Source organism: Corythoichthys intestinalis, chromosome 19 (genome assembly GCF_030265065.1).
Source record: "Corythoichthys intestinalis isolate RoL2023-P3 chromosome 19, ASM3026506v1, whole genome shotgun sequence".
Taxonomy (NCBI): domain Eukaryota; kingdom Metazoa; phylum Chordata; class Actinopteri; order Syngnathiformes; family Syngnathidae; genus Corythoichthys; species Corythoichthys intestinalis.
The window spans coordinates 8827536-9058056 of NC_080413.1; the positions used below are offsets into that span (position 1 = coordinate 8827536).

At 39.0% G+C, this 230521-nt stretch overlaps 1 protein-coding gene across 2 annotated transcripts; it reads left to right on the forward strand.

Annotated features, from left to right (window-relative positions):
* Positions 1-17816: 17816 nt before the first annotated feature.
* Positions 17817-221358, forward strand: nkain2 (sodium/potassium transporting ATPase interacting 2). 2 transcript variants are annotated; one of them, XM_057822651.1, is made up of 8 exons: positions 17817-18230; positions 18539-18709; positions 117569-117706; positions 117785-117865; positions 168096-168296; positions 197804-197864; positions 209322-209403; positions 220340-221358. In XM_057822651.1, exons 2-8 carry the CDS (start codon positions 18656-18658, stop codon positions 220347-220349), a joined length of 627 nt encoding a protein of 208 aa, XP_057678634.1. In that variant the 5' UTR covers positions 17817-18230; positions 18539-18655; the 3' UTR covers positions 220350-221358. The 2 variants fall into 2 exon arrangements, with proteins under 2 accessions (XP_057678634.1, XP_057678633.1); XM_057822650.1 differs by having other exon boundaries at positions 17817-18709.
* The last annotated feature ends 9163 nt before the right edge of the window (positions 221359-230521 follow it).

Consider the following 230521-nt stretch of genomic DNA (forward strand, 5'->3'; position numbering starts at 1 on the left):
GGCTTACTTCAGACAGCAAGCAGACAATAATAACAGAGGGATTGCGTAAAAGGGTTTATTGAACACACAAAAAGAAACATGCAATCGCGAAAGAGGGACACAAAAGGGTCCGTGACAGTTGGTCGGGATCGATTAAATAAATACATTTAAAAAAAAAAAAAAAAAGTTGGAGAACTGAAAAAAACAAGGCTATGATGCAACTAGTAACAAAGGGATATACAAACTGTCAAATGGCAGCAAGTCAGTATCTCGGCAAGCCGCCTAGGATCGGTTTAAAGACACTGCTGATGAGCTGGAATTGGATGCAGGTTCGACGTTGGGAACTAATCCCAAAGCTCTGTAACAATCTTAAGTTATATTTTGCTATCTGGGTTGCCATTTGTCAGTGGGGCTGGGGCTTGCTGAAAATAGCCAGGTGTGAGTCCGGCAAAGCAAAGTGTTTCATGTACAAACTGACAGACTCTGTGACAGGCCAATCTAATGTTACTCGGCTTGATGGAAAGTGAAACATCTCTACTTTTGGCCAATTCTACTTGTAGCTTGGTTTATTTCCACTTGAAGTTGCATTGCAGGAGCCCGGGAAACACACATTAAAGTCAGACCGACTGAAGCCGAGATTTGTTTTGAGGCTACAGAATGATTCACGTAGGCTATTTTGCTAAGTGACTGTATTACTCACTGACCGAGCGTCAGAATCATTCACTCATGACTAAGTGAAGCACAACAGGCGATGATAAGCACTTTTAAATTGTACCATGTGAGGAGGTGATGCGTTAGCTTGGTTCTCCATTAGAATGAGCGGCATATGCGCCAGACACCTCATGCATTTTTAACCAATCAATATCCTTTCTCCTACTCCCCATTTCTCTTTCGGCCCCTTTTCCACCTTTTTTCTCCTTGTCCTTTGCCTTCTCTGTGCCACCGGGCTGCACCCATCTGTTGGGTAATTGTTTTCTCCGTCACCTTTCCTCCTCAAACAGATGCCGGACTGATTATTTGCTCCCCTCGCCGAAACCTCACTCAATCCATCTCCAGCTCAAATGTCTTTCTTCTCCCCAGCATGACCGATGTGCTCTTTTCGAGGGATTCGTTTGTACCATTTCAAGCTTTTTTCTCGAAAATGACGACACTCACTCAGTGTTTCCCATGCAAATGTTTCAAAAACTGAAAGAGTTACCAGTGAATTAATTATTGTCACGTCTCAGTTGACTCACAAATTTACTGTAGTTAAATTTAGTGTAACAGTGGGGCTTCTTTAGCTAAAAAGCTAGCTATATCAACAGTATATTAGAGGTGCAAATCACCAATTCCATGACAATATAATATATCAATTAGGGCTGCAGCATTAAGCATTAGTAGTCGATTAATCCATCAACTATTTAGTTTGAGTAATCAAGTAATCGGATTAGGAACATTTAATGCGTTGCAAAATCATTTTTAGATATAAAACAAAGGATTGTGAAGATTGCACTTTCAAAAGAGCATTAAATGGGAACACAATAAATTCCCGAGTACTTCTTCTAACTGAAGAATTGCATATTTATAAATGAATAAAATACCTAAGCTTAGCCTCAAACAGTATAAAAAAAAAAAAAAAAAATAGGATCTAAGTAAAAAAAAGAACAATTGGCTAACGCGCATAGCAAAGTCCGCTAGCTAAAATGCTAATGATTTTTTAATTTTTATTTTTTTACTCTTAATCGTTCACATGTTCCCACAAAAATCAGCTAAATATACCTATAAACTAAATTACGAATGCATAAAAAACATGTTAAATGAGTTATGTCATATTCACTGTTAACACTAGAGGCCAGTGTATTCACCCAAATCAATAAAATTAAATCCAAACCCTTTCAAAACAAACCATTATAACGCCACTCCAATTAAACAAATACTCGAAGCAGCAAAATTTGATTTTTTTTCCAGTCGAATTACTCGTTTAATCGTTGTAGCACTAATATTGATCCTTAGGACAATGATGCGAACTCTGCCGATTTTTCAGACAACATTTCGAACAACAACATTTCGAACTTTTGAATGAAAGATCTTCGTTTTAACAGAGCGGCGAATCTAAAAGATGACAATATTAATCAATGTTTTGCAATATTATCGATTAGGATTTGCTTGTGCTTAACAGTGTTGTTTTTGGTAGCCATTTTAATTTTTGCCTTAGTCTTTTGGACGATAATACTTATTAGTCTAGGCATATTTTAGTAATCTCAGAATGTGTTGTCTTCGTATAGTTTTTGTTGACGAAAACTCTAGACGAATTTTGTCCGGTTTTAGTTAACTAAAAATGTTTTCGTCTGTAAAATTTATAAAATGTACTTCAAAAGTAAATAAATAAATGAAGGTTTCCAAGTATTTCAAATGAACATTGACGGACGAGCACATACTTGTAGCATCTTTCTACAAGGACAATGCCAACTTGGTGATAATACACACTCATCAGGAAAACAGTACATTGTTTTCAATTAATTATTCCTACCTGGACGAACTGTTAAGTAAAAAAGTTGTCCGCGGGGTTAAGAGGACACTCTCTGTGAGTATTCGCCAAATGCGAACGCGATTGCTATGCTAATGCTACAAGTTACATTTAGTGTGTGACATTGTTGTTTTCGTCAACGATGAAACTCACGAAAATATTTTGTCAACGAACAACAACGAGCTAAAAACGTGCTTTGGTAGGCTAAAACGTAATGAGCCTAATGCCAGTTTTGGTCTAACAAGACGAGAATGGGATAAAAAGGCACAATCGTTTCCGTCAGTTGTTCACAATGTGTGACATTTTATGTGTAGTTAGCCTGCATCTAGGAGTGTCTGGTTGTGTTACTCATGTGACATATTGCTAGGAGAGTTTCATGCTTGCCGTGCATTATGCATGGCATAATGTTAATGCCATGCTAATGCTACGAGTTACATTTAGTGTGCGATGATCACTCAGCACATACCTTTAAAGGCTAAAGCAACATTGCATATTCACTCTGGCTAAGAAAACAAATCTTACCGTGTGTGCAAGCCTGCATGGAGACTGGAAGCAACACATTGGTGAGTAAGCAAGGGGTGGGGAGGCGAAGCATGTCACAAGTGACACAACCAGACAATGCTACGATGCAGGCTAACTACACATAAATTTCACAAATTGTGAACACGTGACGGAAACTATTGCGCATTTTCGTCTCGTTCTTGTGTCGTCAGATGAAAACTGGCATTTGTCACGTCATGTTTTAGTCTGCCAAAACATGTTTTTAGCTCGTTATCGTCTATGCTTACATCTGATACTGATTAAGTTACGGTTTGCTTTCACTGAGGACGAAACAGAAATCTGAAATTTTCTGTTCCGAGGATTCAGAAAATTTTAATTTATTTGATAATTGATTAGTTTTCTATACATTGTTTTATCTCTAACAGACATGATTTGTTGTAAAATTAATATAAATTGTCTTACAGGACACTGATATAACCCTACTTGATAACCAATAAGTGATCAGTACCTAGGTTGGTAACAGTTCAGTTAAAAAAAGAGGCACAGTATAGAAACACAGTCCATTATATAAAGCTATTCTTCTACGCAAAAGGTGTGCTGCTCACACGTCAAAATCCGCCACCTACAGGCATCTGTTAGTCATTACAACAGTTTACGAACCCGAATTTCACAAACTTAGCTGACGAATATAAACATCCAGAGCATTCACTTCATTTTAGTGCAGCAACGATTAATCGATTAACTCGAGTAACTCGATTAGAAAAAAAGATTCATATAAATTTTTACTGTTTTGAGTATTCGTTTAGTTAAAGTGAGATTGTCATGGTTTTGAAAGTGTTGGCATTTAGTTTTATTGATTTGAGTGGATACACTGAGTTGCGACAGTGCATATGACATAACTCATTTCACATGGCTGAATCCAGCTGCTCCCTGTTAAGGCCAACATCAGTTTTTGTTTGAGCTAATGCATTGCAATTTAGTGTATTGGTATATTTAGTCATTTTGAGTGGGAATATGTGTTTGAACCATTTGTTATGAGCCTTAAAAAAAAAAAAAACAACTTTAGCACTTTATAGCATTTAAGCTAGCCTTTTCTATGTAAGGTAGCCAATTGTTCATTTGTTGTACTTACTCATTTATCGATTTTTTTTTTTTTTATAACGTTTGAGGCTCAGCTCAGGTATTTTGATTTTCTATGTTCCTTATCTGATTACTCGATAATTCGAACTAATTAGTTAATTGATTAATCGACTACAAAATAATCGACAGCTGCAGCCCTATTTCATTCCTTAATCCGACTGCACAAAACAAGACGTTCACTGAATTTGTCCTAAACCAAGCACCCTTTAAGTCTTTTGGTCAGCGCCACTGCTGGCATTCCTAATGAGATTCCCGGCATGCTTCCAATAACAGGAATTGTCACTTAGCTTTGAAGCACGGTCTCCTTAGGTTTATAGAGCCTGGAGCGGTGAATTGGAATGAAAGCAGCATCTCATTTTGCCTTTTACAAGTCAGTGTGCCACCTTGATGAGTTTGTAGTTGGAGGGTTAAATTGTGATGACATTAGACTGAAAAAGACGCAAGAGATTGATTTAAGATGTAAATAATGAGTTTCTTTCTCTGAATAAACAATACATTTTAGCATTTTTATCAAATACATTTGCACAATTAGACATTAAGACCTACCTGGTAGAAGTTGACCCCAGTGGCGCCTTGTGAAATTGGGTCTTGATTTGATTTACATTTTGACTTGCCTCTTGATAAAAATGACAAATGGAGTGAATTGTGTAGAGCTGCCGTGAGCTACTCCGGCAATATCCTGGTCTAATAGCACTCGCAACCCGGCCTCCAGGCACGATCACACATGACGGAATACATGCGGCCGCACACTCGCGAACAATTTATTAGCGAAGAAAAAAGGTTTCGTCTGACAAAGACCATTAATAAAACTGAATTAGGTTTTGATCCAAAGCGTACTAAGATGCAGAGCACATTGAAAAAAATACACGTTTTGTCAAGGTTTTTGATCCAAAGCGTACTAAGATGCAGAACACATTGAAAAAAATACGTTTTGTCAAAGAAAGGGGTATAAAGCAGATGTTCAAAGCACACTGTTCATGGTGTTGTCTGTGTTGTGTGACATGAAAGGGCAGGAAATGACTTAATGCACATCTAGCCTGGCACATCTATCATAATCACTGCCCTGAAACAAAGCTTTCTGACACTGGGCAGCACGTTTTGGTCTATAATTTCATTTGCCCGCAAAAGCTCAAGACAACCATTTGATAAAAGAAGGAATTAAATTATTTTTTTGTGCTGTACATGAACTTTATCCGTCAATTAGGAGATTGATGTTGACCATTGTGACATCACTTGCATTGGCCTCAAGATGAAAATTTCAGCGTAAACTAAGAAAAAAAGTTTTATAAGATCCATTAATTTTTCATTTTCATTCATTTTTGGTGTCATAAAAGTGTTTATGACACCAAGAAGCATGATTATTTTATATTAAAGCAACACTAGGTAACTTTTCAACCTTTTAAAATATTTTCATAACATTAAAGATAATATGTTAACTGACAACTAGTTGAATGACACCTCTTATATATCTTGAGGGCGTCTATCTCTTTGTATTAAAGTTTGTATTAACTTTGAGGAGGGTGGCAGGAACCCTGCCACACAAAAAAAAACCCCATACAAATATGCTGACTGCTTCAGGGCACAGTGGCGCCTCCATAAATTTTTCATAGGGGTGGCCAGATGGGGCCACTTAAAATCTTGGGGTGGCCAAAACTAAAAGCCATAATTTCAGGTTTTCATTATATTATTGCAGTAAAAAGTTTGGGGGAAAACTATCAGAAAGACTTAAGGACACGGCTACTGATATACTTTGGTGTATTGTGTAACATTTGATGTTGCTAATGATTTAATGTGCATAGTCCATAACTGTCCAGTCAACATTTTGAGTTCCACAACAATTCTGTTTTATTGTGTTATGTATATATTAGGCATAAACTGTACATTTAACTAGGGCTGTCAAATGATTAAAAATTTTAATCGAGTTAATCACAGCGTAAAAATTAATTAATCGTAATTAATCGCAATTCAAACCATCTCTAAAATATGCCATATTTTTCTGTAAATTATTGTTGAAATGGAAAGATAAGACAAGACGGATATAAACATTCAACATCCTGTACATTCGTACTGCATTTGTTTATTATAACAATATATCCACAAGATGGCATTAACTTTATAAACATTCTTTCTGTGAAAGGGATCCACGGATAGAAAGAATTGTAATTCTTAAAGCATAAATGTGAGGGTCCGATCACGTCATTTTCAAAGTATCGGAATCAGCAAAAAAATATCGGCCATGCCTTTTTTTAATATACTGTATATATATATTTTTTTAATTAAACCGTTTTTTAATTGTATTTAATGTTACAGACATAATATGTTTCACTCTTCCAGTGTCTTTAGTTTAGGCTTAAGGTAGGGTTATCAAATTTATCCTAATAACGGCAGTAATTAATTTAAAAAAAAAAAAAAAAAAACACGTTAAAATATTTACCGCAATTAATGCATGCGCTGCACGACCCACTCACGCATTGTCGCGCTCAATTTGTAATGGCGCCGTTTTACCTATATAAAGAGATAAAAGGCAGCGTAAAATGAGTAGAGTGAATTTTGGCAGCCTTTGGAGCAGTTTTTTAATTGGCTAAAACCTTACAATCCCTCTCCCAACAATTAGAACACATCCCTCTCCCAACGATTAGAAATATCATGGGAAGCAATGTGGGGAAGCAGGGTAGCAATTGATCTTTATCTTAACACCTAATGTTATTTGCCAACGCAGAGAAGATATATCAATTGGTAGCACTACGCACAGTCATGATTCCACTTCCCATCATGCATTTGGGCATGACTACAGTATCATTTACTGAAAGCTCAACAAATACACTAGATGGCAATATTTAGTCACAATATACAAAGTCACAAGTCTTTCTATCCGTGGAACCCTCTCACAGAAAGAATGTTAATAATGTAAATGCCATCTTGAGGATTTATTGTCATAATAAACAAATACAGTACTTATGTACTGTATGTTGAATGTATATATTCGTCCGAGTTTTATTCATTTTTTTCTTAATGCATTGCCAAAATGTATATGATCGGGAAAAATTATCGGGAATGATTGGAATTGAATCGGGAGCAAAAAAAGCAATCGGATCGGGAAATATCGGGATCGGCAGATACTCAAACTACAACGATCGGGATCAGATCGGGAGCAAAAAAACATGATCGGAACAACCCTAGTGACTAAATATTGCCATCTAGTGTATTTGTTGAACTTTCAGTTAATGATACTGTAGCGACTGTTCTGCCCAAATGCATATTGGGAAGTGGTGCAACCATGACTGTGTGTGGTGGCTGCAAATGCTATATCTTCTCTGCGTTGGGTACACTACAGGGTGTTAAGAAAAAAGATCAACTCCTGTCATTCTTCCCCACGTCGCTTCCCACAATATTTATAGGTGCTGTGGGAGAGATGACAAAGCTCTTGCCAATTAAAAGCACGGCCCCAATGAATGCCTGTATCTACTCCACTCTGCCTCTTATCTCTGTATATAAGTAAAACAGCGCCATTGTAGGCTGTTTGCGGCAATGCGTGAATGAGTCGTAGAGCGAATGCGTTAGGGCGATAAATATTTTCACGTGATTAATTTTTAAAAATTAATTACCGCCCGTTAATGTGATAAATTTGACAGCCCTACATTTAACAAAACAAAATAAATGCATTCATTTGGGATGAAATGCATTACTGATGCTACAACAATCTAACAATATACTGGTAAGCGGGGTGGCCAGTGGGGTGGCCAACCAATTTATAGGGGTGGCCGTGGCCACCACTGGCTACCCCCTGGTGGCGCCACTGTCAGGGCATATGTCACTTCTCCCTTTCCCCATTCGTTATAATGACGGAAGTTGATGCGAACGCTTTTCACCGCCCAGTCACTAGAGAGGAGTATCCTTACCTTTGAGTGGTTTATCGGGCGTTTGGGGGGCTTCACATAGCACTCCTTGGTTTATTTCATGTCAGAGATGGAGCAGCTGTGTCTCGAGCTGGAGCTCATGGAACTAAAAAAAAAAAAAAATTGCTTTTACTTCAAATTTTGAAATGCACGAGATGCAAAAAATGTTTGCGGAGGTGGTCTGTCCGACTACCAGTGTTGTTAATAACGGTGTTAGAGTATAACAGAAGCTAACTTGAACTAAACTAATGGCGTTATTTTTTTCTGTAGAGAGTAATCTCATTAATTACTTTTCCCATCTTTGCGACGCCATTAGTCACTGAGGATGTGAAGGGGCACGTTAGCGGCGTTAATATTTGGTTGAGTAAACCGCGATTTTGTGACACAGCTGCAAACACGATGATAGGTGGCTCTGAGCGTTAGCATAGCATTCACTTTCTCATTAGCATTTAGCGTGGCGAGCGTCATCTTAAACTCTCAGGCTTTTTTTTTTTTTTTTTTTTTGCATACAGTTCGTCGCGTCCAGGTGGGTATAATTAATTGAAAATGATGTACTGTTTTTCTGTTGAGCATGCACTATCATCACCAAGTTGGAGTTCTCCTTGTAGATGCTACAATATAATAGTCATTCGTCTAATCTTTTCTTGAATGACGTATCCATGAACCTTGTGTGGCATTTTTAAATCAAAACAACGAGAGCAAAGACAGGAGATGCAGGAGATTCAGAACCTCACCTGCATATTGAAAAATATATTTATATATATTATTGGTGTGATTATACACACAAGTCACGGTTCAGTACGTACCTCGGTACGGAGATCACCCTTTTTTTTCTCAAAGCATTTGAAAGTTACAAGTTTGTATACCATTAGACTCTTATATAGGTGAAATTTTAAAAAATGTAAAAAGTGTAACCTATGTTTTTTTTGGGGGTGGAGTGTGAACAAATCAGTTCAATCAATGTCATAGAACAGGGTTCACTAAATCAGGACCTCGATGCCATCAATCCTGTCGTGTTTTCTAAGTCTCTCTCTCGTAAAAGTGGCTCCAAGGTCCGGATTTAGCGAACCCTGTCATAGTATGTTGTGAAAGATGTTATAGAATGTATCATGTAATAATGTGTCGAACATGAAAAGTAACGTCAGTTACTTTGCTGAGTAACTAATTACTCCTACAATGAGGTAACTGAGTTACTAACTCAATTACTTTTTGGGAGAATATATTTTGTACTAACTGTTTCTAATTACTTTTTTAAAGCAAGATTAACAACACTGCCAACCACTGAACCAGTCAAGGCAGTAAACGGGTGAATTTGCCACATTTTTTGTTCACCCACTGAGGGGCATGGACGAAGAGATGCACTTTTGATATTTTCAGATATCAGTGAGCAGATTTGATGATCTTCTTTGACAAATTCAACCTTTAATATCACACCAGCAAACTAAGCATGCCTGATGTTGAAATTACATTTTGTATGGACCAATCACAGTCCTTGCCGTTCACGTAGCAGCGAGTCACCGTGACGAGAAGCGCACGTCAGGCTACGGTGTGGGGTCCAAGCAGGGTACGGTGTCGCTACGACGTCGACAGCAGAAGCTCCTCTACTGCCAAAAAAGCTGAAGCAGTTCACCCAGTGACATCATCACAAGATGTCGGTGCCGCAGCACTATAATCGACTGGAGCAGCAAAATTGCCTAATTATTGTTTATAGTTAAATCGTCTCAATATATGATTTCATTCCCATAATAATGCTGTTTAAAAATTGATTGATTTAATTGAGTCATTGGCTACTAATGACACAGATGGACACCCAATCCATTTGTGCTGTCAAAAAGAATCTGATGTCTATTGCTGTCAATGGCAGCCATTGAATTTCATTGATTTTCAGTGCTGGCTCCCTCCAATGTCTCATCCAGGATGTTTGTGTTCCATGTTGGGATGAAGTTTTAAATAATAATTGTGATCTGTAATGAATTAATCTAATTAATCTAATTTTTTTAATCGCATCTAAGAATTGTTGAAAAACGCCCTTGACTTTACGCCTTTTCATTTAACAACCTGAACCCAGGAGGTAAGGCACTCCAATGGTGTTTTAATGCTTATTGGGGCAAGTAGTTAACGTGACAGCTCATGATTGTCACTGAGACTGAAAGGGACATAAAAGGTTCGAGTTATAGACTGCGGTACTTTATGGGCTTAAGTCAAAGCTGCAGTTCATTACCAAACAACGCACCTGCAAAACATCCTCATGTTTGATGCTGACTGCGACAGGAAGTGACAAAGAAGCACAGCTACATCTACATCTCCCAGATAGCAGGTGCTTCTTTATTACTTTATCTGTCTCAAGCAGATGTCACCAGATGCATGCCGCTGCCAGCCCACCACGCAGACACACAAATGCACAGTGGGAAACGCACAGACCCTCTGCCACTCTCACAGGCCGACGACACCTTGTTGTCCTATCTTGACAGCAATCCAGCTGCACAGCCCGGCTAGAGGAAATAGCCTGGCATGAATGTGCAATATGCGCGTGAGGTAGTGAAGTGGAAGATCTAGTGTTTACACCTGGTGAAATTGAGGACGGAATTTAGATAAGGCAACGAGAGCGATAGTAGGATGCAAGGGAGCGTGTTTGTATGTTTTTGAATTGAAAGCACAGTTAATTGAAAGACTTGATAGATGTGCAAAATTACTGCTCAACAATGTGAACAAAAATGGTACGTCAACATGTGTAGACCACAAATAAAATTGTATCTGGGTATATATTCTTTAGCACATGTATAGAACGATTGATGACAGGTTGGTGCAGCAATGATGAGCGGACCGGATGTTCATGTGTGAATGATCGTGTTTCAGTGCCAATGACGGTAATAGATGTCAAAGACATTTTGACTGGGAGTGCTCATTTGCTGCCAGCCCTTCCAGTCAAAATGGATTGTATGTCTATCACTGCTAATGGTAGCTACTAGCTAATGAGTTAATGTATACAGTAGTAGTTCTGTCAAGGAAAAAACCCTACATAATTATAATCTGTAATTAAATTAATCTTAATTTTTAATCTCACCTAAAAACTGCCGAATATTACCCTCAACTTTATATTTGGACATCTATAGCTGTCAAAGGCAGCTAATGAATGTCAAAGGAAAATGAACTAATAATCTATAATTAATTATTCAGATTTTTAATCCCACTTTAAAACTGCTGAAAATCACCTTCAACTTTATGTTAGGACATGTATAGCCGTCAATGGCAGCTATTGAATGTCAAAGGGAAAAAAAAAAAAAAACAATCTGTAATTAAAATAATCTTAATTTTTAATCTCACCTAAAAACTGCTGAAAATCGCTCTGAACTTTATGGATTGAACATATAGAGCCGTCAATGGCAGCTAATGAGAGTCAAAGGGAAAAGACTAATAATTATAATCTGTAATTAATCAATCTAATTTTTAATCTCACCTATAAATCACTGAATATCACCCTCAATTTTATGGATTGGACATGTATAGCCGTCAATGGCAGCTATTGAGTGTCAAAGGAAAAAAAAAAAAACTAAAACATAATCTGTAATTAAATAATGTAATTTTTAATCTCACCTAAAAACTATTTTATGGATTGGACATATATAGCCATCAATGGTAGCTAATGAGTGTCAAAGAGAAATAAAATTAATAATAATTATAATCTGTAACTAATTAACTAAATTTTTAATCTCACCTATAAACTGCTGAAAATCGCCCTCAACTTTATGGATTAGACATCTATAGCCGTCAATGGTAGATAATGAGTTATTATATACAGTGGAAGTGCTGTCAAAAGGAAAAAATATATATATATAATTTGTAATTAATTAATCTAATTTTTAATCCCAACTATAAACTGCTGAAACTCGCCCTCAACTTTATGGATTGGACATTTATAGCCGTCAATGGCAGCTAATGAGTGTCAAAGGAAAAAAAAACAACTATTAATTATAATCTGCAATTAAATAATGTAATTTCTAATCCCACCTAAAAACTGCTGAAAATCATCCCTAATTTTATGATTGGACATCTATAGCTATCAGCTGCAGCTAATGAGTGTCGAAGGAAAATAAACAACAACTAGTAATCAAATAATCTAATTTTTAATCTCACTTAAAAACTGCTGAAAATCGCTCTGAACTTTATGGATCGGACATATATAGCCATCAATGGTAGCTAATGAGTGTCAAAGGGGAAAAAAACTAATAATTATAATCTGTAACTAATTAATCAAATTTTTAATCTCACCTATAAACTGCTGAAAATCGCACTCAACTTTATGGATTGGACATCTATAGCTGTCAATGGTAGATAATGAGTTATTATATACAGTGGAAGTGCTGTAAAAAGGAAAAAAAGTATTATTTGTAATCTGTAATTAATTAATTTAATTTTTAATCTCAATTTTAAACTGCTGAAACTCTAACTCTAACTCCCTAATTTTATGATTGGGCATTTATAGCTATCACCTGCAGCTAACGAGTGTCGAAGGAAAAAAACAAAACTAGTAATTATAATCTGTAATCAAATAATCTAATTTTTAATCTCATTTATAAACTGCTGAAAATCGCTCTGAACTTCATGGATTGGACATCTATAGCCATCAATGGCAGGTAATGAGTTATTAAATACAGTAAAAGTGCTGTCATAGGAAAAAAAAAAAAAATTACAACATGTAATCAATGTATCTAGTTAATCTCATTTTTAATCTCACTTGAAAATTGCTGTAAAGCGCCATCAACCTCAAGGATTTGATGGCTATAGTCGTAATGGCAGCTAATGAGTTAATTGTGCTGTCAAGGGTAAAAAACTAATACTTATGATCTGCAATTAATATAATATCATTAATCTAATTTTTAATTTCACCGAAAAATAGAAGAAAAGTAACCTCAACTTCATGGATTGGACGTCTATAGCTGTCAGTATATTCTGAGTTCCCCTCGCTCAATACGCATCTGAAGTGTGACCAAAGGGGCGGAATTACTCCAAATGTGGCATTAATAACCGAGGAAGGAAGCACGAGAGGCATCGGAGGGACGTCAGATATTGGGGGAAGAAAGTGAAAAAAAAATATGGAAGTATGACTAAATAGGTACGCTTGAATAGGCGGTCGCTTTGACACATAGCCTGTGGGAATCAGCCTTTATGTACGCCACTGTCAATCAAGATTAGCGGCATAATTAAACTCCCCTTGCACTCTGTGTGGCGCGTGTGTCTCTTTGTGTGTATGTGGGAGGGGTGGACTCCGACAAAGATTGATGGCGGCGGGGGAAAGCACAGATAGCCTCGATGACTGTGCCATTTATTAACTGTACATGCAGTGTTTAGGTAACAGCACTTAATACGAACACAAATATAAATCCAAATGCAGCTCAATGAGACAAAAATAGTACTATAATGAGCGGAAATCTCGTGGGGTTTACTTTACATTTCACTGTTTGAGCTTTAGTTACACTTACGTTATTTGTTATACGCATGCCATATGCTTAATGCTAAATCATCATTGTTTTCTTTGAGTTTTGTTTTGTTTTTTTTTGACCAAAAATGTCAATTGAACCTTCACATTTGACCACAGCTGAGACAGCCCGGACCTAAACGAAGTGTCAGAAAGGTAATACACTCTGGAGATAATCACTCTCCAGAGTGTATACTCTCTCGCTGGCATAATTGATGGCTGTTGAGCAATTTGAATATAGGATATGAAATTCATTAAGCACCCTCCATTAAGTATTCAACATCAATAGCTGGTTAGCAGAAAAGCGACGGTAATGGAGCAAATGAGGAATTAGGGCAAATTGATGGTGGTGAAAACACAAAGTGAGGGATCCCACTGATAGTGAGGATGGGCCTGGAGGGGAGGGGGCATCGAATGGTGGAAGGCCGATTTCTGGAGCAGCTGTGCACCGAACACGGCCAAAAATCCAATCCCAGTGAATGAAAAGAGTCCTGCTGAGCAGAACATCAGCCACTTCAAGCCAGACGCAAACAGGAGGGGGATAGAGTGCATTTTCCTTCAAAATAAGACTAAAAAGTGAAGTAATACAGCACTTGAAAGGTCAACAATTTAGTTATTGCCTATGGCGTCTCAATTATGAGTCTTCGTGGCCTTAAATAGATTTATGAGTGTAATTTTGCACTGGAGGTTAATGTAGAATGGGACATTTACTTTTTAGCTCATTAATCCACATTTTAAGTTACTTCAATTGTAAGTATTATTAATAATACCTCATTGGTTGCAATTGACGCCAACAGACCAGTCAAAATGGATTGTTCATTGTCATGCCATGACTTTAGTTGTGTTAGGTTTGTGCCCTAGTGTGTCTTTTCATGTGCTTATTCATTGATTTCACCTGCTCCTTGTGTCTTGACCAATCCGCTCCCTCTTGTCTGTTCTTGTTCGGTCTTTGTCAAGCCATGTGTCTATCCAAGTGTCTATCCGAGTGTCGATTCCATGTCAATTCCAGTGTCTATTTCTTCATCCAAGCCCTCATTCCTGTTTAAGTAAGTTTTGATACGTTTGTTAATACCCTGAGTTTTGTTTACTTTGCTGTTTTGGATCCCTTTGACTTTTGTTTGAGTTTGTTTTTATTATTATTTTTATTAAATCGTTTTTTACTTTTCCACCACCCTGCCTTTGCGTTCTTGCTGCCTTTTGTTTCCCTGTGTTTGGGTCCTCCATAGCCTGGAACTCCAGACTCACCGCTGTTCCAGCTGGTAAGCCAATCAGAGCCGGTGTTTTCACACACAAACCGGAACAGCGCGTGCGGCAAACACACACACGCAAAACAGATGCAGAGGGATATGATGGCAGAGCATTCAGAGGAAAATTTGTCCTTTACGAGGTGGAGATATAAACACTATTTCAAGTTGGTCGAAATTAAAGGAAAGAACGTGCATGTAAAGTGTAATTTATGTCCCGGGGCAAAGCTTTTGTCGCCATCTGTGGTAAGCAATTCAAATCTGCTGAAGCGCCTAACAACTACACACGCTCCCACAAAGCTAGTGGCGAAAAATCTTACTGTTTATTTTTGTTGCACTTCAAGTGTAGGATAAATCTGTTGCTGGTGAGGTGCAATAAATATTACAAGGTTCTATAACACAACTACCTGTCTGTTCTTCTCTATTCAACTGACTCGAATACTGATCGAAAAATTTCAAATTCTTTGACATACAACAACTTCTTTTTCAAGTAACGGAAATAGTAACTTTCCCTGGTAACTAATTACTTTTACTAAAGAATAATTCAGTTACTAACTCAGTTACTTTTTGGAAGAAGTAGTGAGTAACTATAACTAATTACTTTTTTAAAGTAACGTGCCCAACACTGTTTAAAACTAATTTACCACGTACACAAACAAATCAAATCAAATAAACAAATCTGATTGGACGGATTATTTCGTACTGGCTTGAGAGGCCGTTAAGGAGGTGGGTCTCAGACTATTCTCACAGTGTTTGAAAAATACAAGGAGAACAGTCTGGCCGTGCCAGGTAACAAGCTCTGTAGTTGCCTGATAACAATCCTGCTAATTTGATTCAGGTGTGTTGGAGGAGGCAGAGGCGTCACGTCCCATTAGGCAAACCAGGCAATTGCCTTGGGCCCCCAGCCAGCAAGGGCCCCCAGAGGGCCAAAGGATTTAGCACACGCAGCTTTACTGCACTGTCGCAGCGACAAGTGTAAGGAGTGTTTCAATACCATGGAATCATTTGGCAGATTATCTAACGATTCTGTTATCAATCCCAATCAGCACTAACCATGTCACATAAATTATACATGTTTATGAAACTCCATTCAGCTATTAATACCACATGATTGTTTAAAGAGTGACTCACCAAGTACTCTGGAAAGTCCTTACAGAGTTGTTATACGTTGATTTTCACAGCCCACCTTATTATTCATGTGACTACTTAAACAAATGGTGATTTTTCCAAAAAAGTCTATTAATGGGTCTATCGTATTCCTCGTCAAATACTCTATTAGAAAAATATAACAGATATGCATCTAAAATAATCCTCAACAATTTTATTAGCAAATTTAATACTCATTTCGGTCGGTAGTCCACCAATCAGTGTTTTTTACGGAATACAGTGATACCTCAGCTCACGAACATAATTGGTTCCCAGAAAGTGTGTGTAAGGCGAAAAGTTCGTCTTCCGAACATTTATTTCCCATAAGAAACCATTAAAATGAGAATAATCCGTTCCCAGGTCCCCATAAAACATAATTTTCTACTAAATAAGCCTTAAAACTACACAAAAATATACCTTATTTTATGTATAATACATGTGCTATTGTATTATAATTAAAGAAATAAACTGTACTGTATAATAAAGTCGTTTTATTTACCTTTGTGATGGTAGTTGATGGCTTGATGGAATGGAGTGGGAGGGGGAGGGAGGGAGGGAGTTACTGTTTGGAAGGAGAGTGTTACCGGCAAAGTGCGCAGTTAGCGTAGACTCCACTGCTGTGCCCCCCACATGCTTTTGGTTGTTAATAAAAGTGCCCACAAAAAGCCATCCGACGCCTCTGGGTGTTTGTATGCACGCCGCCACCTTTCTGGAGAGGAAATCGGGCGAACCGAAGACAACCGACGACAACGAGCCAACGTGACTCGCCGGTCCACTTCTCACTACGGTGGGAAGCTGAAAGCACCGCCAATTACCAGTCGAGGGCGAATTGGTAACACGAGTCACCTTCCATAAGGACTGTAGGTAACTCTTTTTCGGTCCCATAATAGCAAAAGTACACTCAATATGGTCCAAAATGTCTATCAAACACAAACCACGTCCGCACTCAACGAAAGTGAGGGGACGAACTGGGACGCCGTGATCGTGCGTCAGCTTCTCGTGGCGCTTTTCGACCGCGTGAATTGGTTCGTCCGCCGAAAACTAGTTCGTCAGCAGAGACTATATGCTCGCGAATTTAATGTTCTTGAGGCGAAAGGTTTGTGAGCTTAAGCGTTCGTGAGCTGAGGTATCACTGTAATTTGATTTTAGTGGGACGTGGGACCAATCTGACTACTGATTTCACACAAAGGTATATACCTCAGCATCCGATGGTGGTATTTTGGTGTTGCTACTCTTCTTTCTATTGCTCCAAGTACAACTGTCCCCCTTACTTGCACACGCTCGAAGGGCCCCCCTGGGGCCCCCAGGGACCCTTGCTACGCCTCTGGGAGGAGGGAGACATGGAAAACCAAACTGGATTGCGGCTCTCGAGGACCATTGTTGGCCACCCCTGCCTTAGTGTTTTTTTTTTGTTTTTGTGTTTTTACATCAATTTCATTCTTACCAACTCCAACATTCTCTGTAAACACTACACATATACCTGCACTGGCAGTGAATGAGTTCACTGGTTGTTTACATTGACATTTGCTTGGTAAACAGGCACTATCAATATGCAACCAATTGTATATCACCACCAACAAAAGTTCAGTTTATTTTTTGTGGCTGTAATTTGCTATAGTTTATGACTCAAGTCTTTCACGATAATATTAAAAACCCCTCAGTATGAGCCACCATTATTTAAATATCCAAATATTCCTTTTTTAATCATGTTTCCCTCACAGGAGTAGAACCACCTTAAGCATAGTTTCACGCAACCGCAGTGCAAAGACATATGAATTCCGATTACACATTTCACAATAGAACTTAGTTAAACAGTGTAAATTAGAAAACTATAGTGTAAATTTACCAGCGAATTATTTTGAAAGCTCCAGCCGGAAGTAGCATCTTCCTGCGCGGTGTCTGTCTTGACACATAGCGGGCGAGAGACGCTCTTGGCGGTGCTCTTCTCGCTCGGCTGGTCCATTTTGGTCCCCATTGTCTGCACGGTCCATTCCGTGAAAGGGTATCCGCAAATTAAATCGTCATTTTATTTAGCCGTATTTTTAAATTAAATCATCACCTCAATGGAGACTTTCTAAAGCGTCACCGCCAATGAACGTGTGTCTTTTACATTGACCACTCCGGTCCCGTCATTATCTGCTGTGACGGCTCCGACTGAGGAGCACCTGTGCGGCGGTGAAGCTGAGGGCGAAATGACCCCGCCGAGGAGACGCGGCATCCGGGGAAGGAGGACGTGAAGTGGTCGCTGACTCTTCGGAGAGCCGCGGCTCGGGTTTGGAGTCGTCGCCGGTGCATTTTGGAAAGACCCTGGAGGACGTCGTCTCTTCGCGCCCGCACTCCCTGTGAGCGGACACTTTTACCGCCTTTTTTGTGCATATTTGACACTTCCGGGTTCAACCATGTGGGATTGTTAACCAGATTATTGTTAGTTGAATTGGAGCAGATTTTTAAACTTTTCAGTACATTTTTTTTTTTTTTCAAGATGATACCCTGCTTTATTAACTCTGGAACTTTTATTTATGTAAGCCTCCTTAAAATATTGCTAAAAATATGAATTAATGATGAAAATGCAACACTCTTAAACCTGCTTACCCAGACTAGATTTGCACCTTTTATTGCTACCTGAGCTCCAGAGTCACATTTCCCCCAGTTCCTGAAGTCCAGCTGTGAGAACCTCCACTTGGCCTGACATCTCCCAAAAAGGCGGAATTGAGAATTTACACAATCTGCTAGAAATCTGGAACGTCCCACGCGTGCGGAAGACACTATGGGGTGCTGCAGCGGCAGGTGTACCCTGGCCTTCATCTGTGGAATGCAGCTGGTAAGTGTTATGATTACTATCGATCCCTCAAAAGGGGCCCTGGATGGCTTGGATCAATGCGGAGACATAAAAGGTTTTTCTGAAATCTTGTCAAGAGGCGAGTAGGCAGTAATTTGTCACAGCTAAAGCTGGGGCGTAGATGGCTATGTGACTGCGAGGTCACATCCCCGAGGTTAATAGGTGTGTAAACAAGCGGGAAATAAGGGGGATACGGTTTAAGGGCTGTTCTGATAAATGTGCGGAAATGTGATGGATGGGTGCGATTTGATACATGATTTGATGATAAACCCATGACTCGCATATGAGGAAGATTAGACGTGATGTTTCGTCACAGAAGCCAACTCCCGCCGTTGTCTGCTTTGCGTCTGTCTCCCGTCACCATCTGTGTCGATGGTGGGAAGCGATGCCAGGCGAGACGGCAGGGAGGGAGGGATGCTGGGAGGGAGCGAGGTGAGTTTGTGTGCAAACATGAGGGGATGTTTGAGAACACCAGTGATCTCATCCGTTTATAGGAAAGAAGAAACCTCACCTGCTGCATTGTCTTGTCGATTATAACCCGGCTGCAGAAATGTGAAGAAGGGATAAGTTTGGGATGCTTGCTATGTGTTTTAGGACTGAAAACTTCTTGGTACCTCACGATAACGATGATCTGACGATATGGCGATACAACGATTATCGATACTTTGGTCTGGAAATCATTCTAGGACAGGGTTGTCCAAACTTTTTGCAAAGGGGGCCAGATTTGGTGCGGTAAAAATGTGGGGGGCCGACCTTGACTGACGTCGTTTACGTAGAACAATATATTCAAGCAAATTTTAGCAAGCCATTCTTTGTGTCACATTTGCTTCATTATTTTTTTAAATTATTAATTTCAACAATCTCGCAACTAGCCTTTGTGGCGTACTCTTTTGACTCTCGGGCTCTTGCGAAATATTGCTGCTGTGAAGTTAAACTAGCTTCAAGTTGCTTCAATTTCTCGCTCCGTATCTTCCCTGTAATCTTGTCGTACATGTCAACGTGTCTTGATTGTTGATATCGCCTCACACTGAACTCTTTAAAAACAGCGACTGTCTCTTTGCAAATGAGGCAGACACAGTTGTTGCGCATTTTAGTGAAGAAATACTCCAATTTCCAACTATCCTTGAAGCGTTGGCCGTCGCATAGTCAACTTTGTTGTTTTTGTTGATTGTCACCGTTTTAGAATATTGGGAGTAAAGGGTCACACACATGTTGCTTAGAGTGCTGCTGCCTTTTAGTTGGTAAATGAGGAGCAGCATTTAGTGTGTAAGCTACTTTATATGCTGGTAGCAGTACTGCTGACCAGTTTATTAAGTCTGTGTGTGGGCCAGACATTATTGATTTTATGACAGAGGCTGGGGGCCGGATGAAATTTGTCCACGGGCCGCATTTGGCCCCCGGGCCGGACTTTGGACATGTCTGTTCTAGGATATTCTACAAGCAGACTAATTAAGAGAAAAACAAGCTTCTAGTGTGAATTGGAATTAGTTTATCACTAGTAGACGTCCAATCCATTTGAACTGAGAGGGTTCATTCGTTCATTTGCTGCCATCCCTCCCACTTCAAACGGCTTGAACGTCTATGGCTGTCAGTGGCGGTCAATGCCAGGCAATTAGGTAATTTTGGGCCATTTATGGTCTCACTGGAACAGCACCAAACAAAAGTTCCAGCATCATCACCTTGGCCAATGCAGATTTTTGACTCTTGACACCTTGTCCAATGCAGATTCTTGACTCTAGACAAGGTGATGATGCTGGAACTTTTGTTAGGTGCCGTTCCAGTGAGATTTACAAAGATGATTGCTTGAAGAAGACATCAAAATTCCCTCAGTCCTTGATGATATGGGACTGCATGTCAGGCAAAGGCACTGGGGAGGTGGGTGTGGTTAAATCTTCAATAAATTCAAAAGTTTACATGGAAATTTTAGACCGCTTTGCTATCCCTTCAATTGAAAATATGTTTGTCGTTGGCACCAAATTGATGTAGAATGCTTATCAAGTCCATGCTTCAGAGACTGTAAGCTGTCATAAAAGCCAGAGGTGGTGCTACTAAACACTAGAGATGTGTTTTGATTGTTATTTCTTTGTTTGTTTCTTATGATTCCATATTTTTTTCCTCAGAATGGAGTGATTCCATATATGTTTCCCTGCACTTGCACTATAAAAAGTAACATTTACTGACCACCACAATGTTTTCTATTCATTTCTTTTAGTTTTTATGAATGTTAAAGAGTTGCACTTTTGAACTAATTCAAAACATTTTCAAGCTTTTTATCCGAGGTTGTTCTACATGATAAAATGTCTGAGTGCTCGTCTGAGACTGGTGATTGCATACTTTTTGCTCGGGGCTGTATTATGGTGAAAGATTTTGATAACAACTTGTTGGTTCCTTTTTAAAATTTTTTTTTAAAATTATTATTATTATTATTTTTAAACATTGACACCTTTTTAAAACGATATCTCGATTCTTGGCAGGAGCATATCGATAACCTTTTGGGATACAAAGTATCACGATATATCACCATTTCGATATTTTGTCACACCCCTAAAGTGTTTGTTTGTTTGTTTGTTTGTTTGTTTTTAGCAGTACTCTACTTTTTGATTCACTGTGGTATTTTACAAAACACCACTGCTAAATCAGCAATTTAAAAGCTGAATGTACAATAAGGGTGGGAACCTCTTGGTACCTCACGATACGATACGATACGATACGATTTGCAATACAAAGCTCACGATAACGATAATCTCTCGATAAGGCGATACAACAATTATCGATACATTAGGAAATCATTCTAGGATATTCTACAAAACAACTAATAAACAGAAAAACAAGCTATTTTCATCCTTCTGCTGTGAATCGGAATGAGTTTATCACTAGTAGACATCCAATCCGTTTCAGCTGGGAGCTCACACTTCAAACGAATTGGACGTCTATGGTGGTCAAAGGCAACCAATGAGTTTGATTTGGGTGCATTTCAGGCCATTTGTTGTTGATTTTTGGGGACTTTGTGTTTATTTTGGGGGCATTACTGGGTCACTTCCTATTGATTTTGGGGCATTTATTGGTCACTTCCAGTTTATTTTGGGTTACAGAACAGGAAGTGACTAATGCTGCAATGATTAATCGTTTAACCCGAGTATTCGATTGGAAAAAAATGTTCAAATTAAATTTTGTTGCTTCGAGTATTCATTTAAATAAAGTGGTGTTGTAATGGTTTATTTTGAAAGTGTTTACATTTATTGATTAGGGTGGATACACTGCCCTCTGGTCTGCCTCATTTCACATGGCTGATTCCCACTGCTCCCTGTTAAGAACAACGTAATCTAAGTTTTTGTTTGAGCTATTGTTTTTTTAATGCATTCGTAATATAGTTTACAGGTATATTTAGAGTTTTTTTTTGTGGGAATATGAGTCTGAACCATATTTTAAGATCATTGTAAAAAAAAAAAAAAAACTTTAGCATTTTATAGCATTTAAGCTAGCGGACGTTTGCTATGTAAGTTAGCCAATTGTTGTTTTGTTGTACATACATCCTCATTTATTTACTTTTTATACCGTTTGAGGCTCAGCTCAGCTCAGCTATTTTAATTTTTCATGTTCCTTATCGGATTACTCAATTATTCGAACTAACTAGTTCATCGATTAATCGACTACTAAAATAATTGATAGTGGCAGCCCTAGAAGTGACCCAATAATTTCCCCAAATGAATATGCAATGACTCAAAGTCAACAGAAAGTGACCTCTAAATACCCTAAAAATGAACAAAAAGTGACCTGTAAGCGCCCCAATATATCGATTCTTGACAGGAGCATATCGATAACCATTTGGGATACAAAGTATCACGATATACCACAATTTCCATATTTTGTCACACCCCTAATGTACAATGTACTATTCATCAGTGTTTTCTTTAAAGGTAGTCTCCACAAGTCAAAGCTAATCAGTGACATTTTGATTTCAACTAAATTATCGTTGCCAGCCCCTTCCAGTCAAAATGGATTGGACATTTCTCACCGTCAAGGGAATGGAAACTTCTCCCAGTCCAAATGGATTGGGCGTAGGCATGTACCGGTCTGAGATTCTGACTGTATGATAACATTAAGCCAAAAAAATCACTGTTTCACGGTGTCACGGTAATGCAATTACAGCTCTAAAATATGTTACTTTGAGATATCTGTTAAAACAAATAAGCAAACAAAAAACAACTTTTTTTTCCCCATCAAACAAGATTTTTATTTTTGAAAACATATTGGCAAATTGGAGGCAAATTGCCTCCTCAGCAGCCACCCTCCGCAGACATGTTTTACTTGTCGGTTGACCCTCCTCCTTTAAGCCGCGGCTGTCTGTAACTTTTCTGTAGCTGAAGTATTCCCATACCAGCGATTTAGTTTTCTTCCATGGGGGAAAAGGTTCAGGAGTTTCATCTCCTCCAGCCATCGTGTAGCACAAAAATAGCTAATACGGTAGGGACGGTCTTATTACAGAAAATTTTTGCGGTTTTGAAATCATGACGTTTTCATACCACGGTATACCTTGAAACTGGTAGTCGGTACATGCCTGGTCTCCACAAGTCAAAGCTAATCATTGACATTTTGATTTCGACTAAATTATCGTTGCTAGCCCCTCCGAGTCAAAATGGATTGGACATTTTTCGCTGTCAACGGAACGGAAAAATCTCCCAGTCCAAATGGTTTGGGCGTTTATCGCCGTCAATGATACAGAAACATCTCCTGTTCCAAATGGATTGGTTGTCTATGGCAATGGCACTAAAACATTATCATTCACTGCCAGCTAGGGCTGCAGCTATCGAATATTTTAGTAGTCGATTAATCGATGGACTAGTTAGTTCGAATAATCGAGTAATCGGATCAAGAACATGAAAAATTAAAATACCTGAGCTGAGCCTCAAATGGTATAACTTTTTTTTTTTAAAATGAGGGTCTATGTACAACAAAAGAACAATTGGCTAACTTACTTAGAAAAAGTCAGCTAGTTTAAATGCTATAAAATGCTAGTTTTTTTTTTTGTTTTTTTGTTTTTTACAATGCTCTTAACAACTGGTTCAGACACATATTCCCACAAAAAACGGCTATATACCTATACACTAAATTATGAATGCATTAAAAAAACACTAGTTCAAACAAAAACTTAGCTTAAGTTTGTCTTAACAGGGAGCAGTTGGATTCAGCCATGTAAAAAGAGCCAGACCAGAGGGCAGTGTATCCACCCTAATCAATAAAACTAAATGCAAACACTTTCAAAATAAACCATTCCTACGCCGCATTAATTAAACGAATATTCAAAGCAACAAAATTTAATTCGAATATTTTTTTCGAATCGAATACTCAAGTTAATCGTTGCAGCACTACTGTCAGCTGTATCAATCAAAATGGATTGGAAGTCTATAGCCTTCATTGGCATCTAGTGAGTTAATATTTGGTTTGTGGAATAAGAATTAAATAGGATAGTGAATCAACTAAAGTAGTGCATTGTGTTTCACTTTTCAAGTTTCAAAGTGTTTCTAAATGTTGCTTACTAAGCCTTATGCGGACTCAAAATGCAACCTAGCATGATTTTTATCTGGCTAGCTGTCTGCTTTGCTGACCTGTGCGCTAAGTGTTTTACGTCCAAACTTTGAAATCAGACTTGAAGCTGACTTGATTCACTGAATATCCGACTTTCATTATGCAATACCAAACGTTTTGAAGTACCACATCAGAAAAAGCAGCAATGCCTTTGAGCTTGTGCTGCAGGGTAGTCTGCAGGAAAAATCTCAAGCTCAAGGCAAAACCTAAGTGAACGGTTGTAATCCCAGATTCTTGATATGAAACAGGATAACCCGAGACAAATGTGGGAACTGGGCTCTTATTGTAAGACGGAATAGTGACATTGTATATTATTTAAATGCATGGAAATCAAGTGCGGGCGAGTTAGCATTCTTAGCACACAAGTTCTCAAGTGTCATATAAAGACTTACAGAAATCCCATTGTCTGGTCACAGAGTATGAAAATGTCCTATTTTCCCAGGCAAGACTGCTACGTTTGAACTTTTCCACAATTGTCTTGTTAAATAGTGCCACGCTCTGCTTGTTGTCTTCCAAATAGTCAACATGTCTCACAGCGAAATGGCCCGCCGCTTCGTAAACGGGCACGCTGCGCATTACTGTAGGTGAAGTAGCGAGAGGGGCGCACGCTTATTTGTGTCTAATGCGGTGGAACTAATGCGGTGCCGCCGTCAACAACATGTTTTGCTCTGTTAACTGTAGTAATAGCAAAGCCTGCTGATAAGTCCATTAGTGTTGCTGCGAGTTTAAAAACACTTGCGCACTGCGGGCGGCGCAGTTAGCCATTAGCTCGGTTCACTTGCAAGCATTTAAGACGACTGAATCCTGCTGGCTTTTTTAAATTCACCCGCAAAAACCTAAGTGGTGAAAGCCCCCTGCTGTTCGCCAACCTCTTAAACTAATTGACCAGAAATATATATATATTAAACAAAAACCTTCCCCGCTTGAGTCCATCTTGGGGGAATTTAGCTAAGCGAGCTTCCACCCAAGAGTTAACCTTACAAAACAGATATCTACTGAAACTGTTTCTCTATCCCTGCTTCTTTAGAAAGTGAAACTGTAAAAATTTCTGATGGAACCAAGCAGATGCGTCAAAATTAGGGTTGCAGCTATCTATTATTTTAGTAGTCGATTAATTGACGAACTAGATACGGTAGTTCAAATAATCGAGTAATCGGATAAGGAACATAAAAAAATTAAAATACCTGAGCTGAGCCTCAAACGGTTTAAAAGATAAGTAAATGAGGATTTAGGAATAAAAAAGAACAATTGGCTAACTTACGTAGCAAAAGTCGGCTAGCTTAAATGCTATAAAATGCTTAAGTTTTTATAGTGCTCTGAACAAATGGTTCAAACGTATTTCCACAAAAAACAGCTAAATATACCTATAAACTAAATTACGAATGCATTAAAAAATTAGCTCAAACAAATACTTAGCTTATGTTGGTCTTAACAGGGAACAGCTGGTTTCAGCCATGTGAAATAAGTTGTTATATTCACCGTTGCCACTAGAGGGCAGTGTATCCACCCAAATAATTTAAACTAAATGCAAACACTTTCAAAACAAACCATTACAACGACACTTCAATTAAACGAATACTCGAAGCAGCAACACTTAATTCAAATCTTTTTTCAAATCGAATTACTTAAATTGATCGATTAATCGTTGCAGCAGGTGAGTTGGCGTGATTGGTTGATGCTAATAAGCAAAACATTTACAATCTTAGCTCAAACCTGACAAAGTTACAAAAAGTAGCTAATTTTTTTTCAAGTGATAAATTCAATTGATTTTCGTATATTAACTGACTTGGACACGCATGTTCTTCAATCAGAATCTTCTTTTAGACTGCCTGGTGGGAGTTCTCAAAACCTCCCTCACTTTGTCAGGAAGTCATTCTAAGATATTCTACAAAACAGCTAATAAACTGGCGGCCCTGGCAGAGTGGTTAGCATGTCCACCTCACAGTTCTAAGATCAAGGTTTCAATCCCGGGCCCCAGCCTTCCTGTGTGGAGTTTGCATGTTCTCCCCATCCTTGCGTGGGTTTTCTCCAGGTACTCCGGTTTCCTCCCACATCCCAAAAACATGCATAGTAGGTCCTTTGAACACTCTAAATTGTCCCTAGATATGAGTGTGGTTGCGAATGGTTGTTCGTCTCCTTATGCCCTGTAATTGGCTGGCACCCGATTCCGGGCGTGCCCCTCCTACTGCCCATAGTTAGCTAGGATACCCACCCCCCCGCGACCCTTGTGAGGGAAAAGCGGCTCGGAAAATGAATGAATGAATGAAAACTAATAAACTGAAAAACAAGCTACAGGTCACTTCATGTTGAGTTTGGGGCATTTACAGGTCACTCCCTGTTGATTTTGGGTTACTGAAAAGGAAGTGACCCAAGCTGAGCCAAAAACGGTATAAAAAAATTAATAAATTATCTATGTACAACAAAAGAACAATTGGCTAACTTACATAGCAAAAGTCCGCTATCTTAAATGCTATGAAATGGTAACGTTTAAAAAAAATATTTTTTTTTTACAATGCTCATAACAAATGGTATTACCAAAAAAAAGGCTAAATATACCTATAAACTAAATTACGAATGCATTAAAAAACATGAGCTCAAACAAAAACTTAGCTTACGTTGGTCTGAACACGGAGCAGTTGGATTCAGCCATGTGAAATGAGGCAGACCAGAGGGTAATATATCCACCCTAATCAATAAAACGAAATGCAAACACTTTCAAAATAAACCATTACAACGCGACTTTAATTGAACAAATACTCGAAGCAACAAAATTTAGAAAAAAATATTCGAATTAATCGAATACTCGAGGTAATCGATGAAACGTTGCAGCGCTAGTATATACTGTACACATTGATCCTTGCAGCTGGATTTTATTTTATTTATTTTTTTGTCCAGGGGCTGATTAATTAATTGCAAACTTATTGTTGCTTGTAGGTTTGAGAATTTGCCCATGGAGGGCCGTACACACTCTGGATGTGCTTATGTCTTTGGGATGTTGATACTTTAGGCAGCTGGGTGGTCCTAGTCCGTTGAACGTGTTTTTATATTAACTGTTTTTTTAAACCATTATTATTGTGTATTTGGTATTGTTAAATTACTCCTAAACGTACAAATAACAATTAATCAAGATTAGACAAGAGGGATCCTACATGGAGACTCACTACAGGTGTGAATCACCATTTTCATGACGATGATATCAATTCTTCAGGCAGCAATTTAATATATGTACTCTACGCCTGTGTTTTTCATCCGGTGTGCCACGGGTCATCCGGTGTGCTGCAAGAAATTAGCCAATATCGCTTTTTTAAAATACATAACTTATTACATTATTAGGGTGGCCCCCTGACGGTATTTTGAAGGACACTCAGCCTTGTTAGCATCATGCGGACGTCGTTGGTAGGTGGAAGGTTCTCAGTCGTGTGCAGGTGAGTGAGTTATTGCTCGTGTCGCATTCAAGAACTGCTCAGATTTCTAGCCATCAGCCACCTTGCTGTTCACAACAATGTGTTGGAATAAAACGCAGTGGTACAATTGACGGTCGTCACATATGGATAAAATGGAAAGGATACTTTTGTGTATATCGACACTTGACGAGTCTAAGCAATGTGCTGGAGTCCACATTGTCACGAACAGCAAGGGGGCTGATGGCTTTAATTCCGAGCAGTTCTTGAATGCAAGATGAGCAATTACCTCGCTAGACCAAGAACCTTCCTTGTGATGCACACGGAAGTCGGGGTCCCAGTCATGCATACTGAAGTCAGTATACATCTCGCCTAATGCAATCTTCTGATATGCTTGCAAGCATTACCAGTTGTTTTTCACTGAAACTGCTCATAGTTAGTTTTGCCTCAGATAATCATGGACTTTTAACTGCCAAACAGCAAGACTCATGACCTAATCACCAAACGTTCCAGACACACCTCCTTATCTGTACACCATATAAGCAACGCCGAACTCTCTGTTCAGTGTGCATTTCTCTACACAGCTTTTGTTCTGTCATTGAAGGCACCAAGACATTTCTGAAATTTAAAATTGCGCAGTATTGATCTCTTGCCTCCAGTCTTTAGTTTGCAATCCAGTCCAGCCGTCTCACCTGAAGTGAAAACGAACACGCGGAGGACCTGAAAGACTACCTCCAACAATACGTTTTTAAAAAGCACAACTTTGAAATACAAACTGAGCCTTGGACAAGATTCTGACCCAGATGAAGGCCCTAGTATGAGTCGTGGTGAAAAACATACAAGCGAAGGCAAGGCAATACAGTGAAAGCTATGTTTCGTTCGGATTTACTTTCACCGAGGATGAGATAAAACCTACACCATTATGTATTCACGTTCCATCAAATATCATACTGAGAAATTAATTATTATTAATATTGAGAAAATCATTTTGGAACATTTTTAGTTTGTGGTGTGCCGCAAGATGTTTCCAATGTAAAAACGTGCAGTGACTCAGAAAAGGTTGAAAAACAGTACTCTACGCTTTTACCTTGATTAATGCAAAGTTTATCATACTGTATGTATACTGTATGATCATTTTCATAATTGATCTAACTTATTTACACAAAACATGCCGAAATAAACTGACAGAAATCATAAAATATTTCATGCCGAAGGACTGAAATCGGTTGGTTTTGAAAATGTTGCGGTAAACAACTTCCTTAACCAATTAATTTCTTATGCAAATAACTCTGTTGTTCATCCAATAATCGATTTGTTGCCCCTTCACTGGCTTTTTCTAAAACTCTAATTGCTTGTCTAATTGTTTCTATTTCTTTGTTCTGATCAAACATTTTCTTTTTTTTTTTTTGTGACGACAGATGTCGACTTGCAAAACGTGATCCCACTTAATAATGGCATGGCAAAGGAAACGCAGCAGATGACTCATGTAGGCATGTGCAAACTCACACATGCATACCCACTTGCCCGCCCAGACTTTTATTATTCCACTCGGGGTGTCAGTGGCAATGGGCCTCATTGCTGTAATGGCTCCAAACGACACCTACCAGCTGCTGTCACTGAGACAGTGAGCATCCAGGGGTGAGGGAGTTCACAAGTATGCGCCATCCACTGGTTGCCATTCATCGTGATGTGCAAACCAATTGATGAAAGGGAGTGGAGGAGCTAATGTAAATTAAGACGTTTCTGAAATGACATGAAACAATGTCACAGTGTAAGTGGCTGGCGTTCGACTGTTCGCGCGTCTGAGAAATTCCAGTGACATTTCCACCGCTAAAGGACCAAATGAATTATTTACCACTCGTAGGCACTGTCATGAATACGTGCATGGTAAATCATGATGATTGCAGTACATTCCAGGAATGGGCGTTAGTTTATGTAAACACATTTGAATTTCTTACAAGTGTTCTATTTTGTATTGTAGTTTTTATTTGTCAACTGGAATTCAAAAATGTATTTCCAACGTTATATATTGGTCAAATAATTTTTTTAAATTATTCGCTGTAATAGGGATTCACCCAGCTTGTCTGTGAAAATCAAATTTGTCAACTCTTTTAATGACTTAGATGTTGCATTGCTTTAGATTTGAGATCTACACAACTTTTGAAAAGATTAGTTGGTGAATCTCAGCCTATGGCATCGTGTATAAAGGGAGAAAATGGCAGTATGTAGGGCTGCAGCTATCGATTATGCAAGTAGTCGAATAATTTAACTTAACATATAATGCGTTGCCGATATAAAACAAAGGCTTGCTAAGATTGCATTTTCAAAGGAGCATAAGATGCGAATACAAAATAAAATTCCAGAGTTTTTTTTTCAAACTATGCAGAATTGCACTTTCATTTCACAAGAACAATACTCAAAATACCTGGGCTTAGCCTCAAAAGGTATATAAAAAAAGAATGAGGTTCGAAGTACAACAATAGAACAATTGTCTTATTTGGCTAAATTGCATAGCAAAATTCCGCTTGCTTAAATGCTATAAAATGCTAACAATTCTATTTTTTACAATGCTCTTCACAAATCATTCAAACACACAATCCCACAAAAAAACAGCTAAATATTAGTGCTGTCAAATTTATCGCGTTAACGGGCGGTAATTAATTTTTTAAATGAATCACGTTAAAATATTTGACTCAATTAACGCATGCACGGAATGACCCGTTCACGCGCTGCCTCAAACACTTTACAATAACGCCATTTTAGCACATTGAGAGCAATAAGGCAGAGAAATGCGAGTGGACACAGGCGTTCATTAGACAGTGCCTTTTATTGGCTTAAGCTTTGGCAACTCTTTCACAACAAATATAAATATTGTGGCGAACAGCGAGGGGAAGAACGCCAGGAGACCGTCTTTTTCTTGACACGCTTAATTGAACACAACGCAGAACATACTGTATACCATTTGCAGCCACCACTGACAGTCATGGTTGCCCAACTTCCCATCATGCATTTGGGCGGAACAGTTAAGTCGCTGCAGTTTCATTTGGTGAAAGCACAACAAAAATAATATTCCTATCTCTCCCAAAAAAATAATGTACACAAAACGAAAAGCGCTCAATGCGAAGAGAACTGGCATTCCCAATCAAAATAGCTATGCAAAATAAACATAAAACTTAGAGTTTGCCTTGGCTTGATTTCTTAAGTAATTTAAAACTCGCCAGCGACACCTTGTGGTGTATTTCAATCACTATCTTATGTAGTTAAAGACACTGGAAGAACAACTGTGACATCAACGCTCGGCGATGTCAACAATGGCGAGCTACTAGTTTATTTTTTGATTGAAAATTTTACAAATTTTATTAAAACAAAAACATTAAGAGGGGTTTTAATTAGGGCTGTCAAACTATTAAAATTTTTAATCGAGTTAATCACAGCTTAAAAATTAATTGTAATTAATCGCAATTCAAACCATCTGTAAAATATGCCATATTTTTCTGTAAATATTGTTGGAATGGAAAGATAAGACACAAGACAGATATATACATTCAACATACTGTACATAACTACTGTATTTGTGTATTATAACAATAAATCAAGATGGCATTAACATTTTTTAAAATTTATTTATTAACGGTTCCTTCGGAATCATATCACATTTTGTAATTGTCAATGATTGTCAATGATACCGATGATGATGACAATAAAATTCCATTCAACATTCTGTTAAAGCGATCCATGGATAGAAAGACTTGTAGTTCTTAAAAGATAAATGTTAGTACAAGTTATAGACTCCCATACTAGACTAGACATTTTTGAGGGGGGTTTGAAAAAGTTCAAGTGTAGTTTTGAGAGCGACATGCCATGCGTAATCACTCATTAACGGTGTTAGATGTCCAATCCATTTTGACTGGGAGAGTTGACAGCAACCATTCGCTGCCATCCTGTCTCAGTGAAAATGAATTCGATGTCTCGAGCGGTCAGTGGTAGCCAATGAGTTAAATGTATAAAGGGATCAACAGTGCATGTTAGACCGAGTCAATAACAACAATTGAGTCAAGTTGTGCTTTAATAGAACTTTGAGTTGAAAGTCAACAACATTCTGCACTTGGCTAACAAACATCATCTTCAGACCGCCACACTTATTGGCAAGGCTGGCTGAGATAAAAAGGCTTTGCAATCCTTTATGTCCAAGGCAGCCTTTCGACAAGACCCACACACAATCTCCAAGCTCTCGTTCTAAAGATTTTCTGTCCCGCTGTCTTTTTTGCAGTGTCCAATTTGTCACTGTGTCTTCCCCTCAGGTAGCTAGAAGTTTTATAAATGTCCTCTGTCTCTCACGGTCTCGCTGGGCCTTTTGCCTCTAAGCCTTCGGCATTTTGTTGTGGGTTGTTCCGCCGTACCTCTCGTTTTCTCAAACGCATTATTTCAGGATAGCCATGAGCGACATTTTTCAATTTGGGGCTACTAGTACTTGGGTTTTTCGGTCAAAGGTAAAGGTCACCATGAAGTTACATCCTTCGCTTTTGACGAACTTTGCCGCCAATGGATGAATTCAACAGTTTTTTTCTTGACGAATTCGCTTTAACCTCCTTAGTTTGGTGTGACTTCTTTCCCCACAAGCCTTTAAATTGGGCCAGCTTTGGGAAGACATCCTAAAATTGTCGATAACCCGCGAAGGGTGACTTCATGGAGACAATTAACTTACTTTTAACAGCCTCGCCAACCTTTTAGTGGACAATGATTGTAGGAAAAGAACACAACAAGACTATCAAACCTTCTCCGGGAAACACAGGTTGTATTGGAAACACTTGCTAGTGCATTCATCATGTCTGCCCGGACTCAAGACTCCCAAAACAATTATGGTCAACTTCAGGAGCACTGCTGCGAAATGTTCTATCGTTTGGATAAATGGATCAGCTTTTTCACGTCCTGTTGTTGCGCAGTGAATTCCCTTTTGCTGTTATCTGTGATAGGGCTCTTCAATTCAAAAGTGGTGAATAATGGTTTATGTGTGTCAAATATAGAGGTGAAGTACAGCAAAGCAACAATGTTTTGTTTTTAAAAGCAGACTAGTCTCTTTTATGGCTGCCGTGATCAATTAACTAACGATTACTCCTCTAAAGACATTGTTGACCTTGTAATTAAAATTAGAGTTGCCCGATATTGTCCAACTCCAAAATAATGGCTAAATTGTATTGTGATTCCCAACTGGATGCTTTAATCAGGCATGAAAATCTCTCACTCCTTGGCGAAATTCACCGTTTTGAAGTGACCTACGTGAATTTTGTAGATTCGAGGAGAAAATTTTTAGTGGGGGGGTCGGAGATTTTTAAAATTATTATAATAATTATTATTGGATGCATCGCGATTCAACACGTGACGATTCGATTATGATTCATAAATGTTCAAAAACAATGATTTTCCCAAAAAAGCGGAACGAAATTCAAGACACGTCTGCCGCCCTACACCTTTATCAGACGCACGCACGCACGGACGCAGAATGTTATGATAGATGCAGCTGGTTACTGAGCGAGAGATTTACTCCTTTTCAAAAGACTTATTAAATAAATAAATTTGTGTATGAGACAGCCAGGAACCCGGCGGTCGCACTTCTGTGCGCAACTTATTTTTTAGAGCGAGAGTGAATGATTGTTCGTTGCTTCTTGCCTTTCAGTTGTCCAGCACTAGGTTCAAGTCGCGTTAATTGGAAAATGTTGTTGTTTTTGCGATGTTGCTAGTTACCACCGAGCGCTATGCTAATTAGCGACTTCGCTAACATGTATTTCCATGTCAAGTTGTGAGTTGTTTGGTGGTGTACAAAAAGTATTCCAGATGCAGATTGTGTAAAACCACAATTAAGTCCAGCAGTAACGCTACAAACATGCGAAATAGTACAGAAATCTGTAAAAACAAAGTATATTGGTTAACAGAAGTCTCATTTCTAAAGACATTTTGTTTGTCTCCAGAAAATGTGGAATTCATTCCACCAGTGTAAGTTTTATTTTATTGTTGAGATAAATAAGTACTACTGTTTGAAATGGCTAATGTTTTTGCATCTTCTTGAGAAAAAGAACGTCTCAAGCTCAGCTGTGTGTTGTATAGCCATGTTGAGAAATAAGTACTGCCTTTAAAATGGCTAATGTTTTGGCAATTTCTTATTCAAAATAAAAAATAAAAAGTTTAAGGGCAGCTCTTTGTTGTATGGGCATGTTTCCATCGTTCCTGCTGAATCATTAAGATATTTTAAATAAATAATGGACATAAATTTGTTTGGCTACTTTATTTATTAGTCATGTATGATGCATCGATAATTGTGATAATCGTGATCATTGCCAATACCGTGATCATCGTTCAATAATCGAATCGTAGAACCCTGAATCATAATCGAATCTAATTGTGGGGTGTACAAGATGGCACACACTGTGTGGTGCCTCCTGCAGATCACTGAAACACAGTGTGGGGCGACAGAGCTCAATATTTTGTTGGGTTGTACAGTGTACCGGAACATATTTCCCCACACACTTCTTACCTTGTTAACCCCTGACCCATTTTCATGCCTGTTTAATAATGATAATCCTCACAGAACAAATCCCAAGCAACCCTAGTTTGGAGCCATCTAATTGTCAATAAGCATAACTGCTGTGCTATGCTGTGACCAGCCCTTGTACAAAGGCAGAAGGCTTCAACATTCACTTTGAGGGTAATAGTGTTATTTTTTGTCAACGATGACGATAACGAAAATATTTCGTCGATGAACATTTTTTTTATGACGTTGAAGAGCTAAAAAGTCTTGGGGGACTAAAACATAATGAGATGCATACCTGTCAAGTACCTGTAAAAGTGAGCACTGGTTTTTAAATGTGTACGCTGTACATTCAAAATCTTTACGTTTTTTGTGCATTACGGGGTTTTTTTCCTTTAGGATTTTGTCACTATTTCGGCAACGAGACTATGCGTTACTACATTGGTTGAATGAAGCGAGAAAAGTCAGAGACACTGAGAACGAAGTGTTTGTTGTGACGCTGTTGCAAACGTGCTGCTAGGCTAGGTGGCTCCAATATTTCCTGACTCTAGCCGACAGCCTACAATCTACGCCTAGATATCTCATGCATATAGAACTACCCTAATTTTCGCGCTATAAGGCGCACCTGACTATAAGCCGCAGCCCACCAAATTTGGCACGAAAATGGCATTTGTTCATAGATAAGCCGCACTGGAATATAAGCCGCAGATGTCCTCGCGGTATCATGGGATATTTACACCAATAGATATTAACCGGTACAACTTTATTTTCATACGACCGACTGTCATCAGACCAAATGAACCATCATTAAACTTTGAACCAATTACTGCAAAGCTTTATTGCTTCAAGAAGCTTCATTTGGCCATCTCTGCTCCCTTGGGGGAGACAGTCAACCTCTGCTGCCACCTGCTGTTGACTGTTGTCATCCAACATGCCTCGTAGCATGCATTGCAGTGCTACAGATGTAAATAACAATCAAAAATCATGTTCTGTGCTAAATATTTCTTTAGTTACTGTTCCAATTGTTTCATCAATTGCTAGTTATGGTATTTGCTAACACATTATTTGACAGTGGTGCCATTAGAACGTCATTACACAATCATAATTATGACATGTCTCTGTCCTGACCATTCATTAATGCTTATAACAGATGTCATTAAGTCTTATCCGGCAAATGATCTCACTTTTGAATGGATGCAAAAGATCCAAGACGGACAAAAATTGAGTTAGTGACATAATTTGCCAAATGACACTTAATGATATAAGCATTCAGTAATGTCCATGATAGTGTCATGTCATAATTTTGATGATCTTATGACAGTCTTATGACACCGCTGTCAAATAAAGTGTTACCTAAAAAAAATCAACAAATAAGCCGCACTGGACTATAAGCCACAGGTATCAAAATGAAGGGAAAAAGTAGCGGCTTATAGTCTGAAAATTATGGTACATGCGAAATGACAGACTCGGCATCGTTAGTAAACAGCCGCCATTTTAGAGCAGTACACTTCTCAGAAAGGCTTTGTTGTAGTGAACCTTCCTAGCGTACCGTAACTTTTTATCTAAAATACTCCAAAATCGGCAAAATCTTGACTTGAATCTATCTTTAAATGATAAAAGTTTTAAAACTTTCACGTCGAAATGAAATAATAAATAAATGACTTCCAAACATAGCAAAGGTAACTATGTTTTTTTTTTTTTAAATGAAAAAAAAAAACAAAAAAACATGAGGTAACACCAGTTACTTTGCCAAGTAACTAATTACTCTTAAATTCAGGTAACTGAGTTACTAACTCAATTACTTTTTGGGAGAAGTAATTTGTAACTAATAATTACTTTTTAAAAGTAAGATTAACAACACTGGTCATAAAGATGAAGTCTGCAGAATGAAAAATTACGAAAGTGGAGATTTTATTCTGCCAATTTGTTGCCGAACACAATTTTCCTTGCTGATCACTTCTCAGAATTAGCAAAAGAAATGTTCCCTGACTCAAAGATTGCATCGGTGAGTTAATTTTATCAATTGACCTTTTTAGCTTATAATTGGACACACTAATGAACTACCTTCAAGTCAAACTGAATTGTGAGCTGGAGTGCAGCCATCAAGACATGATAGAAATTGTGCTAGAAAAAGTGCTACATACAATTATAACAAAAGTCACTTTAAATTTAATAATCATGATGTAGCTGTAGATATTGATTGTTCTTTTATTGCTCCAGGTTATATGTGACAATATTACCAATAAATTCATATTATTTTAAAAATTGAGTTTTATTTTTGTTTCATATTGCACGCTAATGTTGTAAGATTAGTCACCAATTTGTAAGGGCATACGTCACTATTTGTAAGATTGCTAACAGCCTCGGGTTGACAGGTATGGAGATGAATGCAGTTGTCGTCTGACGAGACGAGAACGAGATGAAAATTCGCCATAGTTTCCGTCATAAGTTCAGAATATGTGATATTTTCTTATCGTATGTGTAGTTTCCATGCATCTTAGCAGTGTTTTGTAGTGACACTCGTGTGACGTGCTGCGCCTCCACCCGACTCACACACAGGGTTAATCACCGCTGTGCCCACAGGCTCCTTTTGTGAAACATGTGTCAGGGGCTGATTGGTAAGATTTGTTTTCTTATCTTGGCTATGCCATGTTGATATATGTATTAAAGGTCTGTGCTGAGTGATCATCACACACTAAACTAACTTGTAGCGTTAGCATAGCATTCACATTAGCATTTAGCGCTCTGACTGTGTCTTGAACTCTTGGGAAAATTTTTACAATTCGTGGCATCCAGTTGATTTTAATTAATTGCAGAAAATGTGTTTTCCTGCTGAGTGTGTATCGTCATCATGAAGATGTATATGTCCTAGTAGACTTTACAATTATGTGCTTGTCTCTCAACATTCATTCGAAATTGTTGAAAACCTTTCTTTATTTATTCATGGATTAAAACTTTTGAAGTTTATAGACAAAAACATTTTGATAATTATCGACTAAAACTAGACAAAGATGAATACATTTTGAAATAACTAAACAATGATTAAGACTGATAAGTATTTTCATTCAAAACACTAAGACTAAGACGAAAATTAAAAGGGCTTCCAAAAACAACACTGGAAGGTAACATGCATATTGGCCCAAAACCGATAATGAAAAAATGATGCCGATCTTATCCGATATTTTAAAATGCTTTTATCGGCTGATATTATCAATGATAATATCGGACAACTCTAATCCAAATAGTAAATATTCTCATTTAGTAATTGTTTTTTAAAAACGTTTTTTAATATTGAAATATAATGCAAAAACCAGTAAATATTTTTAATTAGTTTATTTTTTAATTACAAAATATTTTAAATGAAAAAAAACAAAAACAATAAACATTCAATTTTATTAATTCAATTTTATTAGTTTTTAACATGTCAATTTTATTTTCGTATACTTTGTCGTCTGTGAACGCAAATGATTATCTTGTCTAATTATAATTAAACTAAAATAGCTATGTGCACATATCTGCTTTTGCTTTGGAAAAATAATGATCCAGTTACATAGTTACATAAAATTCATTAACTTCTTTCAGTACATTTTTTTTTTTTTTGTTCCAGTGCATACTTCCAGTTTAAAGCCCAGGGTAATATAACACAAAAAACATGTAATTTATATATAAGAGCTGATTTCTAATCTCAAAATTATTTAGTAATGAATCAATTAAAACTATAAGCATTTGTGGGACACGTAGTCTGTTGTCATGATGAATTGCAGCTCTTTCCGTCCTGGTTTTGACACCAAAAATGTTCTTCATTTTGGAAGATTCAGTGATTTATCAGCCATGTTAAAAATATGTTTTACAATGGGAAGTAATGGACAGGAAAATCACTGCCTCGTTCATAAAAGGAACTATCATATTTACGGATATTAAAGAACGTCACCTGTCCAGTCTCGGTCTATCTCAAACCCAAACAGCCCGTTATTCTTTCCTTACTACTTCCAGTCAATACATTAAGATTTGGAAGCAGGCCAACGGGGGAAATGGAAAACGTGTTGCCAAGTGTATCTTATGCTGGAATACGTCCAAGAGCCTAGCGGAAAGCCTTTAGCGCTGACTGATGCTTCCCTATGACAGGGTGCGGGACTGAACATGGACGAGGTGATGGTGCCTGCTTAGGACGTACCTTTACGTATTGATCTCGGACTACTTAGAAAAGCTAACATGAAGTGTGCAGTCTGTGTAATACTTGAGCCCAGCCTTTGGGTCCTTATAAATTGTGCTTGATTGGAGGAGGCGTGCTTGCTTTTTCCAGATTTGATTTTTACCATACAGGTTATTCTTACCTGAAACAGACAGTTTTAGTGCCTTGCTCAAAAGTTCAGAAAACAAACTGTCCACTTTGAGGGAGGGAATACCAAAAATAAATAAAACCGGAGCTTCCTTTAGGTAAAACTCTACTGCTTTTGTACACGAGCACAGCCAGATTAAACACAAAATAAAAGCTCCTCTGGGCTGCTTTAAGAACACATGAATAAAATAAAAATGAAAATTAGGGAGAAGGGGGTGAACCTCGGTTCTCTACATTTGTCACAGTTTAATTAACGTTAACAGTAGAAAACACATAGAAGAGGATATTTCTCTCAAAGCAGCCTCCTGCCAGAGTTTGAGAAATTCACACAGATTAATGTTATGCTAACTCTAATGCAGGTCGGACTTTGAGTAGTGTTGGCGTTGGCTCTCGACCTCGTACTCACAGCGCCGCACATTCGTTTTCTGTTCTGGAGGCTTTACTAAAAACGGGAGTCGACACATAAAGGCTGAGAGTCTCTGGGTGCGGTCAAACCACAAACACAAGTTTTAATGAATGAGGCACACACATTACAGCATCTGACTCCAATATATACCTCACATTTTACAATCTAGTGGGCGTTTACTCATTCAAACCATTGGTCAACAAGGAACAGTTGTGGGGGTTGTCTTGCGACTTCCCCTGATTGGATGAACAGACTTGAGTAGACTGAGGGGGCTTCATGTTACACCTTTGTGGTCTTCAAAGATAACTGAGCTTACTCTTATGACACCAAATGTTATATGTTAAAACTAACCATAATGCGAATGCATGATTGCTTTGACTAATAATAAAAGGCTACATAATACCTACAATGAACATATAGATGTAAGTACATAACAGTAGCAATATTAGTGTTGTGTTCCCCACCTCCACAACATTGACGTCTTTTTACATTACTTTCAGTGGCTGCTGCTGGCGGAACTTCTAATATCCCTCATGTTGTATTTCTGTCAGGGCTGTGACTGCGTTTGTGTGTGTGTTTGGGGTGGGGGGGTGGGGGGGAATCAAGTCATTGCCTATCAATTGTGTGTTTAAGCGGGAAAAATTGACTGGCACATTCAGCAAGTGAAAAGGGGTTGATGTAAGTCTGAACAAAATGAAAGTAGTTCACTTAATAATGCTAGGGTATAGGAAGACAGTCTAAATAACCTATATAACTGAAGTCATTATATAACGCAAATAAGGTTGCTTAAAAGTTGGTGGGGACAATTTGATCCTGAAAAGTTGGTAGTGTGATGTCCCTACTAGGGGTGTGCCATCTTGGACACCCCACGATTCGATTCAATTACAATTCAGGGTGCTACGATTCGATTATTAAACGATGATCACGGTATTGACAATGATCACGGTTATCACGATTATCGACGCATCATACATTACTAATTAATTAAGTAGCCAAACAAATTTATGTCCATTATTTATGTAAAATATCCTAAGGATCCAACAGGAACGATGGAAATGTGCATACAACAAAAAATTGGCCTTAAACTGTTTATTTTTATCTATTTATTTTTTAATATTACCAAGAAAGTGCAAAAACATTAACCATTTTAAAGGTAGTACTTATTTCTCTACATGCCTACACAACAAGAAAGTGCAAAAACCTTAGCTGTTTTAAAGGCAGTACTTATTTCTTTAAACAATACAATAAAATTTACACTGGTGGAATGAATTACACATTTTCTGGAAACAAAGTGTCTTTAGAAATAAGACTTTTAACCAATATACTTTGTTTTCGACAAATTTCTGTACTATTTCATATGTTTGTAGTCTTACCGCTGTACTTAATCCTGGTTTTATATGTTCTGCATCTGGAGTAACTTTTGTACACCACCAAACAACGCAAAAATTGACATGGAAATACATGTTAGCGAAGTTGCTAATTAGCGTAGCGCTCGACGCTAACTAGTAACATCTAAAAAAAAAACTATAAAAGCTAAACAATACAAAAGGGTTCTTGTATTCACCTCTGATAGACAGACACGGGACTTAGCAAAACACTACGGAATTTTTCCAATTAACACGACTTGAGCCTACTGCTGGACAACTTAAAGACAAGGAGCAACGAACTACAGTATCTCTCTTCCCAACTACTCACTCTTCCCCTATTAGTAGGAGTAACGTTCTTATAGAAAGGCACTGCCCTCTGGCGGCCGGTGGTATTCTCTTCACATCCAATGTTTTGCGTGCGTCCGTTAAAGGTGTCCGGGTGGCAGACGTGCTTCTTTCCGCTACGAGCAGCTGTCATAAAGTTATTAGGGAAAATCATCGTTTTTGAACATTTATAAATCGTAATCGAATAGTCATGTGTTGAATCGCGATGCATCTAATTAGGGCTGCAGCTATCGAATATTTTAGTAGTCGATTAATCGATGAACTAGTTAGTTCGAATAATCGAGTAATCGGATAAGGAACATGAAAAATTAAAATACCTCAGCTGAGCCTCAAACGGTGTATATATATATATATATATATATATATATATATATATATATATATATATTTTTTTTTTTTTTTTTTTTTAAATGAGGATCTATGTACAACAAAAATAATTGGCTAACTTGCACAGAAAAAGTACACTAGCTTAAATGCTATAAAATGCTTAAAATGCTAAAAGTTTTTTTTTACAATGCTCTTAACAAATGGTTCAGATACATATTCCCACAAAAAGCGACTGAATATACCTATAAACTAAATTATGAATGCATTAAAAAAACATTAGCTCAAACAAAAACTTAGCTTACATTGGTTTTAACTGGGAGCAGTTCGATTCAGCCATGTGAAAAAAGGCAGACCAGAGGGCATTGTATCCACCCTAATCAATAAAACTAAATGCAAACACTTTCACAATAAACCGTTACAACGGCACTTTAATTAAACGAATACTCGAAGCAACAAAATTTAATTCGAATATTTTTTTCTAATCAAAAACTTGAGTTAATCGATTAATCGTTGCAGCACAACATCTAATAATCGATTTTTTGGGAACACCTTTAGTCCCTACTGTCCCAATGTAAATTTACGCCCTTGCTTTCACATACAGTATATGATGGTACTGCTGTCCAAGAAAAAAACCCAAAACTTAAAACTAATCATGTTTAATTAATTAATCACATTTTTAATCTCACCGAAATTGTTGAAAAGATTGGACATCAACAACCATCAATGGCACCCAATGAGGAAATAACAATGGTAGTCCGGTCCAGAGATTTAATAAACTAATTAATTAATAATTATGATCTTTAGTTGATAAATCTAATTAATCTCATTTTTAATCTCAAATAAAAATTGCTGAAAACTAGCCTCAATTTGATGAATTTATCTATAGCCATCAATGGCAGCCAACGAGTTAAAAAGAAACGCCTTACTCTATATATTTTCAAATAAGCCGACTCTACATTTTCTTCCCGTTATCAGCAGCCTTCGAGCTGTTCGAACGCTGCAGTAGCTAAGCGTTCAACAGCTTGTCTCTTCAGAGCACACCAGTGGCCAATTTTAATCTCACCGCATCACATTCCCGAGTCCTGACCCCTTCTTTCAAAATGGATGCTCTGCGGTGGGCAGCAGTGGGTGGGGAAAGCAAAGCCCCAACATGCAACAAAGGTTCTGTCCTAAATATGAACGAGCGATAATACGGACCGACCCCAAAAGAAATCCACTGGAAGTGTCCGCTTGTCGGATCGAGTCTAATTCATCGGCGGGAAAACAGACAGCCGCGAAAAAAAAAAAAGCCTTGATATCGCTGTAAAACCTGTGTGGCTGGCGCTCGTGCATTTATTTACCCCTTCAGGTGAAACGCGAGTCTTTGTTTTTTTTTTCAATTCACAGTGCTGGTTGTTGTTATTGTTGCCGCCATCGTCGCCGATGCAGCGATTCCGCCGACTGCACAGCCTTTTTGATGTGATTACATCAAAGCAGTGACTGAATTTTCATGGCGATCGACAACAACATGGAAGCCAAAATATGGGATAGCAAGATAGTGTCCCAGGAAAAAATAGGTTTTTTCGCGCCCCTGTTCCAAAGATGATTAATCTAACGCGTTACATTTACTTGAGTAACTTTTTGAGAAAAATGTACCTCTATGAGTAGTTTTACTAAGCCAAACTTTTTACTTTTACTTGAGTAGATTTGTGAAGAAATGCTACTCTTAAAGTGATCCTCTAACTTAAATACATGTAGGCTCTAATAAACCACAATTGTTCTCTTGTACTAAAATATGTTGTTAGAAACACATCAAATGGTAAATCAATGGCAATATTTTATAATATTTAGTCCATATTTTGACCGTTAGTTGGCGCCATGGTTTGCGGGCTCGCAGTGATGACGTAATTGGTATCTTTCCAAATGTGTAGCGTGTTCAACAATTGCTTATTGCTGCCTAAACTCGCGAAGTAAAATGCCACGATGTGCTTCCAGTCAAATGGAAACAAGGGGAGTGGAGTGAGTGGTCAAGGTGGAATTATTATTTTTATTGAATAAATGTGCGTAAGTGGAAGCTTCTCCCCCTTTTTGGTCCCTGTATGCACGTATCCTACCCACCACGCGTTACAACTGGCGCCCGAACATTTTTCCTGGATCCTCAGTCAAGTAAGGGATCCGTCTATTTTCTGGATCCGACGGTCCCACCGCGTCTACAATATTGGTTTCGGATCTGTCCATTTTTTTGATTCGTCGGTCCCAAACAGCAGCTTTTCGGATCAGTCTATTTTGTTGAATCGACGGCCTGAAGCGGCTGTGACATTGCCATGGGATCGGTCTAATTCCTGGATCTTCGAGTGAGTAAAAAACGCGGATTTTGATTACTATTGCTATCTTCAGGCATGAAAATCTCTCACCTTTCGGCGAAATTCGCCGTTTTGAAGTAAAAAAGGATGACCTACGTGAATCGTGTAGATCCGAGGAGAAAATTTTTAAGGGGGGGGGGGGGGCATCGGGTGTAGGCATGTGCCAGTTACCTTCACAGATTACCATGCTATGAAAACATCGCGGTTACAAAACCACTAAAATTTCCCGTCATACAGTAGTACGTATTCGTTATTTTTCATGTGTCGAAAATGCAGCCAGACGTGGCTTGGCGCGGCAGCGCTTCCCCCGCTATTCCAGCAAACCCAAAAACAAGCACTCCAAACGCAAGCCGTAAAATCTTCAATTTATTGATCTCTCAAATCGTTGTAACTGAAATATACCAAATGAATACATTTAAAACGTTGTACACTCGTATTTTTCCACATGTGAGTAGCTTCAACAGTTTAGCTTCATGAAAAAGTTCGCCAAAAACAAAACACACATTTTCCTTTCAAATTCAATACACAAAGTTACTAAAAACTTACAAAGACGAATGATAGGCAAGGCTTAGCTAGGACAGCAACTTCATTGACGTTAATCACAGCCGCTGAGAGAGAAACAAGTTTGTATGCGGGGAGGGAAAAAAAAAAAAAAGAGCGTCAAAGATCGCTAATTGCGACAGATGATCTTGTACTAAGCACAAATTCACATTCGCTGGAGGAGGTAAAGTATCACTCCCAATTGTTTTTAGATGAATGCATTTGCCAGCATATTGAATTTGGTGAGTAATGGTTTTCGTTTTCATATTTTGTGGTATGACAAAGTTACTGCCGTTCGTTGCAGCTTGCGTTGAACACTGCCGGAGCGTCCGGTAAAAAAATAGCTCCTGTTAAGGTAGCGTCAAGCTTGTGTATTTAACGGTAATATAAAAGCAGTGTTGTCAATAACGCGGTATCGTAATCGGTTGTTGTTGAAGGTTTTGAAAGCTTAGGTTTAAAGAAATTCTAAATATCCATCTTGCCTCCTCAGCTGTAGTTTTGGCTAAGCAATGCAAACGGCTGTCTCTAAGGTTCTATAGTCACATGATCTGTTCGAAAAATAATTTGGACCCATTATGAAATACTTTGAAGGATTCCTGTTCATTTTATTCATTTTTGTTGTTTGTTTTATTGCTCTAAAACTTTTATAGACAACATTTTAATGGCCATATTCAATGGTCTTTATTTTAAAGGGGAAGTTCAGAATTTTTTACATTAGGCTTAATCTTTGAGTTAGCCGGGGTTTAATTAGTCGTTGGAGTTGATTTGAACAAATTCTATGCAGTTTGACAGGTATTTGTTAGTTTCAGGGCTCCGGAGTGGCTAAGCTAGCGCGAGTCAATGGTGGTTGAAATCAACTCCTTCAACTAATTAAACCCCCGTTAACTCGAATATTAAGCCTTATGTGAAAAATTTAAATGGTCAAATTTGCCACATGTAGGACGTTTTGCCGACGGCGGACATTTTGGCAGAACGCCGGAACATATTTCCTCCACACCTTTCTCACCTTTTTAACCCCTGACCCATTTTCATGCCTGATCTTTTATGTTGACTATTCTTCGTGGGAGTTTTCCCCAAATCATACTAAACAATTAAAGCACTATGGCACGCTACAGTGACGACAGTGACTCTGACGTGGACCTCACAACAATGTTGGGAATTCGTCAGGGAACGCGTGTTTGCGTACTGCTGAGCCCCCGAGTGAAGAGTGGTCAAGGTGGAAATATTATTTTTTGTGAATAAATGTGCATAGTGGAAGCTTCTCCCCTTTTTGGTACTTTTATACACATATCCTAGCTACCACGCGTTACAATGTACAAGAAATTGATTACACAAGGTGTGCTCTTTGGCCTGTACTGTATGTAAATAAAGCACATGACAACTCTGGATGCTAACAATCTACATAATTGGGATAAGTTTGTAAACACAATATGCTTACCTTGAATATCTGCTAATAAAACCGGACAGCATACACTCTCGCTCCCAACCGGACTTCCCAACAGGACTCTCTTGCATCACCAGTTTTGCCCAACTTTTGTCTTATCAGGTATTTGCTGCACTGATTTTTCCCTGAAGCTCGTCTTGTGAACGACCGACAGTGCTGTCCTGCTCTTCACTTTTCAGATCTGGTTCAAATAGAAAGGGTAGAACTGATGAAATGTAGGGAAAGCTAACGAGTGACACGCTGGAATTTCGGCAACGGAAACAGTGACGTCACGCACTGCGACGTAACAAGAAAGGCGACCGATCACTTAAAACAATTTTACAAACTTTATTAAAACAAAAACATCAAGAGGGGTTTTGATATCAAATTATTATAACTCATACTAACATTTATCTTTTAAGAATTACTTGTCTTAAAAATAGAGGATCCTTTAAGCCTGAGTTATCAAACAATGGGAGTTTTTGATTTTTTTCTCCACTTTCTGTCTCTCATGGTTGAGGTTTACCCATGTTGACAATTACAGGTCTCTCTAATATTTTCAAGTGGGAGAACTTGCACAATTAGTGGTTGACTAAATACTTATTTGCCCCACTGTAAATGGAGTTAGTGACATAATTTGCCAGGTGTCACGTCATGACATGTGTCATAAGTAAAGATACACGATAATATCGGTCACCGATAATTATCGGCCGATAATGGCAATTATGACGTCACACAGATAATCCAGATAATAAAAAAAATCAACCGATAATGCAATCCGATAATTATATACTTGATTTTGCCTCCAAATGTGCGCAACCAAAGAATTCTGCACACCGCCTCCTCAACCCCTCCCCTCTCTGAAGCCCCTGAGGGAGGAGGGGTTGAGGAGGCGGAGTTACAAGACAAGAAGTAGTTGAATATTATGGCGGCTGTTTCTAAAAAAACGACGCTCTCGCCATCTGCGAAACATGTACCGTACAAGTTCCACGAGGCAGAAAGAACGCGTCCTCATTCAAAACCACTAACCCAGCAGCCATTTAAAAATGCATCATAAAGAATTTTGGAACAAATACGAGGCTGCTGCTAGCAGGAATGCTAAAGCTATTGTAAACACTAAGTTAAACTACAGGGCTTGTGACGATACAGAGTCGGGCTGTTTGGGAATGCAGCCCAAGGCGGGTGGTAAATTCGCATCTAAGGCTAAACACCGGCACTACTGGAGACCGATAGTCGGCAAGTAGCTGTCTTTGACGGAGCCCGCCGCTCTGGCCAGTCCGGCAGGCCGCCGACGCCTCGCCATAGGCGGGGCGGGCCGAGCCCGGTTCCCCGGCCTCTGGACCTCCGGCGAACACCCCGGTTTCTCGAGCGTTCCCCCACGGCGTGCGAGCAGAGCCAGGACCCGAATACGCCGCGGCGAACCGGCCAGGGCGGGCGGATTATCCGGTACGAATGTAGCTGCCGCCGCCGAGACGAGACACGTGTTTTTTTTTTTTTTTACCTTAATGACCCGAGAACCAAAGCCCTGGATAAAAGAAATAATGCAGTTTATACGACCACCTTTCTTCATGAAAAAGTGATGTCCGGTAAGCAAGCTTATCATGACGGCACAGTGGTTATAAGATCATTTACACATGGAGAAAACGAAGTCAGCCAGTCAATAATGCATTCAGAATGTGAAATGACGAGCGGTCAGATGACTTTGTAACGCTGCCTTTATTTTCGGCTTAATAAAACTCAGGCACAAAACAACACGCACGCGGATGCGAGCTCCAACTCCGTCCAAATAGTACTGCCGTGTAGCAGTTTAGCTGCTGTAACGCAAATGTCGTGAAAGCTGCAAATGTAAACAAAGCGCTGCAGAATGGGTACATGACATCTCACTCTTTTGAGGTAATCATTTTCACAGTGTGCAACAAAGCATATAACATTAGCAATCACTTTTCAAATTATTTAACTTATTTGTCTGCTCAATTACAGTCACAGTAGATAATCAAATTCTTAAATCAATATTCTGTAGCCACAAATATTATTCAAAATCTTTCCTTCTTCAAGTTTTTTTTTTTTTTTTTAGTATTAAGTATAATAATGTATCGCTTAAAACAAGGCTGTTAAGATTATTTTCAGCTAGCTATTTTTCTTCCAAGAAATCTGAGAGAAATACACTTGAAGCGATCGCAGATAATTTCACTTATTGCCAATAGATTTACACTTAAAACTGACTACTTTTAAGGAGGTGTGTTTTGCAGCGGATTAATGTTATATATGTTAGGAATGGCTTACTTTTAAACGCATTTTTGTGTAACTTAGGTATTTACTCTGTAATTGTTGCCAAAGGTTTACCATTACACAATGTCAGACAATCTGTCATTATTTAGATGTTTGAATTGACGACTTGTTCATTCTTTATGTTGAAAAAAAGAGCAATAAATTATATTTTTGCACAGTAATATTTTCTTTTGTGTATACTTTAAAATTTTACATAAATCTTTTAATAGAATTATCGGCTTGACATCGGTTATCGGTTGGAATGAGGAGGAAATTATCGGTTATCGGTATCGGTTGAAAAATGCATTATCGTGCATCACTAGTCATAAGCATTCATTAATGCCCATGATGGTGTCATGTCATAATTAGAGCTGAAACGAATACTCGAGCAACTCGAGTAACTCGAGTTTAAAAACTGATCAGAGTAATTTTATTCACCTCGAGTAATCGTTTATTTTGACAGCTCTAAGCATCACGTTTTGCTCGGACTACTTTTAATGCGGGACAACGCGCTGATGTCACGTGCGGGGGGGGGGGGGGGGGAGTTACTACAGCCGCTACAAACGACGCCGACGTTGCTAAATACTAGCCTGCACAGATGCTACGTTGGTAGCAGGTAGCGTCTGATGCGTCTCATAGAGTTCACATGTATGTTGAACTAGATGCTAAATGATAGACTCGGCCGCGTCTGGGCAGCGTTAGTAAACAGCCGCCATCTTAAAGCAGTAGTGCGCTAAGCGCTAATAAAGAGCGCTAAGCGCTAATAAAGAGCGCTAAACGCTAATAAATAAGATTAACGTTACTGTCACTACTAGCTCACATAAAGTTAGCCCTGCGGAGAGCTAGGTTTCTATTAATTATGACCATTGTCGATGCGTGGCTAACGTGTCTTACATACAGGCTTTAACATAACATAACATAGCATTGTGGAGTGATGAGGGTGTAAAATAAAATCTTAATAATGCTAACTATCAATTTTAGCTCAGTAGTCATTGCTGGATAAAACACCAAGTAGCACTGGTCCCTAATGTGCTCCAATACAGCCTGTATCATACATTTATTTTGAACACTGCAAAACCTCAAAATCCTATCAGGACTTACATTTTAGACTAACTTAAAATTTAACTACAACTTAAAAATGGCTTGACACAAATAGAAATTCAATTGAAACACGTGGGAAAAAATCCTAACTATAAGTGATTTTTTAAATAAGATTTAAAAGTTTTTTGAGTGAAAGCAGTGAATTAGTCTTTTTTTATTCTAGTTACATCTGAGATGCAATTGTTGGCTGTTTTCAACAACATACATTGAAAATAGACATTGATTGACTGAAAATGGTTCAAGATTAGATGAAATGTCTTTTTTTCCTCATGTATATTTATAATTGCTCTTCACCTAAAATTATATTTGTTTTATCCGATTACTCAATTAATCGATAGAATTTTCAGTCGATTACTCGATTACTAAAATATTCGATAGCTGCAGCCCTAGTCATAATTATGACTGTCTTATGGAAGTCTAACAACACTGCTGTCAAATAAAGTGCTTCCTACTAACTCAAATAAATCAACAAATAAGCCACACTGGACAATAAGACGCAGGATTCAAAATGAGGGGAAGAAAGTAGCGGTTTATAGTCTGAAAATTACGGTAATCTGTCCCAAACCCTGTCTTTTATTCTCATTTTTTGTTATTTTATCTGCTAGGGTCTCTCATGTCTTGTTGAGCTGCTCATGGAGCTGTGAAAAAAATGTCTTGTTTTTTTTTTTTTCTTTCTTTCCTTTTGTCCGTCTACCATCATCCTGTAGGGAACGCCTTGCGCGCATGAGTGTGTTATAACGCGCAGGTACAGTGGAGGTAGTGGAGCGTGTTAAGTGTTCCCGTTGAGACTGCTTCACTTGGGATTCAGAGCGGTGGGTTGGGACGGAAGAGCTGGTTTGATGTGTATAAGCTCAGTGATCTATTGTGTTAACTCATCGCTGCCAGTCTCTCCCAGTCAAAATGGATTGGATGTCTATCGTCGTCAATGGCAGTGAAGCATGATCATTCACTGCCAATTTCTTCCCAGAAGGCGAGTTCAGGCCAAGGCTGAAGTTGGAGTAAAAAAAACTTGACGTCCGGAATGAAGGGTGACCTCTTTTTATATGTATATCCACTTAAGATTTACCGACACTTGCTGGCAGACCGTTTCCCCTCAGAGGCTGATTTACACAGAGCTTTGAGTAGAAGGAAAAGCACGTCACAGTGTGTGGAAACTCTCTGTTCTTGAACAAATTAAGAATTTATCATTTCATTAATTCAAGATTATATAGCCTAGAAAAGGCTTTTATACCAACTGCATCCGGCGGCGAGGTGATGAGTGGTTGCTGTAGGCAACAGGAGGAATGTTCCAGGCTGTCATCAAGTGATAGCGTTTGACGTCACTATTGATGTTTTTTTGTGATATAAGACTTCATGTAAAGTCATTTTAAGTCAGTGGTCGCAAACCTTTTTTGGACCACAGACTGGTGTGATGTCTTTTTTTCACAGATCGGCAATGTGTGGCAGAAAAAACAGCAAATATACAATACCACCACAGGGCTAAAAACACAGTCGCCAGAGAGAAAAAACACCGCAGTCTGTATTATGAAAATGTTATTTCGAACAGATGTCCTCAATGGCGGAAGACTTTACGAAAGTAGGCTAATGGTAGAGAGAAAACTAGTTAGCCGTCTTGGCATGCTAACTAGCCACACTATCTGCTTCATTAACAAGCTTACGTTATAGCATTTGTTTTACCATCGCTAGACACACTAAACAAGCTGGAGTGATCTCTCATAGCTGGTGGGAAACGTTCATGCATAGACTTCATAACCTATTGACATGACACGGGAAACAGGGCCGATTCGTAGGGGGCCTATTTTCAAAAGCTTCAAATATTTTCAAAACCAAAGCTGCTACCGACCTAAAACCAAAACAGGCCTTAGCATGTTCTCCATGAGCACTGGCATCAAAAAATTCAAAGTCGTTCCCTGATAAAATCCTGATTAATAATTTTTTTTTAACAACACAACTTAAAATGGCGATAAAAGTCTCAGATTTTACACTAAATGCAAAAAAATCAAATGTAGAGATAATCAACTATATTTTCAGAATCAATACCAATATTTAATATAAGTTTTGGACCAAAATAGCACCTCATTTTAAAAATTTTTTTATTTACTGCAACAGCTAATGAATCACACAGTTTAACATCAGAAACTTAATACTTGAGGAAAACATGCAGAATAAATTATAAATAATATGTAAATAAATTATTAATAAATTCTAGATACGATCACAACTTATTATAGAATCGAATAGCCCTTTATATTCATTATGCACTATATACTGTTTGCGAATTAGGCAAGCGGCCACCTGACGTAAACAGAGCTTTTCTGGCGAAAATTCATGTGAATGAATGCTTTTCCCCCGAATTCGTCATAGTTATGGACATAAAACAGTCTCACTTCTTGGTTAAAGCAAAGAAACCGTGCCGGTAGCATTTAATTTACGTATATTGTCGAAGTACAATGCTACTCTTTTAGTGAATGAGGCTAGCGGCCGCCTGGCGTAAACAGAGCTTTTCTGGTGAAAATTCTTGTGAATAAATGCTTAAATCCCTGAATTCTTTTATAGATATGGACTTAAAACAGTCTTGATTCTTGTTAAAAGCAAAAAAAAAACAAAAAACATGCAGGTAGCATTTATTTCGCGTAAATATTGCCAACAATGAGGCTCGTCAGTTACGAAAATTAGCCGCCTCCATGTGTAAACAAAGAAGGAAAATTCCTGCGAATAAATGCTTCATTCACGCATGCAGGGTACGAAAAATATAATATTTACCTTGAATCCTCGAACAAATAACTCCTGAGACAATCCTTCCTGTTTGTATGCGGTACAGCTTTCGTAGTCCTTCAAAAATCCAAGCTTAAATCCGACATGAGCATGCACCGTCTTCGACTATTACTAAATGAAGCTCGGCTCCCTCTGATAAGGCGTTACGCAAAGAATGACGAAGTGTCACGTCAATAGGTAATGAAGTTTGTGGTTCATGACAGCGTTTACTTACCTTAAATTACCGTAAATGTGAAATCATGCTGGAGGGGTTGCTACCTCTAGCAAGCACCCTCTGCAAGCATGTAGGGTGTCCTTCCTCCTCTAAGCCATGGCCAAGTGTTTCTTTTTGGTAGCCGAAGTACTTGCATACTAGCGACTTTGTCTTTTTTGAGGGAAAAAAATCTCGTGTAGTGTCACCAACAGACACAGGACAGAGCAATAACTGGACGGGGAGGGGTCAGCAATGCCGCACGAAGTGACGGATTTCTCGCTGCATTTTGGGACATAAAAAATTAGTACCGCATTATTGTATGATGGAAAATTTTTGTGGTTTTGAAACCGTGACGTTTTCATACCAGCGTAAACCTTGAAATCGGTAACCTGCACATGCATAGAATTGTACTGCCAAGAGAAAATGGCTAATAATGATGACAAGTCATTAATTAATGTAATTTTTATCGCACCTAGAAATAGCTGAGAAGCACAATACATTTTTGAGATAATTTTCATTTAACTGATGGTGCTTTTCAGCAATTTTCAGGTAAGATTAAAAAACGAGATTAATTGGATGAATTTACTCCTGATCAAAATGTATTAATTCATTTTTAACATCTCTGCCTGACCTTCACAATTCAAATTGAATGGACGTCTATAACCTTTAGCTGCACTGAATGAGTTGACCTAAAATCATAAGCGGATTTTAAGGTGGGGCCAGGGCCATGCCCCCCCGGTGGCCGAAAAGTGTCATTGCATGAAATTGACTGGTCCTATATATATAAAAGTTGTAAAGCAATAAAATCGCAACAAAAATGAATAAAATGATCAAAAAAATATATTTTTATAATGGGTCAAAATTATTTTTCGAATAGATCATGTGACTAGCACCTTAGACGGTCATTTGCTTTACATATAATTTAAAAAATAAAAAATTAGGAGAGGGCAATTTTATTTTTCAAATGATTTTTTTCTTTGATTGAAATTTTTTTTTTTTTTTTTTTTTTTTTTTGATTGAAGCAACTTTTTTAGGGACTGAATGATTTAGACACAAATGTCCGACCCATAATATGGCCCAAACACAAAAATGATTGCTTCAATAAAATAAAACTTTTTCAATGAAAAATTAAGTGTTCAAATGCAAATTTTTCTATCTCAAATATTTTTTCGCATTCAGAAACGTTTTCTATGATTGAATTTTTTCTTTTTTTTTTTTTGACTGAAGTGATTTTTCTTTTTGAAAATATACATTTTTGAAGCAACTTCGTCCTACCCAAAATGTGGCCCAAACACAAATCAACATTACTTCATTCAAAAAAGTTGTTTCAATCTCCCCCAAAAATTCAAAGAAAAATAGCTTTCACGTTCATTTTTAAAAAACTTTTAAATTTATTTTTGCACTCAATCACATTTTTTTTTTTTTTTTTGATTGAAACGACTTTTTTTGATTGAAAATATATATTTTGATTGACTTGAACTTTTTTTTTTTGAAGCAACTTTTTTTTTTAAAAATTGAATAGAGACACAAATCTACCTCCACATGGCTCCGCCCAGGGGGATACAATTTTTGATTGGAGTAACTACATTGGCACGACACCAGCGGGTGTACCATATTCAATGTTTGACGATCTTGGTGAAAAGTATAGCAGCCTGATTTAGAATTCCCCTCAAGAATGATGAGAAACAAATAATGCTCATTGTCAACTTATTATTATAAATATTCTTGTAAATTAATTTTATTGCTGACACTGTGTTTCGGGGTCATCAACATGTTGTGCCCCCCCTGCCCCAAAAGTCAAACTCTGCCTATGCCTAAAATTGGATATTTTTCATAATTTCAGAGTAAGATTCAAATTGAAATAAAATTTAATTAGATTAATACCCATCCCAATCGATAAGGATTGAGACATACAGTAAATGGCACTAAAACTGATAAATTTCCCTTTCTGATGTGATCAAAACTACGTGACTAATCCAATCCACTAAAGCTGCACATTTTGTATCCAGGGAAGTAGATGAGACAGACTCTCTGCCAAATGAAAATGAATAAATCAAATCACATTTAGGAATAAAACAGCAGCTATTAAACTTCAGAAACTTTCGGCTGTAGTGCCTGTAATGGAAATGGTCTTAACTAGGCTAAAACCACAAGCACCCCCATGGAATAAATCATGAAAGCTTGTTTAAGACGGTTCCTCGGTCTTAGAAGACAATATTCCCAAAAACACGTTCCTCTTTTATTGTATCATAAACAGAAAGTCTTGTTGAGAAAACAGCATCTTCTTTTATACTCTACAAGTTTTATGAAGGACAAAAATCCAATTTTGCCTTTGCCCCAGCCTGGACATCATCCTCTTACTTTAATATGTTTCCCTGCTGTCAGTTGTGTCGACTGGATTTTCCCCGGATAACTCTCTTCAAGTTGATCAGCAAAGAGATACACTGGAGACTCAGAATGCTAGCGAAATAATTGGAATTTGGCGAAAAAGTTGTGTAATTCAAATGTTTCAACTATTCAGTTTAGTTGTTGAACTTTTTCATGTACCATATTTTTCGCACCAGCCACAAAAATGTGCAATGAAGAGGGAAACAAAATATGTAAGTGGCACCGGAGTATAAATCGCATTCTGGGGAGGCCATTTTATTTCATCAGAGACCAAGTACAAACATAGTAGTGATAAAACTGAGCACAACGTGCTAAAAAGGTATTTGTTAACACAGTGGTCCCCAACCTTTTTTGCACCACGGATCGGTGTGATGTCGGCCTTTTTTTCACGTACCGCCAATGTGTGACAGAAAATTACAGTGAATATAAAATAAAACCTTCATAAGATATTTTGATTACATTTGTGATGATACGTCGACTGACAACTAGTTGAATGACACCCCTTTTATATCTTGAGGGGGTCTGTATCGCTTTCACTGGCACTGATTGACTTTGAGAAGGGTGGCAAACTACAAATGTGCTGACTGCTTTACGGCATACATCACTTCCCCCTTTCCCCATTTATTATAAAGATGGAAGTTAATGTGAAGGCTTTTGCACGAATTCTGCAAAGTTGGCAGAGCAAAAAAAAGACAAAAAGTTTTGTCCGAGGAGGAAAAAAATGCTACCAGGATAAAAGGATGCTCAAGAATAAACATTTGCCTGACTTTCACTCAGGGGCGTGACACCCCTCCCCCCCTCCCCAACCAAACTTGGGGGTTAGCCACACTAAAGCCTGAGTTATGCTCCCGCGTTGCGGTGACGGCTCCGACTATGGCGTCATTCGACATTCGATGGTTCTCCGGCCAGGTGACGCGTGCTCTGTAATTCACCGCCAAGCCACTAGAGGGGTGTGGCGTTATGTTTGTGTGGTTTTAGGGCATGCTTGTTGACTTCCTCGCGTCTAGTTTAACGGAGAAAAAAATAAACAATGCAAGATGAAACGCTTGAATGTGGATCTTCAGCTCATCAACATTGAATAAATGTTGAGGCGCAGGCGACGCAGAAGACTGTTTCGAGGCAGTCTGTCTAACTTTTGATGCTGCATAGAGAGTTTTAGCCTAGGGTGAAAACCAACTAGCTGTGGTGGCTAGCTTCAAACTGGCGTCGAGCACTGCGTTTTGTTTGAGGTCTGCAAAGCCCTCCAGCTCGATTTGTTTGCCGTTTTCTACAAACAGCCAGGTGGAACCCATAGCAGATTTCTGGCATCTATGGAACTTCCCAAACTGCGTTGGAAGCCTTGATGTTAACGTTATCATAAAAGCACTGAGGCACTCTCAATCAGTGATGATGTGTGAACTGTCTGTTATTGAAAACGAAACATCAAAACAACTCTTTTGACACCAAACCTGTGCTTTATTCTTCATATACTTGAAGTGTGACACGCAAATAAATCAGACTCACAGCAAACAGATTTACACAATAAATGATGAAGGTCACCAACCAAAAATACGACATAAAGTGATAAAAAACTGGAAGTTTTTGGCCGACTGGGTCACCGCTTCGTGTGGCCACTCGATTCCGAACATACACTTCTCGGTGGTCCTTCCGTTTTTTTATTCAATCGCAGACCTTTCCATTTGGCAATCTTAATTATGTCTTGACGATGATACTCCCATCGGCTTAGTCCATTTTTGCGTGTTCAATGGCGGTGATTTCGAGCTAAACCGGAAACAACAGTCTGAGCGGACCAATCACAGTCCTTTTCCGTCACGTCATCTGCGTCGACGTGATAGGACCGCGTCAGGCTACGGCGCAGGGACGTAAATCGGGTCTTCCTTGACGGCGTAGGTCTGACGCGGAAGTATAATTCGGCCTTAAGGGGCAGTTTAAATGGCGACTCTACGACACGAAGATGCAATGACTGAGTAGCGGAATTGCCTCGCGTGCATATGGTGTCAGCGAAGACGGAAGGCGAAGATGAAAAATTCTGAATCCTGCCTCCAAAGTGGAAGAATTCGATTGCGTGGGCTTGAGGGGTGGCTTGCTCCGCATGCATATCAAAAGCTCCTGCCGCGCCGATAAAGTCAGCACTCGTACACGTCACATTGGGCATGTGCAGTGGTCCAATTAAAAATTAAAAACAGAAAATGGCGGAACGTCAGCTTTAACTTACTATTTTAACAATATTTTTAAATTTAAGTATGTTGAATGTTTCCATTTTTGTGCCTTTCGGAGCAAAAGAAAAATGCCATTGCTTGGAGTGGGTGGGCATGTTTTATTCTGGGCTGAGGAGCTTGGTGGGCTCAAAGTGCATCATTCGCTGTTGCCTTGTAAATCTGCACTGCCCCCTAGGGCCTGGCATGAATACTACATCTTTTGCATGTGGAAATTCGGCATTGTTTGAATGGAGATGAAACCATATAAATGCACATTTGAAATTTTTCGTATTCTCAAAGAGTCACAATGTAAACGGCCTCTAAGCCACACGGTTGCTAACTGTAATATGCTATTGTTTAGCCACAACTGGATTCATTACCTTATTACTATTCATCCTTCACACAGCCGCTGGAAACAGAAATGTCATTTAATCCATCTGCAGGCAACCGGGAGATCATGTTTTCATGACACTGTTCGGGTGTGCGCTGGTCCTCATGGGAAACGCTACTGCTTTTGTCCACCGGCGTCGCTAAAATCTACCAAAACTGAAGTTAGTGTTGCTTTAAATGCAGGGAAAATGTAACTCACCATACGCTGAATCAACCTTTTTTAACAGCCATCTTTCCTATAACATGGTGGCAAATATCCTTGGTTGTAGGTATGAGTTCTTCTCCAATCGTGACAGGTTTTTTGGATTTAGCAATATGATTCACCACGAGGTATGATGCTCTCTGTGCATTCGCTTTTGTTGCCTCGTTTGCTAGCTTTTAGCCACATATTATGCAGAATGTACTTGGTTGTAGGCTCCACTTCTGGCTCAGCAGGTGGCCTTTTCCCTGTAAAAAAGCTGTCCAAATACGTCTGTTTTTCAGTCATCTTCGCTAACGCGTGGGCTTATTATTTCCAGGAACAAATCTGATTCGCCTACGTTATTATCCAAGACAAATGCACATAGATACAAAAGATAGATGATAGGTGATAGCTCAAATGGATTTCAATGACAACTTCTGAGTTCTGAATAATCCGAACAAAATGAGCGGAAGTACCCTGTCCGCCATTGCTGAGGTGTGCCGCACATACAGTGCCTTGCAAAAGTATTCGGCCCCCTTGAACCTTGCAACCTTTCGCCACATTTCAGGCTTCAAACATAAGGATATAAAATTTTAATTTTTTGTCAAGAATCAACAACAAGTGGGACACAATCGTGAAGGGGAACAAAATTTATTGGATAATTTAAACTTTTTTAACAAATAAAAAACTGAAAAGTGGGGCGTGCAATATTATTCGGCCCCCTTGCGTTAATACTTTGTAGCGCCACCTTTTGCACCAATTACAGCTGCAAGTCGCTTGGGGTATGTTTCTATCAGTTTTGCACATCGAGAGACTGACATTCTTGCCCATTCTTCCTTGCAAAACAGCTCGAGCTCAGTGAGGTTGGATGGAGAGTGTTTGTGAACAGCAGTCTTCAGCTCTTTCCACAGATTCTCGATTGGATTCAGGTCTGGACTTTGACTTGGCCATTCTAACACCTGGATACGTTTATTTTTTAACCATTCCATTGTAGATTTGGCTTTATGTTTTGGATCACTGTCCTGTTGGAAGATAAATCTCCGTCCCAGTCTCAGGTCTTGTGCAGATACCAACAGGTTTTCTTCCAGAATGTTCCTGTATTTGGCTGCATCCATCTTCCTGTCAATTTTAACCATCTTCCCTGTCCCTGCTGAAGAAAAGCAGGCCCAAACCATGATGCTGCCACCACCATGTTTGACAGTGGAGATGGTGTGTTCAGGGTGATGAGCTGTGTTGCTTTTACGCCAAACATATCGTTTTGCATTGTGGCCAAAAAGTTCAATTTTGGTTTCATCTGACCGGAGCACCTTCTTCCATATGTTTGGTGTGTCTCCCAGGTGGCTTGTGGCAAACTTTAAACGAGACTTTTTATGGATATCTTTGAGAAATGGCTTTCTTCTTGCCACTCTTCCAAAAAGGCCAGATTTGTGCAGTGTACGACTGATTGTTGTCCTATGGACAGACTCTCCCACCACAGCTGTAGATCTCTGCAGTTCATCCAGAGTGGTCATGGGCCTCTTGGCTGCATCTCTGATCAGTTTTCTCTTTCTTGTTTGAGAAGAAAGTTTGGAAGGACGGCCGGGTCTTGGTAGATTTGTAGTGATCTGATGGTCCTTCCATTTCAATATGATGGCTTGCACAGTGCTCCTTGAGATGTTTAAAGCTTGGGAAATCTTTTTGTATCCAAATCCGGCTTTAAACTTCTCCACAACAGTATCTCGGACCTGCCTGGTGTGATCCTTGGTTTTCATAATGCTCTCTGCACTTTAAACAGAAGCCTGAGACTATCACAGAGCAGGTGCATTTATATGGAGACTTGATTACACACATTTGGATTCTATTTATCATCATCGGTCATTTAGGACAACATTGGATCATTCAGAGATCCTCACTGAACTTCTGGAGTGAGTTCGGTGCACTGAAAGTAAAGGGGCCGAATAATATTGCACGCCCCACTTTTCAGTTTTTTATTTGTTAAAAAAGTTTAAATTATCCAATAAATGTTGTTCCACTTCACGATTGTGTCCCACTTGTTGTTGATTCTTGACAAAAAAATTAAATTTCATATCTTCATGTTTGAAGCCTGAAATGTGGTGAAAGGTTGCAAGATTCAAGGGGGCCGAATATTTTTGCAAGGCACTGTACATTACTGTTTACATTGACTGACGCTGTAGGTGTGCAAACACACCAGTAACAGCGGCTAACCACTAGAAGGCGATGTACACAAATCTCTACTCGGATTAGTCAATAAAGTAGACAGGCATATTCATCGTTGATTGAGGTCGTTAACAACTTATTTATGATTTCTCTGCGGCCTGGTAGCAAATGTGCCACGGACCGGTACCGGTCCCTGGCCAGGCCGGTGGTTGGGGATCCCTGAGATAACACATGAACTTATTCAGATAACGATACACAAAGCAAATTCTCGATCTCACTCCTAATCACTACCAAATCCATTCAAGTCTTCATCTTCAGTATCATTTCTTTAGTTTCAACTGCACCAACTCGAAGTAGAGGGCACTGGAGTATAAGTATCAACATACTGTATGAGGGGAAAAGTTTTCATTTGCCTAGATGCTTAAATTCTTGAGTGGAATTTTTTTTTCTTAAAAAACACATTTTATTTATTCTGTGTTTCTGTGCAGTATTAATATTTTTGTCTTTTTACTTAAAAGAGGCATGGTCTATTGTTTTTAGTTGTAATTTCTTAAAAAGTATTTTTGAATTTAAGAGTAAACATTTATTGCGTTTAAATGGGTGTACGTGATCTATTAATATATACTGTATTCTCACAGTGTTATTGTATTTTTTTTTAAATTGTAGGGGTGCAATAATATCACATCGCAATAATTTATGAAATAAATTATCGCACACTAAAATTTGTTATCGCGACAGGCCTAATGTGTCAATAGGCATGGGCCAGATTGCGGTCGTTAACAAATTATTTATTATTTCTCTGTGACCTGGTAGCAAATGCGCCAGGGACCGGTACCGGTCTGGTGGTTGAGGATCCCTGTGGTAACATATTAAATTATTCAGATGACAATACACAAAAAAAACTCTTGATTTCACTGCAAATCACTACCAAATACATTCAAGTCTTCCATCTTCAGTATCACCTTTGAACAAATGCACCAACTCGAAGTAGAGGGCACGCCTGGAGTATAAGTATCAACATATAAGTCGCAGGCCAAACTGAAAAAAAAATTGCTGGTTATAGTCCGGAAAATTTTCATTTGGAAATCCCAACAAATTTTGACTCTCTCAAAACGCAAAAGAAGAAGATATTCACCATGCATTCTTGTGTGGAAAAAAGCTCCACTCGCATCACACTTTCATCTTTACCTATAATCATTCCGCCCCGACGGCATCTCACCTCTCCTCCCCGTCCTCCCTTCTAGTATGAATTGATTTAGTGTCACTGCTTCACACACCTGCCCTCTGGTTAGACTGCACTCTTATCTCGCTTTCACATACAAAAAATTGTTTAAATTCGTTTTCCTTCTTCAAACAAACACACTCAGACGCCATAATCACGCCTGCCAATCTCTGGTATTTATGAATGCAGCTACTACTGTGAGATGAAGTCACAGATTTCAGGTTGGGTGCCTTTGTGCATAATAGCTAACCTGGGCCTTCACAATGTGGCAATACATACCTGGGTAGGCCTTTGTTTCTCATATTCTGAAGATTAATTACTGTAAGTGCGTTTTTCCATCACTTTACTGTAGGTGGTAACTCTGTCGCTGTTGATTTTGGGGCATTTTCAGGTCACTTCCTGTTGACTTTGGGTTACTGAAAAGCAAGTGACTCAAGAATGTCGCCAAATGAATAGGATGTGTTGGATACGTCACTGTCAATGCTAGCCAGTGACGTAGATACTATTCTAGGGCTGCAGCTATCAATTATTTTAGTAGTCGATTAATCGAGGAACTAGTTTGTTCAAATAATCGAGTAATCTGATAAGGAACATGAAAAATAAAATACCTGAGCTGAGCCTCAAACGGTATAAAAAAATTAACATTCTCATGCGCTATGGACGAATGTTGCTTCAGTTCTTTTATTCTGTTCTTTTTCTCTCACCGGAATTCAATTATTTAAAAAAAAAAAAAAAAAGGGGGGGGGGGCTTAATGTGGTTCTAGAATGGGTTATTGTACAGTATAATAGAAACAGTTCATATTAGCCAATCGATCGGGTCCGATCACGTCATTTTCAAAGTATCGGAATCGGCAAAAAAATGTCGGCCATGCCTTTTTTTAATATATATATATTTTTTTTAATTAAATCGTTTTGTAATTGTATTTAACGTTACAGACTTAATATGTTACACTCATCCAGAGTCTTTAGTTTAGGCTTAAGGTAGGGTTATCAAATTTATCCAGATAACGGCGGTAATTAATTTTCTTAAAAATGTATCACGTTAAAATATTTAACGCAATTAATGCATGCACTGCACGACCCACTCACGCATTGTCGCGCTCAATCTGTAATGGCGCCGTTTTACCTATATATAGAGAGATAAAAGGCAGCGGAAAATGAGTAGAGTGAATTTTGGCAGCCTTTGGAGCCTTTTTTTTTATTGGCTAAAACCTTACAATCCCTCTCCCTACGATTAGAAATATCATGAGAAGCAATGTGGGGAAGCAAGGTGGCAATTGATCTTTTTCTCAACACCTTATGTTATTTCCCAACGCAGAGAAGATATATCAATTGGTAGCACTACGCACAGTCATGGTTCCACTTCCCATCATGCATTTGGCCATGGCTACAGTATCATTTACTGAAAGCTCAACAAATACACTAGATGGCAATATTTAGTCACAATATACAAAGTCACAAGTCTTTCTATCCGTGGATCCCTCTCACAGAAAGAATGTTAATAATGTAAATGCCATCTTGAGGATTTATTGTCATAATGAACAAATACAGTACTTATGTACTGTATGTTGAATGTATATATTCGTCCGAGTTTTATTCATTTTTTTCTTAATGCATTGCCAAAATGTATATGATCGGGAAAAATTATCGGGAATGATTGGAATTGAATCGGGAGCAAAAAAAAGCAATCTGATCAGGAAATATCGGGATCGGCAGATACTCAAACTAAAACGATCGGGATCGGATCGGGAGCAAAAAATACATGATCGGAACAACCCTAGTTCATATTGATAACTTTGTGCTGAGAAAAAAAAAAAACCTTAAAAAAATTAAACCTCGTAAGTAGTTACCGTAATTTCCCGAATATAAGGCACACCCGTGTATAATGCGCACCCCAAATTTACTTGTAAAATCTAGGGGAAATTATTGTACCCGTTTATAACGCGCACCCTAATTTTAGCACCAATAAATAGAAGAATACAAGAAAACAGTTCGCGTACAGATACAGAAATGTCATTTTAATGACTGGTGAAACACAGCACAAGCATAGCACATTGGTAGTTCAAAACATTACCATAAACTGACAATATTTACGGGAATAATATGATTTGACAACTTCTCCAACTTACCAGAATCTAGGAGAAAACAAAACTGATGTGACTTTTCTTTTAAAGACTGCTGTATAACTTGCTCGTTTCATCATGATGAATAAATGTGTCTTCCATGGATTGATACGGTAAAATGAAAGTGAGAACGAAAGTCGGAAATCCGTGAGTTCTCATCGCTGTCAACACGACAGTAACAATAGGAACTATTGTTATTTGGGTTTGAGTTTCCCGAGGGACAGATATAGTTGACGGACTCACACAGGAAGTCTGTGTTGTTAGGTTTGTTATGGTCCGAGTTGCGGAGCTGCACTAAACGTTGACTCAAATGAGTTCAAGAAACAAAATTCTGTGCTTTATGAAGAGTGAAAAAAGCAGAATTTAACACAGACGAAATCATTCGGCCGATTAGAGTGAAGTATTACCGAAACAAAATGGTGACGTCACGTACCGTAATGGTCGGCAACGGGTTGCCGCATACGTTTCTTCAACACAATGTGGCCGTGCCAATAAAAAACAATCGGTTTATATATATATGTATGTAATATATACGTATATATTTCAGTCTCCATCCATGTACCCGTTTATGATGCGCACCATGATTTTACAAGTTGATTTTGGGGAAAAAAAGTGCGCGTTATATTCAGGAAATTACGGTACTCACAAAGTTACTCATTACTTGAGTATTCGTTTCACCAAATTAGGCATGTGCCGATTACCGGTTTCAAGGTTTACCGTGGTATGAAAATGTCACGGTTTCAAAACCACTAAAATTTTCCGTCATACCGTAGTAAGGTATTTGCTATTTTATATATCCCAAAAATGCAGCTAAAATCCCTGGCTTGGAGCAGCAGCGCTCATCCCTCATCCTCCGGTTGGTGCTCCGTCCTGTGTCTGTCGGTGAAATTACACCTGAGCTTTTTCCCCCTCAAAAAAGACAAAGTCGCTAGTATGGGAGTACTCCGACTAGCGAAAAGAGACTACTGCGGACAGATGATGTGGTCGCCAGGGGAAGCAACACCTCAAACATGATTTCACATTTACGTGACCATCATCCATCACTTTGCACAAAATTTAATGTAAGTAAATGCGTTTCCCACCAGCTATGAGAAGTTCACTCCAGCGTTTTTAGTGTGTCTAAAAAAATACTATAACTTAAGCTTGTTAAGGAGAAAGAAAACGTGGCTAGTTAGCATGCCAAGACAGCTAACTAGTTTCCTCTCTAATCTTAGCCTACTTTTGTAAAGTCTTCCGTAGTGCTGCAACGATTACTCGCTTAACTCCAGTAATTCGATTAGGGAAACGATTTGAATTCAATTTTGCTGCTTCGAGAATTCGTTTAATTAAAGTGGCGTTGTAAGGGTTTGTTTTGAAATGTTTGCATTTAGTTTAATGGATTTGGGTTGATACACTGCCCTCTAGTGGCAAATGTGAATATGACATAACTCATTTCACATGGCTGAATTCAGCTGCTCCCTGTTAAGATCAACATAAGGTTAGTTTTTTTTTTTTTTTTTTTTTTTTAATGCATTCCTAATTTAGTTTATAGGTATATTTTGCCATTTTTTGTAGGAATATGTGTTTGAACCATTTGTTAAGAGCATTGTAGTAAAAAAAAAAAAAAAGTTGGCGTTTTATTGCAATACCTTGATACCGTGAAACTAATTTAGTTTATAGGTATATTTTGCCATTTTTTGTAGGAATATGTGTTTGAACCATTTGTTAAGAGCATTGTAGTAAAAAAAAAAAAAGTTGGCATTTTATTGCAATGCCGTGATACCGTGAAACTAATTTAGTTTACAGGTATATTTTATCATCTTTTGTAGGAATATGTGTTTTAACCATTTGTTAAGAGCATTGTAGTAAAAAAAAAAAAAAGTTGGCATTTTATTGCAATACCGTGATACCGTGAAACCGCGGTATTTTTGCTTAAAGTTATACCGTCAAAATCTCATACCAGCACATGTCTACACCAAATGCATTTTTACTAGTACTTGAGTACATTTTTATGGATGACTACTTTTACTTGAGTCAAATTATTTTGAAGTAACGTTACTGTTACTTGAGTAAAATGTTTGGCTACTCAACTCGATCTGTTTGAACAGTAGCACATCCTGTCTGACTCGACGCCTTTCACCATCAATGGTGCTTAAACATGATCATTCACTGCCGGTTTAGAAATTGAAACACAGAAGTTATGACTGTTAATACATTCTTTGACCTTTTAAATCATGGACGACTGTTACAAGGTTGCTTCAAATTAATGCCTCCACTGTACTATAACTATCGACAAGATTGCAGCGATAAGTGTTATTACGGCATAAAAATCATGGAGGCACTTTAGAGATACTCAATTCAAGTGGCAGCATATTGAAAAATAAACTGCAAACCTGAGCAAGTATCCTCTCCTCGAATAATGATAATCGTTGAGTACGTCTTAGCAAAGGTTGCCAATATCACTTTGCAATCCGCAGCGCTCTGGGATTGATTGAAATATAGGGAGATGATGCTTAATGCTCACACCGTCAGTGGTCCAATCAGCCGAAAGGATTTTTTGATTAACGTCCGCCAGTTACATTCCGAAGCGGCGCACCTCTGCTCGGCACTCCCCGTGATTACATCTCAGCATTGTGTGCGTACAGCAATAGCAGTTGTGTTAGCGTGTGAGTATGCATGTGTGGGGTTGATTACGGTGTCGATCGCCTGCCCGCGTCCGCCCGTTGTGTGAGCAGCCAAAAAGGTGATGGTGTGGTCCGTGTGTGTGTGTTGCTGTGGAAACCTGAGTACTAATGGTGAGACTGCGGTGCTGAAGGAGCAGTGAGGCATTGAAGGGCACGTGAAGCGAGAGGATGAAGGAAGGAGTTGCAGAGGAAAGAAGAAGCACCAGAAAGTAGGGCTATTGTGAATGTGGTGGAAACTAGGTGTGTGACAAAATATCGAAATGGTGATGTTTACTGCGCACGTATATAAAAAGGTGTCACTGTTTAAAAACAAAATAAAGGAACCAATAAGTTGCTCCCAAAATCTTCCACGAGAGTAGTGTCTCTGTTAACTCAATGCTGCAACTGACGACGCTAAACGCCCAGTCCATTCAGACGTAGGGGCGAAGGAACTAGGACTGCAACGATTAATCGATTAACTCGTGTCATTTGGTTATAAAAAAGATTCGAATTACATTTTGCTGCTATTCGTTTAATTAAAGTGTTTGCATTTTATTGACTAGGGTGGATACACTGCCTTCTAGTTACAACAGTGAATATGACATAACTCATTTCACATGGCTGAATCCAGCTGCTCCCTGTTAAGACCAACATAAAGTAAATTTTTGTTTGAGCTCATGTTTTTTAATGCGTTCGTAAATTAGTTTATAGGTATATTTAGCCGTTGGTACCAAGTTGCGGTGCAACGGTTTGCGGTTCAAAGCCGAACCATACGGTTCGCCCTGTACGGTTCAATACGCCTTTATGAACCGCGCCTTTTCGGTTTTGCAATTAATGTATTCCGAACGCTTGTGGAATGAATTGATCGAGCTCTGTGTGCCTGTGTGTGATGTGAAGCACCGCTGTGGAGAAATTCCCATCCCTTAAGTAAATGTCGGATCGCTGTCAAGCACCTGTGTAATCGAAGCCGAGTAATGCCCTCTCTTGCTTACGAGCGAAGTGAAAGTGAAACAAGAAAGAAAACAAATAGCTATGGCGAGTGGAGGAGTGGAGAGACCGAATTTTGAGGAAGCACCGGCTTCTTTCAAATCTGCGGTGTGGCAACATTTTGGTTTCCCCGTGGACTTCAATGCGGGGGGAGAGAAAATATTGAAGAAGAAAAAAAAATTGCAAGCATTGCTCAGCGCTTGTTCCCCATGCTAATGGCAACACTTTTATAACATGACTCCGGCACCACAGCCGGCATCACCCACAGATATCACTTTCTCAGGGTAGGACAACCCCGTTAATTTATTTGCAACGCTTGACCCGTGTTACATTGTTCCCTCGCGGACACATTTCTCCAACAACGTAATCTCCGACATTTATGAAATGGCACGCAAAGCCATTGAAGATGATTTCGCTAAAGCACATAGTTTCGCCCTGACCACTGATAGTTGGAAGTTGGACGTCCCGTGCTACAGAGTGCTACTACCTGACTGTGACGGTCCACTATAATTCATACCTGTCAAATTGTACGGTCTCGTCGTAATTTGTATAAGTGAGCACTGATTTTTAAATGTGTACGTCGTACGTTACGTTCAAAATCTGCACGTTTTTCATGCATTACGTTTTTTTTTTTTCTTCATCCGTTCGGATTTGGTCACCGTTTCTGCAATGAGACAATGCGTTGGTTGAATGACGCGACAAAAGTCAGAGACTCGGAGAGGGAAGAGTGTTGAGACGCTGTAGCAAACGCGATGCTAGGCTAGGTGGCTCCAATATTATCTGACTTAGCCGACAACATACAATCTACGCCTAGATATCTCATGCATATAGAACTACATGCGAAATAAACAGCCGCCATTTTAGAGCAGTAAACTTCTCAGAAAGGCTCTGTTGTAGTAAACCATACGAGCGAACCTAAGCAACTTTTTATCTAAAATACTCCTAAATCGGCAAAATCTTGACTTGAGTCTATCTTTAAAGGATGAAACAGTTTTAAAATTTTCACATGTCGAAAGTAGACAGAAGGGAACTAATGCAAAAACGGGAGCAATGTTATCGACTTTAATGGTTGATTCACAACATTAAATGACCTCCAAACATAGCAAAGTTGACTTTTTTTTTTTTTTTTAATGGAAAAAAAAAACATGAAAGGTATCACCAGTTACTTTGCCTAGTAAGTTTTTTACTACTGTGTGTGTATTTCAGTAGTCAGTCACTACACTAGCCAAAGAGCTAAGAGGCATTTTAACAGTTGAAAATGTTTACATTTTAAGTGTTTATTTCATTTTTTAAAAGCAAAATAAAGGCAGTTAAAAAAAAAAAAAAAAGCAAACCGAAACCGAACCGAAATGGTTTAATTTGAGGATTTTTCTTTACGTAGTATCAAAAATGATATCGAATATTTTTTTTTTAATTATTGCTATCAAGTTGAAAATGTTAATATTGTGACAAACGTACTCGGTACACACTGAGTACATTTCTGATACTTCTGCAATTTTGTCCAATGCTAGCCACTCCCAGTTCATATGGATTGGATGTCTGTTGCCATCAGTAACACTGAAACATTATGGCTGACTGGATTTGACATCATGTGTCAGCTAGTTTTGGCTCCGTACTTTAAACACAATAAAAATCGGGTCAAGTGTACTGACGCCAAGGATCCGGCTCGCCTGTTTCGCCCTAAATTTTCAACATATTTGGCCTGGTTGCAGCGTGCCACGTCCCAGTTGACCAGCTGAAGGCGAGTTTCCAGATTTTTTAGCATCATGCTGCAATCTGTTTCCGTAGTATGAACACCTCCTTTAACCGCGATTCGAAGCGGATGCGATGATTCTCAACCGTGTGGCCTCGGCGATATACATAGTGCTTGCAGTTGAAATAAATGGAAATGCACATTTTTCTGCTTCATGACAGTGAGCAGCGGAATAAAGTGCCCAGCGCGTCCATTAACGCTACGAAACCCGCGAGCACAATGAAGCTCATTTTTCTAAGGTGACAAAGTCGCTTGCCAGACCACCAAATGATTTTTCACTTTTTTTTTTCTTTTGGCTTCCATTAACGTAGGAACATTCAGGACACAATGAACCACGCTGATGCTTTTTTTTTTTTTGTCCCTTTCACTGAAAAGAGCAGGAATGAGCTTTTATTTTTTTGTCATTTTGTGACATTTTTTCCATGTTGGCTTCCTTTTGAGCCACAGCGAGAAGACAATTGAAGTGTTAGCCAGCCCATCAGCAACAAATGTTACATTTTCTATGGTCACAAATATTTATTTCACCAAAAATAAGTGGCTATTTAACTCTGTAGCTGTCATCCATTTAAACTGGAAAGGCTGGCATTCAATGATAATGTTTCTGTGCCTTTGACTACTAGCGCAATCGATTTTCCGTCACTGTGTCCAGTATTGTGTTGAGCGACCTGGAAAAGAATGAGGGACAGTTTTTATTTTTCACACTTACTGCTCTTGTGCCCTGTGCACCGCACGACCCTGAGAACATAACAACGACAATCACCACTCTCAGTCATGGTTGCCACACCTACCCATGAACCATTGTGGGTGTAACACAGAATAAATAACAGTCGCTACAGTATGAATATCCAGCCAAAATGGATCCATTGATTATAGGTGTGCATCGGCACTGCCCTCACGATTTGATTCGATTACGATTCGGAGGGCCACGATTCGATTCGATTCGATTCAGAGGGTCAAGATTCGATTCGGTTCGATTCGGCAATGCATCGCGATGCATTTAAGCCTGGGATGCATTAAAATTCTAAAGCAAAGCATATTTTTCGTGAATCATGAGGCAACACAAGCGGTCAGACATTAAACAACTTTTTATTGGCTCTTGTGTCACTCCTGGTTGAAGACAAATGAAAATACTTTCAGATATATATGTTTTAAAAAAAAACAGATCACAGCATTTAATTAGTGCTTTGAATGCTTTCTCTGTTTTTTTTTACACACAGTAGCAGCCTTTCACACAGTGCAACATCTGAACTCCTGTGCAAAATCAGTAATAACAGTCACTGTATTTTAGTCACAACGACCCATCAATAAAAATATTCAAGTAAATATTAAAGAAAACGACAAAGAAAATATTGTAGTGCTGCAGCATCTTTATTGCAATATCAATCCAGGGATCAGTTCAGTTGCAAACAAAACATCAACTAAATTGCAATGTAGAACAAAAGTAAAATGTAGGCCTAGCCCACTATATATGTGCAATAGAGGTTAGATTGGGCCTAAAAAATCCAGCCCGACCCGACACGGCCCGCTGATATTGAAGCCCGACCCGGCCCGAGCCCAATCAATTAACTAAATTTGCAGGCCCAGCCCGAAAAACCCGAATTTTTTTTTTTTTTTTTTTTTGTAGGAGTGACACGAAAAAAAAAAAACGCAGCAGCAGCAATTTATTTTCATTTCTTTGAGTTGGCAGAAAAAAACGCATGTTTTCTTAATGTTTAAATAGTCTACATATTTTTATGATCATTATAAAATCATTTACACAACCAAATAACGCCGGGAAAGTTTAATATTTAAAAAAAAAAAAAAAAAAACATGCGGTTTTGCAGACACACAGAGAAGATTCAAACGGATCACATTTGCGTTGCCTTTGTGTGCATAAATAAAAGTGTCTTTCGTAACGAATTCTCAGTTGGCAGAAAAAAACGCAAGTTTTCTTAATGTTTAAATAGTCTACATATTTTTATGATCATTATAAAAGCATTTACACAACGAAATAACGCTGGGAAAGTTTAATATAAAAAATAAACATGCGGGCCACGGCGTTCATGTGCATGCACAAGCAAATGCACAATACATAGAGCCTGCTCTCGGTTTTATCCCATTTTTTTTGTTGTTGTTATAATTTATTAGTCCGGTGCGGCGGCCTGACCCGACCCGAACGTGAATGCACAACATTTTGGGCCCAAAATGTTAATCGGGTTCGGGCACAAGATCTAACCTCCAAGAGATAGGACATAACATAACAATGGCTGAAGCGGAGAAAGAGGGAACGAGAAAGATTATTGATGCACCTAAGACATTGAAAGCAGACATCTGGAGACATTTTGGCTTCTACGAGGTTGGTGGGAAACTTGACCAGAGTTATGCGGTGTGTAAAAAATGAAACATGAGAATAATAATACAAATCGGGAAACCAAATCCGTTGCATCACCGGAATTGCGCAGGGAAGATTTTTGAACGTACTTATATATTTTAAAATGCGCTGAATCGATTCGGCTTGTTGCCCGCATCGAATCGAATCGTCCATGCCCCGCATCGGGATGCATCGCCGCATCGATTATTGTTGACACCACTACCATTGGTCATAATCCGGATAATTGTAATTTTTTGGGAAATCCAGCATCATGTTGTGGAGATGTATTTTCTAGAGGTGCAACGATTAATCAATCAACTAATCGATTAGCAAATTATTCGATAACTACAGTGCCTTGCAAAAGTATTCGGCCCCCTTGAATCTTGCAACCTTTCGCCACATTTCAGGCTTCAAACATAAAGATATGAAATTTAATTTTTTTGTCAAGAATCAACAACAAGTGGGACACAATCGTGAAGTGGAACAACATTTATTGGATAATTTAAACGTTTTTAACAAATAAAAAACTGAAAAGTGGGGCGTGCAATATTATTCGGCCCCTTTACTTTCAGTGCAGCAAACTCACTCCAGAAGTTCAGTGAGGATCTCTGAATGATCCAATGTTGTCCTAAATGACCGATGATGATAAATAGAATCCACCGGTGTGTAATCAAGTCTCCGTATAAATGCACCTGCTCTGTGATAGTCTCAGGGTTCTGTTTAAAGTGCAGAGAGCATTATGAAAACCAAGGAACACACCAGGCAGGTCCGAGATACTGTTGTGGAGAAGTTTAAAGCCGGATTTGGATACAAAAAGATTTCCCAAGCTTTAAACATCTCAAGGAGCACTGTGCAAGCCATCATATTGAAATGGAAGGAGCATCAGACCACTGCAAATCTACCAAGACCCGGCCGTCCTTCCAAACTTTCTTCTCAAACAAGGAGAAAACTGATCAGAGATGCAGCCAAGAGGCCCATGATCACTCTGGATGAACTGCAGAGATCTACAGCTGAGGTGGGAGAGTCTGTCCATAGGGCAACAATCAGTCGTACACTGCACAAATCTGGCCTTTATGGAAGAGTGGCAAGAAGAAAGCCATTTCTCAAAGATATCCATAAAAAGTCTCGTTTAAAGTTTGCCACAAGCCACCTGGGAGACACACCAAACATGTGGAAGAAGGTGCTCTGGTCAGATGAAACCAAAATTGAACTTTTTGGCCACAATGCAAAACGGTTTTGTTTGGCGTAAAAGCAACACAGCTCATCACCCTGAACACACCATCCCCACTGTCAAACATGGTGGTGGCAGCATCATGGTTTGGGCCTGCTTTTCTTCAGCAGGGACAGGGAAGATGGTTAAAATTGACGGGAAGATGGATGCAGCCAAATACAGGAACATTCTGGAAGAAAACCTGTTGGTATCTGCACAAGACCTGAGACTGGGACGGAGATTTATCTTCTAACAGGACAATGATCCAAAACATAAAGCCAAATCTACAATGGAATGGTTCAAAAATAAACGTATCCAGGTGTTAGAATGGCCAAGTCAAAGTCCAGACCTGAATCCAATCGAGAATCTGTGGAAAGAGCTGAAGACTGCTGTTCACAAACACTCTCCATCCAACCTCACTGAGCTCGAGCTGTTTTGCAAGGAAGAATGGGCAAGAATGTCAGTCTCTCAATGTGCAAAACTGATAGAAACATACCCCAAGCGACTTGCAGCTGTAATTGGAGCAAAAGGTGGCGCTACAAAGTATTAACGCAAGGGGGCCGAATAATATTGCATGCCCCGCTTTTCAGTTTTTTATTTGTTAAAAAAGTTTAAATTATCCAATAAATTTTGTTCCACTTCACGAGTGTGTCCCACTTGTTGTTGATTCTTGACAAAAAATTAAAATTTTATATCTTTATGTTTGAAGCCTGAAATGTGGCGAAAGGTTGCAAGGTTCAAGGGGGCCGAATACTTTTGCAAGGCACTGTATTTTGATAATCAGTTAATTGTTTAGGACCTTCTTCACCTTAAACTTTTCCAAAATCTTGAAATTCTTACATATATATAACTTTTCATTTGTAAATATTATTACATTTCTTAAGTAGCACATGAAAAAAATTTGGCTTATACTTTAGAAAACAACAATTCAAATTTTTGCCAATTTTCAGACATCTTATTATCTAAACCAGCGTTTGAATGAGGCTGCAACTACTAATCGATTAAATTGATTAATAAATTAGTTGCCAATAAATTTAATAATGTATTTTTGCCGGCAGCTATGAGCAGTCCAGTTTAGGTCCTTGTTTGTGTGTAATGTGAGGCTGTGTGCGCACGCCAGTGATTGGAGCAAAAGAGAGAGTTCACTGCTACACTCGGGTTGAGTTGCTGATAGTGCTGCAACGATTAATCGATTAACTCAAGTATTCGATTAGGAAAGAATATTCGAATTAAATTTTGTTGCTTTGAGTATTTGTTTAATTAAAGTGGCGTTGTAATTGTTTATTTTGAAAGTGTTTACATTTAGTTGTATTGATTAGGGTGGATACACTGCCCTCTGGTCTGCCTCATTTGACATGGCTGAATCCAACTGCTCCCTGTTAAGACCAACGTAAGCTAAGTTTTTGTTCGAGCTAATGTTTTTTTAATGCATTCGTGATTTAGTTTATAGGTATATTTAGCCGTTTTTTTGCGGGAATATGAGTCTGAACCATTTGTTAGGAGCATTTTTAAAAAAATATTAGCATTTAATAGCATTTAAGTTAGCAGACTTTTGCTATGTAAGTTAGCCAATTGTTCTTTTGTTGTACATAGATCCTCATTTATTTATTTTTCATACCGTTTGAGGCTCATCTCAGGTATTAAAATTTTTCATGTTCCTTATCCGATTACTCGATTATTCAAACTAATTGGTTCATCGATTAATTGACTACTAAAATAATCGATAGCTGCTGCCTTAGTTGCTGAAACAATAATATTACGAAATGTTGAGCGTTTGTCCTTTGTGTTGTTAGATCGAGTGTGCCTCCGTCAGAGGTGAGTAAATGAAGCCAATTGCATTATTTGTATTCTTTGTTGATGAAACGCTACTGCTTACCATGGAGTGCTATGCTAGTTAGCAGTTATGCTAATCAGTGTCCGAAGCGTCCGCTTGCATTGTGTTTTGGAGAAGCATATTAGCGCTGGAGTTATTGTTAGATAGTAAAGTTCATAGCAAATTTCTTGTTACTGACAACTTGCCTAAAACAAATTCAAGTTAAACTGTAAGGGTCATTGAAAAAAGTGACATTTATCCGATTTATCTTTTAATTAATTGGCCGATTAATCGATTATAAAAATAATCCTGAGTTTCACCCTTAGTATCTTCACAGCAGATTTAAATTTGTACATGAAACCGTAAAGTTTGAAAGCCAACTGCGACATTGCAATTGTAAGAGACGCGTCTTTTGGACATAAAACAGCGCTGTCACCTCTATAATCAGGGATTTATATGCTAATTTTTGGGTTTTCCTATTAATTTTCCGCACTGAATGGAGGCCTACAAAGATGTAACCCATCTCGGACCATGTCTTCAACTAGCAGGGTTTTAAAAAAATCTTTCCACAGTTGTACCACTGTTGATATAAACTCATTAAATGCCATTGACAGTGACAGACGTCCAAATCATTTGAACTGGAGGTTTGGCTCTGAAATATCAAGTTTCCATGCCATTGACGGTGATACGTCGATTAGTTATTGATTGTCATTTCGAAAAAAGGGAATAATCGCTGCCAGTCCCGCCCAGTCCAAATGGATTGGCTATCTATGGCTGTCAAGGACAGTGAATGAATTAACTATGGTAATTTTCGGACTATAAGCCGCTACTTATTTCCTTCATTTTGAATTCTGAGGCTCTGAGGCAGTGCGTCTTATTTGTTGATTAATTTGGGTCAATAGGTAACACTGTATTTAACGGCGGTGTCATAAAACCGTCTTAATTATGACATGACACTTTCATAAGCATTTGAAGGAATTCGGCCTCCCGGCCAAGCCGCCAGAACACCGACAGCCGAACCAGATGGCGTTCCGCTGGCGACGCCCAAGCAAGTCGGCCGGAAAGGGCCAAACGCCGCGCCTCCACTCTGGTGTTAACCCTTTGTACTGACTCCATTTTAAACGGTTTAAAGAACGCTCACCGAAAACAGGTTGACAATTTATTCGTCGACAATGGTCAAAAAACAAGGCAAAACAGACGACGGAGAGGAAATGGTGGATCCAGGGTCGGCAAAACAATGGAGACATCGAAATGTCCCCGAGAAGCGACCGTTGTTCGCTAAAATGTTCAGTCTTTTGAAAGCTGTGGTGGAGTGGGCCGGGCGGAAGGCGTGCCTGGGTGTTGTCTTGGGATCATCCCTCTGCGGCAGGTTTGGGCGGTCAAGTTCGTGCGTCATCCTTCGTAGCTGGGACGTGGTTGCCACGACAACTGAGGCATGTCTTGACGTCTAAGACGCCGCGCTATCAATTTGTTGTCTTGGTAGGGCGAGGGTGCCCTGACCTACCGAAAAGTCAATGAGGTCCTTTCCTTCGCTTATCAGGCAAGGGCTGATAAGGTGATCCACTTTACTGTGTCAAAGGGCATGGAGTGACGTCCCTCAAACTATGGTTAAATGCTTTACTATAATGAATGTGTTAGACTAATGCAAGCAGTTACAGTATATGGTGTGTGTGAGAAAGGTAACTATTCCCTTCACATTACTGAATGCTTATGACAGATGTCATTCTGTGTCATCCGGCAAATTATGTCACTAACTCCATTTATGTCCAGCTCGAATCTTTTACATCCAATCAAAAGTGAGATCATTTGCCGGCTAACACTAAATGATATCTGTTATAAGCATTCATTAATGCTGATGACAGTGTCATATTATAATTATACAGTCTTATTGCGCCACTGTCAAATAAAGTGTTACCAAATACCATAACTAGCAATTAATGAAACAACTGGAACAGTAACTGAAGAAATAATTCACGCAGAACATGAATTTTGATTTTTATTTACATCTGTCGTGCTGCAATGCATGCTAGGAAGCATGTTGGACAGCAACAGTGTTGACAGCAGGTGGCAGCAGAGGTTGACTGTCTCTCCCAAGGAAGCAATGATGGCCAAATGAAGCTTCTTGAAGCAATGAAGCTTTGCAGCCAATTGGTTCAAAGCTTCATGGTGGTTCATTTAGAGATTCGTATGATGCCGCTGTCAAAAAACAGTGTTCCTGGTTAATATCTTCTTCTAGCATCCCGGGCCTCCTCTAGGTTGTTCTCCATTCGTTCGTCTTCCGCCGGCACCCCGGCTGTGCGGCCCTACCGTTCGTTGCCGTTGAATCGGGTTGTGGGTCTTACCAAATGCGCTACTGCCATCCAGTGGCCAGTGTTATTGCTTTAAAATGGATTTTCAGCTTTGTGCTTTGGAGCTAAATTGAATCAGAACCCAGAGATGTCTCTTGTGAAAATTTTTATTTTTTTAAATGTTTTTTTTAAACGTAAAAGACGTATAAATACGTCTTTGGGACACTGAAACAATTAAAAATAAAACGTATTTAATGAGTTAAAGAAACAACTGGAACAGTAACTGAACAAATATTTAGCACAAAACATGAATTTTGATTTTTATTTACATCTGTAGCGCTGGAATGCATGCTCGGAGGCATGTTGGACAATAACAGTGTTGACAGCAGGTGGCAGCAGAGGTTCACTGTCTCTCCCAAGGGAGCAATGATGGCTAAATGAAGCTTCTTGAAGAAATGAAGCTTTGCAGCCAACTGGTTCAAAGCTTCATGGTGGTTCATTTGGTCTTATGACAGTTGTATGATGCCGCTGTCAAATAAGTGTTACTGGTTCATATCTTTTGGTGTAAATATCCCATAATACAGTGAGGACAGCTGCGGCTTATAGACCCCACTCACCAACGTCACACAATGACGTGTCACTGTATCCGGCCACCATATTGTCCGTCATTATTTATCCGTGCTCTCAATGGTTTCAATGTGTCATGCAATTTATAGTGCAATTCATAGAAGCCCTGGTGCTTTCAGACACTGTAAACTCATTGGCTGCGTTGCATAAACGGCGTTATGTGAAAAAGCTTCAGTCTATCCATTCGCCAGGTCCATATTTGATGCCTAAATCGATATTTTTCGACCCGCTGTCTTCGCCGTCTCTGCCTGATATCTGCTACCCTGATATCTACAACTATCTTGTCCACAGAAACTCAGCCTATTCTCACGAAACTTTGAAAAACTTTAAGAGCAGCACTCTAAGCAACATTACCCCGTGTGACCCTTTACTTTAAATTTTCTAAAATGCCGACAATCAATCAAAAAAAAGTTGACTGGGATGGCCGACGCTTCAAGGATAGGTGGATATTGGACTATTTCTTCAATACAATACGCACCAACTGTGTCTGCCTCATTTGCAAAGAGACAGTCGCTGTTTTCAAAGAGTTCGATGTGACGCGATATTACCAAACAAGACACGCTGACATGTACGACAAAATTACAAGGAAGATACGCAGTGAGAAATTATAGCAACTTGAAGCTAGTTTAATTTCACAGCAGCAGTATTTCGCAAGAGCCCGAGTGTCAAAAGAGAACGCCACAAAGGCGAGATTGTTGAAATCATGAATTTAAAAAAATAATAATAAAGCAAATGTGACACACAGAAGGGCTTGCTAAAAATTGTTTAAATATATTGTTCTACATAAATCAGCCAAGGTAGCCCCCCACATTTTTACCGCACCAAATCTGGCCCCCTTTGCAAAAAGTTTGGACACCCCTGTTTAACTGATGATCCGTAGACGAGGCCAGCTTCTTTCACTTGGTACCAGCTAAATATTATTCAAAAAATAATGATGGCGGAAGAAATAAACATCTTTAATTTGAAACGGTATGTTGTCGGCGATTAGCCTCGCAATGATCTTAATTGTGGTTGTCAGCCCAAAACCCTCTAAATATATATTAAATGCATCTTACCAGGTATAAAATGACTACTACATAGTCTGTGGTGATCGTTTGGTGCCCAGTTTTCTCGTCGAATCGCAGCAGTCCATCTCGCTCTCCTCTCCGGGTCTCTCGGAATACGGTAGAACTTCAAGTCTCTCCGTCTATCTTCTCTGTTACTGCAACCAACCGCCACACACGCCTTCACCATTTTGATTTTTAATGTTATCGAGCAGAAAAACACACCATAATAGGAGGAATTTACGTAGCGGTAATGCGTAAACACGACGAGCTGACGGACAATATGGCGCGGAGGCGTGGTTGTGACGTCATGTGAGTGGGGTCTATAGTCCAGTGCGGCTTATCTATAAACAAATGTCGTTTTCGTCTCAAATTTGGTGGGTGGCGGCTAAAGTCAGGTGTGCCTTATAGTGCTAAAATTAGTAATTTTTACTGCTTCAAATTGATTTGATGTCTATCATCGTCACTGGTAGCAAACAAGTGAGTATTTTTAATTGTAATGAACCACACTTAAGACCTCAGTCACTTGCACTGAAGTGCATTTTCTTTGGCGAAACATTACCAAGAGACAAATATACCACTTATTACTCTCTGTGTGTGTTAGTGAATGAGTCTTTGGTGACACGTTAGTGCAGTCTTGATGTTTCTTAGCCCGCTGGGCGTCCATCTGTGTGCTTGTCTGGTGTCATTTACACTCTAAATAACCCACACATGCACAGGCACATACTTTAGAATCCTACCAAATAACACGCAATACAATTACGTTGTTGATGCTCACTCGGAAAATGCATATCTACACACAGCTGGCCACTGTAATGTGGGCTATTCCGCTCATCGCACACAATGCAATAAGAGCCTCCGGGTATGGTGGTAGTATCTCCTAATACTTCCTATTCATCACAAAGTAGTTAACCCTCCTCTTCTGAGTATGACACACACAAACAATTCCCTCATAAAAGCACCCACTGCATAGATTGTCCATTAAGATATATAAGAGTCAATGAAGGGAAAAGCCATCGGCGGGCCTGATAATTCATTTACAGGCTGGCTTGTTTGCGTAGTTACGTATGCATGCGCGTGCGTTTTTTTTTTTTTTTTTTTTGCGCTGCCGCATAGTGGCACATAAACCGATTAGGAGAGGAGAGGGCTGGAGGAGAGGCGAGGAGGGAGAGATAATGGAAGCATGGAGGCAAGAAGGAGAGAGAGGGAAAAAGATATAAATAGAAAGTGGATGAGACAAAATGAAATGATGGAAAGGGAATATAAAATGAAAGAAAAGAGAAAAGACGGTGTGGAAAATGAAGAGAGATGGTCGTCGTTGATAAAAGGGAGGGTTGGGGGGGGGGAAAAAGCACAAATTATAGCCTTTGACATGATCTGGAAATCACTGTTGGATACACACGCTACTGAAAAATCCTCATTCTTGATTGTGCAAGCTGCAGGGCATCATAGACTCACCTGCTATGGACACTAGGGGTGTGATAAAATATCAAAATGGTCATATATCTTGATAGATTGACTGTTTTGAATTATAAGGAAATACAATTCTGTTGCATTGCCCTTTTTTATGGCAGTAATTCAACAAGTTTGTTCGTTTTTTTTTCTTTTTTTGCTGTTCCAGAAAACATGCATTTGAACCTATCAGGGCTAACTTATTTTTGCTGATCACATGTCAGTATGTCAGCCAATTGAACGGACAACTGAGTCCATATGCACAGCGACGCGACAGCAGACTCCGATAACTTCTGCAACTGATGATAACTCCGTGCCATTCATGGAATTAATACCGTATTTTTTCAGACTACAAGTCGCACCTGAGTATAAGTCGCACCAGCCATAAAATGCCCAACGAAGAGAAGAAAAAAAAACATATATAAGTCGCACCGGAGTATAAGTCGCATTTTTGGGGGAAATTTACTTGATAAAATCCAACACATAGATATGTCATCTTGAAAGGCAATTTAATATAAAAATACAATAGAGAACAACATGCTGAATCAGTGTACAGTGCATGAACAACGAAATACTATATAAATAGCGAATATACTGTCCTCACCAGGACGCTACGGCTTGGCCCTGACTATACAGCGAGCTAAACTCCCAAATGACGATGCTGGACGTCCGTATAATTTGCTGAATCAATTTCGTCCTCGATACCAAACAGGTTCGCATCAACGTAAATAAGTGATAATTAGGTGCTACTACACCAATGACACAAAAGGTTAGCATGCATTCGTTAGCATTAGCACATCGTTCAAACAACCACACAACTGGCTCTAAGTGTCCAATCGCGGGTGGAAAACACACAACAACAACAGAAAAGAGGATTCACACAGGCGTTGCCTCTGTAGAGATATTTTACAAGCATAAACAATGAACGTAGGTTCACAGCTGTGTTTCTCTCTCGCTAACTCGCCCACTCACGCAGAGCTGCGTAGCTGTGCGTCTTCTTCTGGGATGTGACCGCTCTTCTTCACGTAAACTAGTGCGAGTGCGCCCCCACGTGGGCGTGACAGCGCCACAAACTAAAAGCATGCATTTAAGTATAAAAAAAGTCAATAATACAATTGAACACACATTTCCAAAGGCAGAACGCGAACGTGGCCATAGCTATTAAGAGTTCTTCAGATAACTATAGCATGAAGAACATGCTAACAAGTTTACCAAACCATCAGTGTCACTCCAAAACACCAAAATAACATGTGAAATGATGTCATAATGTGTTAATAATTTCACACATAAGTCGCACCCCCAGCCAAACTATGAAAAAAAACTGCGGCTTATAGTCAGAAAAATACGGTAATGAATATCGATGGAAACGGATGACGCTACACAAGCACTTTATTGTGCTTGTTGTTAAGCTGTAAGTTGTAAAGCTGACGTTAGTAGATTGTTTTCCTCTTGGAGATGCCTGTGTGGCTGCCAGGAAGGTTGTTTTTAGCATGGGGTTTTGACAGTTGCCGTCATATTTTCGGGATCAAAGCACCATTCCGCCCTGTTCTGGTGCCGAATCTCTTACCGGAATGGAGTTCCAGACTGTTCCGGACCGCTTTCACCCCTGGATAGACGCCCAATTTATTTGGAATGAAAACAAACGTTCATTCGAAACCAGAGCATTCGCAGCATTTACAGGTCAATTCCTATTCATTTTAAGGCAGGGGTCCCCAACCTTTTTTGCACCACGGACCGGTGTGATTTGGGTCTTTTTTTCACGGACCGGTGTTCTGTCAAATTTTGCATCCTTATAAAATTTTGCTCCCAAAGCTTTTGTGGCGGTGAAAAAAAGCCCTCTTTTATATTCAGTTGGACTCGCAATGTTATCCAATGGTGCTAAAAAACTATTTACATCATAAACATACATGCGCATCACGGAAATGGCGTAAATTAATGCTTAACGACACGGCGAAGTCGTTAAGTGAGAGGGCTACGTGCAGTTGTTGTGTGCACCTAACATAGCAAACGTAAGTTAATATTCCTTTATTTAAAGAAAGTTTGTAGTGTGTTCTTTGGAATCGCTGCATTCGCGGTCCTTTTTAACGTTACGCGCATGCCAACTTTGTCAGAACACCGGCAATGTGCGGCAGAAAAATACAGGAAATATAAAATAGCATTTGTTTTTAGCCCCGTCGTGTTAAGTGCAGGGAAGAAATACAACTCACCCGCTGAATCAGTGCGAAGCCTGAGTTTGTTTCGTTGAGACGAGATGGTCCCGAGATGGGAGAGTGAGAGAAGCTAGCATCACAAATACACGATGTTGGAAATTGTAGCACAGTTTTCAGCGCGCTCCTAGCGATGTCAGGTTATTCAGAAATGACTTTAATCCAGAACTTCGGTAGAGTTGTTGTCTCAAATGTACGTTTAAGGTCGCCGTGATTTGCGATCTCTACAAGCTGATATTCTTGTTGCACAGACATGCTCGAATCACTTGGTTTATTCACATACAGGTCACGAATTCATTCCTTTGCAGTTCGTGGGTCTTTAGTGATTGGGAAGTAGCATAAATGTTGTTTTCTTCGAGGTTGTAGGCACATCTTCTCGCTAGTCAGGTTTCCTTTTCCCCGTAAAAGTCTGTCCAAAGACGTCTGTTATTCAGTCATTCTAGTGTGGGGGCTAATTATTTCCGGGAAGAAATGTGATTGGCGACGACCAACGTCATACGTTATTATCGCATGGATATACAAAACGAGATTTAGTGCTAACAGCCCAATCAATGCATTTCTATGACAACCTCCTATCCTGTAGTTGTATATCTATAGTAGACAGGGATATTGGTGTGTTAAGCGGCACAGGCCAAAGTCAATCGGCCAGAATGCAGTCGTTAATAAATTATTTATTATTTCTGCGCGGCCCGGTACCAAGTGCGCCACGGACCGGTACCGGTCCGCGGCCCGGTCGTTGGGGACCCCTGTTTTAAGGCATTTAAAGGTAACTTCCTGATTAGTTTTAGTCACTGTCTATTCATTTTGGGGCTATTCCTGAGTCACTTCTGGTTCTGAAACCCAAAATCAACCACAGATGCCTCAAAATCAACATGAAGTGACTCATAATTAGGGTTGGGCAGCGCTTGAATTTGAACGGTTCCGATTCAGATTCCTCGTTTTGATTCCAGTTCCAATGGACTCTCCATTCCGATTCAGTTAATAGGCAGGGTAAAAAAAATTGCATAGTTTTTAATTCATTTTTTAACTTCTCTATTATTTTTGAAATTATATGAACTTTCAATTAGCTTTGCTATGCATCTCTCACAAGGCAATTTTTAACTTGTATAAATAGCAGTTTTTGAACTTGAATAAGATGAAGTTTCTTTCCACAGGAGTGCACTTTCACTAAGATGTATACTTTTCAAGAGCTCACGGAGAAAACGTTTACACATATTCTTTTGCCTATGTTTTAGAGTGTCCTATGCTGCAGGCATTTATTCTATTGCATCGTTTTTTTTAGGTGGTATTTCTACAAGCTAGTTAAGGGCTGACAAAGGTTCCGTCACTTGATCTTAAGTTGACTACTTTTTAAGTTTGATTTTTTTCTAAACTGATATATTGTTCATCCTTCCACAAGATGGCACCATTGTAACTCCGGACTTTCTTTGGTTTTGCTATATGTGCTTGGCTTCCTGTAGTGCTGACTTACTGGAAGCAGCAAGCAAAAAGAACTTATTACTTTAATTGGAAAAGAATCCTGTGTACAGATGCTACACACCTTCTCTGCACTACACACCGTTGGGAACCCTTGATAAAACAAAATCTGTGAGTTTGCATATTTTAACAGCGGATCTGATATCATTTTGGTGTGTTTATTCTGTTACTATATGTCATTATGTCATTAAGTGAAGCAACATGATTTTGTGCTAAGCTAAATTAGCCACTTCATATGATGAGCTCATAACGGAACTAGTCTTCATGTGGCTTCTTCTTCATGGTATTCGGCAGCCATTTTTTCTGGTCGGCGTCAGGGAGTCGAAACATCGAAATAAAAAAATTCGAACGGTTCTGCGAGAACCGGAGTGTTAGTCCCGGATCCGATCGATGCTGGATATCCAACCCTACCCATTATTGCCCGATAATCAACAAGATGTGACTGAAAATCAACAGCAAATGACCTGAAATGCCCCGAAATGAAACTCATTGGTTGCCATAGACGTCCAATCTGCTTGAAGTGGGAGGGATGGCAGCGAATGCACATTCGCTGCCACCCTCCCAGTTCAAATGAATTGGACGTCTACTAGTGATAAACTCAATTCAATTCACGAAAGAAGCACGAAAAGAGCTTGTTTAACTGTTTATTGCTTGTATAGCAAAATAATGATTTCCTGACCCATGCATCAATAATTGCTCTATCACCATACTGTGAGTTCATCGTTATCGTGAGCCTTGTAATGCAAATCGTATTGTATCGTCGAGTACCCAGAGGTTCCCACCCCTAATGGAATATGAATCATTATATGAAGGTCCACTTTTCTCTCTTTGAATCTGTATTTCCCGACAACAATCTTGCAATCAATGGCTGAATGTTTTTGTTTTTTTTAATCAGAGTGGCAGAGTTTTAGCCTTAGTCATTCACCCGAAACGCTCACTGACATCTTCTAACCATTTGCTGTGCGTCTGATCCTTTTCAGGATGTAGCCGGGGCGCTGATGCTTGTCCCAACTGACATCAGTTGACACTAATATCCACCTAAAATGGACGCGTTTAATAACCGTAGTCCAGCCCCTGGCTTTGTTTTTGGGGAATGAAGTAGAAGTACTTCAGACATCCCTTACAAAATTTGGACACTTGCTGGTTTATTCCAACTTGTACTTTTAGCCTTTGTTCACACTTGTCAGGTTTTCTTCTTTTAATTATTTGCAGGATGTCTGGAATAGACCGTTTCTTAAGCATAGTGATTATTATTTGTGCTACCGTGCAAGAACTCGCAAGTGTGCTTACCCCATTTTCATCGTCTCTAGGCGCAATGTCAAGGTTATGTCTGCAATTTATCAAAGACCAAACGGTCTTATGCAACCTTGTGGATCTGGAGCACATTGCGGTTACTTTTCTGTAGAAATTGTGAACCTTGATGCTGTCAGAACATAAAAAGGTTGAATTCTTCTACTAGTATATGTAGTCTAGTATGTACTGTAATTCCTACCGCATAAATATGCGTACTGCATTTCTTAAGAGTATAAGCCACTCCTAAGTATGAGTTGCACCTGCCAATAAATATATATTGTATTGTATCACTGGAGTATAAGTCACAGTTTTTGAGGTTTTGTTCTATCTAAGACCATTATATGATATACGTAGTATACAACTGCACAAGTCACTATAGTTCCAGTCCCAGGTAAGTCCCAAGTCTCACCTGCTGGGGGCAAGTAGAGTCGAGTCACACGGTTATGTTGAGTCGATTCACAAGGTTATGTCGAGTCGTGTCGAGTCACAAGGTTATGTCGAGTCGTGTCGAGCCACAAGGTTATGTCGAGTCGTGTCGTGCTACAAGGTTTTGTCAAGTCACGTCGAGCAACAAGGTTTTGTCGAGTCCCAAAGTAGTATACAACTGCACAGGTCACTATAGTTCGAGTCCCAAGTAGGTCCCAAGTCTCACCTGCTGGGGGCGAGTCGAGTCACACGGTTATGTTGAGTCGGGTCACAAGGTTATGTCGAGTCAGGTCACAAGGTTATGTCGGGTCGAGTCACAAGGTTATGTTGCGTCGAGTCGAGTCACAAGGTTATGTCGAGTCACAAGGTTATGCCGCATCGAGTCACCAGGTTATGTTGAGCTGTGTCGAGGCACAAGGTTATGTCGAGTAGTCAAGCCACAAGGTTTTGTCGAGTTACAAGGTTATGTCGGGTCGAGTCACAAGGTTATGTCGAGTCGCGTCGAGTCACAAGGTTTCGTCGAGTGGCGTCGAGCCACAAGATTATGTCGAGTCGAGTCACAAGGTTATGTCGAGTCGAGTCACAAGGTTATGTCGAGTCGGGTCACAAGGTTATGTCGGGTCGAGTCACAAGGTTATGTCGGGTCGAGTCACAAGGTTATTTCGGGTCGAGTCACAAGGTTATGTCGAGTCGAGCCACAAGTTTTTGTCAAGTCGTGTCGAGTCACAAGGTCATGTTGGGTTGATTCGAGTCACAAGGTCATTTCGGGTCGAGTCACAAGATCATGTCGCATCGAGTCACAAGTTTATGTCGCATCGAGTCACAAGGTCATGTCGCATCGAGTCACAAGTTTATGTTGGGTCGAGTCACAAGTTTATGTCGGGTGGAGTCGCAAGGTTATGTCGCATCGAGTCACGAGGTTATGTCGAGCTGTGTCGAAGCACAAAGTTATGTCGAGTCGAGCCACAAGGTTATGTCGAGTCGAGTCACAAGGTTATGTCGGGTCGAGTCACAAGGTTATGTCGGGTCGAGTCACAAGGTTATTTCGGGTCGAGTCACAAGGTTATGTCGAGTCGAGCCACAAGTTTTTGTCAAGTCGTGTCGAGTCACAAGGTCATGTTGGGTCGAGTTGAGTCACAAGGTCATTTCGGGTCGAGTCACAAGATCATGTCGCATCGAGTCACAAGTTTATGTCGCATCGAGTCACAAGGTCATGTCGCATCGAGTCACAAGTTTATGTTGGGTCGAGTCACAAGTTTATGTCGGGTGGAGTCGCAAGGTTATGTCGCATCGAGTCACGAGGTTATGTCGAGCTGTGTCGAAGCACAAAGTTATGTCGAGTCGAGCCACAAGGTTATGTCGAGTCGTGTCACAAGGTTATGTCGAGTCGTGTCGAGCCACAAGGTTATGTCGAGTTGAGCCAAAATGTTATATCGAGTGAGTTGAGCCAAAAGGTTTTGTCGCATCGAGTCACAAGGTCATGTCGCATCGAGTCACAAGTTTATGTTGGGTCGAGTCACAAGGTTATGTCGGGTGGAGTCGGAAGGTTATGTCGCATCGAGTCACGAGGTTATGTCGAGCTGTGTTGAGGCACAAAGTTATGTCGAGTCGAGCCACAAGGTTATGTCGAGTGATGTTGAGCCTCAAGGTTTTGTCGGGTCGAGTCACAAGGTTTTGTCGAGTCATGTCGAGCCACAAGGTTTTGTCGAGTGGTGTCGAGCCACAAGGTTATGTCGAGTCGAGCCACAAGGTTATGTCGAGTCGAGCCACAAGGTTATGTCGAGTCGAGCCACAAGGTTATGTCGAGTCGAGCCACAAGGTTATGTCGAGTCGAGTCACAAGGTTATGTCGAGTCGAGTCGAGTCACAAGGTTATGTCGAGTCGTGTCGAGTCACAAGGTTATGTCGAGTCGCGTCACAAGGTTATGTCGAGTCGAGTTACAAGGTTATGTCGAGTCGTGTCGAGCCACAAGGTTTTGTCGAGTCGTCGAATCACAGATTACCCAAGGCCTTCCCCACTGTTCTCCAGCCCACCCACAATGCACTCAGGTTTATCTTCGAGGGAAAACTTACTGTCAGTGTTATGTCAATGTAAAAAAACAACAACAACAAAAAAACAATGCAGTTTGACGTTGTGCCTTCATAGTCGCTAATATTTGCGTCGCAGGTCTTGCATGTTGCCTTTCGGTGTTTTCCATTGGAATGGAAGTTGTTGTAGGCAAACTTAATCACCTTGGGAACTGGCATTGCTGAGTTTTTCGAGTCAGCTTGTCGAGTCTCGAGTCATTGTCTCACTAGTCGAGTCGAGTCTCTGACAACTTCCCCCCTCCCACAGCTCCAGCAAGTAAAGCCCGGGTCTGTGTTTTTTTTCTTTAAGTCTGAGTCAAATTGCGAGTCATCAAATTTGTGACTAGAGTCCGAGTCCCCGAGACTCGAGTCCGATTGTCTGTAATGTAGTAATAAGAAAATGGAGAACAATAGGCTAAGAGGCACCGTTTAACACAGTACTTCTCAAATAGTGGGGCGCGCCCCCCTGGGGGGGCGCAGAGCGATGCCAGGGGGGGCGCGTGTGACCTCGGGGAACATGCTTTTTTTTTTTTTCTGCCGTACTGGAATAAAGTGTACTTGCGCATCCACTCAGTGGGTGGCAGTGGCGCTCTCATTTTCAGAGTGCGTGCAGTATTTTTGAACTCAGGAAGAGCACTCATCACACAGAAAACAAATATGAAGAGCAGTGCGCCGCCGCCGTTTTCGAAAGCCGTTTTCCGACCGGACTCACTCACGCAGTGACCCACTGTCTTGTCCGGTTCTTACGCCGCCGCCCGATAAGTGCCATTTTCGGCTTGGGATCGGAACGACGACCGCCCTCACCTACGGTTCTACCTCGGCCGCCGAGAATGCGCTTTGTTCGTGCCGTTTGCGTTTTAGCTTTGACTTTTAATACTGTGGGTGATGAGGAAAGACTGTTTACTGTGTCTAAAAATAATTATAGCGGACCGCCAGAAGCCAAATCAATTAAGACGCCACTTAAAGACATTCGACCCCATTCTCATTGATAAGCCGCTTGATTGTTTTTCAGCGAAAACGTGCCGAATATTGCCAACAATCGTCCTGCTTTGTCAGTGTTATATCAGTAAACCAGTGAGCATTGTTAGCATGCTCATTGCAATATGACTCCACACCATTGCAAAGGAGGTAATACTGAATGTGAGCAGCAAAAATAAAAACTGTCCTTCTGTCCAAGGACACTCTTTTTTTCCTTTATTCATTTTTGTTTTTTCGGTCAAGTTTTTTGGCATATTGTCCTCATGAGTGAATGTTTCTAATCATTTTGAATTTATTATTTACTGATTTTATTACATTTTATTTTTCTGTATCAAATGGTCAAAAATGTACCTTGAGTGTATTTTTACAGTTTGAATGTGACTTTTTTTTTTTTTTTTAATTCAGGCAAATTGATGCACGTCAAGTCTTCTCTGTTACAAACAAAACAATGTTAATAAAGTTATACTTTATTATAAGTTGATCTATGTTACTTTTTTTCTTTATTAGAAAAAAGGACACAATATTAGGCAGATGCGTATTTATAATAGTAATTTTATAGACAAATAATACTATTTACAGTGGCGGCAGAGAGTTTGGGGGGGCGCGAAACATTTACGTCTTGCTTGGGGGGGCGTAGCAGAAAATAATTGAGAAGCACTGGTTTAACATAACATATCAAGTTATTCTGATAATTAGCCTAAGCAACATTACACAACCTTACCAAACTCTCAATCTCATTCCTAATCATCAACACTATTTAAAAAAAAAAAATGGGGGGATTTATATTCCGTAAACTATAGTATTTTCACAATTGTGATTTCAGTATTTTCATTTTGTCTTACAACAGTATGAGTTGAATCAAAAGGAAATGAAAAACACTGCTTAAAAAAAGAAAGCAGGCACGTCTTCAAAACATTCCATGTTGAGATTATTTTCTCGGGTTCCGGCATCCCGTAGTCTGTAAAAACTAAAATTTAACAACCAAAATTGAGTCACTGAGCACTAGTGGACGGTCACAGTCGGAGAAGATCTGTTGAAATACCAAGCTGATTATCCAGGCGATTCTGACATTTAAATGTCACGTTTACATAAAGAAATGTTTCTGGCGGAATATTAATCACTCGTTAATTCTCAGGAAGATATGAAATTGATCCGTGGCGAGGGAAAGACGAGGGTTGATGGAAAAGAAGGGATTAGTTGGAGTGCCAAGAACAGCAGGGACCAGACTTATTTTTGTCATTTTGCCACAAACATCACTGTTGTTTTCTTCAATCTGTCAGGCTGCATAATATTATTTTTTTTCTTTTTTTTTTTTTTTTTTTTCAAACCAAAATTGAATACTAGTGAGCTACAGTATGAAGATAAATGAATGACCTTAATGGCAGCCCACGAACGCTACCCACCCGACGTCTCTTTCTTTTACAATCTTGATCCGTCTTTGTTCTTCCATGTGGACATGCGAGGACACTCGTGGTGAGTTGATTTCATCTTCACTGACCGTCCTTTGACAGAAATGTCACAAAAACGAAAAATGGCATTCTGATGGGCGGAGTGCAAGCCCGATGAAACAGATTGATGTGATTTGCACTGGGATATTCTTGACATCAAATGTCCAGTTGCGGTTGTTGACTCGGCAGTCAAAGAACAGCGTTTTCAGGGAATCTAAAAAGCAATCTACTCACTAGGTTTTTTTTTCTAAAAGTGATCCTCGATCTTTAAGACAAGTAATTCTTAAAAGATAAATATTAGTATGAGTTATAATAATTTGATATTAAAACCCCTCTTAATGTTTTCGTTTTAATAAAATTTGTAAAATTATTTTAAGTGATAGGTCGCCATTCTTGTTACGCCGCAGTGCGTGACGTCACGGGGCCGAACTTCCAGCGTGTCACTCTTAGCTACCCTAACATGTCGTCGGTTCTGCCCTTCCAATTTGAACCAGATCGGAAAAGTGAAGAGCAAGACAGCACTGTCGGTCGTCCACAAGACGAGCAGCAAAGGCAAAATGAGAACAGGAAATACAGTATCTTATAAGAGAAGAATTGAGCAAAACTTAAGATGTACTCGCTGCAAGTGCGTCTCAATGATAACGGAGCAGCGAGTGTATGCTGTTGAGAACTCCGGTTTTTGTTGGCAGATCTTCAAGGTAAGATATTGTGTTTTCAAACTTATCCCAGCATAATTATGTAGATTGTTAGTGGCCAGAGCTATCGTATGCTTTACATACAGTACAAGCCAACAGTTTGACGGGAACAAATCCTGGAATTTAGTGTAATCCATTTCTTGTACATTGTAACGCGTGGTAGGTAGGATACGTGCATAAAAGTACCAAAAAGGGGAGAAGCTTCCACTTATGCACATTTATTCACACTAAAAATATTTTCACCTTGACCACTCGTCACTCGGGAGCTCAGCGGTACGCACACACGCTTTGCCAGACGAACTCCAACATTGTTGTAAGGTCCATGCAGGGCCGGCCCAGGCCATTTGGGGACCCTAAGCAAAATAATGCAAAGGGGCCCATATTTTTGGCCCACCATTTCGTCACTGTGTACTGTGAAACCCATACATGCAATCCAACCCATACGTCCATATTTTGTATATTAATCAGATTTTGTTGCACTGCATGCTTCAAACTTCTCACCCCAAATGATTGTCAGTACTTACAGTAGATAGCGCCAAACCTTTTTCTAAAAGAGGAAAGAAAGAAGTTAAGGAAGAAATTTTATTTTTTTAAGCTTGCAATCAAGTATCAAAACTCACAAAAGTCAAATAAAGCAAACTGTAGTAAACAAAAAAATAAAAATAAACAATTGCCCGATTGGGGGCCCCCAAGAGGTCAGGGGCCGTAAGCAGCTGCATAGTCTGCGTATAGGCTGGGCCGGCCCTGGGTCCATGTCAGAGTCACTGTTGTCACTGTAGCGTGCCATAGTGCTTTAATTATTTGGTATGATTTGGGGAAAACTGCCACGAAGAATAGTCAACAAAAAAGATAGCAATAGTAATCCAAATCCGCGTTTTTTTCACTCACTCGAAGATCCAGGAATTAGACCGATCTCATGGCAATGTTGCAACTGCGATTAGGCGGTCGAATCCACAAAATAGACTGATCCCAAAAGCCGCTGTGGGACCGACGAATCCAGAAACTCGACAGATCCGAAAAAATGTTCGGGTGCCAGTTGTAACGCGTAGTAGGTAGGGTACGAGCATACAGGGACCAAAAAGGGGAGAAGCTTCCACTTATGCACATTTATTCACAAAAAAATAATAATTCCACCTTGACCACTCACGTCACTCCACTTGGAACCATTTGACTGGAAATTGCATCCAAAAGCAGCACATCGTGGCATTTTACTAGGCAGCAATACGCAATTGTTGTACAGCTACACATTTGGAAACATCCCATTTACGTCATCACTGCAAGCCCGCAAAACATAGCGCCAACTATCGGTCAAAATATGTACTAAATATGATAAAATATTGCCATTGATTCAAGATTTTATGTGTTTCTAACAACATATTTTAGTACAAGAGAACAATTGTGCATGTGCGTGTGCGCATGCGGCAGACGTGCTGTTAAAAGTTCGGATTCCTCGTTACCAACTGCGCAAAATGCATCTTCGTTCCAGGTCCAGCAAAAACTAGTGCCGGAGCCAATCGTTCCCATTATATCCTATTGTTCAACGTATACCGGCCGCGTCAGTGCTCCAGAGTGACTGTGGACCATCTACGGCGCGCCGGTGTTTTGACGTGTGGGTGCTCCCGTCAGGAGTGACATTTCACGCGGGGCGGCTATTTTTCGGCACAACGCCGGATATTTACAACGAAGTCCGCCAAAACATTGTTACCGACTTGGCTGCTACGAACAACCTCGCTTTGACAACAAACAGCTGAATGAAATTAAGAGCGCTGTGCTTCGAACTCGTCCTGTTTATGAAAGTCGATTTTCATATGCTGGTGTTGTGTAGTAATGAGCAGACGTGACTTCAGTGGCGCTTGCTAACTTTCTTAATGCGCCCACACACTAAATATCATGAAATGGCAAACTAGATGTGCTTCGTCCCATGCCATTGGCTACGTGAGCCCAGAGTGATTATGGGACACGTAGTCCATATACTACATCGATGAATTCTAAACTGTCATGACTGAATGGAAGTTAAGAAGGCCAAATCAATGCATACCAGTGACTATAGATAATGTTGCAAATATTGTTAATTCAGTACGTGACACAGATGGATTCGGACCACAAATAGGATGTCTTGCTCATGTAGTAAACCTAGCTGCTAAAAGAGCTGTAGCAGTCAACAGTGTGCCCTGCCTCACTTTACAAACAGTAAAGATTGTTCTCAGCACTTTTATACAATTTTTTTTCAGATCAGTAAGTAGTAAGCACATAAACATTATGCACTAAAATGCATGTTTATTTGATGGCAATTTAATTTTTGCTCGTTAGCAAAAAAAAACCCGAAACAAAAAATTGTTTTTTTTTACAGAGCATTAAATGTATTGAATCCGATCGAAAATTGTGTCCCCCGTATCAAAAATCATACCGAACCGTGACTTAACTTTATCGTTGCATCCCTATGGAACACCACTGCAGAAGCTATGACGCGAAAAGTTTTCATTTGCCTAAATGCTTAAGTTATTAAGAGCAATTTTTTTTTAAAGACATTTTATTTATTCTGTATTTCTGTGCGGTATCAATATTGCAGTTTTTTACTTAAGAGGCATGGTCTATTGTTTTTAGTTGTGATTTCTTAAAAAGTATTTTTGAATTTAAGAGTAAATATTTATCGTGTTTAAATGGGTGTACTTGATCTATAAATATATACTCTATTCTCACTGTGTTGTTGTAAATTGATTTTTAAAAATTGGGGGGGAGGGGGGGGGGGCGCAATAATATCGCATATCGCAATAATTTATGAGAATAATTATCGCACACTAAAATTTGATATCGCGACAGGCCTACTTAAGCCAAAATTTCCCGGTATCACAGAATTGCAATTACAGCTCTAAAATATGTTACTTTAAGATATTGGGGTTAAAAAATAAAAAATTCAAAAAATTCAAAAAACTTTTCCATTGAACAGGATTTTTATTTTTCAAAACGTATTTGAAAATTGGAACATGAGTATAATGTTGAGTTAAAATAAATTTAAAACCAAAAACAAAAAAATAACTGAAATATTGTAAATAAAATTAAAATAGATGCAGTACTTTAGCTGAGCTTAAAACCCACAGCCACAGCTCAACATTATTACCATCAGAACAAAAATAATTGATTTTTTTCCCATAAGAACCACGTGTGTATGACTCGTATCATATTTACAGTATACACACACTCTCTTGCTCAACACAGACAGTTGCCAGGGAGAAAAAAACACATTTTTACCACCGCTAGACACACTAAAAACGCTGGAGTTAACTCTCGTAGCTGGTGAGAAACATTCATGATGGTGTTTACTAACCTCTAATTTTGTATAAATGCGAAATTATATGTAAGGGTATTGCCTCCTCGGCAGCCACCCTCCGCAAACAGGTTTTACATGTCAGTTGGTCCTCTTCCTCTAAACCAAGGCCGTCTGTATCTTTTCTGTAACCGAAGTATTCCCATACCGGTAATTTCGTTTTCTTCGATGGGGGAAAAAGTTCAGGAGTTTCACCTCCTCCAGCCATTGTGTAGCAAAGCTGACTCACTCACACTGAGCAACAACTGGTGAGGGATGGATGAACCTTGCAGTTGCAAGCGAGGGATTTCTCCCTGAATTTTTGGGACATATAAAATAGCTGATACTTAAGGTACGACATGACTGAAATTTTTGGGCGGTATTGAAACCGTGACGTTTTCATACCACGTATACCTTGAAACAGGTAATCGGCGTATGTCTAGTATCCAGTCGTTTTTTTATTTTCTTTTTTTTTGGGCCCATAAGCAATACCTTATTGTACCTCACAGTGTCTTATTTTTTACTTTATTAATATGACGTGTTCTGTCCTCGCTAAAAGTGAAGTTGTTCGGCTTTACAGATGAGGCAATTGTGCTTTTTGAAGCTTTTTACTTCTTACACCTTTGCTGTAACATACATATGGATGTTTATGTTTAAATTGACATGCATCTTAGCAATAAAACACGACACAAAACAGTTGGTTTTCAAACATCCTTCTAGTCTGATCAATATGTAAACTTAGTAGATTAAATTAGCCTAATTTGCCTAACAATAGTCTTGCTTAAATGGTACGAATGCTAACATATTTACAGTTCTCATAGCAAATCGCTCACAGGTAACTCTACAAACTGTCACTAAATTTAATCACAAATGCATACACAAACATATATTAGCTGAAACAACTTACAGCCTTATGTGGGCCAAACCAGAGCACAGTTGTCCTTTATCCATCTCAAATTAGAGTCTGCTCCTCAGTCATATGGCCATTTATGGACATACATGCCATTTATACTGGGAAAAAACACAAAAAAAAAACAACAACAAAAAAAACCCCAGTAATTATTATTATTATTTGTAATTGATCTAATTAATCTCATTGGAATATCATCTAAAGGTAGTTTAAAAGCAAGCAATTTAACTCATTGGCTGCAATTAACGGCGATAAATTTCCAATTTATTCGAACTGAAATACAAAAAAATGAGTGAACAAATCGTTATGATTTGCAATTAATTAATCGAATTACACGTAGTCCCCGGGTTTCGAACGAGTTCCGTTCCTAGGCTGGTGATGTAACCCGAATTTCCGCTTTAGCCGGAATTTAACCCTTTAAGTCCCTCTAAATACAAAATAACTGTCCAAAATCATGTATTATACGTCATATTAATAAAATCAAGTAAAAAAAAAAAGATACTGTGAGGTACGTCGTGTTCAATGCCGTTGGATTGAATGACTATTTAGGTTAAAAAAAACAACAAAAAAACTATTTGGGCCTTACTCGCGAGTGAGTCGCTTTGCTGAGAGAAAAGGGCGCTCTGTGGAAACAGTAGGGAGGCGAGAAAGGGGGGATATCATGGCCGCTCAGGTTGCCTCTCATCATGAGCACGCCGTCTGAACTCAAAAAACCGGATCGTGACTTGCAAAGGAGTTGGCGCAGGGGGAGAAGCAGCAGCAGCATGAGAACAACGACGTGAGAAGTCCGAAAAAAGCGCATTGTCGGTGGACAGGGAAGAAACGGAGGTTGGGGCGGGCGTAATGACTCTCCCAAGCCGAAAAGGGTGCTTGTCGGGCGGACACATGAGAACCGGAGTTGACATCGGGTGGCTGCTTGAGGCCAGTCTGAAAACGACGCTTTGTTGGCGGTCAGAGGAGAACCGGACGTTGGGGCGGTCATCATGATGCTCCCTAGCCAAAAAGGGCGCTTCTCGGGCGGACGCATGAGATCCGGAGATGACAGCGGGTGGCACCTGATGCCGTCAGGAACTGCAGGACGGCACGACACAACTGCTTTTTCATTTTAAAAATCACTTAGAAATTGCTGCAACATTCAATATGAGGACATTATCATTTACCGTAACTCATTGACTGCCTTTGACTGAAATGAAAAAAAAAAAAAAAAAGAACAAATAACTATGATCAGCAATTAATAAATCCAATTAATCTCATTTTAATCTCACAAAAAAAAAGTTGCTGAAAAGCAAATTCAGTTTTTGGGTAATTTCACGTCAATAGATCAGTAATCAATAGGGATGGGAATCGAAATCCGATTCCAATTCAGAACCGGTTCCGAGTGTTTCGAGGCCTCGACATCACAATGAAAAAGCCTTAACGATCCCTTTAACGATCCCTGAAGACGCATATTGCATCGTGACGTGTCTTGTTGTCCAGACGCATCAAACTAGCATGGCGCCAAGAATCACTCGCTCCAAAGTTTGGCTACACTTCACCAGGAAAAAGGGTGAAAATGAAAGGTTACGATAGTTTAGCACGAGCGTTGCCGCCGTAAACATAACAATGACGTAGGTTCGAACACTCGAAAGTGTGTCTTCACTTCACGAGGAAAAATTACAACAAAGCGACTTGCAGTCATTGCGAGATGGAAATAACTGCATCGGGAGGGAATAGACTGCACTGTCCTCACTGAGACGCTAAGGCTCAGTCCTGGCTATACAGCTAGCTAAACTCCCAAATGACGATGCAGAAGACGTTGGTATAATTTGCTGACTTTATTCAACCATCACTTGAAACTAAAAATAGAAATGAAACAAATCAATTTCGTCCCCAATAACAAACAGGTTCGCATCATTGTAAATCAGCGATGATTAGCTGCTAACACAGTCATAACAAACAGTTAGCATGCGTTCGCTAGCATTAGCACATCGTTTAAACCACTACACAATTGGATTTAAGCGTCCGATCGCGAGTGTAAACACACAACAACAACACAGAAGATGATACACACAGGCGTTGGCTCTGTGGATATTTTACAAACATTAACAAAGAACGTAGGCTCGTGGCAGTGTTTCCCTTTCTCACAAACTCGCTCACTGGCTTGGATTTGGCATTTCTTCTTCTTCGCGCTCTTCTTCGCGTGAGGAAGCGCAAGGGCGCCACCACTTGAGCGTGAAACGGCCATAAAAACTAAAAGGCATGCATTTCAATATACTGGTAAATAAAAACAGGGGTCCCCAAACTACGGCCCGCGGCTCCATATTTGGTCCGGCCCCCTGAACAATTCCAGAGAGCATTTTGAATTTTTTTTGTTTTTTTCTCCCTCAGTAGTGTTATTTATTTCCTGGCCTTTTTCAGTGAATAACTCAGGGAGGGTTATTTGGTTATTATCTATTTAATTAATAGTGCTATTATTATTTATTATTATTATATTATATTATTATTTTTATTTTATTTACTTTTGTTCCGTGAAGAATCCACAGAGGGTTATTTGATTGTGGCTTTCTGAAAAACAATAATTTTTTTACATTTCGCACTCCTGCAATCGTCACACTTTTTCTGTTACAAACCGACCCCGGCCTCTCATCAGAGAAGGGAAAAGTTATTTGGCCCTCACAGGAAAAAGTTTGGGGACATTGCCAAAGGCACAACAACGACCTATATGCCAAAATATACCAATATTTTTCATTTCTATTAGAAAAATGTTTCAGTAAAATGTTACACATTCTTGTGCATTTGCCACTTATTGCCACAGTTAACATTGAGGCTTTGGGCCTCTTTTGACCTCGTTGTGAGTTTGTAAGGTTGTGACTTCTGATTAAACAAACTTGATGCCAATCAAAATGTTTGTTCTTCTTTTTCCCGAAATTAGAATCGATAAGAGAATCGATAAAGAATCGAATCGTTAAGCAATATCGATAATGGAATCGGAATCGTAAAAATCGTACCAATTCCCATCCCTAGTAATCAATAACTGTCATCATCCACTGAAAAAGCAATCCATTTGGGCTGGGAGGGTTATTCCAGTTCAAAGGGTTTGGACGTCCATCGCCCTCAATGGTATACAATTAGTTAATGGATTTCACAAAAAATAAGAAGTGTCCTGAATATTTGAGAGTAACATAGTTTTTCTTTTTATTTGGTCAGTCGAATCCCAGATGAAGCCGTAGCTCTGCATGTGGATCCAACACCACCGCCCCACATCATGAAAAGATTCCATTTCGAAATTCTTTTGATCAGCTCGGTAGGAACGTGTCACCAGCTGCAGATCTCCGGAGCTTCTCTGATCAAGGTTTGTTCCTTGCTACAGGCAGCGAATTAAAGACTGCGCCTTTGAAGCTCCAACTCGCAACTCTCTCTTGATCGGGTTCCAGATTTGTGGACATTTTTAACCAGTCGCTTGAGACCTACCTTACGCTCTTCATTCAGGCTAATCTTCGTAGAATAAAGGACAAATATCTTGCGTATAATAGGCATGGAAATCTAATTTTAAGAGTTGGCGCCAAGTTATGCTGGTCCACTTTTTAAACACCTGCCTGTGTTTCGTTGACCTAATTTCTTGTATGTCATTTTTGGCTTGATGATGGAACTGTAAGGTCCCACACAATCCATTTTAGGATGTTCTTTCAGGTCCAATTTGTTAAGAATCGGAATCCAACAGCTTTCCAGAGCCGGAATTTAGGGAGGTATTGGCAGTGCCTTGAGTGGGCCAGGTTTTCACCTTTGCACGGGTGGGCAAGGGTAGGTTCTTTAAAACAACATATGACCATGCATGGAGCTCAGATAGAATGTAAAGAAAATTTTTAAAAACCCAATTTTGACAGTTTTTGACAATTTTTTAGCTGAGACATTTCAGACATTTGATGTCTTGAAATGCAATGTTTTGCGTTTTAGTCGATTTTATTGGATCGTTGTTTACCCAATAATAGTACTGATCCATAACGAAGAATCATTACACCCCTAATTAAAAAATGCAAAAATAACAAATACCAAAACTAAAACAATTGGTGTCTGATTTGCAAAGATACCACTTAGCAGAAGAGGTGTGACAATCAGTGTTGTTAATAACGGCGTTAGAATATAATGGCGTTACTAACGGCGTTATTTTCTTCCGTATGGCGTAATCTAATTGTTCATCTTCACTTTAGTGCTGCAACGATTAATCGATTAACTTGAGTACTCGATTAGAAAACAAATATTCAAATTACATTTTGCTGCTTCGAGTATTCGTTTAATTAAAGTGGCTTTGTAATGGTTTGTTTTGAAAGTGTTTGCATTTAATTTGATTGATTTGGGTGGATATACTTCCCTCTAATCTGCCTCATTTCACATGGCTGAATCCAGCTGCTCCCTGTTAAGACCAACATAAGCTAAGTTTTTGTTTGAGCTAATGTTTGTTATGCATTTGTAATTTAGTTTAAAGGTATATTCAGACGTTATTTGTGAGAATATGTGTTTGAACTATTTGTTAAGATCATTGTTAAAAAAAAAAAAATGTTGGCATTTTATAGCATTTAAGCTTGTGGACTTTTGTTATGTAAGTTAGCCAATTGTTCTTTTGTTGTACATATATCCTCATTTATTCATTTTTTTATACCGTTTGAGGCCCATGTCAGGTATTTTAATTTTTTATGTTCCTTATCCGATTACTCGACTATTCGAACTAACTAGTTCATTGATTAATCGACTACTAAAATAATCGACAGCTGAAGCCCTAGTTCACTTACTTATTTCCCCCCCTTCTGTCATTGTTTGCATACTATCCTCATTAAAATATGAAAACCTATAAAGGTTTGGGTGATTTATATATAATAGGGCGAATGTGAAATTCACCAGCACTGGCTCATGTACTGAACGGGGGTATTTGAATATTACTTATAATGTTAATTAAAATTTATATATTTTTATACAGATATCACCTTGATTATCATGACCATAAATAGCGAACATACATTTTTATACATACACACCTACACATACTCATAAATAGGCATATGCCCAAATATATACACGTACAAATGTACATATCCACACATATACATCCCCATATACATATATATCAATACCGCTGAGTAATATTATTATTGTTTATTTTATATATATATACCAACCATTCCGAAAAGTACCCTCTTACATACGTCTTCCTAAAATGTATATAAATTAAAATATACTTTCAAATAACCCTATATATACCCATATTCCCAGTAATACCCATATATGCCCATCTATTTATATATATATATATTATATGCATATGTACAGATATACACATTCAAACATATATATATATACAAATATATATCTACACCTATATATTAACTTAATCCCAAATAGGGTTACTCTTGTTAGGGTTAGTTTCCTTTGGGTTTAATTATTTTATATTAGGTTATTTACAATTAGGGTTATTTATTAATTAGGGTTAGTTGAGTTATTTATAATTAGGGTTATTTTTAATTAGGGTTAAGAAGGCACATTTAAAGACTTTTGGGATTAGTAAGGTCTAGGGTTTTGGTATACTCAATCAACTAAAACGAAAATAGTCATAGTCAACAAAAATATGAAAACTATTATACCCCCCCCCACCACGAAAACTCCCACCCAGACCCCCGAGACTCAATAGGGTCTCGAGTTTTTGGGGTTAGTATAGGGGGTCGGGTGGGGGGGGATCCCCCCCTACGAGGGGTACCTCCCCCGTACTATCTTGGAACAGGAAATAGAGGCCGACATGCAGGACCAAACCACATAAAAAATTAAGAAAAAAAGGAACACACTACAAACATTCAATACTAAATATGTTCAAATCTTGTATTTATTTACATATGAATCACTAATATATTACAATTATTTACACATTTTGCTTTACTATTTACATATGTACAACAATAGAAATATACAATAAGTGCTTTCATCGGTCCTGCATGTCTGAGTCTGATCACCCATTCCATATTGAATGGACCAATTCCGGCCTGGTGAGCAGCGTTTGGGTGGTTTTAGTTAAAGCAGAAACAGTTTTTTCATCTGTGTGATTTTGACAAAGATCAGATCACATTTCATGGTCATTTTATGCGTTTGATAGACTAATCGACTGCTTAAAATATCGATAACTTCAGCCCTAGTCTAGTGTGAAAGCGCCCTTAGTTGTTTTGTAGACGATCCAGAATGATTTCCTGACATATGCATCGATAATTGTTCTATCGCCATATTGCGAGATTATCATTATATCGCAAATCGTATGGTGAGGAACCTAAAAGCTCCCACCCCTACATAGCAGGCGATAAATCTTTTTTTTTCTGGCATTTATATCCAATCCTGTCATTTCAAAGCTATCCGAAGACTCAAAATCATGTTTTTGCAAATTGTGTCGTGTTCAATGAATCACAATGCGTGTGCAAAATTTCCCCATTACCATATTCGCCTCAAAGTTAATTCTTCAGTGCTAACCGAGATTAATTTTTCTCCAGTGAGGTATCAACGTTTTCAATGACATAAGAGGGGTAATTTTCCCAAGTTTCAAATGATCTAACCTCAGGGGCGTTCACTTATAGCGCTTCTGCTATATAATCTCCGTCCTTAGCGCTGAAAGTGTTAATGCCGCTTTTATGAAAGTCGTGTAAAGGAGCGTGAACTGTCAGGTGCATGTTAAAGTCATTAAACTGGTGCTTATTTCTACAAAAGGGGTTAGCTTATCAGCATACCCTTCAGCCTAACGGCTGTACAGTTATGTTAATGTAAGTGGAAAACTCAGTTGGAGTCATGTGCAGTCTTTCTATAGCTGTAGTGACTGAGCATATTACCGCTATTACAGATATGATTCTATAGCTGTGGTGACAGGGAAGCCGAAATGAGTGTATTAGGAATTATATGGAGATGTTCAGCTCCAATCACTGCTGTCTTTTTCCATCCACTTTCATCTTTCGTCTCTATTTTTTCACCTTTCATATTTCTACCTATGCCTTCTTCACATGCTGTTTCCTCTCCCGCTCTCTCAACCTTAACTAGCCACAAATGGTTCCTAATAGCTACCAATGGAGATGAATTGATTGTTGCGCGAACCCCGATCGATAGCAGATTGCCTTTGCCGCATGCAGCGGGACACTGCAGGCGGGCAGGCAGCCTTAATTAAGTTAACAGTAAACCGCCGCGGCCTGTGTTTTATTAAGCGAGTAAAGTTTACGACGATCAAGGGGGGGCGAATGATGGTTTCGAGATGATAGCCGAGGAGTAAAAATAGGCGGTGGATATTCGTCCGTTTTCTGTTTCTTGTCGTGTTGGCTGTGTTTTTCTCGCCTTCTTTCATGCTGTGAGGCGTCATGGGATGAGCAACAGAACTTGATTGGCATTTCTTTTTAAAGGTCACAGAACCCAGTGGAAAGTTTGAGTGAGAGTGGACCAAGGGATGATTTTTTTTTTTTTTTTGCAACATAAAATAGGGTTGCAGACCAATTACATTTTAATATTCTGTTTTAGATCAATAAACATACTGTTTTTGGACTATATGCCCAAAAATGCGAAATGAAGAGTGGAAATAACAGATACGTCGCACCGGAGTGTAAGTCACATTTTGGGGGGAATTTATTTGATAAAATCCAAGACCAACAGATATGTCATCTTGAAAGGCAATTTAAAATATATACAGTGAGGCAAATAAGTATTTAGTCAACCACCAATTGTGCAAGTTCTCCTATTTAAAAAGATTAGAGAGGGCTGTAATTGTCAACATGGGTAAACCTCAACCATGAGAGACAGAATGTGGAAAAAAAAAACAGAAAATCACATTGTTTGATTTTTAAAGAATTTATTTCCAAATTAGAGTGGAAAATAAGTATTTGGTCACCGACAAACAAGCAAGATTTCTGGGTGTCAAAGAGGTCTAACTTCTTCTAACGAGGCTCCACTCGTTACCTGTATTAATGGCACATGTTTTAACTCATTATCTGTATAAAAGACACTGTCCACAACCTCAGTCAGTCACACTCCAAACTCCACTATGGCCAAGACCAAAGAGCTGTCGAAGGACACCAGAGACAAAATTGTAGACCTGCACCCGGCTGGGAAGACTGAATCTGCAATAGGTAAAACACTTGGTGTAAAGAAATCAACTGTGGGAGCAATTATTAGAAAATGGAAGACATACAAGACCACTGATAACCTCCCTCGATCTGGGGTTCCTAGTGAATGACCTACAGAGAGCTGGGACCACAGTAACAAAGGCTATTGTCAGTAACACAATGCGCCGCCAGGGACTCAAATCCTGCACTGCCAGACGTGTCCCCTTGCTGAAGCCAGTACACGTCCACGCCCGTCTGCGGTTCGCTAGAGAGCATTTGGATGATCCAGAAGAGGACTGGGAGACTGTGTTATGCTCAGATGAAACCAAAATAGAACTTTTTGGTAGAAACACAGGTTCTCGTGTTTGGAGGAGAAAGAATACTGAATTGCATATGAAGAACACCATACCCACTGTGAAGCATGGGGGTGGAAACATCATGCTTTGGGGCTGTTTTTCTGCAAAGGGACCAGGCCGACTGATCTGTGTAAAGGAAAGAACGAATGGGGCCATGTATCGAGAGATTTTGAGTGAAAATCTCCTTCCATCAGCAAGGGCATTGAAGATGAGATGTGGCTGGGTCTTTCAGCATGACAATGATCCCAAACACATAGCCAGGCCAACAAAGGAGTGGCTTCGTAAGAAGCATTTCAAGGTCCTGGAGTGGCCTAGCCAGTCTCCAGATCTCAAGCCCATCGAAAATCTGTGGAAGTCCGAGTTGCCCGATGACAGCCCCAAAACATCACTGCTCTAGAGGAGATCTGCATGGAGGAATGGGCCAGAATGCCAGCAACAGTGTGTGAAAAGCTTGTGAACAGTTACATAAAACGTTTGGCCTCCATTATTGCCAACAAAGGGTACATAACAAAGTATTAAGATGAACTTTTGGTATTGACCAAATACTTATTTTCCACCATGATTTGCAAATAAATTCTTTAAAAAATCAAACAATGTGATTTTCTGTTTTTTTTTTTTTTCCACATTCTTTCTCATGGTTGAGGTTAACCCATGTTGACAATTATAGGCCTCGCTAATATTTTCAAGTGGGAGAACTTGCAAAATTAGTGGTTGACTAAATACTTATTTGCCCCACTGTTATATGCGTATGTCAAAATAATTTGTTCTGACCTAAAGTGTGATGATTGAACAAGCAAATCTTAATTGGATCAATATTTTTAGTGTCCATGAAAACTTCATCCGATTATAATTTTTAATCTGAATTTTTATCGGATTAAAAGAAATGTTGTCCATGTAAATGTAGCCATTGTGCCATTGCATCATCGTTGGAAGTTGTTTTTTCCCACTTCCATCCTTCCATCCTCCAGGGCAACAATGGAGTGGCTTCGTAAGAAGCATTTCAAGGTCCTGGAGTGGCCTAGCCAGTCTCCAGATCTCAACCACATAGAAAATCTTTGGAGGGAGTTGAAAGTCCGTGTTGCCCAATGACAGCCCCAAAACATCACTGCTCTAGAGGAGATCTGCATGGAAGAATGGGCCAAAATACCAGCAACAGTGTGTGAAAAGCTTGTGAAGAGTTACAGAAAACATTTGGCCTCCGTTATTGCCAACAAAGGGTGCATAACAAAGTATTGAGATTAAATTTTGGTATTGACCAGACACTTATTTTCCATCATGAGCTCTTTGGTCTTGGCCATAATGGAGTTTGGAGTGTGACTGACTGAGGTTGTGGACAGGTGTCTTTTACACCGATAATGAGTTAAAACAGATGCCATTAATACAGGTAACGAGTGGAGCCTCGTTAGAAGAAGTTAGACATCTTTGACAGCCAGAAATCTTGCTTGTTTGTAGGTGACCAAATACTTATTTTCCACTCTAATTTGGAAATAAATTCTTTAAAAATCAAACAATGTGATTTTCTGGTTTCCCCCCCCCCCACATTCTGTCTCTCATGGTTGGGGTTTACCCATGTTGACAATTACAGGCCTCTCTAATATTTTCAAGTGGGAGAACTTGCAGAATTAGTGGTTGACTAAATACTTATTTACCTCACTGTACATCCCTAAATGTCCAAATTGAGTACTGCTTGTCATTTTCCCTCCAAAATGTCATGTGACTCGCTACAGGTGCAGAGATTGAAGAGGTTGGGGGTTGCTCAGACAATACGCTGCACTCTACATTAAATTGGTGTGCATGGCTGTCACCCCAGGAGGAAGCCTCTTCTGAAGACGGTACACAAGAAAGCCCGCAAACAGTTTGCTAAAGACATATCAACATAGCACATGGATTACTTGAACCATGTCCTATGGTCTGATGAGACGGGCGGGCTTCTATCGCTGCAAATGGCAGTTAATGAGTTAATGTCATATTAAATTTGATCCAGAAATTGAAAGTGCACCGGTGGCTGTGTCATTCTAATCACTTCCTATCTAGCGAGAGATGTTAAAACTGTTCCAAAATTAGTTTTCGATTTGTTGGCGAAAGGGAGTGGAAGTCGCAAGGGAGTCGGAACAAGAGGGTGGCGGCAGCTGATGAGGTAATGGCTCGAGAACAAAAGAAAATCAGTGAAAGATGGCTGCATATTAAATATGTAGGAGCGGGAGAAAAGCGCAATAAGAACGGGAGGATGGAAAACACAGCCGTGAAAGAAGAAATGTCCACTCCTCTCTTCATGTTTAAGATTAAACACACTTTTGTCTCCGCACACTGTCTTCTAATAGTCGTGTGACACTGTGCAGCTGCTTCGCTGTCTGGGGCAATAATAATTATTCTTTGATATCTCTTCATCGTTTGCCGTCAAATGCACCGAAATAGACTCCGAAAGCCACAGAAGGATCTCCTTGTTTCCTTCCTTAACTGGCCTTTTCATCACCTTCATCTTTTGTGCTGTCAATCTCTCGGCCGAGCATCTTCAGAGTGTGTATTTGGTGTGAAAACACACATTTCTGCACTAGAAACAGAGGGGAAAAAAGTAATATGATCATCATCTCTCGACTTCTATTGTTAGACTTAGGCGTTTGTGTTTCAAGCACATGAATGAAACTAATGACATCTCGGACCAGTAACTCGATTTTGAGTTGCAGTGACCGGGCTGGCAGTGAATGAGCATGTTTCAGTGCAATTGATGATGCGATGAGTAATAACGGGCCCCCAGAGTGGACCGTCTGACAAAGGGAGGGTTTGCTAGTTGACAATTATTTGCAGGCCCCTCCTCAAGATAACAGAGATATTTTACAGATCGACCGATATCAGTTCTTCAGGACCGATACGCATACCGACTATTCGTAGTTAGTAGGGGTGTAACGGTACACAAAAATCTCGGTTCGGTACTTACCTCGGTTTTGAGGTCACAGTTCGGTTCATTTTCAGTACAGTAAGAAAACAAAATGCAAAATATAAATGTGCTAGTTGTTTATTACACACCTTTGTGCTTTCAACAATAGGAACATTAGCCTATACAAAGCTAGAATTCTGCTCAAAAAGTAGTGGGTATTTAAAGATAATCCAACAGCAATTTGCCTTTCAGACCCCGCGTATTGGTCAGTTTTCTTTCTGAAAGAAAGAAGAAAAAAGAAGTCCTGTGCTAAAGAGAAAAGCAATCCTAATGACAAAGATTTTAACATGTATTTTACAAATGAATTGCCTCAATTACCGGTAATCATTTTTTTTTCTTATGAACGGTTTTCAAAAGCTTTATTGGTGGATTTACTCAAGTTAAAGCGCCACACAGAAATTAATACATTTAATTGTGTAAGCAGGATCTGTGTATTATTCTTATTATTTAATTACAGGTGTTTTAGCTCATTTCAATTTATTTTATTTAAATGGGCTATTATTTATTTTATTATGTGTTTATATTTTACAAATGTGATGTAGTATTCATTTATATTGTATATGTTCCTACTTGGTTTGTTGTGGTGGAAGGGTTTTGTATTGAACACTGGGCCGTGTTGGTTATTATTATAGCAGAGAAGACAGCAGTAAATCAACAAAGACAAGTCAACTGTCCCCCGATCTACCACTCAAGAGATCTGGTGGACTCAAAAAGTGGGTTACGATTGAATATTAGTTTGAAAATCGACCGGACCCACCGTGTTTTTACACGAGTGACTTCCGGTCTGCCCGATCCTACTAGGTAGTAGTATTGACGCAGGAGGGTGGCGTCTCGCGTCAAATAATAAACTCTGCCGTTCTTTTGGCGTGCGTCGTGTTGAGCAGCTTCTGGGACGCGTCTATCATGCGGCCGCACTGCGACTGGTGTGCATTGGCTGATTGACTTTAATGCCCGCGTTTTACTGCGTTCTCGCGGCGGCCACGTTGTCGCGCTGTTGACGTTTCTGGGTTATACTGTCCTACCGTGTTGGTCGTCTGAAGAAGAAACTGTAACCCGATCGACTCACAGTCTCAAAAAGTAAGGGTTACCTTATGTCAGAAACTCGTTCGGTACGCCTCCGTTCCGAACCGAGCACCACGTACGGAAACGGTTCAATACAAATACATGTACCGTTACACCGTTAGTTAGAGGGGCCGATAACCGCTTTTTGGGGCGATATTCATTTGCAGCAAAAGTGTAAAAATTTGCTTTAAAAAAATGAATATTGCAAACACTGAACTTCATTGAAATGTCTAATGCAGGGTTCACTAAATCCGGACCTTGGTGCCACTTTTCCTGTCGTGTTTTCCACATCTTTCTCCCCTAACACACCTGAATCAAATGATTATGTCATCAGCAACCTCTCCAGAAAAGTATTTTGACAAGTGGCATTTTTTATTGGTACGTGGCAAAATGGATTTTGTTTTTGGCATATATATATATATATATATATATATATATTTTTTTTTTTTTTTTTTGGGTATGTGGCATTTTTTGGGGTATATGGCATTTTTGCAGGCCATGCACGTCCATACCATTGACAGCTATGCATGTCCAAATTTTCCATTTATTTTAAATGGCAGGAAAACGTGTGGCTGTGATTTTTGACCATACACTTACCATTACAGCGCATTGACATTAAACTGGCACCCAAGTAAGGCTATGTTATTGACGGCTATGCACGTCCAAATTTTCCATTCATATTAAATGGCAGAAAAAATGTGTGGCTGTGATTTTTTTACCATACACTTACCATTACAGAGCATTGACATTAAACTGGCACCCAAGTCAGGCTACGCCATTGACCGCTGTGCACGTCCAAATTTTCCATTCATTTTGAATGGCAGAAAAACGTGTGGTTGTGATTTTTGACCATACACTTTACAATACAACGCATCCATTTTGCCACATACAAAAAAAAAAATCAGTCAAAAAAAATCAATTTTGCCACATGGCAAAAATCCCATTTTGCCACATGGCAAATACAACTTCTCCGCCCTGCTGCAAAATGGATTGGGTGTCTATTGCTGTCAGTGGATGGCAGTCAATGAGGTAAAAAGGTGATGTTATAAAATGTTCTTTGTCGGTGAGAGAGCGACACAATTTGACGTGGTGAATCGATTTTTAAATTATTTGTAGTCTATTATCATTTAGAGACATTGTCGACCTAAAAATGGCTCAAATCACCTTGACTCCCTAAATACTATTCTTTCATTTATTAATTTTTCTTACTTTTTGATATTAAGAACAATCAAAAGGAAGAAAAAAAGGTTAATACTTTCTTTACTGTATTTATTTTCATAAAATATTTAAATAAAAAGCAAGACACTACATTTTCTCTTATTTAAATATATATATATATATATATGTATGTTTATCTTTTTAAACTGTGACTATTATCCGTTTTTTATAGTCCTTGAAAGCCAATGTTATCGTTCTAATGAACCAAAATGAGATATTTGCAAACATCTGCTTTTGTTCCGGAAAACAATGACGCCGTTAAATACATTAGTTGCATAATTCATATTCATAGTCCATTTTTTTTCTCCGTGCATAGTTTTAGGAGTACATCTCCAGCTAAAATGTAAAGTTAAGACTTATATAACAGGATATAACGTGATTTATAGATGCGCTAATTAGTCAACTAATTGCAAAAATAATCTGTGCTTAGTCGACTATTAAAATAGTCATTTGTGGCAGCCTTAGCACACATTAGAAAATGGATTAAAATGGCATCATTAAGCAAGGATTTGAAGTAGAATCCTGGTTTACATTCAAGAGTATATTGGCAGATGATGAATAGTCACAGCATTCTAATTGTATTCAAAAGCGGCTGTGTAATAAAGGTTAGTTGCACCCACAGGAGTTCATTTTTCAGTGTTTTTTTCCCTTTGTGTTTTTTTTCATACTGGATATAAAATAGCGCTATGTTGCCTTGATCTCAAGATACATACAGTTCACTTCATAAAGGTTGTGATCCCGCTCCGAAGCAATATTCATCAGCATTTACTGACAGATAGCGCTCGTTTTTGATGCTAATGAGGACTACTTGACTGACTTGCCACATTAACATTCACCATACTTATCTTGACAATAGATTTTCTGTTTAGGTTATTAAGAAAAATGCTCAACAAACATCACTGTTATTTGTATTTTTATAATTTGTAGTAAATATAATATAGTAGCATGTAGGGCTACAGCTATCGATTATTTTAAGTAATCGATGTATCTATTGATTAGTTAGTTCGATTAATCGAGTTATCTGACTACGAACATTTAATGCGTTGCGGATTAAATTTTAGGAGATGTAAAACAAAGAATTTGAAATAATATTATATGTATAATATAATAATAACTTAAATATTATTTCATTTTGGCTTGCTAAGAGTGCATTTTCAAAAGAGCATTAAATTTGAATTCAAAATAAAATACCTTAGTGTTTCATCTTTCATTTCACAAGAGCAATAAATGTATTTAAAAATACATTAAAATACCTGAGCATAGGCTCAAACGGTATAAAAAAATAACTAATGTGGATCTAAGTACAGCAAAAAGCAGTTGGCTAACCTGCATAGCAAAAGTCCGCTAGCATAAATGCAATAAAATGCTAACTTTTTTTTTTTTTTGAAAGCTCCTAACAAATTGTTCACATATTCGTACCAAAGACTGCTAAATTTTACTTCGAAACTAAATAACGAATGCATAAACAAACATATTACCGCAAACAAAAACGTACCTTTTGTTGGTTTTAACCGGGAGCAGCTGGATTCAGCCAAGTTAGACGAGTCATTCACGGTTGCCACTAGAGGGAAGTATATCCACTAGGGTTGTTCCGATCATGTTTTTTTGCTCCCAATCCGATCCCGATCGTTTTAGTTTGAGTATCTGCCGATCCCGATATTTCCCGATCCGATTGCTTTTTTTTTTTTGCTCCCGATTAAATTCCAATCATTCCCGATAATTTTTCCCGATCATATACATTTTGGCAATGCATTAAGAAAAAAATGAATAAAACTTGGACGAATATATACATTTAACATACAGTACATAAGTACTGTATTTGTTTATTATGACTATAAATCCTCAAGATGGCATTTACATTATTAACATTCTTTCTGTGAGAGGGATCCACGGATAGAAAGACTTGTAATTCTTAAAGGATAAATGTGACTTTGTATATTGTGACTAAATATTGCCATCGAGTGTATTTGTTGAGCTTTCAGTAAATGATACGGCAGCCATTTAACCTTTGCCCAAATGCATGATGGGAAGTGCAACCATGACTGTGCGTAGGGGCAACAACTACAGGATCAACTACTACCTTTCTTCCCCACATTGCCTCCCACGTGATATTTATTTGCGGAGAGAGGTATTGTCAGGCTTTAGTCACATAAAAAATAGCTCCAAAGGCTGTCAAGATTCTCTCTACTCATTATACGCTGCCTTTAAGCTCTATTTATAGGTAAAACGGCGTTTTTATAGATTGAACGCGTCAATGCGTGAGTAGGTCGTGCACCGCATGCGTTAATTATTTATCGTGATTAGTTAAAAAAAAATTAAAACCGCCGTTAACGTTATAAATTTGATAGCCCTACTTTAAGCACAAACTACTCTGGATGAGTGTAAGATATTTTGTCTGTAACGTTAAATACAAATAGAAAACGATTTAAATTAAAAAAAATACATATATTAAAAAAAGGCATGTCCGATATTTAATTTGCCGATTCCGATACTTTGAAAAGGACGTGATATCGGGACATCTTTAATATCCACCCAAAACAATACAAATGAATGCAAACACTTTCAAAACAAACCATTACAACGCACTCTAATTAAACGAATCCTCAAAGCAGGTAAATTTAATTCAAAGCTTTATTCTAATAGAATTACCGTATTGGCCCGAATATAAGACGGTGTTTTATGAATTGAAATAAGACTGAAAAAGTGGGGGTCGTCTTATATTCGCGGTCTAGACATTATACCCATTCCCGACGCAAGATGGCGCCAGATATCATTGAAGCAATGTTCTGTCCTGACAAATCTCAGCTACTCTCAAGTTTAACCAGTTTGCATTATTTTATTGCAATGTTTTTCATGATTCAGATTTGTTTCAAGACTACAGTTAGTTAGACTTCACTTTGATGGTTAATGCAGTTATTGCAATTTTGTTGTTTTATCACAATAGATTGGTTTATTTACATTTCAAAAACCAGAGGCCATTCATTTACGAATGTGATTGCACTTTACATATTTAAATGTTCAGATGTTAAGATTTGAATGAGGCAACAACAAAAAACGTGCTTTTTCTCTCAAATATATTGTTATAATCATTTGTTTCAGATGTACTGTAATTATTTTCTGTATAAAAATTAATTTGGTGTTCAAAAATCTTTTTTCAAACGTGAGTCTTGAAAAAGAGGGGGTAGTCTTATAATCAGGGCCGTCTTATATTCGGGCCAATACGGTACTCGAGTTAATCGATTAATCATGGCAGCACCAGTAGTATGTTCATGTTAGATTAATCTATGTGTCTCAAGTGATTGAATTGTGACTAATATGATTATACTTCCTTAGTATCCAAAGAAACTTTATCAATAGGGTTTTCGTGAGATGTTTAGAGGAAACCTGAGGCAATAGTCAATGTTTAGCTAATGTTAAGTCTGCCACTGCTTCTGTCAGACAGTCATCTCACCAATTTAGAGGAGTCACGCTTTGGACAAGACAAGCGGCAGACTGCAGGCAGCTTTTAATCCTTTAGGGATTTTTTTTTGCTGACAGATTTGGCAGACATATGCATATCAACTTGTTTTTATGAACCACGCTCACATCTGGATCTTTTTACTTGGAGGGATAAGCATGCGGAGATCCAGTTTTATAACACAACTGATTGAGATTTAAATTGAAGACATAATGCCATGTTTACTGTTTTGCATTTTGTTTTATATAATTAAAATAATTTTTGGACCATAAGTCGCACCCCAGTATAAATCGCACCAGTTCAAAAATGCGCAATGAAGAAGAAAAAAACATACAGTGGGGCAAATAAGTATTTAGTCAACCACTAATTGTGCAAGTTCTCCCACTTGGAAATATTAGAGAGGCCTGTAATTGTCAACATGGGTAGACCTCAACCATGAGAGACAGAATGTGGAGAAAAAAAATTCAGAAAATCACATTTTTCGATTTTCAAAGAATTTATTTGCAAATCATGGTGGAAAATAATTATTTGGTCAATACCAAAAGTTCATCTCAATACTTTGTTATGTACCCTTTGTTGGCAATAACGGAGGCCAAACGTGTTCTGTAACTCTTCACAAGCTTTTCACACACTGTTGCTGGTATTTTGACCCATTTAGTAAAATACTTGGATAAAAAGAATATCCTGTAAAAATATTGGAGTAGAAAGAATGAAACAATGACATTTTGCGGCTCTCTTCGTCGTGTTTTCGTCGTGAATAATTCCTACTCAATGGGCTGCATACTAAATTAGATGAAATCGTAACTCCGCTGACGTCATCCACCTGTTAGGGACGCTCGAGCCCTATAGACCCTACTCACCAACGTCACAGAATGACGTGTCGCTGTATCCGGCCGCCATATTGTCGTCTCTGTTTAGCCCTATTCTCGATGGTTTCAATTAGTCGTTCAGTTTATGGAGCATTTCATGGAAGCCCCGGTGCTTTCAGACGCTGTAAACTCATTGGATGCGTTGCATAAAAGGCGTTATGTGGAAAAGCTTCAGTCTATCCATTCGCCAGATCCATATTTGATGCCTAAATCGATATTTTTCGACCCGCTGTCTTCACCCTCTCTGCCTGACATCTGCTACCCTGATATCTACAAGTATCTTGTCCACACACAATCAGCCTATTCTCACGAAAGTTTGAAAAACTTTAAGAGCAGCACTCTAATCAACATTACCCTGTGTGATTTCTAAAATGGCGACAATCAAAAAAAAAAAAAAAAGTTGACTGCGATGGCCGACGCTTCAAGGATAGGTGGATATTGGACTATTTCTTCAATAAAACACGCAACAACTGTGTCTGCCTCATTTGCAAAGAGACAGTCTCTGTTTTCAAAAAGTTCGATGTGACGCGGTAATGATATTACCGAACAAGACATGCTGACATGTACAACATTACAGGGAAGATACGCAGCGAGAAATTATAGCAACTTGAAGCTAGTTTATTTTTTCACAGCAGCAGTATTTCGCAAGAGTCCGAGTGTCGAAACAGAAAGCCACAAAGACGAGACTGTTGAAATTATGAATTAAAAAAAAATAATAAAGCAAATGTGACACACAGAAGGGCTTGCTAAAATTTGTTTAAATATATTGTTCTATGTAAATCAGCCAAGGTAGCCCCCCGCATTTTTACCACACCAAATCTGGCCCCCTTTGCAAAAGGTTTGGACACACCTGTTTAACTGATGATCCGTAGACGAGGCCAGCTTCTTTCACTTGGTACCAGCTAAATATTATTCAAAATGTAATGATGGTGGAAGAAATAAGCATCTTGAATTTGAATCTGTATGTTGTCAGCAATTAGCTTCGCAATGATCTTAATTGTGGTTGTCAGCCCCAAACCCTCTAAATATATATTAAAAGCATCTTACCAGATATAAAATGACTACTACATAATCTGTGGTGATCGTTTGGTGCCCAGTTTTCTCGTTGAATTGCAGCAGTCCATCTCGCTCTCCTCTCCGGGTCTCTCAGAATACGGTAAAACTTCAAGTCTCTCCGTCTATACTGCAACCAACCGCCACATACGCCTTCACCATTATGATTATTAATGTTAACGAGCAGAAAAACACGCCATAATAGGAGGAATGTACGTAGCGGTAATGCGTATACATGACGAGTAGACGGAAAACATGGCGCGGAGGCGTGGTAGAATGACGTGTCGCTGTATCCAGCCGCCATATTGTCCATCTCTGTTTAGCCCTATACTCAATGGTTTCAATTAGTCGTTCAGTTTATCGAGCAATTTATGGAAGCCCCAGTGCTTTCAGACGCTGTAAACTCATTGGATGCGTTGCATAAAAGGCGTTATGTGGAAAAGCTTCAGTTTATCCATTCGCCAGATCCATATTTGATGCCTAAATCGATGTTTTTCGACCCGCTGTCTTCGCCGTCTCTGCCTGACATCTGCTACCCTGATATTTACAACTATCTTGTCCACACAAAATAAGCCTATTCTCACGAAAGTTTGAAAAACTTTAAGAGCTTGGAGGCTTATAAATACTTCGTTGATGGTTGGGTGAAACAGGTCCTCGTCCACGAAAATTCGGCAGGAATCTATCTTGTGCTCGGGAAGGTGAGTTACGAAATTTTCAATTCAAAATCTTTTGTTCTTGCTAACATCCACTGTCAGGTCTAATGTATTTCATGTCATTTGTCAATGGCTTTTAATGTTTATATGGTTTAGCGATAGCACTCTCACTACATACATATATAATATGTAATAAATATGAAGTGCTATAGCACTACTCCAGATTGTCCCTAGTTGAATTCATTTTTTGGCTTTTGACCTCAATAGTGAAATTGCAAATTAATTGTATGACAACTGTCTTATTATCCCATTATAATTATATATTTTCAGGTAGTTCATTCACAACGTTTGAGTGTATGTTGTCGGCGATTAGCCTAGCAATGATCTTAATTGTGGTTGTCAGCCCAAAACCCTCTAAATATATATTAAATGCATCTCACCAGATATAAAATGACTACTATATAATCTGTGGTAATCGTTTGGAGCCCAGTTTTCTCGTCGAATTGCAGCAGTCACTCTCTCTCCTCTCCGGGTCTCTCGGAATACGGTAGAACTTCAAGTCTCTCCGTCTGTCTTCTCTGTTATTGCAACCGACCGCCACACACGCCTTCACCATTTTGATTATTAATGTTAACGAGCAGAAAAACACGCCATAATAGGAGGAATTTACGTAGCGGTAATGCGTCAACACGACGAGTTGACGGACAGTATGGCGCGGGGGCGTGGTTGTGACGTCATGTGAGTAGGGTCTATAATGGTAGGCGATGCTAACCGGCAGATTAAAAGACTAATTTCTTGTCATCTGCGCTTTGCTAGATTGTTGTTTATAGTCGAATCGTCTCAAAATATGATTCTAATTCACATAATCATCCTATTTAAGACTTTTTTTCTCGTGTCGTACGCATTTTAAAAGCTCACATACAATCATACAGATTTCACTGACTGCATTCCAAAAGGCTCGATGTCACGTAATAGTTTGTTTCACAGCTGAGCTCAGTTTCTCAATCGTAACTAAACCAGATGGTTCGCCTTTCCTTATTTACTCCTCATAATAAAAGCCAGCAATAAAACTTTCCCCTCAAACAAATTAGCACCTAAAAAAATCCACTTTGTCTCCTGTGTGTACAACTGATTGATTATGTCTGAAATGCGTATTAGTTGCGCTCCCGCCTCCCAGCTGGATCTTTTATTATGGGCGCTGAAGAGCATGGGGTAGCTCCCCCTCCAGGGGCTTCTGTAATGGGTTGGGAGGCCCCTGACTTCTTGTTCATAAGGGAGAGTGAACAATTGCACCACTAAATAACTGTCGATGGGAGGACTGACTTTTTTTTTTGCATAATGATATGGAGCTGATGCACAAAGAAACACCAAGCCAGCTGAGCCCAGTGTGTGTGTTTGTGCTTGTGTGAAGGCACCAAAACAGCAGGCGCTGTCAAGCGCAAGTAACACAGACCTGCCCTGACGTGCGCGCACTCTCAGTGCGCATGAAATGTTATGTTGCACATTAAAGTCATTAGTGCGCCTCTCTGCTTTTGTTCATCTCATATGCGATGAACACTTTCCTTTCCCCCTGCCCTGAAATAGAGGCTGCTTAGTATGTGTGTTTGTGCAATGTAGCTGTGAACGACTGTAGTGTTGCCATATGGTCTCGCATTAAAATGTGCTAAACTCAGCCATGCAGAAGAGTGTGTTAATGTGCTCACTTTTGTAAAATATGCTAACGATTTGAGCGACGATGGTTTTGCGTTTCTCTCGTTAGCTCACGTCCTCTTTGCCTCCACCAGATTCTGCATGTTTGCACACACCGCTTTTAATTAGGGCTGTCAAAATTAACGAGCGGTAATTAATTTTTTAAATTAATCACGTTAAAATATTTGACGCAATTAACGCACACGCCCCGCTCAAACAGATTAAAATGACAGCACAGTGTGATGTCCACTTGTTACTTGTGTTTTTTGTGTTTTGTCGCCCTCTGCTGGCGCTTGGGTGCGACTGATTTTATGGGTTTCATTGTGTAACTATTGACATCAACAATGGAGAGCTACTAGTTTATTTTTTGATTGAAAATTTTTGAAAATTTTACTAAAACGAAAACATTAAGAGGGGTTTTGATTAGGGGTGTCAAACGATTCAAAATTTTAATCGAGTTAATTACAGCTTAAAAATTAATTAATCGTAATTAATCGCAATTAATCGCAATTCAAACAATCTATAAAATATGCCATATTTTTTTTGTAAATCAATGTTGGAATGGAAAGATAAGACACAAGATGGATATATACATTCAACATACTGTACATAAGTACTGTATTTGTTTATTATAACAATAAATCAACAAGATGGCATTAACATTATTAACATTCTGTTAAAGCGATCCATGGATAGAAAGACTTGTAGTTCTTAAAAGAAAAATGTTAGTACAAGTTATACAAATTTTATATTAAAACCACTTTTAATGTTTTTGTTTTAATAAAATTTGTAAAATTTTCAATCAAAAAATTAACTAGTAGCCCGCCATTGTTAATGTCAATAATTACTTACACAATGCTCATGGGTGCTGAAGCCTATAAAATCAGTCGCACCCAAGCGCCAGCAGAGGGCGACAAAACTCCGTAAAACACAACAAGTGAGCGTTTCACTGTACTGTCATTTAAATCTGTCTGAGCGGGGCATCTGCGTTAATTGCATCAAATATTTTAACGTGATTAATTTAAAAAATTAATTAACGCCCGTTAACGTGATAATTTTGACAGCCCTAGTTAAAATATTTGACGCAATTAACGCACATGCCCCGCTCAAACAGATTAAAATGACAGCACAGTGTGATGTCCACTTGTAACATGTGTTTTTTTGTGTTTTGTTGCCCTCACCTGGCGCTTGGGTGCGACTGATTTTATGGGTTTCATTGTGTAATTATTGGCGAGCTACTAGTTTATTTTTTGATTGAAAATTGTAAACATTTTATTAAACGAAAACATTAAGAGGGGTTTTGATATAAAATTTCTATAACTTGTACTAACTAGGGTTGTCAAAATTATCGCATTAACAGGCGGTAATTAATTTTTCTAATTAATCACGTTGAAATATTTGACACAATTAACGCACATGCCCCACTCAAACTGATTAAAATGACAGTATAGTGTAATGTCCGCTTGTTACTTGGTTTTTGGTGTTTGGCGCCCTCTGCTGGCGCTTGGGTCCAATTGATTTTATGGGTTAGTACCATGAGTGAACATGGTGTAATTATTGACATCAACAATGGCGAGCTACTAGTTTATTTTTTCATTGAAAATTTTACAAATTTTAATAAAACGAAAACATTAAGAGGGGTTTTAATATAAAATTTCTATAACTTGTACTAACATTTATCTTTTAAGAACTACACATCTTTCTATCCATGGATCGCTTTAAGAGAATGTTAATAATGTTACTGCCATCTTGTTGATTGATTGTTATAATGAACAAATACAGTACTTATGTACCGTATGTTGAATGTATATATCCATCTTGTGTCTTATCTTTCCATTCCAACAATAATTTACAGAAAAATATGGCATATTTTATAGATGGTTTGAATTGCGATTAATTGCGATTCATTAATTTTGAAGCTGTAATTAACTCGATTAAAAGTTTTAATCGTTTGACAGCCCTAGTACTAACATTTATCTTTTAAGGAGTCTTTCTATCCATGGATCGCTTTAACAGAAATGTACTGTTATAATCAACAAATCCAGTACTTATGTACAGTATGTTGAATGTATATATCCGTCTTGTGTCTTATCTTTCCATTCCAACAGTAATTTACAGAAAAATATGGCATATTTTATAGATGGTTTCAATTGCGATTAATTACGATTAATTAATTTTTAAGCTGTGATTAACTCGGTTAAAAATTTTAATCGTTTGACAGCCCTACTTTTAATTTGTTAAATGAAAATGACATTATATTGGTGGCACTTTCAAGTTATTTTTAAGTGAGACTACAAGTGAGATTAACTACTGTATTTTCCGCACTATAAGGCGCAACGAATTATAGGGCGCACCTTCAATGGAAAAAAAAAAAAGGGGGGATGCATCACTAATCGAATCGGAGCCTCTGAATCGTAATCAAATCGTTAGGTGCCCAAAGATTCCCAGCTCTAGTGGCGTCTTATAGTCAGGTGCATCTTAATGTCCAAAAATGACAGTAGATTAATAAATTCGACACGATTCTTTTTTAGTTCATCAATTTTTTCATTTCTTTTGTCCCTCGCCGTCAATGGCGGCAAATGAGTTAACAAGCACAGCTGGTATGGCGGTGCAATTTTGCACACGTGGGCCTATGAGCGCTAACACAGTCAGACCACATAAGAGATTACTGATTACACTTCAATTTTGTAATAATGATAAAAGCTTTAGTCGTTAACACAATCTCGTTGCTGCTGTTTCCCACAACGAATTCATTTGTGGGTTGAGCTCATTCTGAATTCTTGTCCAGTTTTATTTGTTCAACAAAACACTAATGTAGATCTGCGGACACACTTGCGATGTTTGTATAGGAGAAAATCATTCAACTCCACTAATGTCTTTTGTCATCTGTCCCTGACAGGTGAGCGTCTTAGAACGTCAGATCATCGACTTCCTGGGCTACCAATGGGCACCCATTTTGACCAACTTTCTGCACATCATCGTGGTCATCTTGGGCTTGTTCGGCACCATCCAATTTAGGCCGCGCTATGTTACCGGGGTAGGTTTAATACAATGATTTGGTGAAAAATAAGTTTTTGTCAATGTTGAGTCCCACACATGCCTTTCTTCTCCACAGTACGCGGTCTGGCTGGTCATCTGGATGACCTGGAATGTTTTCATTATCTGTTTTTACCTGGAGGTCGGCGAGCTGTCCAAGGTAACATTTCGTTGTCCTTTTATTTTTTTTCCTTTCATCTTTTACCATAGTTGCTCCTGAAATACAGTAGCCGACAAGGCGCAACAGTCCATTTTTCTCTTTAACTGGGAGAGGAAGGCAGCAAATGATCATGTTTAAGTGAGTTCAAGGCGCTTTTCAACAATTATTAGGTGATAATAAACATGAGATTAATTACATTACCGTGTTGGGCCGAATAAAAGGCGGCCCTGATTATAAGACGACCCCCTCTTTTTCAAGACTCAAGTTTGAAAAAAGACTTTTTGAACACCAAATTAATTTTCATACAGAAAATAATTACAGTACATCCGAAAACAAATGATTATAACAATATATTTGAGAGAAAAGCATGTTATTTTGCCTCATTCAAATCTTAATATCTGAACATTTAAATATGTAAACTAAAGTGCAATCACATTCGTAAATGAATGGCTTCTGGTTTTTGAAATGTAAATAAACCAATCTATTGTGATAAAACAACAAAATTGCAATAACCGCATTAGCCATCAAAGTGAAGTCTAACTGTAACTGTAGTCTTGAAACAAATCTGAATAAGGAAAAACATCGCAATAAAATAATGTAAACTGTAAGGTAGGGCTGCAGCTATCAATTATTTTATTAGTCGATTAATCGATGAACTATTTAGTTTGAATAATCGAGTAATCGGATAAGGAATATAAAAAATTAAAATACCTGAGCTGAGCCTCAAACAGTATAAAAAAATAAATAAATGACGATCGATGTACAACAAAAGAACAATTGGCTAAGCTAGCTTAAATGCTATAGTTTTTTAAATTTTTTTTTACAATGCTCTTAACAAATGGTTCAGACACATATTCCCACAAAAAACGGCTAAATATACTTATAAACTAAAATACAAATGCATTAAAAAAAACTTTGCTTCGGTTGGTCTTAACAGGGAGCAGCTGGATTCAGCCATGTGAAATGAGGCAGACTAGAGGACAGTGTATCCACCCAAATCAATAAAGCTAAATGCAAACACTTTCTTTACAAACCATTACAACGCCACCTTAATTAAACAAATACTCGAAGCAACAAAATTTAATTCAAATCTTTTTTTTTCTAATCGAATAATCGAGTTAATCGATTAATCGTTGCAGCACTACTGTAAGGGTGTAACGGTACATGTAATAGTATTGAACCGTTTTGGTACGTGGTGCTCGGTTCGGAACGGACGCGTACCGAACGAGTTTCTGACATAATATAACCCTTACTTTTCGAGGCTGTGAGTCGATCGGGTTACAGTTTCTTTCGTGTAGATTATATTTACTCCGTCTTCTCTACTATAATGAGGACCAACACGGTAGGACAGTATAATCCAGAAACGTCAACGGCGCGACAACGTGGCCACGGCAAGAACGCAGTGAAACACCGCGTTAGAGTCAATCAGCAAATGCACACCAGCCGCGTGCAGCCCCGCTCAAACAGATTAAAATGACAGCAAAGTGTAATTTTCACTTGTTACTTGTGTTTTTTGGTGATTTGCCGCCCTCGGCTGGCACTTGGGTGCGACTTATTTTATGGGTTTCAGCACCCTAATCATTATTGACATCAACAATGGCGAGCTACTAGTTTATTTTTTGATTGAAAATATTACAAACTTTATTAAAACAAAAACATTAAGAGGGGTTTTAATATAAAATTTCTATAATTTATACTAACATTTATCTTTTAAGAACTTCAAGTCTTTCTATCCGTTGATCACTTTAACAGAATGTTAATAATGTTAATGCCATCTTGTTGATTTATTGTTATAATAAACAAATACAGTACTTATGTACAGTATGTTGAATGTATATATCCGTCTTGTGTCTTAACTTTCCATTCTAACAATAATTTACAGAAAAATATGGCATATTTTATAGATGGTTTGAATTGCGATTAATTACGATTAATTTTTAAGCTGTGATTAACTCGATTAAAAAATTTAATCGTTCGACAGCCCTTATTAAAACACATAATAATAATTAAAAATCTGTGCAAAAATCCAGGAAAATGCATCTTGGCGTTTATTACCTTATATTGTATAGTACTTTATGTATTTTTTATTCTTTGTGGCCTCATTATTATTAAAGCATCCAATGGAGCATCACAGTACAATTAGCAGTAATATGTTAAGTCCACGACTGCATATATCGGTATCGGATTTTGGAGTTGGACAACATCGGGATATTGGTTATTGGTGAAAAAAGTTATTATCGGACAACTGTAGTAAAAAGAAAATGAACTCAAATTGATTTTCAGCGATATTCAAGTGAGATTAAACCGAGATTAATTAGATTAATTACAGATAATTATTAGTTCATTGATTTAGAAAAGAAAAAAAATTAGAAAAGAAAAAAAAAAAGAAAAAAGAAAAAAAAAAGTTCAAATGGACTCGATGTCCATCGCTGTCAATAGGAACCAATAAGTTAAATGAAAATGACCTCAAATTTAGGGTGCTATGGCGACATTTTTTTGATGAGTTTGAAAAATAGATCATTTCAGAGTGTAATTACTAGATGATTCATTGTTTTCATTTTGGTTCAAATTAGGGCTGTCAAACGATTAAAATTTTTAATCGAGTTAATTACAGCTTAAAAATTAATTAATCGTAATTCATCATAATTCAAACCATCTATAAAATATGCCATATTTTTCTGTAAATTATTGTTGGAATGGAAAGATAAGACACAAGACGGATATATACATTCAACATACGGTACATAAGTATTGTATTTGTTTATTATAACAATAAATCAACAAGATGGCATTAATATTAACATTCTGTTAAAGCAATCCATGGATAGAAAGAATTTTAGTTCTTAAAAGATAAATGTTAGTACAAGTTATAGAAATTTTATATTAAAACCCCTCTTAATGTTTTCGTTCGATAAAAATTTGTAAAATTTTCAATCAAAAAATAAACTAGTAGCTTGCTATTGTTGATGTCAATAATTACACCATGCTCACTCATGGTACTAACCCATAAAATCCGTTGGACCCAAGCGCCAGCAGAGGGCGCCAAACACCAAAAAACAAGTAACAAGCCGACATTACACTGTACTGTGATTTTAATCTGTTTGAGCGGGGCATGTGCGTTAATTGCGTCAAATATTTTAACGTGATTAATTAAACAAATTAATTACCGCCCGTTAACACGATAATTTTGACAGCCCTATTTCAAATGGATTGAATGTCCATCGCCGTCAATGCCGGCCAATGACTTACAAATTACCTTAATTTGCAGGAGTCTTTTTCACTAACTGACGAACGTTCATTCGCCCATCCCGGTCAAAATGGATTGAGGTCTATCACCGTCAAAGTCATTCAATCAAAACGAATATGTTCATAAGATAAGATAGAGATGCCTAATGAGGAACACCAGTTATCTTGACTATTTTCTGTAAATATGTTTCGTTACTTGGAGTTACATTGAAAGCTGACAATAAAATCCGGTCATAAACAAGCCCATAATAACTTTTTCTGGCCTTTACAACAGTTCACAATATTTACAATTCAGCGTCGGTAAAATGAGTTGATTGGAATCGCGGATGATCTACTTGGGCAATTAATTAGGCCCAATCAGCGCTTCCATAAACACAAGAAATCAGTGTTGATTGAGCTTGATTGCAGTCGGTGGTGATGAATGAATAGAATGGGGGGGGGGGGGAATAGCAATTTTTCAGTGGAAATGATTTTTATCGAGCTGAGGGCGAAACGTGGTGGCAATCAAGCATCATCGCATTGATATTTGAGTTGGAATTGTTACATGAATACAAATGCTTCATTTTTGAGTGAGTTTATTTTTCCCATTGGTACTGTATTTCATCTCTCGCACATAAGAGACTTTGATGTCGGCATTCCAACTATGCCACAAAGTTACTCTCAACAATTTAATAAAATCTCCCCGTAGTCTGTTTTGAAGAGGGGAAAAAAACAGCTGCATTGATTTTTTTTCCCAATATTATTTCCACTAGACTGTTTCTGGGGGCCTATTTGAACAGTCTCTAGTTGCCTGGATTTTTCTTCTTTTTTTTTTTGTGCGCACATCATAAAAGAAATCCTTATTGTCTGGAATTAGCTTTGCAAACACTGTAACACAGCCTTGAATGGCCATCTCTCGAATTGATGGCATACCCTGATAATCAATCCTGTAATCCCATCATTTTCAGCCATATGTGACACTGGCATGAGACGGAAGTTGCACAAAAAGATCCTACGTTCACGAGGTAAAAATGTTCAAAACTGATGAATTTCTCGTATTTTAGTGCATACACTGCACTACCCTACCCACACAACCCCATCACAGTACTGGGTAGTGGCTGCCAGTCAGGGAACTAGTAGCCACAGTAATTGGGTGGTAGTTTGGAACCATACTTTTCGGGTTCCCAGGGCGGGGCTTCATCTTCGTCTTGGTTGTCGGTGGCGAGTGTGGGTTGGTGGTGCGTCCCCTCTTCCTATCCCTGAGAGCCAGTTGATGGGAGCGCGGGTGGCCCAGGGGACCACCCTGGATCCCGGGGGGTGACGATGGCTCCTTTGCTGGGCTGTGGGATGAGGGATGGGCTACTCTGCGCCTGCGCGGTGTCTTCACTCGTCTGCGTGGCTGTCGCGTGTTTGTTGGGTCTCGCGTGCAGCTGGATGTGATTGGGCGAGCTCGGGTGGGGGTTCCGGTGCCGGGACTGGCGGTGGGGCGGCGTAAGGTCGGTTGCCAACAGGCTTACACTCACAAGGGATTCACACGATTACTGGGTTCTAGATCACAGAGTTGATTTTTTTTACACTCTACCCCTCCCATTCACTTAGCTTATAGCAGGGGTGTCCAAACTTTTTGCAAAGGGGGCCAGATTTGGCGTGGTAGAAATGTGGGGGGCCGACCTTGGCTGACGTCCTTTACGTAGAACAATATATTGAAGCAAAAGTTAGCAAGCCATTCAGTGTGTCACATTTGCTTTATTATTTTTTTAATGAATAATTTCAACAATCTTGCAACTAGCCTTTGCTGCGTTCTCTTTCGTCTCTCGGGCTCTTGCGAAATACTACTGCTGTGAAATTAAACTAGCTTCAAGTTGGTTCAATTTCTCGCTGCGTATCTTCCCCGTAATCTTGTCGTACATGTCAGCGTGTCTTGTTTGGTAATATCGCCTCACATTGAAATCTTTAAAAACAGCGACTGTCTCTTTGCAAATGAGGCAAGACACAGTTGTTGCGTATTTTAGTGAAGAAATTGTTCAATTTCCACCTATCCTTGAAGCGTCGGCCGTCACAGTCAACTTTTTTTGTCGATCGTCGCCATTTTAGGAAATTGGAAGTAGAGGGTCACACAGAGTAATGTTGCTTAGCCCTTAAATACCTGCAACATGAAGCAATTATCAGAGAATCCCAAAATTTGAAAAATAAGGTCCTAATGAAACCTTTTTTTTCAAATTTGTGAAAAGTCAAAATGAATATGTGTAATAAGCGCTCTAATATCTATAACCCATGCTAAATCATGTTTTTTTTTCTCATGGAACCTGCAGATGCATGTTTTGACTTGCATCCATCATTTTTTTTTTTTTTTTTCAAAAAGAAATGTCAAAATTCTAAATTAGTCTGAAAATCATGAAATTTTAGGTGTATCAAATGTGATACATTTGGCAATAAAGGGTTAAAGTGCTGCTGCCTTTTAGTGGGTAAATGAGGAGCAGCATTTCGTGTGTAAGCTGCTTCATATGCTGGTTGCAGTTTATTAAGTCTGCGTGCGGGCCAGATGTTATTGATTTTATGACAGAGGCTGGGGGCCGGATGAAATTTGACCATGGGCTGCATTTGGCCCCCGGGCCGGACTTTGGACATGTCTGGCTTATAGACTTCCCCACCCCCCACCCCTTCTTTACCTGGTCAACAGGCCCCCCACATGGTGTCAACCGGAAATACATCTAGCTGACGATAGCACCAACATATTAGTAATATCGCAACCCTCCAAAAAGTCACAATGTCAGTATTTTCCACTATCGTTCAGCCCTAGCGGGTTTTGGCGCGTCCCCTCATCCCTACCCTGAGGGCTGGTTAATGGGGGTGCGGATGGTCCTGCTTTGTCCTACTAAATAAAACGTAATGAACAACCACAATGGAAGTATATTAACTCATTTGCTCCCAAAAACGTCTAAATACGTTGTATTTTTAATTGTTTCAGTGTCCCAAAGACGTATTTATACTAGGGCTGTCAAACGATTAAAATTTTTAATCGAATTAATTACGTCTTAAAAATCAATTAATCGTAATTAATCGCAATTAATCGCAATTCAAACCATCTATAAAATTTGCCATATTTTTCTGTAAATTATATATATATTCTGTAAAATAAATACAATCAACATACGGTACATAAGGACTGTAGTGGGCATTTCACTCTACTGTCATTTAAATCTGTCTATGCTGTCCTCACTCCGAAGCATCTACTTTTTCCAAAGCTAGACAGCTAGTGAACGACGCCTTAATAATCAGACTTCTTCCTTTTTCATCTGATTTATGAATAAAATGGCCTCAAACCATTGTCCTCTTTAGACCGTTGTAAAACTACAAAAAAAAAAGTACACAAGCATTGCATTAGCAACAACGTTAGCTTAGCACGCTATACAGGTTCACTAAACATAAACAAAAAGCGTCTCATACAAAAAATATAACATTTCGCTTACTAACATAATATGTACATTCTTTACAACAACCATACTTACGGACAAATCTTGTCCAAGGATCATATAAGCACAACATTACAACGTAGGCATCAGCCCGAGACATCGTGCAGCCATATTGAACTGGCAAGAAAACAATAAACCATGTCGCAAAGCGACCACAAGAGTTCGCTGTTAGACAGCACAAAAAGCCTTGCTGTAAAACTTACCAAAAGGCAGAATACTGTCTGAGCGGGACATGTGCGTTAATTGCGTCAAATATTTTAACGTGATTCATTTAAAAAATTAATTACCGCGCATTAACGCGATAATTTTGACAGCCCTAATTTATACGTCTTTTACGTTTTTTTTTTGTTTTTTTTTAAATAACATTTCTTGGTTGTGATTCAGTTGAGCTCCAAAGCACAAAGCTGAAAATCAATTTTAAAGCAATAAAATTGGCCACTGGAGGGCAGTAGCGCATTTGGTAAGACCAGCAACCCGATTCAATGGCAACGAATGGCCAAGCCGCAGGGCCGGGCACTGGTGGAAGACGACCAAATGGATGCCAGGCGGCGGACGACCGAGCATAACAAACGGTTGGACGCCCGGGATGCCAGGCGCTAGACGACTGAGTAGAACGACCGGGACCACTAGTGCAGCGGACGTAGCCTTTGAGTCTGTGCTGCTTGCGAGCAGAGCCCGCAGGGACTCAAAAAAATTCATCTTTATGAGACAGGCGGCGATGATGGAAAAGTTTTACCGGCTGTTGCAGCCAGAACAGCTTCATCTTTCAGTTAGTTATGTGTAAATAAATTGTTACTTTGCTATAAAAAGCTCTATTTGTCTCGTTGTTTATCTTATTTTGTAAAAGGAAAACAATGTTCAGATGTTTGGGATGTAACTAAAGCATAAAATAGCTGTGTATAAATCAAAGTTTTGTTTGAAATGTATGCTTTCACAAAAAGCTCAATTTCTCCGTTTTTTCATCAGAAATTGGAAAATTGCTCAAGCTAAGCTATTTTCTAATGCTGATTTCTAAAGAATGGAAAAAGATATGAACTAACTTTTTTTCTGCTGAAAGAAGAGAGTCTAATCTTTCTTTTGGTGGGTTCCATGTTTATAGAGCAATAGAATAGAATTTTCTGTGGGCCTTGCAAAATCAATCAAAATCAAGTAAAACGGCTGGGAGCGAAGGGCCTCGCTCCGGTGAAAATGGCAGGGAGTGAATGAGTTAAACTCCCATGTGATACATTAATACTGCTCAGACCATAAAGACACTCAAGATTCCCATTCTCTGTCTCTAAGCAGCTGAACAAGACAGATGAAGATGGAAAAAAATTGTTTCGGGGAATATCGTAGATGGATTTCCTGACCCATGAATCTATAACTGTTGTATCGCCATAAATAATATAACAATAATCTAGAGTGACCATATTTTGATTTCCAAAGAAGAGGACACTCAGCCCGGCCTCAAGTATCTTGATACTTGAATTATACTCGAAGTTCTCTCAAAGATGCCTATATCACTTTAATATATTTACAGTGTGCCCCCTCACTCTGGATGGAAAAATGCATTTTGAAAAAAAAAAAAAAAAAAAAAAATTATATATATATATATATATATATATATATATATATATATATATATATATATATATTTAATTTGGGCTGTCAAACGATTAAATTTTTAATCGAGTTAATTACGGCTTAAAAATTAATTAATCGTAATTAATCACAATTAATCGCAATTCAAACCATCTATAAAATATGCCATATTTTTCTGTAAATTATACATATATTCTGTAAAATAAATTGTTGGAATGGAAAGATAAGACAAGATGGATATATATACATTCAACATATGGTACATAAGGACTGTATTTGTTTATTATAAAAATAAATCAACAAGATGACATTAACAATATTAACATTCTGTTAAAGCGATCCATGGATAGAAAGGCTTGTAGTTCTTAAAAGATAAATGTTAGTACAAGTTATAGAAATTTTGTATTAAAACCCCTCTTAATGTTTTCGTTTTAATAAAATTTGTAAAATTTTCAATCAAAAAATAAACTAGTAGCCCGCCATTGTTGATGTCAATAATTACTTACACAATGCTCATAGGTGCTGAAGCCTATAAAATCAGTCGCACCCAAGCGCCAGCAGAGGGCGGCAAAACTCCATAAAACACAATTAACAAGTGGGCATTTCACTCTACTGACATTAAAATCTGTCTGAGCGGGACATGTGCGTTAATTGCGTAAAATATCTTAACGTGATTAATTTAGAAAATTAATTACTGCCCGTTAACACGATAATTTTGACAGCCCTAACATATAAATATATATATATATGTATATATATATATATATATATATATATATATATATATATATATATATATATATATATATATATATATATATTAGGCCTGAACGATATTGGAAAAAACTATTGTTGCGATTTTTTTTAGGTTTGCAATATATTGCGATATTATATTGCGATATTAAAAAAAAAAAAAGATCTATCTTTTTTAAAGAAATTTTCAATAAATGACTTGAATAGCTGTTTGGAAATACTTTACATAACACACCGTGACCACAGTGTATTCATATAATACCGTTTAATTTGTGAATGATGAAGATTTCTGTATGAAGGTATCCAGGAAGTCATGTCTGCACAAAATAGATCATTTATTGAATACAATATTTTACACTTCAACAGCAGCAAATACATTAAATGATAAATAAAAGAGCAGGTGCATTAGTCCCCTAAGTTTTTGACAAAATATAACAATAAATAAAAACTTCTGTAAAATAACAACAAAGTTGTCAACATATTTGAACAAAAATATTAAATATGACAAATAAAAGAGTTGTTCACAAACTATAACAATAAATAAAAACCTCAGTAAAACAACAAAGTTGTCAACATATTTGAACAAAAATATTAAATATGACAAAAGAGTTCACAAACTATAACAATACATAAAAACCTCAGTTAAACAACAAAGTTGTCAACATATTTGAACTTAAATATTAAATCTGACTAATAAAAGTGCAAGTGCATTAGTCCCCTGAGTTGTTTACACAAAATATAACAATATAAAACTGCAAAACGGCAACAAAGTTGTAAAAATATTTCAACAAAAATATTAAGTATCAAAACTTTATGTGCAGCTGTACTATAGTTATTTGAAAAATACGGTTTACAATAAATTTAAATATAAAAGAAATAAACTCAATTGAACCTATAAATAATTGAACTGAATAACTGCAAATAACTGTGATGAATAACAGAACCATTTTAACTCCCAAATTTCCTGCCTTCCTGATAGCTGTCACATGAATAGAAAGAAAAGACATTCCTTCAGCTGTGTTATGTATTTGTCTGCATATCGTCCACCTTCCTTGCTCAGCAATTCTCAACTGGGTCTCATAGGTTTTTGGCCAAGACTATTAGTTTATCCACTATAGCAGGCTTGAGACAAGAACGTTGGCATTTAACAATGTTCCCACCTGTGCTAAAAAGCCTCTGATGGGGAGCTCGTAGCAGGAATGCATAGATACCTGCGTTTTAAATGGTCCCACATGTTTGACAGATTACTTCTTGTTGAGGCAACCATGGCGAGGCACTGTCGACAGGGCTGTTTTTTGTCCCTTATAGTCTTGTTCTTGCCAAAATACTTCCAAAACTCCTTTTGGATACAGTCTTCCTTGCTCCTCCAACGTGTTGATTGCTTGCTTTCACTTTGAGAACGGGCCCTCCTCCCTCCGCTCTGCTGTTCGGCCCCTCCTCCCTCCACTCCGCTGTTGCAGGGGGAGGGGGAGGAGCCGATGACTTGCTGGAGAGAAAGAGAAACTGTGCGCTTTTTTCCCCTCTCCTTCCTCAAAACAAACGTTTGTGGATTAAAAAAAATGAAATTAAAAAACTATCGCACGTCCTTGCGATGGGACTATTGCACATGCGCACATCGCGATGGCGATGTTTAAACGATATATCGTTCAGGCCTAATATATATATATATATATAAAATGCAGACCCATGGAAATGTAGTCCAGTCAATAAACATACACACAGTAGGCTCTGTGCCAACTAAACATTTTATAAATTACTATAGTGACAATTGTCCTTGACAAATTGTTATTACCATTCAATTGATATTCTCATTCAATGTTCTAGATTGCACACAAACAATAACCGAAAAAAACTGACATACTATTCAACCAGCATGTTTCCAAACGTAGCAGTTCAAAATTACGTTTCCCATAATGCCTAGCGTGGTTTAGCTTACTGATAGTTAGCTGAGGCAAAAATCAAACTTAGCTGTAAAAGTTTACAATCATCGGCAGCGCAACGATGCGACACCAAACGGGATTTTACAGTCAAAGCGCCGACAGAAGTCAACAGTTGCCATTATATCCGTATTTATCGTAAAAAACTTAACAACTCGGCAGGCGTTGTGGCCAAATCGTCAACCCAGTAGATGACGGTAACGCCTCAAGATAGGTGTAAACTGCCAACAAAAACAAGAAGAACTACTCCTTCCCTCCCTTCTAGTAGGAGCCATGTCAACTGCTGCCACCCAGCGGCTGGAGGAATTCTCTTCAAATTGGTCCCGTGAAAAATTCTAAAAACCGGACATTTTTATGAATTTATAAAACCACCCGGACGACAAGGATACTGCGTGAAAGTAGGACTTGTCCGGCCAAAAGAGGACATTTGATCACCCTAAATAATCATTACATTATCATGAGCTTTGGATCGCAAATCGCATCGTCTGGTGAAGTAATGTCAAGTCAGGACGTCAGAAAAATGGTCTATATGTCATTGGAAAGCTATACTTTTAGGCTTTTATACCAAATTCTCCCTTCTAAAAATTGTCCCACTGCGGCTCAATTTACCATGCCTGGTCACATAATTGATGCAACTACAGTGTAATGACAGCCACGCGTCCCGCTAACAAAAGCCACTGCAAGCAAACATGCTATCAAACCACATCAAGCTGACGTTTATCACCCTTCCGTAAAGAAAAACACGGGCTGCAGAGAGGTCTCAACACATCTGTTATCAAACTAGCCCCCCTGCCAATTAGGTGCGCCTTCATCAATTAAACGCCGACCAATCCGAGTCAGCCGCAATAAAAACGCATGCTGCAGTTTTTTTGTTTTTTTTAATGACCAGAGCAGTGTGTGTATAACGCTCAAGGGCACATTAACCTTGACCTAGTTATCATAGAGGGGGGTGCACCGAGGAAGGGGGTGCACCCCCACATCACCAGCTGTTATTCAAATCCTTCAGCAGCAGTCCCCGAGCTCGTTGACTGACCCATTACGCCGGATCGCATGTCAAACGACGCTAGCCGTCGAACAAATAAATCGGCAATAAAAATGTGTTAGTTTCGCATTAAAAAGGCAGACTTTAAGGAATTCCTTCACAATAAAACTTAGAAAACAGCCTCCTGTTTAAAGGCTCATTAGCGTTTGCACTCGCAGGCTATTAGCGGTAACGAGTGTTGGCTCAACACAGGCGCTCCCTTCGCTTTAATGTTGCCTTAACGGCTCATCTCGGGGCTAAACCCGAGCGGTGAGCGGGGTGTCAGTGAGTTTAACCGGGTTACCGTGGTAACCCTAAGAAAAACAAAGTGAGCACCCTGGAAATTAAAAATGAAATTGGGGCTCGGGGCGACGAGTTAAGCTACTTTAAGTGTAAAAAATGACACGGAGCTTTGAAGATGAGTCTGGTAAGAGATAAAAGCTACGGATAGATGAAATGTATTGAACGGTGAAGATACAGTATGAACTCATTGGCTGCCATTGACGTTGATAGATGTCCGAGAAAAATGCATTGGAAGTAAAAACTATACACTGAGAAAAGTTGGACTGTGAATTAGGGTTGTTCCGATCATGTTTTTTTGCTCCTGATCCGATCCCGATCGTTTTAGACGATTGCTTTTTTTTTGCTCCCGATTCAGTTCCAATCATTCGCAATAATTTTTCCCGATGATATACATTTTGGCAATGCATTAAGAAAAAAATGAATAAAACTAGGACGAATATATACATTCAACATACAGTACATAAGTACTGTATTTGTTTATTATGACAATAAATCTTCAAGATGGCATTTAAATTATTTACATTCTTTCTGTGAGAGGGATCCATAGATAGAAAGACTTGTGACTTAGTATATTATGACTAAATATTGCCATCTAGTGTATTTGTTGAGCTTTCAGTAAATGATACTGTAGCCATGCCCAAATGCATGATGGGAAGTGGAACCATGACTGTGCGTAGTGCTACCAATTGATATATCTTCTCTGCGTTGGGAAATAACATAAGGTGTTAAGAAAAAGATCAGTTGCTACCTTGCTTCCCCACATTGCTTCCCATGATATTGCTAATCGTATGGAGAGGGTTTGTAAGGCTTTAGCCAATTAAAATAAGGCTCCAAAGGCTGCCAAAATTCACTCAACTCATTTTACGCTGCCTTTTAGCTCTCTATATAGGCCAAACGGCGCCTTTACAGATGGAGTGCGACAATGCGTGAGTGGGTCATGCAGCGCATGCATTAATTGCGTTAAATATTTTAACGTGATACATTTTTTTAAAAAATTAATTACCGCCGTTATGGGGATAATTTTGATATATATATATATATATATATTAGGGGTGTCAAACGATTAAAATTTTTAATCGAGTTAATTACAGCTTAAAAATTAATTAATCGTAATTAATCGCAATTAATCGCAATTCAAACCATCTATAAAATATGCCATATTTTTCTGTAAATTATTGTTGGAATGGAAAGATAAGACACAAGATGGATATATACATTCAATATATGGTACATAAGTACTGTATTTCTTTATTATAACAATAAATCAACAAGATGGCATTACCATTATTAACATTCTGTTAAAGCGATCCATGGATAGAAAGACTTGTAGTTCTAAAAAGACAAGTTATAGAAATTTGTATATCAAAACCCCTCTTCAGGTTTTCTTTTTAATAAAATTTGTAACATTTTCAATCAAAAAGATAAACTAGTATTGTTGATGTCAATAGTTACTTACACAATGCTCATGGGTGCTGAAGCCTATAAAATCAGTTGCACCCAAGCGCCAGCAGAGGGCGGCAAAACTCCAAAAAACACAACAAGTACACCTTTCACTGTGCTCTCATTTTAATCTGTTTGAGCGGGGCATTTGTGCGTTCATTGCGTCAAATATTTTAACGGGATTAATTAACGCGATAATTTTGATTGTATGTACTAATGTATTAAAAAAAAGGGATGGCTGATATTTTTTGGCCGATTCCGATACTTTGAAAATGACGTGATCGGCCCCGGTCGGGACATCTCTAATTGCAACGCCACCCTCATTAAACGAGTACTCGAACAGCAAAATTTGATTTGAAACTTTTTTCTCATCGAATTACTTAAGTTAATCGATTAATCATTGCAGCACTAATCGATTAGTTTTTGCAACCTTTTTAAAGGCTCAAAAAAGACGATTCAATCAATTGAAGGGATTAGTTTGCCAAACTAGCAGCAGTTTGAGAGTGTTTTCAGATCTTTCAAGATTCACGGATGATGTTAAATGACAAACTAAAACCCGATCAAAAGAAATGACTGACTCATCTTTCAGCAGAATAAAAAGTTTTTATCTTATTGTATTCTTTAAAGGGATCCTCTACTTTTAAGACAAGTAATTCTTAAAAGATAAATGTAAGTATGAGTTATTATAATTGGATATTAAAACCCCTCTTAATTTTTTTGTTTTAATAAAGTTTGTAAAATTATTATTATGATAGGTCGCCATTCTTATTACGTCGCAGTGCGTGACGTCACTGGTCCCGTTGCCGAAATTCCAGCGTGTCGCTCGTTAGCTTTCCCAACATGTCGTCAGTTTTACCCTTCCTATTTGAACCAGATCTGAAAAGTAAAGAGCAGGACATCACTGTCGGTCGTTCACAAGACGAGTTTCAGGGAAAAATGCGTGCAGCAAATACCTGATAAGACAAAAGTTGGGCAAAACTGGTGATGCGAGAGAGTCCTGTTTGGAACTCCGGTTGGGAGCGAGAGTGTATGCTGTCCGGTTTTATTAGCAGATATTCAAGGTAAGCATATTTCGTTTTCAAACTTATCCCAATATAATTATGTAGATTGTTAGCATCCAGAGCTGTCGTGTGCTTTACATACAGTACAGGCCAAAGAGCACACCTTGTGTAATCCATGACGTGTACATTGTAACGTGTGGTAGCTAGGATACGTGTATAAAAGTACCAAAAAGGGGAGAAGCTTCCACTATGCACATTTATTCACAAAAAATATTTCCACCTTGACCACTCTTCACTCGGGAGCTCAGCAGTAAGCAAACACGCGTTCCCTGATGAACTCCAACATTGTTGTGAGGTCCACGTCATAGTCACTGTCGTCACTGTAGCATGCCATAGTGCTTTAATTATTTAGTATGATTTGGGGAGAACTCCCACGAAGAATAGCCAACATAAAAGATAGCAATAGTAATCCAAATCCGCGTTTTTTACTCACTCGAAGATCCAGGAATTAGACCGATCCCATGGCAATGTCGCAGCCGTGTCAGGCCGTCTATTCAACAAAACAGACTGATCCGAAAAGCTGCTGTTTGGGACCGACGAATCAAAAAAATGGACACATCCGAAACCAATATTGCAGACGCGGTGGGACCGTGGGATCCAGAAAATAGACGGATCCCTTACTTGACTGAGGATCCAGGAAAAATGTTCGGGCGCCAGTTGTAACGCGTGGTGGGTAGGAAAGGTGCATACAGGGACCAAAAAGGGGGAGAAGCTTCCACTTATGCACATTTATTCACTAAAAATAATAATTCCACCTTGAACACTCACTTCACTCCCGTTGTTTCCATTTGACTGGAAATTGCATCCAAAAGCAGCACATCGTGGCATTTTACTTTGCAAGTTTAGGCAGCAATAAGCAATTGTTGAACATGCTACACATGTACACAACTAACGGTCAAAATATGGACTAAATATTATAAAATATTGCCATTGATTTAACATTTTATCTGTTTCTAACAACATATTTTAGTACAAGAGAACAATTGTGGTTTATTAGAGCCTACATGTATTTAAGTTAGAGGATCACTTTAAGAATATTCTGACTGAAAATATAACAAAGCAATACTTTTTTTCATAGGTAATAATTAACTTAGCCATGACTTTCTACGCACTTGATACTCTATATTTGTCATTGGCAGTCAATGGTTGGATTCCATTTGACAAATGTATACTGATTAATATCATTCATGTACGGCTAGAAATTGAAATAGCTATTGCTGTAGGCCTTTGAGAACAACAGCGCCTTTGAGCCGAGTTAATTCCAGTCTCAACATAGTAATTGATGTTCTTTTTGAACAGATGACACTCCCAACTGCCTCCCATTTAATCACCCTTCTTTTGTGTTTAGAAAGTCGCTATTCTTGGCCCATTGCAATCCAAACTATGAGCTTCCCTTTTAAATACATTACTTAATAAACGCTGGCTATTACTTAGAGGTGACTTGACAAAAGACGACTCCATTTTTCTCCATTATGAGATCTGACATCTTTCTGTGTTTGAAAGCGACTCCCAATCAGACACAGAAAATTGCACTCTAGCGCCTTGAGTCCTGATGTCCAGATTAAACATCCCTCCGTCGCCTGCGGCGCTATACGTTTATTAGCGCAGCCATCAGACTTGTCAGCGACTCGGGTAAATACTCGCAAACCGGTACGCGTGTCTCATTTACATAATGCCACACGGTGACTGATGGCGGATATCGCGGCCAAATCCGTTGAGTTTTTCTGCATGATAACAAATATTTGTTTTGATGCATCAAATTATCAGCGAAGGAGATTTTCAGTGGGCGAGTTGCAAAGTCAGCTATGATTCATCGACGTTATCCCACGCACAAATTGGACTTGGGGAGTCAACGAACTGTTTCAACACACTTGAAACACTCCAACTTTTTGAGAAAGCAGAAATTGTTCGAGCTTGAAAGTAGTAAGTTTCGATTGTGTACCAATAGGAAAGTCATTGTCGGGGGCTGGGCCTGGGTGACTATGTGCCCTTGGCAAACGTGTAGCTAGACAACACCCCCAGTACCAATATACAGTGGGGCAAATATGTATTTAGTCACCCACTCACGGTGCAAGTTCTCCCACTTGAAAATATTAGAGAGGCCTGTAATTGTCAACAAAAACAGAAAATCACATTGTTTGATTTTTAAAGAATTTATTTGCAAATCATGGTGGAAAATAAGTATTTGGTCAGTACCAAAAGTTCATCTCGATACTTTGTTATGTACCCTTTATTGGCAATAACGGAGGCCAAACGTTTTCTGTAACTCTTCACAAGCTTTTCACACACTGTTGCTGGTGTTTTGGCCCATTCCTCCATGCAGATCTCCTCTAGAGCAGTGATGTTTTGGGGCTGTCGTTGGGCAACACTGACTTTCAACTCCCTCCACAGATTTTCTATGGGGTTGAGATCTGGAGACTGGCTAGGTCACTCCAGGACCTTGAAATGCTTCTTACGAAGCCACTCCTTTGTTGCCCTGGCTGTGTGTTAGGGATCATTGTCATGATGAAAGACCCAGCCACGTCTCATCTTCAATGCCCTTGCTGATGGAAGGAGATTTTCACTCAAAATCTCTTGATACATGGCCTCATTCATTCTTTCCTTTACACAGATCAGTCGTCCTGGTCCCTTTGCAGAAAAACAGCCCCAAAGCATGATGTTTCCACCCCAATGCATACAGTGGGTATGGTGTTCCTCAGATGCAATTCAGTATTCTTTCTCCTCCAAACACGAGAGCCTGTGTTTCTACCAAAAAGTTCTATTTCGGTTTCATCTGACCATAACACATTCTCCCAGTCCTCTTCTGGACCATCCAAATGCTCTCTAGCGAACCGTAGAAGAGCCTGGACGTGTACTGGCTTCAGCAAGCGGACACGTCTGGAAGGATTTGAGTCCCTGGCGGCGCATTGTGTTACTGATAGTAGCCTTTGTTACTGTAGTCCCAGCTCTCTGTTGGTCATTCACTAGGTCCCCCCGTGCCATTCTGGGATTTTTGCTCACCGTTCTTGTTATCATTTTGACGCCACGGGGTGAGATCTTGCATGGAACCCCAGATCGAGGGAGGTTATCAGTGGTCTTGTATGTCTTCCATTTTCTAATAATTGCTCCCACAGTTGATTTCTTTACACCAAGTGTTTTACCTATTGCAGATTCAGTCTTTCCAGCCGGGTGCAGGTCTACAATTTTGTCTCTGGTGTCCTTCGACAGCTCTTTGGTCTTGGCCATAGTGGAGTTTGGAGTGTGACTGACTGAGGTTGTGGACAGTGTCTTTTATACAGATAATGAGTTAAAACATGTGCCATTAATACAGGTAACGAGTGGAGCCTCGTTAGACCTTGTTAGAAGAAGTTAGAACTCTTTGACAGCCAGAAATCTTGCTTGTTTGTAGGTGACCAAGTACTTATTTTCCACTCTAATTTGGAAGTAGTCTTTTAAAAAAATCAAACAATGTGATTTTCTGTTTTTATTCCACATTCCTTCTTTCATGGTTGAGGTTTACCCATGTTGACAATTACAGGCCTCTCTAATCTTTTCAAGTAGGAGAACTTGCACAATTGGTGGTTGACTAAATACTTATTTGCCCCACTGTAGATAATGCCCCCAGTAACAATATATATTTTTTGAAGATATTTTATAGTTTGTCAAAACACTGCAGAAAAGCTATATTTTCTAAATAAAATGAATGGCAAATTATCGTTAAAGCACTTGTTGCATTTTGTTCATACAGTAACAGAAGCACATTAATATCATTTTCCTAAACAAATAGCCATAGAATTGCCAACACGGATCACCTCATGGGCTTCATGTCCACTTGATAGCGCTATAGAGCAAATGAACCATCATGAAGCTTTGAATCAATTGGCTGCAAAGCTTCATTGATTCAAGAAGCTTCTTTTGGACAGCAATACTCACTGTAATTTGTCACTTTCCTGCCACCTGTCGTCAACACTTTTGACGTACAACACGCCTCATGCCTCCGAGCATGCAGCACTACAAATGTAAATACCGGTAACATTCTAACTTCATGTTCTGTGCTAATTATTTAGCTACTGTTACAGTCGTTTCATGAGGTGCTAGTTCTACTATTTAGTTTGTTGTTATATAATAATTTCAGTTTCGTTCTGTAACTGTGAGTTTGAATGAGCTTTGTTTTAATCACCTGCCAATATTTGTTGTTTTTCATGAAGTGGATCTGCAATCTATAAGCGTGAACTCTTCCTCCCTGCCTCATGAGTGTCAAAAATTAGCATGTGGTGAACACATAATCTAGATTGGAAATGGCAAAAAAATTTATATGTAGCCTATTAAAATGTACTTTATATGTTAGGGGGAAAAAATTCAGGGTATTCTTTTTCGCACAAAACAATTTGGCGCCCATGCCATGAGATGGCATCTTAGTCAACCGCCTCGCTAGCCTATGCCCTGGGACGGCCCTGCTTATTGTTGATTTCGGAGTTTAACATTTTGTAACCAAGCTTTTAAATCAATTTTCCACGTTTAAATTGACTGAAATGCCATCTAATCCCCCTAAAAATCACATTGTTTGTTATATTTAGACTCACTGACAGCCAGCGAATGAATTAACTCATAATTATGATTTGTAAATATTGAATAATTTAATCCAATTTGAATCTCACCTAAAAATTGCTGAAAAGCGCCCTTCATTTGAGGTAATTTTCATTTAATATGTATAGTGATATAAATGATATAAATAGTAAATGAAATAAATAATATGATGTGGAATTATTATCTCATTTTAATCTTCTCTAAAAATTGCTGAAATAAACATCCAATCTGTCTTAAACTGGGAGGGTTGGCATTATTTCATTCATATTCCATTGATGATGATAATGTTCAATTGAAGCTGCCAGATCCTCCCAGTTAGAATGAATTAGACTTGTATAGCCGTCAATTGCATTTAAATATTCTCATCCACTGCCAGTCCTCCCAAATGCTCACTGGCAATCACAACCGCCATTATGGGTCACATTTGGCCGGGTGTGCAGATGCATAGAGAGCACTGAGGATTTGGCTCCATGCTTTGTTTTTAATGCTAATTCTTCACGGCTAATTTTAATTGCGGCTCTTTGGATCCGATGAAGTTGAGACTGGCCAAGCACATTGTGATCCCCATTTTGGACAAGGAAGAGATTTCACAGATGCAAACACTTGAAATGCATGCTGTTTTCAGCACAATTCGTGCATGAAGTCGTTAGTATGCCTCAAAAGTTGCACAGACTTTGTGACGTTGTGTTTTGATTTCAGTTCTTTAGGCTGAGATTCAGTTTGCTTGCATTTGACGTGGAGGGTTTGAACAGAAGATTGATATGTTCTATATCATTTCGCAGTTTTGAGCAATAACACATCGATAACACGTAAAAAATCAGTCACAGTTTGCTTAGCACAACTTATAGTGGACACGTCATTCCGTATGTCTCGTCCATACGTCTGTTGGCACATTGAACTTTTCACACACTAGTGGCATACAATGAAAAGTTGTACATAGTCAGACTTTAAAAAAAAAAATCCACTCAGTGTGTTCGTGCAGGATTAGTGCTAATGTGAATGAACTGAGAACTACTTTCTACTCTCAAGCTCCCGGTTCGGGGGGCCAGATCTGGTCAGCAACGTCATACCGTATTGGCCCGAATATAAGACGGCCCTGATTATAAGACGACCCCCTCTTTTTCAAGACTCAAGTTTGAAAAAAGACTTTTTGAACACCAATTTAATTTTTATACTGAAAATAATTACAGTACATCTGAAACAAATGATTATAACAATATATTTGAGAGAAAAAGCATGTTATTTTGCCTCGTTCCAATCTTAATATCTGACCATTTAAATATGTAAACTAAAGTGCAATCACATTCGTAAATGAATGGCTTCTGGTTTTTGAAATGTAAATAAACCAATCTATTGTGATAAAACAACAAAACAGCAATAACTGCATTAGCCATCAAAGTGAAGTCTAACTGTAACTGCAGTCTTGAAACAAATCTGAATAAGGAAAAACATTGCAATAAAATAATGCAAAATTGGTTAAACCTGAGAGTAGCTGAGATCTGTCATGACAGAATGTCGTTTCAGTTATATCTGGCGCCATCTAGCGTCGTGAATGGGTATAATGTCTAGACCTCAAATATAAGATTTCAGGATCACAATTCTAGCTGATAGAAAGGTTTAATTTAATATATTTTTTAAAAACTTAAAATAAAAAACTAAAAATTCTCTGATTTCTCTATCTTTCCTTAAGCCGTGCCGACTTTTTAATTAAATTTAAATAAGTGATTCATTTTTGCAGGCCACAAAATACCAAATTCATGATGCCGTGCACCCTAACAAGGTTCCCAGGGCCTTTGGAAGCGAAACAGCCCCACAGCATCACTGACCCACCCCCATACTTCACAGTGGGTATGAGGTGCTTTTCAGAGTCCGCATCTTTCGTGGCACGCCAGACCCACTTAGAGTGTTTGTTGCCAAAAAGCTCAATCTTGGTCTCATCTGACCAAAGCACACGGTCTCAGGCTTCAACTGGGACCGTGTGCTTTGGTCAGATGAGACCAAGATTGAAATACCAGGACATTTTAAATCAAAATCTGTTGCCCTCTGCTCGAAAGCTGAAGATGGGTCGTCACTGGGTCTTTCAGCAAGACAATGACCCTAAACATATGGCCAAATCTACACAGAAATGGTTCACCAGACACAAAATCAAGCTCAGTTCCAGCCATCTCAGTTCCCAGACCTTGTTTTGTTGGCAAAAGGGGGTTGTACAAAGTATTAACACCAGGGGTGCTGATAATTGTGACACACATTATTTGATGTCAAATAATTATTTCTTTATGTGGGATTTTTTCCACACTGAATAAATGCACTTGTATTGAAGGTTGGATTTTTCTCTTTTTTCCCATTAAGGTCCCATATTATTTGAATTTTTAAAAAAAATTATTAGAAGCGAAAAAACACATCTGAACCAGGGGTGCCAATAATTATGGAGGGCACTGTATATTATATACACAAACAAGATGTACTGCTAGCAGTCCAATCAATGGATTTCTATGACGACATTCTAATGTATCCTATAGTATTATATCTAGAGTAGACAGGAATATTGGTGTGTTAAGCAGGGGCACAGGGTTAATTCGGCCAGAATGCAGTCGTTAACAAATTATTATTTCTGTGCGGCCCGGTAGCAAATGCGCCACGGATCGGTACGGGTCCGCGGCCTGTTAGATGGGGAACCCTGCCATAATACATTGAGGACAGCTGCGGCTTATAGTCCAGTGCGGTTTAACTATGATCAAATGCCGTTTTCGTGCCAAATTTGGTGGGTGGCGGCTTATAGTCAGGTGCGCCGTATAATGCGAAAATTCAATCAATCATAGCAGCCCTAATTGGTAGACATGATAACCCTCTGAAGCAGGGGCGTCCAAACTTTTTGCAAATGGGGCTAGATTTGGTGTGGTAAAAATGTGGAGGGCCGACCTTGGCCTTTACGTAGAACAATAATATTTAAGCAATTTTTAGCAAGCCATTCTGTGTGTCATATTTGCTTTATTAATGTTTTAACAATTAATTTAGGGCTGTCAAAATTATCGCGTTAACAGTTGGTAATTAATTTTTTAAATTAATCATATTAAAATATTTGACGCAATTAACGCACATGCCCCACTCAAACAGATTAAAATGACAGCACAGTGTCATGTCCACTTGTTACTTGTGTTTTTTGGTGTTTTGTCGCCCTCTGCTGGCACTTGGGTGCGACTGATTTTATGGGTTTCAGCACCATGAGCATTGTGTAATTATTGACATCAACAATGGCGGGGTACTTGTTTATTTTTTGATTGAAAATTTTACAAATTTTATTAAAACGGAAACATTAAGAGGGGTTTTAATATAAAATTTCTATAACTTGTCCTAATATTTATCTTTTAAGAACTACAAGTCTTTCTATCCATGGAAAGAAACAGAATGTTAATGTTAATGCCATCTTGTTGATGTATTGTTATAATAAACAAATACAGTACTTATGTACAGTATGTTGAATGTATATATCCGTCTTGTGTCTTATCTTTCCATTCCAACAATAATTTACAGAAAAATATGGCATATTTTAGAGATGGTTTGAATTGCGATTAATTACGATTAATTAATTTTTAAGCTGTGATTAACTCGATCAAAAATTTTAATCGTTTGACAGCCCTAAATTAATTATTTCAACAATCTCGCAACTAGCTGTTCTCTTTCGACTTTCGGGCTCTTGCGAAATACTGCTGCTGTAAAATTAAACTAGCTTCAAGTTGCTTCAATTTCTTGCTACATATCTTTTCTGTAATCTTGTCGTACATGTCAGCGTGTCTTGTCTAGTCTTGTCACATTGAACTCTTTAAAAACAACGACTGTCTCTTTGAAAATGACGCAGACACAGTTGTTGCATATTTTAGAGAAGAAATTAGGGCTGCAACTATCGAATATTTTAGTAATCGAGTAATCGACAGAAAATTCTATCGATTAATCGAGTAATCGGATAAAACAAATATATTTTTAGGTGAAGAGCAATTATAAATATACATGAGAAAACAAGACATTTCATCTAATCTTGAACCATTTTCAGTCAATCAGTGTCTTTATTTTCGATGTATATTGTTGAAAACAGCCAACAATTGCATCTCAGATGTAAGTAGAATTAAAAAAAAGACAAATTCACTGCTTTCACTCAAAAAACCTTTAGATCTTATTTAAAAATGAACGATTAAAATTTTTTATCGAGTTAATTACAGCTTAAAAATTAATTAATCGTAATTAATCGCAATTCAAACCATCTATAAAATATGCCATATTTTTCTGTAAATTATATATATATTCTGTAAAATAAATTGTTGGAATGGAAAGATAAGACACAAGATGGATATATACAGTGGGGAGAACAAGTATTTGATACACTGCCAATGGGAAAACCCATTGGCAGTGTATCAAATACTTGTTCTCCCCACTGTACATTCAACATACGGTACATAAGGACTGTTGTGGACATTTCACCCTACTGTCATTTAAATCTGTCTATGCTGTCCTCACTCCGAAGCATCTACTTTTTCCAAAGCTAGACAGCTAGTGAACGACGCCTTAATAATCAGACTTCTTCCTTTTTCATCTGATTTATTAATAAAATGGCCTCAAACCATTGTCCTCTTTAGACCGTCGTAAAACTACAAAAAAAAAGTACACAAGCATTGTATTAGCAACAACGTTAGCTTAGCACGCTAAACAGGTTCACTAAACATAAACAAAAAGCGTCTCATACAAAAAATATAACATGTTCGCTTACTAATATAATATGTACATTCTTTACAACAACCATACTTACGGACAAATCTTGTCCAAGGATCATATAAGCACAACATTACAACGTAGGCGTCAGCCCAAGACGTCGTGCAGCCATATTGAACTGGCAAGAAAAAAATAAACCATGTCGCAAAGCGACCACAAGAGTTCGCTGTTAGCACAAAAAGCCTTGCTGTAAAACTTACCAAAAGGCAGAATACTTTCTGAGCGGGACATGTGCGTTAATTGCGTCAAATATTTTAACGTGATTAATTAAAAAAATTAATTACCGCGCGTTAACGCGATAATTTTGAGAGCCCTAATATATACCTAAAAATGCCATTACGCTTGATAACACACATCACTTAAAAGTTAGGATTTTTTCCCACGTGTTTCAATTGAATTTCTATTTGTGTCAAGCCATTTTTAAGTTCTAGTTAAGTTTTACGCTACTCTAAACTGTAAGTCCTGATAGGATTTTGAGTTTTTGCAGTGTTCAAAATAAATGTATGATACAGGCTGTATTGGAGTACATTAGGGGCCAGTGCTACTTGGTGTTTTATCCAGCAATGACTACTAAGCTAAAATTGATTGTTAGCATTATTGAGTTTTTATTTTACACCCTTATCACTCCACAAAGCTATGTTATGTTAAAGCCTGTATGTAAGACACGTTAGCCACGCATCGAAAGTGGTCATAATTAATAGAAATCTAGCCCTCCGCAGGGCTAACGTTACGTGAGCTAGTGACTCGGACAGTAACGTTAATCTTATTTATTAGCGCTTAGCGCTCTTTATTAGCGCTTAGCGCTCTACTGCTTTAAGATGGCGGCTGTTTATTGATGCTGCCCAGACGCGGCCGAGTCTGTCACTTTGCATCTAGTTCAACATACATGTGATCAATATGAGACTCATCAGATGCTACCTGCTACCAACTTAACATCATGCGGGCTAGTTTTTAGCAACGTCGGCGTAGTTTGGAGCGGCTGTCGGCTGCGGAAATGTTTTTTATATTTTTGTATTGCTTCTTCCTCTACGCACGTGACATCAACGTGTTGTCCCGCATTAAAAGTAGTCCGAGCGAAACGTGATGCTTAGAGCTGTCAAAATAAATGATTACTCGAGGTGAATAAAATTACTCGGATCAGTTTTTATTAAACTCGTGTTGCTCGAGTATTCGTTTCAACTCTAGAAGAAATACAGTAGTCCAATTTCCACCTACCCTTGAAGCGTCGGCCATCACAGTCAACTTTCTTTTTTTTTGTTGATTGTCGCCATTTTAGAAATGGGGAATAAAGGGTAACGCGGGGTAATGTTGCTTGGAGTGTTGCTGCCTTTTAGTGGGTAAATGAGGAGCAGCATTTAGTGTGTAAGCTACTCCATATGCTGTTAGCAGTACTGCATACCAATCTATTAAGTCTGTGTGCTGGCCAGACGTTATTGATTTTATGACAGAGGCTGGGGGCCGGATGAAATTTGACCACGGGCCGCATTTGGCCCCCGGGCCGGACTTTGGACATGTCTGCTCTGAAGGAAACCACAACTATGATGTGGCCTGTGACAAAAATGAGTTTGACACCCCTGCTCTATTTACAAACAAATCTTCTAAATTCACTTTCCTGGGTCTCCAAGACCGAGGCCATTTTGCGTTGCCTCTCTTAAAAAAATATCCAGATAAGCAAACGCACTGCGTTGACAGAAAATTGACTCGTATCAGTATGAAAATGCCTCTTTTTAAGAGATTTTCCTGCAGCACTCTGGGCAGATTTGGAGAGGAGCCTGTGGAGCAAGTAGCATATGCACGTTATCTCGTGCGCACACACACAAAGTGTCAGTCGTCCGGGGTGGTGTGGTATAATAGATGCAGCCACCTCCTGGGTGACACATGCCGCACTTAGCTGTCAGTCATTCGCTGGGTGGGAAGGGGGTGTACTTAGTATACTGCATGCGTAAAAATTGTGCACACGCGTGTGGGTGCAGGCGCTGCGTCTACAGTGTGTCGTATGTCATGAGTCACAAAAAAAAAAAACAAGGAACACACCTACAATTGTGGTGTGAAGGGGAGCTGGAGATGAAGTGTGAAGACAAAGGAGGAGAATGAAAGGCGAGAGATGGCGGGTTGGGGAATCGGCATCAGCAATACGCGCTTGTGTAATGCTCACATCAACGACGCTTAGATTATGCAAGCGCCTGATTTAATTAAGTGGAAAAAACACAAATAAACACGTCGGAGGAAAAGCGTCGAATCCCACGGCGTTTTTCGCTGTCAAGTTCTTATAGTTGGAGCCAAGCGATTCAACCGATTATGCACAGTTACTGTATAATTTGACGCACTGGTGTGAATTAGCGTTTTGCTTGTTGACACGCCGGCAGCTGATTGAACAGATTGACTGTGACAGTGGCTTACATTAGAAACTCGTTAAAAAGGAGTTTTCTGTGAAAGGTAGTGGTTTGTTGTAGTAATAAGGTTCCGAGGGACTTCCGAAAGTATTGCAACAGTTGAACAACATTTATGGTTTTATTTGAAGGTAGTTTCAGATGATAAATTGATTTACAAGGTTATTACAGGGTTTGTACGGGTCCTTGAAGTTTTACTGTCATGTTTTCAAGGTTTGAAAAATGCTTGAATTTTGCATCAAGTCCTTGGAAATGCTTGGACGTGCAGTGGCGCCACCAGGGGGGCCGGCCCAGGCCATTTGGGGGCCCTAAGCAAAATAATGCCAAGGGGCCCATATTTTTGGCACACCATTTTGTCACAGTGTACTGTGAAACCCATACATGCATACGTCCATATTTTTTAATATCAATCAGATTTTGTTGCACTGCATGCTTCAAACTTCTCACCCCAAATGATTGTCAGGACTTACAGTAGATAGCACCAAACCTTTTTCTAAAAAAGGAAAAGAAGTTAAGGAGGAACTTTTATTTTTTAAGCTTGAAATTAAGTATCAAAACTCACAATAGTCAAATAAAGCAAACAGTAGTGAACAAAATAGAATATAAATTAATAAATAACCATATATAATATAATAATGAACAATTGCCAGATTGGGGGCCCCCTAGTCGTCAGGGGCCCTAAGCAGCTGCATAGTCTGCGTATAGGCTGGGACGGCCCTGCTTGCAAGTATATCATTAGATTGCTGTAGCATCAGTTATGCATTTCATCCCAAATGAATGCATTTATTTTGTCTTGTTAAATGTAGGGCTGTCAAATTTATCGCGTTAACGGGCGGTAATCAGTTTTTTTGTTAATTAATCACGTGAAAATATCGCAATTGACGTATTTGCGGTACGACACATTCACGCATTGCCGCAAACAGCCTACAATGGCGCCGTTTTACTTATATACAGAGATAAGAGGTGGTGTCAAGTGAGTGGAGTAGATACAAGCATTCATTGGGGCCGTGCTTTTAATTGGCAAAAGCTTGTCATCTCTCCCACAGCAACTATAAATATTGTGGGAAGCGACGTGGGGAAGAATGACAGGAGTTGATCTTTTTCTTAATACCCTGTAGTGTACCCAACGCAGAGAAGATATATCATTTGCAGCCACCACACACAGTCATGGTTGCACCACTTCCCATCATGCATTTGGGCAAAACAGTTAAGTCACTACAGTATCATTTACTGAAAGCTCAACAAATACACTAGATGGCAATATTTAGTCACAATATACAAAGTCACATTTATCCTTTAAGAATTACAGGTCTTTCTATCCGTGGATCCCTTTCACAGAAAGAATGTTAATAATGTTAATGCCATCTTGTGGATTTATTATTATAATAAACAAATGCAGTACTTATGTACAGTATGTTGAATGTATATACAGTATCCGTCTTTCCATTTCAACAATAATTTACAGAAAAATATGGCATATTTTAGAGATGGTTTGAATTGCGATTAATTACGATTAATTAATTTTTAAGCTGTGATTAACTCGATCAAAAATTTTAATCGTTTGACAGCCTTAGTTAGATGTACACCTTCTAAATTCACTTTCCTGGGTCTCCAAGACCGTTAGGTTTTCCCATTGGCAGTGTATCAAATACTTGTTCTCCCCACTGTACATAATACCATAAAACCGAATTGTTGTGGAACTCAAAATGTTGACTGGACAGTTCTGGACTATGCACATTAAATCATTAGTAACATCAAATATTACACAATGCACCAAAGTATATCAGTAGCCGTGTCCAGAGGCGTAGCAAGGGTCCCCGGGGATCCCCAGGCAACAAGCAACATGGGGCCCTTCAAGCGTGTGCAAGTAAGGGGGACAGTTGGACTTTCGTTCATGGACGCACACATTTTAACTGGTGGCCGTCCTCTGCTCGAAATGCGCACCTTACGCCTATTCTCGCTCCCAGAATACGCAGCGCTTGTGACGTAGGACAATAACAGGACTGGTTGCTATGGGAACGTACGCATACCCAAGGAACCTTGCTAAAAGGAGTATTAAAATTGCTGATAAAATCGTTTAGGATTATTTTAGATGCATGTATGTTATATTTTTATTATAGAGTATTCGACAATGAATACAATAGACCCATTAATAGACTTTTTTTGGAAAAAAAAATCACAATTTCTTTAAGTAGTCACATGAATAATTAGGTGGCCTGTGAAAATCATCTTGGCAATACGGTAGTTTGTGTTTTATTTGTGAATAATTCATTGTATTTGAATGGGTGATTTATTAGGGTGTATTGTCACTACTTGAGTGGTTGTATTGGTTAAAAAAATGACAATAAGGCATCTTGAGTATGTTCTGTCAGTATGCATCTAAACAAAACAAACAAAATGCACGCATAGACTTCATAATGATATTGACGGGTCACATCCATCATGCACTGCGCCTCGCCTTCAAGTAGGGGACCTGCCCACATCAAGAGGAGTAATTCTGGGATACACACATACAGCGATCCAATGCCGGATTTAGGTTGAAAAATTACGAAAGCTGTACCGCATACAAACAGGAAGGATTGTCTCATGAGTGATTTGTTTGAGGATTCAAGGTAATTATTATATTTTTCGTACCATTTTGAAACGTTGTGAAAAAAAATCAATGGGAGAATGCGAAAGCCATTTTTCCAGTGTCCCAAACTTTAAGAAAGTGCATTTATCAAAGTTTCCTCGGCCGTGACGTGTGTGTCTCCATCCACCGAAAGGCATGCTAGCACTACGCCAACAGTGGACATCCAATTCATTTTGACTGGATTGGACGTCCAGAGCATGTCTTGCTGGCCTCTACAGGTCACTCCCTGTTGATTTTGAGTCACTTCCTCTTCATTTGGGGAGATTTTCAAGTCCCTTCCTTTTCAGAAACCCAAAATCAACGGCAAGTGACGTGTAAATGCTAAGCTTGAGAACGATAAACCGATACGACAGGATATCCGGTTTTACAGGTGAGAGATACAGCTGTATCGATAGTAGTTACCATTTGACAGTAATTAGCCATTAAATATTCAATGAACCGATAGTCGAAATAGAATTCGGATATCGCGAGCACAAGAATCGGCTTCTAATGCCTAGTTCAATGCATTGCTTAATATGATAATAATTTAGCTTTTACTTCACATGCTGCACTTGTCATTCATCACACAGCGCACTTAGCTTGAGACCGCACGCATATAATATGGACAAGCACCACTCACAGTCGTGGTTGCCTCAACTTCCCATGCATTTTTGGTAGAACCGCTACTAGTCGCCATCATTACCTGATCGTCATTGGCGTGTCATAACAACGCCAGAGCTAACAAAACCACTGTAGCGCACGCTCCGTAGCGTTTTCTTCACAGCCCAAAACGAAACTAGTAGCGGCAACGAAGCAACATGCTAAAACAATGGACCGTTTGAGCACCAACGCCAGCGACCTGCAGCGATTGGTTTTCAACGCACCCAGGAAAACAAAAGTCGGACTTTGAAGTGATCAAGGCAGCCAGATCTTTTCCCATGTGACAGAGCTAGTGTGAAGTGTGGAGCGGTACAGAGATCGTGAGTTTAAACCCTGAAAAATAACCCACTACAATGGTGAAAAGGGCAGCACGACCCTCTGGAGATTTTGTTTCCACGAAATGCAGTCTACTTAAACGTGAACATGTGGTTTAGTTGATCTTCCTCAAGAAAAAATCTGCCCTTCAAAAAAAATATCTACACTGATGAGAAATAAAAATTGTGGAAGCACAGGCATAAGTGAATGACTTTGCTATATATATGCTGTATATGGTTAAAGCAGAGGTTGCGCTAGACTTTTTTGTTGTCTGTCATTTTGACTGACAGTGTCATAAAAATCCGGTCATAATCTATTTTTACCCGTCACCTACATTTTTAAAATGATAATAATGACATATTCAATAGTATTTAGTTTTCCTTCATTTTTAATTAATATTCTGTCCGAACAAGCTTAACAAGAGGCAAACAAACAGCGGAGTGCACCAATCAGCGACGGGCAGACGTGCCGTTAGCAAAGCGACGAGGGCAGGACGAGGGACTTGCGCGCGGAAGTGAACATATGAGGAGAACGGAGTTTATTCAACATGGCTAGCGCGAGACAGACTGTTGTCAATGATTCGTGTCGATGTGTTTTAGCTCATTTAAAACTGAATTTACCGCGGATTGAAACATATTCTCGGCTCTCCCGTTCGCCATCCGTGTTGTTCTAGAGACGACTTTCGGCGCGCAAGAGTGACTTTGCTCGTGAAGGACACGTCACGCAAATAAACAAATCTGATTTGTCGATTGATTTTGTACCTACTCGAGAGGCTGTGTCCCAGACTTGTCTCTCAGTGTTTGAAAAATACAGAGAGAACAGTCTGGCCGTGCTAGGCAAACACTCAGTTGCCTTGACATTTTTCCGAGTAAGGCCAACGACGTAATGCATCAAGAGAGACAATAGCTAATTAATATGCTCACTCACCGCCACCCTGTGGTCTGGGGTGTGAATTGCAACCTGTCAAAATGACGGATGGACTTCAGTTTTTTCCGTCACCGTTTTAAAAAACCGGTCAACGACGGAAAATATTCGGTTAACGCGACCCCTGGGTTAAAGTAATGATTTTTGACCTGTCTGTCTAAAATGCCATGTTTTTATTAGAATTATACCAGTGGTAAAGCATAATTTGTCATTTATTTATGATAACATTGCAGGTTTAATTCTTTTTTCTAGAACTGCTGCATATAATTAATATAAATGTTTACGTTGAAAGTTTGCACTTAAATTACTTACCTCTTGTGTTCAAAACACCAGGAAATTCACTAATTGAAATACTGCACTTTATTGTTGTCTGTCACTGGAGTTTTATTATCAATCCCATCCAACAAAATGACGGTCATATAGTAAGCCTTTATTTTTTTTTTCATTTAAAAAAACAAAACAAAAACATAACATTGGTATGAAATTTTGTTGTTTAATTTTGCTATTAGAAATGTGGTCTTTTTTATATGTTTAAAATACTGTATAAACACACACAAAAAAAATTTACTATCGTATCGTTTTCACTCTGTATCGAACCGTATTGTTCTTAAACTGTATCGAATCGTATCGACTTGCTCGGCCTTAATAATGTATCGTTTTTTTAATCGAATCGTCACCTGTGTATCTAGATCAGGGGTGGGCAAACCGGTCCTCGAGGGCCGCAGTGGGTCCTGGTCTTTGTTCCAACTGATTCAGCACAGACAGTTTAACCAATGAGGTTTCAGTGGAAACAAGAAGCACCTGACTGCAATCAACTGATTGCACTTGTAAGAAACCAGATTGGTGAAAGGCTGTTCTCATGATGGGTATGAACAAAAACCCGCACCCACTGCGGCCCTTTGTGGAATAGTTTGCCCACCACTGATCTAGATACATATCGAATCGGCTTCATGCCAGAGATTCCCAACCCTAGTAAATGCATCAAAAGGAAAAGGAAGTGACGTAAAATCAGCAGGAAATGATGTGAAATGCCCCAAAATGAACTCGTTGCTTGGCATTGGCTGTCACTTGCCACGTTTACATGGAGCCAAATATTCCAATTACAATCGGAATATTTGTTCAAACCGAATAAATGTGTTCCATATAAACACCTCATTCGGAATGAACAGACCCAAACCGAATGAAATTTCATTCCGATTCACAGGGGTGGAATATTCCTTTTCCCAAACCGATTAGAAGTAAAATTATATCATGTAAACAGGGAAGCGGAATGGTGTCTGGTTGCGTTCTTTCTGCGCATGCTCCGTACTGACGTGGTCACGTCACTTGGTGACGTAAGTAACGTCACTTGCAACATGGCTTCCAAGCACACGCACAGCGCACCCACACAACTTTTTAAATGAGCGGCGTATCATTCTGAAGTTTTGTTTCCACTCGAAAAGTTAAAACAGCAGCTGATCTGACGATCGATCTCCATGTTTTGCAACGTGACGCTTTGTTTTGATTAATCTGCGCATGTCAGACGGCAGTTGTCAAACGTCCTTTCGGAATAAAGGCAGACACATGTAAACGCTGGATCGGAATAGATGAAGTGACATGTAAACAGCTGATGTGAAATTTCCATTCGGAATGATTTGAATCGGTATGAATAAAAGTCAGCATGTAAACGTGGCTACTGATGGCCATAGACGTCTGATCCGTTTGAAGTGGGAGGGATGGCAGCGAATGAACGAATGTTCATTCGCTGCCACCCTCCTAGTTCAAACGGATCGGACGTCTACTATTGATAAAGTCATTCCAATTCACAGCACAAGGATGAAAATAGCTTGTTTTTTTTTTTTTTTTTTTTTTTTTTTTTTTTTTTTTTGTAATCGTTGTCTCGCCACATCGGGAGATCATCATTATCACGTTCCTACCCCTAGTTTTCACTGCCATTCCTCTCAATTCAAGTGGATGGAACGTTTATCGCTATCAACTGCACTGCAATGCGATTTCAGAGGTTTGTTTTCCCATAAAAAAATTTCACTCTAATTCCGATTTGCTCCACGTCGGGGGGCATTCGACGCTTGTAGCGCACGCAGACCCGCGTCGGATTTGACCTCGTTTTGCGTCTTCTAAATATACAACACAAGCTCTAGCGGTCATGTAGCTCGAGTCAGCCAGGCGGTAAATAAACGCCCTCAGATTGGGCGTCGTGACACAAAAGACACGCTATAACGCTGAGGAGGCTGAGAGGCAGAGAGGTCAGAAAAGAAGCTTTATTCTCACTGCAGTCAATTTTTCACTCTATTTAACAAACTATCTCCATCTGTGTTTGTGCGATTTTGCACCAAATATCATCAGTCATGCCGCATCTCCCTACATTGTTTGGGCTCTGATTTCCCACGAGGGCAGGATGAGACCTTAACCCATAATGCCTCCGCCACCTCTATTTTATCAAATTGGCCGGGGGGTCTGGGGATTTCTTTTGTTTGTGTGTGTGTGTGTGTGTGTGTGTGTGTGCTGAATGTGGCGGGTGGGCGTCCAAGCAGAGATGAAGTCAATAAGGCGAATGTGACCATCAAGTGCTAAATTGTGGCGAGTGTACAACATCCCAGGTGGGCTTGCGACAGACAAGGCGTCAAACTAATTGAGTCCTCGGGAGGTTTATTGAGAGCCTATTGGCAATACCTACAAAAGATTACTGTTGTTACGATACTAAAATTTTCTCTAGTAATAGTCAAAAAAAAAAAAAAAAAAAACATTTTCAATACTACATAACTCCATCTATCCCACTCATTTTCTCCCGCTTATCCGATGTCTGGTCGCAGTTTCAGCAGAGAAGCCTTAACTTAACTAGCCTTGACTTAACTCTCCCCAGCCACTTCATCCAGCTCTTCTTGGAGAATCCCAAGGCATTTCTAGGCCAGCTGGGAGACATAGGCCATGTCTACACCTAGCAGTAGGGATGGGAATCGAAATCCGATTCCAATTCAGAACCGGTTCCTTGTGTTTCGAGGCCTCGACATCACAATGAAAAAGCCTGAACGATCCCTTTAACGATTCCTAAAGACGTTGTGCCGTGTCTTGTTGTCCAGACGCATCAAACTAGCATGGCGCCAATAACCACCCGCTCCAAAGTTTGGCTACACTTCGCCAGGAAAGAGGGTGAAAATGAAAGGTTACGATGGTTTAGCACGAGCATTGCAGCCGTAAACATAACAATGACAGCAAGTAGGTTCAAACGCTCGAAAGTGTGTCTTTACTTCACGAGGAAAAATTACAACAAAACGACTTGCAGTCTTGCAAGGTGGAGATAACTGCATCGGGATGGAAGGTGGAGATAACTGCATCGGGAGGGAATAAGACTGCACTGTCCTCACAGAGACGCTAAGGCTTAGTCCTGGCTATATAGCTAGCTAAACTCCCAAATGAGGATACAGAAGACGTTGGTATAATTTGCTGACTTTATTCAACCATCACTTGAAGAGTGAAACTAAAAATAGAAATGAAACAAATCAATGTCATCCCCAATAACAAACAGGTTTGCATCAACGTAAATCAGCGATGATTAGCTGCTAATACAGCTAAACGGTTAGCATGCGTTCGCTAGCATTAGCACATCGTTCAAACTACTACACAACTGGATTTAAGTGTCCGATCGCGAGTGGAAGCACGCAACAACAACACAAAAGACGATACATACAGGCGTTGCCTCTGTAGATATTTTACAAACATTAAAAAAGAACGCAGGCTCATAGCAGTGTTTCCCCTCTCTCACTAACTCGCTCACTCGCTTGGATGCGGCATTTCTTCTTTGCTTGTAAGCGCGCTCTTCTTCACGTGAACGCGTTCTTCTTCGCGTGAGGAAGCGCAAGGGCGCCCCCACTTGAGCGTGAAAGCGCCACAAAAACGAATGCATTTCAGTATACTGGTAAATAATACACTTTAACAGGGGTCCCCAAACTACGGCCCGCGGGCCGGATACGGCCCGTCCCCACATTTGGTCCGGCCCCTGAACAATACCAGAGAGCATTTTGAATTTATTTTTTTTTTTCTTAATAGTGTTATTTATTTTCTGGCCTTTTTCTGTGAAGAACTCAGAGAGGGTTATTTGGTTATTATCTATTTGATTAATAGTGTTAATATTATTTATTATTATTATATTATATTATTATTTGTATTTTATTTACTTTTGTTCTGTAAAGAATCCAGAAAGGGTTATTTGATTGCGGCTTTCTGAAAAGCAATAATTTTTTACATTTCGGCACTCCTGCAATCGTCACACTTTTTCTGTGTTCTGTTCAAACTGACCCCGGCCCCTCATTAGTTAAAAGTTATGTGGCCCTCACAGGAAAAAGTTTGGGGACCCCTGCTTTAACACATATTGCCAAGGGCAGAACAACGACCTATATGCCAATATTCATTCATTCATTCATTTTCATATTTTTTATTTCTATTAGAAAAATGTTTCAGTAAAATGTTACACATTCTTCTGCATTTGCCACTTATTGCCACAGTTAATATTGAGGCTTCGGGCCTCTTTTGACCTCGTTGTGAGTTTGTAAGGTTGTGACTTCTGATTAAACTCGATGCCAATCAAAACGTTTGTTCTTCTTTTTCCCTAAATTAGAATCGATAAGAGAATCGATAAAGAATCGAATCGTTAAGCAAGATCGATAATGGAATCGGAATCGTAAAAATCCTATCAATTCCCATCCCTACCTAGCAGGGTTTTTTTTTTAAACCGAGTATCCCGCCATAGTCGGGGAAAAAATAATTACGTCACACCAGCACGTTTGTAGGGAAAAAAAAGCTTCCACAGCCAACATTTTTAAGTACATTTTTAACTGCGCGAAAAATAATTTCCCATAATATCCCCATCCTTCACATGTGTTCTTCAATGTGAAGCACTGCAAGAGTTTGTAAATAAATGGAAGCAAAAAAAGCACCTAATTTACTCCAAATGTAAACATTGGTCTCGTGTGATGTAAGTCTGTCACAGTCAGTGACGTTTCCACAGTTACAGTGCTGGCCAAAAGTATTGGCACCCCTGCAGTTCTGTCAGATATGCTCAATTTCTCCCAGAAAATGATTGCAATTACAAATGCTTTGGTAGTAATATCTTCTTTGATTGTGCTTACAAGGAAAAAACACAAAACAGAATGGAAATTATATGATTATAATTTTACACAAAACTCCAAAAATGGTCCGGATAACACATTGGCACTAGAGATGTCCCGATCGATCGGGATCACGTCATTTTCAAAGTATCGGAATCGGCAAAAAAATATCGGACATGCCTTTTTTTAATATTTATATATTTTTTAATTAAATCGTTTTCTAATTGTATTTAAAGTTACAGACATAATATGTTACACTCATCCAGAGTCTTTAGTTTAGGCTTAAGATAGGTTTATCAAATTTATCCCAATAACGGCGGTTATAAGTTTTTTTAAATGTATCACTTTGCAATCAATGCATGCGTTGCACGACCCACTCATGGATTGTCGCGCTCAATCTGTAATGGCGCCATTTACCTATGTTTTTTTGCTCCCGATCCGATCCCGATCGTTTTAGTTTGAGTATCTGCCGATCCCGATATTTCCCGATCCGATTGCTTTTTTTGCTAGCGATTCAATTCCAATCATTCCCGATAATTTTTCCCGATCATCTACATTTTGGCAATGCATTAAGAAAAAAATGAATAAAACTCGGACGAATATATACATTCAACATACAAAGTAAGACATAAGTACTGTATTTGTTTATTATGACAATAAATCCTCAAGATGGCATTTACATAACTAACATTCTTTCTGTGAGAGGGATCCACAGATAGAAAGACTTGTGACTTTGTATATTATGACTAAATATTGCCATCTAGTGTATTTGTTGAGCTTTCAGTAAATGATACTGTAGCCATGCCCAAATGCATGATGGGAAGTGGAACCATGACTGTGCGTAGAGCTACCAATTGATATGTCTTCTCTGTGTTGGGAAATAACTGAAGGTGTTAAGAAAAAGATCAATTGCTACCTTGCTTCCCCACATTGCTTCCCATGATATTTCTAATCGTAGGGAGAGGGATTGTAAGGTTTTAGCCAATTAAAAAAAGGCTCCAAAGGCTGCCAAAATTCACTCATTTTACGCCCCGGTTATCTCTCGATTTAGGTAAAACGGCGCCATTACAGATTGAGCGCGACAATGCGTGAGTGGGTCGTGCAGCGCATGCATTAATTGGGTTAAATATTATAACGTGATACATTTTTTAAAAAATTAATTACCGCCGTTATCGGGATAAATTTGAAAACCGTACCTTAAGTCTAAACTAAAGACTCTGGATGAGTGTAACATATTATGTTTGTAACGTTAAATACAATTAGAAAAACGATTTAATTATAAAAAAAAATATATATATATATATATATATATATACATATTAAAAAAAGGCATGGCCGATATTTTTTTGCCGATTCTGATACTTTGAAAATGACGTGATCGGACCCGATCAATCGGCATACATCTATAATTTTGACCATTGTCCATTGAACAATTTATTCGTCCCTCCCAGTCAAAATTAATTGGACGTCTAGCGCCGTCGAGCTAGCCAGGGAGTTAAGGAAAATGTATACCTGTTGACCTGTCTTAGCGCACCTAAATATCGATACTTTTACAATCAAATGTCGTCTAAGGGTACAATTTAGTATTAATACTGAGATACGTTTCGATCCTTTCGATCCTTATAGTGCGTAATTTTCGGACTCTAAACCGCTACTTTTTCCCCTCATTTTAAAACCTGCGGCTTATAGTCCAGTGCGGCTTATTTGTTGATTTATTTGGGTTAATAAGTAACACTTTATTTGTCAGCGGCATCATAAGATTGCCATAAGACCGACATAATTGTCATGTTGAAATTCGCCACCCCCCCCCCGCCCCCCCCCCCCCCCCCCGGCCAAGGCTCACGGAAACAGCGACAGCCGAACAAAGTGCTGCCCTGCCGATGCTGCCTCCTCGCGCGCCAACCGGGAAGGCGGAACTTCGCGCGTTCTCTTCTTATTTTAACCCTTTGTACTGACTCCATGTTTCAAAAGTTTGAAGAACACTCACCGAAAACAGGTTGACAATTTATTCGTCAACAGTGGTCAAAAACAAGGCAAAAACAGACGACGGAGGGACAATTCTCGATCCAAAACAAGGCTACATGTTTCCGAGCAGCAAAATCTGTCTTATCTCAGTGTCCAGTGTTTTTTATGTCCGTGGGCCGGCCGAAGGTGTGTCCAGGCGTTGCTTTGGGATCATCCCTCTCTGGCCGGTTTCGGGCTGTTTAGGTTCATGCGTGGATGGTGGTTGCCACAGCGACCGGCACTGGTCTTGACGTCACAAGCGCCTGCTATCAACTTTGTTATCCGGGCTGGCACTATTTGTTTTAGGACAAAGCGCGTTGGTCTTTGTCCTTGTTTGTTTGTCGGGAGGACTGATTGCCAGAGTTTGGTGCGTCAATCTTGCGCACACATTTTGGGCTTCTGTGATAAGAAGGCATTGTGTATCTATTCTGTTTCTTTAAACTATGGTGTGCTATTTATTTTACATTAGGTGTGTTAGAGTAGTGCAGTCCTACAGTGAATATGAGAAATGATACTATTCCCTGATTGATTATATTACGTGTGTTCGAGTAATGCAAACAGTTAGACGTGCCTACGGTACCATTTTTCCTTTTCCCCCTCATGAGCGCCGATAAGGTGATTCACTTTACTGTGTTCAAGGCCACTGAGTGGAGTCTGCCTAAACTATAGTTGAATGAATGTGTTATACTAATGCAAACAATTATATGGTGTGTGCGAGAATGGTACCTTTTCCCTTCAATGACATAACATAATGTGTTGTCCTGCAAATTATGTCACTAACTCCATTTATGCCCAGCTCGGATCTTTTACAGCCATTCAAAAGTGAGATAATTTGACGGATGACACAAAATGATGTCTGTCTTAAGCATTCGTTATTGCTCATAGCAGTGTCATGTCATAATTATGATGGTCGTATGAAAGTCTTATGGCGCCACTGTTAAATAAAGTGTTACTAAAATTGCATAACTAGCAATTAATGCAACAATTAGAACAGTAACCGAAGAAATAATTAGCACAGAACATGAATTTTGATTGTTATTTACATCTGTAGCGCTGCAATGCATGCTAGGAGGCATGTTGGATGACAACAATGTTGACAGCAGGTGGCAGCAGAGGTTGATTGTCTCGCTCAAGGGAGCAGTGATGAGAAAATGAAGCTTCTTGAAGCAATGAAGCTTTTCAGCCAATTGGTTCAAAGCCTCATGGAGGTTCATTTGGTCGGATGACAGTCGTATGAGGCCGCTGTCAAATAAAGTGTTTCCGGTTAATATCTTTTTAGTCTAAATATCCCATAATACAATGAGGACAGCTGCAGCTTATAGTCCAGCGCGGCTTATCTACGAACAAATGCCGTTTTCATGTCAAATTTGATGGGTGGCAGCTTTTAGTCAAGTGCCCCTTATAGTGCGAAAATAACGTTATCAAATATCGTCTACGGGTACATTTCAGTAGTAATACTTGGATACGTTTTGATACATTTGACAATCCGACAAAAAAAAAATACATCATTTATTTGAAATGGAATATATGTACAACAAACGCAGATGGAGTTGAAGTGTAAAGGAATCATTTCAGCAGTGCTGGTTGAGGATCACGCTCTTGTGCTCTCAGGTCTTTGTGCCTGACTTTGGTCTGGTGCCGCTTCAGTGGACCACGTCTGTTTTTTCCTTTCTCGCCCTCGCTCAATTTCCCCTCAATTTGCCATTTCTCTCCTTTGTCTGCAAGCCCCACGGGAGGTAGGAACGGAGGAGGAAAGGGCTTTTAAAAACTGTCTTCATTCTGATGGCCACATTGCGAACGAGGGACATATTAAGTTGGGCAAGATGGATGGGTGGACGGATGAATAAAGGCGGGGTTCATACACCTTTTCCAAGGTCAATGCCAAGCTTCTTGACCGTAAATTTTCTCTGATTTCTGTAGTTTCTTGATCAAATCAGATTATGTTTGTCATTAGCCAAAACTAGATTTTTGTACAAAACAGCAATAGGTACAGTCCATAGTTTCATAGTTTTCTCAGCGCAGTTTGTGGTTCCAATGCACATTTACAGTTAAAATATTTTGTCAAGCATAGAGAAATTTAACAGTAAATAACGTGATTTTCATATAAAAATGATCTGAGATTAGTTGACTATCAAAATAATCGTTTGCGGTAGCTCTATTTTTCATCGATATACGAAACGTATAAACGTTTAATTCGCTATCGTTGACGGCAACTGATGTCCAATCCTTTTTAACTTGGTGCCATCACTACCGGTTTGACATCAATGCACGCTTTTGAGCAATTTTTAAGTGAGAGTCAGAATGAGATGAATTAATGAATTAATCGACTGATCGCTACCAGCCCTCCCAGTCAAAATGGATTGTACGTCTGTCCCCGTCAATGGCAGCTAATGAGTCAACTACAGTGAGTACACCCCTTGCATTTCTGCAGATATTTAAGTATATTTTTTCATGGGACAACACTGACAAAATGACACTTTGACACAATGAAAAATAATGTGTGTGCATCTTAAATAATAGTTAATTTATTTTCCCCTCAAAATAACTCAAAATATAGCCATTAATATCTAAATCCCTGGCAACAGAAGTGAGTACACACCAAAGAAACTACATCCCTAAATGTCCAAATTGAGTACTGCTTGTCATTCTCCCTCCAAAATGTCATGTGACTCGTTACAGGAGTGCTGTCAGCATTGCTGCAGAGATTGAAGAGGTGGGGGGTCAGCCTCTTAGTGCTCAGACCATACGCCGCACTCTACATCAAATTAGTGTGCTAACCCTGAAGACGGTACACAAGAAAGCCCGCAAACAGTTTGCTACAGACATGTCAAAGCACATGGATTACTGGAATCATGTCCTATGGTCTGATGAGACGGGCGGGCTTTTTTGTGTACCGTCTTCAGAAGAGGCTTCCTCCTGGGGTGACAGCCATGCACACCAATCGGATGTAGAGTGGTACCTTATGAAATTAATTGGTTTTGGGAGTAGTTTCATAACCTAAAAATTCTGTAAGTAGAGAAGCGTTTTCCATGTAAATGCCCTAATCCGTTCCAAGCCCCCAAAATTCAGACATAAATCGTTTATAATGCATGCAAATTAGGGCTGTCAAACGATTGCAAATTTTAATCGATTTAATTACAGCTTAAAAATTAATTAATTGTAATTAATTGCAGTTTCATCTATAAATATATTTTTCAGTAAATTATTGTTGGAATGGAAAGATAAGACACAAGATGGATATATACATTCAACAAACGGTACATAAGTACTGTATTTGTTTATTATAACAATAAATCAACAAGATGGCATTAACATTATTAACATTCTGTTAAAGCGATCCATGGATAGAAAGACTTGTAGTTCTTAAACGATAAATGTTAGTACAAGTTATAGAAATTTTATATTAAAACCCCTCTTAATGTTTTCGTTTTAATAAAATTTGTAAAATTTTCAATCAAAAAATAAACTACTGTAGTAGCTCGCCATTGTTGACGTCAATAATTACACAATGAAACCCATAAAATCAGTCGCACCCAACCGCCAGCAGAGGGAGACAAAAAACGAGTAACAAGTGGCCATGACACTGCTGTCATTTTAATCTGTTTGAGCGGGGCATGTGCGTTAATTGCGTCAAATATTTTAACGTGATTAATTTTAAAAAATTAATTAGCGCCCGTTAACGTGATTGAACGAGAGTGAGGGAGGCGCAGCACATCTCACATGAGTGACACGATCCAAACACTGCTACAATGCAGGCTGGACTCCACGTACAATATGAAAACGTCTCGCATTGTAAACATATGACAGAAACGATTTCGCATTTTCGTCTCTTCATTGTCTCATCAGAAAAAACTGGTATTCGTCTCCAATAATCATTTGTGGCAGGCATAACTCAGAACTAGAGGAGCGCTTTTTGTAGGCGTATGTCAGCTCTCTCTAAGCATTGCCCTATTATTACTCTCTGTGACCTTTGAACCTTCCTTTTCTCGTCTTATTACCTACTCAGCATTTCAATAGGCTAATCTGTTATTATTCCTTTTCTAACCTCTGTGACCTTTGACCTCATGCCCCAAAATTTTATTCACCTCTTCAGTTTCATATTACAAACATATCATATATATAACATAACATATATGTACATAAGTACTGTATTTGTTTATTATAACAATAAATCAACAAGATGGCATTAATATTAACATTCTGTTAAAGCAATCCATGGATAGAAAGAATTTTAGTTCTTAAAAGATAAATGTTAGTACAAGTTATAGAAATTTTATATTAAAACCCCTCTTAATGTTTTCGTTTTATTAAAATTTGTAAAATTTTCAGTCAAAAAATAAACTAGTAGCTCGCCATTTTTGATGTCAATAATTACACCATGCTCACTCATGGTACTAACCAATAAAATCAGTTGGACCCAAACGCCAGCAGAGGGCGCAAAAAAACAAGTAACAAGCGGACATTACACTGTACTGTCATTTTAGTCTGTTTGAGCGGGGCATGTGCGTTAATTGCGTCAAATATTTTAACGTGATTCATTAAAAAAAATAATTACCGCCAGTTAACGCGATAATTTTGACAACCCTAATACGAATCCATTAAAACGTACCGTAATTTTCGGACTATAAGGCGCACCTGACTATAAGCCGCCATCCACCAAATTTGACACAAAAACGGCATTTGTTCATATATAAGCCCAACTGGACTATAAGCCGCAGCTATCCTCACTATATTATGGGATATTTACAACGAAAAATATATTAACCGGATGTGATGATGTGAATCGCACTATTTTCCAAGTATTGTCAGAAATATGTTATAGATAGAGATGTCCCAATCGATCGGGATGCTGATCGATCGGGTCCGATCACGTCATTTTCAAAGTATCGGAATCGGCAATAAAATACCGGCCATGCCTTTTTAATTTTTTTTTTTTTAATTAAATCGTTTTCTAATTGTATTTAACGTTTCAGACATAATATGTTACACTCACCCAGAGTCTTTAGTTAAGGCTTAAGGTAGGGTTATCAAATTTATCCCAATAACGGCAGTAATGAATTTTTTTTTTTATGTATCACGTTAAAATATTTAACGCAATTAATGCATGCGCTGTACAACCCACTCACGCATTGTCGCGCTCAATCTGTAATGGCGCCGTTTTACCTATATAGAGAGATAAAAGGCAGCGTTAAATGAGTAGAGTGAAATTTGGCAGCCTTTGGAGCCTTTATTTAATTGGCTAAAGCCATACAATCCCTCTCCCTACGATTAGAAATATCATGGGAAGCAATGTGGGGAAGCAAGGCAGCACTTGATCTTTTTCTTAACACCTTATGTTATTTCCTAACGCAGAGAAGACATATCAATTGGTAGCATTACGCACAGTCATGGTTCCACTTCCCATCATGCATTTGGCCATGGCTACAGTATAATTTACTGAAAGCTCAACAAATACACTAGATGGCAATATTTAGTCACAATATACATAGTCACAAGTCTTTCTATCCGTGGATCCCTCTCACAGAAAGAATGTTAATAATGCAAATGCCATCTTGAGGATTTATTGTCATAATAAACAAATACAGTACTTATGTACTGTATGCTGAATGTATATATTCGTCCGAGTTTTTTTTTCTTAATGCATTGCTAAAATGTATATGATCGGGAAAAATTATCGGGAATGATTGGAATTGAATCGGGAGCAAAAAAAAAAAGCAATCGGATTGGGAAATATCGGGATCAGCAGATACTCAAACTAAAACGATCGGGATCGGAACAACCCTAGTTATAGGTATCCAATCCATTTAAACTGAGAGAGGCTGGCATCTAATTCTCCATTAAATCCTTTCGACTTTCAACTAGGTCCCATAAAAAAAACTCCATTGGTGAACTGACACAAAAATCTAGGAGTGCTCATAATTTTTTTTTCATTAAAAAAAATTAACAGGGAGTGACCCAGAATTGACCCAAGGTCAAGAGAAAGTGATCTAAAATCAATAGGAAGGGACCTGGAAATGCCCCAAAATTAACATAAAGTGACCCAAAGTCATCAAGTGATCCGAAATGCGCCAAAACCATTAGGAATTGACCTGGATTGCCCCAAAATCAAGTTACCTAAATCCACAGGAAGTCCCCTGGATAAGCCACAAAATCAACACCGAATGACCTAAAATCAAAAAAGTGACCTACTGTAATTTTCGCACTACAAGGCGCACCTGACTATCGCCGCCACCCACCAAATTTGACGCCAAAACGTAATTTGTTCATAGATAACCCGCGCCGGACTATAAGCCGCCGCTGTCCTCAATGCATTATGGGATATTTGCACCAAAGATATTAACCATTAACCCTTTATTTGACAGCAGCATCATAAGACTGTCAGAAGATCAAATGAACCACCATGAAGCTTTGAACCAATTAGCTGCAAAGCTTCATTGCTTCAAGAAGCTTCCTTTGGCCATCACTGCTCCCTTGGAGGAGGCAGTCAACTTCTGTCGCCACCTGCTGTCAACACTGTTGTTATCCAACATGCCTCCTAGCATGCTTTGCAGCGCTCCAGATGTAAATAACAATCAAAATTCATGTTCTGTGCTAATTATTTCTTCAGTTACTGTTCCAGTTGTTTCATTAATTACTAGTTATAGTGGTTGGTAACACTTTATTTGACAGTGGCACCATAAGACTGTCATAAGACCGTCATAATTATGACATGACACTGTCATGAGCATTAATAAATGCTTATGACAGATGTCATTGGGCGTCAGCCGGCAAATTATCTCACTTTTGAATGGATGTAAAAGATCCGAGCTGGACTTAAATGGAGTTAATGACAACATTTTCCGGGATGACACTTAATGACATCTGTCATAGGCATTCATTAACACCTATGACAGTGTCATGTCATAATTATGACGGTCCTATGACAGTCTTACGACGCTGCTGTCAGATAATGTGTTACCTATTAACCTAAATAGATCAACAAATAAGCCGCAGGATTCAAAATGAGCAGAAAAAAGTAGCGGCTAATAGTCTGAAAAATTATGGTAACAAAAAAATATTGTTTTTAGACGGGCAGGAACGAATTTACTCCATAAGTAAAAAGGACTTTAAAGAAGAGCCCTTTATTTCTGATCTCACAACCTCAATGGTCGCGCAGCGACTCTCAAATCTAAAAAGAAAAAAGGCAAGCGCTCGTCACGTTTCCCGTGGTATTTGTTCTCTATCGATTGTTGTGGATGATTGCGGCTCATTTGAAGAAAAGGCGCCAGATAAAAACAGGAGCGGGCATCGAGGTGCGAGACGGAAACTGAGATAAAGAGGATAGACGCGGGCGGGGGAGGAAAAAAAAAGGGTCGCGAGATATCACAGGAAAACGCGCTGACAATAGGAGGCCGATGAAGAGCGATGACAGTGGAGCCGGCCAAGGCGGCGGAATTTTCCGGAGATTTTTACTCATTACAAAGACGAGCACAACAAGGGGAGACGGTATTAATCAGAGCTCAGCACTAATGAGGCATTAACTCATTACACGAGAATAGAAAGAGACCCAAAAAGGAATAGAGGGAGCGAAAGAAAGCGCCATATAAATTAATTAGGTGGGAACATTAGCAGGAAAATGAACATTTTGGAAGGATGAGACGGCACAGTTGAGTGAAGATGTGACAGCAGGATGAATAGAACCCAAATCAGCCTCCTCACTTGTGTAGTTTCAGGTGTTAATGAAGGAATCTGACCTTTATCCTCAACAACTGTGCTGCAAACAACTATCAAGTAGACTCTCGATAGCGTATACAGCTAGAAAGGCTTTCAGGTTTTGAAGTGGCAGTTCATTGTAATAGCTGCTTGGCAATGTCGGCGGGACATCCAGTCAAAATTCATAAGAGCATTCCAGTATAATAGAAGTTTGACAATCATCAGTTAAAGTGATCCTCTACCTTAAAGGGATCCTCTATTTTTAAGACAAGTAATTCTTAAAAGATAAATGTTAGTATGAGTTATAATAATTTGATATTAAAACCCCTCTTAATGTTTTGGTTTTAATAAAGTTTGTAAAATTCTTTTAAGTGATAGGTCGCCATTCTTGTGACGTCGCAGTGCGTGACGTCACTGGTCCCGTTGCCGAAATTACAGCGTGTCACTCGTTAGCTTTCCCGACATGTCGTCGGTTCTACGCTTCCTATTTGAACCAGATCTGAAAAGTGAAGAGCAGGACAGCACTGTCGGTCGTTCACAAGACGAGCTTCAGGGAAAAATGCGTCCAGCAAATTCCTGATAAGACAAAAGTTGGGCAAAACTGGTGATGCGAGAGAGTCCTGTTGGGAAGTGCGGTTGGGAGCGAGAGTGTATGCTGTCCGGTTTTATTAGCAGATATTCAAGGTAAGCATATTGCGTTTTCAAACTTATCCCAATATAATTATGTAGATTGTTAGCATCCAGAGCTGTCGTGTGCTTTGCATACAGTACAGGCCAAAGAGCACACCTTGTGTAATCCATGTCTTGTACATTGTAACGCGTGGTAGCTAGGATATGTGTATAAAAGTACCAAAAAGGGGAGAAGCTTCCACTGTGCACATTTATTCACCAAAAAATTATATTTCCACCTTGACCACTCTTCACTCGGGAGCTCAGCAGTACACAAACACGCGTTCCCTGACAAACTCCAACATTGTTGCGAGGTCAACGTCAGAGTCACTGTCGTCACTGTAGCGTGCCATAGTGCTTTAATTGTTTAGTATGATTTGGGGAAAACTCCCACGAAGAATAGTCAACATACAGTTGTGGTCAAAAGTTTACATACACTTGTGAAGAACATAATGTCATGGCTCTCTTGAGTTTCCAGTTATTTCTACAACTCTGATTTTTCTCCGATAGAGTGATTGGAACCGATACTTCTTTGTCACAAAAAACATTCATGAAGTTTGGTTCTTTTATGACTTTATTATGGGTTAACAGAAAAAGTGATCAAATCTGCTGGGTCAAAAATATACATACATGGATCTGAAAAAGCGAATCATTGACTTGAACAAGTCAGGAAAGTCACTTGGAGCCATTTCAAAGCAGCTGCAGGTCCCAAGAGCAACAGTGCAAACAATTGTTTGTAAGTATAAAGTGCATGGCACTGTTTTGTCACTGCCATGATCACGAAGAAAACGCAAGCTATCACCTGCTGCTGAGAGAAAATTGGTCAGGAGGGTGAAGATTCAACCGAGAATCACCAAAAAGCAGATCTGCCAAGAATTAGAAGCTGCTGGAACACAGGTGTCAGTGTCCACAGTCAAGCGTGTTTTGCATCTCCATGGACTGAGAGGCTGCCGTGCAAGAGGGAAGCCCTTGCTCCAAAAGCGGCACCGTAAGGCTTGACTGAAGTTTGCTGCTGATCACATGGACAAAGATAAGATCTTCTGGAGGAAAGTTCTGTGGTCAGCCGAAACAAAAATCAAGCTATTTGGCCACCATGCCCAGCAATATGTTTGGAAGAGAAAAGGTGAGGCCTTTAACCCCAAGTACACCATGCCTACCGTCAAGCACGGTGGTGGTAGTATTATGCTGTGGGGCTGTTTCGCTGCTAATGGAACTGGTGCTTTACAGAGAGTAAATGGGATAATGAAGAAGGAGGATTACCTTCAAATTCTTCAAGATAACCTAACGTCATCAGCCCGAAGATTGGGTCTTTGGCGCAGTTGGGTGTTCCAACAGGACAATGACCCCAAACACACATCAAAAGTGGTAATGGAAAGGCTAAATCAGGCTAGAATTAAGGTTTTCGAATGGCCTTCCCAAAGTCCTGACTTAAACCCCATTGAGAACTAGTGGACAATGCTGAAGAAACAAGTCCATGTCAGAAAGCCATCAAATTTAACTGAACTCCACCAATTCTGTCAAGAGGAGTGGTCAAAGATTCTGCCAGAAGCTTGTGGATGGCTACCAAAAGCGCCTAATTGAAGTGAAAATGGCCAAGGGACATGTTACCAAATATTAGCGCTGCTGTATGTATATTTTTGACCCAGCAGATTTGATCACTTTTTTCTGTTCACCCATAATAAAGTCATAAAAGAACCAAACTTCATGAATGTTTTTTGTGACAAAGAAGTATCTGTTCCAATCACTCTATCTGAGAAAAATCAGAGTTGTAGAAATAACTGGAAACTCAAGAGAGCCATGACATTATGTTCTTCACAAGTGTATGTAAACATTTGACCACAACTGTAAAAGATAGCAATAGTAATCCAAATCTGCGTTTTTTACACACTCGAAGATCCAGGAATTAGACCAATCCCATGGTAATGTCACAGCCGCATCAGGCCGTCGATTCCACAAAATAGACTGATCCCAAAAGCTGCTGTTTGGGACCGACGAATCAAAAAAATGGACAGATCCGAAACCAATATTGCAGGCGCGGTGGGACCGTCGGATCCAGAAAATAGACGGATCCCTTGTTCGGGCGCCAGTTGTAACGCGTGGGTGGGCTCGCAGCGTTGACGTAAATGGAATGTTTCCAAATGTGTAGCGTATACAACAATTGCGTATTGCTGCCTAAACTCGCGAAGTAAAATGCCACGATGTGCTGCTTTTGGATGCAATTTCCAGTCAAATGGTAACAAGAGTGACGTGAGTGGTCAAGGTGGAATTATTTTTTTGTGAATAAATGTGCATAAGTGGAAGCTTCTCCCCTTTTTGGTATCCTACCTACCACACGTTACAACTGCCGCCCAGACACTTTTCCTGGATCCTCAGTCAAGTAAGGGATCCGTCTAATTTCTGGATCCAACGGTCCCACCGCGGCGGCAATATTGGTGAAATTTTTTTTTTTTTTTTTTGTGAATAAATATGCATAAGTGGAAGCTTCTCCCCTTTTTGGTACTTTTATGCATGTATCCTACCTACCACGCGGTACAATGTACAAGACATGGATTACACTCGATTCCAGGATTTGTTCCAGTCAAACTGTTGGCTTGTACTATATGTAAAGCATACGACAGCTCTGGACACTATCAATCTACATGGGATAAGTTTGAAAACGCAATATCTTACCTTGAAGATCTGCCAACACAAACCGGAGTTCTCAACAGCGTACACTCTCTCGCTCCGTTGTCAATGAGACGCACTTGCAGCGAGTACATCACCAGTTTTGCCCAATTCTTCTCTTATAAGGTACTGTATTTCCTGTTCTCATTTTGCCTTCGATACTCGTCTTGTGATCGACCGACAGCGCAGTCCTGCTCTTCACTTTTCTGATCTGGTTCAAATTGGAAGGCCATAACCGACGACATGTTGGGGTAGCTAAGAGTGACACGCTGGAGATTCGGCCCAGTGACGTCACGCACTGCGACGTAACAAGAATGGCGACCTGTCACTTAAAATAATTTTAGAAATTTTATTAAAACGAAAACATAAAGAGGGGTTTTTAATATCAAATTATTATAACTCATACAAACACAAGAATAACTTGTCTTAAAAATAGAGGATCCCTTTAACATAGAGGTTTGACAGTTGCCTTCATCAAAGCACCGTTCCGCCCCTGAATCTTATACTGGAACGGTGTTCCCGACCCCTTGATTTTGTCAACTAATACTAGACGAAGACAAACACATTTTGAAAGACTAAGTATTTTCGTCCCAAAAACTAAAAACAACATTTAAAGGGCTGCCAAAAACAACACTGATTAATATCACTGCTAGCAGTACCAGTTCAAATATTGGACATCTATTGTCTTCAATGGCACTGAAACATGATCATTCCCCAGGACATCAACTGTTGATTTTTCACTATACATATCACTTCACTAATGGTTCTCTCTCTAATATAGCAATAGTAAATTCTCATGGCTCTAGTATACAAACCCATTATTAAAGCATTTGTATATTTTATACTGTAGATTTTGTACCCGAGTGTTCTCTTCTCCTAACATCCCACGCCTCTTGTCCCGACGGAATTCTACATCTTTTGATTTATTTCTAGCCCCAGCCATCCCTTCACTTCTTTAGATATCTTTTCATCTCGCCGCCCTGCAGATGACAAACAGTTTGGCTTTAATTAAAATGCATTCAAACATTCCTCGCGCCGGTGACTAAACCTCCCGCTCTCTCTCTCTGTATATCCGCAGGACACTGACCTCGTCCTCACCTTCAACCTGTCCATGCATCGTTCCTGGTGGATGGAGAACGGCCCCGGGTGCAGAGTGACCCCTGTCAGCCCTCCTCCCTCCTGGGCACCGGAGGACCACCGATACATATCGATATCCGGGTGCCTGATGGACTTTCAATTTGTAGAGGTGGCTCATTCCTCGCTGCAGATACTTCTGGCCGTAAGCACTTTTACTATCTACCACACACAGTAAAGTAATGATCAGACCACAGCTTGAAGTGACCTAATTCTGATGTTTTTGCCTTTAACTTTTGAGTGAGGTTCTGAACAGGCCAAGTCACATGGAATATATGATTATGATATCATTTATTTTAGGTAAAGAGTAATTATAATTAGGGTTGTTCCGATTATGTTTTTTTGCTCCCGAACCGATCACGATCGTTTTAGTTTGAGTATCTGCCGATCCCGATATTTCCCGATCCAATTGCTTTTTTTTTTTTTGCTCCCGATTCAATTCCAATCATTCACGATAATTTTTCCCGATCATATACATTTTGGCAATGCATTAAGAAAAAAATGAATAAAACTCGGACGAATATATACATTCAACATACAGTACATAAGTACTATATTTGTTTATTATGACAATAAATCCTCAAGATGGCATTTACATTATTAACATTCTTTCTGTGAGAGGGATCCACGGATAGAAAGACTTGTAATTCTTAAAGGATAAATGTGACTTTGTATATTGTGACTAAATATTGCCATCTAGTGTATCTGTTGAGCTTTCAGTAAATGATACTGTAGCCATTTAACTTCTGCCCAAATGCATGATGGGAAGTGCAGCCATGACTGTGCGTCGTGGTAGCAATTGATATATCTTCTCTGCGTTGGGAAATAACATAGGGTGTTAAGAAAAAGATCAATTACTACCTTTCTTCCCCACATTGCTTCCCACGATTATTCTAATCATTGGGAGAGGGATTGTAATGCTTTAGCCATTCTAAAAAAGGCTCCAAAGGATGCCAAAATTCACTCTACTCATTTTACGCTGCCTTTTAGCCCTATATACTGTATGGGTAAAACGGCGTCATTATAGATTGAATCCGACAATGCGTGAGTGGGTCGTGCAGCGCATGCGTTAATTGCGGTAAATATTGTAATTAGAAAACGATTTGATTAAAAAAATATATAAATATTTTAAAAAGGCATGTCCGATATTTTTTTGCTGATTCCGCTACTTTGAAAATGACGTGATCGGACCCGATCGATTGGGATGCCGATCGATCGGGACATCTCTAATTATAATAAATATAAACGAGAAAAGTAGACATTTCACCTAATATTGAACCGTTTTTGTCTTTATTTTAGATGTACATTGTTGAAAACATGCAACAATTGCATCTCAGATGTGAGTAGGGGGGGAAAAAAACGACAAATTCACTGCCTTCACTCAAAAAACTAAAGGTTCCGCTCCTCATTGTAGTGTTTTGACTCACATTACCAAATAATTTATTGCACTAAAGCTACACTAGGTAACTTTTCAACCTTTATAAAACATTTTTATAACATTTGTGATAATATGTCGACTGCCAACTATTTAAATGACACCATGGCGGAAAACACTCAGGTGACTTGAAGTTCTGCTCTGAGACCCCCAATTTGGCAAATTTCAAAATTGTCCGATATGAATGTGTGATACATCATTGGAAAGCTCAATTTTCTGGGGGAAGAAAATTTTTAAACAGGAGGGCATTTTTAGAAAGTTTTTTTTTTTTTTTTTTTAAACAGCAAAACCCTAACTGGAGGCGAGAGCAGAATTAAAGACGGCACGATTTTAACGAGATATTATCGCATACTTACCTTGTTTCGATCTAAAAACTCCATGTAGCATGTATCACCGAGTGTCAAGACACATATGTGAAGGGCCACAGCCAGATTTCTGAGGGATTTTACGGGTGAAACATGGTCATATAACAAGGGTCGCGATGCAGAAATCGCAGACATCAAGGAGTGGTCGAGATGTTCTTTTTCATATATTTACCCTTTTAAACTTTTTTTTTTTTTTCAAATTTTTCTTTGGCTGGATCGATTATTTATCATCTTAAACATTGGAGAAAATGCGACTGTAACGAAAAAACAATACAACTAAGCGATAGTTATTAGGTAGATATCCGTGACTTTTTTACAGACGCTAATTTTTTCATTGTGACATAATTTGTTTAAAAGTTTAAAATATGCGAGTGAATCATTTTTTAAAGTCGTTTTTTTTTTTTTAAATTAAATATTAGACATCAATTAATGATTCTAAGCTAAAAATGACAAACATTTCGAATAATAAATGCAATTACTTACCTTGTTTTTATGGCTAGGTTGAAACAAAAGCGGTTGCGTGACGTCTGTAAACGGTGGTTTCCAGGGTAAAACGGACAAATTTAAAAATAGTTAGTGGACTTGATGCGCCATGAATCTGCTATGGCAGCATATAGACATATTGTTCTATCAAACACAAAAGCTATTTTGGCTTAAAATACAGCAGTTTCTTTTAAAGAGGAAGGCAAGATCAGAAACTGCTTTTTCAATCTTGTCTGTGTTTCCCGCCATATCTGTATCGCTTTCACCGCCAGTAATTAACTTTGAGGTTGCAGGAATCTTGCCGCACAAAAAAAAAAGAAAAATACAATTGTGCTGACTGCTTTACGGCATACGTCACTTCCCCTTTTCCTTATTCATTATGAAGACTGAAATTGATGCAAACGCTTTCGCGTGAATTCTGCAAAGATGGCAGAGCAACAAAAGAGGAGGAAAAAAAGGGAGACCCCCTAGATATACAGAGCATACATTGGCACGGCTTTTAATTGCTGGTGTGACACTGGGTTAGCCACAGTAAGCCACACAGTTGCTAACACGGTTGCTAACCGTCATATGCTATTGTTCAGCCACACCTGGATTTATTACCTTATTACTATTCATCCTTCACACAGCCGCTGGAAACAGAAATGTTGTTTAACCCATGTGCAGGCGACCGGCAGATTGATTTTTGATTCATTGATGATTTTACAACATTGTGCGGGTGTCCGCTGGTCCTCATTGGAAACGCAGTCTTCCTTTTGGCCAGTGCTTCTCAATTATTTTCTGTTACGCCCCCCCAAGGAAGACGTAAATGTTTCGCGCCCCCCCAACTCTCTGCCGCCACTGAAAATAGTATCATTTCTCTATAATATTACTATTATAAGTACACCTCAGCCTAACATTGTGTCATTTTTTTTCTATTAAAGAAAAAAAGTAACATAGATCAACTTATAATAAAGTATAACTTTATTAACATTGTTTTGCTTGTAACAGAAATGACTTAACGCGCATCAATTTGCCTGAAGTAAAAATAATTTTTAAAAAAAGAGTCACATCCAAACTGTAAAAATACACTCAAGGTACATTTTTGACCATTTGATACTGAAAAATAAAATGTAATAAAATCAGTAAATAATAACAAATTCAAATTGATTAGAAACATTTACTCTTCAGGACAACATGCCAACAAATTTGACCGAAAAAAAACAAAACTGAATAGAAGGGGGAAAAAAGTGTCTTTGGACAGAAGGAAAGTTTTTATTTTCGCCGATTCACCACAGGGCTCACTGGTTTACTGATATAACACTGACAAAGCGGGACGATTGTGACAATTGGCAATATTCAGCACGTTTTCGCTGAAAAACAATCAAGCGGCTTATCAATGAGATTGAGGTCTAATGTCTTTAAGTGGCGTCTTAACTGATTTGGCTTCAGACTCTCCGCTATAATCATTGTCTTTCCTCATTTCCCACTATATTAAAAGTCAAAGCCAAAAGGCAAACGGTCCGAAAAAAGCGCATTCTCGGCGGCCGAGGGAGAACAGTAGGTGATGGCGGTGGTCATGACGATCCCAAGCCGAAAACGGCACTTCTCGGCCGGACACGTGAGAACCAGAGAAGACAGTGGGTCGCTGCGTGAGTCCAGCTCTGCGTGAGTGTCTTCCGTGTGCTCTTGCTTACTTCAAAAATACTGCACGCACTTTGAAAATGAGAGCGCCACTGCCACCCACGGAGTGGATGTGCAAGTACACTCTACTCTAGTACGGCAAAAAAAAAAAAAAAAAAAAAAGCATGTTCCCCGAGGTCACTCGCGCCACCCCTGGCATCGCTCTGCGCCCCCCTGGGGCCATTTGAGAAGTACTGCTTTAGGCAAAAGCCTCTCAAATATTTTCAAGTGGGAGAACTTGCACAATTAGTGGTTGACTAAATACTTATTTGCCCCACTGTAGCTAAGAGGGAAGGCACACCAATAATCGTTTTATAATCGAATCGTAGCCTCTGAATCGTAATCGAATCCCAAATATTCCCACCTGTACTGTTTATGCGACTTTAAAAAAAAAAAAACTCTTGCGTCGTGAAGTCAAAATCGCGTAAGTCGAGTACACCACAACCCAGGGACTACCTGTATATGCTCAGCGATAAATCAGGCATGTATAAACTGCTTGCTACACCATTTGTTATTATTCCTCTGTGCGTGTGGGTCACTTCCAGGTTATAATGTTCAGAAAATGAAAACAGCTTCGCAAAAAGGTTAGATATGGACAAAAAAAATCTTGATTTGTGCATGAACGTTCGCTGCTCAGCCTTCACCGTGTACAGATGCTCACTTACAGCTACAAATCAAGTCAGAAACCTTGGTGTAATTATTGACTCAGACCTCAAATTTAATAGCCATCTAAAGTCCGTCACTAAATCCGCTTATTACCACCTAAAATATATAACCAGAATTAAGGGGCTTCTGACTCAACAAGACATGGAAAAACTTATGCATGCATTCATTTTCAGCAGATTGGACTATTGCAACGGTATATTTACGGTCTTGATAAAAAATCAGTCAGGAAGCTGCAGCTAGTACAGAATGCTGCAGCCAGAGTCCTCACAAATACAAGGAAGATGGACCACATTACACCGGTTTTGAAATCGCTACACTGGCTTCCAGTGAGTCAAAGGATAGACTATAAAATACTACTGCTCGTCTACAAAACACTTAATGGCCTTGGACCAAAATACATGCTTGACTTGTTAGATTCCTATGAAACATCTAGACCCCTAAGGTCGTCTGGAACCGGTCTTCTGCATATTCAAAGAACAAGAACCAAGCAGGGTGAGGCAGCATTTAGTTATTATGCTCCTCACCTCTGGAACAAGTTACCTGAACGTCTGAAGTATGCTCAAACTGTTAGCTCTTTTAAATCAGGGCTAAAAACCCTTTTGTTTAGCACTGCATATCCATAACTGGCTATATATTTCAATCTACCTGCTTTCTATTCCTCTTGTGCTTATCTCCATTGCTGATTTCAATTATTATTAGTAGTAGTAGTTTTTGTTTTATTTTTATTTATTTATTTTTATTCCATTTGTGATTAAATGCGATCTTTTGTCTTGGTTTTTACGTTGTATTGATTTAAATGTGATTTTTATGATCTTCATGTGATGTAAAGCACTTTGAATTGCCTTGTGTTGAATTGTGCTGTATAAATAAATTTGCCTTGCCTTGCCTCTGAGCTCCTGAAGCACTTTCTTATCTTAACCGATAAGCGCTCAGGGCCAGCAAGCTGGACTCCCAGTATGGCTCAAAAGAATTTGAAACCTGGGGACTTGGATGAAATAAAATCCTCCATACAGAAGTTGGAGGTCTCCTTGAGTGGCTTGATTCAAAACCAGAATCAAGAAATCATCAGAGAGCTCCAGTTACTCACACCAGCTGTGACAACACATAATCACTTTTGCCACACACATAGCCACAACAAAATGTTCCACAGCAAACAGATGTAAAAATGTAAGGGACATGGCAAAGCTATAACCTTGTACGCCCTGAAATTAATCGAGCTGCTTGACTGGACGCTAAGTTACTAAACCCAGATTGTTGATTGTGTTATTGTACAGTTTTGATGTTCCATGCCTGAATGTGCGTCTTTAGTTGTATGGGGGACGGGAAACTGATAAGCATAGGCTTCATCCCGTCCGCCTTTGTCTTCTTCTTCGGTTCCTTCGGGCAAATCATATCACATTTTTTAATTGTTAATTATTGTCAATGATACCGATGATGATGACAATAAATTCCATTCCAGTGTAGCCTTAGCCTTGGATCCTATCTCCAACGAGGTCTCGCGAGGTGAGATGACATCCCGTAGTATGACAACTTCAAATACTTTTCACAAAAATAAGCTCAATTTCCGTGTTGCAACTTCAAGGTAGCGCCGCATGGGGTAAATACAAAGTCTACACTCTGCTAAGTTAGACATGAAACCTCTTCCGAGACGCTGCCTCTTTGCGTTTCATCTCTGCCAAAATGATTTCCCGCTCAACTCCCTCCCCGACCCTTCTCATCGTTTGGCCCTCCGGAACCTTCCCTCTCCGGAAAACCGAGCTCATTAGCGGGATCAGAGGAGACGACAGGGAGCGAAATAAAGAGCCGAAATGACGGAGGCCTGTCACCTTTCATCACCGTCTCGCGCTCAGTCGTGCTCAAGTACACTCGTGCTTCTCAATACGGACGCGCCGAATATATACGCGGTATATATGCGAAAGGCATTCATTATTAAATCAGCCGAATCGGAGAAACGACGCGGGTGAGCAGGTGCCTCTGCATCCTCGTCTCTTTGGATGACGACCTCGCACCGCTGAGGTAGTTGACAGTGATACTTATAGCGTGGCGGAGTGCCAAGCCCGCCACGCAGCTGTACCACTGTCTCACTGTAATTGGTGCGAGAAAAGGCTGTCATGGCTCATGAGCGCACACACCGCGCAACCTGACCGCCGACTCGCCCGGCGAGCCGCTTAAATTGGTGGAAACGCTGTCAAAGTTCTTAATGGCGTCGACTTGCTGTTTAAGTCGGAGGGTTATGTTGTAATTATGCCGTAGTTTGGTATGCAGGGTTGCTACCGCCGCCGGCGGGTGTTAAATCAAGGTTGAGATGTACAAAAGTGTGAAGTAAGAGGCTGCTGGCACAAGAATTTTAATAAGTAATGCACTGTACTGTTGGCGTGGGACAAAATATTGATATGATATGATGTGAATCGCAGTATTTTCCAAGTATTGTCAGAAATGTTTTATAAACATCCAAGCAATTTAAACAGGCAGAGACTGACAGCGATTTTTCCATTAAATCCTTTTGACCCGTCAACTCGGACCCACAAAAAAATCTTTGAGTGCTCATAATTTTTTTTTTTACCCCAAATCAACAGGGAGTGACCCAGAACTGACCCAAGATCAAGAGAAAGTAATCCGAAATCAATAGGAAGTGACCTAAATCAGCAGGAATTGACCTGGAAAAGCCCCAAAATCAATAGGAAGTGACCTAAATCAACAGGAAGTCACCTAGAACAGCCCCAAAATCAACACAGAATGACTTAAAATCAAGGATGTGACCTAAATATGGCCAAAAATGAGCTGGATGTTTCCCAGAATTGCCCCAAAATTAATAGAAAATTATCTTTAATCAATACAATTTGACCTAAAATCAACAGGAAATGACCTAAAATATCCCAAACTGACCAAAATCAACAGGAAGTGACTTGGAAATGCCCCCAAATCAAAAGAGACAGACCCGAAGTCATCAAGAAGTGATCCGAAATGCCCCAAACCCATTAGGAATTGACCTGGATTGCCCCAAAATCAATAGGAAATTACCTAAATCAACAGGAAATCACTTGGAACAGCCCCAAAATCAACACGGAATGACTTAAAATCAAGGATGTGACCTAAATATGCCCAAAAATGAGCTGGATGTTTCCCAGAATTGCCCCAAAATTAACAGAAAATTATCTTGAATAAATACAATTTGACCTAAAATCAACAGGAAATGACCTAAAATATCCCAAACTGACCAAAATCAACAGGAAGTGACTTGGAAATGCCCCCAAATCAAAAGAGGCCGACCCGAAGTCATCAAGAAGTGATCCGAAATGCCCCAAACCCATTAGGAATTGACCTGCATTGCCCCAAAACCAATAGCAAGTGACCTAAATCAACAGGAAGTCACCTGGATAATCCACAAAATCAATACCGAATGACCTAAAATCAAGAAAGTGACCTACCGTAATTTTTTGCACCAAACGGCGTACCTGACTATAAGACACCACCCACCAAATTTGACACGAAAACGTCATTTTTTCATAGATAAGCCGCACTGGACGATAAGCCGCAGTTGTCCTCATTGCATTATGGGATATTTACACCAAAAGATATGAACTAGTAACACTTCATTTGACAATGGTATCATAAGACTGTCATGAGACCAAATGAACCACCATGAAGCTTTGAACCAATTGCCTGAAAAGCTTCACTGCTTCAAGACGCTTCATTTCCTCATCACTTGTCCCTTGGGGGAGACAGTCAACCTCTGCTGCCACCTGCTGTCAACACTGTTATTGTTATTAACAATCAAAATTCCTGTTCTGTGCTAATTATTTCTTCAGTTACTGTTCCACTTGTTTCATTAATTGCTAGTTGCGGTCTTTGGTAACACTTTGACAGTGGCGCCATCAGACAACCATAATTATGATATAACACTGTCATGAGCATTAATAAATGCTTATAATAGATGTCATTTAGTGTTATCCGGCAAATTATCTCACTTTTGAATGGATGTAAGAGAGCCTAGCTGGACATAAATGGAGTTAGTGACATAATTTGCCGGTCTTATGACGCCGCTGTCAAATAAAGTGTTACCTATTTACCCAAAAATATCAACAAATAAGCCACGCTTGACTATAAGCCACATGATTCAAAATGAAGGAGAAAAATTATGGTAAATTTGCCCAAAAATGAGCAGGAAGTGAACCAGAATTGCCCCCAAATACATGGGAAATAATCTAAAATTGATTGGAAGTGACCTGGAAATACCGCTAAATAAACAGAAGGTGACTCAAAGTCATCAAGAAGTGATCCGAAATGCCCCAAAACCATTAGTAATTGACCTGAATTGCCCCAGAATCAATAGGAAGTGACCTAAATCAACAGGAAGTTACCTGGAAAAGCCCCAAAATCAACACGCAATGACCTAAAATCAAGGAAGTGACTTAATATAACCATGAATGAGCATGAACTGACCCATACACACATAATACCTGTATGTATATATATATATATATATATATATATATATATATATATATATATATATATATATATATATATATGTATATATGTGTATGTATGTATATGTATGTATGTATATATGTATATATATTAGGGCTGTCAAAATTATCGCGTTAACAGGCGGTAATTAATTTTTTTAATTAATCACGTTAAAATATTTGACGCAATTAACACACATGCCCCGCTCAGACAGATTTAAATGACAGTAGAGTGAAATGCTCACATGCTAATTGTGTTTTATGGATTTTTGCCGCCCTCTGCTGGCGCTTAGGTGCGACTGATTTTATAGGCTTCAGCACCCATGAGCGGGCTACAACAATGTCGGGCTAATAGTTTATTTTTGATTGAAATGTTTACAAATTTTGTTAAAACGAAAACATTAAGAGGGGTTTTAATAATTGTTTAATGTATATATATATATATATATATATATATATATATATATATATATATGTTAATTGTGTTTTATGGAGTTTTGCCGCCCTCTGCTGGCGCTTGGGTGCAACTGATTTTATAGGCTTCAGCACCCATGAGCATTGTGTAATTAATTATTGACATCAACAATGGCGGGCTACTAGTTTATTTTTTGATTGAAAATTTTACAAATTTTATCAAAACGAAAACATTAAGAGGGGTTTTAATATAAAATTTCTCTAACTTGTACTAACATTTATCTTTTAAGAACTACAAGTCTTTCTATCCATGGATCACTTTAACAGAATGTTAATAATGTTAATGCCATCTTGTTGATTTATTGTTATAATAAATAAATACAGTCCCTATGTACCGTATGTTGAATGTATATATATCCATCTTGTGTCTTATCTTTCCATTCCAACAATAATTTACAGAAAAATATGGCAAATTTTATAGATGGTTTGAATTGCGATTCATTGCGATTAATTACGATTAATTAATTTTTAAGCTGTAATTAACTCGATTAAAAATTTTAATCGTTTGACAGCTCTAATATATATATAATACTGTATATACCTTAGACTCCGCTTATAACCTAAAATCACCAGGAAATTACCTAAAAATATCCCAAAATACCCAAACTCAACAGGACGTGACCGGGGAATGTCCCAAAATCAACAGGAGACGACCCGAAATTAAGAAATGACCCGAATTTTCCCAAAATTAATAGAAAATTGTATAAAATGAATAGTAATTGACCTAAAATCGCCAGGAAATGATGTAAAATATCCTAAAATGCCAAAACTCAACAGAAAGTGACTTTAAAATGTCCCAGAAGCGCTAATAAATGACCTGGATTGCCTCATTATCAATAGTAAGTAACCTAAAATTAGCAGAAAGTGACCTAAAAATGCCCTAAATGAAAAAGAAGTGACCCAGTATTGCCTAGAATTTTTCTAGTGCCTCATACTTTTTATCTTGCAAAGTCAATATGACTTTTTTTTTGTGCCGAAGAATACTTTCCTTCTTACTGGACTAAAAACACAGGTGCTATCTTTTTTTAGAGCTGGAAATCCGACCGGTAACTAAGCAAAAGGAGCGTCTGTGTGTCGTGTAGGCGTTGCGGTGTCTGCAGCTCAGCAGCGGGAAAAACTTACATTTTTCTTTTGCCGCCTGACTACACAACCAGAAACAACAGAACGAGAGCAGTAATTGAAATGAGATGCATTTTTAAGGCGTACAGTCTGTCGCGTCCAGAGTGTGGTACTGCGTGTAATTTTGCTGATTGGTGAAACCCCGAGAAGAAATGGGGATTATTTCATCAGCCAGAAAACGCCTCTTGTTTTTGGGTGGCAGGGGAGACTGCACTCAGTCTAAGTCAACATGTTTTTTCCCCACCCGCAAAAAAAAAAAAAATGATGAAATATCATGATCAAATGATAATTAACATTAGATCAGCACTTCTTTTTCTTAGTAACAACAACCCAATGTACTTTACTCACTCACTGGCTGCCATGGACGGTAATAGACGTCCAATCCATTTGAATTTAGTTCAAATGAAGGCTCAATTCCAATTTTTTTTTTTTTTACAGTGGGGCAAATAAGTATTTCGTCAACCACCAATTGTGCAAGTTCTCCTACTTGAAAAGATTAGAGAGGCCTGTAATTGTCAACATGGGTAAACTCAACCATGAGAGACAGAATGTGGAAAAAATAAACAGAAAATCACATTGTTTGATTTTTAAAGAATTTATTTCCAAATTAGAGTGGAAAATAAGTATTTGGTCACACAAACAAGCAAGATATCTGGCTGTCAAAGAGGTCTAACTTCTTCTAACGAGGTCTAACGAGCCTCCACTCGTTACCTGTATTAATGGCACTTGTTTTAACTCATTATCGGTATAAAAGACACCTGTCCACAACCTCAAATAGTCACACTCCAAACTCCACTATGGCCAAGACCAAAGAGCTGTCGAAGGAGACCAGAGACAAAATTGTCGACCTGCACCAGGCTGGGAAGACTGAATCTGCAATAGGTAAAACATTGGTGCAAAGAAATCAACTGTGGGAGCAATTATTAGAAAATGGAAGACATACAAGACCACTGATAATCTCCCTCGATCTGGGGCTCCATGCAAGATCTCACCCCGTGGCGTCAAAATGATAACAAGAATGGTGAGCAAAAATCCCAGAACCACACGGGGGAACTAGTGAATGACCTACACAGAGCTGGGAGCACAGTAACAAAGGCAAATATCAGTAACAGAATGCGCCGCCAGGGACTCAAATCCTGCACTGCCAGACGTGTCCCCCTGCTGAAGAAAGTACATGTCCAGGCCCGTCTGCGGTTCGCTAGAGAGCATTTCGATGATCCAGAAGAGGACTGGGAGAATGTGTTATGGTCATATGAAACCAAAATAGAACTTTTTGGTAGAAACACAGGTTATCGTGTTTGGAGGAGAAAGAATACTTAACTGCATCCAAAGAACACCACACCCACTGTGAAGCATGGGGGTGGAAACATCATGCTTTGGGGCTGTTTTTCTGCAAAGGGACCAGGACGACTGCTCTGTGTAAAGGAAAGAATGAATGGGGCCATTAATCGAGAGATTTTGAGTGAAAATCTCCTTCCTCCAGCAAGGGCATTGAAGATGAGACGTGCCTGGGTCTTTCAGCATGGCAATAATCCCAAACACACAGCCAGAGCAACAAAGGAGTGGCTTCGTAAGAAGCATTTCAAGGTCCTGGAGTAGCCTAGCCAGTCTCCAGATCTCAACCCCATAGAAAATCTGCGGAAGGAATTGAAAGTCTGTGTTGCCCAACGACAAACGCAAAACATCACTGCTCTACAAAGGGTACATAATGTGAGGGAATTTATTCATGCTTAAAACACAACCATTATATATTATATGCTGAAGGCTTTTGTTATGCTTGCATGAGAACATTATAGCATAGAGCAGTACTTCTCAAATAGTGGGGCGCGCCCCCCTGGGGGGGCGCAGAGCAATGCCAGGGGGGGCGCATGTGACCTCGGGGAACATGCTTTTTTTTGTTGTTTTGTTTTGCCGTACTGGAATAAAGTGTACTTGCACAACCACTCACTGTGTGGCAGTGGCGCTCACAGTTTCAGAGTGCGCGCAGTATTTTTGAATTAAAGAAGAGCACTCAGCAAATAGAAAACAGATATGAGGAGCAATGCGCCGCGCCGTTTTCGAAAGCCGTTTTCCGACCGGACTCACTCACGCAGCGACCCATTGCCTTGTCCGGTTCTCACTTCGCCGCCCGAGAAGTGCCATTTTCGGCTTGGGATCGTCACGACGACCGCCCTCACCTACGGTTCTACCTCTGCCGCCGAGAATGCGCTTTTTTCGTGCCGTTTGCCTTTTAGCTTTGACTTTTAATACAGTGGGTGTTGAGGAAAGACCACTGTTTACTGTGTCTAAAAATAATTATAGCGGACAGCCAGAAGCCAAATCAATTAAGACGCCACTTAAAGACATTAGACCCCAATCTCATTGATAAGCTGCTTGTTTTTCAGCGAAAACGTGCCGAAATTTTTCCAACAATCGTCCTGCTTTGTCAGTGTTATATCATTAAACCAGTGAGCATTGTTAGCATGCTCATTGCAAAATAACTCCAAACCACAAGGAAGTAAATACTGTGAGCAGCAAAAATAAAAACTGTCCTTCTGTCCAAGGACACTCTTTTTTTTTTCTTTTATTCAGTTTTGTTTTTTCGGTCACATTTTTTGGCATATTGTCCTCATGAGTGAATGTTTCTAATCAATTTTAATTTGTTATTATTTACTGATTTTATTACATTTTATTTTTCTGTATCAAATGGTCAAAAATGTACCTTGAGTGTTTTTAACAGTTTGGATTTTTTTTTTTTTTTTAATTAAGGCAAATTAATGCGCCTCAAGTCCTCTCTGTTACAGACAAAACAATGTTAATAAAGTTATACTTTATTATAAGTTGATCTATGTTACTTTTTTTCTTTATTAGAAAAAAAAAGGACGCAATGTTAGGCAGATGCGTATTTATAATAGTAATTTTATAGACAAATGATACTATTTACAGTGGCGGCAGAGAGTTTGGGGGGGGGCGCGAAACATTTACGTCTTCCTTGGGGGGGCGTAACAGAAAATAATTGAGAAGCACTGGCATAGAGTATCATTGTTAAAATAATCTGTTGTAATCTTTTTGAGTGGGCCTTCTCATAGTCTTGACGATTGTAGACGGAGTCAATATGTCCAAATATGGACTTTCATGTTCCTGTTGTTTTCCAATATCCCCTGAATGAATGCAATATAACAACTGTGGCTTATCAAACTTCTTCCTGGCCACAGCTGGTGATTCAAGGTTACAGCTTAAGGTGTTTTTCCCCTATGAGAGATGTTTTTCTGTAACTTGAGATGTTTTTACTAAGTTTCAATTTCGTTTCTATTGGTGTCAACCCATAAATAGAGGGATGCCCTGTATCTCTCTTTTGTCCACATGCGGAGAGGCGCTTTGTGTGTTACTCCGCGTCTGTACCCAAGAGCTCTTGTACTAAAACCTACTAAATCCATGGTTGTGGTCGTATTTATTTCTGTAGTCTAGCTATCGAGGTAACACTTGTCTTGGAGTTCAAACTTGAGCTTCCCTGACAAATAACAAAGTATTGAGATGAACTTTTGGTATTGACCAAATACTTATTTTCCACCATGATTTGCAAATAAAGTCTTTAAAAATCAAACAATGTGATTTTCTGGGTTTTTTTCCCCACATTCTGTCTCTCATGGTTGAGGTTTACCCATGTTGACAATTACAGGCCTCTCTAATATTTTCAAGTGGGAGAACTTGCACAGTTAGTGTTTGACTAAATACTTATTTGCCCGACTGTATATGGGACATTAGTTTTTCTACAGCTACAGTTAACGTTGTTCTCTTATTTTTCATAGAATGTTTATTTTATTTGGAAAACCTTGAAGTTGTTACATTTATCATTATTATGAGCAACCAGTGGGGCATACATATATCGCAAATACCGTAATTGGTTTGATATCGGTATCAGATTTTTGGAGTTGGACAACTTCAGCATATGGGTTATCGGCTGAAAAGCCATTATCGGATTCCAAATAATACATAATTAAATAGTATTCATAGTCATATTTTTCATCTCAATGCACATTTTCAGCTAAAATATTAAGCTAAGAGTAATATAACAGTAAATAACTTCATTTTTACAGGAGGCGATTAGTCGTCTCGTCCCAAAAATAATCAGTGATTAGTCAACGATCAAAATTAATCATTTCTGGTAACAGAAAAATGAAAAATGCATTTACGGGTTAAGCCTTCCGGTGCCCGCCGGGTTGGGAAGTCTTGTGAGGTTTGGCTTCCTTTCCGCTGTAATTGAGGTTTTCTCACCCCCGAGGATTTTTGGACCCAAATTCTCAATACCGGATTTGCATTCGCGCCTATGCACATCACTCATTTCCTAGTTCTTCGCCAGCCACTCTGTCGCCCAGACATACATCCAAACGGTGCCTTGAGGGAACCCACAGAACTTCGGCTCCGTCACTGCCAGCTGTTTTCAGAACAGAGTTCCCGACAGATAGCTGCCAAAAAGTTTGCCCAGACTTTGTTAGCCTTTGTAACTTTTCTCCACTGCTTGGTGGCGACAGCGCTCATAATAATGCCTCAAGTGACCACAGTCAGACATCAGCGTAGGCGGGTAAATTCGCACCAGTGTCACAGCATATGTATGTTTTCATTTAATGTACACCATGAGACGTCCTTTGCGCCCCGATGTCAACGCCAGGGTCAAAACGTCAACCGGAGCAGCTTTTTCGGAGGGCGGCTTGACACTCGTAACGGCCACTTGTTATTCAAAGATCAAGGAAGGAGAAAGAACAATGCCACGCATGTCACTCAGCCGCTGTGCTCTGCTGCACTAATCCCATATTTGATGAATAAGTAATAAGCTGTGGGTCTTTTGTTTGCTTTGTCCAAGAAAGACCTGATTTTTGTGTCTGAATCAATTAAACAAGATTTTCCGTGTTGAGGAGAATGAGGTTAGTTTTTAGAATTTTTCCTCTTTCAAGGAACATTAACAAGAATGCGTTATATATAGGGCTGTCAAAATTATCGCGTTAACAGGCGGTAATTATTTTTTTTAATTAATCACGTTAAAAAATTTGACGCATTTATCGCACATGCCCCGCTCAAACAGATTAACACGACAGCAGAGTGTCATGTCCATTTGTTACTTGTGTTTTTTAGTGTTTTGTCGCCCTCTGCTGGTGCTTAGTTGTGACTGATTTTATGGGTTTCAGCACCATGAGCATTGTGTAATTATTGACATCAACAATGGCGAGCTACTAGTTTATTTTTTTGTTTGAAAATTTTACAAATTTTATTCAAACGAAAACATTAATATAAAATTTCTATAACTTGTACTAACATTTATCTTTTAAGAACTACGTCTTTCCATCCATGGATCGCTTTAACAGAATGTTGATAATGTTAATGCCCTCTTGTTGATTTGTTGTTATAATAAACAAATACAGTACATATGTACAGTATGTTCAACGTATATATCCGTCTTGTGTCTTATCTTTTCCATTCCGCATTCTGTTCATCCCCAGTGTCACTGTCCACCCTGCTAAGTTGTGTTAGTGTCCCTTTAAGAAAACTCCCCATTTATTAATTGCATCACTCTTCTGCGATAACACTAATGGCGGGAAATTCAATATATGCAAAGAGTTATATATTTTACCTCCTTTAAAGATGAGATTTTGCAGTTTTATGAAGTACGTTCAGTGTGGTTGATTATAACGTGTTGTCCACTCTGTTAATGATATATATATCATGCTAGCAAAGCTAACTTTAGCACAAAATGTCCACTCTGTTAGTGTCCACTTTGGTACATTCAAATGACACCCTATCAAAAAAAAAAAAAATGACCCAGTCCATAAAAGAGAGAAAAACAAATCAAAACATAGACTATCTAGGGCAAGAATAAAGTTTTTTTTTTTTTTTTTTAATTAACCCATGTTTTTTAAAAAAAAAAAAATTTTTAATCAGCAATTTTTCTTTTATTGTGTCAATGTATAATGCAATCCTAACTAATAATAATAATATGAATAATATATATCAATATTAGTGTTGTCAAAATTATCGCGTTAACGGGCGGTAATTCATTTTTTAATCACGTTAAAATATTTGACGCAATTAACGCACATGCCCCGCTCAAACAGATTAAAATGACAGCACAGTGTCATGTCCACTTGTTACTTGTGTTTTTATGTGTTTTGTCGCCCTCTGCTGGCGCTTGGGTGCGACTGATTTTATGGGTTTCAGCACCATGAGCATTGTGTAATTATTGACATCAACAATGGTGAGCTACTAGTTTATTTTTTGATTGAAAATTTTATTAAAACGAAAACATTAAGAGGGGTTTTACTACAAAATTTCTATAACTTGTACTAACATTTATCTTTTAAGAACGACAAATCTTTCTATCCATGGATCGCTTTAACAGAATGTTAATAATGTTAATGCCATCTTGTTGATTTATTGTTATAATAAACAAATACAAATATATCCGTCTTGTGTCTTATCTTTCCATTCCAACAATAATTTACAGAAAAATATGGCATATTTTATAGGTATATATTTATGGTTTGAATTGTGATTAATTACAATTAATAAATTTTTAAGCTGTGATTAACTCGATTAAAAACTTTAATCGTTTGACAGCCGTAATAATGATACTATATCGATGCCAAATAAGGGGCCGCTAATTATTGTTCCGTATGATTCAATTAGACCCCGAGCCCAAGTTTGAGACCCCTACTCTACGGTAAAAACAATGTAGATATTTTTTACTCGCCCAATTCATGTTATGTCACTTATGATATTGTGCAATGCTGCCCTCTGGTGGTCAAGTTACAGCAAGCGTGACAACCAACTCTTGTGAAAAGGAACCTTGTTGTCCCCTATACTTCAAAATTAATTTGTGAACACCGTTGTTCTGCTTCAAATGTTGAATCATCGTAGTCAACCGAAGCTCTGATTAGGGCAAAATCTCTGCGATAGAGCGTTCGTCACAGCTCGGCAAACATATTTATTCCCGTAAAATGAGACACCTCGGTGACAGCGCAATTTATCAGCGGCGAGGGATTAATGATCAAGCGGAATGTTTGCGGCAATAAAAATAACAAGATTATCAGACGCAGACAGACGACGGCGGCGCGATTATGCGCACTTATCATCAGCGGCGCGGAATGAGAGGGAAAATGGGGGCAAATCAATTAGGAATTTGAATCGGGAAGCCATCTTCACAAGTGATGTTGCTGCGTAAGACTGAGAAGATTCAGTTTTGCTGGGATTTTTTTTTTTTTTTTTTTTTTTGTGCGGCGTCAGCGAACTGCAGCAGGGATCGGTTCAGCGGAAGGTGACCTCAGAAGGAACCGGAATGAGTGTATGCCTGATTGACTCAGTCATGGCGATCGACGTCCAGTCCATTTTGACTGGAAGGGCTGGCGGCGATCAATAGCATTACAGCCTTCTTGGACGTCAAACGCCGTCAATCGTACCCAATGTTCAATTTTTTTCATTGTTTGGCTGGGCTCTGCGACTTCTGTATTGATACTTAGGGCTGCAACTAACGATTATTTTTATAATCAGTTAATTGGATGAATGTGACTTTTTGCAATTACCATCACAGTTTAACTTGAGGTATGTTGTAAGTAGGGCTGCAGCTATCGATTGTTTTAGTAGTTGATTATTTGATGAACTAAATAGTTCGAATAATCGAGTAATTGGATAAGGAAAATTAAAACACCTGAGCTGAGCCTCAAACGGTATAAAAAAATAAATGAATGAGGATCTATGTACACCAAAAGAACAATTGGCTAACTTAAATAGTAAAAGTCCGCTAGCTTAAATGCTATAAAATTCTAATTTTTTTTTTTTTTTTTACATGCTCTTAACAAATACACATATGCCCACAAAAAATGGCTAAATATACTTATAAAGTAAATTACAAATACATTTAAGAAAAAAAATAGCTCAAACAAAAAATTGCTTATGTTGGTCTTAACATGAAGCAGCTGGATTCAGCCATGTGAAATAGGCAGACTAGAGGGCAGTGTATCTACCCAAATCAATAAAACTAAATCCAAACACTTTCAAAACAAACCATTACAACGCCACTTTAATTAAACAACTGCCCGAAGCAGCAAAATTTAATTTGAATCTTTTTTCTAATCGAATACTCTAGTTAATCGATTAATCGTTGCAACACTAGCTCTACGTAACAATGAAGACAGTGAAACAATGAATAAAACCAATTTCAAGCACACTCTCTTGTATGACAATTTACAGTTTAAATGGGAGTTTGTGTTGGGACCTTAAACTGTTATATGAATGGGTTTATGTGTTTGGGTTCTTATAAAAAGATAGGAGACAACTTTAGTATCTAACAATAAGTCAAGTGCTAATATGCTTCTCCAAAACACAATACAAACGGACACTTAAGACACTGATTAGCATAACCGCTAACTAGCTCAGCGTTCCGTGCTAAGTAGTGACGTTTCGTGAACAAAGAATACAAACAGTACAATTGGCTTCATTTACTCACCCTCTGACAGAGGCACACTGGATCTAACAACACGAAAGACAATCTAACTCATGACACTTCGTAATACTCTCTCTCACTTGCTCTAATCACTGGTGCACACAAACAAGGACCCAAACGGAACTGCTCATAGCCGCCGGCGAAAATCGATTATCAAATTACCCTAATTTTCGGACTATAAGCCGCTACTTTTTTCCCTCATTTTGAATCCTGTGGCTTATAGTCCAGTGCGGCTTATTTGTTGATTTATTTGGGTTAATAGGTAACACTTTATTTGACAGCGGCATCAAAAGACTGTCATAAGGACATCATAATTATGACATGACACTATCATGGGCATTACTGAATGCTTATGACAAGTGTCAATATGTGTCATGTGGCATATTATGTCACTAACTCCATTTATGTCCAGCTCAGATCTTTTACGTCTATTCAAAAGTGGGATAATTTGCTGGATGACACTAACCGATATCTATTATAAGCATTCATTAACGCTTATGACAGTGTCATGTAATAATTATGACTGTCTTATGACATTAATATGGCACCACTATCCAAGAAAATGTTACCAAATACCATAACTAGCAATTAATGAAACAACTGGAACAGTAACTGAAGAAATAATGAGCACAGAACGTGATTGTTATTTACATCTGTAGTGCCGCAATGCATACTAGGAGGAGTGTTGGATGACACCCGTGTTGACAGCAGGTGGCAGCAGAGGTTGACTGTCTCCTCCAAGGGAGCAGTGATGGCCAAATGAAGCTTTTAGAAACAGTAAGGCTTTGCAGCCAATTGGTTCAAAGGTTAATGGTGGTTCATTTGGTCTCATGACAGTCTTATGATACCACTGTCAAATGAAGTGTTACTAGTTCATATCTTTTGGTGTAAATATCCCATAATGCAATGAGGACAACTTACAGCTTATAATCCAGTACGTCTTATCTATGAATGCTGTTTTCATGTCAAATTTGGTGGGTGGTGGCTTATAGTCCGGTGCGCCTTATAGTCCAGAAATTACGGTAGTTGGCAACTAATTTTCTAATCAATTTAATCAACTAGTTGTTGCAGCCTTACTCAACACAAATTGTTAACAAACATCTAGTTTTGTTTTGAAAGACAATGATACAGTTACATAGTAGTCATAGTCCTACTTTTCTTAGCGCGTAGTTTTTTTTTTTTTTTTAATTCCAATGGACATAGCTGAAATGTGAAACCCAGAGTAATACAACAGTAAATAATGTGATTTATATTATGAGCCGATTACTTAACAAATCGCAAAAATAATGGTGTTAAGTCGACTTTCAAAATAATTCTTTGTATTTGCCCTAGTTTTAATGTTGACTCAACTAGGGCTGCAGCTATAGATTATTTTAGTAGTCGATTAATTAATGAACTAGTTAGTCCAAATAATCAAGTAATTGGATGAGGTAAATAAAAAAATCCAAAATCTGTCTGAGCCTCAAACGATATAAACAAATACATAAATAAATAAATAAATGAGGATCTATGTACAACAAAAGAACAATTGGCTAACTTGCATAGCAAAGTCTACTAGCTTAAATGCTATAAAATGCTAACTTTTTTTAATGCTCTTAATAACTGGTTCAAGCATATATTCCCACAAAAAATGGTTAAATATACCTATAAACTAAATTACGAATGCATTAAAAAAATATTAGCTCAAACAGAAACTTATCTTATGTTGGTCTTAACAGGAAGCAGCTGGATTCAGCCATTTGAAAGGAGTTATATCATATTCAATGTGGCCACTGAAGGGCAGTGTATCCACCCAAATCAATCAAAACTAAAGGCAAACACTTTTACAACAAACCATTACAATGCCACTTTAATTAAATACTCAAAGCAGCGAAATTTAATCCGAATCTTATCTATAATCGAATTACTCGAGTTAATCTATTAATCGTTGCAGCACTAGAATCGACCCTCTCAATTTTTCACGTTTTTCCCTAGCTAATATTGCATACTAAACATGAGAAATTAACATACTGTATTTTCCGGACTATAAGTCGCACTTTTTTTCATTGATTGGCTGGACCTGGAACTTATACTCAGGTGCCCTCCACTTCAAGTTGGTGCAGTTCTTCAAAAGTCTTACTGAAGACGAAGACTTGAATGGACTGGTAGTGATTTGGAGTGAAATCGGGAGTTTTGTTTATCGTTATCTGAATAACTGTTAATATGTTAACAAATACTGATTCAGCACTTTGTTCTTTATTTTATTACTACTATAATGCAGCGTTGTTTTTGGCAGCCATTTTAATTTTCGTCATAGTCTCAGTGTTTTGTACAAAAATACTTCTTAGTCATAGTGTAGCCATTTCAAAATGTGTCTTTGTCTAGTTTTTGATGATTAAAACGCAGACTAAATTCATCTAGTTTTACTTGACGTTTACTCAAAGTTCTTTCGTCCATAAAATTCAAAAGTTAATAATAAAGTAAATAAATAAAAGTTTCCAACAATTTCAAATGAACATTAACTAACTAGCACATCTAGCGTCTAGAAGGACAACGCCAACTTGGTGATGATACACACGCAGCAGGAAAACAGTACATTATTTTCAATGAATTAAACCTACCCACTTGGACGCCATGAACTATATATAAAAAAAGATGTATGAGAGTTTAAGTGGACGCTCGGCATTAGCGTTACTCTAATGCTAGCGCGAACGTGAATGCTATGCTAATGCTACGAGTTACATTTTGTGTGTTATGATCACTCAGCAAAGACCTTTAAAGGCTAAAGCGATGTTGCATATTCTTTCTTGTCAAAATAAGAAAGCAAATCTTACCGTGTGTGTTTCGTGTCTTCTCGTCTCGTTAGACATGCATTTTTGGCTGGTGTTATTTATACTCTGTGGCGAATTTTAGTCCAAAAAATACTGTAGTTCTAAGGACATAAGATGCCATATTTCATTGAGACTACTCTCAAACACATTTTTTGTCACCTACTGCGTCGTTAGCCCTTCTCTTCCTAGCGTTCTAGGTGACTAAATACATAATGTTATGACAGTCGGCACCTGCTGAGCAGCAAGTTTTATAAATGGGGCAAGGATGTTCTCTTAGACTAGTGCCGTACCCCCGAACGTTTCTGCCCTAATTTACGCTCAATCCTTTTGCGAGGAAAAGTTGTACCTATTATTTCTTGACAGGCTCGTCTACTCCTGCTGTCAGTCCCAACATCCTTCTTTTCCCCTTCTGTAGTTACTAGGTAACCATAATTCAGACAAATGGAAAATGGAGGATGCCATCGTCGTTAGTGTCACAAATCGCTGTGATATCTGTGGAGCGGCAACTTTAAATTGCAATCTAAATGGAATGAAATGAAATATTAAGGATCTTGATTATTTATTGGGGCTGCTTTGCTGCTACTGGACCTGGCAACAAGGAAATCTCAAGAGTAAATATAAGGGTGTAAATTTTCCAATTTTCCCAAAAAAACAATTTCATGTCGATATGATATAATATTGAGTCTTCGGACAATAAATCAGTATTTGCCGATATTACAATATCTGTCATTATGCTGTTTAATTCGATTCAAGGGCCTTTGATTATTTTAATGGAGTATTATGTACACATTTATCACACAATCGGTTCACCTATGGCAATAAAAAGTACAAGCAACATTGCAGTTGTTGACATTTATTAACATATAAATAAAAGATTATGATTTTTTTCCGATATTATTTCAAATGCTTTTATCGGCTGATATTATCAGGTGGTCGATATTATCAGAAAACTGTACAGTACATTGAATCGATGAGTTGTCAATTCATTCATTAATCGTGGCAGTGTGTAGTGTTTAACTTTGACCTTTTAGCCAGATTGCCGGAAACACGCTAGCCAAACCACTGAAACAGCACTAGCGCAATTCCAGTGACCTGGGCCGGCGGTGCCCCGATAACCCGGCCAAAAGGCCAAACTCCGCGTGTTCACCTCAGTTTTAACCCCTTGTACTGACTCCATTTTAAAAGCTGAAAAATTTATTCCAAGTCGACAGCAATCATACAGCAAGGCAAAACAGCAAATAGACCCAGGCAAGGAAAAAAGCTGGCTCCAGGGTCGACAAACAACAAGTACACAAAAATGTTTCCGAGAAAAGCCAGCACTAGCTAAAGAATTCAGTCTTTTGAAGGCTCTGGTGGGGCGGGCTGTGCTCCGGGGGAAGGGTGTATTTGGGTGTTGTTTAGGGTAATTTTCTGTTGCACGTTGGGCGATTGAGTCCGTGGGTCACTTTTGCCAAGGCAACCAGAGTTGAAGATTTTGTCAGCCTCAGTGCAAAAGAAGCACTGAGTGATCAAATTCTCAGCTGTGTAGTCGTCTTGTTATCAGGCGTTCCTTGTGGCAAGACGGGATGTCCCGCCATTGTTCTGGACTGTCCATTGTTAGCACCAGAAGAGCTGATGGTGGGATTTGGTGGTCCACACGTGGGCTTGTAGATGTCCAGGCCATCACCTGCTTGTCCTTCTCCGTCAGCGTCAATCTCACTCAGTTTCATGACGCGCGCCTAGGTCCTCCAAGGCAGCAGGCATCCTGTATCTGTTACGCCGTTATCTACCCGTTGTCTTGTTGCTGCAAATTCCAATCATTCAAAGTCCAACTTCTCATACAGTGGTATGAAAAAATATCTGAACCTTTTGGAATTTCTCACATTTCTGATAAAATCACCATCAAATGTGATCTGACATTTGTCAAAAACACAGATGAAAAAACAGTTTGTGCTTCAACAAAACCACCCAGACATTTAGAGGTTTTCATATTTTATGAGGACAATATGCAAACAATGACAGAAAGGGGAAAAATAAGTAAGTGAACCATCACATCTAATATTTTGTGCCCCCTCTTGGCAGCAATAATTTTAACCAGATGCTTCCAGTAGCTGCAGATCAGTCTGGCACGTCGATCAGGACTAATCTTGGCCCATTCTTCTCTACAAAACCGCTGTAGTTCAGTCAGATTCCTGTGATGTCTGGCATGAATCGCTGTCTTTAGGTCATACCACAGCATTTCAATGGGGTTCAAGTCTGTACTTTGACTTGGCCACTCCAGATCATGTATTTTGTTCATCTGAAACCATTCTGAAGTTGATTTACTTCTGTGTTTTGGGTAATTGTTTTGTTGCAGCATCCATCTTCTTTTCAGCCTCAACTGTCTGACAGACGGCCTCAAGTCTTACTGCAAAACATCCTGATGAACCTTTGAATTCATTCGACCATTAATAATAGCAAGTTGTCCAGGTCCTGAAGCAGCAAAACAGCCCCAAATCATGATGCTCCCTCCACCATGTTTCATGGTGGGGATAAAGTGTTGATGTTGGTGAGCTGTTCAATTTTTCCTCCACACATGACTGTGTGTATTACTCCCATACAATTCAACTTTGGTTTCATCAGTCCACAAATACTTTGCCAAAACTTCTGTGGAGTGTCCAAGTGCCTTTTTGCGAACATTAAACAAGCAACAATATTTTTTTAGACCGTAGTGGCCGTGGAGTCATCCAATGAACACCATTCTTGGCCATAGTTTTATATATAGTTGATGTGTGCACAGAGATATTGCACTGTGCCAGTGATTTCTGTAAGTCTTTAGCAGACACTCTAGGGTTCTTTTTTACCCCTCTGAGTATTCTGCGCTGAACTCTTGCCGTCATCTTTGGTGAACGGCCACTCCTTGGGAGAGAAGTAGCAGTTCCAAAAAATCTCCATTTGTAGACAACTTCTCTGATTGTCGATTGATGAACATCCAAACTTTTAGAGATGGTTTTGTATCCATTCCCAGCTTTATACAAATCAAAGTCTTCAGACAGCTCTTTTGATCGACTCATGATGCACATTAGACAATGCTTCTAATTAAGACAATTCTTACAGGGTGTGTGTTTTATAGTGGGCAGGTCGTTAAACTGCTCATCAGTGATTGGACACACACCTGACTTAAATTGTTTTCGTAAAAATTGGTTTCAGTTGCTCTTTAAGTCTACTTAGGCAGAGGGTTCACTTACTTATTTTCCTCCTTCTGTCATTGTTTGCATGCTATCTTCAATACAATATGAAAACCTATAAATGTTTGGGTGATTTTAGTTAAAGCAGACACTGTTTTTTCATCTGTGTGATTTTGACAAAAAATCAGATCATATTTGATGGTGATTTTATGTAGAAATGTGAAAAATTCCAAAAGGTTCAGATACTTTTTTCATGCCACTGTATATCAAATATATTCCATTTGCTTTCTTAAACTATGATTTAAATGCTATTTATTTTATATTGGGCCTGATAGAGTAATACAAAAAAACAGTAAATATTGGAAATTATGCTATTCCCTTCAATACCAACAAATAAAAGCACAAACTTGATCAAAACAACCTCTTTGGTAAGCATGTATCCAGAAATGTTAGAACAAAACTTTTCTTCCTTCCTCCCAAAGTAGTTTTTGTGGCACTGTACAACCGAAATGATGATAAATGATCAAATAGATGTAAAAATACATATCTGCTTCACGAGCAGACACCAGCAAACCCTCTCAATGCAGCAAAAGATAAGACGTATACAAATATTGGCGCATCTATCTTACTTGGGTTTTCTTCACATCAGGAGACAATATAACCAAGCAACCCTTTTTTTTTTTGTCAACAGGAAATTGTGTTTACATGCGGCAACACCGAAATGGAATACTTGAGTGGTCAGAATATTAACAGGATATTAATGTGCATCGCAGCAGGGGTGGCGGCGCGAAAGCTCCTCCGCAGCCGGCCGTTGCAAAGTGTGCGGCGGAAAGCCATTTTCCGAGGCAATGAGCCTGCTGAGAGCAGAGCAGACGCTGCTTCAGCATTCAGTCTGGAGGAACAAACCCTCTCGGCCCAAGCAACAATTGACATGGGGGCAGCTTCCGATAAAATGGACTGAGAATGCAGCTTTGGCTGTTAACACGTGTTTTTACATTTTGACTAGTAGGTTTAGCTCACAATACGATGCGATTTACGATGCAAGGCTCAGGAATGAGTTTATCACTAGTAGACGTCCAATTCGTTTGAACTGGGAGGGTGTCAGCGAATGAACATTTGTTCATTCGCTGCCAACCCTCCCACTTCAAACGGATTGGACGTCTATGGCGGTCAACGTCAATCGACGAGTTTAATTTCGGGGCATTTCGAGTTATTTGCTGGTGATTTTCAGTCACTTCCTGTTGATTTTGGTGCAATTTACGTCACTTCCTGTTAATTTTGGGTTACTGAAGAGTAAGTCACGCGGGAATGATTAGGCAGTGACTCAAATTCAATAGGAAGTGATCTGCAAATGAATAGAAAGTGACCGATAAATGCCCCGAAAATCTATAACTATAGCACAAAGAACATGATTATATAAATTAGGAGCAAGAACAAGTAAAACAACATATTTTTGTATTTGAAGTACATTTTTTGTTGAATTTTCACACTACTTTCTGTAGGCGACAAAACTTTGATCTTGCCAAAATTTGACCTTTATGTCTTCATTAAATAATAAATCTTTTTTCAATGAAACAAATATAGTTTTGTACATTCAGCATCATTTGGGAGGGTCTTAGCTTTCATACGAGCCATTTCTGGAACCAATTGAATACCGGTAATTAAAGATGTCCCGATCGATCGGGTCCGATCACGTCATTTTCAAAGTATCGGAATCGGCAAAAAAATATCGGACATGCCTTTTTTTTTTTTTTTTTTTTTTTTTTTTAAAATCATTTTCTAATTGTATTTAACGTTACAGACAAAATGTCTTACACTCATCCAAAGTAGTTTTGGCTTAAAGTTGGGTTATCAAATTTATTGCGTTTAACGGCGGTAATTATTTTTTTTTAATTAATCACGTTAAATAATTAACGCATGCGCTGCACGACCCACTCAGGCATTCTCGCGTTCTATATCTATAAAGACGCCGTTTTACCTATAGATAGCGCTAAAAGGCAGCGTATAATGAGTTGAGAGAATTTTGACAGCCTTTGGAACTTTTTTTTATGTGGCTAAAGCCTTACAATACCTCTCTCAACAATTAAATATAACGTGGGAATGTAGGGAAGAAAGGTAGTAGTTGATCATTTTCTTAACACCCTATGTTCTTTCCCAACGCAGAGAAGATATATCAATTGGTAGCCCTACGGACAGTCATGGTTGCGCTTCCCATCATGCATTTGGGCAGAAGTTAAATGGCTGCAGTATCATTTACTGAAAGCTCAACAAATACACTAGATGGCAATATTTAGTCACAATATACAAAGTCACATTTATCCTTTAAGAATTACAAGTCTTTCTATCCATGGATCCCTCTCACAGAATGTTAATAATGTAAATGCCATCTTGAGGATTTATTGTCATAATAAACAAATACAGTACTTATGTACTGTATGTTGAATGTATATTTTCGTCCGAGTTTTATTAATTTTTTTCTTAATGCATTACCAAAATGTATATGATCGGGAAAAATTATCGGGAATGATCGGAATTGAATCGGGAGCAAAAAAAAAAGCAATCGGATCGGGAAATATCGGGATCGGCAGATACTCAAAGTAAAACGATCGGGATCGGATCGGGAGCAAAAAAACATGATCTGAACAACCCTACTAATAATAGTATAATAATGTTTGAATAATTTCACACATTTAGTAAGGAAAACAAGTAAAACAACATATTTTTGTATTTGAAGTACATTTTTTGTCCAATTTTCAGACTACTTTCTGTAGACGACAAAACTTTGGTCTTGCCAAAATTTGACCTTTATGTCTTCATTAAATGATAAATCTTTTTTCAGTGAAACAAATATATTTTTGTACATTCAACATCATTTGGGAGGGTCTTAGCTTTCATATGAGCCATTTCTGAAACCAATTGAATAATTAAAAGTCAGGTTATTAGGGCCCGAGCACCAACATGGTGCGAAGGCCCTATTGTTATGCAAAGGATTGTTATTATTCTTTTTTCATGGCAAATGAAAATCACCAATTTGGAGGTCTCAACATGCTCAAAAACTCACCAAAATTGGTACAAACATGCGGTTTCGCGAAAATTTCGATAATTTGGCAACGTTGTGAAAAAATGTCACAAAATGGCTCAGTGGCGCCCCCCGGAATTTTGAAAAAAGGCCTCTCCATTGAGGTTTTTCAATGTAGAGTGATGAAATTTGGGGAGTCGATACCTTGTGTAAAAATGCTTCAAAAAGTCTCTTGCACCCATATTCGAAACCCAACAGGAAATCGGATATTTTGGATTGAATATTGGAAAACATGCCATTTTTGTCGAAAACCAGGGTGCACGTTAGAGACCATTGCACCAAGGCAGTTAGTTGGATCCTCCTCAAAATTGGTGAGACTCTTCATGAGACATATGAGATGTTAAGTTATCAAAATGGTGAGTTTTCATTCACAGGCCTGACCTGGGAGGCCTTCCAAAGTAGGTCTTATTTGGGGATTAGGGTTAGGGTTTAGGGTTGGGCCTCTTTAGGGCAAATGAAAATGGCCGATTTGAAGTTCTGAACATGCTCGAAAACTCACCAAAATTTGCACATATTAAAATGGTGACTAAATTCACGGGTCTGACCTGTGCGGGGTGTTTAAATGATAAAATGATTGATTGATTAAATGATAAATCTTTTTCCAGTGAAACAAATATATTTTTGTACATTCAAGATCATTTGGGAGGGTCTTAGCTTTCATATGAGCCATTTCTGGAACCAATTGAATACCGGTAGTTAAAAGTCCGGTTATTAGCAATTGTTTCTACAAAATGGATAAGCGACAAGACTTTTGTCAGGGACTGTAGAACTGAATCGACTATCAAAACAGCTGCTGATTAATTTAATCATTAATTAGTTGTTGATTCATTCAATCCTGGTGGCCCTACTATTCAAAAGAAAATCTTACATAATGCGATTAAAAATGCGCAACAGTGTGTACTTGTTCCAACTACTCTCCATTTTGACAACAACAAGCAGGAAAAAGTCTTTTGGAACTGTTTTTAAAAACATTCTGCTAATTTCTACCACTTGTCGTACTATAACTTGGCTACAGCGTGAACATTTGTGTCACTAATTGACTTGTCAGTCAGAGTGAGGACGTGGGCGACACGAGACGAGGCGAGCGGGGCGCAATGGGATCTCAGCATTATTTAGATTAAATGAGGTCGAGACCTTGATATGAACGTGGAATGCGGAATGCGCCGAAGTCACCTCGCTGACCTTTCACATCCGAGCCGATCGGAAATCTCCTCGGTTGCCGTGAACACAAATGAACCACAGAGAGATTGGATTCTGCCTGAAAAGCGATCGAAGCCCTCTGGAGATTTTTCACCTTGTGTAACGGCGGGAAATTTCCAAGGCTTCTTCATGCGATCAAGCGTTTGTCCAAGAGATTGAAGATAACACAGTGTTCTGATCCACTTATATGACCCGTTCTTTTTCTTCTGGACTGCGCTTCCTGTGCCGAGGTCATGTCCCTCAACGCTTTAATGTTTCTTTGTGTGTCCTACAGTTGGCGGGCTTCATCTACGCCTGCTACGTGGTCAAACTCATCTCGGAGGAGGAGGACAGCTGTGAGTGCCCACACACATCTCTTATGCAATATGTGATGAATTACATGAGAGTAAATTTACACAAAAAGCTTGTTTGACATTTGTCTTGAGTACTGTAATTTTCGGGCTATAAGCCGCTACTTTTTTCCTTCATTTTGAATTCTGCGGCTTATAGTCCAATGCGGCTTATTTGAAGATTGGTAACAATTTATTACAAAGCGTCATCATAACATTGTCATAAGACCGTCATTCATACTTATGACATGACAGTATCATGTGCATTACTGAATGCTTCTGTTGTGAAGTGACATCCGGCAAATTATGTCAATAACTCCATTTATGTCCAGCTTGGATCTTTTACATCCATTCAAAAGTGAGATAATTGCCGGATACCACTAAATGACATCTGTTATAAGCATTCATAAATGCTCATGACAGTGTCATGTCATAATTATGACAGTCTTATGGCACCACTGTCTAATAAAGTGTTACAAAATACCATACTAGCAATTAATGAAACAACTGGAACAGTAACTGAAGAAATTATTAGCACAGGACATGAATTTTGATTGTTATTTACATCTGTAGCGCTGCAATGCATGCTGGGAGGCATGTTGGACAACAACAGTGTTGACAGCAGGTGGCAGCAGAGGTTGACAGTGATGGCCAAATTAAGCTTCTTGAAGCAATGAAGATTTGCAGCCAATTGGTTCAAAGTATTTGGTATGACGCTGATGTCAAAGAAAGTATTACTGGTTAATATCCTTTTCGTGTAAATATCCCATAATACATACATACATACATACTACAGGACAGCTGCGGCTTATAGTCCAGTGCGGCTTATCTATGAACAAATGCCATTTTCCTGCCATATTTGGTGGGGGGCGGCTCATAGTCAGGTGCGCCTTATAGTGCGAAAATTAGGGTACCTACTTTTAAAAGTTTGGAGTAATCAGCATCAACTTGTGACTACATCGATACATCGATTGACAATTTAATCAAATTGGTTGAAACGCAAACTCCATGGGAGAGCTCCGGCAAAGGGCGGTGGGATGAGCGGTGCATCCCCTGTTCCCATCCCTGAAGGCCGGCTGATGGGGGCGCGGGTGGCCCGGGAGAACACCCTGGATCCCGGGGGGGGGACGATGGCTCCTTTGCTGGGCTGCGGGAGGAGGGATTGGCTGCGCTGGCTCTCCTCCCCTCTCCGGGCTGGCTGGGTGGGGGCCATGGCCCTGGGGTGGCGCCCGCACGCGTCTCCACTCGTCCACGTGGCTGTTGCGTGTTTGGTTCGGGTCGCCCGCAGCTGGATGTGATTGGGGCGCTTGGGTGGAGGGCCCCGGGGCCAGGATTGGCGATGGGGCGGCGTAGGGTCGGTTGCCGATGGGCTTACACTCACAAGGGATTCACATGATTACTGGTTTCTAGATCACAGAGCTGATTTATGTACACTCCACCCCTCCAAATCAAATAGCTTATAGACGCCCCCCCCTCCCCTCTTTCCCTGGTCAACAGGCCCCCCACATGGTGTCAACCTGAAATACATCTCGCTGACGTTAGTACCAGCACATTCATAGTTAGTGTAGGCGTTCAATGTATTTTTTGCTGTTTCTTTTCTTTCTTTTCTTGTGTTTTTCTTTTCTTCTGTTCCCCCATAACCCCTTCCTGTCCGCTGCCTCATCAAAAAAAAACAAAAAAAAATTTTTAGAAACCGTTTTGTTAAAAGAAGGGTTTTAGATCAAATATCGGAAATGTCTTAGTAACAAAATTTGCCAAATTTACCGAAACGTCGACATTTTTAAATTGCTTTGTTTTTTTTGTTTGTTTTTATTAAGTTGAAATGTAGTAAATGAACTGAGGCATGCGAAATTTCCAATTCTTAGATTATTCGTGCTTGGGCCATGGAAGATTCGAGAACGATTCACAAACATCCAATTTCCGATTATTGAATTATACCAGGTAAAGTGGAACTAAAACACAGTCAGCGCGGTCTTCGGGACGCAATGAGGAACGGACCGAGAGTAAATATCATGTTCAACTCATGCAGCTTGATAAAAAAAAAAAAAACAATACCTGACTGCAGCAGACAGCTGCTACAAACAACGCCCAGTTGCTAGTTGCTAAAAACTAAGGCCATATACGGCTACGGTATATATCACATATATGTAGAACTAGATGCGAAATGAGAGACAACGCCGGCGTTAGTAAACAGCCGCCATCTTAAAGCAGTAGACTTCTCTCGAAGGCTCTGTTGAGTATTGGTAGAGGATTCAAGGTAATTATATTTTTCTTACCATGCATGCATTTTGAAACGTGAAAAATATCATTGAGAGAAATTAGCTGCTACAGCATTGGTTCGCAATATGTACGTAAAATAAATGCTAACTGCCCGTTTTTTTGCTTTTAAACCAAAAATCGAGACTATTTTATGTCCATATCTATAAAGAATTCAGGGATTTAAGCATTTATTCACAAGCATTTTAGACATAAAAAGCTCTTTGTGGTGATAAGGAGGCACCACAGTGGCTTAAAGATTAGCAGCACATTCGACATATTTACGTAAAATAAATGCTAACTGCACGTTTTTTTGCTTTTAACCAAGAATCGACACTTTTACGGCCATATCTAGAAAGAAATTCAGGGATTTAAGCATTTATTCACAAGAATTTTCACTGGAAAAGCTCTGTTTACATATGGCGGCCGCCACATTGACTGACAGACTAGCATCGTACTTCGACATACTGTATTTACGTAAAATAAATGCTAACTGCACGGTTTTTTGCTTTTAACCAAGAATCAAGACTGTTTCACGTCCATATTGATAAAGATTTCAGGGATTTACGCATTTTTTCACAACAATTTTCAACATAAAAAGCTCCTTGTGGTGATTAGGCGGCGTCACAGTGGCTTAAAGACTAGCAGCACATTCGACATATTTACGTAAAATAAATGCTAACTGCCAGTTTTTTTTGTTTTTGTTTTTTTTTTTGCTTTTAACCAAGAATTGAGACTATTTTACGTCCATATCTATAAAGAATTCAGTGATTTAAGCATTTATTCACAAGAATTTTCTACGTAAAAAGCGCATTGTCGGTGTTTCCACTCAGTCAGTTTTGACGGAGATAGGCCCCCTATCGGCCCCGTGTCCCGTCAATATATTTGGAAATTGTTTATTGTCATCATCATCGGTATCATTGACAGTTACAAGATAGCATTATGATAAGATTAACCCGAAGAATCCCGAAGAATCCCGAAGATATCCCGAAGAAAAGACAAGGGCTGACAAGGGAGAAGCCTTGGCTTATTAAATCCCGTCCCCATTAAGCCAAAGGACGCACATCATTGCATGATAGAGTAGGCATTTCACATTGTGGTACAAGTACAGTATTTATTTATTTTTTCCAAATCCTGTCCAAAGTGCTTAGTGACCAGTTAAGCAGTTCCATTATACAAAATTTGTTACAGATTCAATCAAGACTCGACAGCATTCGTGTTTGTCAGCAGATGGAATGTTTTGTCTGTGCAACAGAGCTGATTTTTAGGGCATGTTATGACTACCTTATCTTTAGTCACTGAAATTCCTCCACTTTTTGTTATGGGAACACTATGTGGTGTCTGTGTATGTGGCAGAACGCCCTAATTTGACTCTCGTGCAGTTGTTTTTTCCATACTGGAGGTCAGTCTCGGTAGCGTGTTCTTTTAAAGGCTTCTAGTTACTGTATATTATGAAGTCTATGAAAATATATATCTGAAATTAAACTCCTGCTGCTTTTTTCACTTTGGAACTTGAAATTTTACAGGTGTGTCTATCATGAGTAGACCCACAAATAAGTTTCATGTAGCCATGCCCGAAAAGATAAATGTCAGCCGTTTTCTTTTTAAATTGACTATTTTCAGGACATTTTGGCCCCCTAAAAATCCTGACCAATTCAGACGAAAACACAACATTTGGTAGGCATGTTTTGTCACAGTTGACCCACAAAAATGTCTCAAAAAGAGATTAACAGCTCACCCCCTAATGTCACTAAATTCCCTCCAAACTTCTATCATTTATGCTATAATTCAAAACACCGCATTAGCTAGGCCATTTTGTTTCAGGCACAAGCGAGTCACGCACAACGTAATCCCCCGAGGCAGGTTTGACTGACAGATCTATTAGCTTGAAGGCTTATCAGAGAGCGAATTACTGTAACATAATGAAAAACGACTTTTACGACTCCAATTTCTTGACAGAAATCACTCTATAGTCCCTTTTTTTATGAGAACGATCTAAAGTTAGCCGAGCAGGGATGTCGCTTATAAACTGACACGGTTCAACCTTTTTGCATATGGAAAACAATGAAAAAAAAAAAAAAAAATTTAACCGAGCATTTAATTCCGAAAGCGCACCAAGTTCCTTGTTACTTTCCATGTTCGGCACGTGGGACTAAGATGAATTTTATGGCCCGTGAACACAAAATTAATTGGTAAAGATTTTAACTTGAGATGTTCAGGAACTACGAGGCGAGATAAGAAACCCTGTTTTACTAATCCAATGTGCTAGTTCAGCTATCTCTTTACTTTGCTGTGCCAGGGGCCAAAATATCACATTTAAGCAAAGGGCAACACTCCGGGACATAAATTATTCACACTCTGAATTAAGCGCTTTTTCCTTGGGATTGCAAAGTTTGGTCGGGTCTTGATAACCTCGAAAAAATACGGCCAGAAACTTCATTAGGGAAACCTACGCCAGTTAATAACATCCAATACAAAGGCTGTTAAAGTCAGTCGAAAATACGCCTCAGGTAAAATGACCTCTACTAAGGCCAAACAAACTTGAGCTAGGTTTACTCATCGAAAAATTTTAGGAACTGGTAGTGAGTGATCATGTTTCAGTACCATTAATGACCATAGGCGTTCGATCCATTTTGACTTGGAGCGGCCATCCCTCCTACTTCAAACGGATTTGACGTCTACAAGTGATAAATGAAAGTAGCTATTTTTTCTGTTTATGAGTTGTTTTGCAGAATATCCTAGAATGTTTTATCGGTAATTGTTGTATCGCCATATCGTGAGAAAGGTGTTTTCCGAAATTTCCGGGTTCGCAGTGAGTCAGCAACAGGCACACTTTTGCAAAATAGACAATGTTTATTTATGACAATTGCAGAACTAATGATGTTTATTGATTACAATCCCACATAAAAGCAAGCAGTACAGAAATCAAATCAAGCATAACAAGTGGTAACGATGACGTTAGATCTAGCTTGTCAATCCCAGAATCCCCGCGCTACCGTTACAGCTAGAGATCGGGATGCCGATCGATCAGGTCCGATCATGTCATTTTCAAAGTATAGGAATCGGCAAAAAAATATCGGACATGCCTTTTTTTAATATGTATATATATATATATTTTAATTAAATCGTTTTCTAATTGTATTTACGTTACAGACATAATATGTTACACTCATCCAGAGTCTTTAGTTTGGGCTTAAGATAGGGTTATCAAATTTATCCCGATAACGGCGGTAATTAATTTTTTAAAAAATGTATCATGTTAAAATATTTAATGCAATTAATGCATGCGCTGCACGACCCACTCACGCATTGTCGCGACAATCTGTAATGGTGCCGTTTTACCTATATAGAGAGCTAAAAGGCAGCGTAAAATGAGTAGAGTGAGTTTTGGCAGCCTTAGGGGCCTTTTTTTAATTGGCTAAAGCATTACAATGCCTCTCCCTACAATTCGAAACATCGTGGAAAGCAAGGTAGCAATTGATCTTTTTCTTAACACCCTTTGTTATTTCCCAACGCAGAGAAGATATATCAATAGGTAGCACTACGCACAGTCATGGTTGCTAAAGGTGTGTTACATCCACCCATCATGCATTTGGGCATGGCCACAGTATCATTTACTGAAAGCTCAACAAATACACTAGATGGCAATATTTAGTCACAATATACAAAGTCACAAGTCTTTCTATCCATGGATCCCTCTCACAGAAAGAATGTCAATAATATAAATGCCTCGTTTGAGTTTGAGTATCTGCCGATCCCGATATTTCCCGATCCGATTGCTTTTTTTTGCTCCCGATTCAATTCCAATCATTCCCGATAATTTTTCCCGATCATAGACATTTTGGCAATGCATTAAGAAAAAAATGAATAAAAGACGAATATATACATTCAACATACAGTACATAAGTACTGTATTTGTTTATTATGACAATAAATCCTCAAGATGGCATTTATATTATTAACATTCTTTCTGTGTGAGGGATCCACGGATAGAAAGACTAGTAATTCTTAAAGGATAAATGTGACTTTGGATATTGTGACTAAATATTGCCATCTAGTGTATTTGTTGAGCTTTCAGTAAATGATACTGTAGCCATTTAACTGTTCTGCCCCAATGCATGATGGGAAGTTCAACCATGACTGTGCGTAGTGGCACCAATTGATATATCTTCTCTGCGTTGGGAAATAACATAGGGTGTTAAGATAAAGATCAATTACTACCTCTCTTCCCCATATTGATTCCCACGATATTTCTAATTGTTGAGAGAGGGGTAGTAAGGCTTTAGCCAATTAAAAAAAGCTCCAAAGTCTGCCAAAATTCACTCTACTCATTTTACGCTGCCTTTTAGCTCTATATATAGGTAAAACGGCGCCATTATAGATTGAACGCGACAATGCAGGAGTGGGTCGTGCAGGGCATGCGGTAATTGCGATAAATATTTTAACGTGAGTAATTTTTTAAAAATTAATTAGCGCCGTTAACGCGATAAATTTAATAGCCCTACTTTAAGCCAAAACTAAAGACTTAAATACAATTAGAAAACGATTTAATTAAAAAAATAAATATATATATTTAAAAAAAGGTATGTCCGATATTTTTTTGCCGATTCCGATACTTTGAAAATGACGTGATCGGATGCCGATCGATTGGGCCATCTTTAATCATAAACTTTCATTTTCACCCTCTTTCCTGGTGAAGTGTAGCCAAACTTTGGAGCGGGTGGTTCTTGGCGCCATGCTAGTTTGATGTGTCTGGACAACAAGACACGTCACGACGCAATATGCGTCTTTAGGAATCGTTAAAGGGATCGTTAAGGCTTTTTCATTGTGATGTCGAGGCCTCGAAACACTAGGAACCGGTTCGGAATTGGAATCGGATTTCGATTCCCATCCCTACCTATGTACAATATATTAAATGAAACAGGCATCCGCGGCATATTTCTCCCCTTCCCAATTATTCCTACAGTCACTACAAATGTCATTTTTCTTTCACTTCTCACTACTGTATATTATATGTTTATTGTTGTAAACATAATAAAACGGGGATGTATTTCGTCATCTGGCTTTAATGCGGGATTTCAGGTCATAAAACTGCGAGTAAGCCCACACAGAAACTTGGACTGCTCTCAAGTGAGCACTATCACATTGTAATAAGTGAATCTTCTCCAGGAAGTAATGAAATCTGCATCTCTGCCATTATTAAACCGTTAACAATTTGGACACCGCCGCGCCATCTTCTCGTCACAGTTTCTCTCACAATAATTTAGGTGGATCAATGCTAATCTCGAACGAGAACGCGTCGGCTCGATAACGCCCAGGCTGAACAATAATCGCGGCCAATTCGGTGGAGACGGGCCTCGGGCGAGGAAGCTAATGCTCGCCGAGGGCCTTCGCCAACATTCGTGGCTGCTGAGAAAGCTAATTAGTCTGATGATTATTCCGTGCGTGCTTGCTTCGGTCGGACACATTCTAATCAAGTCAACAACGCACACGCCGGCTCGGGTTGTGTGTCGGGAACGCCGTCGGGGACCGCTTGACTGCGGCATGAGTCAGCGGGAAAAACTCTTGTGGCGTCAAGATGGGATTCCGCCGACTGATTGTGGGAATAACGATCCCAGCGGTTCGGAGATGTGATCCAAGGACAGCGCCCGCAGACCAAAGATTAGCGCTTGTCCTGTTGTGTTTTATAATCAGTCTGCCTCATGAATACGTGAAAGGGATTATGGATTGTTTAATTTGTGACGATTGGGGGAATAAAGTCAAGAAAGTTTGGTGAGGACAAACATTGATTTTTGTATATTTCCACTCTGATTGGTCAAGTATCCATTTGAACTGGGAACAAAAACGGAGCAACAACACGAGTAGACTGCAATTAGAATGGTGCTTAGGTGTATATTATTTATAGGGCTGTCAAACGATTAAAATTTTTAATCGAGTTAATTACAGCTTAGAAATTAATTAATCGTAATTAATCGCAATTAATTGCCATTCAAACCATCTATAAAATATGCCATATTTTTCTGTAAATTATATATATATTCTGTAAAATAAATTGTTGGAATGGAAAGATAAGACACAAGATGGATATATACATTCAACATACAGTACATAAGGACTGTAGTGGGCATTTCACTCTACTGTCATTTACAGTGCCTTGCAAAAGTATTCGGCCCCCTTGAACCTTGCAACCTTTCGCCACATTTCAGGCTTCAAACATAAAGATATAAAATTTTAATTTTTTGTCAGGAATCAACAACAAGTGGACACAACCGTGAAGTGGAACAAAATTTATTGGATAATTTCAACTTTTTTAACAAATAAAAAACTGAAAAGTGGGGCGTGCAATATTATTCGGCCCCCTTGCGTTAATACTTTGTAGCGCCACCTTTTGCTCCAATTACAGCTGCAAGTCGCTTGGGGTATGTTTCTATCAGTTTTGCACATCGAGAGACTGACATTCTTGCCCATTCTTCCTTGCAAAACAGCTCGAGCTCAGTGAGGTTGGATGGAGAGTGTTTGTGAACAGCAGTCTTCAGCTCTTTCCACAGATTCTCCATTGGATTCAGGTCTGGACTTTGACTTGGACATTCTAACACCTGGATATGTTTATTTTTGAACCATTCCATTGTAGATTTGGCTTTATGTTTTGGATCATTGTCCTGTTGGAAGAAAAATCTCCGTCCCAGTCTCAGGTCTTGTGCAGATACCAACAGGTTTTCTTCCAGAATGTTCCTGTATTTGGCTGCATCCATCTTCCCGTCAATTTTAACCATCTTCCCTGTCCCTGCTGAAGAAAAGCAGGCCCAAACCATGATGCTGCCACCACCATGTTTGACAGTGGGGATGGTGTGTTCAGGGTGATGAGCTGTGTTGCTTTTACGCCAAACATATCGTTTTGCATTGTGGCCAAAAAGTTCAATTTTGGTTTCATCTGACCAGAGCACCTTCTTCCACATGTTTGGTGTGTCTCCCAGGTAGCTTGTGGCAAACTTTAAACGAGACTTTTTAGGGATATCTTTGAGAAATGGCTTTCTTCTTGCCACTCTTCCATGAAGGCCAGATTTGTGCAGTGTACGACTGATTGTTGTCCTATGGACAGACTCTCCCACCTCAGCTGTAGATCTCTGCAGTTCATCCAGAGTGATCATGGGCCTCTTGGCTGCATCTCTGATCAGTTTTCTCCTTGTTTGAGAAGAAAGTTTGGAAGGACGGCCGGGTCTTGGTAGATTTGCAGTGGTCTGATGCTCCTTCCATTTCAATATGATGGCTTGCACAGTGCTCCTTGAGATGTTTAAAGCTTGGGAAATCTTTTTGTATCCAAATCCGGCTTTAAACTTCTCCACAACAGTATCTCGGACCTGTCTGGTGTGTTCCTTGGTTTTCATAATGCTCTCTGCAATTTAAACAGAACCCTGAGACTATCACAGAGCAGGTGCATTTATACGGAGACTTGATTACACACAGGTGGATTCTATTTATCATCATTGGTCATTTAGGACAACATTGGATCATTCAGAGATCCTCACTGCACTTCTGGAGTGAGTTTGCTGCACTGAAAGTAAAGGGGCCGAATAATATTGCACGCCCCACTTTTCAGTTTTTTATTTGTTAAAAAAGTTTAAATTATCCAATAAATGTTGTTCCACTTCACGATTGTGTCCCACTTGTTGTTGATTCTTGACAAAAAAATTAAATTTAACATCTTTATGTTTGAGGCCTGAAATGTGGCGAAAGGTTGCAAGATTCAAGGGGGCCGAATACTTTTGCAAGGCACTGTAAATCTGTCTATGCTGTCCTCACTCCGAAGCGTCTACTTTTTCCAAAGCTAGACAGCTAGTGAACGGCGCCTTAATAATCAGACTTCTTCCTTTTTCATCTGATTTATTAATAAAATAGCCTCAAACCATCCTCTTTAGACCGTCGTAAAACTACCAAAAAAAAGTACACAAGCATTGCATTAGCAACAACGTTAGCTTAGCATGCTATACTTGTTCACTAAACATAAACAAAAAGCGTCTCATACAAAAAAATATAACATTTCGCTTACTAACATAATATGTACATTCTTTACAACAACCATACTTACGGACAAATCTTGTCCAAGGATCATATAAGCACAACATTACAACGTAGGCGTCAGCCCGAGACGTCGTGCAGCCATATTGAACTGGCAAGAAAAAAATAAACCATGTCGCAAAGCGACCACAAGAGTTCGCTGTTAGACAGCACAAAAATCCTTGCTGTAAAACTTACCAAAAGGCAGAATATTGTCTGAGCGGGACATGTGCGTTAATTGCATCAAATATTTTAACGTGATTAATTTTAAAAATTAATTACCGCGCGTTAACGCGATAATTTTGACAGCCCTAATTAAAACCCCTCTTAATGTTTTCGTTTTAATAAAATTAGTAAAATTTTCAATCAAACAATAAACTAGTAGCCCGCCATTGTTGATGCCAATAATTACTTACACAATGCTCATGGGTGTTAAAGCCTATAAAATCAGTCGCACCCAAGCGCCAGCAGAGGGCAACAAAACTCCGAAAAACACAACAAGTACACATTTCACTGTGTTGTCATTTTAATGTTTGAGCGGGGCATGTGCGTTAATTACGTCAAATATTTTAACGTGATTAATTTAAAAAATTAATTACCGCCCGTTAACGCGATAATTTTGACAGCCCTAATCATTATATTTCATCTTTTCGATATATTGGCACACCTTTAATGATATAATACAGCTGAAAACAAAAGACATACAGCAAGATACATTTCAGTCAATTCAGTTCTACTTCTTTCGATTTGCGGTTGTTACCTTAACAACCGGAATCTTGGTGACAGCTACATTCGTGCGTTGGCTTTTGCAAATTCCCCTGGAATAAATCAAGTACGGTGCATGTGGAAGCGACTTTTAAGGAGCGCTCTGACATCAAAGTGAAAAAGCATCACAGTCTGATGCAAGCAAGCACCTGCCGGCTGCCTCTCGGCTGCTCCAGCCTGGATAATTTAGGGCTCGACGTGCATTCTCAAGGCGTTGGGAATTTATGGCTACACACATGCAGGCCTGTTTTGCTCCTCAAACAGGTTTAATCATAAAGAGAGAGACGTGTAACTTGCCATTGACAGTGATCGACATCCAATCCATTTGAACAGATGCAAAAATGACATTTAAAAATGAATAACGGAAACACTTCTTTTGCTTTGCAGTTGATTTTATAGGTGGATTCGACTCATATGGCTACCAGGGACCTCAGAAGACATCCCACCTTCAACTACAGCCCATGTACATGTAAGTATCACAGGTGGCATTACATATGGTCAGTGTCGTTAATCTTTAAAAAAAGTAATTAATTACAGTTACAAATTACTTCTCCCAAAATGTAATTGAGTTAGCCCTTAAAGAGCAAACGACAGGAGAAAAAAAGTCTTAAATAGCATTATTATGTGAATTAGAATCATATTTTGAGACGATTCGACTATATACAACAATTTAGCAAAGCGCAGATGACGAGAAATTAGTCTTTTAATCTGCCAGTTAGCCACCCCTACCATTATAGGGCTCTAGCGTCCCCAACAGGTGGATGACGTCAGCGGGAAACTGGGCTCATCGGTTTTACTATTCAGCCCATTGAGGGGGAATTATTCAGAACGAGGAAAACGCGACGAAGAGACACGCAAAATTTCATTGTTTCAGTCTCTCTACTACAATATTTTTACAGGATATTCTTTTTATCCAAGTATTTTTCCCCAAAAGCTAAATAAATGGCTTGAGAAGGACCTGTCAGCCCGTCGAGGGAGAACTATTCACAACGAGGAAAATGAACAGAACGAGGAAAACGTGACGAAGAGAGCTGCAAAATGTCATTGTTTCAGTCTCTTTACTTCAATATTTTTTACAGGATATTCTTTTTAATCCAAGTATTTTCCCCAATTGCTAAATAAATGGCATGGTCATGACAAATAACAGTCTTGTGCTAAATGGAATATAAAATAATAAAAATGCACTTATTCAGGATGACATGGCAAAATTACTCCATAATGGTCAAAACTGTCGACTTCACCTTTACTATCGCACCTCCCGAACGATATTTTATGACACCTAAACCGGACATATGTCGTTTCCCTTCCCCGGCTTCGGAGAATGTAAACAAACCAAGAGGCGTGACAGCTAGCCGACATGCTAACCCGAACCGAGTGATGTTTCAAAGTCTTCGAAGCGGAAAATCACACATAACTAGCTCGGATGTTTTGACATGATGACTGCGTTGTCTATTGTTTTCGCCGGAGAGCAATTTACAGCTCGTTCCCCGGAGGAGGGCGGCTTCAGTTGTTGTGCAGCTAACGTGCAGCTAATGTGCACGAGGAGAGCTTTTTACATGCCTATTAATGATCAAACATAAGTAGTCCTTAATTTAAAGAAAGTTTGTAGTGTTTACTTTGTAATCGCTGTATTCACGGCTATTTCTAACTCAAAGTTGCAATTTCTGATCGGTCGAAAAATTTGACAGAACACCGGGCACATGAGCACAATAAGCCGAATATTGTGCACTCCCGGCAGATGGATGTGCGACAAGCCGCCGGTGTTGTGCCGAAAAATAGCCGCGCCGCATGCATGTCAGCCACAAAATGCAAACCACCTACATATTAAAATGATCCCAGTATTTGACATAATACAAAACACAATGTTTACTCACTTCCTCTTAAGTCCAATGGTCCCACAGTAGTAGGGCTTGTTTTGGCCAATATCCACGGTGAATGGGAACCTTTTGAAACTCCAAAAAGGCGCACACGCCTCTCCCTATTACAGCAAGATTTTTCTGCAGCCGTTTGGCTGGCGTGATGCGAAAAATAAACGTATCCATCCGCAAAATCAGCTGAATCCTTAGTCCCCATACACAACAGTACGGCTGTATAGCGTAGAGGACGCCTTCACCCGTACACGTCACAGCGCCCTCCTCCTCAATGCAAGACCGAAGCCGGAAGTCACTCATTTTCATGATTCAAAAAACTAAATAAATATAGCGATCACTTCCGCACACATCCAAGCGGTCCATATCATTCAGAAGCATAAAATAAACATGCTTTTTCGTGTCACATGCACTTTAAATATCTGCAACATGAAGCAATTATCAGAGAATCCAAAAATTTGAAAAATAAGGTCTTAATGAAACCTTTTTTTCCGAAGTTGTAAAAAGAAAAGTCAAAATGAATACGTGTAATAAGCGCTCTGATATCTACTATAACCCTTGCTAAGTCCTGTCTGTTTTTCTCACGGAACCTGCAGATGCATGTGTTGACTTGCATCCATCTTTTTTTTTTTTCAAAAAGAATTGTCAAAATTCTGAATTAGTCTCAAAATCATGAAATTTTAGATGTCAAATGTTTATCAAATGTGATACGTTTGGCAAAAAAAGGGTTAATTACTCAGTTACTTGAATGTAAGAGTAATTAGTTACTTGGCAAAGTAACTGGTGTTATCTTTCATGTTATGTTTTTTTTTTTTCATTCCTCCCCCACAAAAAAAAAACATAGCAACCTTTGCTATGTTTGGAAGTCTTATAATGTTGTGAATCAACCATTAAACCTGTTAAAATTGCTCCCGTTATTGCATTAGTTCCCTTCTGTCTACTTTCGACATGTGAAAGTTTTAAAACTGTTTCATCATTTAAAGATAGATTCAAGTCAAGTTTTTGCCGATTTAGGAGTAATTTAAATAAAAAGTTACTTAGGTTCTCTACAACAGAGCCTTCCTGAGAAGTCTACTGCTTTAAGATGGCGGCTGTTTACTAACGCCAGCGAGTCAATCGTTTCGCATCTAGTTCTACATCTAGTTATACATGTGCCAATGCCGCCATGTCTTTCATTTCGCATCTAGTTCTATATACATGTGATATCTACCGTAGCATCATTTGGGCGTAGTTTGTAGGCTATCGGCTACAGTCAGTTATTATTGGAGCCACTTAGCATCGCGTTTGCAACGGCGTCACATTCCCTTCCCTGCTCCCCACTCCCGCTCTGCTCTCTCGTCTCTGTGAGTGCGTGTCTCTGACTTTTCTCGCGTCATTCAACCAACGTAGTAACGCACGCATTTACATCCTCAATAACAGTACTGGTATTGCCAAGATGAGAAAAGTAATAGTTAGATTCCTCGCAACTGAAAAAAATAACGCTGTTAGTAACACTGTTATACTCTAACACCGTTATGAACAACACAGCTTGGTTAAGAGTAGAGATGTCCCGATCGATCGAATGCCGAACGATCGGGTCTGATCACGTCATTTTCAAAGTATCAGAATCGGCAAAAAACATCGGCCATGCCTTTTTTAATATAGAAATATTTTTTAATTAAATCGTTTCTAATTGTATTTAACGTTACAGACATAATATGTTACACTCATCCAGAGTCTTTAGTTTAGGCTTAAGGTAGGGTTATCAAATTTATCCCGATAATGGCGGTAATTAATTTCTTTTAAAATGTATCACGTTACAATATTTAACGCATAATAAATGCATGCGTTGCACGACCCACTCACACATCCTCGCATTCAATCTGTAAGGCGCCATTTTATCTACATAGAAAGATAAAAGGCAGCGTATAATGAGTAGAGTGGATTTAGGCAGCCTTTGCAGCCTTTTTATAAAAGGCTAAAGCCTTACAGTCCCTCTCCCTACGATTAGAAATATCATAGGAGGAAGCAATGTGGGGAAGCAAGGTACCAATTGATCTTTATCTTAACACCTTATGTTATTTCCCAACGCAGAGAAGATATATCAATTGGTAGCACTCCGCACAGTCATGGTTCCACTTCCCATCATGCATTTGGGTTGAATGGCTGCAGTATCATTTACTTAAAGCTCAACAAATACACTAGATGGCAATATTTAGTCACAATATACAAAGTCCCAAGTCTTTCTATCCGTGGATCCCTCTCACAGAAAGAATGTTAATAATATAAATGCCATTTTAAGGATTTATTGTCATAATAAACAAATACAGTGCTTATTAGAGGTGTGCAAAATTTCCGATTCTTAGATTATTCGCGATTCGGCCGTGGAAGATTCGAGAACGATTCACAAACATCCAAATTCCGATTATTGAAATATGCCAAGTAAAGCGGAAGTACAACACACTCAGAGCGCCGTGCGGTCTTTGGGGCGCAACGAGGAAGAACGCAGCGAGAGTAGCTAAACATCATGCTTCTCATTACCTGGCCCCTCGGGTAATGCCAATGCTCAACTCACGGCTCTAGCTCAACTCATGCCACGAGATAAAAAAACACAACAACATAGCTGACTGCTGCCGAAAAGCTGCTATAAAGTACGTCATCCACATGAGGTAATGGTGGATATCATTTATATAGGACTAGATGCACCATTGATTCGGTAGCGTGAGCAGCACATCTACAAAAAGCTAGATGCGGGCGTTAGTAAACAGCCGCCATCTTAAAGCAGTACACTTCCCTGCAAGGCTGTTGTAGCGAACCTTCCAAGCAAACCTAATTAACTTTTTATCTAAAATACTCCTAAATTGGTAAAATATTGACTTGAATCTATCTTTAAAATAGTTTTAAAACTTTCACATGTCGAAAGTAGACAAAAGGGAAATTATGGAATAACAGGAGCAATTTTAACAACTTTAATAGTTGATTCACAACATTGTTTCATAACATTAATTGAATGTAGTTTAAAGCTGCTGTTACAGAATGGGGACTGGAGTTTTTTATTTACTGTTATTTTTGTATATTTGTTTACCGCTATATGTTAACTTGATACTGAAATAGTAGTTTGGTTTAGCCTGAGAGGATTTTTGAACAATTTTGGAACTAATGTACAAAACGTTTAATTTAAAAATTAAAAAATTTTAAAAAAGGAGGGGGGGTGCATCAATAATCGTTTTATAATCTAATCGGAGACTCTGAATCGTAATCGAATCGTTAGGTGCCCAAAGATTCCCAGCTCTAGTACTCATGTACTGTATGTTGAATGTATACTGTATATTCGTCCGAGTTTTATTCATTTTTTTCTTAATGCATTGCCATACTCAAACTAAAACGATCGGGATCGGATCGGGAGAAAAAAAACATGATCGGAACAACCCTAGTTACGAGTTATTTCAATACAAGATGTTAGGGCTGCAACTGACAATTATTTTAATAATCGATTAATCGGACGATTACTTAAACGATTAATCGGATAAATGTCACTTTTTTTTCAATTACCTTCACAATTTAACTTGTTTTCGACATGTTGTAAGTAACAATGAAGACTAAATGGATCGTTATTTCCTTGAAAAATGATATTTATTATAAATAATATTTAATAACATTTTCTTCCTGTTCATTTAGGAGCATGTACGGGTCACACACTATTGATTTGTGGGCATTTGCGGGTCACTTCATGTCCATTTTATGTCATTTCCAATAACCTTCCCATTTATTTTGCGTCACTTTCTGCAGAATTTGCAGTAGAGTTGTCGGGTAATGACTTTTTAAACGATAATCGGTATCCCGATATTGCCCAACTTCAAAAATCCGATACCGATATGTGCAGTCGTGGACTTAATGCCGCACTGGATGCTTTAATAATGACAACGCTCGCATAACAAATCCCAAGCGTCTTAGTTAGTAAACATCAAATGGTTAATAAACATAACTGCAGAGCTAAGTTGTGACCAGCCATTATACAAAGGCAGAAGGCTTCTACATTCACTTTGAAGGCAGCATGCATATTGGCCCAAAACCGATAATGAATAACCAATGGTTAGTTGTCTATCAATTTGATCAGTAGTCGATGAAGTGTGGCAGACCTACTCCATTTATATTACCTTACAGTGATATGAAAAAGTATCTGAACCTTTTCGAATTTCTCACATTTTTGCATAAAATCACCATCAAATGTGAGCTGATCTTTGTCAGAATCACACAGATGACAAAACTGACTGCTTTTACTAAAACCACCCAAACATTTATAGGTTTTCATATTTTAATGATAGTATGCAAACAATGACAGAAGGAGGGAAATACTGTAAGTAAGTGAACCCTCTGCCTAAGGAGACTTAAAGAGCAATTGAAACCAGCTGTTACCAATTTAAGTCGTGTGTGCCCAATCACTGATGAGTGAAAGCTGCCCTGCCAACTATAAAACACACACCTGGTAAGAATTGTCTTAATGAGAAGCATTGTCTGATGTGCATCATAGCAAAAGAGCTTTCTGAAGACCTGCGATCAAGGACTGTTGATTTGTATAAAGCTGGGAAAGGATTCAAAACCATCTCTAAAAGTCTGGATGTTCATCAATCGACATTCAGAGAAGTTGTCTACAAATGGACTGTTGCTTTTCTCACAAGGAGTGGCCGTCCACCAAAGGTGACGCCAAGAGTTCAGCACAGAATACTCAGAGAGAGGTAAAAAAACAACCCTGCTAAAGAATTGACAGTCCAATATCTCTGTGCACACATCAACTATATGTACAACTATATCGAAGAATGGTGTTCATGGTAGGACTCCACGGAGGAAGCCACTTCTGTCTAAAAAAAACATTGTTGCTCATTTAATGTTCGCAAAAAGGCACTTGGACACTCCACAGAAGTTTTGGCAAAATATTTTGTGGACTGATGAAACCAAAGTTGAATTGTTTAGGAGTAAAACGCAACGTCATGTGTGGAGGAAAACTGGAGCAGCTAACCAAGTTCAACACCTCATCCCCACCGTGAAGCATGGTGGAGAGAGCATCATGATTTGGGGCTGATTTGCCGCCTCAGGGCCTGGACAACTTGCAATCATTAATGGAAGAATGAATTCAAATGTTTATCAGGATGTTTTGCAGGAAAACTGTGGCCTTCTGCCAGACAGTTGAAGCTAAAAAGAGGATGGATGCTACAACAAGACAAAGATATAAAACAGAAGTAAATCGACTTCTGAATGGTTTCAGAAGAACAAAATACACGTTCTGGAGTGGCCAAGTCAATGTCCAGACTTGAACCCTATTGAGATGCTGTGGCAGACCTAAAGACAGCGATTCATGCCAGACATCCCAGGAATCTGACTGAACTACAGCAGTTTTGTAGAGAAAATGGGCCAAGATTAGTCTTGATCGATGTGCCAGACTTAAAGTAAACAAAGGAGGGGGTGATAGTTCACTTACTTACAGTACCCCCCCCTTTCATTGTTTGCACTGTTTTTTTTATCTGTGGGATTTTGACAAAGATCAGATCACATTTGGTGGGGATTTTATGCAGAAATGTGAGAAATTCCCAAAAGGTTCAGATACTTTTTCATACCACTGTACTTGTTATCTTAAACCTCAAATTAACTCCATTATTCAAAAGAAAGCATCAGCACATCATATAAAGAGCGCAAGAACAAAGCCAAATAGTGACAGATAAAAAGCACGACTAAACCAAGAAGAAAGGCAATAAGGGCCCATGCTGTAGTTTTACGTCTCCCCGGTGGAGGCCATAACACGCATCATAAATCATCAACCCCCTTCCACGTAATGGCTGCAACTCACTAATAACACTTACAGTGGTGCACACACACGTACACAAACATCATCAATATGCTATCATTGTTCCCCCAGCTGTTTGTCCTTTCACTTTAGTCTTTATTGGCTTCGGCCGGAGGGACCAATAAATTGTTGTGGTCCCGGAGGAAATATATTCCCCCCACCGCACACACGTGCACACTTTACTACAATTACTACCAGTAGAAATGTATGCAGTTCTAAGAGCAGGCAGACAAAATCTTAGCAAAATCTCCTAGAAAATGGGAGATTTAGCTCATTACATGACACTGCAAAACAAAGATAATATTACAGATTTTCGGTCAAGTAGAGTCATGTTTACCAAGCTTTATTAAGCCAACACAACTATTTTATACACTCAGGTAGAGAGCAGAGATGGGTAGTAATGCATTTACTCCATTGCAATGAGTAACTTTTTGACACAATTGTACTTCTAGGAGTAGTTTTACCACGGCATACTTTTTACTTTAACTTGAGTAAATTTATGAAAAACAATTGCTATTTTGAGCTACTTGAGAGTCATTGCATTTTTTTAAATTTTACAATATTAGATTTTTCTAGGGCTGCAGCTATCGATTAATTTAGTCGTCGATCTATCAACTAGTTAGTTCGAGTAATCGGATTAGGAACATTCAATGTGTTGCAGAATTTATTTCAGGAGATGTAAAATATTTCTTTAAACTATGCAGAATTGCACTTTCTTTTAAAAATAAATTAAAATACCTGAGCTTAAGCTCAAATGGTATTTAAAAAATTAGGATCTAAGTACAACAAAACAACAATTTGCTAACTTGCATAGCAAACGTCCGCTAGCTTAAATGCTATCAAATGGTAACATTTTTTTTACAATGCTCTTAACAAATCATTAAAACTTATATTCCCTCAAACAACGCTAAATATACCTCTAAACTAAATTACAAAAGTATAAAAAAATATTAGCTCAAAAAAAAACTTACAACCTTATGTTGGTTTTAACAGGGAGCATTTGGATTCAGCCATGTTACATGAGTTATGCCATATTCACTGATGCCACTAGAGGGCAGTGTATGCACCCAAATTAATAAAATTAAATTCAAACACTTTCAAATAACCATTAAAACGCCACTCTAATTAAACGATTACTCGAAGCAAAAATTTTGATTCAAAGCTTTTTTTCTAATGGAATTACTCGAGTTAATCGATTAATCTTTGCAGCACTAGATTTGATTTGATTTTTGATAGCACAATAATCACATTACTCCATTATAGCAATCAGACATAACAATACAGTCACATGACCGCACACAAGCTTGCGGTCAGAAGTCCTATGATCACGGCGACGTATTTAAAGCGCTGTTAAAAAAATTTTTTTTTTTACAATTTTTTTCAAATTGTCATTTTCTTTGACATGATAAACCATGGAAAACCGGAGATATGATCGTTTTAATTTCATGGTTGGAAATGTTTTCCCCACTTGAAGGCACTCATGCTCTTTGGACGATTGATCTTTAATTTCTAGATTTTTCTAGTTGCTATTTGATAGTTTTACGTATATTTTTGGCCTAATCTAGTCATGTAATAAGTTATACTACAGTATAATAATAATAAACAGTTTATATAAAAGGATGTTGTGTTGAGAAATATATACCATGGTTAAAAAAAACTGTAGTTGTTGGCAGTTACTCATTACTTGAGTATTCTTTTTACTGAATATTTTTGTACTTGTACTGAGTAATTTTTTTGGATGACTGCTTTTACTTACATAAGTAATATTACTTTAAAGTAACGATACTCTTACTTAGTATAAGTTTTGGCAACTCCACATTACTGTACACGTTTTGCCCCATTATGGTATTGTAAAATAGATTTTCCAATTTCTATTTTAATTTAGTTTCTCTTCTTGAAAATGTATTCACCGTATTGGCCCGAATATAAGACGTTGTTTTTTGCATTGAAATAAGACTGAAAAAGTGGGGGTCGTCTTATATTCGCGGTCTAGACGTTATACCCATTCACGACGCTAGATGGTGCCAGATATCATGGAAGCGATGTTCTGTCATGACAGATCTCAGCTACTCTCAAGTTGAACCAGTTTGCATTATTTTACTGCAATGTTTTTCCTTATTCAGATTTGTTTCAAGACTACAGTTACAGTTAGACTTCACTTTAATGGTTAATGCAATTATTGAAATTTTGTTGTTTTGTCAGAATAGATTGGTTTATTTACATTTCAAAAATCAGAAGCCATTCATTTACGAATGTGATTGCACTTTAGTTTACATATTTATATGTTCAGATATTAAGATTTGAATGAGGCAAAATAACATGCTTTTTCTCTCAAATATATTGTTATCATCATTTGTTTCAGATGTACTCTAATTATTTTCTGTATAAAAATTAATTTGGTGTCCAAAAAGTCTTTTTTCAAACTTGAGTCTTGAAAAAGAGGGGGTCATCTTATAATCAGGGCCGTCTTATATTTGGGCCAATACGGTAAATAAAAATTGTTTGCTTTTTTAAAAATATATATATTTTTCTTTTTCAGATTGTTTTTCTTTTCATTTTTTTGTGATTTTCTTTTTTGGGGGAAACAACATGTGGAAAATGGTGCCTTATAAGCATTTTTGGGGTTTTTTTAGGGGGGCGGGGCTTTAGTTGATTTGTTTTGTTTTATGAATTACTGGCTATACAGGTAGTCCCCGGGTTACGACGTACCCGACTTACGTGATTTCGACTTTACGACGCCTAAGCCTCATCTTTTTTTTTTTTTTTTTTTTTTATTTTGGCGCAGGAAGCGTAGAGCAGGTAGTATCTCTGCACACGAGCTTATGAACACACACGCACACATGAGGAAGAGCGCAACCGAGTGAGAGAGCTGACAGCCTGCGCGTACATTTGTTGCTTGTGAAGTATTCAGAGGCGACGGCTGTATATAACCCCTTTTGTACTGTTTATTGTGCGTTTTCAATTGTGGTCGAATACTCGGGGCGAGTTTATATGATTGTATTTGATGATGTGCGGACGCTAAATGATACATGCTAATCGTTTGTTATTGCTGTATCGGCAGCTACTTGTAAATACAAATTTGAATCGCTGTAATTGAAGATGAGACCAATTTTATTTTATTTTCGTTTCATTCCGCAATTGTTGATGTCATGAGCAGCTGAATGAAGTTAGCAAACCACACGGACGTCTGCCATCGTCATTTCAGAGCTTAGCTCGCTGTCTAGCTAGCTCCAACGTCTTGGGCGAGGACAGTACAATGATGTATAATACATGTTTTGGATTTTTCTTTTTTTTCATTGCTGAAGCTTCATCCTAAAATTTAACATAATATTTCAACATGATGCTAAATCATAGCAAAGTATAAGCATGCTCTTGTCAAGTTTGACAACTTTATTAACAAGTTAAATATTACATTTGTAAGTTGTCACCTTTTTTCCACTGTGTATTTTTGTATTTTCGAAATTCACAAACATCAAACTGTCCCAAAACACAAGGCACACGATGCTGGACCATTCATACGAAATGATAATGTAAACTAGGTGTAATTGCTTAATAAAGTTTGATAAAACAAATTGTTCTACTGTAACAAAATTTAAATTAACACAGCCATTGACGGTGATAGACGTCCAATCCATTTAGACTAGGAGGGACAGGCATGCCGTTAATGGTGATTTATATTTTGTATGATCATCTAAATGAGTCTTTTTCTGTCATTTCAGGTCAAAATAAAACGAGGATCTGCCTTACCGCTAATTAACTTCGACGGTGCAACACTGGCCTCCGGTGGTGGGAGTCGGTAGCTACAAGGCATGGAAACAACTCGCTCCCATCGGGATTTTTTAACTGTCTTGTGTTTGTGCATTAGCCAATTATCTGGTTGACTTTTTTGGGAACTTTTTTAGTGCCTGACAGACTTAACTGACAACAAGAGTACGACCAACTAAGGAATGTCAGACCTCCTTTTTTCCCCTGAAATTTCGGAATTATTTGGATTCTGGATGTAGAAAAATGTGAATTTTAATGTTTACAGTCTAAACAAGGAGCTTTTTGTGTGCGCGTTCAGGCCTCTGCAGGATAAAGAATTTGTCTTCCACCAACAAGTGAGCAGCAGAGTGCCAAAGTACGCAAGACGGACGCGTCCATCCGGAACTAAGAAATCTTCCAAAGGTCCAACAAATTATTGACAATCATAACCCCTTTTACACTGCCTGGAAAATAACTTGCGTGTCGTGTTGTGCACAAACATTAACACCAGGGGCGGAGCTTGCGGCCAAGCCCGGGCCTCTTGGGGGCCCAGTTTGCAGGAGTAAAGGGGGCGTGGTTGAGCGAGGGGAGGGTCAAATAGCACGGAGCATAATATAGTGTTTAAATGTTAAAATATACCACATCCGGGACTTCAGGGGGCTTGGTGTGCGGGCGTAAAGGGGGCATGGTTGGGTGAGAAGAGGGCCAAACAGAATGGTAAGACGAGCTGGTAAGGAGCTGGAATATCCTGTTTAAGTGTTAAAGTATCGATAACCACCTCGGCTGGTTGTCTGGAAGGGCCAGCTGAAAATTTTCCACTTGCACCGCCCTTGCCCCACCTATTGGACGATGGTCTTGAAGGGCCCGCAAAAGTGTGAAGGGGCCCATGAATAAAAATCTGTGAATTTGGCCCCCCATCAGACGCAAATTTATATAAAACTGTCAAAATCATTTGTGCCACGTACAGTGGGGCAAATAAGTATTTAGTCAACCACCAATTGTGTAAGTTCTCCTACTTGAAAAGATTAGAGAGGCCTGTAACTGTCAACATGGGTAAACCTCAACCATGAGATACAGAATGTGGGGGAAAAAAACAGAAAATCACATTGTTTGATTTTTAAAGAATTTATTTCCAAATTAGAGTGGAAAATAAGTATTTGGTCACCTACAAACAGGCAAGATTTCTGGCTGTCAAAGAGGTCTAACTTCTTCTAACGAGGTCTAAAGAGGTCTAACGAGGCTCCACTCGATATCTGTATTAACGGCACCTGTTTTAACTCATTATCGGTATAAAAGACACCTGTCCACAACTTCAGTCAGTCACACTCCAAACTCCACTATGGCCAAGACCAAAGAGCTGTCAAAGGACACCGGAGACAAAATTGTATACCTGCACCAGGCTGGGAAGACTGAATCTGCAATAGGTAAAACGCTTGGTGTAAAGAAATCAACTGTGGGAGCAATTATTAGAAAATGGAAGACATACAAGACCACTGATAATCTCCCTCGATCTGGGACTCTATGCAAGATCTCACCCCGTGGCGTCAAAATGATAACAAGAACAGTGAGCAACAATCCCAGAACCACACGGGGGGACCTAATGAATGACCTACAGAGAGCTGGGACCACAGTAACAAAGGTTACTATTAGTAACACAATGCGCCGCCAGGGACCCAAATCCTGCACTGCCAGACGTGTCCCCCTGCTGAAGCCAGTACACGTCCAGGCCCGTCTGCGGTTCGCTAGAAAGCATTTGGATGATCCAGAAGAGGACTGGGAGAATAAGTTATGGTCAGATGAAACCAAAATAGAACTTTTTGGTAGAAAAACTGGTTGTCGTGTTTGGAGGAGAAAGAATACTGAATTGCATCTGAGGAACACCATACCCACTGTGAAGCATGGGAATGGAAACATCATGCTTTGGGGCTGTTTTTCTGCAAAGGGACCAGGACGACTGATCTGTGTAAAGGAAAGAATGAATGGGGCCATGTATCGACAGATTTTGAGTGAAAATCTCCTTCCATCAGCAAGGGCATTGAAGATGAGATGTGGCTGGGTCTTTCACCATAACAATGATCCCAAACACACAGCCAGGGCAACAAAGGAGTGGCTTCGTAAGAAGCATTTCAAGGTCCTGGAGTGGTCTAGCCAGTCTCCAAATCTCAACCCCATAGAAAATCTGTGGAGGGAGTTGAAAGTCCGTGTTGCCCAAAGACAGCCCCAAAAACATCACTGCTCTAGAGGAGATCTGCATGGAGGAATGGGTCAAAATACCAGCAACAGTGTGTGAAAAGCTGGTGAAGAGTTACAGAGAACGTTTGTGCTCCGTTATTGCCAACAAAGGGTACATAATTAAGTATTGAGATGAACTTTTGGTATTGACCAAATACTTATTTTCCACCATAAATTCTTTAAAAATCAAACAATGTGATTTTCTGTTTTTTTCCACATTCTGTCTCTCATGGTTGAGGTTTACCCATGTTGACAATTACAGGCCTCTCTAATATTTTCAAGTGTGAGAACTTGCACAATTAGTGGTTGACTGAGTACTTATTTGCCGAACTATAGTTCATGATAAATAAAAGGCAGGAGAATATTATACAATGACATTGAGGGAAAAAAAACGAAAACAAAAACAACACATTGCGCAAAAAAAAATAGCAAAGAAACATTAAAACAGATAAAATTCAGAGCATTAAAACCCTTAAGAAATAAGACATGGCTACCCTAGTCTGGATAAAAGGCGAGTCTAAAAAAAGTGGGTCTTTAACTGTCATTTAAAAAGGCCTAGATTCTTATTGATGTGGATTTCAGGGAGCAGCAACTGCAAAACATCGATCGCCCCACGTTTAAGTCTCGACCTTGGAACTTTGGAACAAAACCTTGGAACAAAAGAAGCTGGCCGGTAGAACGAAGAGCCCTGCCAGAATTATGGAGGGTTAAAATCTCCGACAAATAAGAAGGATCCAGGCCATTAATAGAATTATAAACAAACAATAATAATTTAAAATCAATTCTAAAATTAACTGGAAGCCAGTGGAGCGAAGACAGCTCGGGGGTAAAATGTTCACGTCTGGGTGTACCGGTTAAAAATCGAGTTGCAGCATTTTGTTGCAGAAGATAAAGAGAATACTTGGGAAGACCAACATAAAGCACATTGCAGTAGTCCAGTCTTGACCTTTTAAAAGCAAGAATTGAGATACGAATTTCGAGTGATGACGTCACGCAGCTTCCATTTATTGCAAAATGGACCCGAAATGGTGCCATTCGTTTATGCTACATTTGTGCTCGTTTGTGCTGTAGAAAGATTTTATACATTGTATCACAAAAGTGAGTACACCCCTCGCATTTCTGCAGATATTTATATCTTTTCATGGGACAACACTGACAAAATGACACTTTGACACAATGAAAAGTAGTCTATGTGAAGCTTAGATAATAGAGTTCATTTATTTTCCCCTCAAAATATAGCCATTAATATCTAAACCCCTGGCAACAAAAGTGAGTACACCCCATAGAAACTGCGTACATCCCTAAATGTCCAAATTGAGTACTGCTTGTCATATATTCCTTCCAAAATTTCATGTGACTCGTTGCAGAAGTGCTGTCAGCATTGCTGCAGAGATTGAAGAGGTGGGGGGTCAGCATGTTAGTGCTCAGACCATAGGTCGCACTCTACATCAAATTGGTGTGCATGGCTGTCACCCCAGGAGGAAGCCTCTTCTGAAGTAGTAACACTAACGAGTCACATAACATTTTGAAGGGAAAATGACAAGCAGTACTCAATTTGGACATTTAGGGATGTAGTTTCTAAGGGTTGTATTCACTTTTGTTGCCAGGGGTTTAGATATTAATGGCTATATTGTGAGTTATTTTGAGAGGAAAATAAATGAACTCTATTACAGTAGGGCAGATAAGTATTTAGTCAACCACTAATCGTGCAAGTTCTCCCACTTGGCCTGTAATTGTCAACATGGGTAAACCTCAACCATGAGAGACAGAATGTGGGGGGGGGGGGGGGGGGAACAGAAAATCACATTGTTTGATTTTTAAAGGATTTCTTTGCATATCATGGTGGAAAATAAGTATTTGGTCAATACCAAAAGTTCATCTCAGTACTTTGTTATGTACCCTTTGTTGGCAATAACGAAGGCCAAACGTTTTCTGTAACTCTTCACAAGTTTTTCCACACAGTGTTTCTGGTATTTTGGCCCATCCCTCCATGCAAATCCCCTCTAGAGCAGTGATGTTTTGCGTTTGTCGTTGGGCAACACAGAGTTTCAACTCCCTCCACAGATTTTCTATGGGGTTGAGATCTGGAAACTGGCTAGGCCACTCCAGGACCTTGAAAGGCTTCTTACGAAGCCTCTCCTTTGTTGCCCTGGCTGTGTGTTTGAGATCATTGTCATGCTGAAAGACCCAGCCACGTCTCATCTTCAATGCCCTTGCGGATGGAAGGAGATTGTCACTCAAAATCTCTCGATACATGGCCCCATTCATTCTTTCCTATACACAGATCAGTCGTCCTGGTCCCTTTGCAGAAAAACAGCCCCAAAGCATGATGTTTCCAACCCCCATGCTTCACAGTGGGTATGGTGTTCTTCGGATGCAATTCAGTATTCTTTCTCCTCCAAACACGAGAACCTGTGTTTCTACCAAAAAGTTCTATTTTGGTTTCATCTGACCATAACACATTCTCCCAGTCCTCTTCTGGATCATCCAAATGCTCTCTAGCGAACCGCAGATGGGCCTGGACGTGTACTTTCTTCAGCAGGAGGACACGTCTGGCAGTGCAGGATTTGAGTTCCTGGCGGCGCATTGTGTTATGGATAGTAGCCTTTGTTACTTTGGTCCCAGCTCTCTGTAGGTCATTCACTAGGTCCCACCGTGTGGTTCTGGGATTTTTGCTCACCATTCTTGTTATAATTTTGACGCCACGGGGTGAGATCTTGTATGGAGCCCCAGATCGAGGGAGGTTATCAGTGGTCTTGTATGTCTTCCATTTTCTAATAATTGCTCCCACAGTTGTTGATTTCTTTACACCGAGCGTTTTACCTATCACAGATTCAGTCTTCTCAGCCTGGTGCAGGTCTACAATTTTGTCTCTGGTGTCTTTCGACAGCTCTTTGGTCTTGGCCATAGTGGAGTTTGGAGTGTGACTGACTGAGGTTGTGAACAGGTGTCTTTTATACCGAAAATGAGTTGAAACAGGTCCCATTAATACAGGTAACGACTGGAGCCTCATTAGACCTCGTTAGAAGAAGTTAGACCTCTTTGACAGCCAGAAATCTTGCTTGTTTGTAGGTGACCAAATACTTATTTTCCACTCTAATTTGGAAATAAATTCTTTAACAATCAAACAATGTGATTTTCTGTTTTTTTTTCCACATTCTGACTCTCATGGTCGAGGTTTACCCATGTTGACAATTACAGTCCTCTCTAATCTTTTCAAGTAGGAGAACCTGCACAATTGGTGGTTGACTAAATACTTATTTGCCCCACTGTATAAGCTGCACACAGACTATTTTTCAATGTGTCAAAGTGTCATTTTGTCAGTGTTGTCCCATGAAAAGGTATACTTAAATATTTGCAGAAATGCGAGGGGTGTACTCACTTCTGTGATACACTGTAGATATTGAGATATTAATTTCAAATGATGAAATCAATCGCAGCCCCTCTGTCGCGACTGACAGAGTGTACCAACTCTCTCAATCACAGAAGGGTGTCCCAACAACTAGCGCAAATGTAACACAAACAAATGACACCCTTATAAATCCATTTTGCAATAACTGACAGGCTTAGAGTCATGTCATCACTCAAAATTCATATCTCATCATATCATAAATATTCATTTACTGCAAAATAGACCAGAAAGGGTGCCATTTGTTTGTGCTACGCTTGTGCTGGTTTTTTGGGACACCCCTCTGTTATTGAGAGTGTTGGTACGCTCTGTCAGCCGCGGGAGTTGGGTACGGAAAAGCTGCGAGTGATGTCATCACTCAAAATTAATATGTCATTATATCTATAAAACGATAGCAGCACGAATGGGTTTTTTTATAGCACAAATGTAGCATGAAAGAATGACACCATTTCCGGTCCATATTGCAATAAATGAGGGGCTGCGTGACATCATCATTCGAAAATAATATCTCAATATTTATAAAACAATCGCAGCAGAAATGAACATTTATACAGCACAAACCAGCATAAACGTTTGACACTATTTTTAGCCATTTTTAATCACAATCGGGCAATGGTTGACCTCAGATTGACCTATAAAAGAATTGTTAATATCTCAAAAACGATACCAGCTCAAACGAAAAAGAATTCGGCACAAATGAGCCCAAATCTACCACAAACGAATGACAGAATTTTTCTAAAAACTTGCATCTGATGGGGGGGGGGGGCAACTTCACAGAGGTCGCGAATCATGATCCACTAGACCCCCACCCGCCGGAGGTTCACTTCGCGGGGGGCGTTTATCCTCATCGCACCCGGGCTCTGTTCAAATTTGTTCCGCCACTGATTAACACAATTCTGTTCATTCGCTTATATGAATCACTGAAAAATTGGCATTTTAAAACAAAGTAGGTGTGCTCAAACGTAGCTAACTTAAATATTTCCTCTCGTTTTAGTGTGAAATATTGTAATAACAATTCTGACTGTCTCTCGCAGACAGATTTGTTCGATAATATAAGTTATTGGGAATTATCAGTTGTGTTGCCAACACTTTCAATCGGTTATTAATTCCTGAAAATAGCATTCAATTTGAGGAGAAACCAGTAGTTTTGTTTTGTAAAACGTGACAATATTTGGACTGATAAGTTAGCGACGATTTACTTGATCGAGTAATGAATGAATGAATGAGTCCATTTCGATATTTTTCACTTACGCATTTAAAATGTACAGTATCACAAAAGTGAGTACACCCCTCGCATTTCTGCAGATATTTAAGTAGACTTTTCATGGGACAAATGACACTTTGACACAATGAAAAGTACCGTAATATCTGGACTATAAGGCGCACCTGACTATAAGCCGCCAGCCACCAAATTTGACATGAACACGACATTTGTTCATAGATAAGCCACATTGGACTATAAGCCGCAGTTGTCCTCATTGTATTATGGGATATTTACACCAAAAGATATTAACTGGTAACACTTCATTTGACAATGGCACCATAAGACTGTCATGAGACCAAATGAACCACCATTAAGCTTTGAACCAATTGGCTGCAAAGCCTTATTGTCACTAAAAGCTTCATTTGGCCATAACTGCTTCCCTGGGGTAGACAGTCAACCTCTGCTGCCACCTGCTCTCAACACTGTTGTCATCCAACATTCCTCCTAGCATGCATGGCGGCGCTACAGATGTAAATAACAGTCATGTTTTGTGCTAATTATTTCTTCAGTTACTGTTCCAGTTGTTTCATTAATTGCTAGTTATGGTATTTGGTAACATTTTCTTGGATAGTGGTGCCATAATACTGTCATAAGACAGTCATAATTATTACATAACACTGTCATAAGCATTAATGAATGCTTATAATAGATGTCGGTTAGTGTCATCCAGCAAATTATCTCACTTTTGAATGGACGTAAAAGATCTCAACTGGACATAAATGGATTTAGTGACATAATATGCCACATGACACATATTGACATCTGTTATAAGCATTCAGTAATGCCCGTGATAGTGTCATGTCATAATTCTGATGTTCGTATTACAGTCTTATGATGCCACTGTTAAATAAAGCGTTACGTATTAACCCAAATAAATCAACAAATAAGCCACACTGGACTATAAGCCGCAGGATTCAAAATGAGGGAAAAAAGTAGCGGCTTATAGTCCGAAAATTAGGGTAGTCTGTGTACAGCTTATATAATAGAGTTAATTTATTTTCCCCTTGAAATAACTCAAAATATAGCCATTAATATCTAAACCCCTGGCAACAAAAGTGAGTACACACCTTAGAAACTACATCCCTAAATGTCCAAATTGAGTACTGCTTGTCATTTTCCCTCCATAATGTTATGTGACTCGTTAGTGTGCATAGGGAGCAGGCGTGTTCAAATTTGTAGTGTGGCTCTCACACCCTCTCATACTGGTCACTGAAAGTTCCAACAAGGCACCACATGGCAAAGAACTCTCTGAGGATCATAAAAGATGTATTGTTGCGCTACATGAAGATGGCCAAGGCTACAAGAAGATTGCCAACACCCTGAAACTAAGCTGCAGCACAGTGGCTAAGATCATCCAGCATTTTAAAAGAGCAGGTTCCACTAGGAGTGGGAACCTCTTGGTACCTCACGATACGATACGATTTGCGATACAAACCTCACGATAACGATGATATGACGTGATGGCGATATGACGATTATCGATACATTGATCAGGAAATCATTCAAGCATATTCTACAAACAACCAATTAAAAGAAAAACAAGCTTCTAGTGTGAATTGGAATGAGTTTATCCATAGTAGACTATGGCTGTCAGTGGCGGTCAATGCCAGGCAATGAGGTAATTTTAGGCCATTTAAGGTCTCACTGGAACAGCACCAAACAAAAGTTCAGCATCATCACCTCCAATGCACACCAATGCAGATTCTTGACTCTTGACACCTTGTCCGATGCAGATTCTTGCCTCTAGACAAGGTGATGATGCTGGAACTTTTGTTTGGTGCCGTTCCAGTGAGATTTACAAAGATGATTGCCTGAAGAAGACATCAAAATTCCTTCCCTACATGATAAAACCTGTTTAGAATTATATCTCGATTCTTGGCAGGAGCATATTGATAACCTTTTGAGATACAAAGTGTCACGATATACCACCATTTCGATATATTGTCACACCCCTAGGTTCCACTCAGAACAGGCCTCGGGTTGGTCGTCCAAAGAAGCTGAGCGCACGTGCTGAGCATCACATCCAAATGTTTTCTTTGAAATATCGTCGCAGGACTGCTGTCAGCATTGCTGCAGAGATTGAAGAGGTGGGGGGTCAGCCTGTTAGTGCTCAGACCATACGCCGCACTCTACATCAAATTGGTGTGCATGGCTGTCACCCTAGTAGGAAGCCTCTTCTGTAGACGGTACAGAAGAAAGCCCGCAAACAGTTTGCTGAAGACATGTCAACAGAGCACATGGATTACTGGAACCTGTCCTTTGGTCTGATAAGACAAAGATTCATTTGTTTGGTTCTGATGGTCTCAAGCATGTGTTGCGGCGACCAGGTGAGGAGTACAAAGATAAGTGTGTCATGCCTACAGTCGAGCATGGTGGTGGAAATGTCATGGTCTGGGGCTGCAAGAGTGCTGCAGGTGTTGGAGAGTTACATTCCATTGAGGGAAACAGGAGCTCCAACATGTACTGTGAAATACTGCAGCAGAGCATGATCCCCTCCGTCCAGAAATTGGGTCGCAGGGCAGTGTTCTAGCATGACAATGACCCCAAATACACCTCCAAGATGACCACTGCTTTACTAAAGAGGCTGAGGGTAAAGGTGATGGACTGGCCAAGCATGTCTCCAGATTTGAACCCAATAGAACATCTTTGGGGGATCCTCAACTGGAAGGTGGAGGTCCGCAAAGTCTCAAATATCCGGCAGCGACGCAACGTCGTCATGGAGGAGTGGAAGAGCATTCCAGTGGCAACCTGTGAAGCTCTGGTCAACTCCATGCCCAGGAGAGTAAAGGCAGTTCTGGATAATAGTGGTGGCCACACAAAATATTGACAGTTGACATGTTGTATGTTAATATTGACAACTGTCACTAAGGGGTGGACTCACTTTTTTTGCCAGGGGTTTAGATATCAATGGCTATATTTTGAGTTATTTTGAGGGGAAAATAAATTAACTCTATTATATAAGCTGCACACAGACTTTTCATTGTGTCAAAGTGTCATTTTGTCAGTGTTGTCCCATGAAAATATATACTTAAATATCTGCAGAAATGTGAGGGGTGTATCCACTTTTGTGATACACTGTATTTATTTCATTCATCTTTTTAACATTTTTTTTTCTTCTAAATAATAATATATTCGGTTGGTATTTCATGCATCATTAAATAATTTGCTTTTACAATAAAAATTAGTAAGATGAAATCATTTATCAATGATAGCTATTAATAGGGCAAGTGACTATTTTTATTTATGCACTTT

What these genes read in the sequence shown, in the direction of transcription:
- nkain2 (XM_057822650.1), top strand. Translation starts at nt 18,656, where the DNA reads ATGGGGTGCTGCAGCGGCAGGTGTACCCTGGCCTTCATCTGTGGAATG. An exon ending in TCATCTGTGGAATGCAGCTG is followed by an intron (nt 18,710 to 117,568) that starts GTAAGTGTTATG and finishes TGTCCCTGACAG; the next exon opens with GTGAGCGTCTTAGAACGTCA. An exon ending in AGGTCGGCGAGCTGTCCAAG is followed by an intron (nt 117,866 to 168,095) that starts GTAACATTTCGT and finishes GTATATCCGCAG; the next exon opens with GACACTGACCTCGTCCTCAC.